The sequence below is a fragment of the Lytechinus variegatus genome, chromosome 3 (assembly GCF_018143015.1).
Source record: "Lytechinus variegatus isolate NC3 chromosome 3, Lvar_3.0, whole genome shotgun sequence".
NCBI lineage: Eukaryota > Metazoa > Echinodermata > Echinoidea > Temnopleuroida > Toxopneustidae > Lytechinus > Lytechinus variegatus.
Window position 1 is genome coordinate 40,155,000 of NC_054742.1, and position 220,544 is coordinate 40,375,543.

The following is a 220,544-nucleotide window of genomic DNA, read 5'->3' on the forward strand; positions in this document are numbered from 1 at the left end:
GAGTAAATCCATGGTGGGGTTTTTGACCCAGATATTTCGATTCTTTATCTGCTGGAAAATGGTGTCAATCCCTACAAACAAAACGAGAAACCGTCCCGTGGATGAAGAGTGAACAAATACTCGGGTCCAAATCCCCTTGCCTTGTGTTCGGTTTCGGATGGCATCGCCAACGGATTTGCACTACGATGTTTTCTTGGTCCACATGAAACATCCCCCAGCCTCTCTCCCCTTATTCTCTCTATCCACTCCCCCCCCCCCTCGCCTCCATCTCGATTTCTTGTCCCCATTTACCAATGGTGTGTGTGGGTGTGTTGGTAGAGAGACAGAGTGTGTGCGTGCGTTTGCAATAATTGTGAAGGTGGGTGTGCGTACGTGCGCGCGTGTGAGGTTCAGTGTGTGTGGGTGGGTGTGTTTCAAAAAATGAAATGAAAAAATGTGTGTGCGCGTGTGTGTGTGTGTGTGTGTGTGTGTGGGTGTGTGTGTGTGTGGGTCTGAGGATGTGAGAGGAGTTAAGGTGTGTGTCTTTGGGGTAGTGGGGTTTGGAGGTTGGTAGGGATCTTTTATACACCTTGCATAAAGAAAATGCTTCGAAATCTTCTAAATTCTACAGGCTTCTTGAATTCCTATATTATTTTCTTTTCACTGATTTATTAGCAATTTATTTATTTCTGTTTTCAATTTGGTGTCTTAAAGAAGAAGTTCATCTTGATGTCAGATTTTTTTAGAAGACAAACAGTTGATTATACTAATTGGAATCTTTCAAAGCAGTGCAATGTAGTAATATCCGCACAGATTACATGTATTTATATCTTACAAAATTAAAGTGAAATTGAATAATAATAATGATAATAATAGTAATAATAATGAAACGTTTTTGTATAGCGCAAAATACCTAAGCAAAGTTGCATGTCTCTAAGCGCTTTTTACAAAAGGAGTGGAGATGGAGGGGAGAACACTGGGTTCTTACATTAATTGTGTACAAAATGGTGAATAAATGTGTTTTCAAGCTATTTCTAAACTTTTCGTATGGTTGTATATTTCTAAAATATTCTGGCAGATTATTCCATAAAATAGCAGCTGTGTAATAATGTGTGTGCGGGGGGGGGGGGGTGGCGATATACCATGTATACTGAACATCGTGTAAACTTAATCCGATAAATTGTATTTAAAAAAACTCTCCACTGCTGATTGACAAATTGATTTATAATGTTTTAAAACAACGCCGACAATTTCTACTTTCCTTCAAAATAGGTCTCATTTCGTTTGAACTTCTTATTTATAAGGATCTCGCGACAGACCAGAATGTGTTATTTCTTATTCTTTCTTCAAATTTGGTGGCATTGTCATCTTTTATTAATAAAGACGTATTACACAAAGGTTTGGAGCATGTATTCATGCATGTTCACGAAATTCGTGACATCGAAGGTGATTGAGGAAGAGCAAATGAAATCTGTCGTTTTGCGCGATATTACGTTTGCTCAGACAAACTCGAATTTCACTCGTCATCATTCTACAATTACAGAACAAGCAAAATTGATCAAATGGCTATGAAAAAAAAATCGGCCCGTACAAAGGATCCTGAATAACGTTTAATCGATTTTCAGCAAAAAAGTTCTAGAACACAATATTAGTTCTTTCCAGCGAGATACGAAAAAGGGAGTTGATCAAAAATAATTATAAAAAAAAGATATTGGCTAAAATGTCGGGTTTTTAAACTTCAAACACGACTATAAATAAAAGTCGACAAATGAGTAATTACTGGCCTACCTGAATTAGTTTCTATGGAAAATACACAACGGTCTCTTCTTTGAAATATGTTTCTTGTTCATAAAACATCATATAAGTGTAGTTCCTGGATTTAATAGATATGGGACATAAAACATGTAAGATTTGGATTTATTCATATTTTTCTCTCAAGTTGCAAGCAACAATGGGAAAAAATGGTAATAAAACGCAATAACGACTAACAATCATTCTCACTCAAAGAAAGTAAAAATTTTCTTTTTAAAATCTTATAAAACACACTTCTAATAAGCAAGAATAAATTAAGGCCTCGGTTAAAAATGGAAGGAAGAAAACCCTCACCAACTGTTGAAAAGGAAGAGGGAAATTTTATAACTCTGAAATTGGGAATAAAAAAACCGGCCACACACATATTCAACGTCATTTTAGGCGAGGGGGCACGCCCCTATCCAAACCCCACCTCTCCTTTTAGATCTGCATCATCTGCGCCTGCACCTGCATTTATTATTCTGAAAGGTGCAAAGTTGAACCATTTTTGTTTTTAGTGTGCACGATATCAAACAGTACAGGCATTGTAGGAAATGAGGTTTTCAGCCTCTGGGTGATAATATCTTTAAATCTTCTTAAAAAATTCCCTTTACCAAACTTCTTTAAAAATTACTTAAAACACATGACGAGAATTTGATATCAAATCATAAAGATTATCGCAGATGAGTGACAACACCCAACCAATATATTATAATTCTGCTGGTGAATTCTCTTTCGTTTGAACATGGACCCACAACCCAGTAAGGTCAACATCATGTTGTCCCCTGCAGCATCGTGAAATTGAAGATTTATCAAACAGTCATTTCGTGGAAAGTAAACTTTAAACCAAAAAACAATAGCTGCGTGTGTATTACCAACCCTTCTGGCCATAATGATGATCTTGATCACTCGTCTGAAAAATAAAGATTTTAGATCAATTTTAATTCATGCCAAGTATGGTCATGATTATAGCTTATCTCAAACGTTGGCAATATTTTGTTCATCTTCATCCGCTTTGTTCAATATTTGAGAAAATTTCTCAGATAATTCTAAACTTCTGCATGTTCGCATCTTTCTTGAAATGAGCATCTACTTTCTTTAAGGCCGATTCAACCTTAAAAAGCAACTGATCTGAATGAAAAGAGTAAATTAAAGAAGCACAACGCTGAAATATTGATTTTTGATCAAATTTTATCAGATATGAATATTATATGAAATTTAAATTGTTTTTATTTTCATACCAAAATTTTATATGGTTCATTTCATTTTTTTTTTTGGGGGGGGGGTGGTGGTAGTCTTATCCTTGCTTGAGGAATAGGTTTGAAAGAATTATAAAAAAAAATAACGCCTCACGTCCTGGAAAGAGGATAACAATTTTTTGCAAGGATTCTTGCGTTTATTGTTGTATAGATGTATATTTATGTGTGTGTGTGTATATAGATAAATAGCATACATCATTTTCAATTTCTGGGAAATTGTATTTTTCAATAGCACGATTTTCAACGAATTTCTTTAAAAACAAATGCCAAATTTATTACAAAATTAATCAATGATTAGAAAAGTTATCGATATTTACTCGTTCGCTCCGCTCCCTTGCAGTTTACCCCAAATAGTAAAATTGTATCACTGATAAACTCTTCTCTCATTTTTGGTTTACTTCATTACGCCAAGTGATCCTTCGGTATATTTTTTTAATTTCACTCTCATTTACTGCTTAGACATATACTAGGCCTGCATGAAAGGTTAGCCTAAGCAGTATCATGTTTTCTAAGATGCCGTGTCAGGAGTTTTATTACATCCTTAAGATACGAAAAATAGTATTAATTCCTTTCAAACTGACATTAATTCTTCCATTACCACTGAGCATGCATAAAAATAAACTTGATCATCAGCGCGATTTTGATTGGTTGATACGTCAAGCAGTACACGCCGCCCGCCGAGCGGACGCATACCGAACTCCGCAGGATCTTCGCGCCGTAGACCAGTGACCTTCTTGTATGAAACTAGACCGTAGTCTCGCAGAACCATACCACATTATGATATCGCTGATATAAATTTAGTTGATATCACAAAATGACTATAACACATTCACATTGAAAAATTAAAGTCGCATCAATCCAAAAATTGAATCCTTTTGAGTAAAGCATTATGGTAACAAAATCATCACTTTAGAATATCAAATTACGACATTTAAAATTCCCATTCATACACCTGCATAGCGTAAGTGGAACAAGTTATCCACTTTCTATGTTTTTAGAGACAGGGTCGAGCTGAAAATCATTCTTATTTGAACTTTGTACTGACATTTTCAAAAATGTTATTTAGAAAAATGATCTTATACTGAATTGTCGTCATGAAGACGAGAATTAATTAAAAATAAAGAAAATATTTACTCAAAAGAAGATGAGCACACTAAATAGAGCACACTCTATCTTGTTTATCTGTTTATGTACCTTTATGAGGATAAACCAATCGTTCTCCCAAGGTTCAAACCCAGTGTGTGGTCTAATTACCGGCACAAATCAAGTTACTGTGTAAATTCGATTTCTCACCATTTTTTATGTCAATATCCTTGTATCCATAGAAACGTTACCACGATGAATATACTTTGCGATTATGATGTTATACACGTAAATTTTCGGCGAAATTCCGCCATGTCATTTCCACGAAGCAGTTTCCTTAATTTATTCAAATATCGGTCTCTGGCTATAGGTATTGCCCATTGTCATTCCAATTTAAATAGTCAACAGTGGTCCAAAACGTTTATTTGCCTCTTCATTACATCATGGTATGTCATTGGTTTGTTAGAAGTGTGAAAATGTTTTGGACTATTGGTTATCAAATATAATTTCGTTTGAGAACGGAATTATATTGAGATATAATATTGCTATCATAATCCAAATTTATTCCATATGTCAATAAACACTGACAATCAGAAAAATACACCATTACGAGATTTTTTGGATGAATTTTTTCCCAAATTGTCGGGATGTACTCTTTCATGTGTTAGACGTATCATGTTTTTTCCATAGCATACGACCAATTTTCACAATTTTTTTTTCTAAATGTTCGTTCTTCCCTTGTTTTCGGAAATAATATAGACATACTGTAAAATAGCTTCAATTCGGAATTTTACTGGGAAATCTCACTTTGATGTCGAGTTGGTTTTAAAGAAAGTAATACAAAATATAGAGAGGAACACATTAATGAGAATTTGTCGAAAGATTCTTAAAAGAATAACAGAGTTATGGATTTTAACGTGATATGCGAGCAACTCTTTCATTTGTCATGCTGTGATGTATGTATACATGTGCATTAATTATATCACCAGAAAGATAATCATTAACGTTTCCAGACATCATGAACCATCTAAAAATGAGAATATAATAATTTTATATCAGGGTTACGTGACATATTCATTGTATTGAACAGCTGCTCGCGTGTGACGTCACAAAAAAAGCTTTTTTCATTATATCTAATTCGTTAATACTTTTTTTTTCGTCAACGCTTTATATTTTCCCCCTTTTTTGCTTATCTTATTAGAACTGAACTTACATTCGGAGAGAACTTCCCTTTAAAAGAATCCTATACTTTCTTTGACTTGTCTTTGTGCCAGGATAGCCCAACGGAGCTGCGTAGGTTCAAATACGTTAATCCAATCACAAAATACGTAGCATTTCATTTGACATTTAAATCTTAATCTCATTTTCACCCGTATTCGATGAAAACTGTCTGACAAGATCTACTGAGCCCCTTCTTATATCCCTCCACATAATTAATTTATCGGATTATTTAAAGGTTCCCGTCAATGGCATATTCCTCCAAACACTATTTGACCCCCTCCCCGTTCCAACAGCCCCCCTTCCCCAACATCTATCAGAGGATGCACACAATTTAGGCATTCATGAAATTGCCCTTATCTGTTAAGGTTGTTGGTTTTTCTTGTATTTTCAAAGACGATTTTGTTTTGTTTTGTTTTTGTTTCTTTAACCGGTGAGAACCATCTTTCCACCGCACTGTGTCTCGTTTTCTGTCTATAAGCGCCATTTTCATTTTCTGACTAGTTGTCATTTTTTTTATTCCTAGGACTACACAATCATGAGTGCTTCGTTTAAAATCTGAAAAGTCTCCGTTTTGTCATGTTATCATTGCAATGACGCCCGTATTCTATTTCAGTTGTTAATTTTTTTTGTCATAAAAAGTCTTCCTGGTATATTGACCAACTTTTGTTTGTGCCATTTTATCATATTTGGCTTTTTAATAATGTCCTTTTTTGAGCAGGGATAAAATGGTTTGGAAGCCATGGTAGGCATATTTTTGTTCTTCTATAATATCATTCCAACTTCTTGGGCAAGAGTAATTTTATTATTGTCTAATGAGTGTCCTATTTAATTCGGTAATCATTTCTGAGTATATTATCTTTCCTGTTAAAAAAGGCCCAATTCTTGTGGATATAAAATCGACTTGATCATTTTATAAATGCTATAGGCCCTATATGTTTTTTTATTTGTTGGCCCATTCCAGTTTTGAAAGTGTACTTTTCTTTTATTTCCTATGAAGTGTACCTTTTAACTTTAAGTCAATTCTTCCTTTTAAATGATGTAATTGATGTTTTTCCCCTTTTATTTAAGTGTCTTGGTTAAGTTCAGGTGAAATTCCTATTGATAGCCTAATGACTGTCGGATTAAGCTATTTCAAATAAAAACAAAACTTTAACAGTGTACCAGTTTAATAAGTGATCGTTAGTTTCCACTTTTTACAACTTATAGAGGGACATCTTTAATGTGCCTCTAATCAGATGACATTGAGTGCTTCGCCCACAAGTTTAAGAGTTTTATTTCCAAGGTATATTTAAAAAAATGTTTCCTCTATAATCCAGTTGATGACAAGAGCGTGGAAAAAAAGCTTCATCAATATGTGATATGTTTTGAAAAGCCAATTTTGTGAATGTAGATGTACATTTTCTACACTTACTGGGTAGGTTTCCTTTGAAGCATAACGATGAAAGGGTTGGTCGAATGGGATCCTTGAATATGCAACCATGATAATTATGAAGGTCTCTGGCAGGAACGGTCACTTGTCTTTGACTTCCTATCTCTCTACCCCACCAGGCGTCAGTCGTAGGCAAATTCAGTTTCCCTATTCGTCTGTCTCCGCCCCTGTCTCCTCTCTTTAAGAGGAATTAATTTGGCCAGAGTTAGCATGTTAGTGATGGCGTTAAATGCATGTAGGTCCTAATAACTTTTATTCGAGCTTGGTTAAGTTATTTCATAAAAATTTGCGAGCTGAATAGTTCAGACGACTGTCTACTTAGCAAGGACAACCGAGGTAGAAATTGTAAAAGGAAGAGATAGAGATGGAGAGAGAGAGAACGAAAGAGAGAGAGAAGGGGAGTGTATTAATGAAGGGTCTTTTATTACTAAAAAAGATAAATGAAAGGAGAAGAGGAAGAGATGGGTACAGAGAGAGAGAACGGGAGAAGAGAGAGAGGAGGGAGGGGGAGGGTAGGAGAAGGGGCCGAAAAAAGACTAAAAGTGGGTATCCAGCGGGGCACATAGGACACCAGCCCCCGACTCTTCGAAAAGTTGTAAATTGTGTCACCCTTTTTTCGAATGTAAAAATGGAAATACGTTCCGTTTTGCCACCAATTACCATATTCCGTATGTCTCATATTAAAATGAAAACAAATTGCACCAGCATTCTGCTCCTTCCCCACTCTAAAATGCTGGATGGTACACGCTCTCGGGAGTGAGTTGCTTGAAAAGAAATGTAGAAGATTTAGAAATTTCAAGTAATGGGTGAAAATTATGAACGACAAGTTTATTTCCTGACCCAGTTAATGGAAACGGAACACAGACCTCCAATCGGCCTCGCTTGATTTTTATTAACCAGTAGTGCAACTTCATGATCGATCAACTTACGTACTTATTATTCTCATTTTGTTTTTGTGTGCTATCTAAGGCACTTGAGGGAAGTAACGTGGTTCGAGCCCTGGTCACATCTTTTCGTTTTTGTGACTCTAAAAGAAATCTTTTTTATGTCAGTATTACTCATTTAGTTCCACTGATTCATGAGTAATCGAATACCATATCTCAACATTTAATGTGACAACGCACAATTCATTGTTTTGTGTACTTTCTTAAAAGCAATATACAAAAGTAGACATTGGAGGGGAGAAAAGAGGTGTGAGCTATTGATTCTCAAAATGGTAATGCTAATTGTCGCGACAACCGTATTTGACCGACTCCTTGTACAAACGGCTTTTTGACGCCATGTAGTCCTACTATCGAGGTACATTAGACTTCATCCTCGGTCAGTGCCAAGCCAGACGAAGCAGCATAATTAAAGGTCAAGTTAGCTCCCAACAACTAGTTGATTTAAAAGAAGTGAAAAATATACCAATCATGTACAAAACGGATAATTTAATTGAAACCTGAATGTGAAATAAAATGGCATTTTAAATTCTCTTCCTTTTCCACAAAACTGGTGGTATGTAAATAAGAGAGATGATGATGATTCACACTCACTTTTTATTTTTGTCAACAGAAACATGAAATGATGATTTATTCGTAGACCTATACTTGAATCATAATAAGATAAAACATTTGCTACTCCAAATGCTCAATGTTGAGTCGACTATGTTTTACCTTATATGAAGAAAATATCTAATATTTCATTTTCATGGAATGAAGTACATGAAATGCAGGAGAAATTATGTGTGACGTTATCAATTCCTTCATTTGGGTATACCACCCTTTATGCATTGTTTCTAATTGTTTCGCCAAAGGAAGCGAGACTTTAGAATGTCACAACTTTCATATTCAATCTTTATTATGGAATTTACATTATTTTCATTTATTTAGATTAAATCAACCGTTTTTTAGGGGGATGGGTGTTGCCTTTAACTTCCCTGGTTATCGTTGACCAAGAAGGAGTTGCAATCTTCAATGATTAGCCTATAACTAGAAGGAAATCCTAATATGCTGACGAGGAGAATAAATTTGACCTTCACGTAAAATGGGCAGGGAACTTCCGTTCATAAGAAAGAGAGGAAGGGTGACGACTATTGGGCAAGCATGGCAACCTTAAAATCTGTCGGCTATGGTCCACTTGATTATAATAAAAGAAATGACGAAAAGAAATGAAGAAAAAAACTTGTTCGTGTCACATTAAAAACTTGAAAACAAAACTTTGAAAAGAGCAGATGTAAAAAGTTCATCGTCCAAATGCCTAATGATTATATTACGTAGGATTAAATCAATGCTTACTATAAGAAAAACAAAATCATTAAATTACTAACTGCCTGCTCATTTTGCAATAAAAACACATACTTTCTAAGACGCCGCCTTCACAATGTAGTACACAGAGCGAAGAATGTTCAATTAGCAAATACGACTCTAACATGTCTAATGTCAATATCATCACCGAATAACCACCATCGACGGGGGGGGGGGCATGTAGAAGATAAAGAACATTTCATGATGACGTCACTGCAGCTTAAAGTACAAGCAACCCTCCTCATATACAAGATCTGTTGGCATTGATTTTCATTTTGAGACGCTCATTTTTATGAAGAGGGTGCGATGAGAATGGGTCTCGGCTTCTCAGTGAGGGGGGGGGGGGGGTCAAACAGTTTCTGCTGTTTAGGTGCCGCGGGAGAAGAGAAAGAGTAGAGGGAAATAGCATGAATTATGCAGATATCATGAAATCTCAAGAGTATTCTTGACATTTGGCCACATATCTTTTATTAGAGTTTTGTCCCCTGTACCTTTATGTCTCCCTTCCTCACCCATTGCCTTCATGTCTCGTTTTAATGATATTATTTGATATTTGTAATATTTTCAGTCGAACAGAGAACTTAGGATTCATGATAAGCTGGGGAAATTTTAATCGTTATTTGATATGCAGATCATGTGTTTTTCATACATATAGTAAAAACAAAACGAAATAACTTGTATAAATATTTTATAAATTCTGGTTAATATGTGATTTTTTTTTAGTTCTTTGAGAGTGTAAAGAAAGAAATAGATACTGTAATTAAAATATTGCGGTTTAAATTTCATTTTTTTGTTTTGTTTAAAATTCAAACAATACTAGTACTTGACCAGCTCATATCGTAAACCATGATGTATAAAGTGTTTTACTGAATAATTTTGCGGCTAAGGTCTGGACTCCGTTTCGTCGCTGTAGCTGAGACGTAAAACAAGTTAGTAAGTTACCCACGAAAATGCATGGCGCGTCACATGTTCTTATAGGCAGATAAGTGCAATATCTGATGCTGAAACATATGAAAATAAATAAATAAAAAGTTTAGATTACAGTTCATTGTCGAAATTTGATTAGGGTTGTAGGAAATTATTATATAATATTTTTTACTCAATTAGAAAGAGTGTTTGAATTTTTTGTCTTTTGATTTATATTTCTATCATAAAAGGCGTATTCGTATACTGATTATTAAGGTGATGTGAAGATCAGTGATCATTTTCATAAAACATCATTGGTAAATTATAATAATGGACACAGTGCTCAGTCGAGTAATGTGCTTTTGGAAAGCCTTATGAATATGGGTCCAGGTTAGAGTATATGAAAACTTTTGGGGAATGCCGGGATTGATGTTTTGTTCGTACGTTCTCATATAATGTAAGGTTCTTTCCTTTAAAACACAGCCTATAAAAAACATAGTTTCCCGTCAGTCAATCTGTAGTCCTACCTCATTACAAGATGATTTAACACCTCCATCAAGTCACCATTTTCATTTAACAATGTAATTAATTATCCACTCGCTATATATAAACATCACCCATTACATGATACTCATGGGATTAAGTTAGTGTTTGTGTGCAGGGCATGGTGTTTGTGTATTGTATGACGATGATGGTATGAGTCATGATTATGGGTCTTCCTAAAAAGATTTCAGGTGTGTTTCAAGGTTGGATGATATCCATAATGAGCAGAGGGACCTGAAGGGGGTAACTGTACTTTGATGCAATCATTCCACTATCCTGAAGTATGACCAGACGACGCGTCGATGGGGTGTCGAGACCTCGAACACTCCTTCTATGATATTTGAGTAAAGGTATAGACTCAAATATCAGCTCTTCTAAGAAAACAAAAATGAAGCAACTATGTATGAAAGGATTTTTTTTCACTTTCCATAACTTAAAATATTTGAGGAGGTTTTGTCGCCCAATGCAGGAGCACGAATTTCATTCCCTCTTGGCTAAGTTGATAATTTCCTACTTTTTTAAAAGGGCCCAAACGCCCATTGATGATCGATTTATGCATAAGTTATTTCAAAATAATGATAATTCTTACGTGGGATACTCAATGTCAACAGTAACATGTGGTTTTTTTTAAATATATATTAAAGTATAATACAACTGCATCATTACATAGATCATGGCACACATGTCCTCACATGACCCAAGATAGATCGCCGTTTGTGTTTTATTGAAATGTTAATGTATCTGATATCATTAATCCGACGGCTCGGATATCGATTTATTAATGATCTGGTTTTAGGGCACAAAAAATACTGTTTTGGAAACAAAAGGTTGTGGCTCCTGTTTATAATTTGAGTTCATATCGCTTGCTCTAAAACCTTCATATTATTATTTCTATTCTTAATTTGTTTTGTAGGGAATCACATCAATCGTATAATAGGATTCTGATGATTTGTTATACAGAAGAAAAAATGTCGGTGTTTCTTTTCCTAATATCTCTTTCGGACCTTACTGAGTGAACAAAAGAAGGGGACTTTTTATGTTTTGTCATCAATGTAATATGACCCCATGAAGCTATAATTTCGGGAATACTTTTGATAGGGAATTACAATCCCATCATACTTGTTTATTACTGTTTATACATTGTAACAGACCCAACACTTCTTATTTCGGTCATCGATCTTCCATAGAAGTTAATGTTTGGGTATAAGACGAATGTTTTCTTTCTTCTCAATCAGGCATTAATACTTGCAAACTACTGTACTCGACAGTTCATTATTTTGTTTGAATGATATAAATATTTTATATTAGTTTGATACCCCACCCCACTTCCAACCGTATAAGAACCTTGTTATACGAACACAGGTGCGCTTATTATCTTATTGAAATGGATTATGCATACAGCCCACTTAAAAGTGCGCTTACAATTTGCAATTTTATTTAGCATTTTACTGACAAGCAAGTATAAAGCAAGCAGGAATCCCGGGCAGGAATAAAAGGTGGGTACGATGCCGGGAGGGGGTGGGGGCAAGTGGAACCTTTGCCGATGTCCCGAACCGGTCCCGAATCCTTGCCTGTTTGAATCTCAAGAAGGGAAATGTTTTCCCCCGGACAAAGTAAGTACATTGAAATGTAAATGTGTGCAATAGGATGAGTCACTTATGTTGATGATGATGCAGTCCTTCATACCTGTTCGTCTATAGTGGTATATAAACCTTGTAGAACAGCGCATGTGGCTATGTGCGTGCGCAATATACCTGGGAATTACGAATTATGCATTCCTGCTAAAACATAAGTTAGCCTCGGCTAGTCTTGGAATAGATGCTCAATTTGACCAGGGAAATGTTTTCTAAACTTACTTAATGAAATATACATTTGAATCAAAATCTCAGAGTCGAGATAGCAAATTTGCTAGTGATTAGTTTGATTGAAACATTATGGAGAGTGTACATGAATGAGCACACGCGAATCGGGAGGGGGCAGATGGAGCATGTGCCCATTTTAACCCAATTAGTACACAACTAGTACCATGCGGTACTATTTGGTACTCCCCCCCCATTGGAAGTGGAGGCCAAAACAAAAACAACTCCCATATTTCATTTTACATTCATAGGGGGGGGGGGCGGCGGTGTTTCTTGCTAGTAAATTAAATTGCCGAATTCACGAATCATACATCGAAAGCCTGCCATTATCTTTTTCCAAGAAGATAATTACAATCATACTTATGTTTATTACAGTGATGCGATGTGAACAAAAAAATTTACATATCTAATGAATTTTAAATTATTTTTAAAATGCATCTCTGGTTTGAAGGTCAACCAGAAATATTAGAAATATGTAGAAATTTGATAACTTAGTAACATGACACCACGGGGTGATAGATAGTACGCTCAGTTCTGTACCTAGCAAATGCTTGTCAGGAGTGACAAAAAGGGTCAAAGATCACAACCATTTTACGCAATTTTGAGTAGAAAAAATGTCAGAGAAAATGATAAACAAAAATAATCAAAGTTCTGTAGAGAGCACTGTGCCCCCGCCTCCATCAAGTAAGCGCAAGAGAAGATCAGATCGACGTTAAACTTTTTTTCCATTATGAAAAGAATTTTCTCGAAAACGATCCACCTACCTCCTCTTTCGTCAAATCTGTTCGCAAATGATGGCCCAATACTAATGACAAAATGGTCTAAAATCAAAATGTTCAACAAAAAACAAAATCAACTGAAAGATGTTGCACAAAATGATTCAAAGTTATCTGTCCAACTTAAAATTACAAGTATACATTCATTTACAGTTATCAAAACGCCTATATATAATCTATTGACGGTTGTTGTATTCTTTGTTTGGATTGTAGAAATCTATTTTGCAATTTTGAATGCCAAAAATTTTAAGTTTGTATTACTGGTCATGTCCATTTTCTCCTGAGTAGATTTAGGTGAACGCTTCACTTTCATAGTTTTTTTAAATGAAAATGCAAAGCCAATTGGGATAAATTTTGCATTATTTCATATCAAAAGAGCAACGTCACCTTAAACTACAAAAAATGATAAGTCTGTATTGGAGAAAAGAATATTGAATTCAATAATATTTCGAAGGAAATTAATCAGACTTGGAGAGGTGATGGCAACGGATTTGGGAGAAGTTCGATATTATTGGTGAAGTTCCTTTCTTTTGAACAATCTTACAGATAACACTGACCACACATTAATCATTTAAGAAGTAACCTTCCTCTTCTTCAACCCAGTCTCCTTTACTTCTTGTATAATCCAGTCATCTCTTACTTATTCTCACAAAAATGCACATCAAAGTCAATTTCTACAGCTGAAGTCTATTTGATTTTAAGTCAGATTGTCAAAGCACCTTTCAGAAGAAATAAATCGGACAAAGTTATCAGACTTTCGTTGACAGGACGGTGTTCCCAAATGAATCAAAGAAGTGTAGACATTCAAACGCGGGAAGGGAAATGCAAAGGGGTAGGCCGGAAGTCACACACGGGAAATGAATCATGGGATTGGGCATCGCCCATCACTATTTATCGTATTCTGACTTTTCATTTTCTGTCTCTTTAACGGATATTTCATGACTATTTCTTTTATTGATTTTTTGGTATCTGCATTCCTTGACGAGATTAGAGATATTGCTACAAAATGAACTAATTGGAACTTGATTCAAACCACGTGTTACCTGTCATGTCCCATAAAGTTTTAAAGTTTTCTTATTGGCATGCGGTGGAAGGTATTATAAAGGTAGACGTGATATGCATTTCTTATGATCAGTTACAATAACGTTACTAAAACCATTGATTTATTTTTTATGGCTGTAGAATTAATTCATCTTTGATCAAACAGGCATTTGATTAAAAGCAAAAATCCACCAAAAACGGTGTCTTAATGAAGATGAATTATCAGCATTGCGAATCAAGAAACTAACAAAGTGTATCTCTTTGAGTTTTGACAATTACGATTTTACCCTTATATTTTCTTCAGGAATAGAGATTGTAAGATTGTGTGACAATCTAACAATAATTCTAACAGCTATAAATCTAGCTGAAAGCTGCATGATGTCATCTTCACCACCGTATCCCTGAAGATTGCAAACATGCACGAATGAGCGCGTGTGTGGGAAGCGTTACGCGACCATTAGCAGACTGCGCTGAAGCTCCCGTACCCCACTCTGTCACCTTTTCCTTTTCTTCATTTTCCCCCTCACCACCTAATTCTCCTTTCACAATTTATGGTGCGACTTCTTACAACCGTTGCGATTGTGTGCAACATATATCATTATATTGTGAGCAAATGAGAGCAAACAATCGCACGAGCAATAATTGTGAAAGACCCATAACAATCACAATTACCACCACCACCCAGGGACCACTATACTACCTCCACCAACGGCAATTTTACCCAAGGCGTCTAATTTTACGGGGTTCGATCCCCGGCCACGGCATTTATGCCTGTGAGCAAAGTATATAATCAACAATGCTCTTTTATCCCACATTCAAATAAATGATAATGATATACGCATTCTTCGTAACTAGGTGTGCAATTGTTTTATTTTTATTTTTGTATTGCCTTACTCGATTTCGGACCGTTCTATTTTCTTGAAGCATAAAAACCTTACAAATAGGATAACCGGTTATAGAAGTGACCTCCGTTTGAGAAATTCATTTCGTTTGTGTTCATAAGAAAAAAAATGATATAACATTTAGGAAACATTGTAAGATACACTGAGTATCTCCACCGTCCAACCAGTAGGTCTAACTGTGTGTGACTATCCGATTAAATTCACCTTCACAGGTGAGAAAAAATGTATTCTTCCATTTTGACCTATTCACTCAACAGTTAATTTGTTGATCAAGACTTGTATTATTCCCTTTTCCTATGAGTGGTTCACCCTCTCTCTCCCACACACACACCCACACACACTGCGCACACCCACATCACACGCGATAGACACGCACTCGCATACGCATGGTGATTTTGTGCACAAACTGGTTACTTGCTTCGTGATTTGGACACGGAACTGCGCGCACATAGTGCACTCTTCCCATCCGAAGTGTTTTGATGCTTTTATGGTGTAAAAAAAAAGAGTGATCTGATATTAGAGCCGTGTTTGAGGTTATAATTTGGGATGCTCCGCGGAGCTTTACGCTTATTCGATTAAAGTAATATATGCATTGATACTTCCGCGGATTATTTCATAGTCGAAATCACGGCCATCTGTTCACAATAGGTGACGAAATTGTACGAGGTTTAGAAAGGTATCTATTATAATAGTGGTGATCATGGTGTGTCAACTACTCAACACACAATAAGTTGGGAAAAGTGCTAAATGTGCTTAGATAATATAGCCACGATAAAGATAATACGGACATGTATAATATCTGACAATATGAAACTTATTTTCATGAATACAATATGAATATATCACGAGGGAAAATAACTGATCAAACAAAATTATATAATTCTTACTAATACAATTATTAAAAGCAGCTTTGAAAAACAATACAATGATTATTCTTCAAATAGTTGCAAGAGTTCAACATTATTCTTATAAATATCAGATAGATGTACAAGCCAGTTTTGTTGTTTTATCGATCTTATTTTTATGAAATATGATTAGGTTCTTGTATACCTTTTGATATGCTTTGATCTTTCTATGCTTATATAAATACATTTATGAAACATAATATATAAACCGGAGTAAAGAAAGAAACTTTCTCTTGGAAGACTTTCAAATTAAATAACCCACGCTTATTGAGAATTGCAATAGTTTGTTCCAAAAATCAAATTGTATTTTTTAGAATTCCATAACTTAATTTTGGGGTACATCCTTTCCTCATTAATCATTAGTACTATCTCCTAATTGTAGTTTCTTGCCACTCATGTTCATAGTTATCCTATATAGCATAAGATTTTATTGATGCATCATTTTCGAGGTTAAGTATATTTACAGAAAGGCTTACTTAATTTCTCGATTCGTGTTTGCACCTCCATCATTTGGTGTGAGAGCATGACGTGCAGTAGTCTTCAAAATGTAGGCCGATGAAATAAAACTTTTGAATATACCTGAAATCAGTCTATTTACATCAACTGGGGATTATATCAGGCAAACTGTATATATATATATATATATATATTTATATATATATATATATATATATATATATATATATATATATATATATATATATATATATATATATATATATATATATATATGTGTGTGTGTGTGTATGTATACGTATATGTATCTAAGTCATATAATTACCTTGTCTCAACAGTAACCTGGTTAACTGAAGATAATTTGAAATTACTATACAACCGAATACGTCTCATATCAAGTTTTTTTTTTCTATTTACATATGAACAAATCATACTTTGGACCAGGTCCGCGAACTGAGGACGTCTTCGGTTTATTGTGTGTCCTCGGTTTATACGTGAATCTCATGTATAAGTTATCGGTTGCCGGCAGGTCCCATATTATGATAGATACGCACCCTCCTCACACACACGCAAACACTCTCTGACGTATACATACACATTCAGGCAAATTCATCTTTAGTTGTACTGCCATAGATGAGAAACATGTGCTCATATAAGTTTTTCATTGTTTACATTGACTGATGTAAGGGCAATTCAAGATTGTATAGATCTGTAAATTCATATTTCTAGGAAACTATTTAACAGAGATATTCCTATAATCAACTTAAAATATGTTCATTCATCAGTGAAAATAACTTAATTTTTTATCGTCTAATCTGTGTTAGATGGTAACCTCTTGAAGTTGAGTCAGGGTATAATGATTTACGTTTAATGAAATTTTATAGGCCCTTTAATAGGTAATATTTTTAAAGGAAACTCTGTATAAGATAAAGATCATAATTAATTTCCTACTAGTATATAATTATGATCAAACATGACGTCCTCTTGGCAGGTTTGTCTCTGCTCGCAAGTTCTTCGAATTGAAAATGGTCACTCAAAAGACAGCTAGCGTTCAATCGAAAACCTCCAGTGGCCATGGTGGCCAATCATGATCATTGTTAACGTACATGCTTTATTATGTTCAGAAAACTGATTTATTAGGATTGCTCTTTCAAATGCAATTTGATTCCATTATTTGTTTTCATAATGTGAAATCATACGGGGTCCTATCTTAAAGATAATATTAGCAATGGCAAGTTAAGCATTCCAAGCTTTACAATCGACAATTGGACCCAATTTTTTCATTTTGGTCTATTTTGTTTCTTAATAAGTTTATGATAAAGAAAAAAAAAACGCTTATCTTAATAAGTTTATGACTTCAGCTGAACCCTTCCCATACAGAAAAGTTTTTATTCACATTCTGATGCCAATGAAATAAAATCAAACAAACGAACAAACATAACCTTGTAAATCCCATCAAAATCGAGATGCAAATGGCGAAACTGATAACGTCATACTCCCAGTATTCATTTTGTGATAATCTATCATACGAAGTATGAAATATTTCAATTTTCTATGTCCTCATTAGCTTACAAACTCAAATTAAAGCCATGTAGAACTGCTATTTTGTCGCCTTTTGTACTCTATTCATAAATCAATAATAAAAATGAGTGATGGCGACTTCGTCGATTTCCCCATTTGCATCACCATGTTGGTGATGCAAACACAACAGTCAGTTGTGAAAATAAGTGATATTTTGAAACATCATAATTACGTTTATTTTACTTCCGATTTTTATTAAATTTTCAGCGTTATGCTTTTTGCGTTATGCGTTATGCTTTTTTTTTTCTTTAAAATAATTATGTGCAAATCATTTCTGGGAGTGGAAATTCCCCTTTCAATGTATTGATCAGGTTGACATTTTCAAAATCACCAATACTAAAGAAGATTATCACACTTCACCCAAGAATGGAAATTTATACTGGATCTTCCAAATCACCCCTCCCTATTTTGTCCCCTTTTTGTCCTTATAGTACGCCATTATAATGAGCCCCTTCAAGGCCCTGCCCCTTCTCTGATAGAAAGTGTATACACCACACCCCACAAAGCATAGAAAAGCAGGCGTATAGATTGCACGAGGGACAATTGTATTTGCTGATTGGTTCCATGCTGAGCTAGAATACGGTCTGCAAGGACAAACTAGGCTGGCGTTTACCTGGTGTGTTACCTGCATATCAAGTGACGATTTGATTGACGGGCACAGCAGAGCTACGCCGTGTGGGCCCCTGTGAGGTATGCACGAAGACACCACTGTGCGCAGTATGCACGTACGGTTTGGAGGTGAGCATTTGGAACCTGAACCGACCCCTTCTCGCTCCCGATTGGATGGTATGTTATTTAGTCATCCCAACCTTGTCACACCCGCATGTGAGCAGGTAAAAACAGACACAGAAAAAGGCACTTGACAAAAAAAGAGGAAAGAAAAAAGAAAGAGAAAGGGAAGAAAGAATAATAGAGCACACGACGGGTGTTCATCATCATCATCATTTTCTTTTTTGCTTGAGCATCTCACGCCAGGAGGAGCTTGTACTTTACCTGGGGATTGGCTGGTTATGAGGTGTGCACGTAGGCTATTAAAAGGAGATTCTTCTTTTTTTCAGTCAACAGCCACAATCATTCTCTCACACTCTTTCTACATCAGCGCAGGGTGTGTGTACCGTATCACTTCTAAAAGAGCCGCTGACGCATCTCCTTTGCACCTTTGTGAGGCCTCCCGCCGTGCTTGGATGCATGCTAATATCACTGAAAACTTGTGTGGACCTTACTTTCTGCTCACCAACAAGGCACTTATTTCCTTCCTTCTATCTCTACATTTTTCTTTTCCCTCAGAGCTATCGGCGATATTCCAGGTGTGTCATCTTCAGCTTATAAAGAGACAGCTCCTCATCCAAATAGGAAAAAGGGAAGCGAAGAAGTACATACCCTCTCAGAGTATTTACGAATTAAATGTACTTTTATTTGAACAACTGGATGAACGCGTGCTTTGGGATTTTCATTCTCTCATAGAAAAGGGTCCTCTCTGTAAATGTCCACTTGGTGAATAAATTGTAGCTTCGATCTTGTTCTTGTTTGACTATCAGATCGATAGCTCACCTCTTGTTTTACCTGTATTCGACGTGATTCATCAAGGGCGGGGCGCCCGCAGAAAACGTGATCTTACCTTCTATTTCGAAGTGTATGAATGTTAGCGACTTTGCTTACCTCAAATCTCGCCAAACACAACCTTACCAAAATAGATATCTGGAGAAGGAAACCGGAATAAGGCAAGATTTCCGAGTTTCGTTCAAGGACGCTCGATGCATCCTCGATTTTATAAAGAGATTTATGATTCAAGAAAGATTGTTAAGGTGATTCCTTAAGTTGGCAGGATACTTGACGATTTTTGACAGTTCCTTTTCATACAAGAGATATTCATACTTCTGGATCGTGAATGAAGCATCCTCGAAATCGGAAGGCCATCGCTCTTGATGAGGAAGACGTTAGCTTTGTTTGACCCGCTTTAAGGGTATCCAGGTGTGCTCTTCACTCAGCCTCGAGGGCCTATTCACAAAGGTGTCAGCAAGCATTATCCCTCTTTTGTTTCCTGAAGGGGGTTCGCCTTCTCTACTAACACAAAAGCAATTGGAACGTTTAAACACCGCGTGAAAGGGAACAAAGGTGCACCCCGACACATAAACAGGGGTTATGGTGTTTTCAAGAAAGGTACAGGTATTGATGACATGAAAGGGTAGGGGTTTCATATCTTATTGGTGTACAGTAGGAGGCATACATGCACACATTTCTCTGGTAGAGAATGAATGACTGCTCGATGCGGTGTCTTTTCTCTCTTGATGGAACGTTGGATTTTATGAGGAAGAGAAAAAAATAAAGATACTTGCTTGAAGGAGATATCTCACCTCTATCACTCATCCTCTATATTCGTGGCTTCTCTGGTTAAACTTTTCTGCTCTAGATGCGCAATCCACGATCGATGTCTTCCACTCTACATCTATTCCACATTCTCTTCGTATTTGATGTGAAAATTACCAGAGTGGAAAGCTTAGGGATTATTTTCAGATGAAATATTCGGGAATACAGCAAGGTTCTTTACGCATTGAAGCGAAGCGGTGTGATGTTTCCTATATAGCATAGTATGCATCATCTTTCATTCTCTGAATGCATAACGTGGCTGACAACAGACTTACAGCTGTGACCGAATTATGAAAACTGAATTGTCTTTATTCGTGGACAAGTTTTCGAGACAAACTTACTAAACTGACTCACAGGGTGATTTTATCTGTCAAGTTTCGTGAATAAGTCGGGCCGACATAAACACACACCGCAGGATTGAACTTTTCAGGTGAGTTATTGAACGGTATAATTATGGAGGCAGGCTGTCAATAATGATCAAAATTAGTCGGTTCGTATTCCTGACTATACAGACCACACGTTACAATGACACATTCCTGTTTTAATTTACTTTAAACTATACTTTGACATTAATTTGAATGTGTGCATTATACCATAGCCTAATTCGATTTACTATAATCATTAGAGTATTCATCTCTTATTTATGTTTATTTTGCATACTATAACGTTACAATGTGATTTAAGATAAGCTATTAGGCCCTATATCAATTCCAGTTTCCATTGTGTGTAAACTGTGACGGGTGCTCATCATCATGAACACTTTATCGTGATTGGTATCATTGGTTTAACTTTCTTAAATGTCAAATATATTTGATTAATTTTGATAATTTTTGTCTAAATGACCCAAGTTCTTAATTGTCTTGATGAATAGATCTCAACAAATATAGCTATCTTTCCAGTGATATTGTACAATAATGTTTTTAATGTGAAATCAGGAGCTGTGAAATCAATATTAATACCATTCTATAGCAGTATTCCAAGTGTGATACCATTGACAGAACACCACTGCTAACTTCACTTATCTTGTTCTAAGTGTAAAGAACGATTTTTAGTGAAAGTATCAATGGTATCCATCTACAACTTTGGGGAAAAAAATCCATTGGTTGTTTGAAGTTTTTGATTAGAGATATAATAAATATTTGTCTGAATGAAATCAAACCAATGATTACGTACATGAATATAGGCCTGACAAAATTGAATTGCCGTTACAATGCACAGATTGGCTTTGTAGTATAGAAACGGGGAATAAAATGCCTTCAAAATGAGACAAAAAGTTAAGAAAACATGACCGAATTTTCTGATGAAAGGAACATGAAGTTGGAGGGCGCAAAGGCTATGCAACCCTCTAAAATAGAAGAGAGGAAAGATCCACATAGTGGAGGGGACCCCTCATACATTTTGGTGGGTGATGCCCGTGGGTTATTGGTCGATGATAACGTTAAAATAATTTCATTGCCTGCAGCAGGTAGGATGGCGTGCTCGGGTTGCGGGTTATCCCTGCCAGAAAGTGCGGCGTGAAAGGTGATATGCGCACCGTGGAATCGGAGAGACACATCCCAATCGAACGACAGGGAATGGCGATGGATGGGCCCGAGTGGAAAAGAGAGGGGCAAAATCTAGGCTAAACATGGATCCTGGCATAAAATGTCATGGCAGATGAGCAGGGAGAGGTTGAGAGAGTGCTGGCTAGGGGAAACATGAGGGCGTGATGAACTAAGAGGGGAAATAAGAGGGGGGGGGTTAAAGAAATTCAAGGGAAGAGACATCCCTAAAAAAAACTCTACAGGAGCAAAAGCGGTCGAAGATGTTCAGAAGTGCCCAAGATTTTCATCGTTTAAAACACCTTTTCGTTCTTATAAAAAAAATCATTAATTATAAGAGTGGATCTATAAAGGAGAATAGATAAAAAAAACCCGTCTCTTCTAACAGTTTTCAATCGACTTATTTCTTATACATTCGGAATCATATTTTTTTTTAAATTGAACATGTTCACTGTCATACAAGATACTAGGAATGAGATGGATGGCAACACATCCATGAGCAGACATGAAGGTATATAGTCAGTCATAAGGTAATGTATCATCTTCATCACCGTTTTTGTCAATGATATTGAACCAATAACTTCCTCCTGAAATCTTTTAGAACTTACAAACTTTCTTGTTTATTTTTTTCTTTCTTAATTTTATTCTTATTTGATTATATTATTTTCAGCAAAACAGAACACCGCACAGACGGTGGATGTTTTGACCATGCATTATGTATATTTTTTTGGTGTCATTTCCATCTCAATTGAAATTCATTTGATTTAAATAAGAACATTTAAATCCGAATCCATGTCGGTTTAATAATTTTATGTTTTGATACTCGAGTTCTGATTTCAATACATAAATCGAAATAATTCACCTCAATGTATACCAAACAAAGACCTCAAAATTATATTGTTAGATGGGCATTCGATTGAATATCTATTAAAATTAATTTATCATTGTCCAAGATAAGTGTCTTGTCATTTAAACAAGATAACAAATTATAATTTGCATAGAAGTTCTATATTAATTTTAATAGATTGTCTTTAAAGTCTTCAATTCAAACAATGTCGCGAAGGCAGAAATTGATCATCACCTATATCCCTTGAAAACAGTTTCTGTGATTCTGATTTTGAGTGACCTGACATTATTTCGATTTCTTTGGGAATTCGCATTATTGTTTTATGGTTGAGAATGTTGAAATGAGAAATTTTGTGTTAGTAAATTATTTCAGTGATAGTAATTGCAGAAGCAATATGATGATTCCAAAAAGAAATCAACCTTAAATCGGAAGTCATAATATTCTGTGCAATCGGGTGAGTTTTTACAGGGTCGACGCTATATAGGGATAGGAGCGACCGCCTCTTTTGAAAGTATAGTGAAAAAGGGGTGAGATTGGAAAAAGTAAGAAAAATTAGAAAATGTGGAATTGAATAGAGGAGAGCAGCAAAATCAGGGTTATATAAGTCATATTTCTCCATTTTATCTCAGGAATTCAAAATAATGCGGGGGGGGGGTAGATCGTCTTGAGCTCCCTAAGACCCAGGGCTACCATGGTTTAGAAAGTGGGGGAGGGTTGAACAGTAAATAAAAACATTATCAGAAAGTAATTTTTAGTGTTTTTTTCTTTTGTTGGGGGAGGGTGGTTAAAGAAGTGTGTATGTGCGAGGGGGGGGGGGGTGCCGCCGCCCCTGCCTGAGTTTTTTATGGAGTAACGGTGACATTCAACCGGATGATGTAATTGTGTTGTTGAAAGACGTACTGGGAATCATTCAAACCAGACAAACTTATGAATTGATACTTTGTGTTTTCGAGAAACAAAAAATGGAGAGGGAGGACATTCGTTATTATACATATTCGATTGAAAACTGAGCCGTCGATGATGTGCTCTGACACGAACTTCTTTGTATAATGCGGCATCGCTGAAAGTATAGTCTCGAAAAGGGGGGAATACAGTATGTAGTATCTCCATTGAAGGTGTTCTTATAAAGGAAGCTTGATTGAAGATTTTAACGTGATGATGATCATTTAAGAGGGAAATAAACATGGAAATGTGGAGACTATATAGACAATACAAAAGGTTATAAACCTTTAATGACTTTGCATAAAAGCGTTAGTATTGCAGGAAAAACCTCTGCGGATTGCTGTTGGGAGTTCATTTACCAATGAGAAAGCCCCGTCTTATTCGCATCTTATCAAGGTTTGTGGTGCAGGTGTGTGGCAGATACTCCACCTTTATGTTAGAAAATAAAAGGATTCATTGAAAAACAGCTTCAGGTTTGCCGAAAACGGGAACCATCGCTTACAAGAAGGTGATTAGCATTCAGGGCACGAACACGTGACGTGCGCAATGAATAAGGGAGCCGCATTATCGGACCGTGCGCAAAATTTCGCACCGTTGCGGCAAGGTGAGAAATTCTTTATTTAAACTTTCTATTAAGCAAATCCCTCCTATTATTTAAACAAAGCGGCTGCAGCATTATAAAAGAGAACGTGTTGGTTTTCACTGTTTACGTATAATGGACGAACGGCATATCGATCGCTTACAACAATTGAGTCGTTCAAGAAGCAACGAGGCGAGTAAATTGCCAGTGTTACAGGTGTTGAAGAATTATCGCCTCTTGTGTTTTTATTGCCAAAGAATATATTTCAAGAGTTCGGAAATGAGTGGTATTGATTATTCGGTTGATCAGAAAGAATGTGAAGGAAAAGGAGGCGATTGCATTTCCCCATTATTACTTTACAGTCTTCTCTATGCATGAATCCCTCACGATATTAGACTCTTTATTTAAACACCCATTACATGCTTTTTTTTCTCTTTTTTTAATAGATTAATTGTAATTCTTCTGATATTATGCATGTATATACAAACATATACGACCTACCTCTTTCAATCAGATTTTAATACTAAGTAATCCTTGACACAATAAAAAAAAACTGTGATGACTTTGTAGATGAGACATGGTTTACATTATTATGACACCCTCCCACTCCCCCCCCCCTTTGTAGATGAGACATGGTTTACATTATTGTGACACCCTCCCACTCCCCCCCCCCAACTGATGAGTGTTCAACGTACCCCGCAAATTTTGCCAAGGATCGAGTTTATTCACTGTGTGGTTTGATGGTATCCCTGTGATTTCAAACAGCGCCATCACAAGTCGTATTGTCGAAGAGATGGATGGTTGTACCGTTGCACGGTGCATAATTATGTAGGCATTACATTGGGGAAGGGGGGGGGGGTGCTGCCCAACCTCATCGTTTAAAAAATATATTTGAGTAAATCACATTTCTTAAACGTAATAAAAGGTTGCTACATTGTATGATTTTCAGACAATGCATGCCCCATTACGCACGCCCCCCCATTCGGGGGCATGTTTTTTTTCATCATCAGCGCAGGGTGGTTGAAAGAACATCATGCCAATAAGCGTGTTTTAAAACCCAACAACAGAACTGCACCAACTGTTGACTATAGAAGACCCGTTTAATGTTATTTTGTATGAATCTCGCTCAGAGAAAAACAGAAACAAGCTAATAATGTGCCAAAATGTGTTCGCCTCTAATTGCTTAATTGACCGCGTTTCTCGGCCCGCAATCGATTTGCAGGCACACATCAATCAATCGACCAATGGGAAAAGATTAAAACGGGCACTCGGCGTGCACCTGCACACTTAACCAATGCAACTCATTCGAATGGTAGTTCTGAGGCTATATACCCCCATTTTTATCTAGTTCGAACTCCAAACTACATGATTCAACACATTATGATAACCCCTAACAGTAATCATTACTCGATGTCAGGGCTGAGAATTTCTTTATACCTGTTCATAGGTCTTCGTGGATAACACCATTTTATTCACATCACCATTAATATCACATTAAAACCTTGAACGGATGTCTCTTTCTACTGAATATTGGACATCTTTGAATGAATGTTCATGCGCGAATGAAAATAATACTTGATGTTGTTGTTGTTGATGATGATGATGATGGTGATGATGATAATAATAAATGACAGTGTTGATGATGATGGATTGAAGGCGATGATGATGATGAGGAAGATGACGATCACGGAGATGATAATCGGATGTTGATATACTGTAATAGTGCGCTTCAGGTTGCTCAAGGAACGGGGTAAGGAGTGAAAAAAAGAAAATAAACTGGTATGCAAACAAACTACTAAACTTTTACTCTAAAAGTTTTTAATTGTCAAATTATCTTTTATTGATAAACCCGCCCCCCCCCCCAAAAAAAAAAAAAAATTACATAACACTTTTCCGATTCTTCTACATACTTTAAAACACTTAATCTGAGCAATGTAAAATGTGTTCCATTGAGGGAATTTGAGATGTAAATAAAAATTCAATTTGGTCGGATGCGTATTAACTATTATTAAAAAAAAGACACTCTTCATTTTCAGGATATAATATTTGTCTGTATGTGTATCTTTTTGCCATTTAATCACTGTTTATAAAAAAATCAAAGTTAAGTTCTCAAATGACACTTTTAAAGTAATAAAGCATAATAGGGCCTAACGAGAGACTCCGAGGGCGCCAGATTTAAAAAAATTGAAAACTCAAATTTTCACCAAAAAAAATATCGATGATAAAAGAAATGCGACGGTTGCAAAATAACATAAATTTTTGTAAAATTGGAATGTTAATTAATACTCGAGCATGTCGAGTATGATTCACATTTGACATTTTGACCAACCTAAATAGGCGCGTCTTTAGCATGTTCAGGTGTGTCAACTGAAGTGCAATTTTCATAGGAAGATTATCAGATCATTTTATTTGCACGACGAAAATATAAATCATGCAACTCTAAAGAAAAAATATTGAGCCGTGTATATGACACGCATGCACAAAAGATGAACAGATGATTTGAAATTTTAATCCAGACACATATAGAGCCATACTAGAAAATATGCGACATTAAAATAGTTTGGATTAAAGTCGAGGTATACGCCAGTATCTTAAAAACACGTATCCCTATTATTTTTAAGTAAAGGCTGAATAATATGGATTTTTTATTTATTATTCCTACGGTTACTTTGAATTATTTATGAAAATTTGAATGATCAAATGATCAATTTTAAATTTCTTTCTTAGTCATGAGTATTTTGTATACGGTGTCCGAAAGTGCCCCCTCCAGATTTAGCTGCTAAGCAATTGGTGTTGTTGTAGCTATGTTTAGATCACATTTTATTCCTGACCAGGTCACAATACACATCTATGGTAGATAAGACACAATGCATTTTCAAAGTAATATAATGTACATGTAGCAATCAAAAATCGTATATCTGTATATATGGAAGGTTTTCTGAGGAGGAAATTAATGCAGATTTAGACACTCACCTGGTTATTGCATTGGGTTGTGTGCCTTTTCATGTGAATAGGCTGTCCGAAAGACAAAATTCTTTTGACTAAAACAAAATGTATGCTAGAAATACAAACAACTTCAGTAAATAAGAAATTAAAGTTCTCAGAGGGACGAGACATACTGCATGCATATATGATCAATAAATTCACTAATTGAAGAAGTTGTACCATTTTCGTTTGGTTTCATCGCACATAAATGTGGGACATAAAAAGAGATGAAAAGGTTTCTCCGAATCAAGCTATATAAGATTAATTAATAATGCCGAATGTCATGACGGTATATGGCGATGCCATATACCATGGCTTTACTGCAGCCATGATATTCCATATAGTTGTTTTCTTCCACTTTTTATTAGTATGTATTTTTAATTTCGTATACTCCATCGTAATTTTTTCATATAAAACCCATAGAACTATTTCGTCCTCTATTTATTGGTTTGCTGCAATATACATCTTCAAATACCCCTCTGATATTTTTCATTTATAAATCTGATGCATGTATTCATACGCCACATCTTCTACTGTCATTTTCTCAGCTGGACAATATCTATTTTCTTGAGAGCTATGTTGAGAACAGAAATTACGGTTGTCATCACCTCCAGAAACTAGCTCTTAGCTTAGCTTTTGACCTGTCACACGTGACCACTTTCAGCCAATTGCGCTTCGTATACGAACGGCTGCATGCATAATTAATCATACACAAAACGTGGGTGGTTTTACACACTCGAGTGCTTCTCACTCACGAAATAGTGAATTGAAGTAAATACAGCAATGCAATGTGCATAGGATACTGTGTAAGCTCGTGTTAGCATAAATTCAATCAGAAAGGACGAACCGACGCGAAGAAAGCTGAAACTCTTTGAGATTTTGTTTTTATGAGACGATATAAGGATTGAAATGTAGGTTTCACGAATGGATTGGTTGAAAGTACATTTTCTGTCATTGACAGTATGTTCTTCTCGGATTTTATTCTTACAGAGAGGACGATAACACTGCGAAAGTGATTGTTTACCACAGCGAGAACTGATCGCTCCAGCGTCGGCCACTGGACAGGGTCAACACCCGGCTCTACGAGGGGTGCCAAAATGGCGACCGACTCCTCGCAGATATTCCGATGTTTTTACACGGTTTTGGTCGTCTACTGCCTAGTTTTGGATAATTCCAAGTATGTATCAGCACAGAATGTTCTTTGCCCAGAAGAATGCTGGTGCTTAGGTTCCCTGGTAGACTGCAGTAAACGACATTTGACGAGTCTTCCGACCGACTTGCCGACATGGGTCACAATGCTGTGAGTATCAAAGCCAGTTGATTCCCCTCGCTTTAGTTTGCAATAGCTAGCCCTCACTCAGCTCAGCTCTGTCATGGCGCATTTTGTCAGTGCCAATAGCTCACTCAGTACTGAGTGACTGGGTGAAGGCCTGGCATTGTAAATGAATAGTGACAGATGAAATATTTTGACCAAGAAACAGTAATTTATGTCTCGACAAAGCTTGACCTTGAGTAGATTTAACTTTTTTTAAATACATGTATTAATAAAGGATGCAGCTGGTGTAAACTTGTTACATGTTCAATTAGATCGATAGTAATGACCAGTGTCTACAAAAAAATTCAATAATGTTTTCCTCAAATAAAAATATGTGTTTAGAGTAGTCCTTTTGACATGTCAAATCCCATTTAAACCTATTTTTTTCATCATGATCTGTTTTGTAATAACTTTCACCAAATAAAATGCATTTTCAGACATGTGAATGTATGTTTTTTTAATAAGGAGAATAAAATCCTGCCTTGTAGTTGTACACATTTAGTTACACTCCCTAAAAGAGATCCTCCAGGCTAAAAATAATATGGTTTGTACAGATAAAGAAAAAGCAGACACACAAAAGAACATACCTAATGAACCACTGAAAATTTGATCAATATATCAAACTACATGTAGGAATAAAAAGTTATGACATTTTGATGATTTGCGATGTCTCTGTGAAAAGGTTCTATGCATGTCTTCATGTAGACAGCTGGCAGCCATCTGTTTCGAGGAGTTTTTTAACATTTTAACTTTTTTTAAAATGTCACCTCGTACACAGATGGCTCATGATCTTGCAGCCGCCATTAGGGGGTTCTCAATGCATAATCTCCAGACAGGGCTCATTGATTTTTGTCTTTATTTCATAAAAATATGTTATAAGAACTTGACCAAAATAAAGATTATTATTCTGTTTTTAGCCTGAAATGGGCCAAAATGGGGAAAAATAAGAAATAAGGGGAAAAAAAACAGTGACTTATTTCGGCTTTCGCGCAACTTCCACTTCCCTGGTTTATCCAAACTTTATACATAAAACATATGAGTCCCTGTACAGATCAAGTTGGAACTTCGTCTATGTAAATGGTGAGTGGAGCCAGTGGAGTTCAGCGGAACAACCAATATAACAGAGACCGAAGCTTTTGGTCTAGTCTTCACTCTTCGTGCAGCAAAATGATGTCATGTTACCACTTGTTTTGCATGTTTTTAATGAAATCATGTTTATTACAATTTTATCCCCCAAAATTTAAATATATTGACAAAGTACATGTACATGTATGTGTGTATATCATACATGAACATACAAGGTGAATGATTTCATGTATATAACAAAACGGAAAGTTGAGACATGGCATCATCAGTCCACTTGATTAATATTCATGATGACATAGGCCTACATGTAACTGCTTTTTGCAAAAATATTGAATAGTTTAAAATTCAATTACTTTGTTATCAGGTTTCGATTAAATTTTCAGCATTTTTGTCTCACCTGCGAAGCAAAGTGAGACTATAGGCGCCGCTTTTCCGACGGCGGCGGCGGCGGTGGCGGCGGCGGCGGCGACGGCGGCGGCGGCGGCGGCGTCAACATCAAATCTTAACCTGAGGTTAAGTTTTTGAAATGACATCATAACTTAGAAAGTATATGGACCTAGTTCATGAAACTTGGCCATAAGGTTAATCAAGTATTACTGAACATCCTATTAGAGTTTCATGTCACATGACGAAGGTCAAAGGTCATTTAGGGTCAATGAACTTAGACCATGTTGGAGGAATCAACATCGAAATCTTAACCTGTGGTTAAGTTTTTGAAATGTCATCATAACTTAGAAAATATATGGACCTAGTTCATGAAACTTGGACATAAGGTTAATCAAATATCACTGAACATCCTGCATGAGTTTCACGTCACATGACCAAGGTCAAAGGTCATTTAGGGTCAATGAACTTTGGCCGAATTGGGGATATCTGTTGAATTCCCATCATAACTTTGAAAGTTTATGGATCTGATTCATGAAACTTGGACATAATAGTAATCAAGCATCACTGAAAATTTTGTGCAAGTTTCAGGTCTCATGATTAAGGTCAAAGGTCATTTAGGGTCAATGAACTTTGGCCGAATCAGGGGTATCTGTTGAATTACCATCATAACTTTGATAGTTTATGGATCTGATTCATGAAACTTGGACATAATAGTAATCAAGCATCACTGAAAATTTTGTGCAAGTTTCAGGTCTCATGATTAAGGTCAAAGGTCATTTAGGGTCAATGAACTTTGGCCGAATCAGGGGTATCTGTTGAATTACCATCAAAACTTTAAAAGTTTATGGATCTGATTCATGAAACTTGGACATAATGGTAATCAAGTATCACTGAACATCCTGTGCACGTTTCAGGTCACATGACCAAGGTCAAAGGTCAATGAACTTTGGCCGAATTGGGTGTATCTGTTGAATTACCATCATAACTTTGAAAGTTTATGGATCTGATTCATGAAACTTGTACATAAGAGTAATCAAGTATCACTGAATATCCTGTTTGAGTTTCAGGTCACATGATCAAGGTCAAAGGTCATGTAAGGTCAATGAACTTTGGCCATGTTGGGGTTTTTTGGTGAATCTCTGTAAGTTTATTGGTCTAGTTCATAAAAAGTGGACATAAGAGTAACCATGTATCACTGAACATCTTGTGCGAGTTAGAGTAGTATTCAAAGTCAGCACTGCTGCTATATTGAACCGCGTGATGCAGGTGAGACGGCCAGAGGCATTCCACTTGTTCTTATTAAATTTTACTCTATTTTTAAAGATGTGTAGTGTATAATCATTTTCAGCCCAGCGGACCCCTGTTTAAGGAGAGTGAAGTGAAATTCTTAGAACAAGTTACATGTACATATATGTAGTTTGTAGGAAAACATAAAAATCAAAGAATAAGATCAATAAAAGTTTGAAAATAATTAGACAAATGGTGGATAAGAAAAATATGAGCATCTGTAGTTGAAATACCATAATGCTATGGAAATCCTATTGACAGTGTGACTAAGATTTGTGATGTTCTAAGTACAACTCTTTATATCCCAAATATCTAGTTTTGCTCATTCTGATGATAATATTCCTTGTCTAAAAAGGTCAAATGTTTTATAAACTTCCTATAGTTTCCATGAAATATAGAATTTCCATAAAATTTAGCATCACTTGTCCTCTTATAAAAAACAACACTTGCAATACATGTACATGTAATCTTTGACAAAAAAGTGACAATTTAAATGAAAAACAGTTAGAGGGTTGTAAAAGCATGACATCACACCTGATGGTTGCATTGCCAATACATGTAGGATATCTTTATCATTTATAGTGGCCTTAGCATTCAAATGTTTGTCTGTCAATTTTGTTTGCGTCAATTTTGCCTTCATGTCAAAATAATCAATAAAACACACGTAGGCCTACACCTTGCATGCATGCATAGGCTTATATATATATCCCCCTTGTACATGTATGCTGGAGGACAAGGCCTACATCATTCTTGCTCTTCATGATTGACATAAATTACAAGTAATGGTCCTTGCAATCCTCAAGTGGATCATTTATCTGACAGTGAATAACATTGGTTCTGACACTCCTACTAATTGTCAATCTGTCCCTACTGTAATCTGCTGCATTGCATGAATTGATTGCCACACAGAGTTGGTCCAGGAACGGTTCCCAAAATGCATGTCCATCATTAAAGAGATGCTCCAGGGGAAAATATATCTAAATACTGTAAATTGAGTAGAATTCACAGAGCAGAATGCTGAAAATTTCGTCAAAATTGGATAACAAACAAAGTTATTGAATTTTAAAGATTTGCGTTATTCTGGTGAAACAGTTCTAGGCATGTCTTCATGAATGTCCATTATGTGGACTGATGATATCACATCCCCAATTTCATTTTTCTTATGTTGTTACATGAAATTATAGTTGTTCCATTTTTTCATGAATGTGAAAATGATGTGTTCCCATTATGATGAAATAAGTTGCAGCGAGAAATAACTAATGCACAATAATCAGTTGTCAATCCAATTGTTTTAGTTCTTGGAAATACATGTATATATTTGAATAAAGAACAAGTGGGAATATGACATCAGTACTCATGAAAACTTCGTGCTGTTTTACTGGAATGCTGCAAATCTTTAAAATTCAGTAACTTTGTTATTTGTTATCTGATTTTGATCAAATTTTCAGCATTTTGCTTCAAGTTTACTCTATTTATAAATATATCTTCAGCCCAGAGTACCCCTTTAGTAAATGTAGGCAACCATTAATTTGAATAAATAAATCAAATGAAACCGTCCGATATTATATACTACATTAATGAATTAATTATTTTCATAGTTTAAAATACTTTGCAGAGTTTGCTTTATTACCTTTTTTCAGATGGTTATGCTGTACTCATGACGTGCAGTACTGCATGTAGACCTATTTTGTCTAATGACAATTCATCCAGTTGCCAATTCTTGGTCTACCCATCAGTTCATCCACTATCCACATGGTCTAATTGCCAATTCGTCCACCCACCATTTGGTCTAATACATGTAGCCAGTTGGCCCAATAGCCATTTAGTCCATATACCATTTGGTCTAATTGGATTAAGTATTGTGCAAAATGAAATAAATATTAGACCAACTGGTTATGAGACAAAACGGTCAGAGACAAAATGGTGATTCTAAAAGACAAAGTAATGATTGGACCAAATGATTGTAAGACAAAATGTTGATGGACAGAATAGCATTAGACTAAATGAAAGTAGACCATGTGGTGAGTGGACAGGTTAGTAGTAGATGAATTGGCAATTTACTGTATATGTAGGCATATAGGCCATAGCATATTATTTGCTTTTAAAAAATGGTGGGAGGTGGAGACAACAACATACATGTAATTGTCATTTGATTTTGAAGATTTAAAAAGAAAATTATGTTTAAACAAAATGTTTTTTTAAGACCTTGTGTAAAATGCATTCAGCATTGGAGTTTAGACTTGATACATGTATATCTCCATTTATTATTTAGTAATGTACTATGCGTACTTCAAATTTTCAAAGGCCTACATGTATTTATCCTTGTTGTACAACATGAATGTACTTGTATGAGCAAGAGCATCATTGTTAGATATATTTAGCTTCAATTTGCTAAACTTAAAGAAGTCTGTGTAAAGAGTTATTTCATGATTGTAAGTAATCCTCATAATTTTGCAGGTGTAAGAAGTCTAATTTGTGCAGCCTTTCTTTGTTGTGCGTGTTTGTGCATAGTGCACGGCTCTGTATTCACCATGACCTTTATAATGGGCAGCAGATTTTCCTGCAGCAAGGCGTGACCAAATAGTTAAGACAGGAATGTTGCCCAGAGCCAGAGTGCAGCTCAAATTTGGGGAAATCTTTGTCCCCACAGATTAAGAAAACATGGGTGCCTTTTTCTCCCTCAAATTTAGCCTGGGCTATTGTTGTTGGTCTACCCCAAAAAGTGCCGGAATCCACTTTGGTTGGGTTTAATATTTGTATCTCAACACCTTCCAAAGCTGTCTTGTGGATCACATAAATGGAACAGTGATGACAAATTAAGGCCATCTCTTTCTGCAGTTATGTGGCTGTGTTTGTGGCTTTATTTTCTCAATTCTCTTTTTTATTCAATTGGAACATTTATATACTTTTCCACTCTGATCAGAAACATAGATTTTTATTTCTCCCATGGTCTGAAATGAATCCACAAATTTACCCAGATATGTAAGAGTTGTCATTTTGAAATAATAAGCAAATTTTCCTTTTTAAAGCTTGTGTATAGTTTTGGTAAATCCACCAAAATGCACCTATCACTATATTCCAATTCATTGCTAGCTAATATGAATGGATATGCCCTATAACAGTTATGATGTGGAGGATATGAAATGAAAATATGTTTTACAGGATAAATTTTGCGATTTTACATGGAAATTTAACTTGATCGGGTCACCCGATCAAATTAAAATATCTGTGTGTTTTTGTCATTCAGTTAAATCCTATTCCAAATCATGGAATGGGCTGAAACTTTCAAGATATGTTCATTGTCTGTAAATTTTGGATATCTAATCACTAAATTTATAAGTGCTTGAATGCCCATTTTTTAATTTAAAACAAGCATCGCTGAGAGAGGGCGCTATATATCCAAGATTTGAATATTTGAAATTTTCTCAGAGAAGTGCAGTTGGAAAAATATCTAACGGTCTCTACGCTTCAGTAAGACTGTCATATTAGATGATATTCGATTATCAATCACATTATTGACCCTTTACCAAAGCTATACACAGGCTTTAACACCAAGGGTACCTACATGTACATGACAAATGGGCCTGAATGTTAGGTTTCTATTTGGTATGTACAGTATGGTATACATAATTATAAGTTTTAAGTAGCATTAATGTACATTTTATTACACTGTAGTCACTAGTCAATGAATTTTCAGAATATTTATATTCTCAGATTTCCATTTCAAACAACAAAATATGTGTGTTTTTTTTGTATGTGTAGATCTACAATGTAGAACTGTTGAAATGTGCATGTATAACCTGTATGCTTACCGGTGTGTGTGAACATACATGTATGTAGGCCTACATGATGTTTGTGTTCATCCTTTCATTTCTCTAAAGCTACACTAAGTTATGCTGGATGGCTAAAAATGGACATGTAGGCCTATTGTATTGTTCTGATTTTGCCATCCTGTGTTCAGGTGTTGTTTGTAAGCATTGATTTGCACTTTGTCATAGATTAATTTTCTCCATCCCACCTCCAGTTGAGTCAGTACTAAATGTGTACATGTAAGTCCAATCTAGAACCACCTTTACCCTTACATTGTACATGTTGTGGTTGACCAGAAGGTGTTTGACTGATTGAATAGGGCACTTATTTTAAATTTTCAGACTCTTACCAATACGTATCCGTAGTTTATTGTGTCCATGTCTATTTTACACCGATTAAATTTTACAGCGATTAAATTGATACCGTTTGTCATTCTTGATCATATGAATGAAACAATATAGGGCCTACATGTATTTCTTCCTAGGAAATGTAGGAATAAACTTTTAAAAAAATAAAGATATGCTTCTGTTATATGTGACAACAGAGTCTAGGAGTTCTAGACTATGAATGGGACTTAAGTTAAGCATATCCCATAATGACTAGTGCAACTCTTATGAATAGACCTTTTTAGATTGGACAATCATTGATGCACCACTAACAGCTTACCCCAGCATTGACTGTGGTAATTCATTTGATTAATAATAGGCACACACCTGTGCAATGCCTGCATCATAGTAAATGAAGGGGCCAGGACTCACACAGCATGCACACAAAATTTGCATTTCTTTGTGTTCCCTATTGTTCCATTAAAGTAAATCTTACTGTCATTTAGGGGAACAGGAAATGGGAATACTAAATGCAGTACAAATAAAAATTAATCTTTTGTGCTACATGTAGAGTAGTATGTCCTGATTTCCAGATAGAGATGAAGTTTTTCAATGGGGGGGGGCATACTGGTAACAAGGATATTGACTATATTGAGGGAACAAAAATTGATTCATGGTCTGCTGTATTCTAACCTCCATATTTCCAATATACAGTGAATTTATATATGATGCATCTAAGATATCCCTCTTTTATTGAATAAAAAATATCGTGTTTAAATTATCAAATTATGTTAATTTTGTAATTCTGAAATGCAAGAGATATGTTTCCAAAATTATTTTTTCTATCTACTAATGAAAATGGGATAGGCCTACTGTATGCTCAAGATAATCTTCTCAAACTTTCCTTTAGATATATGGATGTATGCACATGAAGGTCTACACTGTTACATGATCTTACATCATTTACAAAGGTTGATTTTTCTTCTCCTTTGTGACATAACATTTATGTGCATGTAGTTAATATTGCCTTATTCTTTATCTAACCAAAATAGGGAGTTGCAGTCAAACCGTATCGCCAGTATCCCAGATGGAGCTTTTGACAGGTTATCACAGCTAGAAGACTTGTAAGTATAAAGAATTGAAGTTCAACTAAATCATGGATCCTAATACGATCAACGATCATACCCCATATTTTTCCTACATGTAATTACCTTTTTATTAATTGAAAGCTAACTTACAATCAATGAAACTGAGTTTAAAAAAGCACTTAAAATATTGTGCAAGTTAGTTGTTTTGTACTAGTATGTACTTAATTATGTTGAAGAAAGAATTCGTTAATGCCATACTGTTTCCTGGTTAATTGCCTTGTAAATTTATTTATTTGTACATGCGGGTAGGCTATAAATAGTAAGATAATTTTAGTGGTGAGGATGAGGCAAATGGCATTTGAATATTTTGTTCAGTTCCCCTAATTGGGTCAAAATTTCAGCATAATCACAAGTCACATTGAAATACTTCCTTACAGCATAAGCCCAGGTAAACCATCTTTTCCACTCATGTTTGACACTAATATCATTTATTTTTTATTTCACCTTTCCACAGAAAAATCATATTTGGGCACTGGCAAAAAAACAAAACAAGAACCATGGCATTGACCTGGCCCTATTTCAGCAGTACTGTATCAAAATAATTATGACCGTCAGCATGAAGTAATTATATAGGTTTAATGTAAGCGTTATCTCAAGGCATTTTTATCTTTTTGCGCATGAATTCTTAACCAGACCTTGAAATATTCAATTCAGATGTTCATCGTCACATGAGTATTGGTCCTTTCCTGTGTCAAATTAAATACTCTCTCACCCTCTGTCTTTGTTTTTCGTATAGTGGGTGAAAAAAATCCTTTAATACAGAAGTCCTGTGTTTTTAATTGCACAGGGGCATCAAACATTTTTGTCCAAATTGACTCTTCAAAGAGCTCTTTTCCTATCCTATTGGTGTCATTTTGATCGAGGCACTGTGCAAAGGAATGTCTAAACATTGAGAATAACATGTGCTGCTGCTTCCATTTAGAAAACTGATTTACATCATGTCGCTCAAACATTAGAATCTAAAACACCCAATAAAAAATCATACCAGCAACAAGATTAGAAAGGTTAAACTTTAAAGTACATGTTTTTTTTTGGCAGATGGCCAATAGATTTGCAGATTGTCAATGTTTGTGCATCGCAAATTGCAATTACTTTCTCTTAAAAGTAGAACTGGAACCATATACATGTAGCCATAAAACAAAAATTAATTTACAAATTAGTTACTTTACAATGTAATTAGTACATGTACTTTACAATGTACATTTCTGTCTAATAAATTTTAACTTTCTGAGCCTGGTAATGTGTGCTACTTTGTTTTTACATGTGTAAGATGAAAGTAATATAATTATCTGTATACATGTATCATAAGACACCCCTACTAGGGTCCGATGCAAATTCAGTTTCCATCAATGTATTTTTCACCAACACAGCAAAGTTGCGATGCAGGATACAGGTTTTTTTTTTTTCACTCATGCAGTGGCTGTAGCCCTATACATGTATATTGGCCTCTTCCCTTTTCTTGGTCAGTATTGGATTAAAAAACAGTACATTAAATACAATTTATGTTCACATCTCTGAAAAATGTTCATTATGTGTACGTGTACATGCACTTACATGTAAATGCTACTCTTTTTGAGGCTTTGTTGGTTTATGACTATAGTACATTTCTGAAAATGGAAATGATTAAAAAAAATCATAGCCAAACTTGAGTAATTACCGTTTTGCCATAATTCTGATGGATCTCTCAGAGAATTGCTATCACTTCATGCATCATCAATGTACATGGAGGTCTAGTGTGGTGTATATTCTATATATCCTATAACAGAGATGCCAAGTTCAAAGACCAGCTATGCGTGAGATTTTCTGTGAATCTGAGTGAGATCACAGACATTGTGTGCAATGTTTATGGGGATAGGCTGTGAAAGTTGCGTGAGACAGAGATTTGAGGGGATGAACAAGAGTCCAAAATGCTTGAGTCTCACGCATAATGCGTGAGACTTGGTAGCTCTGCTATATATGTATAAGGCGCTTGGTGCATTCAATGAATTAATCCTGCCGGGTACCCATCACCTCACCTGGGTTGAGTGCAGCATGATACGGATAAATTTCCTACTGAAGGAAAACACACCTTGGCTAAGATTCAAACCCACGTCCCTCTCATTGGAAGATGAGATCGGTAACCACTAGACCACAACGCCCCCATATACATGTTTATATAGATGTGGGTGTGTAAAAAGATCAAACAATCGTTTGTTTTCAGTTAATGTTGCAACACCGTGAAAGTCTACATGTGGTATTACCAAAAATATATTGACCGAGTGTAACAACATAAACGAAGAAAAGACGAGAGAGGTGAATAATAAAATATTCTTTTTTTTTTTAGTTTCCAACTAAAGCAAAACAATTTCAAGGAAATATGGAAAATAAAACCATTTCATAGATTTGAAGATGCTAAATAGGAAATTTTAGCCACTCCACTCCACTTTTTTTTGTAACATCATAAAACGATCTTTTTTAGAGTAGGAAAGAGCTGAATATTCTTAATTTTCTTGATAGTTTCCAACTAAATTAAAATAATTCCAAGGAAATATGGCAAACAGATGACCATTTCATAGAAATTTTAGCAATTTTTGTTGCAGGTTTTTTCTTAAACCTTAAACATCCATTTATGAATAGCGATTTTTTTCTTCAAAATAAACATAATGACTCAGGCCTACTTTGCTGAAAATAAAATTTTAAATATGTGTTCTTACTGTAGGCATTCACGATTCTCAATTGTTGTTATTTTGTATGGCCTTCAAAAATAAGTGTAGTACCTTCATAGAAAAATAATGAAAAAACAAAGAAAATTTATAATAAAACAAATTCGGCAAGCAGTTTTTTATATCAAGCAAGCAGTTTTTTTTTTCATTGCTTGCCCGACAGGGCAGGTGATGAAAACAAAATTTGCAGAGGCCCGATATATATGTCATCTTGCATGTTATATGTAAGAGTCAAATGTCAGTTAAAAAGAATGATTGTTTCATACTGGAAAAAAGTGCATGGTTCACAACCAAAATGAGAGTCACATGTCCATACATACGGTAAATGGCCCCTGCTTAACATGCAAAAATTTGACCCAAACATGCCAGCTCTTTTGTTTCATAGCTTAAAGAGAAATTCCAGTAGTTGCAGTTAACACTGATTTCATGAGAAAGTCTGTAAAACAAGGCTTAATTGCAAGTATATCATCGAGGATCTAGATCTGGTACAGTTACATTAACTGGACTTTGTGAAATCTTGAAATCTACGCTGAAAAATGTTCACACCGAAAATCCCCAACACAGATAAGCGCACGTGGGACAATGTATAATTATTGCTCAGGGCGTAGGGCACGACGCCCTACCCGAATCCCGTGCTTATTTGCTGATTTCTCAGCAATTACACAATTTCTTCCAGAATCCTTTGGCACATGCGTTTTATTTATACAAACAGACACTTTAGTGGTCATTTCATTGGATTCTGTACGAACTCATTTTGATATCGTTACCAAAACTAGCATTTACCTTTAAGTGAGCATCAAAAAGTATTTTTCCTTAATATCATGCCTTTAATTGTTTTCCTCTTTCTTATAATACATGAATACATGTAGGTGATCTATCAGAATCAACAGATCACCTAATGTCAGAATTTTCTTTGCATGCTAAAAAATACTAAATAGCATTTAATATCTGTATCACTTGTGTATTTACATGTCCATATAAAGACAGACTAACCCAGACTAGATTTAGAAATTGGACTTTGAAGGAAGAATAAATTTCACATCCACACTATACACTTTATTAAAAAAATTGTGAATGTAGCTACATGTATTAATTTAGAGCCTTTGGAGGCCTGTTTGTTACAAATCAGAACTTAATGTACAATGAAGTAGTACACGTGTGTACTTGCTTGTTTATGAGTTTTGAGTTTAAATTTTTGGTTTGAGAGCTACTTGTGGAGCGTTGTGGCCCAGTGGATTAGTCTTTGAAACAGAGGGTTGTGAGTTCGAATCCCAGCCATGGTGTAATTTCCTTTCGGCAACCTTTTTTTTATCCACATTGTGCTGCACTCGACCCAGGTGAGGTGAAACGGTACCAGGAGGATTTATTCCTTGAACTCTTACAGCGCCTATTGATATGGCGGCTCAGCTACAGCCGGGGTAATAATATGATACCAAGTATCAAAGCGCAGTTGAGTATATGCACATAGTACATATAAACTGACATATTATTATTCTGTATACAGTATGAGAAGAACTGAAAGAATTATTCAGTTGATTGGTGGTTCAATGATCCATTATAGATGTGTGAGAACTGAGAACGGGACACAGCTATCCAAGTAGCCAACCTTGTCCAAAATGGACTTCCTATGTACAGTATGGGTTGTCTATTTAAAAAAAACAACAGCAAAATCTTTGGGAGGAGAAATTTGTGCAGCAGAAAAAGCCAGTGGGCGCTGGTTTCTTTTTCACTGTCTTGGCAGAAATGCTTTTATCAGTGAAAATTGATAGCTTTGCCTCAACAAATGTGGCAAGATTGAATTGATTATACATCGGAGGAAACGAGCATTTATGCAGCGCATGCAGAGAAACTCTGTGTGCATACATGTACACTAGTGCATCATAGTGCAGGTCATAGATGCAGGCCTACATGTATGGTGTTTATGTTTCTTTTGTGATGAATAATTTTGGCTTTTTTCATAATAAGCGTATTTTACATTGATGATTACCTTTTTGCTAGTAAGAAAACAAAATGTATTATTTGTGATACATGTAAATGATTTGGATTCAAGTGCATGAATATAAAGAACTACATTGTACATGATTCATAGGGATTTTGTTCAGGTATATAGGCCTAGAAACTGGAGATACAGTGTATTCAATTTGTATTTTACTACTCCTATGCTTTTTAATAATTCACTGTATGTTTTATTGTGATTAAATGTATGTGACTACACTACCTGCATTAAAGGCACAGGGATATTCAAAGTGACAGGTTGGCAATAAGATCAATGCTTTCTGATGTATTTGCACCCAGTGTTATGTCTTGATAGACATTCTTAATACAGAACCCAAGCACACCTTGACAAAGCCCGCATATACAGGCACGCATAAAAAAATGGGAACAGTGTGTTTCTCCATTCTACATTTTTCACAGCTGAGATGTGCTAAATAGGCTTACACCCCGCTGAGTACAGCCTTGCTTTACGAAAAGCTTCATGCATAAATTGGTGTACTGAGGCATGGTCACGTTCACAGTCAGCCATCTCGTGCAGGTTCAGTTCTGTAGCCTGATGCCATCTCGATGCTCTCCCTTTTACTCTCTTTCGGATCCATCTCCTCCCAAGTGCCTAAGTGCAGTGCAATCCGTGCATCTCATTGGTATGAACCTGCTGTTGGGATGTCTGATAACTTGCTTTTTTCACCTTTCTCTGTCTGGTGTAAATGGGCAAAATGTGACAAGATTACATACTTGTACTGATGCCATGGGTTGAAATAGCTTCCATGCTTAATGAAACAGTTTTCTTTTTGTTGGCTGCCATCATTGTCCCATCAAAATTTTAAGTTTTTAGCAACATTACAATGGCTTGAATTTAATACTGTAATTAGACCTACATCTTAAATGATTCTCAATGGGATTACAAGAAAAGTCCTAAGATTCATTTGAAATTAATAGTCAAGTGGTTTCTTTTATTATGTCATTTCTATTTTGTTGGAAATTGCCTTTATGCGATCCTCACGCTCTCCAAACTGCAGCCAGGTAATTTTTCCAGAGTTCCGCTTCTGGCTTTTGTTGGGCCATTGAGCACAGAAATAACTTATGGCTGTGAAGAAGGAGGTATTTTTCAGTTTTGTCCCATTGATAGCCACAATACAATCTGTTTTGGCCCATTGAAATTTCTGCATTGTGGTGTAAGTGTACACAAATTTCACACTCCGATAACTGCGCTAACATCAACATCATGACCTTCCTGCGGATGTTCTTTTCTCAGTTTAAATCCCATTTTTTTTTAGTGACGATCAGGGATATTTTTATTGGCAGTTTTATCGTTCGCCTGTGTATTTGCAAAGTGAATTATGGCCCTGATCCTTTGTATTCCTTTGAATGTGAGAATAATGGCTTTTATTTTCATTTCATGCCTCAAGAAATTATTAGGAGTCGGCTGCTAATTCCACTACATTGTTCGCTTTTGCTGCATTACATGTATGAATTAAAATTTTACTGCATTGACCAATTTTATTATGAGTGAAGTCACTAAAAAAAATTATTGAAAATAAAATAATTTATTTTTGGCCCTACTGTATTCTAATGAACTTGCTACGACATCAGATTCAGAAATTCTGTGAAGTGAAATATGTGTAAGTTATATTCAAATTAGTGAATTATATATCATAACTGTAAGTACCTCGAAGTGATTATCAAATATTGATTGTCAAATAATTCAAGTTAGTTTTGTTTCTAAGTGTTGGTGTTAATGATTTCACTATTATAGATGGGGATATGAATACTTGTAAAAAAATGACTGGTTATTTACAAAGCTACCTGTACTTGTACATGTACATGTACATGTAGTTTTTAACAGAAACTAAAGTTTGAATACAGTCCTCAACATCAGCCTGCTCAACATGTATTTTTAGATATTGAAATTCACCCTTTTTTACTGTAAAGCTGTCCTTATGGGGGTATGTAGGCTCATCCCAGAAATCAAATTATCTGAAATTTCATCTACTTGTTGTTTGCTGCCATCGAGCGCTGGCAAACAGAGTCGGGCCAAGCACAAACTTTGAAATTGGTTGAAGATCACGCTTCTTTATGTGTTGTCATGGGTTCTTGTTCTTTTTCTAGCTTTTGTGGGCTGTTACCCAAGATGCTGTGTTAGATTTGTGCTGCAGATAAAATAAATTGCACTTGTTGTAGAGTACATGTAGATTTGGCAATTTGTAGGTATAGGTCACAAGATGACAAAATGTACAGTTTCCAAGTGAAGCAACATTTTAGCATGGAAGATTGAATTGATTCAGTGGAGATACCTAACTGTGTTTGTGCATGTAACATTTGTTATCTTCTATATGGCAGCAAACTGTTTCAATCCCTTCCCCCTTTTTCTTTCTTCCCCTTCCTCTCTTGTTCTATATCCTTCCTAGGTTATGTAAAAGCTTTGACTGGTTGTGTACACAGGCAACTGGGGAGCAGTTGCTTTTAATGAATAGCAAACGAGTGAGCCCTGTCACTTTGTCCATTGTGGCATAGCACTGCCATAATTAATGCAGGGCTTTGAACAGTGTAAGATGACAAATAAGGTGAATGAATAGGCCTTTTCATGAGAAAAATGCCTGAAGAGACACTGGTCAATTACTTAGTCTGAATTGAAGATGGGAGATCATATTCTAACATTTTCTTTAAAAAGTATATTGGATCCTTCTAGGAAGGAGGACTAGGCCAACTTGTTCAATGTACATTTATATGAAATTATGCCTTGCTGGTATTCATGTAGATTGTAGGCCTTGAGCACATAAAGGTGATAGGCCAGCAAATTATACACAGGTCTGGAAATTTTAAAGTATCGGGTATTATGTTTTGATTTAAAGCTAAATTACAGTAGTTGCAGTAAAACACTGATATCGTGAGAAAGTCTGTAAAACCAAGGTTAAGTATTACTATATCATGTTGATCTAGATCTGGTACAGTAACATAAACTGAACTTGATGAAATCATTAAATCTAAGCTGAAAAACAATCACACTGAAGATCGCCAACACAGATAAGCACATGTGGGACAGTGTATATTATATTGCTGGTATAAAGACCCGACTGAAGTGCCCAAATCCACACTTATTTTGCTTATTTCTCAGCAATTACACAATTTCTTCCAGAATCTTTCGGCACATATTTTTTATTCATATATGGGTGGTCATTATATTGGATTCTGTAAAAAGTCATTTTGAGATCGTTACCAAAACTGGCATTTACAGTACCTTTAATACAAAGACAATGAAAGCGGCTGCCACGAGTGCCAAGCTGAAGATTGTAAAACCAATATAAATATTATTTTGAGTAACAAAACGGTAGGCTTATATTGAGAAAAAATAAATTCAATTTTTAGATATTCTTACATGTATCTGTGTACATTTAAGATGAGGCAGCTGCTTTAACACTCTTGATTTGAAAACCTTCATATCTAATGTGTGTTTTGTCTCTCTAATCACAATTTAAAGGGGAATGAAACCTTTGGAACAAGTGGCCTTGTATGGAAACAGAAAAAAGATCATCAAAGAAAGTTTAATAAAAATTGGACAATAAGAAAGTTATGAGCATTCGAATATTGTGATCTCTAATGCTACATGTATGGAGATCCTCTAGTTGGCAATGCGACAAAGATCTGTGATGTCACATGTGAACAAATTTTCCTTTGATGGACTACAAAATCCCCCTAAAATGTCTCTTTTTTTCTCTTTCTTATGTTGATACAAAGTCTTTATCTATAATGTATTCTTTGAAAATAAGTATTACATGCCTTCTAATAAAAAGAGTACATGATCTATTGATAGCTGTGATCAAAAAGCAGTTTAAGTGAAATATATAAAAGAAATGGGTAAAGTTTTTCACATGTGACATCACACATCTTTGATGCATTGCCAGTGGGAGGATCTACATTACAATAATGATCTAAACTTCAAATGCTCCTAACTTTCTTATTATTTATTAAATTTTTCTCAAACTTTCGTTGATCTGTGTCTTTGATTTTTCTGTTTTTCGTGCAAGCTATTTTGTTCCAAAGGTTTCATTTTCCTTCAAGCCAAAGACACAAAACAACAAATCATTTACTCAAGCTATCACAGAGTTACCAAAACCATGTTGCATGGTTACAAACAAAAAATCTGCAGGAAATATCAAAGAATAGCTGGTATTGTGGTCATGTACATGTATCACAGGTCTTTGAGCAGTTGCACATGCACTTGACTTCTACCATAATTTGTGAACCAAGTTTGATGAGGTTTTCTTTCATAATTTTCCTTTGCTCTATTCTAGAGTGTCATTCACCCAAGTAATTATGTGACAGGTCTTTTTGGTTGGAAAGGGATCAAGGAGGGAAAACAACCCTAATTGAATTAAGAAAGGCGGAGTTACAGGATAACCCCTTGAAAAGGTGACGCTTACACAATTATGAGATTAGCAAGATTGTGAGGATGGGAAAATAAATTTAGGTTTAAACGTGTGGACACTCACCCCTTCTTTGCCTCCCTCTCCCAATATTTTTATTTATGAATAAAACAAAATCTCTACTTAACACCACTGTACATGTTTGGTATAATGATAATTGTAGCTTTTAATAATCCATGTCTAACTTTATAAAACTCTCATTCTTTGTAAGATATCTTCACTTCAATATTATGAAGTACACTATTTAGATCAAATGTATAGTTACTGTTTTCCTGCTTTTTAAAAGCGAATTTGAAGTAATTTCCTTCCCAATTTACAATCATTGTATGATTTCTAATCTGTGGTTCATTGTGTGCGTGGGTATGAAAATGAACTTCACTTCAACAGTATGAACCTTTCCAAGTTAACTTGTCACCACATTTCTTACTCGGGCATACCTCTCGGCTTTAATACACAATTTTGTTCCCTGTGTCACAATTTGTGAGAGTAAATGGTTGGCATGCTCTATTTTAGTATTTCTTCTTTCCTTCCTCACCTTCGATCATACTCCGCCTTATAATTCTATTCGCCCCTTAACTTTGGAAGGTGTTGTTGACTGCTGCTTTTAGAAACCTTCATTTTTAGCCATTTAGGGGCGATAATCAAAGCAGCGGTGCATCTTGTACCCCATCAATTGAGTTCTGATCTCTGACTGGTGGACTTTGATGTGAAAGATGAAGAAGGCAGCTTTCTCAGTGGGAAAGGGGTGTATAGTTTCAGTGTCGGTATGTGGAGCCCCACTGGGTCCTTTCACACCTAGGGTCTTGAAAGGAGCAATCACTTGCTGTGATTGAGCCAAGACTCCACTCCATTTCTTATTAAAAATTGTAGATGCCATGTAAGCAAAATTTATTATGAACTTTATGTAATTTTGGCCATAATCATACATATTTCTTACTGCAAGAGTATGATGGTATCAAATAATTCACAAAACTTAGGATGTTAGTGTAAATACAGTGGACCCAATGTTAAAGGTCAAGTCCACCCCAGAAAAATGTTGATTTGAATAAATAGAGAAAAATCAAACAAGCATAACACTGGAAATTTCATCAAAATCGGATGAAAAATAGGAAAGTTATGGCATTTTTAAGTTCCACTTATTTTTCACAAAACAGTGATATGCACAACTCAGTTGTATGCAAATCAGACAGTCAATGATGTCCCTCACTCACTATTTCTTTTGTTTTTTATTGTTTGAATTATACAATATTTCATTTTTTACAGATTCGACAATAAGGACCAACTTGACTGAGCCATATAGTATTAATGTTAATTCAACATGTTCTCTTTTTATCCAAATCAACTTTTTGTTGGGATGGACTTGTCCTTTAAAGAGAAAGCCTATTGCACTGCACTTCACTTCACTGCACAAGTCCCATGTTCATGTTCAACATGTACATGTAGTATGAAGTGAGTGCCTGCAATGTTAAACATCCAAAACACTTGAGCTTCCACTGCATTTGTCCGTATATGTGACAGAGCAAGTGATATTTGTGTTTTTGTAATAGTGATATCCAAAACAAAGATTTTGTAAGGTCGTAGAGTGCATAGTTTACTGTTTTCCCAAAATCCCACTCCATACATGTAGATTAATATTCAAGCGATGGCGATTTTCCAATGAGCATTAAGTATTAATTTTTAGTGCTCACTTTGTTTGGTAGTGTGTTGTCCCCCGATTGCTTTCATAAAAAGTAATCCAATTTGATTAACATTGTTGGCTTATGCCCCCCCCCTCCCCTCCCCCGTCTTCTCCCCCGTCTTCTCCCTCCCCATCATTATACACTATGTGAGACATGGTTTATGAATGATCATCTGAATGAAATCAGATATATGTGTTCATCATTTGAATGAATTAAATGATTAAGAATGACAGATAAATTCTATCGTAAATTCATCGTCAATGCAGATAGGGATTTAGAGGACATGGAAATGGCATATTGTTTGTTTCAATAGTGAAATCACCAGCTACGGGAGGCTTTTTTGTAGGATCTGGCAAGGCTCATCCTGACGACACTGTGTGTACCATGGAAAATATGAATTGATCATGCAGCTATTTAATATACTGAGATTTCAATTTTGTTGAAAGGGATACACACTGTCATTGGGTAATCCCAGCTATGTGCTGAATAATGTCACCAGGACAGCATCTCTCGCATTCATGTTCTCCAACTACCACTATGTTTGGCCAACACTTCTCCGTCACTCAGCAGTCACCCTGCCGCTCAGTGCCAACATCTCAACCCTAATTCAAGTTGCTTATTTACTGCACCTGTGATGAACCCTTCCAAAACTTGTCAGCGGCGACACCTTTTGTGTTTGTACTTTGTGGCAAGGCATCCAGAGCAAGGAAAAGGAAAAGGAAAGTAGAGTTATGCTTCTAAACAATATCTAATCCGTCAATTTCTTTGACTGTTTTTCTGGTACAGGACTATTTGGTTCTGTGTTTTAGGGAATTTCGCTGGGCTGGATCAGGCCACACAGCATGGCGGGGGTTGCATAAACACCATGCAGTAATCCATCTCTGGTTAATATGATTTTGGCAAGTGTCGGAGGAGGAGAGGGCTCTGCACTGAACTGTCGTCAAATTCAATTTGTTGAATGCCAGAAAAGTGATTATGAGGGACCCACACTATCTGCATGAAAAGTGACAACAATTCTATTCCCAGCAGTGCAAAATATCAAACTCTTTGTCTCTTTCTCTTTGCATACATATTTTTATTGGACAAAAATCCCACATTCCACATGTTAATAGTTGGTGACACGATACAAAATTAAATGAAATTTCAAAAGCGAAGGTATTTAAATTTCTAATGGGTTAATGGGTTTGTTTTTAATTATCAGGTGATGATATAATCAGACATCAGATAACCGGCACTTTGTAGCAAATTTTTATCTCAGCCCCCCCCCCCAACTTCCTTTCTACAGCTTTGCTCATCCACAGCAATGACTACCTTTATACCCATGTAATCTGTGCATTGAATCTAATTCACAAGATTTATTCCTCTCTTTTAACCATATTTTTTTCTTGGTCTGAAGACTAGTGTAAAGCCACATTGTGTGAAGCCAGTTTATTTCACATTCTCCCTAAGGGAAACTCCTTTGTGTCGTTTGATCGTCTTTCGCACCCCTCAGCAGGGCCCGTCTTTGTTGGGCCATGCTCCATGAAAGGAGTGCTTTAGAGAAGAGCCACAATAGGTGTTGTGAAAGAGAGTTCCCCTATTGTCAGCAAGCACTCGACTCTGATGGAATGTGATGGGAGGGAAAAGAGCGAATTGCAAGGGAGAGAGAGGAACGAGGAGAGGCGCGAGTGCCAGGAATGGATGGTGTTAGTGGTGGGTGCTTAGAGTAATGAGGCATTTTCAATAGATTTGGGGACTGCGAGATGTGATAAGAAAGGTTGGTTGGTAGAGGAGAAAAAGAAATCAATTGTGTTTTAGATTGGAAGGGACAATGGACAGGCCCACTTTGAACAGGGAACACAGCTGTGTGTTGTGATCAGAGGATAGCCATAAAACAGCACGGGTACATTCAAATAAAAGCGCACTCTCTGCTAATCATTTAGGCCTAAAGTCTAAATTGAGCTGTCAGTAATTAGAAAAAAAATCATTTTCGACAGGCCTAATCTAATTCCCTTTGATTTATCATTTATTTTGATTTTTTCCCTGTTTTTTTTAAGATAAATACCAGTTTTGGTAATTATCTCAAAATGAGTTTGAACAGAATCCAATAAAATTACCATCTGAGTGTATGTAATATGTGCCAAGTGGCTCTGGAAGAAAATGCGTAGTTGCTGAGAAATGAGGAAAATAAGCATGGAATTCCATCAAATGTTGGATATTTTTCTGAGCAATACTGATACACTTTCCCACATATGCGTTCCTGTGTTAGTGATATCAGAATTATCAGTTTTCAGCTAAAATTTCAAGATTTCACAAAGATAAGTTTATTTCAATGTACCAGATCTAGATCTACATGTATGATAATATTGTTGCAATTAACCTTGATTATAAGACTTTCTCATGAAATAATTGTTTGCTGCAACTACTGTCTTTTACCTTTAATTTGGGGTTTTGATTGCTATGTACAAGACTTACATCATGTTATATTCATAGCACACTCTTGTGGTTGAAATGCGTTGAAATGTGTGCCTTGGATAAGATGCAAACACAATCAAAGGATTCTTTGTTATCTATTCCCTGCCTTAGAACAGTTTTTACAAGCAATTGCTTATTTCTACATGTATGCATACTGGTCGAAGCACAAGGCTAGCAAAAAGAAAGGGTTTAAAAAGTAACTGCTACTTATTTTTTGCATTGGACCCAATGACTTTTCCTTCACAAATGAAGATATACACTTTATAGTGATATATTTTACATTCCATTTGGGGGAACAATCATAAAATGAGTTTGAACTACTACTAGTAACTTTGATCAGAATTAGACAAAAGATCATCCAAGTGTTAGTATTAGTGAAAAAAAAATGAGTTTAAAAGTAGATGAGTGTGTGCTGAGAAATAAAAACTTTGAATTCTATTGGGTGGACAGTCTTTTGCCAAGCAATAACAGTTCACATAGCCCCATGTATGCTTATCTGTGTTGGTTGTTTTCATTCAAGTAAGGTTACTGTCTAGATTCCATCATTTCACAGCATTTGGTTTACAGACCAAACTTACCAGATGTTTATCTGTCTTTGCTGACAGTTTATCCATGATTTTACAATCCATCTCCCGAAATATTTGTTCATTGCCATTTAATACTCTAGTTTGATTTTAAAATTATATTTTAAAACAATATTTAAAGTATATAGGCTAGGCATTCATTTATTTTATTCAGTATTTTCATGTGAGTCTATATATAAAAGATGAGGAACATTTTGTAGATATATATAAATAAAATGCATCACATAGCAAAGACATCCCATTATTATGACTGCGTTCATCTGCGACTTCATGTATGTGTGAGGTAAGGGGAGAAGGGAGAAAAATCCATAATATCTGTTTTCTTCCTCGGGCATTTCGAAATCTGGGTATGCAGCTTGGCATGTATTGAGCAGCATCAGACTAGGCCTATACAGGGGCATTCGATATGCACCAATCCAGTTAGTGGGCTAATGCTTATTAAAGTTCACGCCATGCAGTGGAGCGCTTTTATTTTTCTTCTTCTCTTCATTTCCCTGAGGTGCATTTCGCACCTGTCCCTTTGCCTCTTATTAATCTTCCTCTGTGCTCAGCAAGAAGCAAGATGATGTGGGGGGGGGGTAGAGTAAGAGAAAAAAAGAAATGAACGCAGGTATTACACTATGTCAGTCAGCAAGCGAAAGTGGACTAAAGCTGGCTGGGAGGTGCATGCGAAATGTGATCCCCGCGGAATTACTCTTGGTTCTGTTTCCGATCGGTACCAAATTTGCCCAACGCCTACATGTTCCATTCTTCTTTGTCTACCCCTGTTGTGGGGGCCTATATGTCCCAGATTCCAATTGAAGATCTTCAATAACTGCATGTAACAACAATATTAACAGGCTGAATTCATTTCCACATACAGGTTTATTTAAAAAATTTAAGTGCAGTTACACCTTCATGTACACAACCTTTTGGGGGAATAAGATAATACAACAGAAACTAAAATATTTTTATAGGCGTATGCATAAACTGTTATTCATAGTACATGTAACGCAATGGTATAGGCCTATACAGTATAAGCTATGAAAAGAGATCAGCCTGTTGCTTTGCCTTGTATGTCTACATCTTTATTTTTTCTAAAGTTATCATTTATATTTTGTTGTAGGTAAGGCAAGGTTCTAAGGGTGGGGTAGTTCCTGTCTTCTCCATCAGGGTTTGCGATAACCAGGTTCTGTCTGGGGTAGGATTACCAACTCCATACAGGCAGGGATTATCGGAGCGTGTTTTTAGAAAGGGGGGTGATGATGTAAATGCCGCTCAGGGTCTATGGTTCCAGTTTGGAAGTGCAAAGCGCAGATTAAGGTTGCTGGGATTAGGGTGGATTCCGCCGACCCTGAACTAGGGGGAAAGAAAAATAAGGCATGGGTTCCCTCCACTAAATGGATTCCCACAAGAAGTTAGTGTTAGAGTGGAGCGAACACGGTCGTGATGGGGGTACGGGTGCACCGGAGCTGGGTTGATGACATGCCAGCCATACTCTCCAGTAATCCTCATGCACCATAATCACTACATCATGTGATAGTCATGTTAAAGATGAATGCCAGAAATTGATTGAAAGGTTTAGATTTTACTGGTCAATTCTGAAGACATAGCCTGTTGCACTGTCAATTCATTTTTTTTATAACTTCCTTCAAACATCTCAGATTGTGTATTCAATTCATACATGAAAAGAAATTACATTCCATTTCAAAATATGATTCCAATCAAGATAATTTGAGATCAGTTACATGAATTGAATATGCTTTAATTACCTGCAGCCTACTGATAATACCTAGAATGCCAGGTATTCGTTTTGAGAAATGTTAAATTGAATTCACGTAATTTCTCCAAGTGGTTCTGTAATCTTCAAGTTAATTTTGTACTGGGTGAGGGGGGGAATGGAAATTTTCGCAAAGGGTTATTGGTTTATTTAGTCAGGTGTGCTGGACTAAGGACCATAGCATGGTGTGTTTGCTTCCCATTTTAATATCCCGAGATGTATGTGGTGTGACCCTGTCTTGTTATTTGATGTGGAGAAAGACTAGCCTAGTGTGTGCGATGTGATAAAAAAGTGTGAAAATCGTGTGTTGGGTGGCACCTCAGAACAAGGCAAAACTAAGGTCTGTTTTCCAAAATACAATCAGATTAACTGCTGTTTGAACAGTACTTGATATTTGCTCGCCAGTCATGTGACCGGGGTATCTTGATTACTTATTACACATTGAAGGAAGATAGCGACTCTTTACCAAAGCCATTATTGAGACCGTTATCGAAGAACAGTTGATTATTCAGCTCAGTTCAAATCCCCATTATCACATTTAAAAACTTTATTTGAAAATTGTGAAGTAAACTCAAGGACAGTCCGATAAGTTGTTTGGAATCTCTTGGAAATATTTCCTGTCATTGTTGGCAAAAAGTTAAGATGAATTATTCAAGGGGGTCTTATATTTTGCCAAGATATACATGTAAATCTATTGCCCTGTTTATGAAAATTATGATTTTGCCATTTTTAAGCAAATGGGTGTTGACCAGTGAGACAATACAGTTGATGGTAAATTCACCATGACATTAACTTTATGCATAGCTCATCATATTTCAAGCTTGTAAATATGAACTAAATTCATTACAAGATCCCTAGTATGTGGTCATATGTACATTTATTTACAAATAGTTATTCGAGAGTGATGCAAGTACCTTCTTTCACAGGAAATGTTGTTGTGCTGGTCAGTGAAAATTAAAAGAGAGAATTTTGGGGGTCGTTTATACATGTATAAAACTCGGGACCTCTGCAAAAGTGTTTATAAATGACCACTCTCAATGAAATTGATCGGATGAACTATACAAATTATGTGTTTCATTTTGTAAAATAATTCTTAAAATTATGTCAGTTATAAATTCTGTGGAGCTCCTCTCATACACTATTTCATACAATGCATCCACGTTTCAAGTGCAGTTTCATAAAATTTAGGCTCAAGATTGGTTTGTAGTGGTTTTAGTTGTCTTTGTTCATTTTTTTTATTTGAAAGAGAGGGATGTACAATTACGTTGATGTTAATTGTTAAATATTATTTTTTCAATCTCTCTTCTGTTTCTTTCAGGGATCTGAGCTCCAACAAATTAAGACGATTGAATATGAGCATTTTTGATGGCCTGTCAAATCTTCAACAATTGTAAGTATTCAGTAGAATTCCTGTTTGAATACAAATTCAGGCTTGGCACATACTGGACTAAATTCTGAGTTTAGTCTGAATTTATTCTAGTTTATTTGATTTTTCATGTTTTGTAAAAAAAGAGAGAAAAAAAGTTGAATATTACCATATTACCTTCTTGAACCTGCACAACCTATTGTATATGTAGGTACATTGATATACCTAGTATACCCCCCCCCCCCCCTCCAGAAGAACTTTACTCAAAATAGAATAAGCCATTTTACTATTTAAATCAAAGTCAGTGTATTGCCCATTGTAAGTAGGCTAATGTGTAGTTATTCTTAATGTGAGACAGAAGAGAAGTAAAAAAAAAATCAGAGAAAGAGAAGCAAATGACTATTGGTATGCCTGGACTCAAACTGTATCAACATTTGTATTGTTTATTATCGCATAACGCGCCAGCTTAAATAATTCAACATTTTTTTCTGACGATGATGAATGTCCCGTTTGACCCATGCAATCATGGCCTACAACAAAGTTAACACGCTTTCCCCATTGCTAGACTCGGTTGCTTGTCACTCATTGGTTGTGATCACATATCTGTCGTGTTTGTATTGGGACAGTTCAGGCTGTTGCCCTCTCTTCTCCCCTGTTAGTCATATATCTCTCTTTTATTGCTCTCTCTATGTTCTTTGTCTAATTGATTTCAGAAAAAAAAATTTTAGGCCTATTCTGAAAGAGCAGCATTCTACATGAACTGTTATAGAAAGATAAATGAATGATGAATTCACATGAACCAATCAAATAAATATGAATTTTATATTGATTAAGTGGTCTGTAATTTGTCTACTTTATTTCCTTGGGGGAGGGTTGAACCTAAAAAAAGAAAATCATTAGCAGGCAGCATTAATGTTATTAATTGTTATGTTCTTTCATCAATTTTATCTATTAGGAAAACAGTTATCATGCCTCTTGATAAAAGACTAAAGCATATATCCATACCCCCCCCCCCCCCCCGATCCCAGCTGATGATACCCCACCCTCTCTGGGCATCGAGCCATTCTTGTTTTCTCAAGTCCCCTGTTAGCTGGCAGCGGGGGCTTCAAGGTGTGAAAGTAACTCCCCTGGTGAGGAAGATTGCAAGAGGTCAAAGCAACAGGCCTTGTCATCACAGGCATCATTTGAAACCCTGAATTGGAGTTGCCAATCTGATATGCTGTGGCATGCAATTACCTTTGGTTACCCGGCCATGTCCTCAACCTCAGAAAGAGCTCTCCATGAGCCTTATGTTCTACCATCATGATTTTTTTTTTCTTCTTTTTATTGAGAATTAAACATTTAGACCTCAGAAGGAAGTTTCGAACCGCCTCAATCATAAGAATCTCTGTTGAATTACGAGAACTTTTTTAGGCTAAAAATACCTATCAATTATTCCTGCATTCACACCGCCCCGAAATATATCCTTCGGGATAAATTTCTTAAGTTAGGAGCATGCGCGGTATGGTCTGATAAGCAGGCAAGGCGCGAGATTTTAAATCACTAGCTCAGCAGCCACCCACGGCACCCGCGCCCAACTACACGCTGGGCTAAAAGTTCCCGTAAATTGCTCTCACATTGCCAAAATACCTGCGACCTTAGAAAATTCCCCGCGAAAGTTCTCGTAATTTGCCAAGTACCTACTATTAAGTGGGTATTCTCTTTCGGGGATATTACACGTAATTTGCTTTCACATTGCCAATATTACCTGGTATTTTCTGATTGGGTAAATTTCCCAATCAGAAAATACCTAGAACTGATGTACTTTGGGGTGATCTGAAACCACCTTGTGAGATAGGATCCCCTTTACATGCTGTGAAAAAGTACTTTGCTGATGATCCACTGATAAAGGATATTGTAGGTTACATAAATATTTTTCAAATGTAGCCTGGACTAGTTAATCTCTTTTGTTTTCTTCATGATGTGGACATTTTGAAATATGTTGATATGATTTATCATTCCAATTTGTTTTCTTTTTCAGAAAATTGGCATCCAACAAACTAACATCTGTACCCATCCTTGGACCATCTGCAAGAAACCTGACCCAATTGATATTGTAAGTAGGCCCAAAAAGTGAGACATGAACAGATAACAAACATTTTGCAGGTTGTTGTACATTTATATATCTTTGTTTAATGGTTAACGCTGGAATGAGGCCAAGATATTTTCTAGGACACTAGGAATGAACTATCATGAACTGCTCATGTGACAAATATCACATGGAGTGCCTTTCTGGAAAAGTGTAAGTAACCTACCTTTTCAAACCAACAAGAAATGAAAGTGAACACCTTTGTTACCTGTACATTTTATAAGGGATCAAAGAGAGACAATTTCCTGCTTGCTAAGAAGCCACTTGAGACAAAGTGTAGGTAACCTTCTTGCTAGTGATATTCTGTGGGTGTGATATAAACTAGAGAGGAAGTTGACTCTTGATAGCTTTATATAAAGGGGTAATCAATTGTATGTCCAGTCTTTCCTCTTTTTGCCCATTTATACACAGGATGTTTTAATGAAACAGTGCAAACAGGGTTGCAGTTCACGGACATAGTATTGCCATAATAAAATACATTGATTTTCCTTTAGTTCAGAGATAGATTAATACATGTAATTAGCAATGTATTTACTGATTATCAGTGCAAAGTTTGGTATCTATGGACGAAACACACATTTTCTACTGATTTTCAATATACATGTAATAGAAGATAAACTCTTTCAAATTTGAAAGCAATAAGAAAGTGGGTTTTGTCCCCTTTGCAGAAATTAAATGGCAATAGTTTATTCACACATCAAAAGTTGAAATATAACATTGTTGGAGATGATGTAAGAGTTACGTTGATTTAAAACAAAACATTAAAAATGAAGATTGTTGCCATATTTGTTATTTGGTAGAAATAGTAAAAGGAAGTTCTACCATAGAAATTAGCAATATTCATATGGAGAGCAGTCCATACACGTAGATGAAGTGATATCTCTTTTCAGTTCAGCAGTGATACCTCTTTTCTTTACCGAGATGGTTAACTCTTCCTCGTTGCTCTTCATGAATGAATTGATGTTGTCTATTAATCATCATGCAAATCAGGAAACCATCAGTTAGGTCTTTCATCTCCCATCCCAGTCCCTAGGTGCCCATTCATTTAACTGCATAGAACCCAGTTCATACTCATCAGTCCTTGATGAGGTTTGGTAGGGTTTTGCTGTTGCGCCCGCACCTCGTTACGGCTCGTAACTAATTGGACAACCCATGGAGAGGGGAATGCAACATCTGAGAGGTGCACTTGCACCCTGCCATTCTATGCACAAAATCTGTTAATGATGTATGAACTCTACTTAAAAAAAATGCTTGGCTCTGTAGCACCCTGTCTCAATGACAGACAGATTAAGAATGTCATGAATTTCAATTACTAAGCGTGATACTCGCAACAAATATTGGATTCATTCATTCATGCAGCCATGTTGAAATCAATAAATATTGGAGATTGGGTGAATCAGGAAGAAGAGAGATTACTGTTGACCCAGATCCATGATAAAACTGTATGACCCAGTTGTTATAACCATTATGAAGTGATTAGAATTCATTATTAGATTTGTCTCCATCAATATTTAGCTTCCCTTACATGATCATTTTTGTCTTTTCTTTTTCATTGTTGTAACAAAAAATGATTTGATCATTGTGCTTAACTCGTGGATGATTTTTTTTTCTTATAACATTGAGCTTATTCCCATATGATAAATTTTGAGCTTTTAATTTGCATGGGTATTTATATGCATGTAGGCTCCATATGGTACAGAAGACAACATACACCTTTTTTTTCCCTATCCCCTCTCCGGTCCTCAATGACAAGTACAGTATAGGCCTACATGTACATCAAATCCGTCTTCCTACATGAGAGCAGTACATGGTCTCTGATCATCCATCTTCAAGGTTTGTAGGCTACCATGGTTAGATGGCAGAGATGCAGCCTTGATGTAATATAAATCTTGATCACATCATTACATTCCCAAATTTCCTCACATAAATTCCAGTGGGCAAGACTTCAAAGGCACAGAGTGTTATAAATCGAACATGCAAGGTTTGTTGGGGGTCATAAATGATTTTATATTGCTGTCCTTTCCAGCTGCTACCCCCACCCCATAAGGTTTATCATTAGTATATCTTTCATTTTTTTAAATATTTTTTTTACCCCCACTCAAGCACACCTCTTTTTATTAAAGCCATAGATAGGTGTCTATAATTTCTTCAGCCTTTGACTTTGTTGAGCCAGTATTTGCAACTAGGCCCTTTTGATACCAAAGCCTCTTTTCTAAACAAAATGAGCAGAACAGAGTGCAATATGTTGAATATGGATATTTGATGTATGAATTCTGCTTGGGGCTTGAACCAACATTGGTTACCTTGCCCTGCTGCAACATGCAGGAGAGTAAGACCAACTCTAGATGGTTCTTCATCAGCCCAAGTTGCTTAAATTACAAACTGAGATTAAGCCTGAACAACTTTCAGGATTTGAGAACCCCCTTTCCTATCCACACAAGTTGGAGCTATTTTTTCTTGGGTGTTTAATACGAACTTGGGCTAAGTTTAAATGACACACAAGGGTATGATGAATGAACTATCCTTAGCCAAACTGGAGGGGTTTATTTCTCTTGTGAGTTGCAGGATAATTTTCCAAAAAGGGATTTTTCTTCCAAAAATCTTGAGTTGACCCTGGAATGTGACTCAAGATATGTTCCATGAAATTCTCCATAATTGTGTCTTCCATTTCAAATAATCTTGAGATGGTCCTAATCAGGATGATCTGGAGACTGATGGAGACGGGCCTACACCTACTGTCACGTGTCAAGGAGTACCTTGGTTTGACCATCAATTAAAATACAGCTTCGGGGTACACTCTAGATTCAAGACTGTCACTCATCTTGTACCCCTTTGACTAAATAACAGGACCCTGTTTGAACTAGGCCCCACTACCGAATAGAAAATAAAGAATAAGAAACGTTCCTGACCTCCTGTTTCAGGTAAATTTTGTTGTCCTGTCCATTTCTTTCTCAGTTCAGGATTGACCCTGAGGTTGGCAGAAGTTCTGTGCTGTTAAGTAGGCTTTCTTTTTGGCAGATTTTTTATGATGGCGCATTGGAAAAGGGAAATCATGATAAATGGTTCAATATAGATGAGCTTTTTTCAACAAAAGATTAAACATATAAAGTTTTAAACAGAGGAACCTATCTTAATTTCTTCTTAAATTCCCTGTTCAGTCACTTTAAAGTACTGAATCCTGTACTCTTGTAAAATGATAAAATGTGAATACTGAAAAGTTTCATCTAGTTTGATATCTATCTGTCCCTTGTATATGTATTTAAGTATTCCTATTCTTAAAATGGTTTTATTTCTGTTGGAAGGTTAAAACAGATCGACCTAGTAGGCCCTACATGATGTAAGTTCCTCAGAATGTAGAAAAGCATGGTGGTAAAATGGTGCTGAAATCATAATTTGATTTTTCATTTTTTTTACATGGTATATTTATCTATGAAATTCTTTGAAAGTATGCAGGCCCTATAGGTCTATATCAATTCCCCTCATGAATTATCAAAAAAGTGTCTTGCTATGAAGTCCTTCCTTGACATCTGGTATCTGTGATCTTCAGATTGCAGCAATGAGTTTCTTTAGGAGTGAATGACCTCCTTATAATTGAAAGTGAAAGGTGTGCTGAGAGGGAAGAAAAACATTCCATATGTGCCGAAAGGAAATTGAATCTTGGCAGTCTTGAAGTGCATGGAGAATACGCCTCTCTTTGATCTCTTACACTGTAGACCAAACCTGGTGTAAAGTGAACACCTGAGCAATCTGGTATCCTCATTAGAGAATGGTTAAGTGATGAAAGGCTGGAAGTGAACTTGTTCCTGTGCAATTTCTGTGTGAGAGAGAGAGGGTCATGGGAATGAAAAAAAACAGACATGTTTATCATTCATAAGACTTTTAATAGAAATCAGGCAAATTGTCAACATAGCTTTTGTTTTTAAAATCTGTTCGTGAAGTTATCAATAAATTGAGTGATTGGAAAATTAAAAATATATAAATGTTAATGGACACATCAGACAGTATATTTCGAAGCTAGATTTGAATGAAAAATTAATGCTGTAACGTTTTTATTCCCATCTGGAGGGTCCTTAATGCCATTCATTGACAAGCTTAGAGCAGACTCTGCAATGTGATAGGCTCTAAGACAGTCGGCCATGTTTTCACTCTCGATCTCAAATCTACATGTAGGAGATTTAAAGAGAAACTTACCTTGTGGTAGGAAACAAAAAGGGAGTGATCTCATCCGTGTGATTCCCTTGTTTAGGATGAAAACATACGTTGTTCATTGATACCACATGAAGTCAACAATCTGCAGGTTATCCTAGGAATAAAAGGTGAAGGGGAGAAAATCTGGTCATTCAGACTGGCAAGGTTTATATTGAAATACATTCATATTTAGAAACACTTCTAGGATGTAAACTCCATATATCCTGTTGTAAAAGGAAAAATCCAAATTCCAGTTCAAAGAGAAAATACATGTATGTGGCATTACTGTGAAAACTCATAAAAATAAGTTATGACATTTAAAGTTTTGCTTTATGTTGCAAAATACTTATCTGCAAAAAAACAGTAATTATGCAAGATGTCATACATTTACAATTTGTTTTATGAAATATTTTTCTTTTTGTTGATTTGATAATGAATGGGGCCTCAGCTAATTATAGTCTTGTTTCTTTTAGTTACCGGAATTCCAAATTTTTAGGGAAGGTCAAACTATGCTTTACATGTAAGATGGACCCGGTTGAAATATTTTTTTTTTATATTATGAAATTAAGAAGAATTATCGAGTGTGACATCATCGCTTCCCATATATATTGCTATTGTGATTTAAAAACTGAAACCAAAAATAAGCAAAAAATTGGAATGTCATTACTTTGTTTTTGTACATCCAATATTGATAAAGTTTAAAGTGCTATGGTTGGTTAATTCTCCTCTTAATTAATTTTCTGTTTGCTCAACTGTTCATTAAATATGTCAAGCAAGCATGAGATCATTTAAACAACCGTGTGAGGTACAGAGGTTATGAACGAACATGTAAGATTCTACCCCCATCCCCTTTGAATGCCCCAATCTGCACTTGTTACGTCTAATTCGTATTTACGGCACAATTTTGGGAACTGCAGAATCCTTGCTTTTGAAGTATGCAAGTTGGATGGTTTCTTCTTATTTGCAATAAGATGTAATGAATGCATGTACCTGTAATGTGAGATCAGTAAATGGCATGTTTTGAGCATAATAAAAGGGAGCAAAAGAGGGTGATTTTGGTCCATGTTCTTGTGTCCATTCTCAGACTACCTTGCCTTGTGCCTAAAAACTGTGACTAACCTTCGGTCGTTCACTCAGCACTGGTGTTCACTTCAAGTGCCCTGTTAGGAGTGTGTCATTCAGTGTGGGGATTGAATAATGCATGAGTGCTTCTCAAAAGCACCCCGTAACCTCGCGACCTTTGTATTGGCCAATTGGCCAATTGGATGGGGGCTGTGTGAAATTCACAAAAGGTGATTTGCTCCATGGTTCTTCTGAGGTGAGAATGTGGCAGGCTAAATTATGTCTTTGTGCCCTGATCAAAACGTTGGCGATCAAAACAACTGAATAGGGAGTGACCTCTCTCCTTCTAAAGCCTCCCTTTCAGAACCGTTTGAGGAAATTGAAAAGTTGTTGTGTGCACTACCTTGAAACAAGCCTGCCTGGGCCCATGGCTGCCATTCTCAACGATTTTATGTCGACATCATAAATTATTCACTCCTTGGAGCAATTTGTCTCATTGACTTTCAAACGACATGTATGTTATGCAGGGCATGGTGCCTGGCTGAATGAAGCAGTGATTACACACCTCTGTAGGTACTTTCACACAACTACCTGATCATAAAAACACGAAACATCAGTACTGTCATGATATTAAAATGTCATTTGTAACATAGCCTACTTGACAAAATTAGTAGGTAATTTCCAAAATTGCAATAATTTTTTTGGGATTTTGCCAATGTTGCAAGGATATCTAACATATACATGTAAGCAAATTGCAGGAATTTATTTATCGAGTCTTGTGCTGGCTCATAACTGAGAGAACTCTATCTTGTTCATCCCAGTGTGAATGCATTGTGTATTTTGAGGCCTGACAATTTTTTTGTATATTGGCCTTACAGGTATTTTCACAATCTGGCCAGTGTGAATACTCCTTATGGAGGGTCAGTTTATGGACAAGGCACAAGATATTCAAGCAGGCTTCTCAACAACCATGAATAAAACAAAAACAAAGCATTACCAGAGAATAAGAAATGTACGAACACATTATCAGGCCCCTTTTCTTGGGAATGACTGGATATCTTTTTTTCCTGTATCCCTTATTTATTCTGCCAACCTCCTGAGCATTTTTGTACAGGACCTAGGCCCGATTTAGTGTTCAATTTATAAGACTATTATTGCTACATTTTACCCATATTTGCTGCATTTAGTAGGCCTACCCTGTATTTAAATACTATGTACTGTATATAAACATGTATCTCCAATATTCATGAAGGAGACTCTTAATTCCAGATGCACCAAGTAAACTACATATTGCAGCAAACAATGGTGAATTATTACTACATCATCATCGATCTATAGATCTGTTTCATTTGCATAAACATTTAGGCCTTTACTATGTGAAATATTGAAATCTAAGCTGAAAATTATCACACTGAAGATCACCAACACAGATAATCGTACTGGATTATCCACTTATTTTTCTTTTAGAAAATGGAATGCTTCTCTTAAACAAATTTTTAGGTCGTGTTTGCCATGTCATGATATTTATATCTCAATAAATAGAGAAGTAAAATTCACAGAGCAAAATGCTGAAAATTTGATCAAGATCAGATAAACGAACAGTTGTTCTTTTGTATTACATGTAGGTTTATTCAAAACTTTCCTTCATACCAAGAACTAAAACGATTGGTTTGACAACTGATTAGGTGCATTAGTTATTTCTTGCAGCAACTTATTTCATAATAATGGAGATACAATGCACATTTATGAAACAATTATGGTCTCTTGTAATAACATAAGAAAAAGGAAAGTGGGGATGTGGCATCAACCCACCTAATGAATATTCATCAAGACATGCCTAGAACTGTTTCACCAGAATAATGCAATTCAATGACTTCATTCTTTGTAATCCGATTTTGATGAAATTGTCAGCATTTTGCTCTGTGAACTTTACCTATTTTCAGCCTGGAGCATCCCTTTAAAGCTTTATTCTGTGCCACAGAAATGGTCTGATAATAAAAAGCAAACACAAATAGACCTACACAGTTGTTTAATTTTGGTTCGAATCCCAAACAATAATTTTCGTGTAATTTGCAAAATATCCACACCAGGAAAGTTATAGGCCTACACATGAATTGTAACGTTACAGTGTAGTCTATAGACCTCTGTAAACCGGTTTAGTGACACTTTGGAAGGATTTACCAAAACTTAATAGGCTTTAAGCTTCAAATCGAAATCCCTACTTCGTAATTACAAATTACGACTTATGATATTAACATTCAAAAAAGTATATTTCTTCATATTTTGTGCAGCATCATCAGGCACTTACGTTGACAAATACACATAGCTGTGATTTGATTTTTTTCTAAAAGAAAGGAAAAAAGATGATGCTAGCATGTAGTAAAATTTATGCTTTATCCAGTACTGTTGTTTCATGTACCATTACCCCCTGCAATCTGCTGCTATTGGGTCCCTCTCAATTCCAAATACACTATATCACAATGAACTTTACATTGGAATGGGAGGTTCTACTAAATGGACAAGATCACTCTTCTGTCCTCTTCTCCTCATTTCCTTTCCCAATCTCTGCAACCCCAGCTTTATATTCTGCTCTTGTTTGGGACTCATTTCGCATCCTCCCCATTTTGCTGTTTATTCCGCCCATTGCCTTGACCCAGCTTTTAGTAGGACTCTCCTATTTGTGTTCATTGATGATGCTGATTGATGCTTATTGAAGAAGACGTATCTTTCTTAAGGAAGGCTATGTGTTGTTCCTGAGTGCTGAGGGTGAGATGTGCTTCATCATTGTACTCTCTAGATCCAAGTGAGAAAGCTTATAAGCCTATATGATATAACATGTAAAAATTCTCATGAAATTGATCAGAAAAATTGAAGAGATTGTTAAGGTATCCAAGTATAGGTTTTGAGTTCACCTTGGATGTTCATGTGAAATTCTGTCTTTAAAATACCAAATCTTCAATACCCATTTAGTCAAAATTCTTGAGAATATTTCAGGTAATTTGTAGAGTAAGGCCTGGATTAAACTTATTTTGCATTTATTGAGTTGTACTTTAAGCTAAAATACTGTTCAATCATGTGATTAAAAAGTTTTCCCCATCAGGTATTAAAGGGTTTAGATCCATCTAATGGTATTCCCTCACCACGCGGATCTTTATCTGGCCTTGTCAGCTCCTCTGAGTCACACTTCCTGGGCTCTGTACAGGGGCACCACTATGCTTAAAACCATCTTTAACCCATCCACTCTTTACACACCTCTTTTCATCCTGTTTTACTCAATTGCATATACATGTAAGCTTTTATAACATTGCTTTAAGATAAGAATGAGGCAGGGTTGAATCTTTAAACCACAGACATCTTGTAGGGAAAACTCTTTTTAATTTCTTTATCAGTTATAATTGCTCATAGATCAAGGTTAGCTTTGATGGTTTGATGTGGCTAGTGTCATTAAGTTTTGAATAATTCCATTTTGAGCTAATGCAGTTGATGTTGGAATGATATGTATTTGATCTTCTATAATCTTTAAAGGACAAGTCCACCCCAACAAAAACTTGATTTGAATAAAAAGAGAAAAATTCAATAAACATTACACTGAAAATTTCAGCAAAATCGGATGTACAATAAGAAAGTTATGACATTTTAAAGTTTCGCTTCATTTCACAAAACAGTTATATGCACATCTTGGTCAGTATGCAAATGAGGGAACTGATGACATCACTCACTCACTATTTCTTTTGTATTTTATTATATGAAATATTTTTATTTTCTCGTCATTGTCATGTGAAATGAAGTTTCATTCCTCCCTGAACACATGTAATTCCATTTTTTTAACATTTTGTGCTTCAGGCAAGCAGGTCCTAATTGTCAAATTCGTAAAAATTGAAATATTGTATAATTCAAACAATAAACAAAAGAAATAGTGAGTGAGTGAGTGACATCATCGACTCTCTCATTTGGATGTATCTGGCTCGTTCATATACCTATTTTGTTGAAAATAAGCGAAACTTTGAAACGTCATAACTTTCTTATTTTACATCCGATTTTGATGAAATTTTCAGCATTGTGCTCGTCTGATTTTTCTCTATTGATTCAAATCAACATTTTTCTGAGGTGGACTCGACTTTTAGATTATCTAAGTTTTGGTTTAAAAAATGAAATTAAAAGATACCGGAAGTCACTTTTTTTTTACTACATCCTAAAACTGTAGTGGTGGTTTTCCAATAGGCCCTATTAAGTAATCATCAACTTTATTAGATATATTAAATGTAAGGGCCTTTTTGAAAGGAAGAAAAAAAAAATCAGTTCTGATAGAGGGCACAAAATATCTTCAAATTTGAACAAGGATCATCAGATAAAAAAAAGAAAGATTTATTAGTCACTCCAGATTGGAATGCAAGATAATACTCTTATATATTTGACATTATTGAAGTTTTACAAAATTCTTCAGACAGGCTCAAGCAGGAAATATTGTGACTACATGTTCTTGACTTCATAAAATCACAGTTGTAGAGATGGGAGCAATAAATGATGAAGGTTGACAATAGCTTTGAACTTAACATTTGGAAGGGATTTGTGTTTTGTCTGTGGTTGAAGACTAATCTTCAGGTGCAGTGACACACCTTATTAATGACAATCATCTTTCTATTATTCCTGGCGCTTCGCTTAGAGTGATGCAGCAGATTTCGGCGCTTGTGTTAAACAGCAATTAGTGCTGTTGTTACTAGACGGTGTGAAAGTTCAAATATTAACAAAAAGTAAATGCCAGACAACATTCCTGCCGACACGTATTCCCTCCGTGATGTATAGTGAACAATTGCATTCCAGGTCTAGAAAAGATGAGATAAATTGATAAGACGCTTGGTTATGATAATAAGTCTCAAATATAAATTTACTCACTGGCGTGTGACAAAGTTCACATGCATAGGTCGCACATTCTTTGCAATAGATTCATGAGAAGAAGGAACAAATTGGTTTATATTTAATGCGTATCCTGTCCATGCAAATTGGCAAATGTAAGACAGAATATTGGCACGAGAACAGACATTCCATACTTTGATTCTTTTTGACAACCAAACTTACAGAAAAAATGCTAATTTTGTAGGTGTGATAAAGATATGATGATATCCGAAAGGAAATCTTGTAGACAGGGAAGGGGAATGCACTTTGAATGACACTAGAAGAAGCGCCCTCGCCTGTCCAGAACTTGTTATCGGTGATGATGAGCTGGCTTGAAGTAAATGCAAGGAAGCTTAGTCAGATTCAGTTGTCGTCACATTGTTTACATCAATACAGGAGAGGGTGGAGGTGGTATAGGCCTTTAGTGAAGTAAGATTCTAAAAAATGATGGATGGATGCATTGAGTTTCCTGTTTGCTGAAATCATGATATGTGGCTTTATTTGTAGTTCCTTTACTTCCTTATGATCTTGATTTCCATGATCCATCTTCCTTCTTGATTTTTCTGTTATGTTCATCATCAATATCGTAGATTTATGAATAGAGAAGTGATGAATTATTTTTAATTATTTTGAAAAGAAATGTGTTAGAAATTACATCACACCAATTACATGCATATATTACTACAAAAAAGGATGGGGAATGTCATTGGAGTTTGTAGTAAATCAGGTGTTAAACCTTCCATAAAAATTGATTACAGGAAAAGGGCGATAAATCGAAAATGCAATATGAGCTATATTCTTGATGTGTTTTCATTGACATAGTAAGCAAGAAATAAGACTACATGTAATAGTAAAGCAGTAACTTTCTGACATCTTTGCATTTGCCATAATTTGAGGGACTGCGCAAATACCCTTCTTTAATTCTCTAATTTGTACAAACAATAATTAGTAGAAGATATGTCAACCAAAAGTGGAATAAAGATGAATCTTTCTTTCATCAGAGATTTTTTCTGGATGATCACCTCATATCATTAATTTAGGGATTATAATTTGTCATCCATTGATAAATCAGATGTCTAATCCATTTAATCCCACTGCCATAATTCTGTGATGCACTGAAGGGATTTAGATATTGCCGCCGATGATAAATACATTTGAAGTATTCTATGTTGCAAGCTTTCTGAATAGTTATTCAAATATGCAAATATAATTAATGTAGACTTGTTAATGAGACATTAATCACCATCTTTAATACATGTACATATTTTGACATTTTACTTTGAAAATAAATTGATGGTTACATTTGTGAAGGTAAGAGTTCTTTGTGTTTCTCTTTGCTAAATGATATTTCATTTGTGGTTGCGAGGCATACTTAAACAGGGCTCTATTACGTACAATGTGTAATCAGTTGTACAATTAAGCACAATTAGTCTATAGATGAAAGTGTACAAAAGTTTAATATTTTGATAACCTCCCCCCCCCCCCTTCTGATCTTGATTCCATCATCCATGGTGACAATCAATCTAGAATATAAATATCATACTTGAATATGTGCTTAAGAACATTTTTTGCCAAATTAGAAAAACATTAGTGTACAATTTTTATGCAAAGTCAAGTTGTGAGACAGATGATTGTTATATATATTCTTCCTTTTAATTTTGTTCTTTCAGACATCACAATCGGATTACAAACATCAGTCCAGCAGCACTTCGTGGCCTGACATCATTACGAACGTTAGATCTCAGCTACAATCGTATTGGCCATCTGCGGACAGACACCTTTCCAACAGACAATCGGCTCCAATTCCTGTAAGCAATATGCGAGGCTTTATTTTTAGCAGAAAATAAATTGCAGAACAAAAATGCAATCATGAAGTGATCCGTTTAGAATAAAAAGATGAAAAAGACAGATAAATCAGCACATGTCATGGTCTATAAAATTTACTGAATTGAAGGTGAAGCAATCCTTGTTTCATGGTGCTTTGTTTGAAAATTTTGTTTGTGCGAAAACCAGGGAAATTCCTAAACACCTTCACCTTGTATAAATATTTTTTTTGGGGGGGCTTTCTCTTTTTTAAGATAATTATTTGTGGATCAAAGGTAAATTTTAAAAGGTTAAAGAAAAGTCCAATCAAATAATCATGAAGTTCTTCCATTTGTAGATAGCATATAACCTGGGGGTATCTCTCAGTATGTCTCATTTCTTGCTGGCTTCCAATCCATTTTCCTATTTACTCATCTTCACCTTCTCCCGTTCTCATAATTTAAAGTGCTGTTTCTTCCTCTGTTGGGGATTCATAAGCTAACAAAGATTCAGATGCACATCACTGATTTCCGATTCGTAATGGATTAAAACACTCCGCGTGCTGCAATTGTTTGTATAAGACCAGTATTTGGTGACTAGAGTTTTACGTTTTGGCAAGTAGAAATTGTGACCACTGATTTCAGGTTAATTCTGGTGCCATTGTTTCCATTACGGAAGAAAAATTCTATTTGTCCATCATTAATTCTATTTAACTTATTTTCATGATATCTTAAAAAAAAGAAAATAAAATTTAAATTTGAGATTGAAATAAAATAGTTAGTTTACCTTGTGTGTTTTTTTCCTTTGATAATGTTTTGACTCCATATTGAAATATCAAGAAATTTTAAGAAACTGCAGTGTATATTCGTAGCAGAAAAGCAGAAAAAGTCGGTCATGAATATTGATTTTTAATGTGAAAACAACGATATAATCTTGATAATTGCTTCTGACCATTTTATAAAAGAAACCAAAGCAGCAAATTTCTATCAGTGGCAGTACTTGCAGTCATTGTTAATATACCATTGAGAGAAACAAAACCAACAAGAAAAATTAATGATATTGGTTATAAAAACTTCTTAGCTTTCTAGAAAATTGCTGGAAGCCTGTTTTTGCTATGATCCTCTAAAGAGCTTTACCAAATTAAGGGTAGTCCAGGGGATAGTATGATTATACTACCCGAGGCTAGTGGTTTAGAAAGCACTGGCGAGATTGATGCTCTGCAAAAAAAAGCCTTGCCTTTGCTGGCAGCAGTGTATCAGGTTAAAGGTCAAGTCCACCCCAGGAAAATGCTGACCTGAATAAATAGAGAAAAATCAAACTAGCATAGTGCTTAAAATTTCATCAAAATTGGATGAAATTTTCAGTGTTATTTTTCTCTCTATTCAAATCAACTTTTTGTTGGGGTGGATGTTTTGGGACAGACAAAAAAATGTCTGCCCATGGTACATGTATCTGAATAGCATCCAGGCATCAAATTTTATTTTCAGAAGATATTTTGAAAATTATCTGGAGATTCTATTGATTTTTTAAATGTGATTGAATGGGATTGCCTATATTTTAGCGACTTTTTACACAATATGTCCTATCGATCGATTCTTTAATTACACTGATTGTTACTTTATTGATTAGCGGCCAATGCTTTCGTGAAACACTTATTTGGAAAGTTGGTACACTGTTTTCCTCAAGTTTTTCCTAACATGAAATTTTTTGCCCAAAGCAAATAAAATATGCGGATGTGTATGAGGCCTAAAATGCATATGACACAATTTCTGCAGAACTGCGAGCGGATGAGTGATGGAACGGGGTTAAGATGATCGTGGCATTGCCCAGTAGTGGTGGAAGAGGGTTGTACATTGCCTAACGTGGGGCAGTGGTGGTACTAATTAAAGTGGTTGTGGTGGACATGGAGGTAGAGATGATGATGCAGATGATAATGATGGTAGAAGGGTGCTTCTTGATGGATGATGGAGAGCGATGTGACTAATGGTTGATGACAGTAGCTTTATTTCAATGACAGTCCATCAGTGGCCATGTATCTGTCATTGGTTAAATGGTTTGAAATGACTATGTTGACATTGTCCTAATGACCATCAGTGACATTTAGATGCACTATTGCACTATAAGGGAATGGGTGAAAGAGATTCAGATTGGCTTTTCAGATGAAATGATGTGACTGATATTCATGAAGAAATGTTTTGATTATGCGATTTTATGTCCCTTTGCACACTCAGCATCTGACATTTTCTGTCAGATGAATGAAGAAAGAAAAGAACACATTGTGTAGAACCTTGATTTATTATTCAACCATAGCTCATTTTAGTGGAATCTTGAATCACTTATTTTTGTTTCCTGTTTTTATATTATTGCCCCCAATGTTTCCCTTACCTTCCTCTAAATTAATTTACTCTTCTATTCCATCTGCCTTTTCCTTTGCCATGATAGTTTGTTGGAGAACAACCGGATTGGTACTTTACAGCAGGGATGCCTCAACAATCTTCGTTCCTTGGAGATCCTCAAGCTCAACCGTAACCACATTGAATCACTGCCCCGTGATCTCTTCACCCACCTTGAGAGTTTGAACCTTCTGTAAGTACATTGTACATGTTCCTCTATAGTGGTATCCCACCTCAGATTGAAATGACTTGTGTGAAAGGATAAAAAAACAAAAACAACAGAATGGTGAAAGTTTTGAAGAAAACAATCCAATTACTGGCAACTTATCATAGGGCTGGAATTTCTCTGACAAATGGATTTAGTTTGAAGATAGGTTTAATTTTTATTATGATTTCTAGCATCCTAAATTTCTTTCAAGTATCATTGTGTTAAACCCCATCCAAGCCCTTTTTTAAGCATTATAAAGTTAAAACTAAAGAACGTCAAGACCATTGGAGACAAAATCGACCCTCCAAGATAGGCCAAATTTGTAGTCTTGAATTGGTTAACTTGAAATTTTGTAGTTCCTATAGGCAGTGAAACAATATCAGCTTTTAGTTTGGCCTTAAGATTTCCCCCCTTTTGGTCATATCTCACTCTACGTCATTCGATAAAATGTTTATTAAAAGTATTATGTAATTCTCCATGTGATACAGCGATGTTGCTAGATATTGGCATGAACGGCTACTAGTCATCCCTTCAATAATTGATCATCTGTGATGTGTTGAATGATAACTGAAAGCTTGCGTTGACCCCTGTCATTGGGTGGTTAGACCATGGATACATTATTTGCAAAACAATAATTGATTAGTTTGCTCTAAGTTGTTTTCCTGAAATGCTTATTCACCTCACCCCCAGCTGTCTGTTGTCTAATTAGCTCAGAGTCTTGCCAAACCTATCTAATTATGTTATGTAATTTCTCCTTGTGAAAAACCTGTCATTCTTGGAACACTCCTCACCCTTCATATTGCAGAAGAATCTATAAAGCGCAACATTATTCATCTTTGGATGTTGGAACTATATTGGAAATGTCCCTGAAATGTTTGCACCATTTTTCATCTGAATACTGCTGAAATAAGATTTTTTCAAAGGACAAATTGTGTTGACCTGCTCATGGTTATAAATCTGCAGAAATATTCCAGATCATTTATAGTGATTGGAGTGCTCTCCAAAACTTGTCTTGTGAAAATATGAAGGGTATCTCTCATTAGAATAATCATATAAGTGTTTAGTTACTTAGAGCAAAAATATTCCAGTCCACCATCTGTATTTAAACAAAACAAATAAAAAAGTCAAAGGAAAACATTAAAGCCATGCACATATTATAAGGAATGATGATTTACAATGTATTTCATCACATGGCAGACTTCATGCACCAATTGGACTGAAGAGATGGGAAATTGCTCATGTCTCCTCTGCAATTACTTGTTACATAATATTAAGGAAATGCTCTCATATATATAAGTCATTACTTTGGGAGGCTGTAATCTTTCTATGGCCTGAACAGTTCCTGTTTTACAATTTCTTTTGTTTGTGTCCCGAAATTGTCCAGTGAGTTCTTAGGATGGAAAAATGCTCATCATTAATTTCATGGGTCATAGTTTTTATTACCTGATTTGTCTAGATACTAAATCTAATATCTTCAATTTGCAAACAAAACTGCCTTTCTGTTGAGTGTATCCCAGAGATATTTGCAGAGTTTCTCAGCATATGAAATCTTTGATATAACAGCTTCGAAAAAAGAGTGTCAATTTCATTCAGGTAAACTGTGCAAGGAAACATAAATGAAATTCTCAATATGATTGCATGCATTGCTCTGTATCCCTTTGAACAAGGGCTGATTTGAAAAATAGTGTGAAACAACTGACGGGAAAGGAAAAATCACTCAACTTGGAGTTCCGATGACAGTTGAAATGTCACGGCTATCGGACATGTCTGTCCCCCTTTTGTTGCTTTTGTTGTTCCCCCATCACTTATTTTGTAAGCCTATACGTAACCATCCCTCTTGAGCACAGGGAAATGAGACTTGTACCATTCCATTTGGCAGTGAACTATACAAGTTGTGAATTCACTTTTCATGACATCATGCCAAGTTGTCATGGTTTCCTCCTGTCCAAATCATTAGTCTGATATTTAGCCCCGCTGGAATTCTTATTCTTGTTTGTCTCTCATAAACATGGTTTCTTACCGTCCTATAAAAAAAATAATGCTGTCTAAATTTGATCTTGATACAAATTTTTGATTTAGATTATCAAAGCTTAATAACAACAGAACGAGACTGCTTTATTTCACATCACATGCTTGGGTACCAATTTATTCCTCAAGCGCCAGAGTTAATTCAGAGTTTATTGTTATCACACATCCTATTAAAAACTTGTGGGTTATATTCTAAGATTTTATAGGTATCGTTCAGGAAGTTGAAATAAGTAACTCACTTCCAGTGCATGACCACAAAATTTTAGTCTTAGCCACCAAGGCACCCTTTCCCTCAATTCCCACCTGAATCTAATGGGTAACTTTTGGTATCATCATGAACTATGAGGTAATGCATTTTCATACAAGATTGAAAGATAAAGGAAACTTTCCCTCCATCAAAAGAGTGGCTACCATACACATCGCATCTTGCAATGTTTCTTTGACTGTGAGGATCACGGAAGATGTGCACCCTGCTCTCAACTTTGACGGGGAAATTCAATTTTCAGTGTCTCCATGATGATAAGTTTTAAAATAAGGCGTCTGATGAAGAAGGAATCACATGTCTGACACCTTGGGAGTTTAGTGGGGACACCTTATCAAACAGTTTGGAAGGGTTTATTTTCTCAAAAGAGACACTGTCTCTTAATAAAAAAACAATACATACAAAAGGAAAAGGAAATATTTTATAAAAATTTTATTTTTTTTTCCCAACAGTTTGAAAACTGAATTGCTGCATATGTTAGTCTGTATAAACAAGATAGGTGGAACATGTTACATAATTGGTTTATTTTTATTATTTCATACTGGAATTTGATAACCAGGGAAATCATGGATTATATTAAAGAAATCATGAGAGAGAAGTGTGTTACCATACACCAAATGACCCACAATTCCTATGGACCTTGCCTTTTTTTAACTTTCTATTCCTCTCACCCGAAGTGTTTCCCCAGTAACATTGTAAAATAGTTTGCCAATTTCCTAGCTGCTCTCTTGGAAAAGAATTAGCAGCACATTAGCAAGTAGAATTTCCTGAGGTGTTACGAGGGATGATTGGTTAATTTCAACGGGCTTGATTAAAATCGCAAACACTTAAAATGTTATCGTAATCTGCTCAGCACACGCAAGAGGAGGGGGGAAATTTCACTACTCCCATAAGGCCCTGATTGGAACATAAGCCAAAGAATAATGACCTTTGCGACTTTTATGAGATTAATTTGTTTTGATTCATGATATCCCTTTATATAATAGATTCTTGAAATCATGAGGGGTTTGAAACCAATGATAGAGAGCGTCAGACGTGGCTGACAGAACAAGCTTAGATTTTTTTGGTATGAAGTTATCTTAAAACCTGTGAGCACTGTAATCAGTGACATTTGCTTTTGTGGGTTTGAAAAAAATGCAATCTTCTCTTATCCTGTTGGTTTCCTATCTCTAAATGTGTCTCATGTCTATTTCAAGTAAATTTATTGATCATGTGACAAGAATTTCAAGAGATGGTCATAGCACTTTTGAACTTTTTCATTCATACCTTTTACTTATGTTTTTGAAACCCATCAAATTCTCTTTATAGAAAGCATTTGATTAGAGATAACTATTCCTCTACTCAGAGAAGTTAAATAGAAGAGAAATCCCAAATCCCAGTTGTAATTGCATCAAAATTTAAAGTCGATGTGGCGAAAGGAGAACCTTAAGCATATACCTTGAGATGCTGTGACTCTCTTACTTGAGGAAGTTATTCCACTTAGTTTTCAAGAGCACATGGGTTGCGAGTTGATAAAAAATAGTCTTCTTTTTGGGGGCTATAATAAGCAAGAGCTTCCTCATTTTTTCTTTAAATTGATGTAGAAGAAATTAATTAAATTCATACATTACTAATAAAATTTGTTAATCAATTTTAACAAAAATAAAAAAGCAATTATTTATTCACAAGAAACCTAATGAAATTTGTTATTTTTCTTGATCCCTAATACTCTTCTTGAACTAATTTGTGATGTACAGGCAAGAACCTGTTGTGCTACTCTCGTTCACTCTCCTTTCTTGGTGATTAATCATGTACTGCATAAGTTGTGGAATCATCTTCACCAATTCCTTCACTCTCGTGACAGGCTATCCACCTACAAATTCTCACTAAGAATCGTGAAAATACCTTTTTTGTGATTTTTAGTCCCATCAGCACCTTTGATTTACCTGTACAAATTTATGTATTTGATATTCGTCTTGCAAGAAATTGCAATTAATTACGTTGTTCCATATTTCATCACGGGATACTCTCCTCATTTATCCTGATTTAAATTTTATTTTCCCTAGAAAATCAAATTGATTCCCCTCAAGATTCTGCTCGAAGTGCGAGTGACGATGACTTTATATATTCTCAAAATACTCTTCATAACCATATATAATCTTAGCTAAGATGAAAGTCACCTTAGGGTATTATGGTACCCCTTCTTTCCATTCCCAGTCTTCTCCTTTCAATTATCCTCTTGCATTCTGTAAGCCCAGGCGAGATGCCATGCCTCCGACACCTTATTGAGATACGCAAGCAAAAAAAATGCATGCATTAGCAATGTGTGAATTTATATTTTCACAGACCGCGTTAGTCACCCAATACGCTTGCACGAGGGCGCTGTGTAGAGCATCATCGATCTGAGCCGTGTTATTGTCCCAAATTATCTGTGCTATTAGGTCAATTGGGGTGTGCAGCTTGTCATAAATTACCAAAGACATTACTGTCTGACAAAGCATTGGCGACAATACGGGAGATGTCATTGCCTGCTTGTATCAAGCACATCCTGAAATTACAGCTTTTTATAAATCCAGAGCAAGCAACGTGCATAAATCAGTCTCATTCTTTTGTGTAAAGAAAATGGAATATGGGAAGCCAAATTCTTGCTAGTTGATAGTTGTTCATAGTACTTTAGTTTATATCTGATCAACCCCTAATCAGTCCCCTTTTTATTTTCTCATCACTTGCATGGGGAACAGTTGTGAATCACGCATGAAAATGCATCCTTGGAAATGATGTGAATAAAATCAATTTTGCTCCAGGCAGGTTTGTTTGATACATGTCCAATTCCAACACCACTTTACACTTAATACATTCAAGAGGAAGAAGAATGATGTAGATTGAAAAGTCATGAAGCAGTGAGTACCTGCACCTATGCTATATGTCCAGATTTTATACTCATTCCTTATTGAATGAAATAATTTTTCTGAGTGGATCGTAATAACTACATTTGTTATAGCAATTTGGCATTCCTAATTCGGATAAGATCTTTATTCAAGTGACTCAGCTTCCTTTCCTGTTAATCCAAACAAAGTTACTAGATTGTGCAGAGAGAGTGGAGAGTGATATGGTCCAGTGGATCGTTATAAAGATCATTTTTTGTAAGCGTGAAACACTCTTAATTCACCTGCAAGACATAAGAATAATTCAAAGAAATTCAAGCACTAATACCTCGGTCACATTTGCTTTACGGCGGCTGTACGGCGAGTCAAAAACAGCTGTTTAAAATTTTTTTTTGTATCAGCTACAAATAGGTGGTTTGAATAAAAATGAATAAAACGGCTGTTTGTGACTGAGGTAGAACTGTTGAGTAGACCTATAGGTACTTATCTAATATCATTCTCAAAGAGTTTTATGATTCTTTAACAACAACAAAAAAATTGGATATTTTGATTGGCTTATAGTATTCCCGGGACTGCACATATCCATGGTTTATTGTAACAGTTTTATGTGGTAGCAATGCTTTTGTATACCAGTATCTTGGATACCCGAATGAATGATTTTGAAAATCTAATTCTTGATTTCATTCCACCCTGAAGGGGTATTATTCAAAGATTGATAAGACATTAAATAGAGCTGATGTTATTACCTATGATGTCACCATCAGTGAATCAGTAGCAAAAGGAGTTGGCGAATGATTCAATTCTCTTCCCATCTTACCGTGATGGTCACCGTCTTAAACTTAGAAAGGCCCCAAAAGACAACGGCTGTGAGAAATAATTCTTGTAACATGGATCATCCGAATGAATAAATTCTCAGCGGAATATGGATTAATTACTTAACTTCCCAGACTTATCCAATTTATGCCCTGTTTGCTGGAGAATGTGTCACTGTCTTGCTGATATCCAAGGAACACTCTTGACTGACTTTTTATTGAGTTGAAGAATTCTTTATCTTATAGAAGTCAGACTACAGTAGTATTGAATTCTAGAAGTTACTAGTATTTATTTGTGCTGTTTGTGTTTTGTTTTATTGACAACTATGAAAAGGGGAAATGGGGGGAGACAAAGGTAGCTGAACAAAATATTTTTGTTCAAACTTTTGTAACTAGGAGCCTCTGCCTGGCGCCTAGTAGTAAGTGAGGATATGGGTCTAACAAGAACCACAAACTACATCCCTGATATGATATATCACGTTCTGAAATAGTACCACCCCAAAGGAAAGAGGTAAATTTGCAGAGGGAATCATTTTTGACTGGTCATGTCTGACATTCCATGGCGGCAAGAGGTGAGGTTGGCCTGTACTTTTTTAATTTGGTCCGGGCACTCCTGATTCATGGGCCAGCTATTTGTGGCCTACCTGAGTGCACCTGGGACGCTGAGGAACCCATTTGCGCGCAACCTGTGCAAATAGCGCACGTCCTGTAAGGAAATTACGGTATCAGGAAGCTTCATTCTTCACCACTCCATCGTACCCCTGCGCTTGATTAGACATGGTTCTCACGCAACTTCCTGAAGACAAAAGAAGCAGTAAAGAATGAGCTAGTCCCCCTGTTAACCCTCTGCTTTCTTTTGTTTGGTTTCATAGGCACTGACCTTCCTTCTAAACAATATAGAAATTCCATTGTCTTGAAATATAAAATGACTATGCTAAAAACTCAACAGGCCTGAAATTCTTCATTGAAAGCCATAGGTCTAAATAATATTATTTTGAAAATAAAGTTCCAAAATGTGCAAGTTTACCTACCAATTTATCAAAGGCTTAGAAAACTGTTAAAAACTTTCCACTGAACCAAAAGCATCCTTTTCCTTGCCAGACCTGAAAATTACAGTACAAAAGAAAAAAGAACCAATTTATCAGATTGATGATTTTTTTTTTGATTAATCATACCATACTTATATTTATAATGGGAATAGTTATTATAATACAACATGACTCATAAAAAATGTATTATGTAATAAACTATGAGGGGTGCATTATTCAAATAACAAAGAAGTTTTACTTGAAATAAGGCAACTTCCTCTCATTGAAGTCATGCACATTTATATAGAACCATATATGCTTTATTTGTTTTAAAGCTAATGTTTCATGATAATTATAGAAATAATGATAAAAATAGTAACCTTAATTGACATGATCATCTACTAATGATATTGACAATAAAATTTTATAAAGGGTTTAATAATACTGTAAATCATGTTGATATAAACTTGAAAATATTTCATGTTCTGGGGTCTATTTCTGAGCTATTTCAATTCACTAACGCAAGTTGTTAAAGGGGTACTCTGGGCTGAAGATATTCATATCTAAATAAATAGAGTAAAATTCACAGAGCAGAATGCTAAAAATTTCATCAAAACTGGATGACAAATAATGAAGTTTAAAAATTTACATTATTCTGGTGAAACAGTTCTAGACAAATCCTCATTCAACATTGTGCTCTGTGAATTTTACTCTATTTATTGAGATATAAATATCTCCAGCCCGGAGCATCCCTTAAAACAAACATATGAAATGATGAAAGGATGACTGAAATAGCAGAATGCACACTACCGTTGCATTCTTCTGGGTTTTTTTTAATGTTGATGAATAATAACGCAAGGGATGTTTTGCAATCTGATGTAAAGGACATCGCTCACTCTGACCTGTAGCTTCTCATACAGTACATCCTCCCTTTTTTTTCTCTCATTAGAAATGCCTATTCATATTCTCCTTTCCCCTGCACAAATCACTCTGAGTGCTGAATCTTGGAGTAGTGCAGGTATATCACCTATCCTCAACTGGAGAGGGTATAGTCTTGGCATCACAGAACACTTTGAATATCTTAACTATGTGTGGTGGTTTAGTGATCAAGTTCAATCTTTCAAACATTGCAGACTGTTCCAGAAACCTGCGATTTAAGGGAATAAATTCTGTTCTACAATTAGGTACAGTAGAAGGAGTCTGAATAATGATTGCTTTACTGGACATTTACAAGACTATCCGTGAATGCTCAGAAAAGGTTTGAAATGTAGAGACTGTGTGTAGTCAACACTGATGTCCCAATCAAGCTGACAAACAGAGGGCAGCGCTTCTCCGCTGGTTTGATTACGATTATGCGCAGCTTTGTGGCCCTGTACTAGAGGTGACTCAGGCATTGGCCGGTTTTGGTTACCTTCCATGGATGGGACCTACTGTGGCAATCCAGTGTAGCTCATCTCATTCATATAGTTCTTCTCAATTTCATTGTTTATCCACATGCTTATATGCATGTTTTAAGCTGCAGAAAATCCCTCCTTTAATTTTTTTCTATAGAGTTAAACCCCCCCCCTCCCGTGTTATCATAAAATGCAAGTAAATCATCTTGGGCGATTGCGAGGGAGATGATCACTAAGATATGACCCTTTCTCTAAATCATAGTTGTCTTTTTTGTTCCAATATTTAACTAAAAGAAATTTCGGTTTTGTGAATATGACATTCTTTGAAGTGGCAAGCATTCTGTCTCCATGATAAAATCTCATTTTCCATTTTTTTTAAATTTGCAAAACTTCTGATTTTACTGACTTGCATTTCTGAAATTTGTAAACTTTGGTTGTAATCGGTAATTAAATCAAATGGCTGTGTTCGATCAAGAAAAACAGAGAAATTGCAAAAAGCCCGTGTATTTGATATTAAATTGCTGAAATATTGTTCTTGAGTGCACTGAATTTTCAGTCGTTTGTTCTAGTGTGTGTATTTCTACCGCATGCAAGTGGTAATCAAGTAATGCATCTAACTCAAGTTTTCCTCAGGTAACTGGATATCCTGATTTGCAAACTTGTTCTGTAGGTGTAAGGTATGGTTCTCCTAAACCGGGCTACCTGAAAATCTCTCCTGAATGTATTTGAATAAGCTTCATCTCCCATCTTGGCATTGCAAAGGGTTGTTTGAGTGTGCTCAAAGCTGTAATGATATTCCTCTTTCTTCCCACTTGTATCCCCATCGCAGGGCCCCCGTCCATCCCTCTCGGGCCAATTGTCCACGCAATCTTCGCAACACTTTCATAAGGGAATATAAAAGAGAAAACCGAGGGGGAAAGCGCCCGAACGAGAGCGCGCTTGAAACAGGAGCCTACCACTGGCACTCGAGCTCTGTGGTGACTAATAGATGATTAGCGTAGATGACCCATTTATCAGGTTTCGCAAGATAAGAAGTTCTTGGTGCAAGAACAGGGGAAAAAGAAATCCTCTCATTTGCCATCCCAGAAAATTGGTTAGTTTCGCCCAGGATTGAAGCAATTTCATTTGATGTACTCTACAGTTGGATTGGCAGAAACTCTTCAGAAGGACTCTGACATTTCAACCTCTTATTTTCAAGCAGTTGATTAAAAGTTTTTTCTTATTTCTTTGATTCGGTTTTGTTATATTTCATTATCATCCTTCAACCTTTTGCAACGATTTGAGTGTATTTTGGCAATAACCTATAGTATTTTCTTCGTCCAAGTTTGTAGTGATTGGTAAATGCGTACCAGGGACCCATTTTATGCAGGATTTACAATTCCACTATTTCGATCTTGATACGATTCGGCAAACCTGCAAGATTGGGCAGGATTGGGGGAAAATAAACTTTTTATTGTGATTCTGCGGGAAAATACTTAGCAAGAACAGGATTTAGCAGGGGCTGCTAAATCTACATGCTGCTGTTGGTACGTCAGGAAAGACCGGGTTATGCTTATTCCTCGACTGCATGTTGTGCCGTGTATGCTCTTCCCCCTTCCCATGATTCTAAATGGGCACTTTCTGATCAGCATGAAATTTTGAACAAGTTCATAATTTCACACCAATTTGAATAAGTGCCTGTTTTAACCCTTCTTCACATGGCTGTTGCTATGCTGCTTCCAATTTCAACCGAGATCCTATTCCGCAATCTACTGATCGGGATAGAGCGGGGTTCAGATCACGGTTGTGGAACAACCCCTTTAACATGACTTAGTACCCCTTTCAAAATTAAGTTTTTCATTATATTTATCATTATGGTTAAGTTACCACAACAATAAATCCTAATAAAGCAAGACCCGGTATAGGCCTATATGAAAAATAAGCCTTTAATAAATTAAGTATCTTTTCCCTTTAAAATATGCATATTACATAGAGATGTGGTTCTTATATTTCATTTGAAATGATAAGATAGAAATAATCATAATTATGTAGATTTTCATAAAGTTCCAGTATGACCAAAATATGACTTCTGAAGCTTATGTTCCAACAAACCTGTAGGCCCTACTATTAAATGTGGATGTTTATCTATCTTTTGCTATAGCTTTTAAAGTTTGATCAGATTTGCTTCTACAGAATTTTCAAGGTTTTGAAGAAAATATTGGTTTGATTTCTTAAGGAAGTTTGCTTCTGAAATAAGAAATAAATCAGCAAGAAGCCTTGAACATTAATTAAAAAGGAAAAAGGATGCAGGCAAGGCAAGGAACTACACCCCATACCTTAGTACATCACACCCTCCCTTGAAAGAAAATGACATATCACATAAATGCCACGAGGTAGTGAGAATGGTGCAACGTTCAGCCTGACACCCCAAATGAATTTCAAGTGTCCCCAGTATCCTTAAACCGGAGACATCGCCATGGTAACCCCCTGTCACCTGGGGTAAGAAATATCCTACTCCTCGTTGCAATTTTAGATTTGCTCTCTTGCGTGGTACAACCAGGCTTCAATATTCTGCATTGCAGCAGGTACATGCATTATGTCACACAGTCAATGCCCAGTGGCTGTAGCTCATGTAATTAAATCGTTAGCACATTTTTGCTTTTCTCCTTGTCTCTGTCTGTCTAGAGCTGTCGATGGTACCCTTTTCTCTCTTTGTTTTATTGGCTACTTGCTCTGATTTTACCGTCGCCATTACCCATTAGCTTCCAGATTATAGTCGTATCCTTTGAGATACCATGGACGTGAGATTTTCATTGTATAGAGGAAAGTAACTCTGTACCCTTGTCTATCTTTGCTAAATATAAAATACCCATAGCTGTATCGTGACATTTACAAGATGTATTTTTTGTTATAAATATGGCAAATATTCAGTTGAATTATTTTCATATCACCTTGTATAAAATATTCATTGTTCATTTGTATGACATTTAAAATGTTTTTTAAAGTTTTAAAAAGATTCATATTGACCAACCTATTTGTAAAGAGGCTACAGTATATGTTTTTATTTTTTTTATAGAAAAAATATTGCTTTGGCTGCTCAAGAACTTGCTGTCTTTGCTGTTTTCACTTATTCTCTCACCTCTGTGCGTAGGCCGATTCTTCTGAGGTACAGTTTCCAACACCTGCTTGCCATGGCTTGGCAAAGACTGCCAAAGGCATGGCTCGTTCTCAAACTGAAATAAATTAAGAGAGATAATCTGTTTGAAGGACACGCAGGCCAAGTTTAGCTCACTTGAGCCTCTGCAGCATGGACTCTGCTTACACCGTGGAAAATGACCCTTTTTTTTTCTTAGGTTTCTTTACACAGGGAGGTGACCTCCTAATTCACTTCTCCTAAATCTCCTCCTGGCATGTTTTCAGAGCCACAGAAAACATGCAAACAATAAACCCACAGAAAAATAATAGAAAATTTTGCCTGTTCTTGTTTCCCCGTCTTTGCTTGCTTTATATTTCTCTCCTTTTATGAAATATTTTAAGGGATAATGTGGTAAAGTTGTTCAAGGTCTTCTGAAATAAGAGAGTGAGAAGTTGTTGTTTTGAATTTCTTGAAGAGCTGAAATTAAGTCCACTTTTTATCCTTAGATAAACTTGAAAATTCAATGAAATAATGTAGGCCTACTTCTTACTCAAGATTCACAGTTTATATTGATAAATTTACACCAAATGGGCAAAATAAAATATTTTTTAAAAATGGAAGGTAGGCCTATTTGAAGCATGTGCATCGATCAACGACCTTATAGTATTAAATGTTTTGTTTTGTTCGTTTTTTCATAGAAAAAAAAGGAACGAATATACAAAAAATGATTGAAAAAAGAAAAGAAAAAAATAGAAAAAAAATAAAAATAATATTATTCAATTAAATTGTTTCCCAACTCTTTATACAGTGAGTGGCAAAAATAGTCAATTATGACTTATTGCCAAATAAAAACAAGGAATGGAATGGAATTGCCTGTGTGTTAAAGTAAAACCAGAAATCTTGTTTGATATAAAATAGATTGCTAATCATTACCGGTAGTTGAAAAGCTACTGACTTTAATACCAGAAAGTATCAACCAAACACAAATCCAATAAATAAATTTACTTTTGCTTAAAACCTTGTGCATTTAACACAATAATTGTGTCTGTGGACTGAAACTTTAAGTCCAGTATGTCTTTTCAATAATTGTTTTTAAGATATTTTATTGAGGATGTAAGAATTGAGGTTTGATGAAGGGGGGAGGGGTAGTCCTATTTGTATTTGTGCCTGGGCTTACTTCCTGACCTCCATATTTCTTCTCACACATGTTTGTAGGATTAGAGACACCACCCCCATTTCACCTGATCTCCAATCTTGATGATAGCTGAGATTCCTCCCAGATATGACTTTGTGACTCAAGTTTCATACTCCTGCTCTTCATATTTTTCACACCGAACAATGTGTCTGCTTCGGCATTCATTCAGTGTTCATTGTGTTTACTTCTGTAGAAAGCAGGATAGTCAAAGATGTATTTCACAGAAATTAATATCCAAGTTTGATCCTTTCTTCTTTCCCCAACGTATAACTGTGGCAGCATTTTCAGGAAAAAATAATAATTTTCCTTTTTCAAAATTGTATACCTCAAGTTTTGAAAATCTTTGGCTTGGTTGTGATGTATATTGACTTGAATTCTTGCCATTGGGGTATTGAAAAGCTGTTCATAAAATATAAGAATATGAAAGATATTAGATTGACTCAGAAAAGGTATTAAACATGGGTGCTAGACTACCCTTATCATTCCAAACAGCCCCATTTCTCTACAACAATTTGAAAAACAAAGTGAGAAACAAAAATTCATGAGTTTTCTTTTACCTTGACAACCCAAGTTCACCCTCTGTAGGGGACGGTAATACAAGGTAGTTGATAATCCTCAGGTGCTAATGATGCAGAACAACCCATTTCCCTTACCAGATGGTGTTCCATTAATTGTAAAGGAACTTTTGTTTTGGCCAACGTTGCAGGAGCCCCTCCAGGAAATCAGCTTGTGGAAGTTGAACTGTATTATTAATAATTGGCTAGTTCTTGGGTTTTCAGTCATGATGCGTCAAATTCTAAAATGACTTTGCATAATTTCTAATGCAAGTGTTTTTCTTTCTGTTTTCCTTTTCTCCTTTACAATTATGTAATGCAACATATTCTCAGTCTAACCTCATTTTCTGTTTTCACTTCTACGTGCATACATAATTACATCTTTTCTTTTTCTTTTTCGTTTAATTTATAGTGAACTAAGTCGCAATGAGCTTACCACGGTTGACAGTCTGGTCTTCAGTGGCCTAGAATCTTTAGAGGAACTCAGCCTTAGTCGTAACCAGCTGACTGATTTGATGGATGGTGCTTTCTATGGGCTCAATGCCATCCAACAACTAGAGCTGGACGGCAATGAACTGACCACCATCAGCCGCCGATGGCTCTTCGGTCTCAAGTCCCTGCTCCATCTGACGGTGGCCCACAACCGTATCAACGAGACAGAAGCCTCCGGTTGGGAGTTCTGCCCCAACCTGGAGTACCTAGACCTGTCTCATAACAGGCTCACCACACTGGAGACAGAAGGAGAGACTGTTGGAGAGAGCGGAGGCCCTGCTGCTCAGGGAACCAATGGGGGTGCTGCAGGGTCCGTAGGGGTTCCTCCTTGGCCACCACTATTGAGGGAGCTCTATATCAATCATAACAGGATCACACAAGTGGCCGATGGAGCATTCATCCAGCTTAATCTGCTTCAAGTTCTGTAAGTTTATGTTGGATAATATTAAAGTGTAGAAAATGTGTCGATAAATGTATATTTGATTACTCGTTTATTAATTTCCCTTGATAATGCTTATCTTCAAAGATTGCCATAATTTAGCAGCATATACTTTTTACGAGGTCAGTAGACAAGATGTAATCTCTTGTTGTTTATTCACACTCTTCTATCACCTCATATTACAGGGACCTGAGCGATAATGTCATTGCTTGGACAGTAGAGGATATGACTGGTGCCTTTGAGGGTCTTGAATCATTACTTCGATTAGGACTGGCCAACAACAACATAAATTCTATTGCCAGAAGAGCATTCAATGGACTCACAAATCTCCAGTCTCTGTAAGTCGCATGAATAATGTCTTGCTGCTGTTGCCTGGGGGATGATTGTACATTACTTGCCAGCAATACATCATGTTTTGTAATGGCTTTGCTAGTTTCCTGTGTTTTTTTTTCTATTTAATCTTTTTTATAATTCAATAATCGTATCAGAAACCGCCTGTCATATTATTTAATGCTTGTTGTAAAAGAGGTGGATGGTTGGCTGTCATTAGCAAAGCTTTTGGTGTGATGGTGAATCAGAAAGCTGGTCGAAATTTCACGAGACAGAACCATTCTTGATGGGTGAATCATCCCTTGATATCATGTAGTGTTACCGGTCATAAGTGACTGCACATGTTACAAAGCCTCTTGATTTTTACCCTGAGCTATGGTAAACAATGTCATGAATGATTCCTTAACTCTAAAAAGTGTGAAATTATGGTGCAGTTTTATGGGTTTTTTTTTTTCTTGTTAGGAATTAATTGAATTATCAAAGTATTCTTCTTGATTTCTGTTTCTTCAGGGACTTTGCTGGAAATGCTATCACTACAGTAGAGAACAATGCATTTGAAGGCATGCCCCAACTCAACCAACTGTAAGTATGAGCATGAAAATAAAAGATTTTACATTTTGATTTCATTACTGTGTTTATATGAAATAATCTATAAATCTTTATGTGAGACTAGTCTTTTTTAATTTTTAATCAAGCTTTGTGGTAAGTGAAAATCAGGGAGATTGATTAAACAACATGTACATAGATTGAATACTATTATTTCCTGAAATTATCATAATCTTGTGCTTTGCTAAATGCTAATATCTGATCCCATTTTATGTGACAGGCTGGTGAACAGTTCTAGCATGGTGTGTGACTGCCAGATGGCATGGTTCCCAGTCTGGGTAAAGGAGAACAATCTTGGTGAAGGAGTGGATGGACGCTGCGCCCATCCAGATAGTCTCCAGGGCATGGATATCTTCAGCGTTGATCCGGAAGTGTTTACATGTGGTACGTAGCTCCACAGGGGAAATTGTATGTGAAGTTGATTATAGTAGGACTAGGAATCGACCTACTTCTGCTTTGTCTTTTCTCCCCCCCCCCCCCCCTGCACCCTTATTCCCTTTCCTTTCTCTTCCATGCTTTTATTCTCTTGCGTAACTCCATCATTATCTTATACACACACACACACACTATCTTTCTCTGTCTCTCAAACCCCTTTCTCATCTACATTCTTAAACTAGTTTAGTAGAAACCAGTTTAACATGTAATGAGAACACTCAAAGTGGTCTTAGAAGTGTTTTAGAACCCACTTCAGGAGATCATGATGAGAAAACTAACAAAGCAGTCTTTTGAACTGGGTTTGCCAAGTGGTCTATTGGACATTACTTCAGGAAAGTGGATGAGAATGGGTTCAAAGTATGTCTGTCTTCTCCCTCTCATTGCCCCTTCTCTGTTTGTCGTCTCCTAGTATCTTCCCATTTCCCTAAGCCACCCACCATCCCTATCTTTCTTTGTCCCTTGCTCCCTTAGTTGTATATCTGTGACATTGGCACACATTCCCTTTCCTCTGCCCCTCCCATTCTGTCCTATATCGGCCTCCTCTTTATCTTGCTGTGAGATAACCTACTTTCACTTCAAGGAAACTTAAGCCCGATCTGACAAGTTACAAATTGTTGCAACTTGCCCTGCCATGCCCCCACATCCTGTATAAGACATAGGCTTTTTGAGACAAATGTGAGGCAATCTTGCATGTTTGACATTTTCTAGGCAAAGTACTCCCTCACCCACCCTTTTATCACCTCTCTCTTGATGCAGTATGGCATCTTTCTCTCTTATTTCCTGTATCTGCTGTCTTTATTCATATGTCTCATTTCTTAGTTTTTAGTTTGTCTTCATTTTTCTATCACTCTCTCTTACTCTCCATTTCCCTATCTCTTCTCATCTCTCTCTGTCCCTTATGGATATTTTAAGAAGATATGAAAATATGTCCTGATTCTTTAAGTGTTTCGTAGTCACAGATTCAAATTTACCAATCGACCCGTCACCCTTTTTTCATCCCCTTTTTCAAGAAAAATGACAATATTGGACATTCATCAATACTTGAACTCAATATTGCTGCAAGTGATTTCATAACTCTTTGACAAATGGCCAATTACCTTGTCATGCTTTTCATCCAGAGTTACATGCCAGAGGGTTTCGCAATGTCGAGACTATCAACACAGGTTTGAAAAGATGGTGTTTGACAGGGAAGTAGAAGACCTTCAATGTATTTTACTGTAAATTTGTTGTCTCTGCCACAGGAAATATCAATGTTTAGCTTTCAATGTTTGATTATCGAATTGATCTTGTTTGCTGCAGATGATCGTTTGAAACCTTTCATCATCCGCGAGCCTGAGACAACGGTTTCGCTGAAGAATGACAATGTGTCTCTGATATGCACTGCTGGCAGCACAAGCGATGTACCTGTCACATTGCTATGGAAGAAGGATAAGGTATATTATCTTCTTAATACTTGTAATTAAAACCCAATCCCTTTCTTAATTTACAAGTGTCTACTAATCAGTTACTGTGGTAGAATTATGTGGAATTTTTTGTATTATTCTCATTCAGCTACCTGTGTCAGTTGTAAACAGTATTAAATGGTTCATATTTCTGCAAATATGTTTTAAAAAAAATCACTTCAAGAAATCATGAAATGCAGTGGTCAAGATAGTGTGTCTCTTTATGTAGAGAAGATAGAGGTCCAAGCGCCTTTCATGATTTTGTAATCCCAATCTTTAGGTTTAAAGTGATTATTAGAATATTATTAACTTTTGAATTGTATTTCTCTTGATATATTTTGGTCATATTTATTATTCTTGTTATCAGGCTATCATGGAAGATGCAAATCCTATATACTTTGAGAGACTAAACCCCAATGGTGTGAATGAATATACCTCAGTTCTCAGCCTCTCTCATATCAAGGAGGAAAACCAAGGAAGATACCAATGCATTATCTCTAATGAGTTTGGTGTCACATACTCAAAGAAGGCCCGAGTTACTGTGCATAGTAAGTATCCCACTCTAAACTACTTCTATTCTCATAGTCATGTTGACCTACTAGCTTGGAATTCTTAATTTTGTTAGCTGCAGAGCCATGTTACTAAGGTAATTTATCTTATTATGATTAACAAGTTCATTTTTATGAAACAATCCCTTGGAGTAGAATGTTTGTTCTGATTCAAACATTCCTGCTCATTTTGTTTTATTTCAAAATATTACCAGAGGATAGGGTAAATGTATGGGAAAATGCTAACTCGTGCTGCTCATAACTTTTAAGCATCCAAACTAAGAAAAGAATATTCATGAGATTACACAATGAGTCAAAGAGCCTTGGTAGCTCATTTTATAATTTAAAAAAAAATGTGATTTCACCTGTATTCTCTCTACAGTTTTCCCATCATTCACCGTCACACCAAGCCATGTCAGTGTACGTGTTGGAGGAATAGCTGAACTCCCTTGTGCAGCCACAGGTCATCCCACCCCAAAGATTGCCTGGCAGAAGGATGGAGGCATCAACTTTCCGGCCGCCCGCCAACGCCGTATCAAGGTCAAGACTGAGCTTGCAGAGTTCTACATCGACAACGTCCAGATGAGCGACACTGGTGTGTACACGTGTACAGCCCTCAATGCTGCAGGCACCATCAGCACCAATGCTACTCTGACTGTTCTTGAGCCACCTCTATTCACCAGTCAAATGAAGGACCTGACTATTGAGGTTGGAGAACCAGCTGTCATGGAATGTAACGTTGAAGGAAGTCCTCGTCCTAGTATCAGGTGGTTCAAGGATGATGAGCCTTTCACATTATCTGATGGCATGCACCTGACTGACTTTGATCGTTACCTGATCATCATGAATGCAGCAGGCAGGGACGGTGGCAGGTACACATGTGAGGCCACAAATTCTCTAGGCATACGAACAGACAGTGCAAAGCTTGTTGTGACTAAAAGTAAGTTTCCTTCCTTTGATATTTTAATTGGTCTTGATGTAAATGATTTCATAACATAGTTGTTAATAGAAACCATCCAGATCAAATGATTGTTACTATATAAGTTCACCCATTATCTTCTGAATGGTATATTTGAGGTTTAAAAAAAAACATCTTCATTTCAGTCTATTTTTGGTAATCTATCTCATCTTAAAACTGTAGTCTTTATCACTAAATCTAAATTTCGATAAATGCACAGGAATTTGTTTTCACTTGGAGCATATAATGTGATTGGACAGTAGCCATGCCTACCAAGCCTCTTTTGATTATGTTTATTGTAATGACTTTTAAAAAAATATTTCCATTTAGAATCTGGTACCATATGGAATATGACCACAACCAGTATCATCATTGTAGTCGTCATATGCTGTATACTGGGTACATCACTCATCTGGGTTGTCATTATCTATCACACTCGCAAACGAACAAGGAGATATAGAGGTAAGTCTACCAAAAGTTGGAAAGAAATAACCACCAAAAATTGTGCAACAAATAGCATTTTAACATTACTAATACTCTACTTGTTGGTTGCAATTTGTCTAGGATATCAAGATGATTGTAATCTACATTATAAAGCCTGCTTTTTGCTCTTGGGCCTGACTTTAATTTTGCTTTTGGTGAATAAGCTTTCAATAGGAAGGGATAGTTGAAAAAGGGCATTGACTTCATATTTTTCAAATTTTGTGAGAGGATATCCTTTGATTAAAAATTAATATTTGAGATGCAATCATGAAAGTTTGTGTTGGTAGAAGATATTTAAAATTTCAACTTCAGTTCTCAATACACTGGGATATTTGCCTAAAAATTTTGGTTATCCACTGCAGCCTGTATCAATGACTTGATCCAAAAGAGCATGTTGGTTTTTTTTTTTTTTGGGGGGGGGGTTTCAATGGATTAATCCACATTATGCCTTGTACTCTCAAGATGTTTTACAAATACCTGTTATCTGTTTTGACAGTTGAAGAATCATCTCATCACATAGTCCCGCCAGAGATTCCTAGCTCCACCCTCAATGGATCCTCAGAAGGTACCATACATCAAGAGACAAGCAGTGGGGTCTCAAGTGCAGGTATGTAGCAAGAAAGATAGAAACAATGTAATAGGTGTTTCATAGACAGTAGTATGATGACAGGTTGAGAGAGACACACAGACAGAGACGGAGATAGATTGGAGGTGTATATAAACTGTATGGGAAAAGATATGTTTGAGAGAGGGGGGGATATAAAGTTGAGTATGTGGTGTAAATAGAGAATAAAAAAAGAATTTGATGAAGTGGGAGAGATAAGGTAACATACACATAACATTTACAATTTCTTGATATGATGGGATAAACCATCTATGAATCACAGAGAGAAAGGATTGATCAATGTCATGGGATAATTATTAGAATGTATGCTGGCCACGCAAGCAACAGTTGTTAAACTCAACTCTTTGTGTTCATTGTATTTATAGCAACGGACAAGTACCAAGATGACAATGCAAGTGACTGCGATTCTCTAGATGGACCAGTGAATAAACTCAGTACCTTCAGGTTTGCCAATCAGGTGCGAATGGCAGCCATTTTTCCTAGTGAGACCAAAGTCATAGAGCCACCTGAAATAGCGCCATGCCCCCCTCATCACTGCAGTATTCAAGGTATGTATGCATCTCCAGAATATTGTATATTGCATATTTTAGCACTTGGGGAAAACTCTAAAGATGGTGGTTGGTAGTGAGTAGGTGTTTCATTAATTTCTGCTTTAACCTTGCAAGGAATTTGAACTTCTTCATGAAGCCAGTTTTATGAAAAAAAATTCCTTGTCAGTAAGCGTTATTAAATTATATTTTGGTCTGTACTTTCAGATGGGCCTCATCGAAACGGTATGGAGGGGTACTGCCCCTCGGATTCCATCAGTGAAGCTGATCGCACCACCTTGGAAAGACGTGGGCAGCTTTCTGCCTTACCGTGCTGCAACGCTACAGGCCGCTCATTGGACAGTGCAATCAATAAACACATGTACCTTCACCATGGGGTTGGAGGACGTTTGCATCCCTCCAGGAAAGGGGGGAGTGACGGTGAGGAAGGGGAGATCGAGGAGGAAGACGATGAAGATGTGTTTATGGATGAGGCAACCAGGGATAGGTTGCAGAGAGAAAGACTCTTGACAAACTCGGATGAGGGTCTGGGTAGCCAGACAGCCTCACCGGTCAATAGACACAGTTATCGTAGGAGCAATCACCCACCGCCCCAGTGCTGCCATTCCTATACCTCAATGTCATCACCAGAGGGACGATGCACGTCACCTAGCAGCTTTAACTTACCTCATGGTAAGATTTCTTGCTTATTTACTCTCACAATTAAATACAAGTAGCTCAGTCAAGGTCAAATCTTTTGGGACCACAGAATAAAAAAATTAAGGAAATAATTAAGGTAAATAACTCATGTCTTAGGTTTAAAATGTTGCTTTAATTCAAAGTGATCAGAGAATCTGGGATGGTTGACTTAAAAACCATAACAGAATTGAAATTTGGAATTTCTTTCAGTGCATGTCTGTAAATGTATTTTACAATTTCTCAGAGAGTAATGCCAAGATTCATTCCAACTTTGAAAAGTAGGCTTGTATTTTACTGACTAATTTAACAATCTAATTTTGATTGTTTTTTTAACTTAACAGAAAATGCACAAAAGGGAGATGCATACAGTAGGATGGCAATGTCATCATCTTCACTCCCTTGCAATGGACGGATTCCTAATGTACACCTCTACGAGAATCCCACCAGTTCAGTTCAAGACAGAGACTTGATAAACGGCCATCTATGCCGTAGTCACAATCATGTAAATAATGTCAATGTTAACAACAACGGTAACACCAATCACTCCCCTGTTGCCGATCCCATCAGACAATCACATAGCATTCCCACTGCAATATCTTCCAAGGGCAACATCTCACCCGGAATAGGGGCGCTGCTATCGCCAACAACCCACCAACCGCAAGTGCAAAATGGTCACCTGCACAGTCACCACCGGCCCCACCTCCCGAATCGTCACAACGATAAACCGACCCACCGAAAGTCGGGTCGCCATCCAGAAAAGCACCACCTGAAAAGCAAAACATCACCCAAATCAGGACAGTCTATACCAAGGACTTCTTATTTACCATCGTCTAATACCCATCCTGCTCATCATGTGACATCACCCACGCTTACGTCGCTTACAGAAGCCTGATTGGGTTTGACTTGGTATATATATATATACTCGGACTATCTAGGGTGATTATGGAAATATGCTCATTGTGTGTGCAAACTACTATGATGTCTAAATGGAATACATTATGTGTAAATGGTTGCTAAATAATAGATGTAACTTTTTACCAATGTGGATGCAAATATCATTTATTTTCTGCCTGTGTTATTTGAGCTGTATATCAAAGCTGGATGGAACATTTAATTTATATTATATGATACTGAGCACCACCGAAGGCAAGACATCACCTCCTCTATTACTTTGTTATCTATGCTTAACAAGATACATCGATGTTGCAGCACCACCGAAAACAACTAGATGTGCCTATGTAGACGCTATGGAGTGCCAAATTATTTTTCCCTACTTCTTCACAACTCGATATTGCGACAGTATGATGCTGTGTATTTTACTTGTGAGAGCTAGTCATTCACCCTTTACAGTGGAATGGAACACCTAGGACCTGTCTTATAAATGCTGTGATTATTGCGATCAATCTTATTTATTGAAGCAAGCAACACCATTATGTAGAAGGCACATGCCTTTTCCAATCGTGTCCAATGACAAATACTCCAATATTGTCATCGTTTTAGTCCATCTGCATGATCCCTCTGGTTCACAAACAGACAAGTATATGTATGCTTATAAATGGTCAATTATGGTGCTGATGGCTTTCCATAATTGCTTGGACCAATGACACTCTTTTGTAAGACTGGGCCAAGGATATATTAGTAGTAGATTTAGCTTTGTATAAATTGTTTTGCATGTCAATAGTTTGAAATCAACTTTGTGTAGGATCTGAAATACTTTGTAAGTGCTTTGGAGGTGTCCCCTTGTGAATTTTGTGGCGATTTTTGTGAGACGCTCAGCTATCATGTGTGTATGCATCTCATGTACATCCAATAAGAATGTTGCACATTTCAGACATCTTCGTTTAGCATAGATAAAGCTCACTCTGTTGGATTAGATATATCAGAAACAAAAATTAACATTAATATGCATTTGGCATAAATCTATGCATGAAGATTATGTACTGTAATGATTCCTTTGTTCTGTTTGGCGGGGGGGGGGGGGCATTTATTAATGAAAAATTAAATTAATTGGAACAGATTAATTTTGATATAAGCAATCCTTTTCCATATTTTGGGGTGCCAGGAACATGCCAACGATAATTGAAAGTGGGATCTTTGCAATCAGTTGGATGATTCTTCGACTATTGGGTAGTTTTGAAAAATACCAAAACATGAAGAAATTAGAATTATGTCTGATTGTCATAAAGCTAATCATTCAGGAGTAAACTTAATGTTAACAAGAACTATGAATGCCATCTAAACAAGGATATATCTGGTATAAAAGTTAAAGTATGTTTGTGTTTTCTTCTTTTATGTGGTATGACTGTTCCTGTTATTTTCAAGTGAAGACAAAAAAAAAGCTTTAAAATCTCTGATCTTTGTCATAATGTTTGCAGCATGTGTTATTATTTTGAAGTGCAATGATGACAATTAGTCATATTATTTTCTATGTCTCTTTTTATTTGGTTATGTGATAGTGCTAACCATGTTTTGTTATGTCTGTTTGAACTGAAGAGACAATATTTTTGTTAAAATTGATATGAAAAACTAAAATATGCAGTTAGGTGCATTCATTATATGCTCTTCCCACCGCATTTATTTAATTCAATCATTTGTGTCTTCTTTATTTTTTGATGCATATAACATGATGAAACTCATGTGTTTATTCTATATCTATGCTAATTTATTATGATATTTGATCACTCTAGATGCATGTGAATGCTATTATTTTTCTTCACAAACACAAGACGTGATTTGATTTTTGTTGATGTAGATGAACAGGGATACGTGATATAAACGGGTTATGAATTCAATGAAGATTGGAATGAAGTCTGGAATGATGAGACCAGTGACATGGTTTCTATGGATATTGATAATAGTAGAAAAGAGCTGTTTCTGACAAAACAACTGAAAAAATCTAGTCATGAAGTCAGGGATACATAAAAAGAAGGATTTTGAGTGATTTACTTATCGTCATTGGTTTCAAATCAATATAAAGTAATTGGAATTGTTGATTATACTACACTGGAAAAGTATTGAATGCTGTAAGGCTTTGAAATCATACCATAAAAAGGTATCATTGAATTTTTCTGCGAGTCATATTCATATAGGACTGCAAACAAATTTTCAGCCCCAAACATTTCAGATAGGGGTTTCCCCTTTTCATATTTTGACGTAAGGGAATCTGAATGGCAATGTTTTGCTGTTTACTATTTTCCTATACTATTCTTTAGATATAGAAATAACTTTTAAAACTTGCAATGATTGTATTCACCTTTTTCCACAGAAAAGTTTCTCAAGCACACTTTCTTTAAAATTCAGGTCTTCAAGTTACCAGTTATGCCATTCAGTGCAGAAAAATAGCATGTTAAATTTGTCCCGCAATTTTAGAGAACATAAACAGAAAATGTGTTATCAAATGATTTTGATTTCAGTGAAATAATTGTCCTAGTGAGATGGAAATGTTCATTGACATTTTAACCCTAATAATATAATAATAATGCATAATATAGATCGGTATGTATTTCATTAGTCTAATTCATTTCAATATTTACTTCATCATGTTGTTCCACCTTTGGTTCTCTTGAAATCAAATTGGTAATTAGGATGTACATCTCTGACTTCATGACTAGATTAATGGAAATATATGATCTGTGACAGTGTTCAGTATATGTACATAAAGAGAAGACTATGGATATGTGATAAGTGAAATACAATATGTGATACAATCTATGTGGTTTGTATGTTGTTCATGGAAGGAGATGCGTAATATTCAACTCCGATGAAAGTCTATTGAATTTTGTGTATTTTTATTCTACCTCTGTATGTGTAAGTTTGCAAGTGAGTGCTAACTTGCCAATTAATATAAAGAAGAAAAGGGAAATCATGAAAAATAAAAATCTAAATAGTATGCCAGTCTCTCAAGAGTGAAATGAAAAAAAAAATCTTTTGGAGTGATTGAGCATAGTGTATATTATAGAAAGTAGGTGTATAGCTATAACCAAAGCAGTGCAGTTGTAATGAGAGCAACAAGTAATAGATATATCTATCTGTGGGATTCCTTTTAAGTTAAACAATATTGCTTTGCAGGGAGAGTTAACACTGTGCACATTGCTTTTTTGAATTAATTTTACATTTTCCCCATTTACCTGCCTTTTCTCCCTTGTCTCTCCAATGTAGGATACTTGTAATAAGTATACTATTAGCAACTTGAATAAGGATTAATATAAAATGCATCCTTGCACAAGTCTTGTGAGTTCGTTAATTATGGTACCCCTATTAAAGAATTCCATTCTGCAGTAATTTGCCAAATAATTTTCTGCCAATTTAGTTAAAAGATGTGCCAATTTTTTTTATTCTAATATTTTCTCCCATTTTTTTTCCAAAAGATATAATGCATTTTCATTGAACCAAGATGTAATCAAATACAGATGTTTGATTTTTCATGAAACGTTTCTGGATAATTTTATGCTATAACTGTCCATGCGGAACAATATTTTCAGGTCATTTATTACTAAACCTTATCTCTATTGCTAACATGTATTTTCTTAGCATCCTATTCTCCATTTCATAGGCCTGCCCACCGTTTGTAATTTTTTGGCCTCTCTTTTTCTCTCTAATTTTTTGTAGATAAGAGATTCAAGTCTTGGTCACTGCCTATGTTTCCTCATGAAAAGGAATTTTTCATTTATAAATTATGCAAATATGTTGGAAGGCTTTTTCTATGATTTTCTCTTTGTTTAATCTCTTTATTTGCCAAAGTATATGATATTTATATTTCCTTTATGTCACTCAGTATTTGTATTTTCCTGTAATGTTTTCTATTTTTGTTATGAGAAACCCCTTCATCTTATGCAATAAAGTATTTATGTTCATATTTTTAATAGTGTAAAAGGCAACATGTACGTAATGTCACCTACAGTTTTCTTAATTTCTTTTCAGCATATACCACAAAATACATGGTTGGAATAAAGTTAAATACTATAAAATTATATAATATATTGCCTTGGCAATGTTCATACAGACACAAGTTGAATTCTATATATTCAATTCATATTGTTTGACAATCCGGTGACTGCAAATCATGACACAAATCTTCACTTTGTTTCATGAATAAAAAATGATATGTTTTTTTTTCAACATATTATGTTTCCTTTGATAAGTCCCCATATTCTTATTAAGCTAAATGGTAGTGCCAAAACAAATTAACATGCATGCATTGGTTCTATCTCTTTAATGTTACAAACGTAAGTGTTAAGTGAGTAATATATTTTTTTTCTTCAGAAAATATTGTTAATTTCCATTATGAAAATGGAATGGTTGTTAAAAGTTGCAAATATTGGGAACATTTAAATTCTGTTCTTTGCTAAATATTATTTGTACAGTGTTGTGTATATGAAAAAGATGCTATCATTATTAAATGCAAGAAAACCATTAATTTTAAGTAGTATGTTCTATCTTTAGTTGTGAAGTGAATTAATAACTGAATTAGCTGATTGTGTGAAGTGTGACTTAAAAGCCATTTCCAAGTATGAATATTTATGTGTACAGTATATCGGAGAAATATACCCAACCCCCCCCCAAAAAAAAAAAAAAAAACATGCACGAGAGAAATATGATTGATGTGATGATGATGATGATGATGATGACAAAAATAATGATGGTGATAATAAAGGGAATGAAGGAGACGATAATATTACGGTGGTGAAAATGATCATGAGGATTTTTCATTTAAAGGACAATAAATTATGCATGAAAGAAAATAAATGAGGAAAATCAATGTTATCTATATTCAAAATAAGTTAATGTACATAGTGACAGTTATTGACACTTTTCCAATCCTTTAGATTTTGTATCATTGATTGCTGCTTTTTCCTAATTACCTATTCCCTCCGAGTCTGTCTAGTAACCAACAGAGAGTACATGTGTTGATTGTTAAAGGCCCGGCAGATTATGATTCATATGTATATATTTTAACAAAAATTAATTATTTAAACGCTGTGTATTGGAAAAAGTGTAAGACTATCCTGGATTACGTCACGGTTTCATCTGTGTATGTATCATCTGTCCTCTATTTTCCTCTCTTGGTCAGTGGCGTAAATCATCATCTGGGCCCCGTTGCATAAAAGTTACTATTATAGTGACTTTGCCATCCAGCAGTGGTAACTTCCCTGAAATCCTTGTTTCTGATTGGCTGCTGTTATCATGGTAGTTACCATTGGATGGTAAAGTTACCATAACTTTTATGCAATGGGGCCCAGGAGGGCAAAAATTTTTTGACTAAAAAATTGTCACCGCATTTCCTGTTTTCTGCCAAGTTATAAAAAAAAATTATACGCCATTTCAGGAAGAAACCGATCAAAATATATCAAACAAGAAAAAAAAAGGTCATTAAAATTGGCGGGAGTAGAGAGCACACTCAGGTACGCTAGTGCTTTTCTACCATTTGAAATTCTCATGTTTTATCGTTTTCCCGATTATCGTTGAAACTTTGATTCCAAAGAACACTATTAAAACTAATTTGTTATCAAAGTTTGATTTCTCTCATAAATTTTACAATGAAATGCAGGTAAATGGGATTACATTGGCATAGTTGCCTTGATATTTTAAGAGGTCAATTGGCATTCGTTATATAATCAGGGGCAGCGCTACGGGGGGGGGCATGAAATGAGAAAGTGGATAAGAGTTTATTACCAATTTTATTCAACTGAGAAAGTGTGATCATTTTGACCCTCCCCTCTATCAAAATACCAAGGCACCGCCCAATCCAAATATCATATTACAGGTGCGATGACGATCAAACCAAAACGATATGTCGGCAGTGGCCGTGTATTGCACAAAATAATGAAAGCACTCTGATTTCTCTCCCATTTTTCCCTTTTAGTCAAATCTGTAAATTTTTATCGTGACAGCTATTTTTTGTCATTTTCATTCTCAACCAGCATAACTCTTTTTTTTTTCTTTTCATTTTTTTGGGGTAAATGCTTGTTGTAACCATATCACGTTTCCCACGATTAATATCATCAATTATCATTTGTCCTTCAGAGCCCATTTATTTCCCGCCTTTATAGAATTGAGCAGCACGTGCAGTATTAAGCAGGTCATTAGTTTTATGACCTATTCACGCAATTAGACATCGTGACGTGAAAAATATCATAAAAGGGTTTTCTAACTTTCCTTCTGTATAAATCATGCCATATTTCAATTTCAACGAACATGTATAATGAAGGATATAAATAAGAGCTCGGAGAGACTGAAAGACAGAGGTAGAACCTGGAGAGTTGGAGAGGGGGATTCGAGGGAGGGGGGGGGGTAAGCACAAATTAAAATTGAATAATAACCGGATGAAAAAAAATCTTGATGTAGGTAACCCATCTAATTAAGTAATATTTGATTAATTAGAAAACCGTATACTTCTTATAAAATCTCAAAAAAAAGAGTTAATGAGAATACATTCATTTAGGTGTTACAATTATGTTTTATTCATTGACTGAGTAATTTGTGCATTATCATGTATTACTACATCTATAAACATAAATAACTGTCATATTATGATAACAAATCTAAATTTCTGAACTAAATCGGTAATATGTGGTCAAATACTCACTGTTTCGCAAGTACACCATAAAGCTTGAATTCTCTTACTATGTCAACACACTTGGTAAGACAATTAGATAAGATTACAAAGAGAAGACTTGTTCCAAAGAGTTACACGATATTTTACAAGATCCGATGATTATTTTAGCGATTTCGTTTACCAACATTTGCTTACTTTATCACATGATTAAACGAAATCTTGCGTAACAGTATTATGTGTAAATCAAAACTACATGATGTAGTTGGTGAAGCCTGACCGACCTGTCAGGCGACATGGCGATAACAAATATGAGAGAAAATAACTACGAATCAGTTTCAATGTAGCTGACTCATCATGGATATAGTCAATCCTCTTGATATACCGGTTGTGCGTGTATGTCTCTCGTCTACACTTTCTCCTTTTTTACATCTTAAAAGAAACTAAATAATCTTAATCCCGGGTCTTAATCATGCCTTCTTCATACTTTTTCTTTAGAAGTCCCTTCAAATAAAGAAAAAGAAAATAGTCTACCGTACTTAATGTTCATAATAATCGCTCAACTATCTTCATACTCGGACACATCTCTTCTTTTTTTCAAGAAAACAAATATTCGAAATTTAAAGGCATGCCCTCTCTGTCAAAATCTGGGAGACCCCCCCCCCGCCCTAATTCCCTGTATCTTTCGCTTGAGTCTCGAGACACTCACACGTAAGAGTCATGTAATATTCTCAAAAATTCAACAAATCTGATAATTTCATTGATTTAATTGCAACCATCTGAATGACAACACCATAATGCAATCTATGATGGGTTGACACCATAATGCTTACACAATACACAGTACACATTCATCCGGTAAAAACAGCAACTTCTTGAAGTTATCGTCTGTTATACCGTCCAGTGATCAGATGTTCAAGGAGAGGATTTATCTTTTGTTTTTTTTAAATCAATATAATGAGGCCGATACAATGACAAACAAAATATTTGGCTACACAATGAACGTAAACGACATTGGGTACTCAATATTTCCTTATTTAATGGAATATAAAATTGATAGTCTGAAAATTCTGTTTTCTTCGATAATAAAGAGCTCACCTTCCTATAAAAGAGCCGCCCATGCCGCTTTATGGACACCCGATTGCACTATTACTAATTGTATTCGACGGTCGACTGGTTGTTTATTTATTCAATTGCCAAAGCAACTAACTGACCAGTATTTGTGTGTAAGAATACAGAACATTTTTTTTGGGGGGGGGCGGGCACCACATTTTATGATGATAAACTGCCTTCTGTTAAGGACACTTCTGATTGATACATTTTACCATGGGCGGAAATCCCAGGAGGACAGGGGGGACGTGTCCCCCTACTTAAAATAGTAGGGGGACACAATATCAAATGTGCCCCTACTATTTTTGTTTTTTATGATGGTAATAAATACACCTTTCAAAATCGAAATAAAACATGTATTTAACTTTAAGGATGATAACTTTATTTTTTTGCTTGTCAAATTTTCCAGCCCCTCGTCCCCTTTACCTTTTGGGAGAGATTTCCGCCCCTGCATTTTACCTATAACCTAATTTTGTTTTGTTTGTGTTACGAGTTTATCTTCGTGAAAAAATAGTAATTTTTCAATTGCCTTGATATAGTCTAGAAAGTAAACTCAAGCGAATATATAACAGAAAAGTACCCTTGACCTATTATCATAAAGTTGTGTTGTGAGTATGCATTGTATATAATGAAAATATGGACGCATAATATTTAATTAACTATTTAGGCCTATAGTAACATAGCTCACACTGTGTTTCACAGGTACTGAAATCGATACTTTGATATTGAATTTGAAAATGGCAAGACACCTCGACACATTTCAGGTGAAAATGAAATTAACCTGAAAAGTGCAGAAAATTATGTCAATAAAAGTTTTGTTCTTATTATGAAATATACATCAATTCGTAATATTTTTTCTCTAGACTTTTAATATCTAAAATCTTTTTTAATGACAATGCAACAATGACCTTCCTTAATCTCATTTCCAAACATTAAAGGTATCGTCTTTTTTGCATGGATTAGTTTAATCCATGTAAACAGCATACACTGTAACAACACTATACATGGTTCTATTCTGACTTGACACCGTTGCAAACCCATCAGTGTCTGTATTCCAAAGATACCGACTTGCAATGACCACTTCTTGACCAGGTACTCTTGATCCGATATCGACATTGACCACCAAACGGTAGCGATCAAGACCGCATAACATTTTCACCTTCTGTTTAACCGCGTCTGATATAGCAGCTGCCAAGATGGCTGCCCTCTTTGGGTCGTACACTTCATTCTCAAATACATACCCTAGAACCTCTCGAATGCATTCCTCAACTTTTCCTGGCGCGAATTTGTGTCCTGATTTCGGTTCAAGCTGGTACGAGTTTTCATATTCCAGTGCTCCGCCGTGCCCGCCGCCGTGATCACCCCGTAGTGCCTCAATGCCGCCATGGATCTGTCGGTATTTCCACCACATGGACGTCGTGATATCTTTGCCGAAGTAGAGTGAAGCACCTCGCTTCAAGTTCATGAGGCTCGCAGCGCGATCTCGTTGAGGCGCCGGCCGTCGACGTTGCGTCGACGTCGAAGCTTCGCTTTCGCGATCGCTGGCGACATCGCTGAATGTCAATGTTCGACCTCTTGTTGATGTCAAGGAAAGATTGGCTTCAATGAGTTGACTGACCTTGCGAGGTTTAGCGACTTCTTTTTCTCTGATTCGAGATCCACCTTCTACTGAAACACTGTCACCTTTCTTCATGATGATCGACTGTTTTTTTCCCTCAAACTTTTGTATCACTTTTGATATATCCACTGCAGCTCCCAAGTGTCGAAAATTCTGATTCAATCACAAGTTGACGTTTTAAACTTGTACAGTGCTCATTAAAAGTGCGTTAATAATTGATTTCATCAGTTTTTCTTTATATCACCAATCACTATTCATGGAGCTACTATACCCTTACATTGGGTGATTAGCTGGTAGAGGCTTTTCCTGGTATCTGATCGATGTATCTCCAGCGGATTCAGGCGCCAAAATGACTCCAAGTGTTGTGCTCGTTATGGCATGACACTAGTAAATGCTGTCATTCATATTGATATCGTCCCATTGCTGAAAATGACCATCTTAAACAGATTTCGTGAAATCAAACCGAAATGCAGTCGTCATACCTGCCATGAAACAGAATGTGCAGTTTACTGATCTCTTTCTCTAATTATGACGCACTCGTCGACAGAAACCCAACTTTACAACACATAACCTTGTAGCAATAATGTGCTTACTGCATCTTTTATGATCATCACCGATGTGTTGCCACCGAGTATATTTGAACAGTTCTTAGCAAGAATATTCGGAATGGTTAATCGGACACTTGAGCCCAGTTGGTTACGTTGTGGTGCATACGTTTAGGCTGATTACGATCAAGAATAAACAATTAGCTTGACTTGGCTCGAAGAATAAACACATTATGCTTTCGACTTGTATCCAAGATACAATTGCAGTTTCGAACATAGTATAGTACTAGTATATGCGATACTTGAATTGACTTTTACAAACATTCATTGTTATTGGATATAAAGTATTATTTCCAACGAGGTATTTGAACCAGATTGAATGCATATAACTTTATCATTTCGAAGGTATCTAGTAGGCCTACCATCTAAAAGTAAAAAAAAAAGACGGTCGATGTTTTTACTGCATGACAAGGGGGGGTAATGAAGCGAGGGGTATGAAAATGGAATAGAACAAGAATTGAATATTGAACAAACACAAGAATTTTATGTTCCATTACATATTTCTGATTTATTATCAATATGTCTTTGTTATGTTTACGTTACAAATTATGTTGTTATGCAGAAGAAAATTAATAAATCAAATCAAAATCATATTGAATTATTCAAGAAGCATTATAAAGCTTCGTATGTTGGTTATAATGTATGTAGGTCTTCTAATCAAGAATACGTTTAGATATAAAACATTCATGTATTTCTGTATTTAACAAAATCAGTATGTTTGCTCTCTCGCTCGCAACTGTTTAGAAATTTGGTCCCATACGCATTATGTGGTCGGCTCAAAATTTTGGGCTCATTACGCTGCGCATGCTGACCAATATGACACAATATCACCCACAAAATTAATGTCTCATTGGCTTTCAGGTTCAAAAACATATTTGAAGAACATCAGGTTGATTCGATGTATAAAAATTAAGAAATTTGACATGATCAATGCGTGTTGCACTTAAATAACTAAGTTTTGACTTGATATCCCAAACTGCAAAAATGCGACCAAAATGTGAAATTACGAATAAAGCACGGTAATAAATTCAAAGTCAATTCGACGGTAGCGATATGCCCAATAGACAAATTGCAGTGAATTATGTCAACAATTATTTATGCACCTTGTAAATACGAGGTTCAAAATTCCAGTTGTAAAATATGTGTTTTATCTTGATAAAGGGACATTAAGAATAGATTTTAAATAGATCTAATACAATTGTTGTTTGGGTAACCTTATTTTTCTTAGTTATAAGGCTATACGGCAGATATGACGATACAAAACGAATTTTTGGTTAGAATTATCTTTTGAAGCCAAACGCTTACCGTAGGCTATACATGTATGTCTATGCGATCCCAGACGACGCGATTTTTAATAAATCACATTTTTCATTTAATATGGAACTTCCAAGAAGTAAAAATGTTTTATTTGAAGTTTTTAATAATGTTTGGGAATAATAAAATCACACAAGTTTGCTTTGCGGCAAGCCCTGTGGTCGCACAGTACAAACAGTACAAATCGGCTTCAAGCACAATACACGCACCCCGATGATGACGTCATTACGATTATTCCTAGGGAGACTTGAACTATATTATAGACCGAATTTCGATTTCAGTAGTAATACCACTGTTCTGAACTCTGATCGCTAAGATTTTATTGGTTGGAGTGATCATATCAAATGTTATGGCAATAAATTTGAAATTTATCGTAACGAAAAGTGTGCGCTATTGCGTACAATCATACATGATAAACCATGGACCATGGATAAACTAAATAGGCCTATATACGTAAATATGAATCATGCAAACTGCATGGTTTTTAATTCACAGTGAATCTGTTACTCAAGGTGATTAAATAATCATTCAAAACGGAATTAAACTCGTTATGTTTCTTTTGTTGTGTTTTTTATATTATGCCCAAATGATAATCCAACAAAAATAAAAAGGAATTTGATTTCAAAGACTAGGGGAAAAGAAATAGAATAATAGGTCAGTTTGAAGGGAAAAAAATAATAAAACTGCACAGTAGGTAATGTCATTGCCATAATTGCCATGTAGGAACAGATCAACCGGTGTAGGATAGGGAAACTCCACGGGACTTTTTTTAAGGACAGGTCCAGTTGATTTGAATAAAAAGAGAAAATACAACAAGCATAACACTGACAATTTCAACAAAATCGGATGTAAAATAAAAAAGTTATGACATTTGTAAGCCTCGCTTAATTTCACAAAATAGTTATTTGCACATTCCGGTCGGTATGCAAAATGAGGAAACTGATGACATCCATCACTCACTATTTTCTTTCGTATTTTATCATATGAAATATGAAATATTCTAATTTTCTCCTCATTGTCCTGTAAAAGTTTTAATTTTTCCTGAACAGGTTGAAGTAGCATTGATTAACATTTTATGGTTCAGTCAAATTGGTCCTAATTGTCAAATCTGTAAAAATTGAAATGTATAATTCAAACAACATCTCTTTTACAGGTGACTTAATAATCATGATAATATTGTGCATATAACTATTTTGTGAAAATAAGCGAAAAATTAAAATATCATAACTTTCTTATTTTACATCCAATTTTGATGAAATCTTCAGCACTATGCTTGTCTGATTTTTCTCTATTGATTCAAATCAAAATTTATCAGGGGTGGATTTGGCCTTTAAGTCGTACTCCGATTTATCAGTTCATCCTTCACTATTCGAATTCCTTATATTTTCTTCCTTCCAAATTTTTTTTTCCAAGTGTGGAATCCCTCTATGATGGTCAAGAAAAATGTTTGCCTTTCAAGCTTTAGCATTGCTGCATGATTAATAGTACCCTACCAAATCAACCATCTAAAGGCTTTCGTCAGTGTGACCAAATTTAGTTAGTAAAAATATATCGGATCGTTCTGGGTCATCCCAATGGCAGTGGCGTGATGAGCCATAATTTTGAGGGGGCAGATCGGAGTTTTCGTATCATATTGCGACTTTCCAATGAGGTAAATGCTTTCTTCTTGTAGGGAGGCTAGAATACCCTTTTTTGTTAGTTATTTTTCCTTAATTAGGTAGCATAAAGGTTTAGATATGCAATAAACCCAATGCCAATAAAAACAGACAAACACACAATGTTTACACATGTGTCCGCTCTTAAGCAAGAACAAAAATCTCATTTTGGTGCCCTGCAGCGTCTGATCTTGAACCTATGATATGATAGAGGAGCAATTAATGCTTTGATCTATGAAAAAAAGTTATTTCATTATGATCAGTAACTTAATTGTGGCAAATTTTACTTCAAGGTTAATGTGGGTTTTATTATACACACACATGTACACGGGTGGTTTCTTCATGTTCATTTCAAATATAGCATTGAAGCATTTGATTAATGAATATAGAAACAACACATCTACACTAATGTTCATTTTGTAATATTCTTCTATTTTTAACATAAAGCCGACATTAATTTACCACTTTCATCCAAGTCGGGTCGTGTGGTCCAGTGGTTGGAGCAATGGACTCATAATCGCAAGGTTGTGAGCCCGTTGTGAGTTCGAATCCACATTCTGTCATTGACGGTCTCACTTTGATAAAAAGGCCCGAGAGTAATATCTGTCGTCTATTAGGTCAGCCACTATGACTGATTAACCTAGACTTAAAATGTTTCTTAGGTAATTGGTTGTATACCAGCTTGGCATTTACCAGCAAACGCTGTCTTTCCAAGTTCCTGCGGGAGTTACCAAATAATAAAAAAAAAATTACAGAAATGCTTTAAAAATTGTGTATTCGGTCACAGCAGACGACAATAATGTGCTTGTGCCGGTGGTGCCCTCTCTCGTTATAGTCGTGAAAGGAAGCAGAAGGTTATCTCCTGTTGTTTGTGTTGACAAGTACCTTGGGGAAAAGTTTAATATTTGAACAAATGGCAGGAACAAAATTATTGAACTTCAACGTTGGAGTCCTTGGTCACGTTGACAGCGGAAAAACATCTCTTGGTACGTTTTTAATACTCGTATTCATGTTCCAGATGAACAAATAAGTTGGTAATGCTGTGTACAGTCCCACTGGTAGACATCTGCGTAAGTATGAAATCGACAGGACTCATCTAGCCAGACACTTAGCTGGCCTGGAGGCGTCTGGGGAGTAAAAAACATTTACTTCGTGGGCTTACTCCCCAATGATGCCTGGTAGTGCATCCCATTTATCTCTGTGTAGGGATGAGATTCCCACGGTCAAAGCAAGGCTGAATCAACAGTCACTTGTCCGTTACGTTTGGAGCCCAAATTAACGTAAAAACTAAATGGGCCCAAACCATATTAACCACTCTAGGCGACACCGCAATACTTACCCGTGTTAAGAAACTGGGACTCCACTCACGCGCATTTCGGCAGCTTTCTTTCCGTAAAAAAATCTTTATTCTTATGATTCAATGAATGTAAATGAATATATAATTACTGTTAAATCGGTACTCACCGGTTCTTTTCTTGAATTTTCTGCCAAATTCCCACGCTTCTGGCAACAATTCCGCCTACGATTTTGTCGCCATAGACAGCTGTTCATGCAACTTTATTATAAATGGAGCGCCCCTTACGAGAGTTGTTAATGCCGCGGAGAAATCGTTAGGCATTTTGGCCTGTGATCAAGACTTAGCTGTTCTATTTTTTTTTATATGTGTGAGATCGAAATCACAGCGAGTAAACACTCTTCCATATGGAAGAGTGTATACTCGCTGTGATATGATCCCGATAGGGAGGCGCAACACCCCCACCCACATGGGCGCAAATCCCAGGGCGGGGGGACATGTACCCCTCACCCAAAATAGTAGGGGGCACATTATGAACACTCTAGGCGACACCGCAATACTTACCCGTGTTAAGAAACTGGGACTCCACTCACGCGCATTTGGGCCGCCCTAGCTTAGAACTAAGCTTTGTTTCACGAAAAATTGAATATTCTTATAATTCAATAAATGTTACTAATTACATTAGTACTGTTAAATCAGTACTCACCGGTTCTTTTCTTGAATTTTCTGGAAATTTCCCACGCTTCTGGCTGCAATTCTGCGATAAATTCTGTCGCCATAGACAGCTACACATGCAACTTTATTTATAAATGGAGCGCCCCTTACGAGAGTCGCTAATGCCGCGGAAAAATTGTTAGGCATTTTGGCCTGTGGTCAAGGCGTTCTTCTGTTCTATTTTTTTTATAGGTATGAGATCGAAATCACAGCGACTATTCACACTGTTCCATAATGATTCCGAAAGGAGGTGCAACACCCCCCACCCACATGGGCGCAAATCCCAGGGGACACTTCCCCCTAACCCAAAATAGTAGGGGGCACATTATCAAATGTCCCCCTACTATTTTTGTTCTTTTATATATGATGGAAAGAAATAGGCCTACATCATTTAAATCGAAGTAAAACATGTATTTTGGACGAGACGACCTTCTTTTGGGGGTGATAAACCTTCCTTTTTGTTTTTTTTTGTTAGTTTGTTTTTGTTTTTTGCCTGTTTTCCAGCCCCTGGTCCCCTACCTTAGATTTCCGCCCTTGCCTCCCACTACTCTTGATATTGTTTGCGAATCTGTTTTGTAAATTAAAGGGGAATTTCACCCTGATAAAAAGATGATGAAAATATGAGAAAAATCATTTCAAAATATCGATGAAGGTGTTATTTGACAAAAAATGGAGTTGATAGAATTTAGAATGCTTGATTTATTGTGACGTCTATAACGAGCAGTTGCTCTATCCTAAATATAAAATGCCCAAATTTCCCATTTTTAATGGTCCGTAACGACCCACTTTTTTTCTTTTTGATAACAAGTATGAAGTTATCTATTGATATACTAAATGTACCATAAAAATCATTATCATGTATTTCTTGACATTTCATTTACTTTTTTACCATAATAATAGCTGCTTGCAAAGGCCTACGCCGTCACAAAAAAAAATCTTACCTTTTAAAAAAAATTGGTGGGGGATGGATTTTCCTCGAACGCATACCAATTTTTGTCTCACCTGCGAAGCAAAGTGAGACTATAGGCGCCGCTTTTCCGACGGCGGCAGCGACGGCGGCGGCGGCGTCAACATCAAATCTTAACCTGAGGTTAAGTTTTTGAAATGACGTCATAACTTAGAAAGTATATGGACCTAGTTAATAAAACTTGGCCATAAGGTTAATCAAGTATTACTGAACATCCTATTAGAGTTTCATGTCACATGACCAAGGTCAAAGGTCATTTAGGGTCAATGAACTTAGACCATGTTGGAGGAATCAACATCGAAATCTTAACCTGAGGTTAAGTTTTTGAAATGTCATCATAACTTAGAAAATATATGGACCTAGTTCATGAAACTTGGACATAAGGTTAATCAAGTATCACTGAACATCCTGCGTGAGTTTCACGTCACATGACCAAGGTCAAAGGTCATTTAGGGTCAATGAACTTTGGCCGAATTGGGGATATCTGTTGAATTCCCATCATAACTTTGAAAGTTTATGGATCTGATTCATGAAACTTGGACACAATAGTAATCAAGCATCACTGAAAATTTTGTGCAAGTTTCAGGTCTCATGATTAAGGTCAAAGGTCATTTAGGGTCAATGAACTTTTGCCGAATCGGGGGTATCTGTTGAATTACCATCATAACTTTGAAAGTTTATTGGTCTAGTTCATTAAACTTGGACATTAGAGTAATCAAGTATCACTGAACATCCTGTGCGTGTTTCAGGTCACATGACCAAGGTCAAAGGTCAATGAACTTTGGCCGAATTGGGTGTATCTGTTGAATTACCATCATAACTTTGAAAGTTTATGGATCTGATTCATGAAACTTGTACATAAGAGTAATCAAGTATCACTGAACATCTTGTTTGAGTTTCAGGTCACATGATCAAGGTCAAAGGTCATGTAAGGTCAATGAACTTTGGCCATGTTGGGGTTTTTTGTTGAATAACCATCATATCTCTGTAAGTTTATTGGTCTAGTTCATAAAAAGTGGACATAAGAGTAACCATGGATCACTGAACATCTTGTGCGAGTTAGAGTAGTATTCAAAGTCAGCACTGCTGCTATATTGAAACGCGTGATGCAGGTGAGACGGCCAGAGGCATTCCACTTGTTTATTTTTTTTCTGCTATTTTCATAATAAACTTTAAATGAATTCAACTTTGCACTACTTAATTTTTTTCAAAGACAAAATAACAAAATTACATCTCGTCATCATCATCATCACCACTATCATTAGCATCACCATCATCACCACAACCGTCACCACAACCATCATCATCACCAAGATAATTTTCATCATCATCATTGCCATCATCATCTTTCTTTTTTTTTCCTTTATTTTTTCCCCATCCCTTCTTCTTTTTTTTCTTCCAATATTCCTCCTTTTTTTTTAGAGCGGCACACCGTCACGCTCCCTCACTGATTATCCGCCTCTATATGCTTGGTGTTGTATAAATTGGCGGATACCTCATAAAATGAAATAAAAGAGAAAATAAGGAAAGGGAAAAAGTAAGAAGAAAAAGATGAGAAGAAAAAAAGAAAGCCAAACAAATGAGACAAAACAATGTCAAAATTTCGTAATAAAGTCTTCTACGTCAGTTTAATAATGATGTTTTCATTGAAATGAGAACAAAAAAAGAATTGAAACCATAGGCGGCGGAAGCGGGGGGGGACGTTCCCCCCTAAATTTGTTGTTGACCTTTTTTTTTTTTTGCTTGTCAAAATTTTTTGGGTTGTCCCCTCCTAAAATTTGGGGCTTCCGCCGCCAATGATTGAAACAATGAGGTAAAAAGGACTACATCATAGTGTAAAGAAATAGAGGGAAGCTTTTTTTTTTTTTTTTTCCTTGTCAATTTATTTTCCTACGTCCCCCCTAAAATGTTTGGGTTGAGAGCCTTTTTTTTTTTTTGCTTGTCAAAATTTTTTGGGTTGTCCCCTCCTAAAATTTGGGGCTTCCGCCGCCAATGATTGAAACAATGAGGTAAAAAGGACTACATCATAGTGTAAAGAAATAGAGGGAAGCTCCGAGACAATAAAAAGGTTGAAAAAGAAAAAAATATGAAAACACAAAGCTCTCACAACATGAGCATAATAACAAATTGGGAATAAGCGAGGACAAGTAGCTGAGGGACCCCCCCAACTCTCTCTCTCTAGTTATCTATCTATCTATCCGACTCGATTATATAAGAGAAGAATTTACTAATCAAAATATTATGAGCAAAAAGCACGAGCTGATATTTTTTATGAATATTCAAAACTGATAGAGAGACGCAATCGAATTATTCGATTGCGACAAAATTGATGATCTGAGAATTTAGTGTTTTTAGGAATTCATTAAAAGCATAAAGTTGATCAATTAACATTAAAATATGGCAGGCGCAACGCATGAGCTAAAGCTTTATAGGCCTACACCGATAAAAAATTTAAGTATTTTTGGTAATCATGAAAAAGATTGATATTTCATGAAAGAAAGCTCAAATCCCGAGGAGGAATATTTTTATGAATTGACTTTAAAAAAACTGTGGTAAGCCCCATTTAATATTTGATTATAAGTCGAATAAAACAGTAAAAGCTGAAAAACGTTCGCGTGATATTTGGCAACCCCCCCAAAAAAAAATAAATAAATAAATAAAAAATAAAAAAAAGTTTTTAACTATAATAATGATCGAAGGTAATTTTGTCTCGCGTAGAACTGGACAAATGAAAAAAAGATTGTCACTAAAAAAATGAAGGTAATTTTGACCCACGTAAAATTTGGCAAGCCCCCCCCCCAAAAAAAAAAGGAAAAAAGGTTTTAACAAGCAAAAAAAGGCTAAAAAGAGAAAGAAGAGACAAGAATATGAACGAAATATCCCCATTACAAATAATGCTGTGATCATCATAAGGGAGGGGTCGCATAACTAGTATGAACAACGTATTTAATTCCAAAATATTTACTACAAATCTCAATAGGGGGATCGCGCACAAATGCACAAATGTTTTCAGTGAAATGAGAACATAAAAGAATTGAAACAAGTAAGAAGGGCTATACATCGTAGCAAAGAAATAGAGGGAAGCTCCGAGACAATAAAAAGGGTGAGAAAAAGAAGACTTTGAAAACCTCACAACACGTACGAGCATAATAAAAAAATGGAGTAAGCGAGGACAAGTAGCTGAGGGACCCTCCCCCTCTCTCTCTATTTATTTATCTATCAAACTCGCATATACAAGAACTTCTTAATAATCAAAATATTGCGAGCAAAAAGCACGAGCTGACATTTTTTTTAAATATTCAAAACTGATAGAGAGACGCATTTTAAACATTATTCATGAAACTTATTAATCATTCATTTCCAATCATTCAATTGCGACAAATGATCTGAGAATTTAGTGTTTTTAGGAATTCATTAAAAGCATAAAGTTGTATCTCAACATTAAAATATTGCAGGCGCAACGCATGAGCTAAAGCTTTATACAAAGATAAAAAAATGACATTTTAAGTATTTTTGGTAATCACGAAAAAGATTGATATTTCATGAAAGAAAGCTCAAATCCCGAGGAGGAATATTTTTATGAATTGACTTTAAAAGCCGGGGGCCACTTCCATTCACGAGTGGATACCATGCGCGATCATGGGGTCTCAAAAAGCACCCTAAACACGTAATTTCCTGATTCTGAAAATGCACCCCTTAACAAGTATTGACGTGTACCGTACCCTTGACAAGAATTGGAAACAAAACGATACTCTTTAAATATTCCCTGAAATGACCCCTAAACAAGTACAGGAATGTTTATTGTTACGGGTCCTTCGGTCTTCGGCTTTTTTACCTTATTTGGCTTAGTACGACCCCACCTAGCTTCTACACCTTGCGCAAATTGGACTCTAAACACGAAGTGTTGGGGAAAACAAGGACATCCTTTATAAAACATTTTAATCTTGTTTTATCATCCCCTCAAATTCGACCCTAAACACGTAATTTTCCTAGCGAAATAGATATACCCCTGTTTCATTATTTTTGTGTTTTTGACACCCTTATCACGTTACGTACGTAACGTGCCCTATAGTGAAAAAGATTTTTTTTTTGGTCGCGCATATGGTATCCACTCGTCAATGTAAGTGGCCCCCGGGCTTAAAAAACTGTGGAAGCCCCATTTAATATTTGATTATGGGATTATAAGTCGAATAAATAAAAGCTGAAAAAATAAAGTATTTTGTGTTCCTCTATCATAATTCTCTTTCTCTTTAACACTAGTTCCCTTTTTTTTTGGGGGGGGTATTTTGGTTAAAAAAGCTAGGAGAGAAAAAAAATCATAATTTCTGGCTATAGTCGTTGAAGTAGTAGGGACACCCCCCCCCCCCCCCCCCCCCCCCCCGTTGTTATGCATTACGCCAATATGGGACCAAATGATCCTTCATGTCCGGCGCGAAACTTATGCAATAAATTAAACTTTATTTTTTGAAAAATTTAAAGCTTGCGCTGTTAACTCCAATCGCTTTCACCTGAATTTGCGATGAATGCTAGCGTTATGAAATATATCATTATCAACGTCTGGCGAAAAGAATAACCAACCGATCACCTGACGAGAAAGCGTATCACGTGATCTGCATAACAGCTTCGATCGCGAGTCAGAAGTGAAGAGCAACTGCCAAGAAAATCAGGAAAAAGTCGTCAAAATGTAAGTTTCCCTTAATATCTTTCATTTTATTGTTGTGCGAACAATGTATTTACGATCCTTAATTATAATTTTAAAGAAAATAACAAATAAAGCGCGTACTTGTGAAATAATATCGAAATATCCTGTACTCAAAGATTTCTAACCCCGCATTTCCACTGATGTCGCCTATGAGGTCCATACATGTAATGTTTGGACCTCATTGGTACTAGGAGTGATATTAACCTAGTCTTGAGGACGCAATGATGATGATTTTTTTTAGATATGTCATATACTTCTTCATCATTGACGTCTTGACACTCTCTCCATAGTGTCTTAAGCAAAGGACCAAAACAAAGATGGATTTCCCCAAGAAATCTATCATTTTAAACCGAAATCAAGAGAATTCTATCAATTTTATTAATTCTTACACCTTCCTACGCAGGCGTAGGAAGGTTTTAAATATTATTACATAAAAATATCAAAAAATGAAGATTTCTTACCTAACTGATGCCGCGTAGACCTCTCGTTCCACATGTAAACAACGGAAATACAATAGCGTCGACCCTTGAACCGCGTATGTATGACGTACTTTCGGAAAGCAATGCCGTCTTAACGAACAATTTAGAGATAAAAATTCTTATTTAACAAATATTAGAATTTACTTCGTGATCATAAATAATTTATATATATTAATATGAATTATTTTTAATCCAAAAATAAATTTTTATATATCCGCCAACTTATATACAACAACAAACGTATTTAGAGGTGGATATCCAGTGAGGGGGCGTGGTGGTGTGCCCCTCTAAAAAGAGGAAAATAGGAAGGAAAAAAAGCAGGAAGGAGAAAAAATAAGAAAAAAAAGACGATGATGGCAATGATGATGATGATGATGAAAATTATCTTGGTGAAGATGATAGTGGTGGTGATGGTGGCGGTGATGATGATGATGATGATGATAATGATGGTGGTAGTGGTGATAAAGATGAGAATGAAGTTGGTGACGATGATATGATGATGATGACTAGATGTAATTTTGTTATTTTGTCTTTAAAAAAATAATAGTGCAAAGGCGAAATCATTTAAAGTTTATTATGAAAATAGCAGAAAAAAATAATTTGAAAAATTGTACGTATGCGTATGGAAAATCCATCCCCCACCAAAAAAGAAAAAAAAAGTGAGATTTTGTTTTGTTATTTGTGACGGCGTAGGCCTATGCGAGCAGCTATGTGATATAATCATGGTAAAAAAAGTAAATGAAATGCCAAGAAATACATGATAATGACTTTTATTGTACATTCAGTATATCAGTAGATAAATTCATACTCGTTCCAAAAAAGAAAAAAGTGGGTATATTATGGACCATTAAAAATGGGCAGTTGCTCTATATATTATATTACATAGAATATATAGAGCAACTGCTCGTGTGTAGCGGTAAGTTATTCACCTGATCTACATAATTCATGCGGCGCACGGCGCGTGCGCAATGTTTAATAATTATTGCTGTGAATACAATGAATGTCATCAAAAACATAATCTCACAGATCAAATAATGCCAGCTCGACGCGCAAAATCAGAAAAAAATATATATTTTCTGCCCTGATAATTTGATAACCCTAACCTAACCCAATTTCTAAGTATTTTTATCATAAACAGGATAACTATAGACAATGATTGAAATTAACTTTATATTCTTTTGCGAACAAAATGAATATGAAGGACAGCTTTTTGATAAAGAACACAGTTTTAGAGCGTTAGAGCGCGATTTATACCTACAACCGCTAACATAGGCGGATCCAGGGGGCCGAGGGGCCCGGGCCCCCCTATTGCATGGCGGAGCAAAAAAAGAAAAAAAAAAGGAAAAAAGAAAAGGATGGGAAAAGAGAGAAAAGAAGAAAGGCAAACGTAAGAGGAGGAACATGATTAAATGAAATAACATTAGGGGAAGATTTTGAAAATAATTTTTTTTTTAATCTATTTGTTAGGATACAAAATTTTCGCTCGCGCTTCGCCTCCTTATTGTCTTTTAGGGTATTTGCATATCTTGCTCAATATGGAGCTTGAAATATCAAACTTTGAAGTCAATATACAAAACATATTTCAGCTGGGAAATTGAACTTTCATTATTTTGTTTCATTTACAAATTGATTTTAAAAAAGTGCTCTGTAAAAATGTCTGTGTTATGGTCTGAACATTATCATTTTCTGCTTGCGCTGCGCGCTCGCAAAATTTTAATTTTCAGGTACCTATTATTTTCCTGTATTGAATAGGGAACTTTTTGAGAACTTTATGGAAAGTTCTCAAAAAGTTCCCTATTCAGGTCAGATTGTTAAAACGTATCAGCTAGCGCCGCACGCTAGAATTTTGATTAGTCGGTTATGTATATCCCAATATTCTAAATCAAACTAATTTGATGACAGTTTATCAAAAAATTCGACTCGCGATTTCTGCTCGCATTGATAGATATAATGCCTCTTATGCATAATTACAAAGTGCTTTAAATGTCCAGTTTTCAGGCCATAATATTAACACATTTCGCGCTCTCATGCTTAGGAAGAGAAATAGGAAGATGGTCATCATTTTCATATGATGACATAATGCCCTCATAGAATGTTCCGGTCCTATGTAAAAACTCAAAGTAATAATAATAAAATACATCAGCTCTTTTTTAACTGTGATCCATCACAATTCACAATTTTCCCACAAAGTGTTTGCATTACAGAGCTTAAATTCACCCTTTGTTATATCATATATTTTTAGCTCGCGCTTTGCGCTCTCTTTATTGATTTTCATGATAAGAAAGTTACTTAGAATACCCAAATTCTAGGTCGAAATCTAAAACACACGTTAATTCAGATACGCAGATTGTTCTCTATTTAAATCATTATCCAGTTTCAGATCACAATATCAAAAAGTGTCTGCTCGCGGATAAATAACTTATCGTTTGCATGATAAAACATGAATAGTGTGTCCAGAATTTTTCCGCTCGCGCTTCGCGCTCGCATCAATAAAATACTTAGTCATTCCAAGATTACAAAAAGTGCTTAGCATTTCATTATTCAGGTAAAAAAGGTCAAAATTTTTCAGCTCGCGCTTCGCGCTCGCAATATTTGAATGTTAAAATATGTAAAGTCATCATGGCTAAATGCAAGCAGTCCATAACAGGTACAATTTTGAGCAGTTCAAAACGTATACACAAAATTTCTGCTCGCGCTCTGCGCTTGCATTATTAATGTAAGGAAGATCCCCACTTACTCATCCTTTTCATGATTTACAATACTAATTGAATAGAGTGTCTTGTTCAGCAGGTCTAAATCTCGATTTTTTTTGCTTACGCTTCGTGCTCGCATGTTTAATTATATACCTATTCAGTTAAGTTACAAAACATCTTAGAATTTCCATTCCTTAGGTAAAAATGTAAAAAAATTTCGGCTCGCGCTTCGCGCTCGCATTATTTGATTTTTTAAAATGTGTAACGTCTTCATGGCTAACTGCAAGCAAGTATCTAACAATACTTTTTCCATCGCTTCATTTCTGCTCACTCTTTACGTTCGTAGTAATTATTAACTTGCATACACATTTTTTTTTTCAGGAAAACAAACATTTCCCAGAATGTTCAAAATATTAGGAAAAAGTACATAAAATTTCCAAAAAAATTAGCTCTCGCTTTCCGCTCGCATTATACAAATAAGGGTTGTGGTATTATACATTTATGCTTCATAAGAATAAATCTAAAAGGTGACCATTTAGGACTACCCCTTAAAAGAAACAAAAAAAATCCCGGCAAAAATCATATTCGAGCGGCCGATCGGGGAAAATATGGCTGAAAAAAATTCCGCCCCCCCCTATGGGCGAAGGCTGGATCCGCCCCTGGCTAAATCCTGTCACTGTCGGTATACACGAAGCAGTGATTCCATCAGCTTACGGTAATAATTTTTGCAACACGAGCGCCAGTCCGAGAAATAGAAATAGACAGGCATTTGCCCAAACGGACAACATGTCAACCTCTGCTCATTTCTTTTTGCACGGGCACATGAAATCTCGACGTAACCCATCGCATTTCTCCCTATTTTCTCCTCCCTTTTATTTTCCATTAATTTTTCTTTCGTTCACTTTTTTTCTGTTGCCTTTTCCCTTCTATTTTTTTTCTCGTCTCACCGCTTTTCCTCATCCCCAGCCCTCGACGCCCGTGCAGATTCGCAAACAATATCAAGAGTATGTCTACTTGCAAGGGCGGAAATCTCTCCCCAAAGGTAGGGGGACCAGGGGCTGGAAAATTTGACAAGCAAAAAACACACAAAAAAAGAAGGTTTATCACCCTCTAAAGAAGGTCATCTTGACCAAAAGAAATTTGACAAGCAAACAAGCAAAAAAAAGGGGGCATCCCAAAAGTAAGATCGTATCTTCCAAAATACATGTTATTTCGATTTTGAACGAAATGACCAAAAATAGTAGGGGGACATTTCATAATGTGCCCCCTACTATTTTGGGTGAGGGGACATGTCCCCCGGCCCTGGGGTTTGCGCCCATGTGGGTGGGGGTGTTGCGCCTCCCTATCGGGATCATATCACAGCGAGTATACACTCTTCCATATGGAAGAGTGTTTACTCGCTGTGATTTCGATCTCACACATATAAAAAAAAATAGAACAGCTATGCCTTGAACACAGGCCAAAATGCCTAACGATTTCTCCGCGGCATTAACAACTCTCGTAAAGGGCGCTCCATTTATAAATAAAGTTGCATGAACAGCTGTCTATGACGACAAAATTTAACGCGGAATTGTAGCCAGAAGCGTGGGAAATTGGCAGAAAATTCAAGAAAAGAACCGGTGAGTACCGATTTAACATTAATCATGTATTAACTTGCATTTATTGAATCATAAGAATAAATTTTTTTTACGGAAAGAAAGCTTAGTTCTAAGCTAGGGCGGCCCAAATGCTCGTGAGTGGAGTCCCAGTTTCTTAACACGGGTAAGTATTGCGATGTCGCCTAGAGTGCCTTCTACCCCCGTCTCGATCGACCATTTTGTTACAATTCATAACAAAAATGGCCGATCGAGACGGGGGTAGAAGGAGAGAACTTTTTGTTTTTTGAGGTTCCAGTCTGTGCCCAGATGTCAGAAAAACTGCCACTCGTTAGACCATCATCCATATAATCGTGGTAAGTGCTTGATTTCTGTTTTAACTATTTATTCGGAGAATTATTTTGACCATACTTCACGCTTGTCAGTTGAGAATGCCAAATTGCACGTACGATCCTGGGCTCCCGACCGCTACGCGGCCGGGAGCCCCCTGGGTTAGACTACAGTATGCCAGTGCATGCTGTACATGTTAATTTTGTGACCAAAAATACCATATCCATACAATTGCAATTTATTTTTCATTTGTAACTTGGAAGTAATTTTTGTATTCACTAGACTAGAGCGCTCGAAAACTTGAATTGTGGGCATATTTTTGTATACGCCCTCTATTGGTGGAAAGTAATATGGCAAGAAAATTGTCATTTTTCATTCTCTATCTTTATTAAGGAAAAATGATTTAAAGAATCAAATTTACTTAAGAGCCAAGCTATATCATACGATGAATAGACCAAAAGCTTCAGTCTCTGTATTTTGGTTGTTCCGCTGAACTGCGTTGGCTCCACTCACCATACATAGACTGAAGTGGTTGGGGGTCCGTGGCTACAGACAACGTATAGTGAACTAGCGTTTTATAGATCGCGATTTAAAACTGTTTTTTGAGCGAAATTTAATTATGAAATTCAGGGAAATACAAATAATTTAAGTAATTGCATACCTTGGACCGGATTTATTGATAAAAAAATCCACTGGATGATTGAGAAATCTGTCATCTAAGCCATTTTCTCCTGACCTGACGGTTTATCTTGCAAGTTGCCATCTTGAATGACGTCATTATCGTTAATGTCTCGATATATCGCGATTATAACTATTATCGTTTGTCTTCGTGAGTGTATCATATCGTATTATTGCCTTGTAGGTGTGCTGGTGGAATGCAATATCGATATCACATTCGTACATTGTTGACGCCCTCTCCGCGTTCGTTTTCATAGTTTGGCTGCCATTTTGACCTGTTTTCCTGTGTCGTACCCAACTAAACATCGGTAAAGTATAATTTTCATGCATTTTCATCTATATCGTTTAAATTTTTGTAAAATTGAATATTTAAATATTAAGAATGTTTAGTTTAAATATCCTTAGATTGTAACCTCGATGTGTAAAAGAACCTCAAACTTTGGACTCTGGTCGGACAAAGGTGCTGGGGTTATAACAAATGGGAGCCCACACGGACACTTTACCGTCGGTGAATGGGGATTACAGTAAAATGTCAGAAATTGTTGAATAAATCCCCAGAAACGACGGTTATTCCTGTCTATACGATGAATAGCTGTAATGGAAACTGACAGAGTAAAAAAAATAAGCATTTGTCCCACAGAAAAAGAGAAAATAAGCCAAATATTGCCAACTTTATTTCACCACACAAGGAGTAGTAACAGAGAAAAGGTTGTATCATAAACTTATTCATAGAATGAGTGCTAGCCAGGAGGCTCCTAGAGAGTAAAAATCATGTACTAACGTATGCTTACTCTCCTAGGAGCCAGGGATTCCATCCCATTCATTTGCGTGTACTGCCAAAAAACCTGAAACTTTTGCCCCCGAGATTTCTACTTCTAAAAGATCTAGCCCAAATCATGTAAATGGGATACAACTTCATCTTAGACATTTCTACGCTATCGATTTCATTTTTAAACAAGAATGAGAAAATATTACGAAAAGATGGGGGGGGGGGGACTTGCCCACTGTTTACGTCGCCATCTTGTTTCTCATTGTGCTTCGCTAACATTACGGACGAGTGAGTATTGAAAGCTGACTTGTCTTCCCGAAAATGCCATCTTTGCTTTATCAATGGGCCAATATTCGGTTAGACAATGCAAGGAAATACCAACATGGTTTCGTTCATCTGGCTGCCGATTGTGCTTATTGATTGTACATCCATAACCATAATGGCTACGTAACCATCAGCAAATTTTCGTCACTGTTCCTTAAAAAAATTGGTCTTTTATTTCACATTTTGGGAATCAAGAGAATGACAAGGCCCAAGACCTCATTCATTGGCAAGCGAATGAGGGGTAGATTCTAGGTGAAATCTGTTTGGTGTTACAACTGGGAGTACCATACCAGGCATAGCTCATAGAAATCTAAGTATTTTTTTTCTTCACTTCCTGTTTATTTTCTGTTAGTTTACCAACCAAATGAATATGTTTAATCTTGTTAGCTTGTTTGTAATTTACATTTCGACTGATATGTGGTATTTTATTGTTCTAACACATAGCCAAGGCACTCAGCACCACAGCATCTACTGCCGCTTTTGATAAGAATCCACAAAGTAAGGAGAGAGGAATCACCTTGGATCTTGGTAAGTATTGAGAAACCAAGAAGGGTCACTCAACAGAATTTTGATAACTGATTTATGTAATAGTTTATTTTTTATTTTTAGTTAGTTGATGATTTTGATGATTGATTAAAATGCATTTTCCTTGTTAAAAGGGGGAAAATGTCATATTAAAGTAATGGATGCAGAATAAATAATTTAGCAGTAATGTTCTTACTGTAATTTACTTCATCGAATCATGCTTTTGTGCTAATATCTTTAAGAAAAAATGGTTACTGTCAGAATTCACAAGGGTAATTTCTGAAAATTAGTGATCTACAGGATTTTAAGAGATCCTAGTACTTGAGTACTTTTGTTGTGTTCACATCGGGTTCCTAAATGATTGAGTGTTGGTCACAAAGAAGTAGTCTACAAAGTTAAGGCTGCTTTTGTGTGTGTTGTAATTTAGTTTTAATTTGTGTTTATCATATTTTCTGCAGGATTTTCTTCATTCTCTGTTGATGTTCCTGATCATATATCAACCAGTGATTATAACAAACTACAGTTCACCTTAGTTGATTGTCCAGGCCATGCCTCTCTGATAAAGACCATCATTGGGGGTAAGGAAATGTATTGTTTGTGTATGTATCATCTGTAATAGTATCTTTAAATTAGTGGTACATTTTTTAATATTCTTTAACCAGCTTAACCAACCAACTCCCCCCATGTTGTTTTATTGGATTCATTGATGATAATAAGAACTATAGTAGGTTTTGTTTTTACACATTTCAATTTTGTGTGTGTGTATGTTTGGGCTTGAAGAGGTGAATTACTTTTTATAGATTTTTTAATGTATGTCGCATGTATTTATGTCAGGATTTTTTTCTCTGATCTTGTTCTTTCTGCTCCATAAAACAATTGTAGCTGTAGAGTTTACATTAAAAAAAATATTGTATTATCCTCTCATCTCCGCTTTTAGATGTAAGTAAAAAGAAAACATAATCATCGGTGATTGGTTTGCATAAGACTGATAAGGAGTTGCAAGAAAATATTTGCAATTAATTGCAAATAGCCATTGTAATTTTACAATTGATGGATCAGTTTTAGCTGCAGAAAATCAGTTTGTTCTCCTTGTTGCAAATTCGCAATTAATTGCAATACATGTGATTGATTTTGAGAATGCAAATATATTTTCAATTACCGTAAAGTTGTTTGTAACACTCAGAAGGGTCATAGAGGATTGGTATCAATTTGGAGATGGCCAGATATGTACTTTGGCTACTTTCACTGTCCACTTTTGTCTTTTAGGAGCACAGATCATCGATCTCATGATGTTAGTCATAGATGTTACAAAGGGAATGCAAACACAATCAGCAGAGGTAAGTGAAAGAAATGATTGTCCTTTACATGTATTCATCATCATGTAGTGCCATCCCTTTGAAAGGGTTAGGGGGCTATATGTACTCCCATTGCCTTTGTCATGAGCCTTGTTCCAACCACTCTTAACTCTTAATGTGCCATTCAATGTAATCAGCAAGTGCCTTTTTTTCAAAGACTCTTTATTTAATTGTTTTATTTATAAAAAAAAAGGGAATCACTCCTGAGACAATGTTAAACCTCTTGACCATTAGATGAACTGAACAATGGAATCACTCATGCATGCAATGCACTCCTCAAAATGCAATAGGCATAACAAAAGCTGCATGACAATTGCAAGAAAATGTGTTTGTGACACTCCAGTGGATGCACAGATATGTGTTTGTGGCATGTTAAGGGTTAATACATTGGTTATGAAAAAAAAAATTGTTTTACCATATTGAAAAATCAGAAGTGACCCTTTTGATTATTGTGTCACCCTGTTGAATTTGAAGAAATATGGAAGCAGATGCCCATAGCACAAAGCTTGGCAATTGATCATACTGTTGATTTGTATCAGTGTTGTAGTGCCTTGATGCTCGGCCTTGGCCTTAAGGCGCCTTAAGGCCTATTTTTTCAAAGCCTTGGCCTTGAGAGGGCCTTGGCCTTGGCCTTGAGGATTTTGAGCCTTGAAATTTCAAGGCATTTTCAAGGCTTTTTCAAGGCATTTTGTATTTTGTACTTTCATTTGTTTTATACAAGTATAATTATAAATGTTTCAATTGTTCTGTACATCTAATGACACTAAATACTACCAGTCAGCAGCAGCAGAAGCAGTAAGTGTACTTTGCAGTGCCATCAATTGCAATTATCATCACATAATTATGTAACAAAGAGAAGTGATGAAAATTAATATTATTTATTGGTAATATGATGTAATCATGACTAATAAGGATAATGACAATATCAATAATAATGATAATAATTATGATTAGGATTATAGTCAGTGGCATAACAACAGGGGGGCATGGGGGCACATGCCCCCCCCCCCATCGGCTGACCAAAAAAAAGGAGGAAAAGGGGGAGAAAGGAAGAGAAACGTAGTGGGAAAGAAGACATTAATGTTCATTATAATGTTATAATTATGATATGTTACATTACATAAGAAACATTTTTTTCATATAAATGAAACATAATTTGCTCAGGGCATATGTCTTCATTGTGCCTGGTGCTCCCATTGTCTATTTACCGAGATATATAATCCTGTTTAAAAAAACCTCCCGTTTTCAAGTCAATATACACCAAACTACCAAATATATTTCCTCGCACTTCGAGTTATTCTTTTACATACAATAGTATGCTTCTTTTTCATGAATACTTTAAGTGATTGTCCCATTTTCAGGTCTTAATATAAAACATTTCCTGTCCATGCTTACGTTCGCAGTAGTGGACTGGTGAAAGATGTCTGCTCTCCATCAATTCCTAGAATGAGTCCTTAAAAAGTCACTTTGACTGTTTTCTGATCTGATATTATCAAAAATTTTCAGCTCGCGCTTCGCGCTCGCATCATTTGGTTAGTGAACTACGTAAGGTCTTCTTGAATTCCTACAAACAAGCCTTAAAATGCCCCTCTTCAGTTCTGAATTTCCTAAATTTTCAGCTCGCGCTTCGCGCTCGCAAGATTTGATTAGTGAGATGGGTATGTTAATCATGATTACAAGTGCTTTATGTGCATGTTTAGATGTAATTCTAACAAAATCAGCAAGCGCTTATTGGCACTCCCATTAGATGACTATGGTGAGATGTGTATAATCTTAATAGATAAAAGATTTCTAAAATATAGTCCTTAAAATCTTCCTGTTTGGGGTCAATATTTACAAAAAATTCAGTTCGCGCTCGCATTATTTAGCGAGACAGGTACCTATCATGATTACAAAAGATTGATTGTAATGTCCCTTTTTAGGTTTTAATATCAAAAATTTTAAGCTCGCGCTTCGCGCTCGCATTATTTGACTAGTGAGATACATGTCCGTTTATTGGCACTGTCCTTATAAAAATATCTCTATTAGGTCAGTATACCTGGCAACTGGGCGCGCTTCGCGCGCTCACTAGGCAATTCCAAGTTTTTGCTGGTGCCCCCCAAATGCCGTGACCAATGGTACGCCACTGATTATAGTGATTTTATGACAGGAATAATTCTGACAGATCTGACTGCAATTTTGACAACAATTTTCATACTTTAAAAATAGCTTACTCTAAAGAATGACAACAAGGTTGATTTCTATTCCATTAGGTTTTCCTTGTATTATTTTCTTTGACCAACAAGAATGTTTTAAGTCTTAATGATATTCCGAAAAGATTCGGTAAACTTGAACACAAACTTCAATTTCGTCATTTCCAAATGGGCTATGGCATCAATGGCATGATGAGCCAAAAATTTTGAGGGGCCAAGCATGGCATACAGAGCAAAATTTTAGGTTTCAAAATCAACAAATTTTGGATTGTGCTTGCATAAATTTTGTTAAGTAAGGTTCGCATTCAATTTACACACAAAAAATGCTTAGTATGTCTAGTTTTTAGGTCGGAATATTACAAATGTTTGAGCTCGCGCTTTGCGCTCGCATTATTTGATTGGTGAGTTATGTATCCTATTTATGAGTCACTAAATGCAATCCAGAACAGCTTCCTTTTCTGGTCAGTAAAGATTTCAGCTTGTGTTTTGTGCTCGCGTTAATTTGTTTAGTAAGATGCACACCTTTTTCATGATTACAAAAACAGCTCGAAATATTTTAATTTCATTTCTTATTACATCTTATTACAACATCTTGCAAGGATGCCCTTTTAACAGTGATTAGCACCATAATTGACCCAAAATCGAGTTTTACAACTTCAAAATTGATTTTTTTTTTCAAAACCACTTGCTCGCTATACTTTCTATAGCGGGAAATTAAAGCCTAAATCAAAATATCTCTCTTATCAATTAGAAATCACTTAAAAAAGCTTTGCTGAACTGCACCAAAATTCTCATTTTGACTTATACTGTAAGTGCATTTTTGGCTTTGACCCCCCCCCCCAAAAAAAAATACATTCTGCCTCCCCTGTCCCAGGTAGAGGAGAAAGACATATGTTGAGAATGGGCATGCCAGGATAAGAACACCTTGGTAATAATTATTGCAATGTGAATCGCCTAGAACAATAATTAAATGTACAAAGGTAACTACATATTTATTTTAATTTTATGTCTAAATCTACATGATCTATCATGAAATTATTTTTGTTTTAAATGTACAAGGGTCAAAAATTTTGCTCGCTCACACCTTTTATACATTTGGTCCTGTGTGTCATGTATGCCGCCTAAGCATTGTTGTCTAATTTTTTTTCCATATATTGTACAATTGAAATGCCTTGGCCTTGGCCTTGGCCTTGAGGTTTTCAGGCCTTGGCCTTGGCCTTGGGTTTCCATGCCTTGGCCTCAGCCTTGGTTATTGAAGCCTTGGCCTTGGGTATTAAAGCCTTGGCCTTGGCCTTGGAGGTTTGAGCCTTGACTACAACACTGATTTGTATGCTTGATTGCATGATAATCAATGTAATCCAGGCATACAAATCAGCTCTGTGATCAAGCACTTGGCTTTGTATTACAGGGCCCATATCTTCTCTCGATTCCCTTAAAAGAAAATGCAGAAACATATCCACAACATCCTCAGCTTGTAGGATTCAAGGATCGCGACTTAGGTTTTCATAGGTGTGTGTGTTCCTTCTTGAGATTCTGAAGTACCCTCTATCATCATGCCATAAACTTGCATGTCGGTTTCCTAAAGATATCTTTCAATTATGGCTGCTTTGACTTGAATTGGTAATATGGATGGCTGATGAGGATTAAAAAAATAATTTCAGACAAAATTTTGAAGGTTACCAGCCTTGTATGTAAATGTCTTGTAGATATTTTCTGTAATGCTAGCTGGGTTGTGATTTCAATTCGCTGAACACTAAATCTCATTTTACTCTCATTTTCACCTTAAATCCTTTCTTTTTCAGTGTCTGGTGATAGGTCAGATTGCTTGTGAGAAGATGTTTGTTGTCCTTAATAAAGTAGATCTCCTCCCACCAGAAAAGAAGAAGCAGCAAATAGAGAAGGTAAGTACATTATATTCAGTTAAATTCAGTTACCATAATGAAAATCATATGAAATGCTAACATTATAAAACAGTAAGTAATTAATCTCACACACTCACAAGCAGATGCAAGATAAAACTGACATCATTAGAGATAAGTCAGGTCGCCTTGGACTAAATGTTAACCAAACAAAGAGCAAGATCTTAAGAATCAATTCCTCAAATCAATCTGCCATCAGGTTGGAAGATAAACCACTGGAAGAGGTTGAAAGCTTTACATATCTGGAAAGTAACATGGATAAACAAGGTGGGACAGATGCAGATGTAAGAATAAGGATAGGGAAAGCAAGGAGGGCATTCCATCAGCTAAATAACATATGGCAATCTACAAAATTACCAAGGAACATTAAAATACGCATCTTCAACACAGTTGTCAAGCCGGTCCTCCTATATGGTGCAGAAACATGGAGAACTACTGTTGCCATTATTAGGAAAATACAGACCTTCATCAATACTTGTCTTAGGCGTATCCTCAGAATTTTCTGGTCTGAGGTAATTAGTAATCAAGACTTGTGGGAGATTGCTCACCAGCAACCCATTGAGGCAGAGCTCTTGCAGAGACGATGGCGGTGGATTGGCCACACCCTACGGAAACCAATGCCTAATTTTACTAGACAGGCATTGACTTGGAATCCTCAAGGAAGAGGGGAAGGCCTCGTAACTCATGGCGCAGAGACATGGAGGCAGATGTTAAGAGGATGGGCCGCACATGGAAAGAACTGGAGACGCTGGCTCAGGACCGCTCTGCCTGGAGGAACTTGGTTGACGGCCTATGTCCCAGGAGGGGCGATAGGCGTAAGTAAGTAAGTAAGTAATTAATGGATTATGACTAACAGGCTTTATGGAAATCTTAGTGTATGTAGCTTGTGCGATCACTGAACATAGAATAAAGTAGTGAAAATGTTTTTTTAACTTCTGCAGATGACTAAAAGAATGCTGAAGACTTTGGAGCCTACCAAGTTTGCCAATTGTCCTGTGATTGCTGTAGCAGCTAAACCAGGTGGACCCGATGCACCAGATGAAGGAGCGGAAGGAATACAAACACTCATTGAGGTGAGATTGCATAATTACTTCAGAGTGAGCTTAACTCCCACCATACAAGTTAAAAACTGGTTTTACTCTTTACTGATTAAAGGAGGTTATAGCTGGCAAATGCCAGTTAACAGCCTATACATCTTCTTTCTTTACCATTCTTTCTTGTTTCATGTTAAGGCCTGGTCCCACTGGCCGATGGACACAAAATGTATTCATAACGGATACAGCGGATAAGCAAGATTTTTGGGTAGCTCCATCCGCTCCAGACAATGGACAAAATGGGCAGACAGGGGCTCAATGGTTATATAGAGTGTAAAACACATATGCAAAGAGTACATGATGGACACATAACGTTTTCCAACAGATTGCAAGATTCTTTTCCGTTTTACATCCTCTCTGCGTCTGTAAGTGCAGTGGGACCAAGCCTCTAGCTATATCTATTTCATCTAATATCAACTTGATATAACACCGTTTAATCTGTATGACGAGATGAACTGTTAATGAACCAAATATTCATATGACAACATGCGAAAAAGTAAAAGGACATATTGGAAATAAGAACATCTTGGCATTATACTTAATGGTAGTTAGCCCAAGTAATTGTTTGACCAAGTGATAATTTGACCAAATTGATAGTGGACCAAGTAGGTTAAGATAAATGATGATGTTAGATGATCTGATAGCTTTACCATCTGCTTGTAGCCCAAGTGAATACAATTTCAGAAGAAATTACTATAGATGAATATCTTCAATTTTGCCCTTTGATTTTCACATTCATTTATAACATTGACATTATCTTACAGGAGTTGAAGCGACAGACGTACATCCCGAAGCGTGATTCCTCTGGTCCCTTTCTGTACTCAGTTGACCATTGTTTTGGTATTAGAGGTCAAGGTACTGTCATGACTGGTACAGTACTCAGTGGCAAAGTCAACATCAGTGATGTAAGTCTATCAGTAATTTCTTCATCTTGAGATTGATTTAGAGATTTTTTGAAATAAATATGATACCATCCAAAACCAATCTTCGGTATGAAGATGATTTGAACTAAAGAGTGAAAAATTAGAAAAAGAGTGTGATGATAGTTGGATAAACAAGAAATATGAAAGTTATTGTTTTTCATATCATAGATAATGTTACTATGTGAGTAGATTGGGACAAATTGGCAGGAAACCTTCCCATTTATTATGTACTTAGTTATCAGGAATTTTTTTTTTTTTAAGTTTCCCTAGTTCTTGTCTTTCACTATTGTAAAATCCATTTCAAACGTGGCTTCTTAAATTTGCTATTAAAACATAGCTGTATTGCCACAAGTGACTGAGATAAGAATCATTTAGAAAGTTAATTACATAGCACTGAATATATACATCGTTAAGCTTTTTGACTCCTCAGAGAAAAACACAAGACTACTTGAAAGGTCAAATTGACAAAATACAATGGGTGCCAAAAATTAGGAACTAACAGTACAAGCACATTATTGGCTGTCAGAAAGAAAGAAAAGACTTGAATAAAACATTCATTTTCTTATGGATGTATATCACATATATCAGAAACTTTTCAAATTTTTAATATGATTATTGATAAAGCATTTTATAGACATTCCTTTCTATCTTTGTTCTCAGAATGTTGAAGTACCATCACTTCAGATTACTCGTAAAGTTAAATCTATGCAGATGTTTCGTAAACCGGTCAATACAGCTATCCAGGGTGATCGTGTGGCTCTTTGTGTTACTCAGTTTGATCCAAAGCTCTTGGAGAGGGGATTAGTCTCTGCTCCAGGGATACTACCAATAATAACTGGTAAGTCCGTCTTCTTAAAATGTGACTACCAAGTTCAAAACTCTCAATAAGTTGACTGATATCAATTTTTAATAACTTATTTAAAGTGTAACAAGGTCAAAGGCATATCTAGTAGGGTTGGAAACAGTACCATTTTAAATACTAATTACAAATCTATTCATGTCTAAATGCTCCATATTAAGTTCAAGAAATGGTACTTGATACTTGATGTAGTAATCCCTTTGGCAGCTCATACAGGAATCTATACTGGGATGATGAATTTGTCAGATGGTACTGCTGGATGTTGGGAGTGCGTTTGTGTCTAAAGTACACCATCCAGAAATGGTAATGGATAGACATAGCAATTTGTATATACAGTAAAACATGCTATGCCAAGTGCAAGTAAAAACCAAGGTATTGACTTTAAATCATTAGGGATCCAACAGGAGGCTGCATCATTCTGATTTCAGGGAGAGGAGCCTCCTTGAAACTTGACATTCCTATGGTCTTTACAGCTGAGCTGGGTAGGTTGTTCCAGTTCCTTATCGTTCTTGGATAGAAGGAGAACATGAATGGGTTGATTGTGGCCTCAGGTACGATGAAGTTGTGATCATGTCTTGTGAAAAATGTTGCTGGGGCGATGATAGGTGGATGAGTTATGGAGACATGATGGTAGTGGATTTTGTGAAAGAGAGAACATTGGGCAAGGATTCGGCATGTGTGAAGTGCTTCCCATTCCAGTGACATTACAAGAGCAGAAGGAGATGTGGAGATCCTGTAGTCAGAGTGCACAAAGTGAGCCGCTGATCTTTGTACTTGCTGGAGCAGGTTCATGACTGTGACTGTGTATGGATTCCAGGCCTCACAGCCATACTCTAGTTGGGGGCGCACTCATTGGCGACGGAAGCCACAAATTTTAGGAGGGGACAACCCAAAAAAAATTGACAAAAAAAGAAAAAAGGTTTTCAACAACAAATTTAGGTGGGGACCGTCCCCCCTCCTCAAATTTAGGGGGGGACACGTCCCCCCTGTCCCCCCGCTTCCGCCGCCTATGGGCGCACTAAGGATGTGTAGGCCCTCTACTTCACATCTCTTGTACAAGAGGAAAGAGTCCTACGCAGGAGACCAAGAGTACGACTTGCTTTCTGCCAAATGAGTTGGCAATGTTTGTTCCATCGCAGATCAGAAGAAACTGTGACACCCAAATACTTGTAGTTGATAACTTTGGGATCACACTATTTGTCAGATGGTACTGCTGGATGTTGGGAGTGTGTTTGTGTATAATAGTTAACACTGCACACTTTTTTAGGCTAAAGTCCATCATCCATTTGGATGACGGTAGTCAGTATCATAAGATAAGATTTTATTAAACTCTGTCGACCCCAATCTGGAGTATGAGAGTCTCAACAAGAACATATTTACGATAATGAATTTGCATATAACATTGAACATATTTACAACATTTACAATATTGAGTATGCGTATAAAAATGAACATAACACTACTCACATCGTTACAATATAAACCAGTGGTAAACTATGAACGAACATCTTTTATTCATTTTTTTATGAGTGTAATACAAAGTGTCAATGTTTCTCTATGTGCAATACTCAATTTTTTATGATGATAATGTGAATAATAAAAGGATAGTTAAATATGATATTAATAATAATGATAAAAATAATGATAATCAAATCTTAGATTAATTATGATAATGAATCAAATAGTAAATGGTTAAAAAATGATTGTATTACAATGATGACTGATTTGGCAATAACGTATGTATGTATTTACCTCAGGCATGTGTTTTTTTAATTCCGTTTCTCATTATGTTGTAATTTTCATGTATATTTTTGTATTTGTCTGAAAATCTGTAATTCGGCCTTTGGGCCGCGAATGATTTCTTTTGTTCAAATAAACCATTTCTATTCTATAATAACAATGATGAAAACAAATGTTTGCATTGTAAAAGTATAGGTTGCAAAAGGCTAATACAACAGCAACAACAACAAAACCCACTATAAACTAATATATTGTTGTGTTTAGAACAATTATATTGTAAAATGCACTGGTTGTTTAACCACCCTACCACTTCTTGCAGTTACATTCACTCTGGTATCTGTATTATTATCAAAAAGCCTTTCATATGTTTTCATTCTTCCCACAGCTGCCATTGTATCAGTACACAGGATACCATACTTCAAAGGGACCTGTGCAACAAAGGCAAAATTTCATGGTATGTACGACTGACTTACATTGCCGTTAAGAAATCTTGATTGATCACATCTTCAGGCAGTTGAGGCTGCTTGGAACTAATAGTGAGATTCAGATAATTTTCTAATGCACAAAGTTGTAAAAATCTACTGGTATTTACAACTTTGTGCATTAGAATTCATTCAACTTGAATGACATCTTTGTCTTTAAAATATGTCAAACTTTTATGAAGTTTTCTTGAAATTAAGTAACAAGCACTTGCCAAAAAATTACAGTAATTATTGTTGTTTGAGCAACTGGCATTACAAATATTTCACATGTTTCTCAGTAGACCAACATCTTTCATGAACAGGAAAAAATGGAATGAACAAATACGTTTGAACATAGGTTCATGATTTTTATCAACTTTGATAAATGTAAAGTTATTCAATTCTCTTTCCCTTTGTACAACACTGTTCAGTGAAAAGAAAAGCAGTGCAAGTGCTGTTTAATATATTTTAGATATATTTTATATATATAGACTGCCATTCCCTCTTGTCACGGGAATCTCTTTTTCCAAACTATGTAAATTTCATATTTCATGAAGCTGTATGCATTCACCACGAAGGTGCTCTTTTTAAATATTCTGTGTTCAATTTGTATCTCATCTATGTATTACAGTAACAATGGGCCATGAGACCGTAATGTGTAAGGTATCATTCTTTGGACCTGCTCCAGGTCATCAATATCAACCACATGATCAAGCTTCAGGTAGGAATTATTGAAATGTTTTGGGTTGAGTTGTTTTGTAAGCTTAAGGCTAAGCTAAAGTAGTCACACCAATAATGGTTTCATGAGAAAGTCTCTCAAATCAAAGGCAGCTGTCATCATGAGTAAGTTTGTATAATTCTACCTTTATGAATTTCTCATCAATTGCACATTTTATACAAAAATCGTTAAGCATAATTGTTTTTATATCCTTCATAAATTAAATCCTGTGTGCTGATAGATTTAAATAGCATCATGTGACCAGACATATTCTCACTATTTTGCGATGTTGAAAATGAAACCCCCACTGAAGAAAATTTGCTATTCCATGACGCCAATGATGGAATAGTGCACTATTCTGTCAATGACATGACAGATCATGACGGCGCAGTCACTTATATGCATTCCACACTGAATGCGTTGCTTCAGGAAAAGTAGGTCAGTCAGCATAGCGAGTTATCTATATTTGGTTCAGATTTTAAAAAATGAACTACGAGGACAATAACTAGATTATCAAGATCTATTGTTCTATCTCATTAAAGTAGGATATAAAATAAATATACCAGGCCTTTATTTTGTAAATATAGAGGGAATTATTCATACAAGGTTGGACTGAGATTACTATTTTCCCTTGGGGCATAAATAGTAATTTTGCCAGTACAACCGAGGATGCATAATTCCATCTATACTTTCAAAATAAAGGCCTGGTATATTTGTATATCATCCATACATACCAACACTTTTGTGGTGATTTTGTTGGATTCTGTTCTTAAATCATTTTTACATCTTTACCAAAACTGGCAATCTTAGGGATGAGATGATGAAATAGTGAAACGGGGTGCGTGGTCGGACAACTCCACATGATACTTAATATTAATATTTCTTTTTAGAGTTCAACTTTGAATCAGAATACCTATATGAAGAAGAACTGTACACAGCTGATAGGATCAAAGAGGAGCAGAACAAGGAGAACATTCCAGGAGCCGCCAGTGAAGGAGACAAGGAGTCCTTGCCAGCTCAGCAGTGGGCCTTGCTAGAATTTGAAAAGCCAGTAGCCTGTCCAAGGAATTGTTTGGTCATTGGCTCCAAATTAGATACAGATATTCATATCCTTTTCATATTGTTATCACTGACAATTTATAGAGGGGTTTTATTTATGAAAAACCACCTTAAATGTTGCCTCTCGGGTTGTCAAAGTAGACCTAACTAGATACTCATCTCATCTTGCATGAATATATGAGCACCATTTCGGGGGAGTTTCAATTGTTCATCCTTATTGATTTGGAATAGCTAAATTGGTCTTTATCATTAAGAAAAAGAACATCAGAATTGCTACCAGAATTGTTGTGTAAACACTGTATTTGATTACCTGCTGCATTGCTAAACAACTTCCTTGATATTGTATTAAAAAAATTGTTGTAAAAGAGAGAGAGAGAAATTTGCCTTTAATGTATGATTGCCTTTGGATGGATCAGTTTCACTTGCACAGAAAGTAGTTTATTAGTATCAAAACCTTTTCAATCAAAATTTACCCCATTTCTGTTAGGAGAACTTTCTTTTAGTGTTATGGTTATGTTAGCTAATGAATAACACCTACAAACCAAGCCATATTTATCTTATCTTTAGAACAGTATTGCATGGCAATGGGTTAAACAAATATTATTAACCATAATCTATATCTCAGCTGTTTTTTTAGAATAATGATGGGCAGTATTTAGATAGCATTTGATGCAAATTTATCTAATCATTGACAATATTTCATCTGATTTTTTCCTTGACTAATTTTCTGCACATGCCAATACTTGTAGATTAGCATTCCACGGGAAACTATTAAATGCAATAACAGACAAGGTAAGAGGGTTTTTTATTGCTTTTCTACTCAGGGTTATGTAATGTACCAAGTCTATTATTTTGCATTCCACAAAAAGATTTGAAGGATCTTTATTGTTTTAAGATCATGTCAATTTTCAATGCCAGAAGAAATACAGTATATATCATGTAATGACAATTTCAGCATGTTTTCTGATGTGTTGAGACTGTTTGAATTCAAATGTAAAAAAACCCACCTTATATCAACTGTTTTATAAATGTGTGTTTGTAAATTTTGTGTAAACAGTTGAGATGTTACTCAAGCCATTTAGTGAGAAGTTCTCGTGTGAAAAACAATTGTAATCTAAGTTTGCCTCAAATTATTTGAAGTCAATCTCAGATAAATTTTGTGTAGATAAAACTGAAAACTATCTTTGAATTGCATGCATTATGTATTAAAAGTCTATGATTGTACTTGTTCTACTTCTTCAGAATTATGTTGAAACAGTACTACCTAAACTGAAGATCTATAAAACTAAACAAAGAGAAGGACTTGTAGACAGAGTAAGTTTAATTATATGTATTGACTTATGTTTTGATGTTTCTCCTCTTTATTTATCATTTTCCCTTTTTCCATCACCCGCATCCTTTATCTCTCTTTTTCTTTTTCTCTGTCTATCTCTTTGTCTCCATATGTCTCTGTCAGTAAATTGCCAAATCCTCTACTGCCAACTCATCCACTCACCACATAGTCTATCTTCAATTAGTCTAATACCATTCCGTTCATCAACATATTGCCTAACAATCATTTGGTCCAATCATCACTTCTTATCACCAGATCGTCTATGAATATTTTGTCTCATTACCAGTTGGTTTAATATCCTTTTTATTTTCATTCATTTTGCCCAATAAACACTTAGTCCAATTAGACCAAATGATATATGGACTAAATGACTATTGGACCAACTGGTTATTAGATGAAATGGTGAGTGGACGAAATGGGAATTAGACCATGCGGATAGTGGACAAACGGACGGTAGACCAAATGATAGTAGACGAGTTGGTAATTGGATGATTCGGTATTAGACCAACTGGAAATAAACCACAAACCGTCTCCGTCTTGCTCTCTTTCTCTCTGTGTTTCTCTGGGATGCTTTCTTTCTCTCAGTGTGTTTGTTTCTGTTTCCCCTCTCTCATACCCTTTTTACACAGGCTGAAATTTCCTTAACCCCATACTATAGGTGGGGCTAAATTGCCATTTAGCCCCACCTAGAGTATGGGGTTAAGCTTAGCCCACTTTCGTTTTACACAGCATTTTTGCAAAGTGGGCTAACCCCACCTTTAGTACGGGATTATTTGGCCCTGCAAAAAAGCAGGGTTATCCCAGCAATTGCGGAGCTTAGAGCGATAGTACGGGGTTAAGATCGCTAGTGTAAAACGAAAGTGGGCTAAGTTTAACCCCGTACTATAGGTGGGGCTAAATGGCAATTTAGCCCCACCTATAGTACGGGGTTAAGAAAATTTTAGCGTGTGTAAAAAGTGTACGAGTGAAGTACTTGTACTACGAATGATCGACAAAAACCACTAGTCCGGGGTTAGCGAGTTTCGTGTGTGAAAAGCAAGCATTCCTTATCCGGGGTTAGCAATCACAATTTGGCATGTGTGAAAAGGAAAAAAAAAATAGTACGGGGTTAAGGATAGCACGGGGTTAGCGATAGTCCGGGGTTAAGAAAATCCTGTGTAAAAAGGTATTAGAGTCTATCTGTATGTCACAACATTTCAGTGTTATTCTCTTGTACATCATGATGAATATGATTATGAAAAATGAATTCAATTCATTCACTAAAGTATAGAAAAATAACAACATCTTATATGTGGAAATGAATATTACACCCCCCCCCCCTGAAAAAAAAGAGTGTGATGACCAAATGATTAAGGATTTTACAAGATTCTGTTAGAAAATTATGATAAGTTTTAAGATTCTTTTGAATAACTGCATAGTAGATGAGAAAAAAGTAATCAGGGTTATGCCTTATGTTATGATGAGATATAATGTATAGGTCATATTCTATTCAAATGTTGAAATGATTTTCAATGTTCTATATTCAATAGATGACTGATGAGTATTGTGTAATTGGGAGATCATTGTTCAAGAAGGAAACCAACCTACAAACCTTTACTGGTCTCAAGGTTCAACTCTCAACTGGCGAGGAGGGTATTATAGAGGGAGGATTCGGACAGAGTGGAAAATTCAAAGTCAGGATACCAAGTAAGAATTCGATATTAAACAATTTATCATTTGTGTCCACTAATCATGTGGCTATTGAAAGACTGGAATTTCATGTCAGTGGTCAGTTTTCAGTTTATGGAATGAAAATAGAAATTTTCTTTTACTTACTGAAGCTCTGGCATAACCAGAGTGAAAGAATATCATTATGAAGGATTGCAGCGAGGCCGGTTGTTCCAAGACTTTTCAAGTAGACTATGAGCACATGAGTTGAGACAGGACTGGGTCATGGTCATGCCAGATAAGATACTGTTTTGTAATTTCTTGAATTTCACCATTTTAGAATGCACTTTTCTTATGTAGACCTAATGTGTTATATTTTGAATTTTAGGCTAACATACTTAAATTGATGATCTTTTCATTATTTCAATGTCATTGTACATTGGGGCATGTTGATTTCAAGAATTGCATTCAATGACCAGTGTGTTATCAAATAATTCATTTTCTGTATTAGGCCTAATAACAGTAATTACCCCCCCCAAAAAAAAAAAAAAAAAAAAAAATTATATTGATTTTTTGATATATTGTAGTTCTAGTGGAAAATTAGTGGAAAGTTTGTAACACCATTTAATATTTCATTGCATAAGTTTCTATGTGTTTTGATATACAGATGGATTACAATCAGAAACAGTGCAGATGCTCAGTGCATTAGGTGGAAAGAAGAAAGGAAAGAAAGCCAAAGCAGGTAAAAAGCTTCAAGTAAAACAAATATTATTTTACTCTTGATGTTGATTTGATTTTCGTAAAATCTGATTGAAAATCTGTTTCAATTCAATCTGATTTCATAACTATACTGTAGATGTTGAGGTACCACAGAAGAATTCTTGAACTTCTGCACTTGATTCTGGTCATTTAAGCTATATTGCAATATGAGACTTTCAGATGAGGAGTTCCAAATATCACTGCCATCCTGACTTAATTGACTTCTACTTAAAGGGGAAGTTCACCCTGACAAAAAGTTTATTGTAAAAATAGCAGAAGAAATAATGAAAAATAATAATAATAATAATATAGAGTATTTCTAAAGCGCCAAATCCACATTGATTATGTGCTCAAGGCGCTGAAAAATATACTTGGTATACCATTACTACCCCGGCTGTAGCTGAGCGGCCAAATAGGCGCTAAAGCATTCAAGGTATAAATCCTACCAGGTACCCATTCACCTCACCTGGGTTGAGTGCAGCACAATGTGGATAAATTTCTTGCTGAAGGAAATTGCGCCATGGCTGGGATTCGAACCCACGACCCTCTGTTTCAAAGTCCGAAGACTAATACACTGGGCCACAATGCTCCACGAAAAAAATATTGCTGAAGGTTTGAGAAAAATTCATCAAATAATTAAAAAGTTATTAGAATTTCAATTATTTGATTTGTGACGTCGTATGCGAACAGCATTCCTACATAGCGAATGGTAAAAAATCAATGAAATGTCATTTTCTCAGAAAATTGAAAATGGTTTTTACTGTACCTTTTGTATTTCAATAGACAAATCATTTCACACCCGATCATGAATAGAAAACAAAATTAAGTCATCAGGAACCATACAAAATTTGAAATTCATGCATTTTATATTACATAACACATGGGGCAGCTGCTCGTTTATGATGTCACAAATCCAAAACTTTTAACTCTAATAACTTTCTTACTCTTTAACGGATTTTCCTCAAACCTTCACCAATATTTTTTACTATTTTTTCTGCTATTTTTACAACAAAGATTTCTTCAGGGTGAACTTCCCCTTTAAGACTTACACATTATATTGGTTGATAAACTTGCCTACACAGAGCAAGCATTCTTATTTCTTTATTCCATCAGCTAGATTGTATGGTTAAAAAACTGTCATACATCCTGTACTATAGAATGCTTTGTAGATTACAACATCCTCATTTATCTCTTTGGGATCGATGGAGTTGATGTATTTTTATTTTCATCAAATACTGGTAATTAATTTATTTGTGTGTTTTTTGTCTGTAATCTTTGTTTGATTTCATAGAATCTAGCCAAGAACCAAGTGCAGCCAAAGATTCACATGAAGATCATCAACCAATCAAAATCAGCCTGAGATTCAAGAGATACATTTATGATGCAAAGAAACAGATGATTCAGAAGTGACATCGGTTTATCAGTTATTTAAAGACTTTGCTAGACTTGAAGACAAGACTTGATGGATGACAATGAAGATTGTGGGCTAATGAACAAACTTGCTCCCCACAAACATACAAGCTGTTAATGAAGAACTGATGATAGTTCATTGGTACTGTAATTTAGAACTACATGTATAACCAGCTTCCCATCTTTCTTGCCTAGTCTTATCCACTGGATTTACCGTGTTGTGCCGCACTTAAACAACAGTCCAACTTTGATGATTTGATTTAAGTGAGAGCAGAAAAATAAGAAAAACAGATGAGTAAAAAGATTGAAAAATAAGGTAACTAAATCTGTGCAAATCTCACATTGATAATGTATGTAGACTATTTCTTTTCCCCCTTTTTACTCTTTATTATTATTTTTATTTCACTTCTCAGTGCCTTGGTCTTCAGAGTAGAATCCTAATTATGTTATAGAAGAAGTTATATTACTCATTGGCACAGCTTCTCTGAATTTTTCATCTTTCTGTATGACTCGGTCCCTCAGTTGGCTTTCTCCTGAGACAATGAACATCTCAGAGCCTTTATTTTTCAATAAATTGTCTCATTTGAATATGCCAACAATGTCATTATTTTTAACTTGTCAATCATGATTTTAACTTTAAAAAATTGCCCACCAGTTTACCTGTGAATTAATTGTTACTTGTATTCCATTAAACCCTCTATTACATCTCTGCAACGGAAAATGTTGCCACTGTATGTTCTTCACAATAGTTTGAGACTAACTGTATGATACTCAATTTGATTTCTGTGATGTGTTGAAAACGATATTATATTGTTGGTTTTCAAGAAAAAAAATTGAAAAATGTTAACCATGATTTCATTAACCTTACAGAAATGAACAACAAAAAAAAGTTTTTACATTACAGAGATCAAATTGCCATTATTTTCTTTTAATGAATGATATTGCTAACTCTACATAACCTTTATGAATTCAGTATTTAATTATTTCTTAAGTGACGAAGCTAGGTTTGATATGAACCCAATATTCGTTTCTAAGAAATATATTCATAAAATATAAATGACATCAATTGGAGGCATTTTGAATCAGTGTGTATTTCCCTGGTATGGAGTTGGATTCCTGCTATACCACTTGCACTCCTTGATGAGTCATAAATCTTTTCAACCCAGTAAGACACATCAGTCGATGCTATGGTAGCTCCAGTTATGTCTTTAAACTATATTCCTATATATTATTTTATGATCGTCATACTCATGTTTGTCAAAGAAAACTATGAAATTGCACAGTGATACTTTGCATGAAATTATTTTGAAATACATGGTATTTTATTTGTGATTTTTACAAAAAAAGTATATTATACTATATGATAGTAACAAGAATTCATTGAGTGGTGTACTGATATGTATATGTTTGACTCTCCATTTCAGGATTCAGTTTGGAACAACATTTCATGAGGAGAACGTAAGAGATATGTTGACATGGGGAAGAGAGAGGGGAGAGAGAAAGAGAGGGAGATGGATGGTGTAGGGGCAGAGAAAGAAAGAGAGGGAGATGAGAAGTGTGAGGGAAACTTCCCCCTTACTCTCAGCTGTACAAATTCATGTAATTCAGCCTTTGACTGCTAATTGAATTTTTATCACTATAAATACCATTTATCTATCTACAATAAGCGATACCTTTTCTTAAGCCTTGAATTTATTATTTTCCTTCTCTGACTGTAGTCCTTATTTTTGCAAAATTGTTGAACCTCTTCACAAATTAATCAGTATTATTTCAGTTATCATCTAATGTTCATACCATCCTTTCCCATAATGCCCAAACAATGTTCTTTTCTCTATGTTTTCCCTCGAGTCTTTTCAAATAATTCTGTGTGATGATACAATCATTATGCATGTGTTTTTCTTGTATACTTTTTAGGTTATGTCATGCTTCTCGCATCCTCTAGTGCAGCCCCCAAACACAAATATGCTTGATATATATTATATATATTATATTATATATATAACAGTTTATGTATAAAATACTATGCTAAACTTCTACACACCCATACAGCTAAACACAAGCTCTCCCAAAGTCACCTTAAAATTTGCTTTACCACTATAGTAAGAAATATCACAATGATAATGTTTCACCAGGGGTGGTGCACCAGGAGATGGGGGGGGGGCTAGGCCAGAGATGAATCATATCTTTTTCAAGTAGTTTATAATGACAAAATGGAGATCTGAGTAAGTCTACATGGTACCCCTTTCATGATATTTTAGAAGATTTCACAACTTTTAGGTTATTTGGCACCCCCCCCCCCATCAAAAGAATATTGAGTTGACATTGTGTATCAGCTATGTGCCTTTTTTCGTCACCACTTAAACTTTGAGTTCATTGAAGAGCGCCATCATATAGAGAAACTAGGAAAGAAAATCGGTAGATTCAGTGTTCCAATTTTAATCATTCAATATCAAATAAATGATAAAAGAAATATACATGATAAACGATGAACATACACTGCATAGCATTATCACTAAAGCTTGCTTTAGAGGAACTTTTTTGTGATTTTTTTCATGAGGGTATTTACATCATTTTGCGATGAATGACTTTGAAAGACGTTAGATTTTTGTAATGTACAATTGAGCACCCATGATGTCCCTTTCTTCCAATGGCGTAATTTACCCTTTTTGACAGGGCACAATGTATAAAGGGCAAGGTTTCTCTTGTGAAAAGTTGCGAGCAAGCTAAAGTTTTAACCCTTTTAAAATGAAAAGTTAAGCTTATGATAGCTTTTAACATAATATTCAGAAAAATAAGTTAAGTTTTTTTTCTCTTGGAAATTGAACTTTATTGGGGCGAGGTCAAGTGCCCCAAAGCCCCCATTTATACGCCGCTGAGTTTTTTCTTCCGAAAAAAAATGGCGTCTAGAGGAAAAATACGTCCTTCTCTGATGTTTTTAATTGTGGTATTATACATGTATAGCTCCACGTAACATATTCTTTATTTTCGTTTTCCACCCCTCTCATTTTCCCTTTTCAAAAAATGGATTATCACTCGAAAAGTCACGTGGACGGCGTAGTGGTACTGACCCACGTCACCTGCACTCCCCCAAATCAGTTATATCGGGAGGAGAGACCTGCGGGTCATAGTGATTCAGTTCGCTTTTCGCCTACCAGACACTGGTCACGCCAAACAAAATAATAATAACAACTTCGGCTCACATGCTGACCACTAGACTGGTGCTGTTGATTTACTGTCATATTAATTGTGAATTAGATTTCTTTGTATCAAAAGAAGGATTTATTGTAGCTTAGCAAGCCCAAACGGTTGGTAAAAATCTATCAGAATTGTGGTTGATATTGACCATTTCTATCGGCCTGACACATATTTCCCCACATATGTATTACTTTGACCACTTTTTAAGAGTGTACCTAAGCTACTATATTAATATCCATTTCTAGCTCTTCCTTATGGTCTCGTGCAATGGAAATACGTTTTATGAATTTTTAATTAAAAATATATTAAATCAGTGACCATGAACCAATATCACTTCAAAGTACAACGCACTAGTAATCCAAGTATATGCGATTTTGTTTCATCAAATTGACCATTCATCCCATTCATCTCTGATTGTTTTTATATGAAACCAATTCAAACGGGGACTAGTTCTCCAGATTAATCGCAGCATGTTAGTGAACTACCTGCAATTATGCATTATGTACGGAACTAAGTGGTGCTAGAAACAATATAATCAAGGTATTTATAAGTTATATCCTAACAGATTGTCCTTTGAGTTGATATTATATTCATGGCAGTTAGTATGATATATATATCAATAAAAAAATATTGCACTTTACGCGATTTTGTAAACAGCATCACCTAATGTCGAAGTAATCTTATTTTATAATGTCGCTATATGCCATGCCACATAGATATTCTCCTCATGAATATTTATTCTTGAAAAAAAAGTATGCATGAAGATCATGCAGTAGTATAAAATTAATGTTTTAAGAAATTAAAATTTTAAACATTGTAAAGTGCAATTTTCATATTGTTTTCCTGTATAGTCGATTCCTTGCTCCGAGGCTCCGAAAAATCCCGGCGAGAAAGAACGCCAAATTTTGTTTTTTGTATTGATAGACTAATTAATATAAGTGATCTATACTTTGACACTTTATCGCATTTAGGCTTAATGTTCGATTATATCTCCTGGGGACTCTTTGGCTCTGACTATTACATATACTTATGATAATGAAGCATGTTGAGAAGCTAGATTGTCGTATAAATTATTGCTCCGGTACACAGGTGCAATGATCAGCCACTTTCAAAAGCACCTGATATTACGTGTGATGTTTCATAATAAAAACAATCAAATTATGTTTAGTGTAATGTTTCATAATACAGTATAACGCATTTGCCCCCTGAGCATTAAGGCTTGAAAGAAAATCATCCCTGAAGATTAATGATTATTTTTTTATTTATATATTCTTGTTCACTTTGATATTTTCCATCCTGGAGATATATTTTACCTTATTGATTCATTTCTTTAACGTAATTGTTTATTGTGAAATAGTGGCGGATTTTTGAGGACCGGTGTCCTTTTGATGACCTGCCAAATTACATTTACAATACAAAAAATCAATAACGAACTTTGTTGTTTGTTTCAGTTTTTATTTATGCTGTGTTTTCGCTGGTCATATTTTGAGGAAGAGAAATATGACAGTTTTTATAGTTTATATATATATAAACATTTTAGGGAGCAGTTTAGCGAAAGAAACAGTCAACAGACGTGCGTAACATTTTACGTAACCACGCATTTTGATGTTCGATAGAACGTTTAAAGCCCCGAATTAAGCCCCCCCCCATCTCCAGCGGTTTACATTTTATGTGGTCTAAACCCACTTGGTCTACTAGTAGATGACATAGTCAGATAATCTAACACCATCATGGCTAAACCCACATGGTTTACTAGTAGATGACATAGTCAGATCATCTAACACCATCATGGCTAAACCTACTTGGTCTACTAGTAGATGACATAGTCAGATCATCTAACACCATCATGGCTAAACCCACTTGGTCTACTAGTAGATGACATAGTCAGATCATCTAACACCATCATGGCTAATCCCACTTGGTCTACTAGTAGATGACATAGTCAGATCATCTAACACCATCGTGGTTAAACCCACTTGGTCTACTAGTAGATGACATAGTCAGATCATCTAACACCATCATGGCTAAACCCACTTGGTCTACTAGTATATGACATAGTCAGATCATCTAACACCATCATGGCTAAACCCACTTGGTCTACTAGTAGATGACATAGTCAGATCATCTAACACCATCATGGCTAAACCCACTTGGTCTACTAGTAGATGACATAGTCAGATCATCTAACACCATCATGGCTAAACCCACTTGGTCTTCTAGTAGATGACATAGTCAGATCATCTAACACCATCATGGCTAAACCCACTTGGTCTACTAGTAGATGACATAGTCAGATCATCTAACACCATCATGGCTAAACCCACTTGGTCTACTAGTAGATGACATAGTCAGATCATCTAACACCATCATGGCTAAACCCACTTGGTCTACTAGTAGATGACATACTAGTAGTCAGATCATCTAACACCATCATGGCTAAACCCACTTGGTCTACTAGTAGATGACATAGTCAGATCATCTAACACCATCATGGCTAAACCCACTTGGTCTACTAGTATATGACATAGTCAGATCATCTAACACCATCATGGCTAAACCCACTTGGTCTACTAGTAGATGACATAGTCAGATCATCTAACACCATCATGGCTAATCCCACTTGGTCTACTAGTAGATGACATAGTCAGATCATCTAACACCATCATGGCTAAACCCACTTGGTCTACTAGTAGATGACATAGTCAGATCATCTAACACCATCATGGCTAAACCCACTTGGTTTACTAGTAGATTACATAGATCATCTAACACCATCGTGGCTAAACCCACTTGGTCTACTATAGTGGATGACATAATTATCAATACCGACCGCACAGAAAGTTTTTAACCTAACCCCTAACAGAGCGCTAACAGTAAGCTCTGTCACATCTTCCGGGTTGTAAGTCAAAACATTTATTTCAATGTTACAGCAATGCATTGTTTAACATTAAAATAAATGTTTTGACTTACAACCCGGTTGTAACATGGGTCTCTGGTAGTGCACTGTAACATTGGTCTAATTACCGTTTTTTCCATTCATCACACGGTCTAATTACCACTTGGTCAACTGTTATTATAATATAATGCCCTGGTGATCTAATTTCCATGTCGACTATTTTATATTTCGTTTTGTCAAATGAAAATCTGGTTCTCAAACAGTTAAACAGATCATCGGTATATAGATTAAGTGGCATTAGACCAAATGGAATGGATATTAGATGTAAATAACCAAGCAAAAATAAAGAGAAAGTGGTAAATGGGCTATATACCAATGGCAGGAAATAGATACAACGGACAGTAGACGGTCTATGATTAGACCATGTGGGCTAATACTAGTAAACGGACAAGAAGACAAAGTGGGTGTGGACCAAATCCCGGGGGAGGCACTCAGTATTTAATGCATATGGGGTATGTGCCGCGGAGGGATCCCATTTTTGTCTTATTGAGAAAAAGAACAAAGAAAGCCGCTCCAAGGCATAGCATTTTCTTTTTATCGAGAAAAAAGAAGAAAGAAATCCGCTCCAAAGCTTTGCTATTTTTCGTTACGCCGTTCCTGCAGAGCGCTGTCCGACCATCGCCTATGCGCGAGCGCACCCGGCGGAGGCCGCGCTAGCTGCATCGTGCACGCATGCCCATTCCATAGGGATGCATATGCACGTACTCACACGCTGGCGATCCGTTCCGAGGACCCCCGTTTTCACAAACATTTGTAGTTCCGAATTCCGGCCGTTCCGAGGACCCTCCTTTTTACAATAACCCCGCTCCAAGGCCCCCGTTTTTGCCTCGCCCGCGGCACACCCCTACCACTTTTTGGGTCGAGTGCCCCCCCCCCCCCCGGGACCAAATGAGAATTCACCTCTCCCGCTCCCAACTCCCAAGAACCCACTCTGTACTTAGCTTGCTTGCGATACATAACAATATTTAGTTACAAGACATTGATGGCGGGAGGGAGTTTTGGGAGGGGGCAAGGGAAGCTTGCACCCCGAGCGTCATGCACCTTCGTGCATTTTTTTTTCTTCTTTTTTTCTTAGGTTTAGTGGGTTTTATTACGAAGGAAGGAAGCAAAATAACAAACAAACAAAACGAAATGAAACAACAGCAGCATGGATGTCATGCATAATAATATTGGAATTGATTTCAGATCCTCTCCTCATCGTCAGATTGATATTTGAAGGACCGTATATGCCTTGTTAATGCTTGCCCTAGGCGTTGTTTTCCCGGGGACCATCACAGACATCAAACTGAATGAAACATTGGCCCAGGGAGATTTCACCCATCTCCATACGCTGACCTACTATAATTAATGTCTTGATTTGGATTTCATTTCTTTTATATACTCTTCTTAAAAGGGAACATGTGGCAGTGGGATCTCAGATAAGCTTTTAAATATTAAATCCAATCAAATATGACAGACTCTGTATGCATGGTCGCAAAGGGCGAATATTCCAATACTTTCATGCATAAAAAATGAGACTTACTTATAATGATTATTTCTCAGTCGATTCCCCCGAAACACGCATAATGGAAATTCTCATTAGCTACAATAATTAGACTAAGCTATTAAATTATTGCTTGATTAGTAAATTAATCTTAATTTTTCAACTGCATCTGCCAGAAGGATTTAGAATGGATGAAGCTTATGTCTGCAGAAATGAAATTAATACTAAATGGATTATCATGTTTCGAATGTATATATAACAGTTGATTGATATTTTGATTATCCCCTCTTCAATAGAAATAGCAAGCTACATCGTGCCCCCCCCAAAAAAAAAAGGTCAAGAGTTTACATTTTTTCTAAATCAATTATGTTGTTGATTTTCTGCTGCCATGATCACAAACATTTGACTGAATTCATGAAAATGAATAAGATTATAGTGGTAAAAATTAGAATAGGCATAAAGTCATATGATTTTGTTTTCTCTAAGAGGATTAACAGAAAGTATGTACTCGCTACATACTCTTACAAATACACACAGTAGTTCCACAATCTCATACCGCATTACTACCCCCCCCCCACTACACACCACACACACACACACGCACGCGCGCGCAGTCCATACGCTCACACACACTGCTCTTAAAATTAAATCATAATCATATAGGGTGATGTGTTCATGGTTTAGACTACACTTAATGTGTAGTCTTAATGAGCGCCAGTTGTCAACTTTTTTCACCAAGTATATGCCTATACACTGATCCAAATTAATCTTATCATTATGTTGAACATTATTTTTGTAATGAAGATTGAAGAAGTTAGGTGAAACATGAACATTAATTCCATGGAAGTGTGAACTAAAATTCTTGTGAAATCTAGAATTAAACATAGATTGATTATCATAAACCACTCCGTTACTGCTTTCCTTCGATTTTCTTTGCCTCCTTTTCACGTTTTTGACACCCCCCCCTCCTCCGTGTAAAACACGTAGTACAATAGCGTATAAACAGTAACAATGTTTAACGGACCATCCGATTTGAATCGGAATTTTATCTAATTCGAATACAAGCAATTACAAATTTATATTTTTAAAAGGGGGCCATTATGTTTTCACTGACACAAAATGCTCCCAACACTATATCCAGTGTTGTCGATAGCTTAATTATTTCGTGATAGAATTTTGTGTTCAGGGGTGCATATTATGCGCGTTTTGGAAATTGGCTCCCAAGAAACATAGATCATAGAGCTCGTTAATCCGTTTGATTATTTACGAGTTATCTTAAGGTGAATATTCTGTGAAACCCCAATTAATTTGCTCTATCTATATCATGTTACCGTTATTCGCTATCGAATTTAAAAGAAAAGAGTTAACTATGTGTTCAGGGGGATTTTCAATCATGTGTACTTAAGGAAATATCTCCACAGAAACATTATCATAAAGTTAGTTAATCTGTTTGAATTATTTATGAGTTATCGTAAGCCAAGGTGAATATTCTGTGAAACCCCATTTAATCTGCTCTATCTATACCATATTCCTGTATATACGCAATCGATTTTTCTCTAATGTTTACTTTCAATTTGAACCGTATTGAAATGCATAGCCTTTTGTAATTAAGAATGTTTCCTAACTGCATTTGACAATTTTGAAGAAAAACGAGCACTTATCCATACCACTAGAAGTTTTACAGCAAGTTGGTATAAATATATTGCTGTGAACAGATAAATGAACAAATGAAGTGCTGGTGATCGAACTACCCCCCCCCATATTCTTCATCTTTACGTCCGCTTGTCTGCCTGTCGGTTGTCTCTCTCTATCCCCTTCTCCCTGTCCCCCCCCCCCTTCTTGTCCTTGTTCTCTTTTGCAGATCTTCTTATCTTTAAAACCGATCTGCCTCTCTTTTCAAAGTTCATAGGTACATCGGCTGATGGTACAACCTTTCACACTTCAGCTATGAAATGGTTATTTTTATGCATGTAGAGACATGGTTTGTACCCCTTGATCTGTCATCCCATTCCCCTATCCTCCCTTACTCATATCTTTGCTTCACGTCATCTCACAAATAAGATCCCTGCATGCGAATGGAAAAGCACGCTTGCTCTTCACTTGACACCAGTTGGATAGTAAGCCAAACATTTTAAAGGGCTGCAGATAGGAGCAATTTCTGATAAAAAGAGGTACTTTGTCAAAAGTTCATTTATTTCATTCCGCCACCTTTAGATTAAAAACATTCTTGAAAAGAGACCTGATAAGTCAGATTTTTAAGAAAATAAATTACATTTTCATTTTTATTCTTTTGTTAATTTCATAAAATACAAGCAATATTGTATGCATTTTTTTTTTAAATGTAGGGGGTGGGGGGGAAACGCATAAAAAACTTTTGAAAAAAAAATCGATTAAAAGCGTGTGAGCGATGTGAATACTTTTGCATTTTAAATGGTGAAATTAAAGGATTTAATGCACACTTTTGAGAATTTTGTAAAAAAAAAATTCAGTAAAAAATTTTCTAGGGGCCAATGTCCCCCACCCTCCCCACTGTGAACGGTCATGTATATCTTATGTATACCATAAATGTGACTGAGGAATTACCATGACCATATCTTGCAAAACAGCGATTCCCCTTGACAAGACATACAAAATATATGAAAGCAACAATCACATCTTCTATTACTTTACAACTAACAAACAGCAAGTTGAGAGAGAATCAGGTAGAATAAAAAGAGCACTAAAATCAACATGCAAGTTTAAGAGATTCTGTACATTCTAACTTTTTTAAAAATGTTTATAGATTTCGGGTGCAATTTTATTTCATAACTTAGAAATTTGAAGAGAAGATTTATTTATGTTGTTTAAACAATATTTCAATAGGGTCCCCTTTCAGCAAAAGCTGGTATTAAAAGGGATCCTAACAGCATAAAAATAATACACTATATAGAAATGATAAAAATATACAAAGTAAATACATAATACGTGTATATATCACACATATTAGAATACAGAAAGGCATACATAGTCGAAGTAATTAACATATTTGTAACACACGAACCATTGATATTTTTACATGTGCTGTACATAATATATGATTTGAGTTCTTTTTTAAAAGCTAGAGAGGGTGGATAGGGTTTTTAAATTAAGGGGCAAGGAATTAAACATTGATATTGAGGAGATAATGAATGAGCATTTCTAGTATTCAGTACTGCATTTTGGGACAAGATGTTGGCGTTAAGTTATGTCTAACTATAACTAACTGTAGTATTTTTATAACTTATTAGATACATCTAATGATTGTTTCATGGTTTTGAAAGCTAGTGGAGTGGGGGCGAGGGACTTCCCTGAACGCCCCATCAGCATGATCAGTACACGAGCACTGCTCAACACACACCAGTGGCCGTATGGCGCCGCGTTGAGTAATAGAAGGAATATGCTACTCAAATATCGATGAGAGAAAGATAACATGCAATATACTTCAATCAGCTTGCTATGCAAACGGATCAGCCTGCATTTCGCTCTAAGCCCCCGGACTGTAAGCAACATTCACATCATTCCAAGCTTCGCTCTCACTAGCCATTATGTCGCTTCTTTGGATGTTTCGTATTATTACATTGACCATATCTGGGTATCTTACAAAGTGAGTATACAGGTGTTATCATTCAATTTGATTTTTGATTCGTTTGGTCACATGGCTAATGTGGTGATTTGTTTTTGCTTCGATCATTCTGTGTTACTGAGTCCCCCCCCCCCCCTCCCTTTCAGAATTTGGCAATCTACGCACCCCATAATACTGGCAGCACTGCTGACCATACAAATACGTTTGTTAATTTCATTTTAAAGTTTCCATGTTGATTGAGACTAATATTTACGGTAGGGTTTGTTGCATCCTGCCCCCTTTTTTTGCAATTTAGCGATATGAATATGGGTAAATTTGGCCCCAGTACCTGACAGCACATGGCCCTGGGAAGCGGGGGTGCTGGAGCACTCCCATGATTTTCCTTGGGGTGCTGCGTGTATTATTTTCCATAGGCAACACCCCCTGGAATTCTAAACGTTGTGAAAAAATGAGAAATATAATCTAAATGACCTTCATTTCGTAGTGACCCCCCCCCCATCTTTTTTTTTCTTTTAAAATTTATCGGTACCGAAATGACCTCCATTTAGTAGTGAAAACTATTTTTTTTTCATATTTCTCTAGACCAATATGACTTCCATTTTGTAGTAATAACCTTTTTTTTCTTTTCAAATTTACATCAGCACCCCACTCAAAAATCATTCCCAGAGCCCTGTAACAGCAAGTGGTAAACTAACTTTTTAATTATGAATTGTTGGACGAATAAAAGTGGAATGAAGTGTGAATGAACTTTTCTACAAAAAAGAAACGAACATTCAACACAACCGACGTATTGATAATTGCCTTCTTTAATTCATACAGGTGCAGTTGTTACGAGCTTCCTGATTCATACAACAAGAGATTACGGCCAAATGTCGGAGGTAATATTACGGTAGAATTGAATATTTTGTTCTTTCTTACTATTATAGTGCTTTGGATAGTTCAACATCCCTTTCTTATATGGAAACTGTTATATTGCTTTTGTAAAGCCATTTAAAAACACAATAGTTTTCGTTATAATTATAAGTAGAAGGAACTGACGAAAATTTCGAGAAAGTATAGATATCTTATTCGTTTTTTTGTTCCGAATCACTAATGTTATCAACATTAGTAAAAAAAAAATGACAATTATTTATTACAAAAAGCATTTGATAAACCTTGATAAACAATTATCTTTATTCTTTTAGACAGAGGTTGTTTTGTATGTTTCATGGTCGTACAATATAGTTGTTCATGTGATACAAAGAGATAACCTGAATAATTAGTATTTTATCATGACTTCGTAAGACATTTTTGTAATAAGAAGATATGAAGGTCGAGTGTACTTTGTCCTCCGAATTATATTAAGAAACGGAAGCCAAACTGATTAGGAAATATGTTGGATTATCGAACATAATTTTGTTTGGATAAGTTGAAAAGTGCACAGAGACATGTCATTATGCGGGCAAGTGACGGTATATGATTTCAACCTCTTGCTTGATATCGGACAGTGACCTAGTGAGTTTAAAAAAAAGAAAAAAATGGAGGCCAGACATGGAGTATGTGGTGCAAAACTTATTTGAAAAAAAAAAGCTGCGACCGACCAACACAAGCGAGCAAAATTTTGACATTAAATGCAAACATCTAACTTTGTAATTGATTTTGATATGATATTCAGAAGATAGTACCATATTTCATCGAATTTTCTTTCTTTTCTTTTTTTGGGGGGGTTAGTTATTCAAAAGAAAATTGGAGTGTTTTCATGGCGCCCCCAATCTGTACAACTGTGATCTAAGTCTTACAAAAAGCGTGGAATTTAGATATGAAATTGCCCTATTCACCTCAATTTATGGGGGAAAATCCCATACATTCAATCAAGGGGCAAATTCTAATGGTAACATTGATACAGAAGGAAGAGCAAGAGTTTAAATTGACAGCCTTGAACAGGAATCGATTTCGGGAGCAGGGCAAAATGTGTACCCCTTCATGAGAAAAAAACCCCCTCAATTTGTTTTTCTATCATCGTTTTTTCGGAAACAATAATCACATCTCTGTATAATTTTACCTCGAGTAAAGATATTTTCTTCTGTGTGTCAGAATGTTTTTAATAAGAGACCCATGCATACACGTTATGTTCCATATCCCTCAAATTATGAACTTCTTGATCCACCCCTGGTCAGGAATGCTGAAAACCTATAGTAGTTGAAAATCTCGGAGGTAAACTTATACATTTTGAATGTCTGTGATCAATAAAATAGTATTTAGCAGAGGCGTCGGCCCTGGGGACAGGAAGGCGATTGCCACCATGAAAATATTGGGGGAGGTAAACATGTCGATTTGCACCCCAAATAATTTGGACAACTTAATCTGAAAAATTAAAAGTTTATATGCTATTTTAATAGACATATATGTTTTAAAACGCACCGGAAAATACTACATATCCACCCAATTGGCATAAAAATGCTATCAAACCAACGATGTTAACATATCTCTTTTTCTTTTTTTTTCTCGAAATGTTTGGATTTGTTTTTACTTGCAGCACCCCCCCCCCCCCATTCGAAACCAGAATTAACGTCCCTGGTATAAAGGTGATACCGCATTGAACATTATAGTGAGGGAGCACAAACATGAAAAGCACAAGGCCTTGGAAAAAAACAGTTGCACCAACGATATCCAATAATTAACGAGCAAATATTGATGTATTGACAATTTCGCAAAATAATATATTGGGAACACTAGGAATTTGAATTAATTCAAGGCTTGATAATTTTAAAAAATGTGATTACCAAGGTCTAACAATGACCCAAAAGTGAGTTACGCCCTCCGCATGTGATGTTTTCCAAGTTTGGGACATGGCGAGTCGGAATTTAGAACCTCCCCGACCCACATACAAATGAACTTTACTTGTAATAATACCACAGGAGGACCCCTCTTCCACCTCTTCAATTGTATCTAATAACTGAATTGGTACAGTAGTTGCTTTCAGAGTTATGGAAAGAATCCCTTATCCCGGTGTCACGCCACACCAACATGACGTCTTGTTGGATTGTCAAACATTCATGTTAAGAGCTATCGTGTCGTGATGACAGGAAGCAGACAGCTGAAGGTTACACCTTCGCTTAATTGGCCACAAGATGTGTCGTTGGAGTCAAAACCAATCTCTCTAATGCCATTACTTTCGTATGACATTTGCACACAACTTCATCAATGTAGTAAGCAGCATTAAAAATGATTTACTAGTAATATTTACCTTAGTAAATTAATCATTTGTCGCGCTTGCAAAGCAGATACGGAACATGTAGGCGCCACTTTTTCGCCGGCGGCGATGTTGACAACAAAGTCTTCTAACCTATAGCTATATACAGGGTTATGATTTGGAAGGTCATTATATATTATAACTTTGAAAATGTAAGGAACCTTTTTCATGAAACTCTGAACAAAGTGTCACAGATCATTCGGCGTTAATATCAGGTCAGGAAATTTAGGTAAAAAGGCAATTGGGTTCAATGAACTTTTACAATTTTGTCTTATCTGCTTCAAAAATTCAACCATAGTTTAAGTTCCTGATTCAAGATACATAGTGACATCATAAATCAATATTCCGTGAATGTTTGACATAATGGTCATCAAGTATCAGTAATCAGATGAGTATAATTTCAAGTGCTCAAGTTTAAAAGCCACCAGTCTAATCAACTTTGATAAAAATGACTGAGGTCGATTAAAATAAACAAAAAAAAAGGTCTCTGAATTATTTTTTTTTTATTGTAAAGAAAACGATTTTTCTGTAATTTTGAAATTTTAGTTATCTTATTTTCCATATTCTATGAAGCGAGGAATATAGGGTATATGTATATTCAATAATTTCAGGTCATTGCATGGAACAAGGTAGAAATGTAATTTCAGACAGGTACCCCAAAACTGAGATAATAATTTATCCTATAGTTAAAAAGCAAATGATCATATATCAATTTACTCACTTATCCCTTGTAGCTTATTAAGATATATTTACAAAAAAATATATACAAAGAAAATTATGCTATAAGTATTTACGTACACGTACATGCTTTCGCTATATACAGACTGTTAAATAAACTTTCTGTAGGATCTCTTTTTTTTCTTACAGCACAATGCGGGAAATTAAAAGGGACGCAAACAATCAAAGGCCAATAATTGGGCACTTGTGGCCAGTAGCGTAGCTAGGATTTTTTTCCTGGGGTGTCCTTACTTTTTCAGGGGGCACCATTTTTTCCGGTGTGTGTGTATGTGTCACAAGGGCGGATCCGACTTTCGCAATAGGGGACGGGGCCAGAAATTCACCTATATTTTCCCCGATCAGTCACTTCTTAGTTTACTTTCATGTATTTTGTCCTGAAAATTTAATATTCTGGGCAATGTTATGTGTGATCCTGAACAAGATAGTTACTGCGAACGCCAAGCGCAAGCAGACGTTTATATTAACTGTTCTTAGCATAATCGAAAAGGGACTGCTTACAGTTACCCACGAAGACAGTATATATTTCAATAATGCGAGCGCAAAGCGCAAGCAAATTTTTTTGACATTCCGACCTAAAAATGGTAATTCTAAGCACTTTTGGCATTAAGAAATAGGATAGGTATGTAACTAAACAATTGATGCGGGGGAAGAAAATTGAGATTTTAGACCTAAAAGCAGGACACTCTATTCATATGTAGTAAATCATAAATAGGATATAATGCGATCGTGAAGCGTGAGCAGACAATTATTGATATTCTGATGTGAAACTGAATAATTTAAGTACATTTTAAATAAAGAACATGCAGGCTATCGCGCAAGATTTAGATTTAGTCCTAGAATCTGGGCATTCTGAATACATTTGTCTAATGGAACATTATGGAATACACGTAGACAATATGAACTTGGCAAATCAAACAATGTGACCACGCAGCGTGAGCTAAAAAAATGCTGATATGTAGACCATAAAACGGACATTTTACAGGGCACTTAAATTAATAAATCAACAAAAATAATGAAAGCTCGATGTCCGAGGTAAAATATGTTTTTCATATTGACTTCAAAACTCGCAAACTTGCAAACAGGCAAAATCTGGCGCAAAGCGCAAGCAAAAATTTTATATGGGAACATGAGATTTTTTTTGCAAGTCTTTCGCTCACATTATTGCATTCACTCGTCTTTCTCCTCTTATTTTCCTCTTTTTCGTCTTTCTTCTTTTCCTTTTTTCTTTTTTCCTTGCTCTGCTAATTTTTTTCAGGGGGGCACACTAAATCTCAGGGGGGGGGCACGTGCCCCCAGGCCCCCCGTAGCTACGCCACTGCTTGGGGCCACTCATAAAATATATAACCATCCAGATTCATGGCCATTAGTGGCACATAATATATGTATGTATGTACATGTATGTATGTATAGAAAACACTGCTCAGTTCAACTACATTGAATTACTATAATTCAAACGAGCATACCAGGGGATACATCCCATGCAGCATCCTAATATTTTTGCCCTTTATTCCTCACTTTCACCCATATTTTTTTCGTACAACCAGGGATTTATCACAGTGACAATCATGAGTTCTCAATATTCATGAAATTGAGCATTGAGACTGCCCGTGGTATGCCTATATTTTAGATTTGACCTTTAGCTCCAAAAACCTTACATGTTTAAGCCTACTTGCATTTTGTATTTTGTTCAACGAATCAATGATAAAATAAAATACAATAGAGGTGCAGTGGGTCTAGCATTGTTGACGTATATTTTATCAATGTCATAGCGTAAAACATGACCTAGCAAATACAATCCGAACATTTGTCACAGTGAATACAGAAACTGAAGTGGATTGCGTTGCATTCGGAGATAAAAAAAACTATTTAGTAACAAAAATAATCCATGCATGAATACTCGTCAATACGGCGCTAACAGGTGCGGCGCCATGGCAATTTGTTAGGATGGATGTAAGATAACCAAAAGCTACATCACACCAGCAGATATTGTTGATCCTCTTTCTTCTTTCTTTCTACTTTTTCTCTTCTTCCCTTCATTTCCTTCTTTTCTATCCACCCCTCCCTCTTTCATCATTAAAATTCAAAGAATCATAAAGAGACGGATTCAAACTTTACCATGCAGAGGGGAGAGGCCAATTGTTTATTTATTTATTTAATTTTCCCAATTAGATATAAAATGCCACCCTCCCAAAAAGGATTAGTAGTATATTAAGCATTTAATTTTTAACTCAAAATGATTTTTTAAAGCATACATGTAAATGGTATAGAGGCAAGGTTTCTGATTTTATAGTTGTGAATTCCAAGAATATTGGTTCCACAACATGGTCATCATAATATTCGCTTAATATATTTTTTAATTGTCCATATAGAAAGGGATATCAACCTAGGCGCCACAAGGATGTGTGATCTATGGATAATAAGGCAATTTTATTCTGTTAATGGATCCCCATTATATTGGTAAAATGCCCCTCTACAAAGTGTGAAAACAGACTGATATCTCTCTCACATCACGTCTCTTTCCAATTCTTTCTAGAAGATGTGATGTTCATTGGAGCAAAAAGATGATAGATTTCCCACTTTGCCTGGGGTGAATTTTGTGCTTAGATCGATGTTGGGAATGGTCACTTTTAGCAGTTTTGCATGCATCTTACATGTTTTTATCAAGGGGTTTGCCGATAGAGGATATAGCTTCGCAAACTATAGTTATACATTCCATTATTATGGTTCTTGGCGTTTGAGAGAGCAATAAGGCCGAATTAGCTTTATTGCCATGAACCCGGGGCCATGAACTCTTAAAACAACTAATCAAAATGATCGGCTGGGTGCAACTATATTTTTAAAAAGTTATATTTGACTTTGTTTTCATAACTTCTTCACTATTGACAAGAAAACGTCATTTCTGATTGGAATATAATGATAAGACAAGTAGATCCAAAAATCTTTGATATTCGATATTTCAAAAGTCATTGCACAATATTTCTCATTAGTGCAAAATGCATGTCAAAAGACCAGCTAGTGATTTAAGTCTACAGAGCTAGAGTGATATGGTACTTTCATTGATCTCAATTGATATTCCACCATTCTACCCGGTATCATATTATCCAATTACGCTTACCATTAAAGATCGACTGATATCTGCTATTTCAAGGTCTGTATGCAGGTGGAGACAACAACGATTGTATTTTAATTATTATATTCCAATTTTCAAAATGGTATATCACGAAAATAATCATCTCGTTTTGTACGACAGATCTTACTGCACGCAAGCCGTATAATAAACACTAATCAGTGGCTTTCGTAATAATATGCTGGTATAAACATGTACTATTTACATCACATAATGGTGTACCGTGAAACCACTGCACCGATATTTACGTCATTAACAAAAACTACGGTTTATCGACCTTGTCCATCTAAGTATATTCTCGCCAAAGACAATATACAGTTTAAAGGACAAGTCCACCCCAACAAAAACTTGATTTGAATAAAAAGAGAAAAATTCAACAAGCAAAACACTGAAAATTTCATCAAAACAGGATGTAAAATAAGAAAGTTATGGCATTTTAAAGTTTCGCTTCATTTTAACAAAACAGTTATATGCACATCTCGGTCAGTATGCAAATGAGGAACTAATGACATCACTCACTATTTCTTTTGAATTTTTTTTTGGATATGAAATATTTTTATTTTCTCGTCATTGTCATGTGAAATGAAGTTTCATTCCTCCCTGGACACGTGGAATTCCATTATTTTAACATTTTGTGCTTCAGGCAAGGAGGTCCTAATCGCCAAATTCGTAAAAATTGAAATATTGTATAATTCAAACAATCAAAAGCAAAATAAATAGTGAGTGAGTGACATCATCGACTCTCTTATTTGGATGTAAATGGCTCGTTCATATAACTATTTTGTTAAAAATAAGCGAAATTTTGAAATGTCATAACTTTCTTATTTTACATCCGATTTTGATGAAATTTTCAGCATTGTGCTTTTCTGATTTTTCTCTATTGATTCAAATCAACATTTTTCTGAGGTGGACTTGACCTTTAAATATATATTCAGTAAATATAAAACTCATCAGTGAAGTAGTTTATGCATTTTGAAAGAAATAACGTTTGTTATTGCATGAATACTAATGTGACATCAAAAAGCGATCGACATTCTGTACTCATAAAGCTATATAATTGTGCTTTATTGCACATCTCCATGCATTTTACCATTCAAATTTTCCTATATTCATCATGTTTATGGTATGGGCCTGTTTTGCGAACTATTTGTATCTGGAATTCTTATTTCTTGTATTATGTTGACGAATCTGCAATTGATATTGTTATTCAAAAAAGTATCACTTTCATCCTTAGATTCTGTCCTCCTGCTCTTTCTATTTTCCTGCAACTTTTATTATAAATTAAGTATACCCAGTATCTCAACATAAGTTAGTATGTATTTTAATGTTGTTTGATATTTTTGATATAACAGGACCGTGTTTAAAAAAAGTGCATTTTATCTGAACATGTTATCATGTATAAATATGTTTTAATGAATCAATTAATTAAAAAAAAATGTTACAACATTGATAAGAGAGTTGGCCCATTTTGGTCCAGCTAATTTCAACAAAGCTGATCAATCATTACAAATATAAAACTCATCAGTGAATCTAAATCAATGCCCATCAACCGATCTAAATGTTACTGGATAACCATCCTATGGTATTATATTCCCCACGAAAGCCAACACTTTAATGTTTGTGTCTGAACATGTCAGGTCCTCCAGTGGAGATACGGGTAGGACTGTATGTCGAGAGTCTGGGTGCTATAGAAGAGAGCACGATGGTACGTATGTCTGATTTCAGATCATTTTTCACTCTGATAGTTTGTTTCGAATTAATGATATAAGTTATTCATTCGTTCAAATCATTCATAAACACATCAGCATTGCTCATTCATTTTTTTTCTGACTCATCTTTCTCGTGTAGAATGTCAATCAACATCCACTACGAGCATTATAGTCATGCGTCGCGTCCATCTATCCAGCGAATGCTAACTCCCAGCTTTCACAATGTACGCTAGTTGCGAAACAAATATCATTATCATATTGGCTATTTTATATTCCTTATACAGTGTCGTAGATTTGTTTTAGTTTAAAATATACTTCCTCGCATTGTAAATCCCCATGTCTGTATATAAAACAAATTAATGCGTCGATGTAATCTTAAAATTTCCGTCTTGCTAATTGTTCAAATTAGTAGGCGCGGATGGGGAGGGGGGGGGGGGCAAGTGGACCTTGCCCCCATTTAACTTTATTTTTTTTTTGTTTGCTTGCCAATATTTTGGGCTGAGTTGTACATATTGTTTTGTGAAAAATAATAAAACTTTCACATGTCATAACTTTCTTATTTTACATCCGATTTTGATGAAAGTTCAGCGTTGTGCTTGTTTGCTTTTTCTCTATTGATTCAAATCAACATTTCTCTGAGATGTACTTGACCTTTAAACCTTTAAATAATCTTAATAAACATTGATATTACATTGTAATTTTGTTCTGGATTTTCACCAGGATTTTCGTTTGACGCTGTACTTTCGGAAGCACTGGAAGGACCCTCGACTTGCCTTCAATAAAACACACGAAAGAATATTCGTGTCTAACGACGGGGATATATTTTGGTCCCCGGACCTCTACTTTCTTTATGAAAAAGGTGGTCACGCACATGACATCACAGTTCCTAACATTGTGACGACCATTCAACCCGATGGAACAGTTTTTAGGAGCACAAGGTAAGATTCTGGCAGGTTTATGGACATTATTAAGGAAGGCGCCACGGTATTATGATGGGGCAAGAACTATGTGATGTCGTTTTTTATTTTAGAAAAATTGAGTTTTACTACCTTCTAAAAATAAATTCCTTTTTTTAAATATTCTTTTTTCTTACTTGAACACTCCCCCTATTTTGTCCGCTTTTATTTACCTTGTATCATGAGGGGAGGAATGCTCCTATAGCACCCCTAATTGTGGCGACGCCCTTGCATGACCAATATCAATGTCCATCAATACCTCTGTTTAATGTATACTGTAAACATTATTACCATTCGAAGCACCTTCAAAGATTTGCTTGCAGAATGATTAAAGAAATTAGTTGCTTCCTTCTGTCAATGAACCAGATTATATTACCAATACCCCGAAATGGGACCACCGTATACATATGCATCTTTGCTATATTAATGGGCTTTTATGTGCAGCGTATACTATATGCAAGACTTGTATCGATTGATCCACATGATGGAGGAGAGGAAAAAGAGAAAGAGGGGGGAGAAGAGAGGGAGAGAGAGAGGGGGGGGGGAGACTGGGAGGGACAGAGAGGGAGGGGAGACGGGATGCTTTTAAGAAAAGCGAAAGAAAATTAAGACAGAATCAAGGATATGTTGAATATCACTTTCGGTTATGGTCAGATTTTTTTTTCGTGTGTGTACCATTATTTTCCTCATCAAATTGACCAAACCTTTAGGGTAACACAGAGGTATAACACAGTACGGATAGAATTATTTCCTTAATTATTTAATGTGAAATTTGATTATGACAAATCAACGTTGACCTTATGCACTAATTGTCCAGTTACATATGTAATGGAATATGCGGCAATTCTACATTGATCTGATTCCCCTCCTTTCCTGTTATCTGAATGGATTAAACGAAGCGTTCTCGGAACCTCTCTCTCTTCATGCTATTGATTTCTTATGGGAAAACTAACAGATTAGTGACCTTAAAACTCATATCGCTTGAAGTACAACTAATAGCATTTCATTGATACCTCCTGATTATCATTTGCGAATTATGAACTTACTCTAAAGCTGATGCACATTATGACCAACAATTAAGCAGAACATATAAATACAAATGCTGTTATTGTTTTATTATCATCATTTTTATTGTTATTATCGTTTATCATTTATCAATTCATCATTATATTTGATATAATGGTTGATATATTTAAGAAGAAGAAGAAAAAAAAGTAGAAGTATGGGTTGTTGTATTAGTAGTAGAATTAGAATCAAAAGTAGAAGTAGTAGTAGTAATAGTAGTAGTAGTAGAAGTAGTAGTAGAAATAGTAGTAGTAGAAATAGTAGTAGTAGTAGTAGTAGTAGGTAGTGCTAGTAGTAGAAGTATAGAGTAGTAGTAACAGTAGCAGTAGTAGTTCTTGTAGTAGTAGTAGTTGTTGTTGTTGTTGTTGTTGTTGTAGTAGCAGTAGCAGTAGTAGTTCTTGTAGTAGTAGTAGTAGCAGCAGCAGCAGCAGCAGTAGTAGTAGTAGGTAGTGGTAGTAGTAGAAGTATAGAGTAGTAGTAGTAGTAGTGGCAGTAGCAGTTGTAGTTGTTGTAGTAGTTCTTGTATTAGTAGTAGTATTAGAAGTAGTAGCAGTAGTAGTTGTTGTAGTAGTAGTAGTAGTAGTAGTAGTAGAAATAGTAGTAGTAGTAGTAGTAGTAGTAGGTAGGTAGGTAGGTGGTGGTAGTAGTAGAAATATAGAGTAGTAGTAGTAGTAGTAGTTGTTGTTGCTGTAGAAGTAGTAGTAGTAGTAGTAGTAGTTGTTGTTGTTGTTGTAGTTTTAGTAGTAGTAGTAGTAGCAGCAGCAGTAGTAGCAGTAGTTGTAGTAGAAGTAGTAGTAGTAGTAGTAGTAGTAGTAGTAGTTGGTAGTGGTAGTAGTAGTGGTAGTAGTAGTAGTAGTAGTAGTAGTAGTATTAGTAGTAGTAGTAGTAGTAGTAGTTATGTCGTATAGTAGTATCATTGTAATTATCACTAATCATCATCTTTTCTATCGTCGCCATCAATGTTGTTATACATGTATACTGAGTGTTGACAATATAGCTTTATATTGTATGTAGTATTGTTTATTCAATAAATTGTATTATTGAAATTGTATTATAGTCTATTGTGTTAAGATGACAATTACACCACGTAATTGTATAATACACTTTTTGTAAAAAAATATTTTGAATTAGAAATAAAATGATTAACTAAATACTGTTTTATGGTGAAGTTTATATTTTCATACTTTCCCGCGTCTCTTGTCATGATTTCTCCTCAGGGTCACATTAACTTCAGCTTGCTTCATGAGTCTACATCGTTTTCCATTTGATTCTCAGAGGTGTTCACTAAACGTTCTGAGCTGTAAGTATGATGATACTTGATTAGATTGATATTGACTTTATATTACATATTCAATTATTAACATAATACAAAAACAATATAACATCCGAAGAAATAATAGATTAGATGAATAAATAGCATTCATCTAAATTGAATACAGCAATTTGAAATCAAATACAACTTAAAATATGGTGAAATATGAGGAGACCTGCATAAAAGAGCAAAGCTTGTTTGGTGTGCAGGGATCTGAAATAAACTGAAATGGGGCGTCGACTCCTCACTCTTGTTTTCATTTACAATTCATAATTAAACACCCATCATAAACACAGAATAATAGGATGACAAAATTATTTTGAAAAAGGAATATATTTAGAAAAATAGTAAGTATTCAATGACTAAGCAACAATAAATTGGGGGGAAAAAAGATTTCTGCGAAAACACAAAAGTGGTGGAACCTGAATTAAAAAACATGACTTGTATTTCTTAGGTCCCTTAAAATACGAACGTTATAATTATAATTTAATTGTTTCTCATGAAATAAAATACAGAATTATCCCAACACTGTTTAGACTTACTCCACATAATTAGACAGTTACAGGGTAAGAAATAGGATGTGTAAGTGAGAATAAATGAAAAGACAGACACAGTGATTAAACTAAGATTTAAAAATTTATATTATTGTTTTAAAAGTGGACTATAGACATGAATAAAAAAGAAAAGGCTGATATGGAATAGTAAAAGAAAGAGCGAGAGAAAAAGGAGAGAAGCGGGTCTGCAAGTCAATCAATGTTGAGATGAAACGTATTTGGAAAGCAATATGTTTTTTTTTATAGTTATGCAAACTTTGGGGTACCTTTAAGCTGACATCTAATGAATTCCAGAATTCAGTGCCAATAAACGTAAAGATCTTATTTGCAAAAACGTTTATTGTCAGGGGAATTTTAAAAAGAGTCTGAATATCTTGTTGGGTACTCTTGTTAGGAGCTGTATTTAGTGAATGAATTTGAAAAAAATGTTTAGCAATTCTTTTGCATTGATTGTATTTAAGCGAGTTTTTTCCTACTAATAAAGAAAAAAATATCTTTTGGCTTTGAAAATTACATTATTGTGATAATAAACCTTTATATATATATATATATATATATATATATATATATATAAAAATATATATATATATATATATATATATATATATATATATAAATTATATAAATATGATTTTTTTTAACAAGAATAGTATGAACTTTGGAAGCGTTTCCCAAGCAAGGATATCGAAATTAAGATTAGATATGATTAAAGAAAAATATAAAATTAAGAGAGTTTGAGATGGGAAATTATATTTTAATTGTTCCGATATTTTGGGAAATAGTTTACAATTATGCTGTCAATGTTAAATTTCCAAGATAAATTTTCACTATAGTAATTTCTAAAAATATAGTGAGGAGACTTTTTCAAGAATTGTGTCGTCAATTAATAAGTTGGCAGGTAGATTACTAATAGAACTGCTAAATAGCATTGGGTTTTCAGAAAATTGATTTGTTTGATTCGATCCATTGTGAAATATTTATTAGTTCCGTATTTGTAGTTCTGATGAGAACATTTGGGTGTGGGTCAGATAAAATCATGTGTTAGTCATCTTCAAACAAAATGAACGAAAGTAAGCGAGAACGATTCTGGTATAAATAAGAAAAGTAAAGGTCCGAGTAAACTTCCATGTGGAACTCCTCAGTTAAGGTTTTGTTGTGGAAATTTTCATCATTAAGAGAAACAATCTTTTCTATCGATCGCATCTTGAAACCACTCCAAGGCCTTGCCTCTTACGCCATACAAAGTGAGAAATAATTTTTAAGTATTTTATCATTTATGAGATAAGGTAAACTCTGGCCTTCCAACTGAATAATGTTTCTAGCAAAGCATAAAAAATAAAAGGTATGCAAATTTCACCAGTTATTGAACTTCAAAGTCAGCAATATTTTGTGAAAACATTTATATGCACTTCGTCATTAACATCAAATAGATGAGCTCATGATGCCATGTCCCACTTTCCTTTTTCGTACGTTATTACATAAAACATGAATATTTCATGTCTTCTATACATTGTGTGTACGAAATGTCACTCTTGTAACAAAATAAGTCGCACCAGTGATAATCATGCACATTGAATCAGCTATCAATCATTTTTTCACTCTTAGTGGACAAAATTTGAATATGCATTATTTGATATCACGAAATATATAATAATAGGGCGGATAATCATCAGCTTGCTCATTGCGTACTCAAGAAGACATGTATATAACTGTTTTACCCATAGGCAACGTTTAATGAATATGCCATAACTTATTCCTTGTCCGATTTTTATCAAATTTTCTGTGTTTTGTTTTTCTGATTTTACTTTATGTGTTCAAATCGTATTATTTTAATCCTGGAGTCTCCCTTAAGAGTTCAATAATGGACATTTATTTCAACTACTAGCGGTGTAAATGTGTTTTGATTTTCTACGAAAATAAATCAATGAATTGATAAATACTTTCGTTTGTTTAATGTAGTATTTTACAGGGTTACTTGAAACATAATGTGAATTTCTACTGCAATGTCTTTTGGAAACTGTGATGCAACTTGCACTTTGATTAGTCAAGTCTAATATTTCATTGGAACACAATACCAATTAGATCGTTTTGTTACGTTGTGACTTCATTCACGTCACCATAGCACTTGATTGATGAAACAAAAAACTAATTCTACATAATATGACCAAGGATTTCCATTTCAACCTAAATGCATATCATTCTCATTCATATTTTTGCAGACAGTTACACGACAAAGGATATGATGCTAACAATTAAGGATGAAGATGTCGAAATCCCTAAAGAATTGATTATTCCTAGTTTTGTCCTGCAGTCGAAGTGGAATACTAGTGGGAGTGTCCTGAATTTGGAAACCGGTAAGTCTGGTATACTCCAGTGATCTTCCCTCTCATACAAACTTGTGATTATTATAATGGTAGAGGCCTATAGAGGGGAAGTTCCCTCCATACTCAAATAAAAAGAATGATATAGACAAATGAAGTACATGTAAGTAGGTCATGAAATCGTTCTTTAAGCAGAAAGGTGCTTTTGAGTCATTTTCCTAAAGCAGAGGGAGTGAAGGGGGCATTATGTCTGAAAATTAATTCCACGCAATCCAGAAATTTACTATACATATATAGTAGGTATATCTGAAAGCTGTATAACACATTTCTTGTTGTTTTGATATTTTTATACGCCCGTCCCACGGGACGTATTATGGTATTACACTCGGTGTCCTTCCGTCCGTTCGTCGGTCTGTCCGTCTGACCATCCGTTAACTTTTCTTTGTAAACGCGATATCTTCAGTTCAGCTTAACCTAGGCTCATATAATTTAGTTGTATGATACTAGCATGGATCCCAGGAAGCCTATAAATTTTGAGGTAAAAAGGTCAAAGGTCAGTGACATGTTTTCATCTTACCCTTCTGAAGTCCTTGTAAACGCGAAAACTTTAGTTTATCTCAACCAGGCTCATGTAATCTGGTGTGTATATGCATGATACTAGCATAGATCCTAGGAAGCCTATTGATATTGGGTCAAAAGGTCAAAGGTCAAGTCGCCACCTTCCACTTTTCTTGCTTGACCAATAATTACATTTTCCGCGTTACAGGCGGGCGTATTGTTCATGAAACTGGACATAAATAAGAGTGATAGTGTATCACTGCATGAAAATCCTACTCGAGTTTCAGGTCATATGACCAAGATGAAAGGTCACTTAGGGTCAACGAACTTTGACCATGTTGAGGGTATTTGTGGTATTGCCATTATAACTTTGAAATTTTATGGATCTAGTTGATGAAACTTAGACATAAGAGCAATTATGTATCCCTAAATATCCTGTGCGAGTCTCCGGTCACATGACCAAGGTCAAAGGTCATTTAGGGTCAACGAACTTTGGCAGTATTGAATTGGCATCATAACTTATCAAGTTTATGAATCTACACATGTAGTTCATGAAACACAGACATATCAAGTATGAATGATTTATTTTTTGCACATGTCTAAGGTCACATGATCATGGTCATAGGTCATGTTGGGTAAATGGACATAGTATTTTATTATATATGAGTGTTTTCTTTGGTGAATAATAATTTAATAGCTGTTTTCAAAGTCAGCACTGCTGGTATATCAAATCGCGTAATGCAGGCGAGACTGCAAGAGGCGATCCACTTGTTTCGTAAAGACCCACAACAATTTCTCATTTTTAAAATTTGATATACGCCTTGAAGAATGTGTCGGGTAACGAGGCAATACATGTACTTTTGGCGAAGATTAATGCACACTATTTTTGAAAATTTGCAAGTGATTTAATCCAACAAGTAATGTAAAACAATTTTGTAAACCATTCAGTAATATTGTAATAAAAAATGTAAAAAAAAATCAAAATATCTAGAGAAATATGATTTGAATTACGACGTTGATGAATACAAAACTACAACTTTTTAACACTTAAGGGAAATAGGACATCCCCACCCTTCAGTACAACATTTTTTAAATGATGTCGATTATTTTTTTTTAAAAATGCGTATGAGATGCACTGATATGTTTTGTATGTTGTTTATTTTTCTTGAAGCAGGAAACTATAGCATGGTGACCATTTCCTTCACATTTCAACGTCAGATGCAGTCATTCCTTCTGACTGTCTATATCCCTAGCATGCTTTTGGTCACAGTGGCTTGGCTTTCATTTTGTATCGATGCTGAAGCAGCTCCTGCAAGGGTCTCCCTTGGGATAACAACAGTACTCACCATCACCACTATGACTGCTGGGATGCAGGAATCACTTCCGGTGGTCACTTACGCAAAGGTTATTTTTTTATTGTTACTATTGTTATGTTATTATTTTTTATTATCGTAAGTATTATCATTATTATTATCATCATCACCATCATCACTATTATTATCAACATCATCATCATCATTAATAATAATAATAATGCATGAATTGTTGTTATTATCATTATTATTATCATTATTATTATTATTATCATCATCATTATAATAATAATAATAATGCATGTATTGTTATTATTATTATCAGCAGCAGCATCACCATCAAATGTTTCATGTCAGTCATTATTTTATTTTTCATGTAGTAGTTTTATTTGTATGTGTATTGTCCTTTTAGTAATTATTCTTAACGATAGTTGGTCATATTTTTATAACCGTCAAAGACACAAAAGAGAATGCGACAGAAACTTGTCTTGTATTATAGAGTCAATTGTAAAATCCTTTATGCATGAATGGTGATTAAATCACAATATTGGATTGTTTTCTTTCAGGCTATTGATATCTGGCTAGCAGCCTGTCTTTTCTTTGTCTTTATGGCCTTGATTGAATTCGCTCTGGCTAATTATCTACTCATCGTAAGGGTAAGTTTGATATATAGTACCGGTAGAATTTAATCAGAAATGGTGATAAAACACACACTTCACACAAGGTACGCCATCAATGTCCACGGTGTATGCACTTCAACAATTCGTACTGTTATTGTGAAAGCTAAGATTAGCTTAGTATTCATTAATTAAGATATTTATATTATAGAAATAAATTACATTCAGATGGATATCGCAGGAGCATTGTGGAACATTTGTAATTATGGCAAAGTCCTTGCACGCTTATTTGCCTTCCAATCTACTGACAACTCTGATTAACCCCTGATAATTAAACGTTATAAGTAGAATAATTCCTCATCTATTCTTACGACTTTGCCGACTAGACGAGAATAACATACCTGGGCATTATAATCCAGGATGTATGTATGTAAAAACTGTTTAACACAATTAAGTTAGTATATCAAAGTTTCGTGACGTCACGGATTTATAGAAGTATAACCTAAATGAAAAAAAGAAGGAAATGGAACATCGTTTTTGTCGAATTTCCTTGAATATCTGACCAATATGACAGAATCATAGCGCTTGTGTTTTTTTTTCTCGCCGTGCCTCTGTGCATGTAAAAAGATAATGATATCCCATGGAAGGAATGATAGGGGTAGATTCATAAAAAATTGTATGTTATTTATAAGTTTCTCACAAAAAGTTACGTGGATTATACAACAAATGCAGCATATCTGATACATTGATATGTGTAGGTTAATGAATATTGATTTCTCTAATCTATATTGAGAATTCAGCTACCATTTTGATAAATGCACTTCAAGAATCAACAGATTGTTTTCACATAGACGGATCCATAGGGTCCGAGGGCCCCGCCCCCCCCCCCATTGGTAGAGCAAAAAACAAAGAAAAATAAAAAGAAGGGAAAGAGAAGAGAAAAAGTACGAGCAAAATGAGAGTAGGTAGACGAGTGAATAAAATAAGGTGAGGGGAAGACTTAGAAAAAAATCTTACTTGTCACCCTCTTTCATTATTTATTCATTTTTTGCTTGCGCTTCACGCTCGCATTACCTGTTCAATGAAATATATATCTTGCCCAACATGCTGATATGGAGCTTAAAATCAAATTTTGAAGTCAATACACAAAACATATTTCAGCTCGGAATTCGAGCTTTCCTTATTTTGTTTGATTCATTTTTTTAGTGGCCGTTTTATGGTCTGAATATCAACATTTTTTCCCGTGCTATGCGCGCTTGCATTATTCGACATGCCAATTACCTTCGTGTATTCCACAAAATTAAAAAAACATCCCTTTCCATTTTGCGCTCGCATTTTGATTGGTAAGTTATGTGTACCTCTGTATTCATATAGCAAACTACTTGATATACCCTTTTGATTACAGTTTATCAAAAATTTCGGCTCGCAATTTGCGCTTGCATTAATATTTAGAAATATACTAACCCATGCATCCTATTCTTAATTATAAAAGTGCTTAAATATCAAGTTTTTCAAGCCTTAATATCAACAAATTTCGCGCACTCGTTAGGCTTATTAGATTAATAAATAAGACAATAACATTTTCATGAATTATTACTAATAAGTGAATTGTCCCTTTTTTCAGAATGGATTATCGACAAGTTTCAACTCGCGCTTAGGAATAGGAATATGAAGATAGTCATATTTTTCCTAATATGATGACAAAATTTCCTTATAATGTTCCGGTCCTGGGTCAAAATAATAATAACAGATATCGGCTTGCACTTCGCACTCACATCATTTATTAAGTGTGATCCACATCAACTTAAAAATATTCATCTATACACAGGTGTTTGAAATAGGGCTTAAATTGACCCTTTTTCATAACGGAATATCAAATATTTTTAGCTCGCGCTTCGGGCTCGCATTATTTATCTTCATGAAAGAAATGTATTCAGAATGCCAAGATTCTAGGTCTGATTCTGAAACACGCGGATGCATGTTTATTTAAGATACACAGCTTGTTCTTTATTCAAAACGAGCTTAAATTATCCAGTTTTAGATGAATATATAAAAAAAAATTGCTCGCACTTTGCACTCACATAATTGATTTAGGAAGATAAGCAATTACTCATCTTTTTATAAGGATTCACAAAACATGATAAAATTAATGTCCCGTTTTTTAGGTCTGAAATCTCATTTTTCCGCTCGCGCGAACTCGCATTAATTGATTAGTTATTTCCCTACCCGTTCATGATTACAAAAAGTGCTTAGAAAGTCATTCAGGTTTTAGGTCGGAAAGTCAAAAATCTTCCGCTCGCGCTTCGTGCTCGCATGATTTAATTGTTGAAATATGTATTGTCTGTGTGGCTAACTGCAAACAGTCCTTAATAGATCCCTGAGCTTTAAGATCAGACCAGGGGTGGTATTCTGAGATCCATTTTATCTCAGATAAAATAAAATATTTTATCTCTGTTAAAATCAGTAAGATAAAATACCCTTAAAATCTCTCCGAATTGGTATTCTGAGAACCATTTTATCTTCATTTTATCTCTGTAAGACACACCTATTTTTTAATCAATATCCAATTAGAAACACGCTTTTATAGCTCTCTCATATCACTCAACCAATTAAAATCCATTCCGCCAGGAGGTGTGGCAAAGGGGTGAGATTGCGTCAATTTATTGACTTCAAATACGCTTGCACTATACGCTTACGCGTCTTTACCGAGATTTCATTTTAACAAAAAGGACAATACTCTCATCTTTTTTCGAAGTCTTTATCGCATCTTTTCAAGCATCATTTCAAAGACAATATAAGTCAAGAAAAATTTTATGAAATACTCTCTGATTGTACAGGAATAACGTTAAGGTGTTATTCTCAATAAAAATATAATTTTTCTTCATTTTTATGTCACCATTTGGTGTTAATTCACCTAGAAATATTGGTGAAATAAACGTCGCAGAGATAAAATAGCCTCTACCCTCTTTTAAGTTTATTTTATTTTTTCTTCAAAGTAACATGGGCGCAAGCACATCATTTGCGTTGCAACGGCCAGATACGCGATGGGTAGGTGTACGCAGGCATTGTTAATTCTGTTGCGTATCATCTGTAGATACGCAAGATAAAATCTAAAATTTTATCTGAGAGATAAAATCTCATCTCAGAATACCAATTTCATTTTAAGAGATGAAATAAAATATTTTAAAGATAAAATGACCTCAGAATACCACCCCAGAACGTAGTCCTATATTAAAAAATTCGGCTCGCACTTGCAGTGATTATTTAGTTACAGTTCGACCTCTCTTATCCGGCCTCCCCTTATCCGGATCGCGCGTTTCCGTTTTACACCCTGGCGAAGGCATTTTCCGGAAAAGTAGCCAAAAAGCGACTAGTGAAGAGTCTACGTCTACGTTTGTTTACATTATCAGCTGGGCGCGCGATCCAAAGTCCGCACCGAAGTTATCCGCAGAACATAGCAGCTGAGCTTATACTTTCCAGGTTCAATACGAATGTTTGCCTTGATCATTTGCCTTGCCGATTTGCTGATGTCTGTCTTTCTCTCTATCTGTCTATATATCTATCTCTCAAATTCTATCTCTATCTATCTATGCAGTATCTATCTATCTAATAACCTTCTCTGTCTCTCTCATTCTTTATCTAACATCTATCTATCTCAAATTCTCTATCTCTCTCTATCTATCCATCCATCTGTCTGTCTTTCTCTCTCTCTACCTACCTATGTAACTACAGTATCTATCTGTTAATTTGTCGCTCTTCTCTCTCATTCTTGATCTATCTGACATCTATCTATCTCTCAAATTCTCTATCTATCTCTCTATCCATCTATCTATCCATCTGTCTGTCTTTCTCTATTTCTCTCTATCTAATGTATTTATCTATTTTTAACTAGAGTATCTATCTATCTGTTAATTTGTCTAACTTCTCTGTCTCATCTTTCTATATATCTATCTGTCTCTCAAATTCTCTCCCTCTCTCCTTCTCTAGCATCTGATGTCTGTCTTTTTTCTCTCTTTCTCCTTGTTCGTCCATATTTCTATCTACAACATCTCTCCCTCTCTCTCTCTATCTATCTATCCTTCTCTCTCTCTCTCCCCCTCTCCCTCTATATATCGACCTCTCTGTCTCTCCCCTTCTCTCTATTTATCTATCTATCCATCCATCTCTCCCTCTTTCGATCTATCTATCCACCTCTCTCTCTCTCTCTATTTATCTATCTATCTATCTGTCTATCTTGTCTCTATCTATTTATCAGTATTCTATCTATCTTTCGGCAGCTTCTATAAGTGTATCAATCCATCAAACTTCAATTTGTCTTTCCATTATAAGTATCTGCTTATTTTGATTTTGTCTGTCATTCTATTTATTTAGTTAATAATTTATTTTTAGAAAAAAAAAAACTATCATAAACAACGCGACTGCAAAAGCATGTTCGGATTTCACTCCTGACTGCCGCTCTCTCTGTACATGAAGTGCCGAGGAACTCTGTGCTCTGATCAGGAACTGTGCAAATTGCATGCGGTGGTGGACTCGCCTGTGTCGCACGCTGCATGCAACCAGCGACGTGTGTAGACTCTTCACTAGTCGCTTTTTGGCTACTTTTCCGGAAAATGCCTTCGCCAGGGTGTAAAACGGAAACGCGCATCCGGATCTCTCTATTATCCGGACGCACACTTGCCGAGATTTTTTTTTTTTTTTTTTTAAATCTAGTACAGGTACGTGAGGAAATGAGATTTCAATCTAAACTCAATCCTATACATAAACCCACTCTGATTACATATATTTCCCAACATAGTCACCCTACACCAAACATATTTTTCATGAAAATATCTCACCCAAATCACCAAAAGAACTTTAGGAATGATAATTTCCAGTAAATCAGGGTGCAGCGCAAACATTTCATCACGTTTCTCTTTTTGATTCGCGGGAAAAACAACACATGTCTTGCTAGCTAACTTTAGGCCTCAATACGGACAGCGCCATCTATCATGTTTGAGCCTACAGTCAGTGGAACAATGGCTGACATTGCGAAGCTGCGATACTCGCCGCGATGATCTAATTTTAAAACTTGGTTTCATCGAGTCATTCACTTTCTTTCGAAGTATGCTCGATGTATACCTCAGTCATTTTAGCAGGTAAATTATCCAAGAGTTTTGGCCATCGATCGATTTCATTTCAATAAAAAACACTGCCTATAATTTGCACTGACTCTGCAGTGAATATTGTCTTTACCGTACGCCCACTACAATAGTGCAGTGTAGCTACCGCCGCCGGCCTGGGGAGGCAGCCGGCAGCGCAGCTGCGTGTATTTAATATTGGGTCTCCCAGATCCGGATAAATCCCTTATCCGGATTGGTGCTGGTCCCAACGTGTCCGGATAAGAGAGGTCGGACTGTACATGGTAAGGATCACAAACATTGCCCACAATGTTACATTTTCAGGACAAAATACATGAAATATCGAAAAAAATAAGCTCGCGCTTGCGCTTTTTGAATAGGACTTATAGCATATTGATGTTGTTTTATAAGAATGAAGCTAAAAGGTGACTTTAGGACTACCCCCTTCAAATAAACAAACTAAAATCAACTTTGAGCGGCCGTTCGGGGAAAATATGGGTGAAAAAAATCCCCCCCCCCCATTGGCGAAGGCTGGATACTCCCCTGTTTTCATATGTGGAATTTTGTGCGACTCTTTTTCATTACATCTTTAATGTGGTTGTTTACATTTAAACTGTGCAATAATCTGACTCTTTGTCTGTTTCCTGATTAACAAACTTCATTTTTACAGAAAAAACGAAAAGAAGCGATCGAAGCATTGGAACAATCTCATAAGTCATCTTGTGGGGCTAATACCAAACTTGGATTAAGCGACGAACAGCTGATTAGATACCAAGCACAGTATGCTGCACCACTCAAAACCACTCCTGATGTTTGTGATGAAGAAACCCAAAAGACTAAGGTTGTCATTGAGCCATGGACGGCAGACAGAGTAGATTGTATGGCAAGATACATCTATCCAGTTGCCTTCACATTGTTTAACTTCATTTATTGGCCTTTCTACATTTACGTTGATGAAGCTTCATTCTATTGAGTGAAGAAGTGAAATAAACAATTTAAACAGTCACATCATGGTTCCCACTCAGGGGGCGGCCGGGGGAGGGGGTGGGTGGCTTAGGACACTCTCCACAAAACTACAACGACCTTGCAAGAAAAGTGAAGAAAAACAAGGAAAAGGAGAAAGAAGAATTATAGGGAAAAGGTTGAATTATGTCTGTTTGATTATCATGTCAAAATCGATCACAGAATTATATTTTTATATATATATATAGAGAGAGAGAGAGAGATGTGAAAATGTCTTATTAGTCGCTTCGCTCGCTCGCGTCTTTTAACAAAATTTGCTTTATATTATGTTCTGCCCACTCAATTTTATGACTCAATAAGACACTGATGATCTTTATGTTCTACCTTCTTTTCTATTCGTTTTTCTGAGACCTCTAAGGAGTGCCAAAAACTAACCCCACACTTTTTTTTTCAACTTTGCTTACTCAAATGCTTACTATTTTGGCAAATTAAATTGGTATACTCCAGGCTGAAAAAATAATATCGAAATAAATAGTTTGAAATTCAGCAAGCAAAATGCTGAAAACTTAATCAAACTCTGATAAGAAATAAAGTTTTTTTTTATTTTAGATTTGGCAATATTTCATTGGTGAAAACAGTTAGATTGATACAGTCATGAATATGCATCAGGAGGGTTGATGATGTTATGTCTCCACTCCCCCCTTTCATATCAGAATCATTTCATATTTTCATATTTATGTGTAACATGTCTGTCGCGTAACAAATTAAGTTTCAGCAGTATTATTTTATAGTAAATTGGTTGTTAATCCCTTTATTACATTCTAGGAGGGCAAAATTTGAATAAGTATAATTTTATATGATATGAAGTATAACAGATTAAGTTTGGAAATGACATCTTTGACTGGCTCATATGCACATTCATTTTACATCATTATTATTATTATCATTTAGTATCATTGTGATCATTAGTAGTAGTAGTAGTAGTAGTAGTAGTAGTAGTAGCAGCAGCAGCAGCAGCAGCAGCAGCAGCAGTAGTAATCAAATGAGTTCGCTGTCCCACATTCTTTGTTGTTGTTTTTTATTTCTGCGTTAAAAACAATACAATGCATGGTATAGAATATGTTAACACAATCGTGAGCGTTTAGGCTTGAAATTGATGGTGGCCGCATAACTGATCACTTTTGCAAGCGGATCAGTGTTGCAAGTGAGCAAGGTGAGCAAGCTAAATATTGACCTTTTATAAATGAAAATCTAATTATGTGATCGATTTTGACAAAAATTAAGAATAATTATATCATATTTTACACTTTTTATTCTGTAATCTGGATGGTCTCTTTTTCTTCCTTTTCTTTGTGGTTCTTGGTCGTTCAACTTTTTAAGAGTACCAAGCTCCCCCAAAACCCCTACCCCCTATCTGTTCGTCGCGCCGGTGCAAGGAATACAACAGACAGTTAAGATGACCCTTTTTGCAGGAGAGAAAATAATCAAGGTTATCATTCTATGGGATGAAGACGAAGATGTATCCGCGGGAGTTAGACCATTTAAATATCTTGATCAATTTATGATTGTCATGATTGTCAGAATGAAATCAGAATGAAGCGAATTCTGATTTTCTTTGAGATTCATTGGAGATTTTGATTCATATAAGGAAGCATTTTTTTTCGGAAAAAGGCTTGCTCCAATTTTACTTGAAAGCTCACTTAGACAAAGTTGACCTTATTCACTGCTGTTAGGGGAAAGACTTGCTCCTGTACACTTTCCTAAAAAGCTGTGTATTAGGCAGAGATATCTTGGTTGCTGATGGACGTACTGATATGAAGCTAACGCGAGCCCCCGATCCAGTGATTAGTGGATGATTGTCAAATGTCGCTTCTGATTTAAGTTGTACCTAAACTTCTGGGGATCCGTGTGTCTTTAAAATTAACTGCCCCATTTAGACGTAATTACATCAGGTCACGGGGGTAAAATCTATACCTTCGTCATCAGGTCAAGTGACAGGGCCATGGGAGCGATTTTGGGGGTGGGGTGCTGAAGTTAATTTGACAAGCAAAAAAAAGAGGTTTTCACTCCAAATTGAAGGTCGTTTTGGTCCAAGGAAATTGGACAAGCCAAAAAAAGGTTGTCACTCCAAACCGAATGTCTCTTTGGTGCAAAGAAATTTGACAAGAACAAAAGGGTTTCACTAAAAAATGAAAATCGTTATCGTACACAAAAAAAGGATTTCAACACAAAATGTTTGTCTTTTTACATACATTTCTCAAATTGGTCACACCTACCAGAATTCCAGGGGGTGCTGCCAATGGAAAATGATGTACGCAGCACCACCTGGAAAAAGCTTCCCATGGCCATGTCAAGAGATATACGCAATCATTAACGATATCAAATATGTTAAAGGGATGCTCCCGGCTGAAATATTTATATCTAAATAAATAAAGTAAAATTCACAGAGCAAAAAAATTCATCAAAATCGGATTACAATTAACAAAGTTATTGAATTTTTAATTTTAGCAATATTTTGTGGAAATAGTTATATGCACGTCATCATGAATATTCATTGGATTGGCTGATGATGTCACATCCCCACTTTCCTTTTTCTTATATTATTGCATGAAATCATTATTGTTTCATTTGTTCATACATGTGTAAATAATGTGTCTCCTTTATAATGAAATAAGTTGCAGCATTGAATATCTAATGCACCAATCAGATGTCAATCCAATTATTTCAGTTCTTGGTAGAAAAATTAAAATAAACCTTATTACATATAATAAATAATAAAAAAAAAAAGTGGGGATATGACATCATCAAGCTGCTCATTGAATACTTATAAAGACATGCCGAGAACTGTTTCACTGGAATAATGCAAATCTTTAAAATGCCATAACTTTGTTATTCTTAGTCCAATTTTGATCAAATTTTCAGTGTTTTCATCATATTTCAATCATACTATGCTCAGCCCAGAGCATCCCTTTAAAGATGCAAAAAGGGGCTAAATTGTACAAGGACGAATATGTTGAGGTAAAAACTGCAGAGTCGGCAAACTTGTCTAATTACGTGAACGAAGAAAGTGTCTCATTGCCCCAGTGATTCCCATTCTAACGAACTTATCATTTACATAATAGTAGGGGCCTTGGAGTCACCCCCATGTTGTCACAAAAGTTCTATATTTTTTATTCATTCATTGTATTTCATTGTACAAAGATATTTATTTATTTATTGTAGTAGTAGTAGTAGTAGTAGTAGTAGTAGTAGTAGTAGTAGTAGTAGAAGTAGTAGTAGTTGTAGTAGTAGTAGTAGTAGTAGTAGTAGTAGTAGTAGTAGTAGTAGTAGTAGTAGTAGTAGTAGTAGTAACAATCGTCCTAATGATTGTTCAGCGCAGTGGTGTAACTACGGAGGGCATGGGGGGCAAGCCCCCCCCCCATCGGCTGGCCAAAAAAACGGGGAAAAAGAGGGAGAAACGAAGAGAAACATTGGGACAACAATATGGGCCCTGAGCAAATTATTGTTCATTATAATGTTATCATTTTATATATTACATTATATTATGATTATGTTTTGTTATATTACATAAGAATCATTTTTAATAACTTTTTGAAACATAATTTGCTCAGGGCCCATATTGTTCCTGGTGCTCGCATTGTCTGTTTAACGAGATATACATGTATACTCCTGTTGTACTATAATCTGTTTTCAAATCAATATTCACCAAATATATTTCCTCACACTTTAACTCACAAGTTATTATCGTTTTATGTAGTTCATGACTACATAAACTGATTGCCTAATTTTAAGGCCTTGATATAAAACATTTCCTGTCCGTGCCTACGTTCACATTAGTGGATTGGTGAGATATTTTTGCTCTTCATGAATTTCTGAAATCAGTCCTTAAAAAATGGCCCTATTTCTGATCTGAACATCAAAAATTTTCAGCTCGCGCTTCGCGCTCGCATCATTTGGATAGTGAAATACGTATGGTATCAGTGAATTTCTACATGCAAGCCTTAGAATGCCCCTCTTCAGGTCTGAATTTCCTAAATTTTGACGGCACACGCTTCGCGCTCGCAATATTTGATTAGTGCATGATTACAGTGACTACAAGTGCTTCATGTGTTCAGATGTAATTCTAACAAAATCAGCAAGCGCTTGGCACTCGCATTTATTTATTAGATTACTATGCTCAGTATGCTGAGATGTGTATACTCTAAATGGGTTCCTAAAATATATATTCCTTAAAATATCCTTGTTTAGGGTCAATATATACAAAAATGCAGCTCGCGCTTCACGCTCGCATTGTTTGTTTAGCGAAACAGGTACGCATCATGATTACAAAAAATTGCTTATAATGTCCCTTTTCAGGTCTAAATACTAAAAATTGTTCAGCTTGCTCTACGCGCTCGTTTGGCACTGTCCTTACCCTGGCTCAATTTTTTTTCTGCCCCCCCCCCCCCATGCCGTGACCCAAGGTATACGCCACTGGTTCAGCGTTATGCATGGATAGGAGTTTATTGGAAGAATCAACAAACTTGTTTTTAACACATTTGATTTTTTTACATTTCAAACATATAAGAATATAATGGATTTGGAATGTAGACTTGGATGTTTTTCATCAAGGGATAATTAATTCTTCAAATGAATAAAAATTTTGTTGTTGATAATTGACCTACCTTTTCTTTTCAATTTGTGCCCATGAAGAGAAACGACTGAAATAAACTTTGTAAAAGCCAATTGAATACGCTCTCTTGTAATGATAAATTATATTTCATACCCGTAGCTAGGAGAAGGGGGGGTTCCGTGGAGCCCTGCCATTTGCCAACGCACAAAAAAATATGGAAGAAACCGGGAAGTGGAGAAGGAAGGAGAGGCAAGAGAAGAAGAAAAGGAAAAAAGATAAGAAAATGAAGGACAGCCTATGTAACAAGGGGATCCGGGGGAGAATGATTGAAAAAAAAAACTTAGGTCAATATATGAAACGAAAAAATAAATCGCTTGCGCTTTACGATAACATAGACTTGAGTGCATGGGCCTAGCTAATCAAGAGGACAATTCGCCCACCATTCGAGTCTCCTTACCACGTTTCAGCGAAATACGGATCCTGTCCATGGTTACAATAAAGAGCTGAATATCAAACATTTCAGCTCGCGCTGTACGCGCTTGCATTATTTGACTATATAGCGAGATGCATAGCATATTCCTGAATTACAACAACCAATCGATCCTTGAAATATGGTCCCTTTTCAGGTCAGTAGGCCTATATCGAATATCTCAACACTTTGCATTCATAATAATTGTTTATTAGAAATGCATCCTGTTCATGATTACAAAGATGCCTTAGAATGTCTCTATTTTTAGGTCTGAATCACCCCCCCCCCCAAAAAAAAAAAGAAATCAACTCGAGCTTCGAGCTCCCATCAGATATAGTAACATCGATGTCATCTTCAGCATGTTCCCATATTTCCATTTCTGGTCAGTATATGAAAAAAAAATCAACTCATAAAACACTCCCATTAATTTGTTTTATGTGATACAGTTTTCGGATTATTGAATATTAACATTTTTCAGCTTGCACTTCTCGCTTTCATCATTTCTATAGCAAGACATCCATATTTTTCATGGATACAAAAAGGGAATACAATGTCCCATTTTGGGTCGAAACCTCAAAAAGCTAGCGATTTGCGTTTGCAATAAGTGTTTATCATGTTTATGGGATATATTAATTGTATTAAGAAAAAAAAAACCGTAGGTTTCAATAATGCCGACTAACATTGGCAGGCATACCAGGGCCGCGGAATGGTTTTGAAAGTGGGGGGGGGGGAGCTGACCATGCAAAATAATACAATCAGATGGTCATTTCACGTTTTTGTCCGAGGTTTTTCACACGGTTTCTTCCCCGGGGGGCACTTACACTGGCGAGTGGATAGGCCTATACCATGCGCGACTAAAAAAAAACACGTAAAAAGGATGTACGTCTTTTTCAAGATAGGGCACGTTACGTACGTACCTAATAGGTAAAGCTAAAAACGACCGACGTCCGTGACTGCAATTGAAATATCGCTGTACTTGCTTCGTTTAGGGGTTCAATTCAGGGAATTGCCAATAGTATCGTTTTGTAATTGTTTCCAATACTTGTTAAGGGTGGGGTTTCACACGCCAATACTTGTTAAGGGGTGCATTTTCAGAATATGGAAAATACGTGTTTAGGGTGCTTTTCGAGACCCCATGGCCCGGGCCCCGTGGTCGCGCATGGCATCCACTCGTCAATGGAAGTGCCCCCCCCCCCGGGGGGTTTATCCCTGAATTTATTTTACTTAAAATCAATTTGTGGCGGACTGCATCAGCCGGGCTTTTTCTATTCTAATTTTTGTGTATCTTAACTTGTGATTTGTATCACAGTGCACAAATACATGTGTACATGTACAAATATTAAGCATGACCCAGCTGATCAGCCCGGGAGAAAAAGGGGGACAATATACCGGTACATGTAACTAAAAATGAGAATCATACACGGGATCATACATCACTTGAATCGCCACAGAAAAAGGTTACTTGGCTGTGGGTGATATTCAATTTCTTTTTGTTTCTTTTCATTTCTTCACAAAACTTTCTTTTATAGATTCACATTTGACATAGTGTTCTTCAATTTACAAATTCAAACATAACAATTTGCTAACAATAATAGGTAATAAGTATTTATCCGTTGTCTTTGATACACCAAAATGTTCAGTTGAAAATTCACTCGGCTTACTTTACCGCTCGATCGATACGGCACGAGTACCGATACTTTACGATTTAGACATGGGGATTGAGAGTTGGGTGACTGAAGAAGCAGTTGACTAAAACGGGATCATGGATGAACTACTTCCTCAAGCTTTACCAATTGGAGGTCCAGAAGTTTCTGGTGATCTTGAAGAGGACAATGATAGAGCACCAGCCACTGCTGAAGAATATCTACAACGGGTTAGGTAAGCCATTTGGGGGAAAAAAATATCACTAAAAAAAGAGCTGCTGCTGGGATGCGCCGCTTGTCCCACGCATTTATTATTGTGTAAGTTCAGTGTAAGTGAATCTGAGCTGTGCAAAAAAAGCTAACTTTATTCGGCCAACCCAGTCGAAAAGTAGTGCTAAATTGACTTCGTATTCAGCCAAAAATGCACATTTGAATTAATGAATTATAGGCCTAACTCAAATTTTGCCCAGATTCTTTTCTTAAAGGGGAAGTTCACCCTGAAGAAAACTTTGTTGTAAAAATAGCAGAAAAAATAGTAAAAAATATTGGTGAAGGTCTGAGGGAAATCTGTTAGAGTAAGAAAAGTTATTAGAGTTCAAAGTTTTGGATTTATGACGTCATAAACGAGCAGCTGCCCCATGTGTTGTGTAATATAAAATGCATGAATTTCAAATCTTGAGTGGTTCCTGATGACTTAATTTTTTTTCTATTCATGATCGGGTGTGAAGTGATTTGTCTATTGATATAAAAAAGGTATAGTGAAAACCATTTTCAATTTTCTGAGAAAATAACATTTCATTGATTTTTTACTATTCGCTATGTAGGAATGCAACTCGCATATGACGTCACAAATCAAATAATTAAAATTCTAATAACTTTTTAATTATTTGATGAATTTTTCTCAAACCTGCAATATTTTTTATTATTTTTTCTGCTATATTTACAATAAACTTTTTGTCAGGGTGAACCTCCCCTTTAACGTGAGAATTTCAGAGCTACCAAGTCTCGCAAATTATGCGTGAGACTCAAGCATTTTGGACTCTTGTTCATCCCCTCTAATCTCTGTCTCACGCAACTATCACAGCCTTTCCCCATATATATTGTACACAATATCTGTGATCTCACTCAGAATCACAGAAAATCTCACGCATAGCTGGTCTTTGAACTTGGCATCTCTGGAATTTACATTGATGATTGCGTCAGACGACTAACGACTTGAACTGGAAAGACTTTCTTATGTCCCCTCCACTAATTTTTAAAAATACGTCTCCAAAACCCTCTTCTTTCACTCTCTTTATCTTCTTTTTTCTTCTCATTTCCGGTTGGAACTTGGATTCAAACCTCTCATTGCAGAACGATGAATCTCCAGTCGAGTCTCTAGCACTCATTCAATGAACAAGGTTATGATATAACCTTGTTCTCAGTTATATCTCCATGTGTGGCAAAATAAGGGTGGCAATGTTTGGCTTATTTTCTCTTGTTTGGGGGGACAAATGCTTGATTTTTTACACTGACAGTTTCCATTACACCTATTCGTCATACAACTTGGCCCTTAAGTAAATTTGATTCTTTAAATTATTTTTTTCTTAATTAAGAATAGAGATTAAGAAATTATAATTTTCTTGCCATATTACTTTTCACCAATAGAGGGCGTACACAATAATATGCCCAAAATTCAAGTTTTTGAGCGCTCTAGTGAAGACAAAAATTATTCCCAAGTTACAAATGAAAAATAAATTGCATCTGTATGGTAATTAGTAATTTTGGTCACAAAAGTGATATTTTAATGATTTTTTAAAGTGTGTGCTATGTACAGCATTGGCATACCATAGTCCTACATGTACCTGTAGATTCTCCACAGGCAGGATGGTAGCAGTGAGCAAGTGGTCTCTAGCTGTACTCACTGAGCTAGCAGGAATTGTTGAAAGCCAATGGTTTCATAACGTTTATCATGTGTGTGTGTGTGTGTATTTGAGTTTTGTCAGACGTGTATCAATCAGATATGATTATTTACGTCTGGGACTCGAACCTCTGCATCAATTTGTAACTTCCCCACAGCTTGGATTACAGGCACACGCCACAACGCCCAGTTAACCGATCAACCGATATTATGACTAGTCTACTCTCGAAGAGTACTGCGCATTCATTTTTCTGACTAACTAAAACAATGCTATTCGGAATTACACACACTCAAATTTTTGACGGAATAAAGCCATATTTTGGTATGTATCCAACTATTCCCTTCTTAAATCTCTTAGATATATTGTAGATATGTATAGTGTGCATATCTGGATGCAAGAATTGCCCACAATTATAAATATCAGATTCACATGAGTTAAACGAGATAACAATAAAAAGAAATGAGAAGTAACATACAAGCATACTATATATTCACATGTTCCTATGACAAGGGGTGGAAGAGAGGTAGAGAGGGGTATTAGATGGCTTGTATTCTAAAGGAATGGGGGCTAGCCTGGCTAAAAATAAGTAAAAGTTAGAACAAGATAGCAGTAGCACTCATTCTCAGCCACCCACCCCCCCCCCCCCCCCGACATACTTACCATGCTTTTCTCTACCCCCCCCCCCTCTTGAATCCACCACTATTCAGTCAATTTCTAAAGTTCTCTGTTCTCCATCCCTTTCTTATGAACCAATTTTGCAATTGATCAAAGCCTATCTAATGTTTAGTATCCTGTAATGGGTGCTATACACGAATACAGCAGTGCTCGTTGGTATACAAAAACACACGAATACATGCAACGCAGAGCCAGAGAATAACATTAGCCTACACAGCCTAGCCTGGGTATACAAACACAGATGATCTACTAATCACAATTTGTTACCTGATATACCCCCTCTGTAGCCTTGCACATAACCATTAAGTTCAGTTTTGGACCTCTTGATGGCTGAAACATGCATACTATTGAAAATAATGTGCTCCTGAAGAGTTTGGGATGGTGTTTCATCCACTAGACAATTCCCCTTGTAATAGGCCTATAGTCTTGCTAGAGGGCTCACAGGCCTAATTTATTTCCCATAGACTCATGTGTTAAAGTGGCACTTAAAAAGAATTCATAAAAAATAAGGAGGAAATTCGAGGGTTGAATGTTTACTACCAGTGGATAGGATAAATGTATGACATTCCATATCTGACCAGAAAAGGGTTCCTCGACCAGCTCATTTTAAAAATAAATCAGCATTTATGAAGACTACACCTGACGGGACCAAGTTACCGCAAATATTCACTACTGAATGACACGCGCCGTATAAGCTAAAACAACAACAAGTTCATCTTTTGAGAGAGTAAAATGACCCTAATTCTTCCGCCAGTAAAAATATAGTTCCATAGTGGTGATATATCTTTCCAGTTTGGAAAAAGTAAGTTCAGTAGGTACCCTCCTCAGTGTTAAGGCATGGTCACACCGCCCGAGCGTTGTTGGAGTGGTCGTGGAGTGGAGAGAAAAAAAATCATCACCGCTCGCTACCGTTCACCATTTTCGATTTCAATTTTTTCCCCAATTTTGTGAGCGAAATTCGACCCTCTTTCCCTATCGCTCCAACAACGCTCGGGCGGTGTGACCATGCCTTTAGATTATCAGTCATATTCATTCATTTTTGTCAATCAGCAATATCAAATTAAAAGATTGAGCAATGGGTTGGCTCGAATGAATATCCATGGCAATAGGCATGCCAGCTATAATTAGGCCCGTGCAACCTAGACTTACTCATTCAATGAACAGGGTTGTTCTCACTCAGTTACATTTCCATGTGTGGCAAAAAAAGGGTGGCAATTTTGGCTTATTTTCTCTTTTTCTATGGGACAAATGCTTGTTTTTCTTACACTGTCAGTTTCCATTACAGCTGTTCATCATATAACTTGGCTCTTATGTAAATTTGATTCTTTAATTTTTTTTTTTTCTTAATTAGAAATAGAGATTGAAAAATGAAAATTAGTAATTTTGGTCACAAAAATGATATTTTAATGATTTATTAAAGTGTGTGCTATGTACAGCATTGGCATATCATAGTCTTACCTGTAGATTCCCCACAGGCAGGATGGTTGCAGTGAGAGAGTGGTTAGACTCGAAAATGAGGTCAATGTAGTTTAATTGATTGAAATGTATTGTTAGTCTTTATTTTTAGACTGATATTATTTCATTTATTGATAAATCTGCTGTTTCGGAGCCGGAGGAGTTTTTCAACATTTTCTGATTTTTTTTTGTCCTCCACGCCACCTACACAGACAGATGATGGCCATTGGGCTCGTAGTGATGGAGCTCCACCAATGCCTTAACTTAATTAGCTTACCACCTTTCCGAAAAATATGCTACAAAGCAACAAATTTTTATGGAAAACAGATCAGGATCAGCCAGGTTCTTCTGTGATCACCGTTAGCTGTACATATAGCTGCCCTGACGGCGATTTAAGAAGAACCTGGCTGATCCTGATCTGTTTGTCATCAAAGATTGCTATTTTTCAGCATATTTTTCGAAAAGGTGGTAAGCTGAATGTATTTAGTAGAAATCTATCTTTATATTGCTTCCCTTTTCCCCCCATCAAAAAGCAAAATTTAGGAGTAATTGAGGAGGGTGCGCCAGTGCACCTTTTTCTCCATAGACGCTGTAGTTAAGGCATCGGTGGAGCTCCACCTTTATGAGCCCAATGACCGTCATTGGTCTATTGATAGAGGGGATACCGCAGAGCCAGATGAAGTCTCAGGGGAACATATCCCTAACAAAATAGACCTATTATTTATTAGACGTCATCCTATTATCTGATATCTATTTAGGCAGTCAAATGAATTTCAACAGCATGCGACATATGCATGGCTGATGAAAGTTGATTTCTTGCAATTGCACAGTGCAACCGCCATGTCTGTGTTAAGTCTACTTGTAGATCTATGCAATCAAACAGTGCAGTTGTTTTTTTTTTTCATTAACGACTTCAGGTTCATTCTTTTATCCACCAGAGCTAGATCTGAGTGCTCAGAAAATTTAATTTTGAGCATATTTTTGTGTGGGCTTGCTATTGGTGGAAATTAATGTTGGTCTGAGAGATTGAAGAGTGCCATCATAATCATGTACTACTACTACTGAATTTGGACCAAACAATTTCTCTTTTAATTTAGAAAAAAAGTATTCAAAAGAAGTTAATTTACTTTAGAGCAAATTTATGTGATGAATAGTTGCAATGGAAACTGACAGTGTAAAAAAATCAAGCAACCTTATTTCACTACACAGGGGCTCTAACAGAGAACAAGGTTAGGCTTATATCATAATCTGGCTTGTTCATAGAATGAGTGATTTCATGGTTCTTGTTGGGCCAAAAGCTTCAGTCTGTGTAGTCAGGAGGCTCCTAGAGAGTAAATACGATTTGACGATGGAAATTGTTGCATTTGTTGTTCACTGATATTTACCGTAAGTGCATAGAATCTTATACATCAATTTGATTATACAGTGCATATCATAAAAAAGTTTACACTTAAGAAATATCCTGTAAAATTATACATTTGTAATATCCTGAAGAGTTTTCCACATTTTACCATTGGTACAGATCCATTTAAGCAAATGAAGATATAACTATCAAAAAATATTTCTGCTTGGGTGAGCACCACCTACTTTTAAAAAGTAAGTGCAAAATGATTTGCGCAGAACTTTGAAATACTTATGCGAATAAAAGTAGACCTTAATCATGAAGAACACGTGGAATTTAGCTAGTAAAATTGATTTGAAGATACCTTTTACCTTTTTAACTTGTTTCCTTGCCCAAAACACTTCTGAGAGTGCATTGCGCCCCACCCCACTCCCCCACACACCAAGGCCATCGTGACGATATTTGCTTTACACTGAGCTGTGATTTACATAAAATGAATTAGGCTTGATTTTCATTTTGTCAATCATTGTCAAGCTTGGGAAAAGTGTGGAGAAACAAGTATTAAATAAAAAATGAAATATGAACCCACTTTTTGTCTCACCTGCGAAGCAGAGTGAGACTATAGGCGCCGCTTTTCCGACGGCGGCGGCGGCGTCAACATCAAATCTTAACCTGAGGTTAAGTTTTTGAAATGACATCATAACTTAGAAAGTATATGGACCTAGTTCATGAAACTTGGCCATAAGATTAATCAAGTATTACTGAACATCCTATTAAAGTTTCATGTCACATGACCAAGGTCAAAGGTCATTTAGGGTCAATGAACTTAGACCATGTTGGAGGAATCAACATTGAAATCTTAACCTGAGGTTAAGTTTTTGAAATGTCATCATAACTTAGAAAATATATGGACCTAGTTCATGAAACTTGGACATAAGGTTAATCAAGTATCACTGAACATCCTGCATGAGTTTCACGTCACATGACCAAGGTCAAAGTTCATTTAGGGTCAATGAACTTTGGCCGAATTGGGGATATCTGTTGAATTCCCATCATAACTTTGAAAGTTTATGGATCTGATTCATGAAACTTGGACATAATAGTAATCAAGCATCACTGAATGTTTTGTGCAAGTTTCAGGTCTGATGATTAAGGTCAAAGGTCATTTAGGGTCAATGAACTTTGGCCGAATCAGGGGTATCTGTTGAATTACCATCATAACTTTGAAAGTTTATTAGTCTAGTTCATTAAACTTGGACATATGAGTAATCAGATATCACGAAACATCCTGTGCGCGTTTCAGGTCACATGACCAAGGTCAAAGGTCAATGAACTTTGGCCGAATTGGGTGTATCAGTTGAATTACCATCAAAACTTTGAAAGTTTATGGATCTGATTCATGAAACTTGTACATAAGAGTAATCAAGTATCACTGAACATTCTGTGCGAGTTTCAGGTCACATGATCAAGGTCAAAGGTCATGTAAGGTCAATGAACTTTGGCCATGTTGGGGTTTTTTGTTGAATAACCATCATATCTCTGTAAGTTTATTGGTCTAGTTCATAAAAAGTGGACATAAGAGTAACCATGTATCACTGAACATCTTGTGCGAGTTCGAGTAGTATTCAAAGTCAGCACTGCTGCTATATTGAACCGCGTGATGCAGGTGAGACGGCCCAGAGGCATTCCACTTGTTAATGATAAAAACTAAGTGAAAAAATGCTGGAGATGTCTGATATATAAACTTTTGTTCAGATTCAGTTATGTCCTCAGATCCAGGTGGCACAAAATGGGTAAATGTTGTGCCTACTAAGTTTTGAAATTTCAATTTGGGTGGCAAAATAGTTACAAAATGCTTGAATGTATCTGTTTAATTTCAATTGACTTAAAGTGCAAGGGAAATGTATGAAAAATGTTTCGCAGGGTAAGTTTGATTTCGCCCTTTCCCCCTTGACAAAGCGTGAAAACGAGCATTTCTGCGAGCTTTACAAAAATTAACAGTGCTTACTAAAGTGTTACATTCTGTCAAAACTTTTACTTTCATTTGATAGATAAGACCCAGACCCCAGAATATATGTGAAAAAATTACCCACATGTATATTTTTTTAATTCCTAGGGCTTTTTAAAAGTGTAAATCTTTTATTGATGCGCACTGTATAGCATTCTAATGTGTTGCATTTTCTGCGCACATGAGACGGATATAAGGTAGAACGGATTATTTTTCATGCAGATACGATGCTTAGAACAAAGTCCCGCAATCAGGCGGTTGTTAAGAGGCAGGTCCTACCATACTTTTCCCACAGTCCTACAAATCTTTATTCGATTTTCTTTGCCAAAATTCATGAGCCACAAACCATCGTAAGAAGCCGATTGACTGTTTACTAAATTTGTATCCAGGATGCAAATTTGAGTACTAGTCTTACACTTCAAAACGAAAGTCTGATGCAGGAAGTTGTAAAAATTTGAGATGACTCCTAGTGGAGATGAATATTAAATGGTTGCTTCTTATTTTGATGCAGTTAACTTGTCATTACTATTCCTAAATTTGTTAATTCCAATTCCATAACATTTTCTTGATTTACAGAAACGAAGCAAGACTAACCCCAGATGTTGTAATTGCACACCTTGATCGAGATACGTTGAGAAGCAAGCAAACCGTCATAGTCTCAAATGTAAGAAGAGCTGCTTGTCATTAAGCATAAAAATGTGATTGCATTACAGGAAATGTAGAATAGAAATCTTTGATTGAAAGATTTTTCCTGTATTTGCTTGATACTGTACCCTTTTTAAAACCATGGGTATGTGAGTTGTATAACCCATGGACTTTACACAATAGTTATACAGAATACGTTTCTTAATTGTAGTTACTATTTATACCATCAGTATTTTGAGATTTAAACATCAGTATTAGTTTTTAGATTGTAAGGTCATTGACCTTTCATAGTCCTCAGAGTTCAAAGTCAAAGTCTGTTATTAGTAACATTTGGGGGAGAAATTCACCACTTTCCCTTTTCTCTGTCTTGAAGCCTAAAATGCCCGATAGAGCAAATGAGGCCCCCGGATTAAAACATCATGAAAACTCTATGGTTAGATGAGTTAAAACAGTAAAATACAGTGTAGACATCTCCACACTTGCTTAAATAGACACTAAAAATGTGTGTTTCTCATAGAACATGTAAAAACACAATAGTATAAATGTAACATTTGAAAACACAATCTGACAATTATTTTTTTGTTAATATTGGATAGGATTATAAATAAATCCTTATATGGAGCCTTTTGGACAATAATGAAATATTAGTCCTCTGATAAGTTAGTAAATAATATTCAGTAATTTTATCAAACCAACTGAACTATTATTGCTTTGGTTATAGCAACACAATATAGTTTTTAATCAAGGGGCCTCATTTGCCCCATTTTTATGGGGAAAATTATAAGGCCCCCTGACAACAATGCTTAATGCTCATTAATATGCAAATGAGATCGATTAGTTTTCATATTTGTGTTGAGTGGTAATGTATAGCTAGTATTAGACATATATTTGTGTTTCTACTGCTATGCATTAAAAATGTATGATTAGCAGCATGAAAAAGGTGGCCTTATTTACCCCAATCTCCCCTATCTGTCTAATAAGAAGAATACTTAAATGCAACAAGATGTTATGTTTTCACAATGTTACTTTGTTTTTTGTTGACATAACACATTACAAATCAATATTTGTTATTTTGAGGTCAATGATCTTTAATTGTCCTCACTCCTCAGAGGTCAAAGGTCAAAGTGTTTAATACTTGCCAATGCTCTGCAGAATACAAAGAGAGGTTTATAAGTACATATTTCGTACAACATTGTCACATTTATCTTCAAAATATGACATTAAATATCAAAGTTTTGATATTTTTAGGTCATCAGAGGTCAAACCCATTTTATCTTCAATCTTAAAATGCGCGCAATGAATGCCTAGCTTAGCCGGGTAATATACAATGTAGGAGCGCCTTGAGCACCTAACAAGGTGGATATGTGCGCAATATAAATACCCTATACTATATTATTAAAATGAAACGTACTATGGCATGTACTAACACTTGTGAAAATTTCAGTCATAATTTGCCAATTGTTATGATATAAAACCATAACTGCTGTACTATAGTGCTTAATCTTATCAACTTATCAACTTTTTTTAGTCGACCGGTTTCAGCCCTGCTCCTAGAGGGTTTGCTCCCACCTCAACATGGCAGCGTCAACAATCTGCATCATTCTCAGAATTACGACAGAGATTAGCTGGAGTCACAGCAAGGATTGTGGGCGAGAGAAAAGACAAGATGGAATTGGTTTGTAGACTTTCATTTCAAGCTTAAATGACAATTCGATTTTTATTGACAAAATTAAATGAAAATTAGAAGTGAAATGACCAACAATCTAATGCATTGGATTGCAATAATCAAGAATTTAATATTCCATTTTTTCTGAATCTGCCTATTTTACTTTTTCATTCAACCAGTTGTCAGTAGAAAAGCAATCAGTAAGAAAGCAAGTAAATATTAAAGTGTTCAATGAATCAATGTTTGTGCATTGTTTGTAAATAAGCTTTTTGTGCCATCGTGTATATTTGAAAAAAAAATGTTTTTAGATTCAAGATTTATTATTCCATTTGATAAAAATATACATTTTTACATTCAAATGGACAAAATAATACTAGTTTTAACACATGGAAAGGGCATTGATTTCACATACAAAGAAAGGGTAATCAAATAGAATTGGGTCACTGCAATAGTTAAAAAAGACTTGAACTTGTGGAGGCTGTCACCTAAACTGGAATTAGATATTTTCACGACAGACAATTTTCAGGAATGTAATCATAAAACAGTACAAAGTATAGGAATTGAAAAAAAAATGTAAGTTGATTTTCTTACAGTTGTGTGATTATATTCTGTTTTCAAAACCTTGATTAATCAGTAAACAAAGTATTTTTCGTCCTACTTTACATTAGATTATTTGTTATCAAGCACCATGGCAATCAAATATTGGTGAATTATCTATTTGTGTCAATTAAATCTTACATTTTCCAGCCAAGGTACAAAGATGAGGACTCATGGTGTCAGTTCTGTTTAGGACGAGCATTCCTTGATCGGCTAAGAAAAAAGCAAGGGAGACCTCCGGTAGATGATGAAGATGATGAGATTTGCAGTGATATAACAATAACCACACCCGTCCCACCATTGGTCAGCATCATCAGTTCACTTGACCAGGTACGTTCATCAATCATATATGGTGTCTCCAACAAGGAAGGAATCTTACCTTAGAGATAGATATCAAATCATTATACATTTTTATTGTAAATTTTGCATTAATTGTAAGATTGAAATGTTTTCTTTGATTTGAGACCATATACATAGTTAATTGTTCATGTATTCCAGAGTACAATTAATGAATACTGCTGCATGTCACAATCGATTTGTGCAGGACTCTGAAATCTGAATCCACTTTTTTGAGAGATCAGCAAGGGAAGTTTGACAAAGAATCCAAACGATATGCTAATGAGCCATCTCTTTCTTATGCAAGGTTATTGTATCAACAAATCTAGATCCATTTCTCTGTGGAACTTGGTTTTCGCATTGAAATGTCAAACAATTCTTGCTCGACTATGCATGGACTATTCATTTGAATGTACTAGTATTAGGTTTCAAATTGAAGAAGAAAACATGAATTTTATGATGGAAGACCTTACACTATCTGCTCATGTTTAAAAATATAAATAAGAATTCTGGTTTCCTTGTTTTGTGGGATGTACTGAATATTATATGGCTATTGTGAATGATCTTTATGTTAAAGAATCTGATTGGCCCATCCTTAGTATTGTTTTGCTGAACCAGCATAAAATTAAATGAAAAGTTTAGGGGTTAAAACTGGAGTTTATGATTTATATGTATACTCTTCACAGTTTCTGCAGTATACTATATTTTATGGCATTATATATCATGGAGAGCAAGTGATAATGATATGCAATTTTACGAGCTGACTTAACTATTCTAGACTTGCATGTCCTTGAACATTTTATTTTTTCTTCATATTGAATGATCCTTGAATAAATATTATTACATGTATACAAATATTTACTGATTGAAGGAGCATTGTTGAAATTATTATCCTGAGGGGATTTCTCTTTTATTCCTCGAGACAAACATTGAATCAAGGCGTAAACCTATTAAATTGAGGTATAACAGAGAAATCTCTTGGTAATACTAAGTGCAAATAGTTTAGAAATATGAATAAAAACAATCAATTTTTATCTTTCATATGTGCTGCAACACTCTTTTTAAATTTATGGTAAATTGCTACATTGAAATTTCAATGTACAATTTTTTTTCAAATCAGAAATTTGATATTGAAAACTTAACATTTTCAAAATGACAATGGGCAAACATATGCAAAAGATGTATGCACAGCTAGATACCTAGGCTGAATAGTAGATGTGTTATAATAGAAATAAGACAAGATTAGTAAATACCTTTAGGCAGCCATTGTCTTAGCATGCTATGTATTGTTGGATCAGGTACAACTAAATGCCCATTCAATCGTTTTTTCACTATACTTATTTCCATGTCTTCTCACTTGACCCATCAGAGGCAAATCCCATTTCAAGGCATATAATGATGATTGAGTGTGTTTGTATTTATCTGAAGGCAATGGTACAGAAGCTATTGGAATACCATGTGGAGTGGTTAGAAATGCTTGGTTTCTCAATAGCACAGGGATGCTGGCTGTTTGCTCTACTCGCTTGCCTGGAAAAACCTCTATTAGCAGATTCCACAGCTACGATACGAACTCTCTCCAGGCACTGTGCTACGCTCAGAGCTGTGATGGTAAATATGTTGAACCTGGATTTACAGTTGTATTCTATCTACATATTAGGGCCACAACCAATATGATATTTTGCTCCCCCCCCCCATACATGTACTCTTAAAGGGGAAATTCAACGTGACAAAAAGTTTATTGTAAAAATAGTAGAAAAATAATAAAAAATACTGCTGAAGGTTTGAGAAAAATTCATCAAAGAATTAAAAAGTTATTAGAATTTAAATTCCTTGATTTGTGACGTCATATGCCAGCCGCATTCCTACATAGCGAATGGTAAAAAAATCAATGAAAAGTAATTTTCTCAGAAAATTGAAAATGGTTTTCACTGTACCTTTTGTATATCAATAGACAAATCATTTCACACCCGATCATGAATAGAAAACAAAATTAAGTCATCAGGAACCATACAAAATTTGAAATTCATGCATTTTATATTACATAACATATGGGACAGCTGCTCGCTTATGACGTCCCAAATACAAAATTTTGAACTCTAATAACTTTCTTAATCTGTAACGGATTTTCCTCAAACCTTCACCAATATTTTTTATGATTTTTTCTGCTATTTTTACAACAAATTTTTCTCCAGGGTGAACTTCCCCTTTAAGTCTCTCAATCTGATGATTATAATACTCTTATTCATTATCCATTCTCTCTTTATTCTTTCTCTATATCTTTGTATTTGTTATCTTTCATTACTTTGCTACCTCCCTCTTTCTCTTTCCCTTTCTCCCTTTCCATCCCTCTATAATTATGCCTTTTTTTATTTCTTGCTATTAGTTTGATAAAGAAAACCAATACAAATGGGTTAAGATAATGTCATCATGATAGCTTTTTACTGATTTTGACCAAATTTGCCTTTACTCTTCGATCATATTATATCAGTTAAAGTGCCATATTTTCATTTGTTGAAATTTTGTTTGAATTACACAACTAAGTACTTTTTTATCATCTAACCTTTTTATCATGTATCAACACTTTGAATTTTAATTTTCTTCTTATTTTGAAAAATCAATACTTTGATTTAAAAAAAATGTTTTAATACACAAAGAAACACTACCACACTCACACACAAAAAAAATCAGGTTTAGCTCAAGTTATATCAGGCAAACTCTGAGAAATTATTTCTCTGGACCTCAACCAAAAATTTAAACTACATCAAATAAAAAAATCTTTATCATTTCTTATTTTTGTTGTCATACAGGACTCCAACACAGAAGAGAACCTTGTAGCACTCAATCTCCTTATCAGCATCATTGCACGATACTTTGATCAAACAGACTTGGCTGACAATGGATGACTTCACGCTCTTCATTCTAATATTATTGTCTTCCTGATTCAGACCAATGTTGAGATGAACTGTATTTGCAGATGGATGTAGTGCTTATAAGTTTCCAACGGGCAGGTTCTGAAGGGTAATTTATATTATCTGAATTACCATTCTGCATAAAGACACTGTGAGCTTTGAATTTGAACTGAGAATGAACAGTGATGAGCTTTGAATGCCATTGGAAAGAGGTTTCTTATGTCTAAGGATCCTGTGGAAAATAGGTGGATTATTCTTCATAGATTTGTACTTCAGGGATACCAGTGGCAATGGTCTGTAGAGACATTTTTTTTACCATTCACATTTTAAAGTTGTTTTTCCTTGGTGTGAGGAAAAGGGCCAAAATTTGCACCCCCCCAAAAAAAAAAAATTGCCACAAGCTGAAGCACTTGGCATGAAGTTTCCTCTGTCTAGGGTCCAGGTCCTGCTCAAGTCAAGGGTCCTGGAAATAACCTTCATTGCTGTAACTCTCGAAGATTCTAGCCTTATTTTGAAACCGTTTACAATAGTTTTGTGACACATGATTTTACAGAGTGGCTTAGACCCTTCCAAGAAAAAAAAAGGATTCACTGGTAGAAATAATGTGTCAAAATAGTCTTAATTTGTATCTTTCATATTAGGGCATATCAGTTCATGCCTTTGGGCAGCCATAAAAGGTTAGCTGGGTTTTTTTTTCATCTTGTTTTCTATAAGGTATCCACCCTCCCCCACAGTTAAGTCTGTGTAAGTAATTGTCAACATCAAAGTGTGTGCTTGGCTTGAAGTGTTTGACTATGACTATCAACAAGATCATTGGGCAATCAAGGTTGCTGTGTGTATATTTCGGGATACTTTATTGAAGCAAATCACTTACAACTGATATAAGCCACAAATATCCTTCCATCTTATTGGCTCAGAACATGGAAAATCACTTCTTAATTCATGAAACCTGCTTGTGCGGATTTGGCAGAAAACTTTAATCTAATTCTTTTGTGTAGCATCTGCAATTATTCAATATTGAAAATTCCTTGTTTTTCAAATGGTCATATTGATTCCTATTAAATATGAATTTAGAATGCCATTATCATGAAGTATTTCATTCAAAGAGACAAACATACACTGCATTATATTCCACAAAGTATAAACCATTCTCCCCTTTTCCCCAATATTGAAAAAAAATATCAATTTATTGGATAACTTTGCCAGGTGGAGATCATCAGCTACATAGGTATTATATTTGTTTTCAGATGGTCCCAAGAAATTTTGCAAGTTGTGAGAGCAGGGGCCTTATGCAGTGTTTCATTTAAATGCAACTAAAACAGGGGGGAGACTCAGTATATTTTGGACAGTGGTATGTGCTGTGGAGGGGACCCTATTTTAACAATGAATTTTCTCTTCCAGGGCATACCATTTTCCCATGGCCATGTGCCAAAGAAAATCTGTTCTAAGGCATAAAAGAATCCCCATACCATCGCAGTAGACGTAATCCCGGCCTTCCTTGCTCGGGGCTGTGTGCAAGAATCTTTGCACTGTCGTTCAGCAGAGCTCCGCGGAGCACTACTCTTTGTCAGTGATAAAGCTGCCAGTGTGTAGAGATTGGGCGTGTGTTCGGATGATATTGGCACTTTGGTGGGCAGCGTCGGAAGTAAAAATATGTGGTTTCCATCAACATTTACTCAAAATCTAGTTCCAGGGACACACAAAGTTTCATGATTATTAGGTCTAGGGTATCATATTTACATAATAAAAAATCCAGAGATCCTCTTTTTGCAACATTTTAAGAAGTTCCAGGGACTCACACTTTCATGACTAGCTGTTCTGGGTCCCCCTAATTTTGACTTGCTGTCAAGCCTCTTACTATCATAGTTAAAGTAAAACGCACTAGGTCAAATCATCATCTAATCTATCATGGTCACTGTAATTCCCAGATGGTGTACTATATGTCTACTTCTTATTTTGCACTTTGTAACATGAAGATTTAGTTCATCTTATAGGATCTTAGATAAAGGAGTTTACACTCAATGGTCAGTAAAAAAAATGGTTGTACAGGGGAACCAGGATCATGTGGAATAGATACCAAATGGAAAGTAGAATTGGGTGTAGATCCAAACAGTTGTGACTTTACCAACAAGATCAGGAATGCAGAAAAGTGACTTTTAAAAGCAGTTTGTGGGATTCTTGCTTAAAGATGAGACATAGGCTATTGTAAGGTTCACGATACAATGTCAATTATTTTCATGTCAATATTTATGCTAAAAGTTGAAATTTTCTCCTCAGCTGTGTTTTATTGCCTTGCGTCTGTACTTATAATAAATAAACAATCTTTTATTTCTTACTTTGTGTAGTTTATTTTGATTTTTTCTTATACCGGTAATCATTTAATTCCATTATTATTCGAAGTTACTCAACCTTTTTCCATACTTTATATCATATACACAGAGGCGTATCTAGGACAAACGGCGCCCAGGCAAGTGCTAAATTTGTACCCCTTTCAAATAGCATTATATATATATAAATGCGATTGCAAACATGTGATTTGTATCTAACTTAAACAATGAATGAACGATCTAAAAAAAAATTTATCTTCTGACTTGAAAAAGGAACATTTATCATAGATAAATTATGAATCAGGGATCTCATTAAATAGACTTAAGAGGGCGAAGTGCGAGCTGTTTTTTATTCAGCATTAAGATTTTAAGAATGAATATTCTTAACAATTAATGCGAGTGCAAAGCGCGAGCCAAAAATTGATATTTAGACCTGAAATTGGGACATTTTAGGGAGAAGTAATCCCAGGTTGCAGATCAATAATCAAGCATTACCATGGTAATAGCATAGGTCAGGGATCTTCATCACCTTCAGTAGTCTTCCTTTTCTACGACTTTAATCTATGTGTGACTTTTCTGTACACAAAAAAGTTGACCACTTCTGTTCATTTTTTGCTTTTCTTCTCTTTATTTGCACCCCTTTCTCTCTTTTGCTCTCCCTAAAAGTGGCACCCGGGGCACATGCCCCCTTGCCCCTCCCTCGATACGACACTGTATATGCATGTAGAATGATAGAATCTTATGTTCCATTTTAATCTAAATAAGCAATATCAAGATCACTTAAGATGAAACAGTGAGTACATAAAATTCCATTTATTTAAAAATTATTTTATTAATGAACACCAAAATGCATCAAACCTCCTTTCCATTATAAAATATATTCAGATTTACTCAATGGTACAGCAAGTAAAACCTCTCATAAATGATCTTATCATTAACAGTCAACATATACATTTTATCATGAAAGAGTACTTATACACATATACCCTTTAGTGATATTGCAAATTTTATACCACACTATTCTTGATTCACAAAATCCTTATAGCCTATAAAGTAAAAAATAATAATAATCAGGAAGACTATACATACATGTATATATATATGTAAAGGGAATCATGATTTTATCATGTGAAATACCACATTTGTACATGTATATCACAAAAATTTCACTTTTAAACTGAGCAAATATTGTCATATACAATAACTGTTTACAATATATCTTAGATTGATCTCTTCCAGGTTATTCCAAAGCCAGGGTGAAGATTAAAGTGATTGGTTAACATTGGTTTGACTTTAAAAAAATCTGAGCTAGAAGGTCACACTTGTCACCTGTGTCTGTGATATGTTACAAAAATGAAGCCCAGAAAAAATTGCATTCGAAAATAATTATTCAGTGCTTCAAAAATTGAAATATAAAGTGACCGGAAACACCATCCTAATTTCATCCCATACACTTATGTGTACTATTTAGGCGTCTATAAGACACCTATTTACAAAATCAGGGTTTGCCTTGTAGTTTTAGCTTTTCATTCTCAATAATGGTTGTTTTCAGGGTTTATTAGTTCTAATACATGCACTTGTACACATGTTTCATCTTGGTTTGAGAATTTTTTAAATCGGCTGCTCACAAAGTTGAACAATACCTTTAAGTCCATGTATTGTATGGGAAATGTTTCAGAAATTGTGCAACATCCACAAATGATTGGTGAACTCTAATTAACATCTTATATCCAGAATGGTCCTAAAACTAAATCTTGTTTTGGCCTGGAAAAAGTGCAGTAATATCACAAATAATGGTACAAATGAATTTACTGTTGCATGTGGTTCATTATTCTACAGACTCTTCATACACTTCATCATACTGTTGTGCATGTATGTTTACATAGACAAAAAGGCATTTACCCATAATGGCACTTGGTATCACTGATGTGAACAATTGATTGTAATACAATATACTATGTAACAGGCCAGTATTATCATGACAGAATACAGAAATATTTTTAGAGCATGATACAGTAAACATGGAACAAGGAAATAAAAAAGTGTCTACATTCATTTAGTCTAATGCCATTCCATCCATTGACATTTAGTCTTACAACCATTTGGTCCATTCATCACTTTGTCTAATCATCAGATCGTCTATTACCATTTTGTCTAATAACCAGTTGGTCTAATACCCATTTTCTTTTCATTCATTTTGCACGATTTACACGTTAGTTTAATTAGACCAAATGGTATATGGACTAAATTGCTATTGGACCAACTGGTTATTAGACAGAATGGCATTACACTGAATGAAAGAAGACCATGTGGTGAGTGGACAAACTGATGGTAGACCAAATGATAGTAGACCAAATGGCAAATGGACAAACTGGCATTAGACGAATTGGAAATAAACCATACAAAAATAGATTGGTTAATTTTCATATCACAAACCATGAATGCTTATATGGCACATACAGTAACTCGACTAAGGTGAAGTGACTTTAGATTATCCTCCTTCCAGAGGGCAGCAATCAGTTATGAAATGTACAAAGTTCTTCACAAAAATATTTTAAAGATTTCTGCAAAACATTCACATTTTATCACAAAATTAATTACTTTATCATACAACATACAACTGATGCTTATATATTTTAAATATCTGCCAGTAGATCTGTAAAAAGACTGAGTATCATACATACTCCCTTTCCTCCCTAATAAAGTTGATAGATGAAAAATAATTAAAATTGATAAATAAATCAGATTGTGAAAATGAAAAATAACTGAAAAATTGAAGAGTTGCGGAAATGTGAACATAAAATTGAGAATGCACTATCTAATTGTAAAGACTCAGACAAAAATATACAGGAACTATATATATATATATACTCATACCTTTAAACGTCTGCTACCGGCGGTTTCATGCCCGGACTTGAGGCGATCCTCAGGCAGACTGACGTTATTGGCTATTTGTGTGGTGCGGCGGGTCAATTTGACGCTTCGGTGGTTTCCGGTTTGGTCTCGTTCGGTGTCTGCACTTAGAAAAAATTTGACGCTTCAGTGGTTTCCGGTTTGGTCTCGTTTGGTGTCTGCACTTAGAAATGATTTCTGAGTGCAGACACCGAACGAGATCAAACCGGAAACCACCGAAGCGTCAAATTGACCCGCCGCACCACACAAATAGCCAATAACGTCAGTCTGCCTGAGGATCGCCTCAAGTCCGGGCGTGAAACCGCCGGTAGCAGACGTTTAAAGGTATGAATATATGCTATGCTTTATAGCATTGAGCACTTTGCACGGTCATCGGCATCTTCACATCTATGGATATATATATATATATATATATATATATATATATACACAAAAACAGGATAAGAACATATTATCCACAATGTGCAAGGAAAACAGGTTTCATATTTGTGTTTTTTCCCTGTCAGGTTTTTTTCTGTTTGTTTGTTATTCCTACCTTTGATCTCTTTGTACTCTGCACGTACAGATAAACTTCATTATATACATGATCTGAGAATTCAACTTATTTAATGTTGCATCACAATGGCACGTAATTGAATATTGACTGATGGATTACGTGATAATATTGAGCGACACACTACATATACATGTCACTTATATATCAAGGATCATTTTAAGACAAAAAGATGGCACATAAGTTCACAAATCACAACCATTACTTTTCCTCCTCACTGTAATGTAAGTTTTATGGGCAATTCAAGGTTTTTGTCAGAGGGGTGACTTTAAAAAATTTCTTTCACAAAAGAAAAAAAAAATTAAGAAACAAATTAGGGCATTTTGTTTATTATTAGCTGGCAGGCAAAAAGAAAATGTTATCAGATCAAAAGGTGGATTACTTTTCACAAACGAAGGGGGAAAAGGGTAATAAGCTTTATAAGATGTGACTTTCAGATAGATAGCCATTTATCAAACCATCCGAGCTTAAACTGAACTTATCATAATATCATTCCAATTACCCCATCTTAAGTCCAGGCATGAAGTTGACATTCATGTATTCTTGATTCCTACAATGAGATTTCAAAGTCTGTTTATTTCAACATCACTCATAAACCTGGCTCCTTTCTTTAATCATAGAACTCAAGTCTAAATTATGATTATTAAAACAAAGAAGGAATTAAGTGGATAGAGAGGAGCATCAATTACTTTAAAAATTCTCCCAATTTCAATTTTGATAAAAGTATCAATTACGATGATCATCTAAACTTCCAAAAAATACAGAATACTGTAAATAAGGAAGCACTTGGATGGTAAATGCAAGAAATACAGTCACATATACTTTTTACATCATATAAATGTGTATTGATGTATGAAGTAGCAGAAGAGAGTCGGATCCTACTTCTTTTTCAGAAACATGTTTGTATATTTTATATATCGCCTTGCACATTGATTCTTACATCTTTGATCCCAATTTAATCTAAAAACCATTGATCTTTTTAGAAGTCATCTTTGTCTTCAATATGGATGGATACAAAGTTTGACCTGACATGTCTCCATCTTCTCACATGTCATATCCCTCCCCAACGATTCCACAGACCAAGTTGGCAGGAAGTGCTTTGTCTGAGAAGTGAAAATACAGAGAGAATCATGTATATTATTAACCTAGTAAATATTGAAACTTATTTTCATTAAATGGCATCTAATCAGCAGTTCTTTGAAGTGATGCTCCATGTTCTCTCTGATTACACTAAATATGAAGAGTCAGATGGAAAATGAAAAGATAGGACAACATACAAGAACAAAGGCTCAATATGACTCAGAATCATGAGTCTTTATCAATATCTGGATTCATCTATTGTAGCCATGCTTTACTATGAAACAAATCAAATTTTACCCCAAAACAAACAATACCTCCTCATTATTTATGCCTTGACTAATACCGCATAATATGGTATCATTTTATTTGGGAGAGGATACTCTTTCAGGAATAGAGTGTTTTTTGTGTTCATTTTCTTAAAATTAAATTAGCGATTATTAAGTTGTAAAGTTTATTCTGACTCATTCAGTATATATACTATATATTTTTTTCTCATAAACCATTATTGTTCAAGCAAAATGAAATCATCAAACAAATCCACTAAATAGAAAGTACAGGTTGGAATACTCACCTATTGCTTTTGGGTAGGGGAGGTTAAGCTCATGCATGATTTTAATGAACTCTTCTTTCGTCTTGGTTAATCTCGGATTAAACAGCAATTCTTCTTTCACCGTTGTCATTGTCTGTCCTGCAAATAATATGAAATTGACAATATCTTTAAAGCAAGTCATAATATAGTTCTAACAGTATACAAAAATCTTTTGCAGCCACGAAAGCTAAATTGCCATGAAGATAATTTCAATTACCATGACAATACCAATTCAATTTTACAATAACTTTTATTTACGATAACAATTCAGATTTACAATAGTAATTTAAATTAACAATAATAGTTATAACTCACAATAACAATTCTAAAAACAGTAACAATTTAAGTAAACAATAAATGTAACTTTAATTCATAAGATAGTGTGTATCAGGAACAGGATATTAGATCAGATGATGGTTGTGGGTACTGGCAGTAGTGAGGGAAAATGTATGTACTCAAAAGATACCAATCTGTCAATCAGCAGATCATTAATAATACATTAATCATAAAGTGAATGGTACTTAAAATTGTGTCATGCAACATGCATACCTGTGTAGTCATGGGCTGGCATCAATCTTGTTGACAGGGGTAATGAAAGAATCTTTCCATGAACAGAGTCATAGAGTGTCCCAGAATCACCTATATGCGATCAAGAAAAGACAATTTTACAAATATTTCACAACAACAAATAAAAATTCCAGGACTCCATTCACATGATATCTGGGAATATGTACATTGCTTGGGGAAGTACAAACCAACTTGTCAGCATTCACATGATTTTGGAAAACGCAAGGGCATTTTGGGGCACAGCACAATGCGAACAAAACCTGGATGAACAACCTCAAAATGTAATGGCTCTGGCAACCAGTGGGTGGAGGTTTAAAAATTCTTGAAAATCATTATTTGAAAAACAGCTGGCATCAGCACCTCGGACCTGTAATTAGTTAAAATAAGTCTTTTGCTTCAAGACTGACTGGAAAATGGCTCTACATCTTTCAAGTGATATATTATATTGTAAAGTTCAGTTTACCTTCCTGGAAATCTGTCCTGCCACATCCTCTGATGAGGATGGCATCTCCAGTAAAAGCCATTACAGGGGTTCCAGTCTCATTGCGCAAAACATAGGTGACACACCCAGACGTATGGCCAGGGGTAGAACGCACATCTAGAGCCTGGAAAACAGAATGGTATGAAGTATAAACTATTTTTCGCATGTTGCTTTTATTTCCTTTTAAATATATCTTTCCATGTCATTACTCTTAGGAAAAAGAAACCCTAGGGAACCCTATCCACTTAAATTAAAAGAGAGAATATATTTATAGAGCATTTTAGAAAACAAATCCATCAGAGTTGGTTATGAAAGTGGGAAAGTTTGCTGAATCTTTATTTAGTTTCCACAGTGACCTTCAACTTGCCAATGATGAATCAAAATGGCACGTCTTCTGTATAAAACTTTCAATGTTTTGTACACAAAAGTTTATTTTTGCTCCATTATCTCAAAAGATACTGCTTCCTAAGTTTTGTGAGTTCAACATTTTGTGTTAAGTATTTTTTTTAATATGTACATATATCTTGAGCTAAGGAGACGAGCTAAACTTTGAGTATTGGGGAAAATATGAAATTTGGGGGTTGAGAACAATTCCAGCCAGGTGTGTGAGTGGTCACAAATAAAAAGATCTGAAAAAAGCTGAGTAGTGGTGAAAAAGTCTGAAATAGAAAGAGCTCCCATTCTTTTTGTACAGAGGAAAGCCCCCAAAAAGCTGAAATTAAGCTGAAAATCAAAGCAAAATAAATCTGAATAAATCTCTCACACCCCTGATTCCAGCGAACAAACTAAACATTTGAGGTCAAGATGAATACAATTTGTGAAAGTAAACAATATCAGAGGAACTGAACTTTGATAGTTTTTAATTTGACCTTTAACTCTTAGTTATTTTTAACAGAATAATAAAAACTGTGTTATTGAAATAAGAGTAATGTTTTTCTTCAGGTAGCCTAAATGTATGGTAGGCCTCTGTGAAACACATAAGTATGATAGGTCTCTTTTTCAATACAGTAAGTGTGCTTTCTCCTTTATGTACCTTGGAAGACTTGGTATGACCATTTCACACTGCTATTATAAAAGGGCCATTAAATTTTTAACATGATCAGAGGTTCTATAAAACCAATAGGACTTCTAAACATTTACAAATTTGCTAATCATTCTATGTATTTAAGAGGCACATTTTATTTGGATATGTTAGCATGGTAAAATTTTATGCACAGATTTGTTTGTTTATGAATCAATACCAATTGATAAGCTTTTTTGTTCATTTAGAAAAAAAAATAACTGAACAATGTAATGAATTCAAGTTCAACTCCCAAAACCATGTCATGCAGCACGTATCCACATGTTGCAAATAGCATAGGGAGATAAAAGTGATCTACATGTATTTATTCAAATATTGACTTTTGACTTCTTTCCATAAAGTGTGTCAGAGTAAAAAATGAGACCAAGAATTATTGATGCCTTGTCAGATCTTGCTCCAAACTACAATTTCAACAAATGAAGTATGTTGATAAAAGCTTTGAGAGACTCATCTTAAATTTCATAACTTATGATAGATATAAGCAAGAAATATGAAGAAAGTGTATCAAAAAGTTGATTGGAAAAAAAGCATCTGGGTTTCAAATAAAAAACACAAATGACAATTTTTTAAATTCATTTCCTGACCAATATTATGGCACCTGTTTGAAATGTTTGTTTGAAATCAGGTTTGCATTTCCATAAATTGCCTGGCATCCTGTAAACGATGTGACACATGGCAGGAGTGGTGTGGTCAAAATTGAGTGGTCACTGAATATTCTGTTTGCTCCTAAGCATTCCTTTGTTATTTTTTCTTGATCTATGTGTCAATAAAGGGCAGAAAATGAACTTCATCAAAATATAATTTTCTTTTTAAAATTTATATTCTGCGCACCATAAGAAAATACTTGGTACCCTTTCTTCAATCTTTTCTTTTTTTTACCCATGGGTGAAATATGCATAAGAAAAATGTGTTAAATTAAAGATGGGGATCCAAGATTTACCAAGTGACATTTATCAAGAATAAAATTTGTGACTAACTTATGATCTAACACTGATAAATTCAGAGTTTTTTTTTCTGGGACACTGTATTCGTCTATGTACAACTGTCTTTTGATCAATCTACATGTAATGCTGAGCTCAGCAGAAATGAATGAAAAGTAAATAATTCCTAAAAGGTCCCTAAGATTTATTTTAGTCCCTGTCAATCACATTTCAGGACTAATCAAATCAGACACAATTTATGCAGTACATGTTATGTATAACTGTTCACAAAAAGACTTCTGCATGCAAGTACAGAATATTCAACGATTGTTTACATATCCTTAACAATTCCCAATTTGTTTTCATTAACATTTTTCAGGTGGGGTAGGGGTTGGTTAGATGCTAGAAATTTACGCAATAAGCCATAAAATAGTTGGCCTACATGTTATAGCCTACAGGCATGATCATGCAGTCAATTCTAAAAATAAAATAACCACAATTTTATAATCTACATTTCCAATTTCTTCAAAGTGGGCTATAATTTTAAAAAAAATTGGCATCAACTATTTACCAGACTGGCAGATCAAGGGAATGGGTCCTCGCCCCCTGCTCCTTGAAGACACGTCAAATAAAAAACAGAAGGCCCAAGCTTAAGCCCCTGCAACCCATTGTTTCCCCTTTGTTTTGGCTTGTTAGAATTTTGGGGGAGAAAAGTCAGCCTTTCCTTCCTCAATGGTTGATCATTTTTCTCTGGCCCCTGCATTTACAAACTCTTCTGATTGTTTGCCATTACTTATTTTATTAACATGATTCAATGCACCATTCATTGGAGTTCCCTTATCAATGCTAGGACATATAACAATTGAGAGTAAAACATTCTTTTGGGTTTTACTGCTCAAAGTATAGATGCAGTTTAATGGTTACTCACCAAATTTCCAAACTTGATCTGATCACCCTCATCAATGTAGAGGTCAGCCTTGGCCCCACTCTTCTGACTGATAATGCTTTTACAGCCTGGTATCTTCTCTTTGATCAAACCTGTTCCAGTTATGTGATCAGCATGGCAGTGGGTGTTAACTGAGGAATGTATAAAAATGTGGAAAATTGAAATGTGCTATCACATAATTTCCATGAGAGATCTAGACAAACAACATCTTTTTAAAGGAGAATAGAGAAAGTTGTAGAATGATGGAAGGTTACGATTCAGGGGAAGTGATGTAGCATTAAATAAGAGAGGTGATACCACTGATGTAGATTCAAGAAGCAAACAACTTGAACAGGAAAGGGGGACGGGAGGTGGGTGGATGATTTATTGTGTTATTCCAATTGAAAACATGTAGCATAATGTCAGTTCCATTACATTTGCTCCAGTGACAATTGCTTTGATGGAGAATCTGCATCTTAAGCAAAATTGAAACATAAAACTAAACCTCCAAAACTAAATAAACCATCCCTATATTTACATTATTCTGGACCAAAACTTACAATCCTAACTCTAATCCTATGCCCTCTTGAGATATTAAGACCCAAGCAGATGTCGCAGGAGCACATGTCATGTCACCATGTCAAATGTATATCTACATGTAGTGAGACCTAAACAGTTCCCCATGTGAAATACAAAAAGAGATCGAGACCGAACTAGGGAAGATACAAGTGAGATACATGTAAGGGATCAGTAAAAGTTTGAGGAAAAACTTAATTTTCTAATTACCAATATTTTCTTGAAGAAATATTGAGAAAATACTGATACATGATCTTGATAGATCAATTGCAGTCTGGTACTGTGCATTCTAAATTCTAATACAAACAAAAGCATTCCTCATATTTCTCAATTCAAAAAATTATTTACTGGTTATCATTTTATAACACATTAATAAAAAGAGTAAAAAAGTATCTTGAGATTTCCCTTCCACGGACTTCATATCTGTCTGTTTGCACTTTATAAACTTGTTTAAACAGTTTAGTGGCAAATATTCATACTTCAAAATTTTCAAATACAAACTTTGAACAAACTGAAAGCTGATAAGGTACATGTACTTACTTGCATAAATAAGATTAAGCCCAAGATCTTCTACAAGGTGCAAGTCTCTCTTGACAAGTTCAATGACAGGGTCAATAAGAATTGCATCCTTAGTATCCTTGTCTCCAAGTAGATATGTGTATGTGTAGGACTGGTAGTCAAAAAGCTGAACAGAGTTAAAGAAAAAATAAATAAAGTCAAAGATAAAGTTGAGTTTTGATTAATTGGTTTTGAGATTAAATTATGCCAGAAACATCTAACTTGGCAGAAAATGTTGATCTTGAAATCTTAATACACCAATAGATTAGGGTTAAAATGTTAGCTTTTGAAATCACTGAAATAACACAGGAGTCTTACAAGGAAACGGGAGAGCACACAAATCTTGACCCATTTATTTAAGGATTTTCCAAAGGGGGGGGGGCCCATTTTTCCGAGAAAAAATTGACAAGCAAAGAAAAAGGGTTTTAACCAAAATTAAGGATATTTCATCCAAAAAAAATTCGACAAGCAAGAAAAAGGTTTCACTTTCAAAGGGGGGGGGGGCACAGGCCAACTGTGCCCCCCGCCCTGGATCCACCAGTTGTTTTACCAATATTTTTCAAAAATAATTTACAATATTTTTATTTTTACAATTATTCAAGAATTTCTATACAACAGTTATGTGTATGTTGCTAATAAATGTTATTTGAAATCAATTGCAAATATCAAATCTAGAAACTACAGGCAAATAAATTTGCACATCATCATAGATACCGTATTACTATAATTATAAATAAATATTAACTCTAATCATATTGGGATCTGATTCTGAAACAGGGTTGCAATAATTTAAGTTTTTTGGGTTTTTTTTACAAAATGTTGAGAAAACAGGCCAATGTTGTTAGACTATTGCAAAGAAAATAACATTAATTTAATAGACTACATGTACATCAGACTCTAATCTTTTCTTTTTCCATTAATGATAAAGTTAGGCCTAATGATGCCATTCAGTCGTAAATGTTTGAAATACTCACCTGCCGAAAAATAAGATTGGAAGGATCAGGAAGAATATCACTATCAGAAGACATGTTCCTCACAAGGTTAATCATATTACATGTAGTGTTAGGATTATTCCATCCCTGATTAGATTTAAATCTTGCAAGTCTATGGGATCCACTCGGCCTCGGGTGACATGTTGAAAGAGCTGCATATTTTGTGTGAGGTGCATAACTGTGATTATGAAGTCGACGTTGAGCATAGATGACACAACCCGCCGTGTTGCAGCATCTGGAGATGGAAGACGTCCCAATCCTAAGGTTAAGGCCTGCCGATATCAACTCTGCAGTGAGTTTTGATAAGCGTATCCCCGAATAATACGAAGACATGACGACGTCAATATGCAATTATTTCATCTGAAAATAATCAATACAGCAGGTCAGGCACAATAATAACAATAGCCGGTATAACTTCAGATTACACGCAATGTAACCCCACCTGTTCAGGTTAAAATTTGCGTAACTTATCACTTTGCCCTTGCCTTTGGCAGCTTATCTTTTGCTGTTCCTAGCTCGCCCGGTTGTACACTAGCAAGAGCAAGATCGGGAGCTGAGCTGAGCGAGGCCGGCCGCCGGAGCCTACCGTACTACTATACTAGAGCAGCAAAATGCCCTTTGAACCAAAGATTTAACCAACCTGAAGCGAGCGGACATACTCAGCAGACACTTTGATATCGCGATATCACAGATTGTCCAATTTCCGCCGATGTGAACACACGGCGATTTCCCGTTCTAATCACGTGTAGTCTCTCTTTCGCAGACCCTTATTTCTATTTTCAATTGAAGTTGTCTCTTAACCCTTATAATACCAATATTGTTAGTTGCTACCTTTTTTTTCTTTTATTAAAGATTCAAACATCCAACCAAACATGGCTTGTCGGCGAAATACCGGCAGGAAGAAGAAACATTTTGCCGTGAAAGAAGAAGCAATAAGTGGATGCCCGAACTTTTGGGAACTCTTCATGATTTAAGATTGATTTGTTTAGAGAATTACCAAAAAGTAGTTTCATCTTTGCATACTCGAATGAAAGCATCGTAGTAAGATTATTAATTTTAGTACTGAGGCTGGTAGCATTAAAAAAAATATGCCGTTAATGGGGAAATGTGTTGAAATCTCAACCCTTATAATATTAATATGTAAATGCGGATAAGCAGGATTTTCTTTTACTGTTATTTGGCTATAAGAGAAGTTTAAAAAATGTATGGAATATGATGTGCTATTGAAATATGTATGTAATACGAATTAATTGGACCTACCCAGGAAAATGATATGAATAATGGAAGGCCCAATTACCACCCCTTCTAATCCATTTTTGCTACCTGATTTCAGTCCATTAATTTTACCAAAGACATTTTAAAATTGTGATTATGCTTGTGATTGTAATTGCAATAAAACTAATAAGCAATAATAAAGTAACGTGACCTCATAATTTTAATTGTCCGGTATAGTTGCACAATTTTCATAGGCGGATCTAAGGGGCGAGGAAACCCGAGGCCCCCCCCCCCGAAAAAAAAAACAAAACAGGAAAAGAAAGAAAAAAAGAAAAGAAGGGGAAAGAAAGGAGGGAAGAAAGAAGGAGAAAAGAGAAGGAGACGAGTGAACAAGACACTGGCGTAAATCCCGGGGGATGGGGGATATACCCCCCCCCCCCACTTTTCGAGGAGGGGGGGGGATGGCTTGTACAAACATCCCCCACTTTTTACGAAAGAAAATAAAAAAAAAATCACAAGAGATTGTTGCTTTATTGGTAAAAATCCTTCCTAAAATACCGCTTAACAAATAAAACAATATTATTGAATCATAAAATGCAAATAAAGAGCCAGTTCACCATTTCCAAACGAAATACTTATGCCCTTATTATAACATTGAAGAGAAGCCCTCGTTTCTTCCGTTTCATCAATGTTGGGGTCTTTGGGAAGGGATTAAGATGGAGAGTCATTTTTTTTAATGTAATCTCTAATAAAACCATTGAACCATCATGGGGTAAGAAAAATAATAATATTGGAGGGGTATTTGCCATATGGACATACAGTGGCGTAACTACGGGGGCACATACCCCCCCCCCCCCCCTCTCCATCGGCTGAACTCCAAAAAAGGGGGAAATGAGAAGAGGGAGAAAGGAAGAGAAACGTAGTGGGAAAGAAAAAAATATTATTCATTATAATGTTATATTACATTATATTATAATTATGTGATGTTACATTACATAAGAAACATTTTTATCATAACTTTATGAAACATAATTTGCCCAGGGCCTACGTCTCCATTGTTCCTGGTGCTCGCATTGTCTGTTTAACGAGATATATAATCCTGAAGTACTAAAACATCCCGTTTTCAAGTCAATATAAACCAAATATATTTCCTAGCACTTGAGTTATCATTGTTTTATGTAGTGACATATGCTTCTTTTACATGACTCAAAAAGTGATTGCCCCATATTAAGATCTTCGTACATATGAAACATTTCCTGTCCCTGATTACGTTCGCATTAGTGGATTGGTGAGATATATCTGCTCTTCATGAATTTCTAAAATCAGTCCTTAAAATGTCCCTTCTTCTGATCTGAATATAAAAAATTGTCTAAATTTTCAGCTCGCGCTTCGCGCTCGCAATATCTGATTAGTGAGATGCGTATGATAATCATGATTGCAATGACTACAGAAAGTGTTTCATGTGTTCAGATGTAATTCTAATAAAATCAGCAAGCGCTTGGCACTCGCATTAGATGACTATGGTGAGATATGCATACTCTTAATGGATTTCTAAAATATATTCCTTAAAATCTCGCTGTTTGGGGTCAAAATATGCGAAAATTTCAGCTCACGCTTCGCGCTCGCTTTATTTAACAAGACAGGTACCTATCGTGATGACCAAATTTGATTATAATGTCCCTTTTTAGGTGTGAATATAAAAAATTCAGCTCGCGCTTCGCGCTCGCATTATTTGATCAGTGAGATACATATCCGTTTAATGACATTGTCCTTAAAATTTCTCAATTAGGTCAGTATAACTGTCAAATGAGCGCCCTTCGCGCGCTCACTCAGTGAATCAAATATATTGCTGGTGCCCCCACAATGCCGTGACCCACGGTACACCACTGTGGACATATTAATGACAATTCCTTGCATATCTAAATACATGATTGCAAAAAATGTAAACAAGTTTCACTCGCGCTCGCATGGCCTGTTCGTTGAGATACATATCTTGCTAAATAGGCTGATATAATTGCTTTATCTGGTTTTGAAGTCAATATACGAAACATATTTCATCTTGGACATCGAGCTTTTATTAATTTGTTTAATTTACAATTGAATTTTGTCAAGAGTGCTCTGTAAAATGTCCTTTTTATGATGTGAATTTCATTTGCAACTTTTTGTGCTGTGTCCTGGTATTATTTGATTTGCCAAGTAGGCCTACATAATTGTCTTAGTTTATTTCAAAATATCCTTTATATCAATTCTTTAACAAACTTCTTCAAATCACTTTTATTACGTTTATCAAAAGAAAATCATCTCGCGACTTGCGCTCGCGTCAATAGTTAGAAATATATCAACTCATGAATCTATTCATAATTTAAAAAGTGCTTAAAGCATCCAGTTGACCTGCCTCATAATAACTATCAACAAATTTCACTCAATCATAAGGCTTATTACATTTTCATTCATAAAATGTACATGAATGTCTAATAACTAAATTGTCCCCTCTTCAGAAAGGAATATCGACGCTTCGCGCTTAGAAAGGGAAAAGGAAGATAGTCATCATTTCCATAATGATGACCAAAATAATGTCCTTACGGCTAGACCGTCCAGATCCTAGGTTTAAATAAATATAGAGATATCAGCTCGCGTTCCGCACTTGCTCCATTAACAATGATTAAGGGCTCTATCCACATACATTTAACAATTTGCAATTTCCCTACACAGTGCTTTAAATAGTGCTTAAATTCACCCTTTTCATACCGGAATATCAAATATTTTCCGCTCGCACTTTGGGCTTACAATATTTATTTTTATGGGGAAAAAATAAAATGTATGCAGAATTACCAGATGCTTTCTAACTCTAAAACACGCGCACACTAATGTCTTGTGATTTGAGTTACGCAGCTTCATTATTTATTCAAAACGTGCTAAAATAATATGCCGTTGGCGCTCGCATTAATGTTTGAACATCCCTTTTTATGATTTAACAAACATGAAGAAAGCGTCCCATTTTTAGATCTTAAATCACAAATTTTTCGCGCTCCCATCAATAATTGTTGTATTTTTTGTTTTTTTACCTAATTTACCGTTTATTTCTAAAATTGCTTAGAATGTCAATCTTTTAAGTCACAATGTCAAAAAAATTGAACTACAAGTTGAAAGATGTATCGTCTTATGACTAAGTGCAAATCGTCCTTCACAGGTTATTTTTCGATCAAGCCAGAACCCATATTAAAATAATGCCTGCTTGCGCTTCGCGCTCACAGTAATCATCTTTGTACATACGCATGTTCTTCAGGTTCGCAAACATTGCCCAATTATTATATTCAATTTTGAGAACAACAATCATGAAGGTCACAAAATAAATCAGCTCGTGCTTCGTGCTCTCACTTTTTAAATAGGGCTATGATATTATTACATGTTTTTTCAAGTTGTTTTTTAAGAACAAAGCTAAGAAATTACTCTTATGACATCGGCGTTTTGCCCCCCCCCCCAAAGAAAATGGGAGAAAAGAAAAGGAATAAGTAAAAAAATATAGGCCTATAATGTTTCAAATGTTATTTCAAAGTCACACAAACGTTGATTTTGTGATTGGAATGTCAAAATCTCGCTGCACCCGCTCACAACTTTTATCAAATTTAGGCAATATTCCATGTTGAACCCCCTCAAAATTTTTAGCTCATTACGCTACTAAGAAAACACCTTCCAAAAAGCAAACAAAAATCAAATTTGAGGGGCGGATCAGGGAAAATAATTTTATGGGTAAAAAAATCCAAACATGCTCCTGCCTTTTTATGATGGTATTTCACGTTTCCACTCAAATACCATTTTTTAATTTTTTTTACACGATTGTGGTATTTTGCTCCTTGTATTTTAATTTCCGTAGTGGCTCCTTTGTGGAATACCGCCGTCTACGTAGGGTCCTCATATTTAGGAAGCACGCGTCTAATGGGATCCAGGAATTTCGGGAATCCCCTTTAGACCCGTACCTAAAATGACGTAATGCTTGGAAAAATAAACACTGGATAAGACAGTAATGGACGCCTGACAATTAACCCCTGGATTAAAAATTTTTGTGCCACCTGTATCGCTTTGGATTGATTGAAACTTGGTATTCCTGGAGTTTGAGTCTCTTTAAAGGTGACTGAACTTATTGGGGGCACTTTGAAAATGGCATAAAACCCCCATTTCGTCCAGATTATGGCTCGAGTGCCGCAATTAACATGGGTCTTTAATGGACGCCTGACAATTAACCCCTGGATTAAAAATTTTTGTGCCACCTGTATCGCTTTGGATTGATTCGAACTTGGTATTCCTGGAGTTTGAGTCTCTTTAAAGGTGACTGAACTTATTGGGGGCACTTTGAAAATGGCATAAAACCCCCATTTCGGCTTGATTATGGCTCGAGTGCCGCAATTTGCATGGGTCTTTAATGGACGCCTGACAATTAACCCCTGGATTAAAAATTTTTGTGCCACCTGTATCGCTTTGGATTGATTAGAACTTGGTATTCCTGGAGTTTGAGTCTCTTTAAAGGTGACTGAACTTATTGGGGGCACTTTGAAAATGGCATAAAACCCCCATTTCGTCCAGATTATGGCTCGAGTGCCGCAATTAACATGGGTCTTTAATGGACGCCTGACAATTAACCCCTGGATTAAAAATTTTTGTGCCACCTGTATCGCTTTGGATTGATTAGAACTTGGTATTCCTGGAGTTTGAGCCTCTTTAAAGGTGACTGAACTTATTGGGGGCACTTTGAAAATGGCATAAAACCCACATTTCGGCTTGATTATGGCTCGAGTGCCGCAATTTGCATGGGTCTTTAATGGACGCCTGACAATACCCCTGGATTAAAAATTTTTGTGCCACCTGTATCGCTTTGGATTGATTCGAACTTGGTATTCCTGGAGTTTGAGTCTCTTTAAAGGTGACTGAACTTATTGGGGGCACTTTGAAAATGGCATAAAACCCCCATTTCGTCCAGATTATGGCTCGAGTGCCGCAATTAACATGGGTCTTTAATGGACGCCTGACAATTAACCCCTGGATTAAAAATTTTTGTGCCACCTGTATCGCTTTGGATTGATTAGAACTTGGTATTCCTGGAGTTTGAGTCTCTTTAAAGGTGACTGAACTTATTGGGGGCACTTTGAAAATGGCATAAAACCCACATTTCGGCTTGATTATGGCTCGAGTGCCGCAATTAACATGGGTCTTTAATGGACATGATGGACGCCTGACAATTAACCCCTGGATTAAAAATTTTTGTGCCACCTGTATCGCTTTGGATTGATTAGAACTTGGTATTCCTGGAGTTTGAGTCTCTTTAAAGGTGACTGAACTTATTGGGGGCACTTTGAAAATGGCATAAAACCCCCATTTCGTCCAGATTATGGCTCGAGTGCCGCAATTAACATGGGTCTTTAATGGACGCCTGACAATTAACCCCTGGATTAAAAATTTTTGTGCCACCTGTATCGCTTTGGATTGATTAAAACTTGGTATTTCTGGAGTTTGAGTCTCTTTAAAGGTGACTGAACTTATTGGGGGCACTTTGAAAATGGCATAAAACCCACATTTCGGCTTGATTATGGCTCGAGTGCCGCAATTTGCATGGGTCTTTAATGGACGCCTGACAATTAACCCCTGGATTAAAAATTTTTGTGCCACCTGTATCGCTTTGGATTGATTAGAACTTGGTATTTCTGGAGTTTGAGTCTCTTTAAAGGTGACTGAACTTATTGGGGGCACTTTGAAAATGGCATAAAACCCACATTTCGGCTTGATTATGGCTCGAGTGCCGCAATTTGCATGGGTCTTTAATGGACGCCTGACAATTAACCCCTGTATTAAAAATTTTTGTGCCACCTGTATCGCTTTGGATTGATTAGAACTTGGTATTCCTGGAGTTTGAGTCTCTTTAAAGGTGACTGAACTTATTGGGGGCACTTTGAAAATGGCATAAAACCCCCATTTCGTCCAGATTATGGCTCGAGTGCCGCAATTAACATGGGTCTTTAATGGACGCCTGACAATTAACCCCTGGATTAAAAATTTTTGTGCCACCTGTATCGCTTTGGATTGATTAGAACTTGGTATTCCTGGAGTTTGAGTCTCTTTAAAGGTGACTGAACTTATTGGGGGCACTTTGAAAATGGCATAAAACCCACATTTCGGCTTGATTATGGCTCGAGTGCCGCAATTTGCATGGGTCTTTAATGGACGCCTGACAATTAACCCCTGGATTAAAAATTTTTGTGCCACCTGTATCGCTTTGGATTGATTAGAACTTGGTATTCCTGGAGTTTGAGTCTCTTTAAAGGTGACTGAACTTATTGGGGGCACTTTGAAAATGGCATAAAACCCCCATTTCGTCCAGATTATGGCTCGAGTGCCGCAATTAACATGGGTCTTTAATGGACGCCTGACAATTAACCCCTGTATTAAAAATTTTTGTGCCACCTGTATCGCTTTGGATTGATTGAAACTTGGTATTCCTGGAGTTTGAGTCTCTTTAAAGGTGACTGAACTTATTGGGGGCACTTTGAAAATGGCATAAAACCCCCATTTCGTCCAGATTATGGCTCGAGTGCCGCAATTAACATGGGTCTTTAATGGACGCCTGACAATTAACCCCTGGATTAAAAATTTTTGTGCCACCTGTATCGCTTTGGATTTATTAGAACTTAATATTCCTGGAGTTTGAGCCTCTTTAAAGGTGACTGAACTTATTGGGGGCACTTTGAAAATGGCATAAAACCCACATTTCGGCTTGATTATGGCTCGAGTGCCGCAATTTGCATGGGTCTTTAATGGACGCCTGACAATAACCCCTGGATTAAAAATTTTTGTGCCACCTGTATCGCTTTGGATTGATTAGAACTTGGTATTCCTGGAGTTTGAGCCTCTTTAAAGGTGACTGAACTTATTGGGGGCACTTTGAAAATGGCATAAAACCCCCATTTCGTCCAGATTATGGCTCGAGTGCCGCAATTAACATGGGTCTTTAATGGACGCCTGACAATTAACCCCTGGATTAAAAATTTTTGTGCCACCTGTATCGCTTTGGATTGATTAGAACTTGGTATTCCTGGAGTTTGAGTCTCTTTAAAGGTGACTGAACTTATTGGGGGCACTTTGAAAATGGCATAAAACCCACATTTCGGCTTGATTATGGCTCGAGTGCCGCAATTTGCATGGGTCTTTAATGGACGCCTGACAATTAACCCCTGTATTAAAAATTTTTGTGCCACCTGTATCGCTTTGGATTGATTAGAACTTGGTATTCCTGGAGTTTGAGTCTCTTTAAAGGTGACTGAACTTATTGGGGGCACTTTGAAAATGGCATAAAACCCCCATTTCGTCCAGATTATGGCTCGAGTGCCGCAATTAACATGGGTCTTTAATGGACGCCTGACAATTAACCCCTGGATTAAAAATTTTTGTGCCACCTGTATCGCTTTGGATTGATTAGAACTTGGTATTCCTGGAGTTTGAGTCTCTTTAAAGGTGACTGAACTTATTGGGGGCACTTTGAAAATGGCATAAAACCCACATTTCGGCTTGATTATGGCTCGAGTGCCGCAATTTGCATGGGTCTTTAATGGACGCCTGACAATTAACCCCTGGATTAAAAATTTTTGTGCCACCTGTATCGCTTTGGATTGATTAGAACTTGGTATTCCTGGAGTTTGAGTCTCTTTAAAGGTGACTGAACTTATTGGGGGCACTTTGAAAATGGCATAAAACCCCCATTTCGTCCAGATTATGGCTCGAGTGCCGCAATTAACATGGGTCTTTAATGGACGCCTGACAATTAACCCCTGAATTAAAAATTTTTGTGCCACCTGTATCGCTTTGGATTTATTAGAACTTGGTATTCCTGGAGTTTGAGTCTCTTTAAAGGTGACTGAACTTATTGGGGGCACTTTGAAAATGGCATAAAACCCACATTTCGGCTTGATTATGGCTCGAGTGCCGCAATTTGCATGGGTCTTTAATGGACGCCTGACAATTAACCCCTGGATTAAAAATTTTTGTGCCACCTGTATCGCTTTGGATTGATTAGAACTTGGTATTCCTGGAGTTTGAGTCTCTTTAAAGGTGACTGAACTTATTGGGGGCACTTTGAAAATGGCATAAAACCCCCATTTCGTCCAGATTATGGCTCGAGTGCCGCAATTAACATGGGTCTTTAATGGACGCCTGACAATTAACCCCTGGATTAAAAATTTTTGTGCCACCTGTATCGCTTTGGATTGATTAGAACTTAATATTCCTGGAGTTTGAGCCTCTTTAAAGGTGACTGAACTTATTGGGGGCACTTTGAAAATGGCATAAAACCCACATTTCGGCTTGATTATGGCTCGAGTGCCGCAATTTGCATGGGTCTTTAATGGACGCCTGACAATTAACCCCTGGATTAAAAATTTTTGTGCCACCTGTATCGCTTTGGATTGATTAGAACTTGGTATTCCTGGAGTTTGAGTCTCTTTAAAGGTGACTGAACTTATTGGGGGCACTTTGAAAATGGCATAAAACCCCCATTTCGTCCAGATTATGGCTCGAGTGCCGCAATTAACATGGGTCTTTAATGGACGCCTGACAATTAACCCCTGGATTAAAAATTTTTGTGCCACCTGTATCGCTTTGGATTGATTAGAACTTGGTATTCCTGGAGTTTGAGTCTCTTTAAAGGTGACTGAACTTATTGGGGGCACTTTGAAAATGGCATAAAACCCACATTTCGGCTTGATTATGGCTCGAGTGCCGCAATTTGCATGGGTCTTTAATGGACGCCTGACAATTAACCCCTGGATTAAAAATTTTTGTGCCACCTGTATCGCTTTGGATTGATTAGAACTTGGTATTCCTGGAGTTTGAGTCTCTTTAAAGGTGACTGAACTTTTTGGGGCACTTTGAAAATGGCATAAAACCCCCATGTCGTCCAGATTATGGCTCGAGTGCCGCAATTAACATGGGTCTTTAATGGACGCCTGACAATTAACCCCTGGATTAAAAATTTTTGTGCCACCTGTATCGCTTTGGATTGATTAGAACTTGGTATTCCTGGAGTTTGAGTCTCTTTAAAGGTGACTGAACTTATTGGGGGCACTTTGAAAATGGCATAAAACCCACATTTCGGCTTGATTATGGCTCGAGTGCCGCAATTTGCATGGGTCTTTAATGGACGCCTGACAATTAACCCCTGGTTTAAAAATTTTTGTGCCACCTGTATCGCTTTGGATTAATTAGAACTTGGTATTCCTGGAGTTTGAGTCTCTTTAAAGGTGACTGAACTTATTGGGGGCACTTTGAAAATGGCATAAAACCCCCATTTCGGCCAGATTATGGCTCGAGTGCCGCAATTAACATGGGTCTTTAATGGACGCCTGACAATTAACCCCTGGATTAAAAATTTTTGTGCCACCTGTATCGCTTTGGATCGATTGGAACTTGGTATTCCTGGAGTTTGAGTCTCTTTAAAGGTGACTGAACTTATTGGGGGCACTTTGAAAATGGCATAAAACCCACATTTCGGCTTGATTATGGCTCGAGTGCCGCAATTTGCATGGGTCTTTAATGGACGCCTGACAATTAACCCCTGGATTAAAAATTTTTGTGCCACCTGTATCGCTTTGGATTGATTAGAACTTGGTATTCTCGGGACTTGAGTCTCTTTAAAGGTGACTGAACTTATTGGGGGCACTTTGAAAATGGCATAAAACCCACATTTCGGCCAGATTATGGCTCGAGTGCCGCAATTAACATGGGTCTTTAATGGACGCCTGACAATTAACCCCTGGATTAAAAATTTTTGTGCCACCTGTATCGCTTTGGATTGATTAGAACTTGGTATTCCTGGAGTTTGAGTCTCTTTAAAGGTGACTGAACTTATTGGGGGCACTTTGAAAATGGCATAAAACCCACATTTCGGCTTGATTATGGCTCGAGTGCCGCAATTTGCATGGGTCTTTAATGGACGCCTGACAATTAACCCCTGAATTAAAAACTTTTGTGCCACCTGTATCGCTTTGGATTAATTAGAACTTGGTATTCCTGGAGTTTGAGTCTCTTTAAAGGTGACTGAACTTATTGGGGGCACTTTGAAAATGGCATAAAACCCCCATTTCGTCCAGATTATGGCTCGAGTGCCGCAATTAACATGGGTCTTTAATGGACGCCTGACAATTAACCCCTGGATTAAAAATTTTTGTGCCACCTGTATCGCTTTGGATTGATTAGAACTTGGTATTCCTGGAGTTTGAGCCTCTTTAAAGGTGACTGAACTTATTGGGGGCACTTTGAAAATGGCATAAAACCCACATTTCGGCTTGATTATGGCTCGAGTGCCGCAATTTGCATGGGTCTTTAATGGACGCCTGACAATTAACCCCTGGATTAAAAATTTTTGTGCCACCTGTATCGCTTTGGATTTATTACAACTTGGTATTCCTGGAGTTTGAGGTAGAAATGGGGGTCTTATGCCATTTTCAAAGTGCCCCCAATAAGTTCAGTCACCTTTAAAGAGGCTCAAACTCCAGGAATACCAAGTTGTAATAAATCCAAAGCGATACAGGTGGCACAAAAATTTTTAATCCAGGGGTTAATTGTCAGGCGTCCATTAAAGACCCATGCAAATTGCGGCATTCGAGCCATAATCAGGTAGAAATGGGGGTCTTATGCCATTTTCAAAGTGCCCCCAATAAGTTCAGTCACCTTTAAAGAGGCTCAAACTCCAGGAATACCAAGTTGTAATAAATCCAAAGCGATACAGGTGGCACAAAAATTTTTAATCCAGGGTTAATTGTCAGGCGTCCATTAAAGACCCATGCAAATTGCGGCATTCGAGCCATAATCAGGTAGAAATGGGGGTCTTATGCCATTTTCAAAGTGCCCCCAATAAGTTCAGTCACCTTTAAAGAGGCTCAAACTCCAGGAATACCAAGTTGTAATAAATCCAAAGCGATACAGGTGGCACAAAAGTTTTTAATCCAGGGGTTAATTGTCAGGCGTCCATTAAAGACCCATGCAAATTGCGGCATTCGAGCCATAATCAGGTAGAAATGGGGGTCTTATGCCATTTTCAAAGTGCCCCCAATAAGTTCAGTCACCTTTAAAGAGGCTCAAACTCCAGGAATACCAAGTTGTAATAAATCCAAAGCGATACAGGTGGCACAAAAATTTTTAATCCAGGGGTTAATTGTCAGGCGTCCATTAAAGACCCATGCAAATTGCGGCATTCGAGCCATAATCAGGTAGAAATGGGGGTCTTATGCCATTTTCAAAGTGCCCCCAATAAGTTCAGTCACCTTTAAAGAGGCTCAAACTCCAGGAATACCAAGTTGTAATAAATCCAAAGCGATACAGGTGGCACAAAAATTTTTAATCCAGGGGTTAATTGTCAGGCGTCCATTAAAGACCCATGCAAATTGCGGCATTCGAGCCATAATCAGGTAGAAATGGGGGTCTTATGCCATTTTCAAAGTGCCCCCAATAAGTTCAGTCACCTTTAAAGAGGCTCAAACTCCAGGAATACCAAGTTGTAATAAATCCAAAGCGATACAGGTGGCACAAAAATTTTTAATCCAGGGGTTAATTGTCAGGCGTCCATTAAAGACCCATGCAAATTGCGGCATTCGAGCCATAATCAGGTAGAAATGGGGGTCTTATGCCATTTTCAAAGTGCCCCCAATAAGTTCAGTCACCTTTAAAGAGGCTCAAACTCCAGGAATACCAAGTTGTAATAAATCCAAAGCGATACAGGTGGCACAAAAGTTTTTAATCCAGGGGTTAATTGTCAGGCGTCCATTAAAGACCCATGCAAATTGCGGCATTCGAGCCATAATCAGGTAGAAATGGGGGTCTTATGCCATTTTCAAAGTGCCCCCAATAAGTTCAGTCACCTTTAAAGAGGCTCAAACTCCAGGAATACCAAGTTGTAATAAATCCAAAGCGATACAGGTGGCACAAAAATTTTTAATCCAGGGGTTAATTGTCAGGCGTCCATTAAAGACCCATGCAAATTGCGGCATTCGAGCCATAATCAGGTAGAAATGGGGGTCTTTTGCCATTTTCAAAGTGCCCCCAATAAGTTCAGTCACCTTTAAAGAGGCTCAAACTCCAGGAATACCAAGTTGTAATAAATCCAAAGCGATACAGGTGGCACAAAAGTTTTTAATCCAGGGGTTAATTGTCAGGCGTCCATTAAAGACCCATGCAAATTGCGGCATTCGAGCCATAATCAGGTAGAAATGGGGGTCTTATGCCATTTTCAAAGTGCCCCCAATAAGTTCAGTCACCTTTAAAGAGGCTCAAACTCCAGGAATACCAAGTTGTAATAAATCCAAAGCGATACAGGTGGCACAAAAATTTTTAATCCAGGGGTTAATTGTCAGGCGTCCATTAAAGACCCATGCAAATTGCGGCATTCGAGCCATAATCAGGTAGAAATGGGGGTCTTATGCCATTTTCAAAGTGCCCCCAATAAGTTCAGTCACCTTTAAAGAGGCTCAAACTCCAGGAATACCAAGTTGTAATAAATCCAAAGCGATACAGGTGGCACAAAAGTTTTTAATCCAGGGGTTAATTGTCAGGCGTCCATTAAAGACCCATGCAAATTGCGGCATTCGAGCCATAATCAGGTAGAAATGGGGGTCTTATGCCATTTTCAAAGTGCCCCCAATAAGTTCAGTCACCTTTAAAGAGGCTCAAACTCCAGGAATACCAAGTTGTAATAAATCCAAAGCGATACAGGTGGCACAAAAATTTTTAATCCAGGGGTTAATTGTCAGGCGTCCATTAAAGACCCATGCAAATTGCGGCATTCGAGCCATAATCAGGTAGAAATGGGGGTCTTATGCCATTTTCAAAGTGCCCCCAATAAGTTCAGTCACCTTTAAAGAGGCTCAAACTCCAGGAATACCAAGTTCTAATAAATCCAAAGCGATACAGGTGGCGCAAAAATTTTTAATCCAGGGGTTAATTGTCAGGCGTCCATTAAAGACCCATGCAAATTGCGGCATTCGAGCCATAATCAGGTAGAAATGGGGGTCTTATGCCATTTTCAAAGTGCCCCCAATAAGTTCAGTCACCTTTAAAGAGGCTCAAACTCCAGGAATACCAAGTTGTAATAAATCCAAAGCGATACAGGTGGCACAAAAATTTTTAATCCAGGGGTTAATTGTCAGGCGTCCT

The 220,544-nt window shown here is 35.9% G+C and overlaps 6 protein-coding genes across 7 annotated transcripts; 4 read left to right on the forward strand and 2 right to left on the reverse strand.

Moving 5' to 3' along the window:
* Positions 1 to 19,032: 19,032 nt before the first annotated feature.
* On the forward strand, positions 19,033 to 96,527 carry LOC121411004 (leucine-rich repeats and immunoglobulin-like domains protein 3). The gene is made up of 19 exons (XM_041603461.1): positions 19,033 to 20,813; positions 28,269 to 28,578; positions 36,542 to 36,613; positions 53,553 to 53,624; positions 55,621 to 55,695; positions 67,542 to 67,679; positions 70,117 to 70,260; positions 83,940 to 84,443; positions 84,644 to 84,796; positions 85,299 to 85,370; positions 85,615 to 85,778; positions 87,129 to 87,262; positions 87,639 to 87,819; positions 88,202 to 88,759; positions 89,108 to 89,239; positions 89,757 to 89,867; positions 90,251 to 90,433; positions 90,641 to 91,105; positions 91,453 to 96,527. The coding sequence occupies exons 2-19, from the start codon at positions 28,376 to 28,378 to the stop codon at positions 92,001 to 92,003; spliced, it is 3,912 nt and encodes a 1,303-aa protein (XP_041459395.1). The 5' UTR covers positions 19,033 to 20,813; positions 28,269 to 28,375; the 3' UTR covers positions 92,004 to 96,527.
* A 3,684-nt stretch (positions 96,528 to 100,211) lies between these two features.
* LOC121412208 (dynein light chain Tctex-type 5-like) lies at positions 100,212 to 102,174 on the reverse strand. Its single transcript, XM_041605116.1, has one exon. The coding sequence runs from the start codon at positions 101,464 to 101,466 to the stop codon at positions 100,738 to 100,740; it is 729 nt and encodes a 242-aa protein (XP_041461050.1). The 5' UTR covers positions 101,467 to 102,174; the 3' UTR covers positions 100,212 to 100,737.
* A 3,620-nt stretch (positions 102,175 to 105,794) lies between these two features.
* On the forward strand, positions 105,795 to 138,880 carry LOC121411006 (selenocysteine-specific elongation factor-like). Its single transcript, XM_041603462.1, has 16 exons — positions 105,795 to 105,951; positions 119,955 to 120,038; positions 120,494 to 120,613; positions 121,302 to 121,372; positions 125,385 to 125,483; positions 126,443 to 126,574; positions 127,360 to 127,500; positions 128,179 to 128,356; positions 130,503 to 130,571; positions 131,210 to 131,299; positions 132,187 to 132,402; positions 133,089 to 133,147; positions 133,598 to 133,669; positions 135,218 to 135,374; positions 136,003 to 136,077; positions 137,386 to 138,880. Exons 1-16 carry the CDS (start codon positions 105,879 to 105,881, stop codon positions 137,502 to 137,504), a joined length of 1,755 nt encoding a protein of 584 aa, XP_041459396.1. The 5' UTR covers positions 105,795 to 105,878; the 3' UTR covers positions 137,505 to 138,880.
* A 9,491-nt stretch (positions 138,881 to 148,371) lies between these two features.
* LOC121411007 (glycine receptor subunit alpha-2-like) lies at positions 148,372 to 173,305 on the forward strand. Of its 2 annotated transcripts, none has more exons than XM_041603463.1 (9): positions 148,372 to 148,760; positions 149,559 to 149,617; positions 157,474 to 157,541; positions 158,266 to 158,483; positions 160,784 to 160,866; positions 163,652 to 163,786; positions 165,483 to 165,715; positions 166,191 to 166,280; positions 172,029 to 173,305. In XM_041603463.1, the coding sequence occupies exons 1-9, from the start codon at positions 148,702 to 148,704 to the stop codon at positions 172,329 to 172,331; spliced, it is 1,248 nt and encodes a 415-aa protein (XP_041459397.1). In that variant the 5' UTR covers positions 148,372 to 148,701; the 3' UTR covers positions 172,332 to 173,305. The 2 variants fall into 2 exon arrangements, with proteins under 2 accessions (XP_041459397.1, XP_041459398.1); XM_041603464.1 differs by having other exon boundaries at positions 165,486 to 165,715.
* Positions 173,306 to 179,097: 5,792 nt separating this feature from the next.
* Positions 179,098 to 194,914, forward strand: LOC121411008 (gem-associated protein 2-like). Its single transcript, XM_041603466.1, has 6 exons — positions 179,098 to 179,280; positions 187,003 to 187,090; positions 188,600 to 188,746; positions 189,485 to 189,664; positions 191,099 to 191,278; positions 192,478 to 194,914. Exons 1-6 carry the CDS (start codon positions 179,165 to 179,167, stop codon positions 192,571 to 192,573), a joined length of 807 nt encoding a protein of 268 aa, XP_041459400.1. The 5' UTR covers positions 179,098 to 179,164; the 3' UTR covers positions 192,574 to 194,914.
* A 3,316-nt stretch (positions 194,915 to 198,230) lies between these two features.
* On the reverse strand, positions 198,231 to 206,693 carry LOC121411009 (persulfide dioxygenase ETHE1, mitochondrial-like). Its single transcript, XM_041603467.1, has 7 exons — positions 206,124 to 206,693; positions 205,132 to 205,276; positions 204,019 to 204,167; positions 201,072 to 201,213; positions 200,591 to 200,680; positions 200,024 to 200,140; positions 198,231 to 199,475 (listed from the first exon to the last, which is right to left on the reverse strand). The coding sequence occupies exons 1-7, from the start codon at positions 206,472 to 206,474 to the stop codon at positions 199,417 to 199,419; spliced, it is 1,053 nt and encodes a 350-aa protein (XP_041459401.1). The 5' UTR covers positions 206,475 to 206,693; the 3' UTR covers positions 198,231 to 199,416.
* Positions 206,694 to 220,544: the final 13,851 nt, after the last annotated feature.

Bases quoted from the DNA above. Each gene is read 5' to 3' on its own strand.
- LOC121411006 (XM_041603462.1), top strand. From the start codon at position 105,879: ATGGCAGGAACAAAATTATTGAACTTCAACGTTGGAGTCCTTGGTCAC. The intron at 125,484-126,442 runs GTAAGTACATTA...TAACTTCTGCAG, and splicing joins AGAAGCAGCAAATAGAGAAG to ATGACTAAAAGAATGCTGAA. The intron at 128,357-130,502 runs GTAAGTCCGTCT...TTCTTCCCACAG, and splicing joins GATACTACCAATAATAACTG to CTGCCATTGTATCAGTACAC.
- LOC121411004 (XM_041603461.1), top strand. From the start codon at position 28,376: ATGGCGACCGACTCCTCGCAGATATTCCGATGTTTTTACACGGTTTTG. The intron at 53,625-55,620 runs GTAAGTATTCAG...TTTCTTTTTCAG, and splicing joins CTGTCAAATCTTCAACAATT to AAAATTGGCATCCAACAAAC. The intron at 90,434-90,640 runs GTATGTATGCAT...CTGTACTTTCAG, and splicing joins TCATCACTGCAGTATTCAAG to ATGGGCCTCATCGAAACGGT.
- LOC121412208 (XM_041605116.1), bottom strand. From the start codon at position 101,466: ATGAAGAAAGGTGACAGTGTTTCAGTAGAAGGTGGATCTCGAATCAGA.
- LOC121411007 (XM_041603463.1), top strand. From the start codon at position 148,702: ATGTCGCTTCTTTGGATGTTTCGTATTATTACATTGACCATATCTGGG. The intron at 148,761-149,558 runs GTGAGTATACAG...TAATTCATACAG, and splicing joins ATATCTGGGTATCTTACAAA to GTGCAGTTGTTACGAGCTTC. The intron at 165,716-166,190 runs GTTATTTTTTTA...GTTTTCTTTCAG, and splicing joins CGGTGGTCACTTACGCAAAG to GCTATTGATATCTGGCTAGC.
- LOC121411009 (XM_041603467.1), bottom strand. From the start codon at position 206,474: ATGTCTTCGTATTATTCGGGGATACGCTTATCAAAACTCACTGCAGAG. The intron at 204,168-205,131 runs GTAAGTACATGT...TACATTCCTCAG, and splicing joins GCTTAATCTTATTTATGCAA to TTAACACCCACTGCCATGCT. The intron at 200,141-200,590 runs GTATGCATGTTG...TATTATTTGCAG, and splicing joins GCCAGCCCATGACTACACAG to GACAGACAATGACAACGGTG.
- LOC121411008 (XM_041603466.1), top strand. From the start codon at position 179,165: ATGGATGAACTACTTCCTCAAGCTTTACCAATTGGAGGTCCAGAAGTT. The intron at 179,281-187,002 runs GTAAGCCATTTG...CTTGATTTACAG, and splicing joins GAATATCTACAACGGGTTAG to AAACGAAGCAAGACTAACCC. The intron at 191,279-192,477 runs GTAAATATGTTG...GTTGTCATACAG, and splicing joins CTACGCTCAGAGCTGTGATG to GACTCCAACACAGAAGAGAA.